The sequence below is a fragment of the Callospermophilus lateralis genome, chromosome 3 (assembly GCF_048772815.1).
Source record: "Callospermophilus lateralis isolate mCalLat2 chromosome 3, mCalLat2.hap1, whole genome shotgun sequence".
In the NCBI taxonomy this organism is placed as follows: Eukaryota; Metazoa; Chordata; class Mammalia; order Rodentia; family Sciuridae; genus Callospermophilus; species Callospermophilus lateralis.
In genome coordinates, this window is record NC_135307.1 from 185667681 (window position 1) to 185956038 (window position 288358).

General features: G+C 44.4%; 4 protein-coding genes and 2 long non-coding RNA genes across 6 annotated transcripts; 4 read left to right on the forward strand and 2 right to left on the reverse strand.

Annotated features, from left to right (window-relative positions):
• The first annotated feature begins 24176 nt into the window (after positions 1–24176).
• Apcdd1l (APC down-regulated 1 like) lies at positions 24177–36135 on the forward strand. The gene is made up of 5 exons (XM_076849487.1): positions 24177–24215; positions 25774–25912; positions 27375–27513; positions 29955–30507; positions 35389–36135. Exons 1-5 carry the CDS (start codon positions 24177–24179, stop codon positions 36133–36135), a joined length of 1617 nt encoding a protein of 538 aa, XP_076705602.1.
• A 13940-nt stretch (positions 36136–50075) lies between these two features.
• Vapb (VAMP associated protein B and C) lies at positions 50076–94835 on the reverse strand. Its single transcript, XM_076851911.1, has 6 exons — positions 94540–94835; positions 72640–72792; positions 59336–59439; positions 55914–55994; positions 53959–54135; positions 50076–51478 (listed from the first exon to the last, which is right to left on the reverse strand). Exons 1-6 carry the CDS (start codon positions 94595–94597, stop codon positions 51320–51322), a joined length of 732 nt encoding a protein of 243 aa, XP_076708026.1. The 5' UTR covers positions 94598–94835; the 3' UTR covers positions 50076–51319.
• Positions 94836–111421: 16586 nt separating this feature from the next.
• Rab22a (RAB22A, member RAS oncogene family) lies at positions 111422–174713 on the reverse strand. Its single transcript, XM_076851912.1, has 7 exons — positions 174441–174713; positions 173511–173590; positions 132492–132573; positions 123462–123533; positions 123273–123379; positions 122539–122648; positions 111422–117994 (listed from the first exon to the last, which is right to left on the reverse strand). The coding sequence occupies exons 1-7, from the start codon at positions 174474–174476 to the stop codon at positions 117897–117899; spliced, it is 585 nt and encodes a 194-aa protein (XP_076708027.1). The 5' UTR covers positions 174477–174713; the 3' UTR covers positions 111422–117896.
• A 217-nt stretch (positions 174714–174930) lies between these two features.
• On the forward strand, positions 174931–216511 carry LOC143394477 (uncharacterized). The gene is made up of 3 exons (XR_013090704.1): positions 174931–174973; positions 186767–187010; positions 216403–216511. It is a non-coding gene; the product is annotated as an uncharacterized LOC143394477 (long non-coding RNA).
• A 21591-nt stretch (positions 216512–238102) lies between these two features.
• On the forward strand, positions 238103–258459 carry LOC143394478 (uncharacterized). The gene is made up of 3 exons (XR_013090705.1): positions 238103–238800; positions 245829–246018; positions 257249–258459. It is a non-coding gene; the product is annotated as an uncharacterized LOC143394478 (long non-coding RNA).
• A 1467-nt stretch (positions 258460–259926) lies between these two features.
• Positions 259927–277627, forward strand: Ankrd60 (ankyrin repeat domain 60). Its single transcript, XM_076849488.1, has 5 exons — positions 259927–260272; positions 265461–265591; positions 266981–267146; positions 269130–269429; positions 277569–277627. Exons 1-5 carry the CDS (start codon positions 259927–259929, stop codon positions 277625–277627), a joined length of 1002 nt encoding a protein of 333 aa, XP_076705603.1.
• The last annotated feature ends 10731 nt before the right edge of the window (positions 277628–288358 follow it).

The following is a 288358-nucleotide window of genomic DNA, read 5'->3' on the forward strand; positions in this document are numbered from 1 at the left end:
TGGTCTACTCTATTAGAGAGACTTACAACAGAACATTTTATTTGATTTATTGTGTCTTGCATTTTCAAGATTTGTTTGATTCATTTTCAATGTTTCTATCTCCTTATTGAATTTCTCATTAATATTCTGTGCTGACTTCCCTAATTCATTCAGTTGTTTTTCTGTGTTCTCTTGGGATTCATTGATTATTCTTATAATTATTTTTTGAATTCTTTATCTGATGTTTCATTCAGTTCAGTATCTTTGGGGTCAGTTGCTGGTGAATTATAAATTTTGGGAGGTTTCATGCTAACTTTTTTTTCACTTTTCTTGTATTTCTGTGTTGGGTTATGTGCATCTGTTTGGATAAACAGATTTCTCTTCTGCTCTTATGTGTCGGTCTTTGGAGGGCACAGTCTTTACTTGCCAAAGTATCTAGAGTGGTTTAGATTGAGACCCCATCATAGGTATGGTACCCACAGATTTTATGTCAATTCTCTGTTTTTGCTGTAGCAGTGGATGGATATCTGTCGGTGGGATGTGGGGGCCCATCTCTGTTTCTACTTGAGGCCTGGTTGTTAGTTTGGGTTTTTGTCTCTTCTTTGTATTAAAGTATAGCTGAAGATTGAGCATCATTTATTTGTGGGTGAGATGCACTGTCTTGTGGTTGGGTTTAGTTCAACAATAGAACCTCAACCCTGAGAATTGGTAGTGTCTCTGTAGGTATGCAGCACCTAATAGAATAGAGCAAAACAAACAGTAGTAACAACTGATGCAAACAAATACATAGCACTAAAATAAATACTCAGTTCCTGAAATGACTTCTACAACATTAATTATCATGAAAAACAGGAATGGTGGGGTCAACAGTTATCAACAATAGAAACAATAACCATGAACTAGATCTAATTTTAAAGCAAACAGCAGATGTCAACTGTGTCATCCATAGCAGTAAGGATATCATCAGCATGAATGGTGAGGGCAGAAATTATATAAGCCAATTCTAAAAGATAGTAAAATATAGTTAATTAATGAAAAGAATGTGATAGACAGGTAAAAAAAGAGTTTACAGTTTCAAAATGTGAACAGAGAGAATGTAGAAGAGATTTAGCAGGTGATGGTTATAAAGAAGAAAGAGAAAAAATAGGAGAAACAAAGTAAAGGGAGTTAAAAGGGAGACTAATAGAATTTGGCTGTTAATAGGAGAAGAAAAGAGATAAATAAAAACAAATGAAAACAATGCAAAACAAAACCAAAATATACCAACCCTAAAATCCTAACCCTCAAAAGACAAAGCAAGGAAAAATAACTACATGTAAAAAATGCTAGAAATGAGAAAAAATAAACAAATATGTTTATACATATAAGTCCCCAAACCAATCAGCACATCAAGAACACACACACAAAAAAAAATAAATAAATAAAAAGAAAAGAAAGAAAGAAAAAAGAAAATGTTTCTTAATGAAAAATGTCAGGCGGGGCAGTGGCCCATGTCAGTAATCCCAGCAACTCAGGAAGCTGAGGCAGGAAGATTACACGTCTGAAACCAGCCTCAGCAACTTAGCAAGACTCTGTCTCAAATTTTTTTTAATTTAAAAAAGGGCTGGGGATGTGGCTCAGTGTAAATGCCCTTGTGTTCAATTCCTGGTGCAAAAGAGAAAGAAGAAGAAAACTGATGGATTTGTCTCCACTGAAGTGGTCAAAATAGTGTACAAGAATGGATGGTCACTGTCTATGCCCAAGTGTCTTTCTATTTCTTCTTGAGCTGTATACTGAGACAGAGAGCAAGAGCCAGGGGTTGTCGATCTCTTTCTGTTTTTGCATTACTTTCTGAGCTGCCAGTTGGAGTGGGCTGAGCCTAAAGCTGGGTGAAATAAGTCTCAGCTTCTCCTTCACCTGTATGAGATAGGATGGCGTAGAAGTACTGTCAGTTGGAGTTTGGGCCACACAGACCAGAACAGGGCACTCCCAGGATGGGGCTGCTGTAGAGTTCTGCAAGTGGAGGACCAGTGGGTCAGGCTTAGGTCTAATCAGGCCTCAGGGGCTTAGTTGGGCGATTTCTGCTCTGGACAGATTAGATCAATGTATGTAGAGGGCCTGGCAGTTGCTAATCTCTGCTGGGAGTTGGTATCTCAGGAGTCTTTCAAGGATTGTACTCACGGGGTAGGGGAGCCAATCCCTCTGCTGGCTGTGAACACAGGCTTCCCAGGCTTCTGGGGTTTAGTACTGTGGGTTTACACCTGCCTCTGCAGATTCCCGACCCACTGCAGCTGATCACTTGAGCTGCCACACTCAAAGGGAGAAGTGAGTTGGCTCCCCTTTGCTTTTCCTGTAACACAGGCTCACTTGGTGCTTTGACTGTATCCCTTGTGGCTTTGAACTTACATTTTTGTTGTTGTTGTTGTTGTTTTTCCCATTCTTTTCCTCCCTCATCTTCTTCTCCCTGACCTTCTCCTTCCCCATCTCTCCTCCCTAATCTCCAAATCACCTCTCCCCTATTCCTGCAGATCTGCAGAATCACAGCCTTTGGGACAGAAATCCCCTGTGTTTCTCCTTTGCTAGCAAAGAAACCATCTTCTTCCTTTTTCTCAAAACTGTGTCCTTATCATTGGATTGGCATTGGACAAGGATGGAGCTTTCAGCAACATTCCCACTTGAATTCCCCTGGGTACAATCTTCTCTATGCCTGTTTCACTCACATTCTGAGAGGCCACATACAGGTACTTGCCAGGACATTGTGGCAGTGTTTGCGGTGATCTCCTGGCTCTGCCGCGGCAGCGACAGCATGGCCATCACAAGGTGGCTCCAACTCAGCTCTACAGCCAGTTGAAGAACAGAGAGCACTTTCCAAGCACCAGTGCACAGTGCACTATGTGGGTCAGCTAAGCTCGGGTCTCTTTCCTGGTCTAGTTTTTCTGTGCTCTCCCTCCCTGTGTGCTGAGCCAGCACCACTACCATGTAACCGGCTCAGCTCCAGGTACTCTTTCTTCTTTGTTTAATGCACCTAATTTCTGAGTCTCTAAGACACTCTGACTGTCCAATATTGAATTTTAGTGACATCCCTCTTTTACTCACCTCACTGAAGAGTAGTCCTCCTGCTGCTTGAATCCCAAGCCACAGAGCAACAAGGAACACCGGCTGCTTCTACTCAGGCATCTTGAATCGCCCATTTTAACTTTATCCCATTTTTAAAGAGTCTGTCTCCAAAATAGAGTCACATTCTGAGAAACTAGAGGTTAGCACATCAACATATTAATTTGGGGACACAGCTCAGCCACCAACAGAGGCCTTTAAAAACTAACAAATGTAGAATTACATTTTGAAGTCAACCACAATTATTCAAGGGAATAATTTGTCCAAAATTCAGGATCATGTTCTCCTCTACGGATGGGGCAGCAGAGGAGCACCCAGGAGGCTTCAAATAGGACTGGAAATGTTCAGATTCATCCTAGGGGCCATCTTTAAAGTAGACGTTATAAATAATACCATTGTATAAATAATACCATTGTATAATACCATTGGTGGCAACATCCAAAAGCTGAGTTTGAGCAAGAGCAGGGGGTTGGTGAGAAGCAGGCAGGTTTAAAAGTTCAGGAAAGGGCTGGCGTTGTGGTTCAGTGGTGGGGCACTTGCATAGCACATGTGAGGCCTGGGTTCATTCCTTAGCACCACATAAAAATAAATAAAAAAACAACCAAGAAAGGTAGAATTTTTGGATATTGTGATAGCCGACAGGGAGCTGACAGTAGGGTTTGCCTGGTAGCTGGTGGCTTCCTTGTTCCAGATGTTTGTGACTGAATGAGCACTGGGAAGGTGACTGATTCCACTGTGAATTCATTGACTTTCAATGGCCTGAGGTCCTTCCAAGAATACATGTCCACTGTGATGAAGATGTGGATCTGGAAAAAGGACCAATGCTCAAGAATCTAGAAATAGTTTTTGCTTTTGGAGAGATAGACTAGGCTGGAAGGAGACAGAAACTTTATTTTAGGCCTTCCACATAATACTTTTTAATTTTTTTTCCATAGGTACCAGCTCTATTTAAAAACTAAAGTATTGGGGCTGGGGATGTGGCTCAAGAGGTAGCATGCTCGCCTGGCATGCGTGCGGCCTTGGTTCGATCCTCAGCACCACATACAAACAAAGATGTTGTGTCCGCCGAAAACTAAAAAATAAATATTAAAAAATTAAAAAAAAAAACAACCTAAAGTATTAAGTCTTAAAAAAAAAAAAAAAAAAAAAAAAAAAACTTGAGCTGAGCTGCACTCCAGGGTAGACTAGTTGCCAGGCATTTGTGAGACCCTGAGTTTGATGGTATGAGGTGGAAACAGCCCGCCCAGAGCAGGCCACACATACAGAATATCTGTTGGAAGAATAAATGAACAGACTGAGGCCAAGGGAGTGAGAGAGGAAGTTGAGCAGGTTTGATGCCCAAGAGAATGGTCAGCCGATCAGAGAGGGCTGAGAGCTGGAGGAAGAGGGGGAGGTGGGGACAGGGAGGGGCTCGTGCTAAGGGGTATCCCAAGCTCCAGCGTCTCCCACAGCCCCCATGTGGAGGGGAGTCACCCACAGGGCAGGAGCAGACAGGGCCCCGCGGTTTTGAAGGGACACTGAGGAGAAGAGAACAGGAGCTGGCTAAGGAGGAGCCACAGTTTGTCCCAGGCTGTTCTGGTCCCATAACATCTGAAGGTTTTTCTCCAGGGGCCCTTGGGGATGAGGAAGGAGGGTCAAGTGACTGATCTTTAAGCCAGCCACAAAGGTGAGGCCATGAGGAGGTAAGCCAGAAGGGAGAGAAAGGGTTATTGCAGGAGAACATTCCTCCTAAGACAGGTCCTGCCATGGACATAGTCAGAGGAGATGTGGGGGACACCGAGGGCTGTCTCTCAGGATCCCTTAGCTTCCCTTCACATTTTCCTGGAAGCCCTGTCTTTCCCTGGCTACGTGGCAGTCCGGAGGTGGTAGAGCCCTTCCCAGCCTTCTTTGCGACTTCTTTGTGGCCGGTGGGTTGGCCAACTGGAAGGACGTGCCTGCCCCTGCTTCCCTTTCTGCAGACTAACGCCGACTCGCTCCATGCCCAGCTGGACCACGTTGATGCAAGTCATGCCCAGGGTCGGGGCACAGCCACACCACAGAAGGAGCCTGGTCAGAGCTGTGAAACCAACCTGTCTTTCCTGCAGAAACCCCTCCACCTGGCCATGGTGACCATACTGTGGTCTCTGTTCAGTTGTATTCTAAAGAACTAAATGAAATGAGGAGCCAGAGTGCTTGGAGCCCAGGTGGCAACGGGTCACCCTGATAGGCACTGATGGAGCACAGGCTCCCAGAGAGGACATGGCCCTGGGAGAGAGGGCTTCACAGCCTCAGCAGCCAAGAGCAGTACCCTGGCTGCCGACCATGTCGCTGCAGAGGACCAAGCGTGAGGTGGGCCCCAGGAGCGAGGGGCTGTCACACAGAGCGGGAGGGATCGTTCTGAAAGCTCTGTAGCTTGGGACCGGCCATCAGGGGTCAACCTGCAGATAGAGAGAAAGGGTGCTGGGGAGGGAGATGTGGATCCAGCTGGGCTTAGGGTTCAGACAGAACTTCTCCCCTCCTGGGGGACTCGCTGTCCCTGCGGGCTCCCATCAGCAACCCCGAGACCAGCAGCAGGTGGTATTTCTTTTGCAAAGGACCAATTCAGGAAAACCAAGAATATTAACAAGATCCTTTCTTTCCTCCTTCAAGAAATCATATCCTTGTTAATCAGGAAATGCCACGGCTGCACAGCAGTTAAGCATCCTTCAGTACGGTCCACTTGCCGAAGGGTGGGCTTGGGGGTTATCATGGCAGGGCACTGATTGCCGCGCTGCTCGGAGCCAGGCTGTCAAGCAAGCGGCTTCGAGGCTAGTTTACATAGTCTCTGCTTGGCTGACCTTGTGCGCTATTGAACTGGAAAATGTGGTTTGTATCGTAAGGCCTCTTAATAATGTAATTTTTTTTGAAAGAAAGGATTTTTCCATTGCAAATGAGACACAGAACATGTATTTAGCACGAAGAACGCCCCAGTCTATTTTGAAACACAATTTTCATTAGACGGATTTTTTCACTGTAACAAGGATTTAAATTTATATTAAAAACAGCCTGACACACCCCCCCAACACATATTTATGTCTATTTCTTCCTAGAAGAAGATCTGGAAGGGGACCCAAACCACTAACAGTGGTTACTGCCCGTGGCTGGAGGGACAAAGGGCCACTTTGAGTCTCTGTATGGATCATCGTTTGATATGTGAATTGTGGCCTAATGGGACATGTTCTGAGGTGATCTTGTCACTGTGTGAACGTCATTGTAACGTGCCTACACAGCAGAAGACCGCCCAGTAAACCTGGCCACATGTTGTCAGGGCCTGCCACCACAGATGTTCGGTAGCGGTGACTAGGCGTTCAGAGACTGCAGGCGGGTCCCACTGCCCAACTAAGTGTTATGGGCTGAATTGTGTCCCCAACCCACCCAAATTCACGTGTTGAAGTCCTAACCCCCAGGACCTCAGAATGGGACCTTGTTTGGAGACAGGGTCTTAACAGAGGTGATCAAATTAAAATGAGGCCATTGGGGTGGACCCTAATCCAATGTGACTAGTGTCCTGGTAGCTTTGGCTCCTCAGCCAGGCCACCTCAGCTGCTTCTCAACCTCAGCTCCCTAAGTTCCCAATCCCAGGGAGCCCCCAGCCAGTCTTACTTAAAGGAACCGGGTCCCTCAAAGGATGAGTGGGGCAACACTGTCTGCCCAGAGGCCTGAGGGCCCATGCTGACCGCCCTTGCTCAGCACACCCTCACACCCAGCATGGCTCATGCCCGTGGCTGGCAGAGGTGCATGTGTCCCCACAGCACCCTGAATAGCGGCCATGCACCTGGACTGGGCCCCTAGTCCCCCTGGAGCCACGCTCCACGCCTGGTGCCCCTCCCACACCCGGCCCCTGCCCAGGACTTGCACCCTCTGATATTCCCTCACGGGATTCAGAAAACCCACTGGCACTCTTGAACCCTGGGGAGCGGAACTGGGTAGGAAAGCCCTGAAGTCTGTGCTCAGGAGGATGAGCACCGTCAGCACTGCCTGGCCCTGGCTCTGCGGGCCACACTGAGCAGAACAGGGACGTGGGAGCACCAGGCCTGGACAAGGCTCAGGGACCAAAAGCTTGGAGAAGTGGGCTCAGGGCCACAATTGTGCAGCTGTGAGCTCAGGGCTGGGGCCTGGCATGGGCTCAGCGTGACCAAAAAACTGATGGCAGTTTAGAGAGCACTGAGCAAGGAGAACACTGCAGGAGAGGAATCCTGGGCACAGAGTGGGCTTTTCAGGACTTTGGAAGGGGAAGGGTCTCACAGGAGGCTTGATGGAGCCTTGACTAGGGAGAATGCACACTTTGAAATACCCTCACCCCAAACCCCCGCTGCCTGTGCCTCTGAGCACCCGGTCTTCGTGAATTTCCTGCCTCTTCCTCCCTGGCTGTCTTTTCCAGCAAGGTGCTCTTGCACACCATATTTTTAGCCCTGTGTGTTCTTGGCTTTCTACAGGGGGCAGCTGAGAGCACCTGTGCTTCAGCACTTGCTCCTGTCCCCCGATAGCTTGACTAAGAGCCTCTATCAGGTGTGGCTGCATCACCCACTTTTCACCACTGGATAATATTCCGGGGTGTGAAGAAGCCACGGGCTGCTTCCTGAACCTCTGTCTCCAGGCGCTCGTCTGGGTGCAGCCTTGGCTGTCGTGAGCCGGCTGTGAAGGACCTTCCTGTCCTCATTGCCTGGTACACACGTTGCCAGCATCTGAGTCACCATCTCCTAACGAGTCGTGAAACCACATTAGCAGGACCCAAGTGGCACTTTTTCACACATGGAAGAAAAGAGGGTACTTGCAAGTGGTGGCTCCTAGGGAGAGCCAGCATTATTTCCTGGAAATTCTGTGCCCATCATATGCGAGTGTACTTGTGTACACCGCATGAGTGTGCATACCAGGCGGTGACATCAAATGTACTTCTGAGAATCACGGGAAATGTTCGCTAACCACCGTGCTCGTGCTGGGGACGTCTACAGAGTTGATTCACCAAAGTTGTTTTACAAAGTCACTAGCCCAGCTTATGCTCCCAGTGGCAGGGTTCCCCTGGATCCTCACCTACACTTGACTTTTGGGAATTCATAACTTCTGCCTCTCCAAGGAGCGCAAAGTATCACCTTTCTGGTCTTCACATTTGCATGCCCTGATGCTCACGAGGGGAAGTTTCTCTGCATCTTCCTTTGCGCTCCACTTTCCTCGGTGAGGTCCCAGCTCCTGTCCTGTGCCAGTGTCCCTACGCACCAGTCTGTCTTAAGGTCGGAGGTGCGTTTGCACGCCTGTCGGTTACCTTTCCTTGGCAGTGCGTGTGTGGCAGGCACCTTCCCGTTTGTGACATTTTCTTTTCATTCTCTTTGTGGGGGTCCTTCGAGTAACAGAAGTTCCTATTTTTAATGTGGTCATATTTACCAAGTTGCCTTTCAATCCCTTTTGTAGTTTTTGCATTTTGTGTAAGAAATTCTTTACTCTCTGGAGATCATAAAAACACTCCATGTCTTCTAAAAGCTTTAGCACTTTACCTTTTATGTTAAGTCTTTGATCTTTGGAAATTGGTTTCGGGGGTGTAGCTGAGGACGAAATTGACTTCTTGTTCTTCTCCAGGTGGACGGCCAATCCTCCCAGCCCTACTTATCAGAGGTCTTCCCTCTCTTTCTGCTCTCTGTAGCTGACAGAAACTCCCTGAGTCAAGATGTGAGCTCAGTATTCCATTCTTTTGGTCAATTTGTTTATTTCTCTTTGCAAAATAAACAGCATTACAGTTATTCAAATTTCCAATAGATCTCGGTCTCTGATACAAGACACCCCTATATCTTATGTTCCTTCAGCTCCTGTTACCTTGGCTCTGTCCTATGTTTTATAGCCATCTTGTCAAGAACCTAAAAACATAAAATAAGGGGCCTGTTGGAATTCCAAATGGAATCCATCGTGTCTGAATCAGTGGGTAGACAACAGATGTCTCTCAGTATGCTCTATGCAGGAATGTGCCTCTCTTGGTTTATCTACATCTTCTTTAATGTCTTTCAAAATTTTTCATAATCCCTGCTAAGCACACCCTGCTTATATTGAGGAAGTATGTTCCTAGGGACCTCGAAGTCCTTATTGCTGCTGCAAGTGGTCGGGCAGCTGCTGGTTGCTGCCAGGGAACATCATTAGTTTGTGCACATCTTGCTAAACACAAATTATTTCTAATAATTTGTCTGTAGATGCTGAGTTTTTACACAGACAATCACATCATCTACAAATAGTGATAATTTTGTTTCTTTTCTAATCTTTAAGCCTCTTATTTCTTTTTTGTGTTTCACTGCCAGGACCTTTGGTAAAATGTCGGAAGTAATTGGCATTCATTGTGATGACGGTGTCCTTGTCTCATCCCTGGTCTTGAGTTTGGTATTTCACCATTAAAAAAATATCATTTACTGTAGGGATTTTTGATAATGCCCTTAATCAGCACAAGAACATATCAAACTATTTCTCTTTTGATGAGAGCTTTTGATTATGAATGGGTGCGGAATTTTATCAGATGTTCTTTCTGCGTCTATGAATGGGTCTTTTAATCTGTGAACGTGGTGTCTGACATTCACAGATCCTTCTGACGGAAGCCATTCTTGCCTCACTGAGACAGACCCCCACACAGACATATGCATTATCTTTTTGTTACATTTTGTCATAGTTCTCCCTATACCATCTACTAAGTTTTTACTCAGGACTTATAGCAAGCAGGCCCTAAATAAGATCGCTCTCATCTAGCTCTGTTTCTTCTTCCTCTCACTATCCTCAAGGACTTCAGGATTCCTCTCCTGCGGAGTCCTTTCCAAAGCCCAGAGGTGGCAGGGTGAGGAACCTGGGGGCGCAGTGCCTTCACAGGGATGGAAGTTTTGCAAACATTGGAAACAAAAGATATTCCAACATTAATCAGTCGAGACATCTCTTCCCACCACCCTGCTTTCCTGCTTCTGTCCCACTCCAACCTCTTTCTGCTGAACAAAGCCTTTGCTGCAAATTGGTGGCATGACCACAGGCATTTGGGGGATCCAGTGTCAGAAGCAGTTGCATGACAATTCTGTCGGTCACTGGGACCTGCCTGTGTGTTCTGCAGCCACTCCCTGAGGCTAACTTCTAAGGCTGCACCACGTCCCCTCCATGGTGGCATGACGATGACTGTGGAGGAGTCGACCGGCTCCAGGAGGTGGAGGAGACACAGATGGAGTAGACGGACCAGAGCTCCACTGCAGCAAGCTGCCGCCTGTCTCACAGCTCACAGGGGGAAGAAACCTAACAGGTTTCCAAAACCTGGTAAAACCTCGAAACTCATGGCATTATAATAATGAGTTTGTGGAACTAAAAAAAAAAAAAAAACACTCAATATCAATAACAAAAAAAAATTGCAATCAACAAAGGAAGAAGAGGACTGAATGGGCTTTCTCCTCTCGCCATTGAAAATGAAAAGCGAGGCTTTTGTCATATGAAAAGACAATCAGAGCGCAATCCAGAAAACGCAGGGAAAACCATCAGAGTGAACTCAGGAGTGGCTGATTGTGAAAAATACTGTGGTATTTTTCCAGATTTTGCTATCTGTGATATTTGCCGGCTTATGAGACGTATAATTTATTATGCTTTTCTTATTTCAAATAAATATTTGGGGCTGAGGATGTCGCTCAGTGATAGAGCACTTGCCCAGCATGCAGGATTCAATCCCTAGCATCACAAAAAAAAAAAAAACAAGTAAGCCCAAAAGTACATAAATATTTACTTTTATGCCAAACATGAGTTTTAATATAATTTGCATTCTTTTCCTTGAGAGGGCTGGTCCTGCCCTTGGCAATGAGAACTCAGACTGAGTTGGGCATTGCTCCCTTTTTCTGCTCTCTGGAATCGTTCATGCAAACTTGAAGGGGTCTGTTTCTTTGAAGTTCAAAAGATCGCTGCTCCTTTTGCTGTTCGCTTTGGTTTGGTTTCGGGTTTTGTTTATGTTTCTTGGGGGCATATTTTAAATCCCTACTCAATTTCTTCAGCAGTTATAGGACTCTCCAGGAAGACACAGGTAGATACAGATGTACATGTTAACAATAAAAAACAAACAAACAAAAAACCCTTTCTCCTGGACCTGTGGCTCCCTTCCCGACATTATTCATTTCTTCCCCAGACACCCACGCACACTCTTCTTCCCTCTGTCTTCTCATTGTCAATCAGTCTCACCAGAGGGTTCTAGTTTATTAAGGTGTCAGAGCTTTGTTTTCTGTTTTATTAATATCTTCTTTTTTTCTTATTTCTTTTCTCTTCTTACTTTGAATTGATTTATTTTTTTCTTTCTCTGACTCCTTAAGTTAGAGTGACTGTCAGACTTTCTTCTTTTAAGCCCGTCTATAGGTTTACCTCAAGGAATTGTTTTCTCGGCGTTGGACAAGTTTGGAGGCACCTTATTTCAATTTCAGCTTAGTTCTAACATCTGAGTTATTTCGGATTTTGATTTCTTCCTTGATGCCTGAGTGTTTTATTTCAGTTTCCAATTGCTGGCTTTTCATGTATTAAAAATTCTTTATTACTGGCTTTTCATTTCATTGCACTGGGATCAGACATGCAGCTTACATGATACCAATTCTTAGAATTTTTTTGAGATTTATTTTATGACCCTTCACAGGATCAGTTTTTGTAAATGCTGCATATTTTAAAATGTTCAAAGGGAGTGTGCATTCGAACGCACACTTGAGTATGCACACAGGTAATGAGTCAAACTCTTTGGTTGTGTTTTTAAATCCTCTGCCTTATTACTCATCTTTCATCTCCCTTGATCTTCCATCTACAGGGAGGAGGTGGGCACAGTGGCACAGCCCTTGCCTAGCATGCACGAGGACCTGGGTTCCAAGGGGGGAAAAATATTCTTTTTTTGAAAAAAAATTGTGCTAAATCCCTTCAATGATGGTGTATTTGTCCAAGTCTCTTTTGATCTACAGCAATCTTTGCTTCATGTATTTTTTTTAAATAATGTAACCTTTATTTTAGTTGTTGTTGTTGTTGTCGTTGTTGTTTATGTGGTGCTAAGGATCAAACCCAGGGCCTCCCCAGTGCTAGGCAAGCGCTCTACCACTGAGCCACAACCCCAGCCCTGCTTCGTATGTTTTGATGCTATTTTACAGTTCAGGCTTCCTGGTAGATTGGGCCTTTTATGGAGTGACAACCTACATCCCTAATTTTGTTTGGGGTTGTGTGTCCTGCTTCATCTGGCTTTGTGTGGTCATGCAGTTCCCTTTGATTGAGTATTTGGTAAGTTCCACCCATCTGTTTTCTGCCTTTCTGGTCCTCATGATTCAAGTGTGTCCACTGTAAAGATTGCAGAGCTGGGGTTTTCAAACCAACTTGATGGTTTCTGTCGGCAAGTAAATGGTTTGATGTATTCCGTTTGTTTTCGTCATCTTTTCTACAGATTGCACTTCATGTGCTCTTTGTCTGCTTCTGGTTTTTTTTAATACTTGAGGGATTCGTTTTCTGAACTCGTTCTTGTAACTGCCCTTTCTTTCTTTTTTCTTCTGGTTTGGAAATGATACAATACTTCCATTGTTTTAGCAGCTATTCCTGTAATTAATTAATTTAATTAATCTAAACTCTTTCCCTGATTAACACAAGGAATTTAGAACAACCACCTAATCATCCCTCTCTCGAATTACATGTTCCTCTTTTCCAACTTTTTAGTTCTGTTCTTTCTTTCTTCTTTTTCTTTTTTCTGATGCCACAAGATTAGAGATTATTGTTTGATTTGTTTTTTCCTTAAACATAATATATTCAAATTCTTTATTCATTATTTTGTCTTAAAAATTAGACCTTCCTTCCAGTAAACTTTCTTTCTTCTCAAATCCCTTTATTCAGAAGGGACAATTAATAGAGCAGTAAACACCCTCAGTATTGTTCGTCTGAAAGGTGTCTTTGTTTACCCTTGTTCTTGAAGGATATTTCAGGAGATACACAAATCAGAGTTGATGGTCCTTTTCTCTTTTTCTTGTGTTTGGTGTTCTATAGACTCCAGTGTTAGTTTCTCTTCATTAACCCTGTGGTGCACTCACTGGGATTCCTGATGCCAGAGGTTTGCTGTCTTTTTTAATTTCCAAAAATGTTACCAGATTTTTTTCCTTTACCTCTTCATTCTCTTCTACCTTTTCTTTTCTCCTTTCCTTCTGGAAGACATTAGTTAATCTTTCTCAATATACCTCTTCTGTCTTCTAGCCCCTTTTTTCTTGGTGTTCAGGCCCTTCTCTTCCTTTTCTGCATGTGTTTTAATTCCTATACATCTATCTTCCAGTTGACTAATCTCCTTTTCAGCTGTGTCTAATCTGCTCCATAATCCAGTCACTATATTTTTATTTCAACAATTTGTTTATATTTCTTAAAGTTCTACTTGATTCTTTTTAAAATATGATTGGTCATTTTTATAGGCTAAGATTGTTTTTTTTTATTTTTTTTTAATTTCGTATTTCATTTTGTTAAACATTTCATACATATTATTATGTGTTTTGTAATAAATAATTCCATTATCTGATGGTCTTGGGATATAAACTTCTTGTTTCTGCTCATTCTTACTCTGCAGTGGGTTGCTTACTTGTATACTTGGTGATCTCTAATTGAGAACTCATATTTGTTTGATCTGACTCTGTGACAACATTGGAATCTAAAATGATAATGCTTTCCTCAAGAGTGTTCATATTTGCTTATCTCAGGAGCCAAGAAGCACCAGCAACCTAAGACCACCCCATCCCCTATTCACCCAACCTGATGCCACAGGCAAGGCTGACACTGACTTTGCCCTTAGGAAGGTTTCCACAGGTCCCACTTCCGTACACTTTTGGGGTCCAGGGAACTCGAGGCTTCCCTGCTTTATGAAAAAGTGTCATTAAGTCAAGTCTGGTTTGCACAAAGGAGAAGTTCCTCTGAGGATTCAGATGGCTGTATTGCAGAGGCAGAGGGCTGATTTATGGCCCTTAAAGACCATGCTTGCAGCTCCGTGGAGAATGATTTGCAGGCACAGAGTTGTTGCCTGGCAGGCAGCAAGAGGCCATGATCAGAATGACAGGTGCCCAAGGCAGAGTGGTGGTGTTGAGAATAAACCACAGCAGTGGAGTAACCAGTCATTAATACGTGTCCCTTGTTCATTTGTAGGCACACACACGCACACACAAAAAAAAGTGTGATTAACCACAAATCTTTATTAATTTTTAATTTCTCTTATAATTTTTCATCTGTTAGACTTGAAAAATGAACATATCATATTTTATTTTTGATAATATCTAGTGTGACCAAAAGGGTAAATACACAGGTACTCTCACACATCATTGATAAGTTGAAACATTTTTTTGAGGATGGTTTTGGTCAAATGTACTGACATGCTAAATGCACATTCAGCCTCTCTGTTAGAAACATCTTCATTGAACACACAAAATTTACACAAAGATTTAATAGCAAAAAATCAGAGAGGGAGAAGGAGGAGATGGAGGGAAAGGGGAAGGATCACAACCTCAATAGCCATCGACAGAGCAAAGGCTAACTAGATCCTAAATCAAGCTTCCTTGATATAATGGAGTATTGTTTTGTCTTTTCCAAAAAGAAATAAGTCTCAGGTGGAAAAAAAAAATCTCTGATAATTTAAGTGTAAAAAGCAAAATGCAGAACGATGTGTATAGAAAGATTGCATTCATAAAAATATTTTAATAGCCAAATAAAAAACATACACATTTATATGCAGACATCGGCAGGAAACCATTTTCTGGGAGGATGCACAAGAAACTGTGAAAATGATTCACTTTGGAGGAAGCAACCAGGGCTTCAGGGTAGGATGCGCCTCGCACTTTTCATTTTACACCTTTTTATACATTTTGAAAATTCCACTGCGAGCCACGTCCTGCTTTTGTCTGAGTAGTGGAGCCTGTTTTTATTGGACTCTCGCTGATTAGGGCACCTGCTTCCCCGGGTTATTACAGCCACTGCTTCTGCCTCCTCATCCTGGCCGGTTCCTCCTCGAATACCATGAATATGCATCAGACCCTCTGGTCTTAAAAAAAATCAACTTTCCGAAAAGATCTCTAAAATCTATTATGAAGTTAAAACAATAGATTTCAAATAATGCATACAGGTTAATCCCAATTTTCTAAAAAATACAGAATAAATACACATTATATGTGTATGAAAAGAAGAAGAGCCTAGAGAGATTTATTCACTCATTCAGCAAAAACATATTGCCTGCCTCTCTAGGATGGGGCGTTGTTGCAGAGACAGAGTCTAGAGGAGACCCTATTCTGTGCCCCTTGGAGTCCTGGGGCCCAGAATCTAGAAGGGATGAACACCAGCAGGTGGTACAATCCACTCTGAAGGAGGTGACCTTGAAATCAAATCATCTTAGTGCTTTTCTGTATTTTCTGATTTAATTTTTTCACCCTGCGTATGGTCTTAAAGAATCTATACAAAAATAGTAATTGAACCGTTAAACACAATCTCTCTCTCACATCATCCAGCTGCTTTGACCTCTCTTCGCTGTCCACGGACACATTTCTACCCTCACCTATGCAAAATCTGGGATGCAGTGATAGTAAAATATACTTGACTGTGTATCTGGCTGTCAGACTGAGCCAGGCATCCTGCATTTTACCTGCAGTCCTACTTACAGTCCTACTTGCAGTCCCACTTCCTTGCTCTCCAGCTCCTGCCCCTCTGAGAGCCCTCCTCAGCCCCCTGGCCTTCCCTGCAGAGCTGTTGTCCTGGGGATGCTGTCACCACCTGTGTGTGCGCGATGGGCAAGGGTCTGGCCCCAGCCAGCACCTTCCCTGAGTGCTCAAAGAGCAAGCCCCTAGAACAGCACTCCCCAGACCTCCACCACAGGGATGGCACCCCATCTTCCCCACCCCAGGCCTGGGGCTTGTACCCGCACCACGAGCTCCCCCCACAGGCGCTTTCCTGTCCACACCCCGTGGCCTCAACCTGGCCTCCTCAGGACATGAAGTGTCCCCACAGGACCTCCTTCTCCCCCCTGGCCACCCGCACCCAGGTACCACGTCATCCTCTACACAACAGGGGCCTGAGAGCCTTGGCCCCCGACCGCCTGCGGCTGTGGGCCACCGCCAATTTGGTCACCTCTGATAGCTGCTGTCCTATAATTGAGTCAGCATTTCTCTTGAAATCAACTAACTCATTTTCACTTATTTTTAAAAATAATCTATCCCTCTATGTCTTAGTGTCATCCTAACACCATCCCAGACTTGATGTGTCAGTTATTGAATTGAGTCAAAATAGACATGAAACTAATCAAACATAAGACGTCCATCATGCCCCCCTGGAATAGCAGGCTCCCCCCAGGAGGCACAATGCTCTTTGCAGTGCACCGGTTTTGAGAACACAGTGATCTCACCCGTCACACACAGTACTGACCCCTGGAGCGGTGGCCTGCCTTCCAGCAGCTTGGACGGCCCCCTGCCTCTGCCTCTCTCCCCACAGCCTCCCCCAGGCCGCCTGGCCCAGGACTAATTACATCCTCTCCATCTCTGTGCTTCACACCTCTCGGCCACCTTCGCAGCTCTGCCCCAGTGCCCATTATGCACAGCTACATCTGTCAGGCGGCTCCTGTTCTTGCAAGACCCTCAAGGAACATGTAGACAGTGAGAGCCCCCCAAGGCCCCTCCTTCTCCAGTTCCCTCAGGCAAACTGGGCCAGCACCAGGCAGAACACATAGCTGTTCCAGGCCTAGCTTGGAAGGTCAGACTCAGAGCACTGGAAGAAGAATCTTTACAGTCCTGTGCTCAGGCACATAGTAGGTGCTCAATAAACGTCAAACAAAGATCAGGGGCTGTGAGTCCTGGAGGAAAGAGGCTGGGGTTTATGGCTACCCAAGGTGGCTTCGAGTTTGGGCTTTTCTACACAGAGTTGCATGGGAGAAGCAAGTAACTAGCGGGTTCTCTCCTGAGCCTCTGTTTTCTGGGGTCGTAACAATGCCCACCCTAAATGTTTATTATGAAGATAATAAACCCTAAATGTTTATTATGAAGGACACCTAAACTTAGGCTGTGCAAACGCTAGAACTTTCCAGAAATGCATGCCTTTTTACCACAGTGGTAACCATGATGCCCTTGGTGACTAATCCACTGTGGTCACCCAGTTGGCGCCAAGCTTCCCTTTTGTGAGTGGTGACCCTCTTCTCCAGGAAGACAGCAGAGCTGGCTCAGGGTCACAAGGGAAGGCAAGAGAGGCAAGCCTGTTTATTTGACATTCAGGAAGCCAACTCATTCTCCTGTGCCTCCTCTGCAACACTTAAGCCAATATTTGCGTCTTTGGGATCCTATTTGTATGGTAATTCACAAAAATAGGGTTTGGACTTACAGCCCACCTTCCTCCCGAAATTCGGAAAGCACATTAATTTTCTAGATGGTAAAATAATGCCGTAATTAAGTATCACCGTTTCTCTTCAAATCGGGGAACTTCTCACAAAATGGGTTTTTCGAAACACGATGTAGGTTTTCCCAGAAAACGGCACTCGGGGGAAATGCCTTATTTCGAATGTATGAAGGAGACCACGGACTTCATCTCAACACGATGGAGGAAAAATTGATTTGTTAAATGACAATCTTCCTCGTGCCTCTCTCTCCCGGCTCCCGTCGGCGCCCAAGGCCCCGCGCGTCCTGCGGAGAGGCCGCGGAGAGGCCTCGAGGCCCTTTGTCCTCCGCTGACCACGCCGCCCAGCTCCCCGCCGTCGTGCTCCCCGCAGGAGACCACTGCTCGGAAAGGAGCGAGGCGGGGCGACTTGGTTACCGCTGCCCTTCGGCCTCAAAACCCTGCTCTACGCGAGTGGACACGAAGATCTCGCACGTGGACGAGAGCTGGGCCCAGCGAGGGCCTTCGAGGGCTCGCTCTTCCCGAAGACCGCGCGGAGGGCGGGAGGCGGGTGGCCCGGGCCGGGGGGTCGAGGCCGGTGGAGCCGCCGGGATTCGCCCGGCTCCCAGGCGCCCCAACCGAAGCTCAAGAGGGCCCCCGTGTGGAGAGTCCCGGGAACAGCCCGGCAAGTGTGTGCTTCCCCCAGCGCTGGGGTGCCGCCCTGCACCTCCAGGATCCCCGACCCACACACCCCCGGGGACCTCCAGCTTACAGCCAAACCCGACTGTTTCTGGTGGACGAGACGGTTGTTGGCCCGTCCTGCGAAGACCTGGTGGATGACCGTTTCGCAAGGCCCCGTGAAGAGTTAAGCTCTTGTGGTGCCTCTGAGAGGCCTCCTTTCCAGGGTTTCCAGGGTTCCATGGGGACCGTCTGTCACGATTCATGCGGACGTCTTCTTTCTTATTGAGTATGTCAAAACCTTCTGATTATCTTGCCAAATTCCTGTTCTGGAGAACAATGGAAGCTTCAGTCTTCTGCCAAAAGAGCTAATAAAGATTCCATCCAAGGAGAGACTTCTAGACCAGGTTCTGTTTAGCAAACATTGACCTGTTACTACACCCCTCAGGGCAGTCCCCATTGTCCAACCAGACCTGAAGGTGTTGGGTACCACTACAAGAGCTCCCTTGAGCCCCCTGGGCCTGGGCCTCCTCACAGCCCAGGGCGGAAGTGTGGTGTCCTTGGAGAGCTCTGGCCAAATTTGGTACAGATTATAAATGTCTACAGACTGTGTGCAGATCTGGGAACACAGGTGCTGAAGCTGGGCTAACGAGGCCTTGTCTCCAAGACACCAGAACATCTGGGTGAAGGGGGAAATGTGCCCATCAATCACTCTGATGTCTTGGCTGTTTGGAAACAGCTGGGCTTTGGCTGGAATTTTCCAGTTTTCATCTGGGTGGAAGCCCCAGCCAGAACAAGAGTAATTAGCATTACCATGGGGCTGAGGAAGGATTCTGATGTGAATGGTTTTTGTACTGGAACCTTCCTAAACAAACAAACAGAAAAACCTGGCTGATGAGCTGGCGTGCTAAGCCAAATCTGGTCTCCCCAAGCCCCCCATTCCTTTCCCACTCAGGCAGCCATATGCTTCCTTCCCTAAGCAGAGATGCTAAACACAGGCCACAGGGAGGTGTCCTCAGCGGCCAGCTGCTCCCCTTTACAAGAGACTTTCAGCGGATATTAGGCACAGGAGTGCACAAAGGCCCACCTTTGCCACCAAAGCCTGGGTCCAGCTCACCCTGTGACTGGTCTTAAGAATTGGAGGACAGTGAGGAACATACCATGTCCCCTCGACCACCTTTCCATGCATAACTTCTCAATCTGAAGCCCACCCTCCTGCTTCTTTTCAGCTGCCTGGTCCTTCCCAAGTTCCTCAGGGCAACGGCCAACTCTCTGAGGTCACCCTGCAGAGGAAGGCACATTCCAAAGACCTGGGAGGCTGCCGGGAGCGGGAGCGGGGAGTGGAACATGCTTTTTCTAGAACACACCATTTCTGAGTTTCCCACGGTTGCAGAGTCCACCATGGGACATGTGAGGTGTCTGCAGGCCAGCCACCCACAATAGGGGGCCTGGCTCCTTAGAATTCCAAGGTTGTCGTCATAATTGCGGTGATTTGCTAGGACTGTCTTAGCGTGCCAATCTGTAACTTCTCAGGGGACTTTCAGTGGAAACTTTGTGCTTTCATGCAGTGACTTGATTGCAAAGCACATCTTTTGCTGTAGCAACACAGTGACGGCTGCCATTTCAACAGACGCTTTCTGAAGCCTGCTGGTCAAGCGGCCAGCACATCTCAGTGTGTGGAAGGCAGGCCCCTCTAATCAAGAGAGCTCATTGTTTGGGTGGATCTGTTGCTGACATTTTTATTTAAAATGTGGACAAGCTTCCAAATCCAAACATTTTAGGTGAATTTCCTCAAGCTGAGGGATTTGAAATAAACCAGAATGTTCCAGATTTTTTTTTTAAGCAAACACGTTTTTTAAAGCAAATGTTGATCAGAATCCTAGTGTATTCATCTGAGCAAAGAGTGGGGCTTCTTAGGCCAAAGCTGAGCCTGGGAAATTAGGCCTCACTCACAGGGTCTCCCCCTCTGTACCAAAGACAACCTCAGGGGTCATCAGAAACCAACTTGAAAACTTCCAATGCTGCACCCCATGGCCCACACACTCCCTTTTCCAAGCTGTAGCTCTGACCTTCATGTAGGCCACCTGAGCACCTGGAATGTATTCAGTCTAGATTGAGCAGAGCTGTGAGTGTAAATTTTACAATGAATTTTGAAGACTTGGTGTGAAAGTCAATAAAACATCTCATTCATAGTTTCTGTATGTGTTACATGTTATAATAGAATATTTAGGGCTGAGTAAAATATCTGTTCAACATGAACACCACCTAAGCACGTTCAGTATTAGGTATTAGGTATTAGGCACAGGAGTGCACAAGGGCCCACCTTTGCCACCGAAGCCTGGGTCCAGAAAACATCATGCAGTAAAACCACACATTTATGGCTTGAGTTCTCCTTCTCTCGGGCCATGCTGCAGGGCTGGGGAAACCTTACCTGGAAGGGCTAGGATCATGTCCGGCTGTTTTAGCTGGCAGGTTCCCAGGATAAGTAGGTGACTTCCACAAAGCACCCACTTTAGATTCTTAGGCTGGCCCCAGTCCATCTAAGCTCTTGACAGGGCTTGCTGTTGAATCTCCCTTCTTGTTCCTCTCTACTTGCTCAGATCAGTCCAGACCACCAGCATACTGGATATTCTTTGACTGGTGACCTTTTGACAAGCAGCCAGATTCTTATCAATCCCAGCAACTGTACCCTCCTGCCTGGCCCTAAAGCCATGTATGAAGGGTGGAAGAAGTGTCTACCAGGAGCCTCTCCTGCACTCCTGCACTGCGTGTCCTTCCTCCATTTAACTCAAAATGGGCACTGTGACTAGCACTCCCATGTGAAGGCGTGGCTCTAAGAACTTTCCGTGACTTAACAAATACTTGTCAAGTGTCAGTCAGGCACTGAGCTTGGTGAGGCATAATAGGTGAGCAAGAAAGGCCCATCTTAAACAGAGCAGACACACTGGTGCAGAAACATGGAGGGAAAAAGAGAGGAAAGAGAGAAAGGGAGGTAGGAGGGAGGGAGGGAAGAAAGGAGAGAAGGCAGGAATGAGAAAAGAAAGAAGAGGGAGAGAACACTGAATGGCTGGAGTGGCACCCCACCATTAGTGAGCACCCTGCACCCAGATTGTGGTCTCTAAACACCACTTTCCGATAAATGAGCCAGAGCTTCCTGGAGAAATGGCTGATTCCAGGACTAGGGCTGAGAAAACACAAAATGAGCCTGGGAAATCACCTCGCACCTGGAAATAAGGAACTGTTCAAAACAAGAATATGTAGAAAGGATACAGGGGATAAGTGGGAAGTGCTCTCAGTGGCCAACTCAGGGACAATTTGAACAACAAAATATTCATGGTAATGGATTATCACCTATAAGCAAAATAAATATCTAACAGTTTGTACTACTAGAAGTAACACTGGAAGGATGGATGGATGGTGGGGAAAGGATAGCAAATTGTTGTAGGCAAGAATCATCAATGGTCATCAATAGATGATCAAATGTTAAAGGCATAAATAATGCAAAAGGACATGTTCTCATCATCTCTAGTTAGATCCTCAGAAGATAATTATTAATTGCAACAGAAAAAAAAATGATGATTTAACAGTGAATGAATTTGGTAGGCACCTCCATGAGGTAGTGATCACAGTGAATACCACCAGGAAAAGGTGGATTGACAAGAGGGACCTCCTGAAATAATGAACCTAGAAGGGTAAACATCACTTAGACTTCTTGATTACCAAAAATGCATTTGATGTATTTAACCACAAGGACACATCAGACTGTCCCAGACTAAGGAACATATTATGAAATAACCGGCCAGTACTCTTTAAAAGTTTCAAATTCATGAAAGACAAAGACATGTCACTAATTGAAGGAGACATGACAACTAAATGCCCTGTTGGACCCTGGATGGGCCAGCAAGGGGGGTGAGCCTTGAATCAGTTGTGGATTTGCTCATAACATTGCACCTGTGCTAACTTCCTGGTTTTTGACCTTTGATGTCTGTGTCAGATGTCGACCTTCAGAGCTGTTGGGCAAAGGGTATAACACTCTCTACTCCTTTTGCAACATTTTTGTAAGTCTGAAATTATTTCAAAACTAAAAGTCAAAAAATAAAAGTAAACAAAAAACTGAAAGCAGATCGATAATTGCCAGATGTGGTACACACTGCACAGGAGGGGGGTGGAGCAGAGCAGGAGAGAAGTGCAGGGGGCCATTTGCCAGGAAATGCTTGGGAGGCCGAAGGAGCGCCCAGTGCTTGGCAGAGGGAGTCCCCAGGTCATCTCTGGGAAGCCATAGGGAAGGCTCTCAGCAGTGCCCGCTGGATGACAAGAAAGACAGGAGGTAACTGATTGCAAAGGGCCTGCTAGGCTCTTGGGAAAGCTTGAATGGGACTCCAAGTGCGCTGGGAACCACAGAAGTTTGGGGTTGTTGCATGAATCTCCTTCAAGACCCTCAGATGGTGTGAGACGGTATCCCAAGATGGGCCTATTTAATGTCAGCTTCCCTAACGGAATAAGAGTTCTGGCCATTGTGTGCAGCCTTATAAATCCAGAGCCTGTCAGGTACCAGGAAAAGCAGAGGTAGGTGTGCAGTGTGTGAGCAGAGGGGTGAGAGAAAGCAGGCGAGGTGACGGGAGGGTCCCCGTCTTTAGATGGCCCTCCCTAGCTGTGGGGGGTTGAGCTTGAACAAAAAAGACGTGTTTAAGACCTGACCCCCCACCTCCCGAGAGTGTGGCCTTATGTGGAAACCGGGTCTTTGCAGAGGCAATCAAAGTAGAACGAGGTTGTGCTGAACCCTTGGGTCTGATCAGTGAGTGGTGCCTTTTCATGAGAAAGGAGAGGGAGACTAGATATGGAGATGTGGACAGGAGGAGACACACAGAGCGGGAAGACAGGTGGAGACCAGAAGGAAGTGCCACCCAGAGCTGGAAGAGGCGGGAAGCACCCTCCCCAGGCAGCCGTGGAGGGAGGGCGGCCCTGCGGGTGTGGGTTTCAGAACTTAGACTTCTATACACCAGGCCAGAGAAGAGAAATCCCTATTGTTTACACCAGTTTGTGGTCATTTGTCAGAGTAGCTCCAGGGACTCACACGCTGTCCTGTGCTCTCCTGGGAAGTAAGGGCTACTCCCGCGGCTCCCTCTTCCTCTGCGCTGCCCTCAGGCTGCTTCCCACATCCACCGCTCACACATTGAATTATGAAAAAAATTTTTTTAAATATTACTTAACATTTGAAAGTCCCCTTCAGATGGACCCCCTTTCCAAGCTCAGTAACATGGGCTCTGCACAGCAGCTTTTCTAACAGCCTGGAAGTGGGCGTGTAGCCACGGAGGTGTGAAGGAATCGGGGTGGCACCTAAACCCCTTCGCCCACCCCCTCCCATGAGCTGCACTTCTCCAACCTCAGCCCCAACCTGTTAGGACAGGGGGCAATGGTTCTTTTATGCCATTTTGCCCCCAAAAGGAAGGCAACCGAAGAGCTGATCTTTCTGCGTCTGCTCAGGAAGGGACCTCACTCCACCCTTCGCCCTCCACCCTGCCTGAGCCATGCCTCCTGCTTTCAGGTCTTGGGAGGAAACCCAACAGAGGACCTGGACAGGGCGTGGCTTTCCAAGCCTTCTGGGTGCCTCTGTAGCAGGGGGATGACTATATTGACCTGCCGGCATCGCTATGAAGGGCAAATAAGAGGAGGGCCTGTACAAACAAGCCAGTCCATGGCAACCATGCTGTTGCCATGGTCCATGGGGAGAGGGACATGGGAGTGCTTGCTGTGCGGGCCTCCTTTCAGGGGATAGGAAGGTTCTGGGTTAGACCGAGACGGTGGTTGCAGAGTGTGGGGAATATACTAAATGCTACTGAAGTATACTCCTGCAGATGGTCAAAGTGGTGAATTTTATGTTAGATGTGATTTGCTGCATTCTTTAATTGTCCAAGAAGCAGCTGCCCGAGGAGTGACCACAGCCGAGTCCTCCCACCCTTTTGATGTTTCCTCATCTGTACCAGGGGGCATCAACAGACCCACGTGGTGGGTGGCTGTGCAGATCCGTTGTTCCATACAGCATCGCATTCGTGTGTTGACACGCCACCTGCCTTGGGACTGCTGGAGGGGTCATGGCCATGACGCAGAAACAGCCGCTGACCAAGGCGACTCCCACGGTACATGCTTGGTAGACGCGGTCACCATGGTGATGACGCCCTGGTGATAAGCTTAGCCAAGCACCGGTACCCAGTAGGAGCTCAGCAAGTGTCTGCTCCCCTAAATCCCTAGGCAGATTCCATATGCTCGTGTGTCCAAGTGGCCTGTCCCTGGTGCTATGACTCACGACCACACAGTGGACCACGGCAGATCATATTTTCAGCTCTGGGAGTCTGGTCTGAGCAATTGGGCACTCTAGATTTAATTCTGCAGGTAATTTGAACGATGCTATCTAATTTCAAATGTCCCTGCTCTTATGAGTGCAAGAGCAGCATAATTTTTAATTAGTGAGTAAACAGTAAATAATGAATGGCAGTAAGTGGACACCACTGTTAATTAAAAATCCATGGTTGATAAAAATCAATTTGGTCCCTGTATTTAACTCCGTCTATCAGGTCCTTGCAAGAAGTTGCGCAGCCCAGCCCCAGCTCATCTGCCTCCAGTTGTTTATCTAGTTAGGACTTTTCTGTGGGAGAGAAAAAGGGAGGGGGGAGAGAAAGAAAAGAAAATCAAAGTCCACCCCAAAAGCTGCAACTGAGCTAATGTCACGGAGTCATTGCTAATTGGTTAAGCTTATCTCTGCAACCTTGAAGTCGAGGCTTCGCCCGCGGCCAAGAGGCGGCTTTGTGCTCAGCCCGGGTGTTTTCACAAAGAAGGTCCACGGTCGTGTCCTGTGCTGTGTGTGCGTGTTCTGAAGACAGTGAGGCTTGACCGTATCTCACAATCTGCTAACATAATTAAATCCTAATTTCTCCCAGAAAAACAAGAGGAACCAAAACGCGGCTAGCGGGAACACAGTATCTGAGGATTCGTGACAAAACGGCATTGGTACCTTCAGGAGGGGTGCGGGGTCGGGGGAGGCTTGTTTTCTTTGGAACAGAAAGCATTTTCTCAAGACACCAATTTTCATGAAACAATGAAAATATAATTTGCAGGGCCACCCGCTCTTTCGCTCGGAGATGTAAGCTCGGTTTTCCTACCAGGCGAGTCGGGCTGACCCCTCCTGATCCTTTTCTTCGCCTTGCTTCCATCTGTTCTTCAAATCAACACTTGCAGACAGGTTTCATTGACACCGGTGATGTTCAAATTAACCTGCAGAATTGAATCCGGGGGACCCTGCGTCTTCCAATGAAGACGCACCCAAACCTGCGAGGTGCCGACCCTGAGGCAGCCTGTCCCAGTGCAGGCTGGGGGGGGGTGACACTAGGACAGGGCCAATGTGGATGCCTCACTGGCCCACACATCCTGGCTCGGGCTCCCCTCGGCACATTAGCCTTGTGCCAGGGCCACACAAAGCAGCCAGCTTCTCTCTTCCAAGGCCTTTGCTCCGCTGCCTTGAGCAGCCCCAGGTACTCTCACGAGAACATGTCCGTGGGAGGACACCTTGGCCTGGGTTGGCTCTTTTCTTCCATTTCTCCAGTTTGGCTGATTGAAACCGAGGTGCCGGTTGACCAGGAGAACATAGTGTGTGGGTCTAGGCTTTGTCACACGTGAGTGTCACAATCCCCATCCTGCTAGACCCATCTGGATGAGCCCATTGGCCTGCTTGAGAAGAAGGACCACACTCTGGCTCTTCTGGGGACCGTGAAGCTCAAACCAGATGATGTGCGCACGTGCGTGAAGTCCACCCTTGTTGCCATCGTCCTTGTCATCAGCAGCCTGACTTCTGCTTTCTCAGCTAGGCACTGGGGACCCCACGGACCCTGACTGGGACTCCCAACCTCCTGGGGGCAGAGGAATTTGCTCCACTTCATTTCTCTGAGAGGTCACCAGGGCATGGCAAGCTTGGGGCCCCTGTTTCCAATCACACAGCTCCAAGAGGGCAGTGTGGGGCCTCGTGGCCCCCCAAACCCAGATGGGAAAGTACAAACACTCACAGGGAAGAGGGCAGAATGTGCTGACCAGGCACCTCTCAGCTCATGACCCTTCCCAGGGCCCTGCCTGGCAAAGTCTCACCCCCTGGGCTGAAGCCCTGGAGACTCAGCTGCTCCTGACCCACTTTAGCCACTGCTCAGAGGAGGATAAGACAGGACAGCAGCTGCAGCAGCCGGTTGGCCAGGGTCGGGCCCCATGAGCACAGCCCGATGCTGCAATGCTCGGATGTTGCTCCTGCCAAGCTTCCCACAGCATCCCGCCATCTGGGTTGCCTCAGCCTCTGAGTGAGGATGACAGTTTCTGAGGGACTTGCTGCTCTTTAGCAGCTGAAGGTCCTGGGTGCACCTCATAACAACTCCTGGAAATCATAGTGGCCATCCCACGCCCTGGCTCAATTGTTGCAGGGTCAGGGCAGAGCACATGGGGGATTCCCCAAGAGGACCTGGAGTCCAGTGCAGTGACTCTGCTGCTCACAACCACCCTCTGACCACCTCCTTCTAAGACATTTTAATTCCTACCCAGGCTTAGGGATGAGGCTGCAAGGTGGCCTTCTACATGGGCACTGGGCCTCTGCTGGTGGGCCATGCCCACACTCATTCACCACCCACCCAGCAAGCTGGCACTGGTGTAGGTCTCACAGATAGAGATGGACAAATCAAAGACCTGGCACTGGAACAGGACAGGGAGTAAGTGGCCTGGTGTGGACAGCAAGGCTGGAGAGGTGGAGCAGAACCTGGGTTCCTCAGTGAGGTCTGCTCTGGGGGAGGACTGAGGTCCCACTGCCCTGGCTCCTCAGATCTCAGTCCTCCTTGTCCAGTACTGCCCAGGAGGGGGCCTACAGAAGGGCAGGGCTTCTAGGAGTCTGGATCCCAGAGCCGAATTTTCAGAGGCTTCCCAGCCCAAGAATCTGGGCCAGCCTCCCTCAAGGAGGCCTGCATTCCAGGGTGGTCACAACTGGGAATCCAAGGAATGAGTCAGAAAACTGATTCTAGGAATTCCAACATGCAGAGTACCTCCAGAACTGGGGGCAGTCTAAGGGGTGCTAGACAACCTGGTGGACAAGGTGGAGGTACCAGCAGGGAAAGGGGAATGGTCACCCTGGGGAATGAGGTAGAGGTGCAGGCAGGCTATGGGGCTTCCTCTGGCCTCCCAAGCTACAGCCCTGGGTGGAGGTGGAGAGTAGGGAAGGCAGGTGGTGTATCTGGGGTGTACACATCTCTGATCCAGATCTTTCTGGTTTGCAGCTGGCACCAGAGAAGTGACCGGGGAAGTGAGAAGTGGCCACCTACGCTGGGAGCCCCCTTGCCAGCCACCCACGCCTGAAGGCATGCCCATCACTGCAGTTCTGCCCCCCCGCCTTGATGGTCCCTGGATCTCCACTGGGTAAGACCCCCAAGTCCTCACAGACCCCTAGGCTGAGGGACTTCTTCTCTGAGCCTTAGTGTCCATATGTGTGCACACAGTGTACCCAGTTCCCAAGAGGCCTGGTGGGTGCTAAGCACATGGCTTTACCTCCCCTCTGTAGACAGCACCTGGGGGCAGGGACTGTTGGGACATCACACCCTTGCCAATGACACCAGGACGGGAGATGCGTTAATTCAACGCATGGAGCCCCATTATCCAGATACTTAGAGAGTTCCTGTTGTGAGCTGGGCACAAGGGCTCAGCAGTGGGGCAATTGCTGAGTACCCAAACAGAAACAATTGATAGCAACTTGAGATGGTGCCGAGATCTGCAGCGAAGGAAATAAAACCAAGGATGTAAAGCAAATGACCTGGAAGCCTTTTATAGGGGGTGATATTCTGCTGAGAGCTGAAAGAAAAGGAGTCTGCCCTCCAGAGAGCCAGAGAGAAGCCCAGCAGAGGGCACAGCTGGGGCAAAGGCCCTGAGGCCGGAAGTGGCAGGCCAGAGAGCCTGGTGTTCCCATGCTAGTCTCCTCACCGACAGGCTCCACTGACATTTCAGAGGCTGGTGGCCACTCTGAAGCCCTGGACTCTGTGCTGGGCCCTCATCTATGGCCCACAAACCTGCTGCAGCCAGCTGAGCTCCCCCATCCCAGGGCTGGGGTAGAAAGTAGGACAGCTGTGGCCTCCTCCTCCTGCATCCCTCCTGATGTGCCCCCTGGTCAGTCCCATTCTGGGGTCAAGGACTGGACTCTCTGTGTCCTCCATATGCTTCCTGAGCTCATGGAGAAACCCCACTGCCAAACATCTGGTAGTGCTTTGCAGGGAGGGAGCCTCGGGAGTTCCACAAAGCCACTCAAACTCTTCCCAGGCTTTTCCGGGGCTGGCTCCTCCGCCCTCCCCAGTCCAGGTGGGGTCCAGGCAACACTGTCAAGGCTACTCTAAAGCCGAACCAGGGCATGGGGAGGGGACACAGATGTTAGGCTTCTCCTTCCTCCAGGTAACAGCACTCTGGAGAACCCAAGGGATGAGTCAGAAAACAGATTCTAGAATTTCTTCCAGAACTTTCTTCCTAGAAAGTCCCCTGCTATGTTCTCAAGGCAAGCCCTGTTGCTTTCTGGGAGGAATGTGGAAAAGATTCTGGAGTCTGGGACCACCAAGACATCCAGTGTGACCTGCTGCATCCCTTGAGCAAATCTCTCCACTCCCCAGGCCTCGTCAGTGGCCCTTGGGGTGTGGGCACCCCTCCCCATCTTTAACCACCACCTGTTCTGGTACTCATTTGCTATTTTTCTTTAAACCAACTCCCTTTATTTACTTAAACATAATCATTCATTTTTACAGCTTTATTGAGGTATAATTGGCATACAGTAAACTGCACACATTTACAGTGTAATATAATTATTTTTAAAGGAAGCACAATATCACCCCTATACGAAGAACAGAGCCACTTGCCATAAATAAGAAGTAACTGTAAAAAGAAACTCAATGAAACAAAACAACATAATTAGATTTGCTCTGGATTCATGGCCTACCTAAGGCTCCAAGTCTGTTCTTCACTGGGAAAAAAAAAAAGGTTGGTGTTAAAGTCACTCCAGCTCCTTTATCCTTGATACTAGCAGAAAGATTGAAAGAAAAGAAAGGGAAACCGTTTTCTTGCTGGGTGACAACATATTTCTTCTGCTCCAACAGCCCCATTATAAAATACCAAGAAAACAAGGGCACGGGTTGGAGTCCGGTTGAGCGGTGTACATCCACCCATTGCCCCACCTGAGCCCCAGTGGGGAAGTCCCAGAGGCCTATCCTGCCCAGCCGGGGGCATGGCAGTGGGTCTGGGAGCCAGGTGGCTTTCCTTTCCTACCTTCCACTCTGAACTTGTTTGCATCACCAGTAGAATTGAGCCTGGGGGCCGAGGCCTACCCACCACCTGCTTCTGGCACGCAACCAGGCCAATGTACTTCCATGATATCTACATCTGCTTTAGCTCTACAACTGCAGTCTTAAGTGGCTGCCACAGAACCATCTGGCCCACCAAATCGAAGCTATGTATCATCTGATCACTTGTTCCTGCACCCCTCATTTGCTGGCCAGGACATAGGGTGGAGGTGCCGGAGCTCACTGGGAAGAAACAGGACACAGCCTCCCAGACCTCACAGAGCAGCAGGTCCCGAGGTGGTTGCAAAAGCCCCCTGTTGTTAGACCCGAGGTTAGGATGAAAGAGGAACTAGAAAGATCCGACAGTGGGTGGAAGGTCCTAACTCACCCCAGCAGTGAGGCTGACCCAAACAAGCCAGGGAAACTGAGGTTGTGGGGGCCAGATCAGAAGTGGAGGTTGGGGAGGCCAAGCCCAGCCCAGAGGACAGAGGGCCCCAGGACGCATTCTCACCTCTCCACCCAGCACCCATCTCCTCCCCACGGCAGTTGTGAGGTGCGACCAGGCCCAGAGTTCCTCACCCGCTCCTACACCTTCTATCCCAACCGCCTCTTCCGGGCCTACCAGTTCTACTATGGAGACGCCTCCTGCCAGCAGCCAACCCACTCTCTGCTCATCAAGGGCAAAGTCCGCCTGCGCAGGGCCTCCTGGGTCACTCGGGGTGCCACCGAGGCCGACTACCACCTGCACAAGGTGGGCATCGCCTTCCACAGCCACCGTGCCCTGCTCAATGTCATCAGGCACCTCAATCAGTCCCAAGCCATCCAGGATTGTATGGGAAGGCTGCCCCCAGCCCAGGCCTGGCTGCCAGGAGCACTGTATGAGCTGTTGAGCACCCGGACCCAGGGGGACTGCATGGTAGCACTGGGCTTCAGCATGCATGAGCTCAGCCTGGTCCGTGTGCAACGCAGCCTGCAACCACAGCCCCGGGCTGCACCCCAGCTTGTGGAGGAACTGTACCTGGGGGACGTCCACACCACCTGGGCGGAGAGGCATTACTACAGGCCCACCGGTTACCAGCGCCCACTGCAGAGTGCCCTGGTGAGTCTGGGGCCCTGGGCGGGGAGCTCTGGGCCCACCCAGAAGGCCCTACATGACCTGGTCTCTACCAAAGGTCCTTTCTGCCCTGTCTCATCAGTGCCCGTTATTGACCCTGGCTTCAGGAATTTGGATATGCCATGGCCCCTGCTTGAGACTTCTCTTTCCAAGCCTTCACAAGGCCACTGGCTATTTCCAGAAGGACACGTGTTCAGTCTTCCCCGTCTGGTCTTCCACAGTCCCTGCACTCCAGACTTGGTCCTCATGGGCCCTGCTGATCTCATTTCTATCCTTACGGGGCGGGTTTTCTCAGCTCAAATGTCCCTTCCAATCCCTACTCCACATATTTTCCAGCACAGAGCACAACTTGGAGCTCTGCTGGCCCTTCTCCCCTTCTCCTTTGCCTCTTCACTGTGGCAGAAAACCCTTCACAAGGGTGGGGCCAAAGCACAGAGTCTGGCCAACAGATGCTCAGGAATAAACCGAAGGGGCATCTTTCCCCCTTTCCTCATGGGGCTGCTGCCTACCCTCTGGATGCCACCCTCAGGATCTCATTGTGGAACTCTCCTTGGACCTGGAAGCAGAGCCACAGACACACCCCCTCATGCTAACTTTAGGTGGAGTTGCATCAATATTGCCCCCCGGACCTGGGCATCTGAGAGAGTGAAGGTCGGGCAGGGTCTGGGGTCCTATGTTTCTAACATGCATCCTCATGGTCTGCATTCTGGGTGGGGAGGCCCAGTCTAAAATGAACTGATTGCTGTGAGATGCAGCCCCAACTCCAGAGTGAACTTCCCTGAAGCCCATCAACCTAGATTATAAAGGAAGCCATTTCAAAGGTGCCGCCCTAATTTGGAGAAGTTTTAGTAGACTTTTTTTTTTTTTGGCCTGATAATCAAACAGAAAGAAAGTTAATCTTAATTGCATTATATATTCCTGGCACATAGCCAGTACAAGGGTGGTCCTTGTGACCTTTTCTGTCTCCAAGACCCCACCTCTCTGGTGCAGGTGAATCCTAAGGTTCTCTCTCCCCGCCAAAAAAAACTGTCTTTAAAAACACAAGATGAAATGCACCTGATTTAAATAGAAACCCACCCCATTAAAATAGTTCCCCAATCTTAAAACCCGAATGTGCGGCACGGGAGCACGAAGAACAGGAATTCTTTCTTCACCCTCATGCTTGACCAGTGATGGGTGTCAATGGTACTTTCTGTATCTGTGACACTGATCGAGGGACATTGATGACAGAGGTTCAGCAGATGCTACTGGGGTTTGCTGCCTACATTCACAACAAGAAGAAAGGTTAAAAGTTAGTGGATGTGAAATTAGGATAGGACACTGGGTCAGGAACTTTGGTCCAAGGCACTCAGCATTTTCTGAAAGTGCAGATGAAGAGGGAGGGGAGGATGGATGAGCTCAGCATCCCTGCCAAGTACCCTTTGAACTCTTAGGCCAGGCCACCCTCACATCATTTAGCATATACTGAGTGCTTACTGTGTATTTGACACTCAAGGAACTAAACTAGATGGGGAAACCTCTCACCCCTGGGAACAGCAGTTTATCAAAGTCCCCAGGGGTGGCACTGGGGATGAGACAGACCCCCAAATCCAGCTACTCTCCCATCTCTCTTTCACCCCCTCCCCCAAACCCAGGATCTGGGTAGCAGAGAAGGAACCCAACAAAATTCTCATAATCAGAAAATCAGCCTCAGAGTTCCTTGAGTGACCTCAAAATCATTCCCTCTTTGGCACCAATGTTCCAGACGGCTCTGGCTCAATCCCACTTAGCAAACCAGGGCAAGGCGGTGAGTGGCTTGCTGCCTCCCCGCCCCACAACACCATCAAGAGGGAAAAGGCAGACCCCTGAGGGCTACAGGGGCTAACCAGTTCACCTGGCCCCAGGCAGACTTCTGGGGCCATTGCTGTCCCTGCCCTCCCTGCTGCCTGGCCAGTCCTGGTGGCCCATGCAGCCTGAAAGGTGATTGAGAAGCAAGACACAGAAACGTGGGCACTGCCGAACAGTGCCAGATGTACAGGCATAAAATTAAATGTCCGCTCACCAAGCCCCCTTCTGAGGGGGGGAGACAATTTCAAATAAGGAAATGCTGCAGATAAATCCCCAAATAACGAATTAGTCATTACCTTATGCTCTCTGGGGCCTAAGCCTTGCCCACAACCCAAACCAGATGGTAAACATGAACATTTTTAGAAGTTAATTTAAAACCAATTTGATCCCCAAATTCATTGCCTGTATATAGAATCCTAATCAATCAGCCAACACTCAACCAAAATCATCTGAGCCTGGTGTCACCTCTGGGGGTTAATTAGAAACTGTTATGTGCTGTTTGAGAAATAACTTTATGTAACAGGCACAGGCCAGTAAGAGTTTGGCTTCCGCACAAGTGTGGATTCTGCTGGCTGGGGGCCTTGTATATTAACACGTGAGACTCCAGAGCACTGCAGAAGGATGTCTGGGAAATGGTCTATGGGGGACAGGACCCTTCAACATCTCCCACGGAAGAAATGCCTTATCATTCAGCTCTCTCACCTTGAAAGCTTGCTGACTCTCAATTTGTCTCTGCCAATTAGCACCCCCACCTACCCCCGTGGGGGGGGGGGGGGGGCAGCTCTGGGATTATTTTGATGTAAAGCATTATGTCCTGTCAATGTACATTAGTGTGACAAAAGTTGGAATTCAGGTTAAAATGCCTCAATTAGAGTAGAGACTTAGCAGTCAGCATCCCAATAACCAACACTCAAGCTAACTCTTGTATTTGCTTTTTTCTGTTGCAAACATTTTTGCAGTCATGTCCTAGCTTTTCAAAGTGTCTTCAAACTCTGGGTCAAAATCCCCCAAGCTGGGATGGAGTTGTGGCTCAGTGGTAGAGCACTTGCCTAGCATGTGTGAGGCCCTGGGTTCAATTCTCAGCACCACATATAAATAAATATATAAAATAAATGAATAAAATAAAGGTCCATCAACATCTGAAATATATATAAAATCCCCCAAGCCAAGGCAGGCACAGTGGTGCACACCTGTAATCCCAGCAGCTGGGGGGGGAGGGGGCGGGGGACTGAAGCAGGAGGATCACAAGTTCAAAGTCAGCCTCAGCAATGGCAAGGTGCTAAGCAACTCAGTGAGACCCTGTCTCTAAATAAAACACAAAATGGGGCTGGGGATATGGCTCAGTGGTTGAGTGCCCCTGAGTTCAATCCCCAGTGCCTCCCCAAAATATCCCCCAAGCCAAAAATGGTATAGTCTCCTATATTATGGAAACCAGGAAAAGTTTGGGTTCAATAAGGATTAAGTAATAGCTTTTAAAGTATGGCAATCCAAAACAAGAAGAGCCCTGGCCCTCAGTCATCTGCTATTTTCTTTCTAAACCAGAACTTCCCTATGCCACTTGGTTGGCATGAAACTCACCCAACTATAGTGTGGGAATCTTTCAGGGTTTTTGCATGAAAATATATACTAAAGCTAACTTCACAGCCAGGTCCTCAAAATGCCCCCTTTCCCTTGGACCCAGACCCCAAGTTTCCCTTAGGAAAGGCAAAATGGGTATTTGCTAGTTCCCTGGTCAGTTTTGACAAGTGGTTGTTCCAAAGCCATTGACCTTTCAGAATGATGCTCTTGGCTAAATTCAGGCAGCTCCCTTTAAGAAAAAAGAAGATATGTGTATCTGGTTCCTTTTTGGCCTCTACTGAGCTTTTTTGCTCCAAAATTCAGACTGACTACTCCCACACAATTTGATTTAGCGTCTGTTTCCTGTTGACGTGTTTTACTGTAAACCAACCTCTGGAGAATCTGTAAGGCCGGACAACTGTAAATAAGACCTTAGAGAGGAAATCAGTTCATGGCCTGGGGCAACAGAGGGCTGAAAACTTGGTGTGACTGGTTTTCCCACTGAAAATTGCACGGGAATGAACATCTCTGAGCAGCTCTTGATGACTTCGCAGTTACCCGCCTGGCACCACCTCCAGCATGAGGGTTCCTAAGCATAGCTATGGCTTCTGAGCTTGGTTGCCACACTCACTGTCCAAGGGGTGATGGAAGGGTGCTCACCTTCCAAGGTGAGATCTCTAAAGACAAAAGTACTCTTTCCTCATGAGGAGATACAAACTACACTGAGGTAGACCCAGACAAGCAAGTTGTGCAGACAAGCAAGTTGTGTGGGGCAGTGTTTCAGCTCAGCTCTACCCCTTCCTGCCAGGGCAGCTGGAGCAGACCCCTACCCGCCCACCCTCTAGGTCTCAGCTGCCTCTGGTTTCCTGTGCAGTGGTTGTAGGAGCCATTTAGCACAGCTCTAGCCTTGAAGACCCAGGAGTGAGAAACAAGATGGGCATCAGTGGTCCCATTTCAGGGCCCAGCCGGCTGGGTGTGAGGGAGACAGCTTCTTCCAAACCCCAAGACACAAGGCTGGCGGGGACTTCCATGCGTTTCTCCCTCATTCATGCACCAAGCATGTTTGCTGTGAGCCAAGCACTGTGCTAGGCCCTGGGGACAAGGAGACAGACCCAGCTTTTTGGTGCTTACTCATGGAAGAAGAGGGTCAGAGGAGGCAGGAGAAAGTAGCAGGGAGAGGAGAACAAAAGGGGACAGGGGGACAGCCTCGGAGGGGCTCGCTGGGTCTGGAGAAGCCGCTCAGGGACCTCTTCTGAGCTGAAACCTGCAGAAGAGCTGCAGATGTTTCCCCTGGGAGCTCCAGGTAGGAAAGTCAGCAGGCTAAGATCCTGGGCGGGGGACTGCTCACTGGTGCCAAAGGTCAGCAGTGAGACCCTCTGGCAGGAGGTAAGCAGGTTGGGAGGGAGCTGAGCACCAATGGGCCAGGCCTCACCCACCTTGTCACCAAGTCCTCAAATGAAGTCTCTGTTCCTCCCCTGCCAGCACCACGCGCGGCCCTGCCCGGCCTGCCAGCTCATCGCACGCGCTGACGAGCGCCACCCGCCCGTGCTGCCCGCCCCGGTGGCCCTGCCACTGCGCCTGGGCGGCCGCTGGGCCAGTGCGGGCTGCGAGGCGCGCCCGGCCGTGCTCTTCCTCACGCGGCTCTTCACCTTCCACGGCGCCGGCCGCTCCTGGGAAGGGTACTACCGCCACTTCTCGGACCCCGCCTGCCGCCGGCCCACCTTCACCGTCTTCGCCGCCGGCCGCTACTCCAGGGGCACGCCGTCTGCCAGAGTCCACGGCGCCACCGAGCTGGTGTTCGAGGTCACGCGAGCCCATGTGACTCCCATGGACCAGGTCACCGCGGCCATGCTCAACCTCTCCGAGCCGAGCAGCTGCGGGGGCCCCGGGGCCTGGTCTGTGGGTGCCGAGCGGGACATCACGGTCACCAATGGCTGCCTGCCTCTGGGCATCAGGCTCCCACACGTGGAGTACGAGCTTTTCAAGATGGAGCAAGACCCCCGCGGGCAGAGCCTGCTCTTCATCGGACAGAGGCCCACTGACGGGTCAAGTCCAGACACCCCCGAGAAGCGCCCCACTTCCTACCAGGCACCCCTGGTGCTCTGCACAGGGCAGGCTGGAGCCGCCCCCAGGTCCCTGCAGCCCCGTGGAGGGGGCCCGTGTTCTCCTGACACCCCTCTCGCCCTGCTGCTCCTACTCCTGGAGCTGGCCTTCCTCCAGTGGCCATGACATCCTCTTAACTTCAGAAGGACCAGTACTTCTCTGTTGTGGGGGCGACGTGACCCCAGGGCTTCAGCGGGCAGCCTGTGTCCCAGAGGTCCAAAACATGAGCTCAAGGGCACCTGCAAAGTTGGGGCCAATGACCACACTTTGGGATATGGCGGTCAAGTTCGTGGCTACACGACTTTTCAAACAAAACCATGCTCCTGTTTGGATGGTCTCCCAGCAGGCTGGAGCCAGAGGACCACCCTGAGGCTCACTGTCCAAGAGCTCCCTGCCCCTCCCTTCCTGGCCCTTGAGATTTTGAGATGGGAGAGAGAGCCTGAGATGGTGCCTAGGGACAGTGCTGCTCACTGCTCTGCTAAGCCTTCAGGCTGTTGTTGAAAGTTTATTAATTCAAATTTAGCAATACAAACTCAAAGCGGGGCCATGAATTAAAGATGCCACTTCGGGCTTCCAGAGCTTCTCAGCTTCCTGGCAAAGGGCTTGTCTCTTAGGGGGCCACTTGTCTTTCTTGAGTTTTGACTGCTGGCATTTGTCTGCATCTGCCTGTGCTTCTGCGAGTCAGACCTCAAGCTGTCAACACTTCGTGTGGATAAATCCAGTTCTCTAGAGCCACGTGCAAGCAAAGAGGGCTCCATTTGAGCTGAGAAATGTGGCCTCCCCTGGTATGCTTTAGCCTCCGAGCCTCCCTCGTCCGTGCAGAACACCAGTGAACACTGGGCTGGATGCCGGGGGCACGTCTGTGGCGGAGAGCAGTGTTCCAGTCTTTGGAGAGTAATTAATACTAATGCTAGCAGCAGCGCTAACATGCGCTGTAATTAGCCCTGTACCGCTGTCCTTGGCCTTCCAGATTCCCTGTGCCAGACTGACGGGGGGGGGGGGGGGGACCTCCCGAGTACCCAACTCTGGGACCACCCCAGGGGGAGCTCAGCATCACTAGGCTACATGGCAACACATGGAGGCCAGGACCCAGGAAAGTCGGCCCCTCCCAGGCCCCTCGCTGTGGTGCTAATATACTGGTGTCCTTCTCAGCTCAGAGAGGGCTATCATCACGGTGGGGACAGGCTGTGCCTCTTCAGGAACCCTGCCTATGTTCCCAGGGCCTCATCTGTACACTGTGAAATTAACTGGTATCCTGATGGGCTCAAGGGTTTGGGGAACTGTGTGCGGCTGATTCACCCTCTCCTTCCTCTTCCCTGTTCCTGTCTCTGGCTCTTATTGCAGATTTTGAACAACAGTCACTCTGAGGCTAACGATGCTTTTAGAGGGAAGCCCTTGTCCTCCCTGAGATTGTGTGGGTCTCAATCAGCCTGCTCAAATTGCTCTAACTTATTATCCATTCTTCTTTTCAAAAAAAAAAAAAAGAGAAAAGAAAAAAGAAAAACCACCAAGTTAATATTCTGTGTGGGTCTCAGAGAGCTACGGTGTTCTTGGCGTATTTACCAAAGTACAAGAAATAATTAGATTATTTACAGTCTTCGACTACATCTTGGTGGGGGGAGTTCCCGGTGGGGATGACAGTGGGTGTCGATAATATGTCCATGGCTGAGCAAGTCTTGTATCTGAGGCTTGAAGCAACCATGCCACTATTTATCATCAAATTTAAATCTTTTAATAAAATTAAACAGCCTGAAAAATGTTCTTGCTGGTTATTAAAGTCAACCAAGGGGATTATGGTTCTAAAGAAAGGAAGTGGAGTGCCTTCCAGAAAACATGTGAAGAAGCAGCCAGTGGAGGTGAACTCCTGCTAGGCCAGCTGTGCCCTCCTGCTATCCTTGCCCTGCCTGGAGCTACCCAGGAAGGGAAGGAAGCTCCAGCTCCTACTCAGGGGGCGCTGCAGGGCTCAGCATGGCTCCCACACCCTGGCCATGCTGGCCCGCTTCCTTATCCATGTGCACCGCCAACACTTCTCCCAGCCCTCAGGTGCTTGGCTCTTTCCTTTCATTCAAGTCTCTTGGATGAAATGTCACTCCCCCACCCACCACTGGCATCCCAAAAGAGCAGCCCCCTTGTCCCTTGTCCTTCTACCTATTGTCCCACCATTCTGTTTTATATTCTCTATAATGCACTCTGACCACTGTCTGAAATGTCTTATTTATTCACGCTTATTCTCTGCCTCCTCCGCCTAGAATGTGAGCTCACAGGGGAAGGCAGAGTCCACGTATGGCCATCTTTCCAGTGGGTCACGAGCCTGCTGGAAGGAGCCTCAGTAAACATGGCTAACAATGTTGGTGATCCAGGGGCTGGGATGGTAGCTCAGTGGTACAGCGCTTGCCTTGCATGCGGGAGGCCCTGGATTCGATCCTCAGCACCACATAAAAATAAAGAAACAAAAATAATATTAAAAAAAAAAAAAAGGTTGGTGATCCTGGCTCAGCCTCACACCGAGACCTGTGAACAGGCCACCACCACAGGGCAGGTGCTACATCACTCAGGAGGCCCACCTGAGTCAGGCAAAGGGATCGATCCTCAGCATCTTGCACAGGACACGAAGGCTCAGAGAAGAAAGGCATTGGCCTAAGATCACACTGTAAAGAAAGACCAGGGATCTAAACCTGAGCAGCTAGACCCCAGAGCCAGAGATATGGGCCTCCATTTCTCAGTTCCCAGGTTTCCAGAGGGAGTGGGATTCCCTGCCGTATTTGGGGAAAGCAATTGGGTGGTATTTCATGGAATCTGGCAGGAGCCATAGCCCCAAGAGGTGGGCTGAGCGAGAGATGCTTCCTGGCTATCCTCAACTGGACCACACTCTCTGGCCCCCGTTGGCTCCTGGGAAGTGCAGAGGTGGAAAAAGGGCTCCCTATTCTCCCAGACAGGGCGGAGGGATGAGGGCTCATCTCAGAGGCAAGGGATGGACACCCAGCCTCCAGACCATTTGCCCCCATCCCTGAGTCTCAGCCTCCATGTAAACCTGGAGGGAGCTTTGCATCCACAGAAAGGAAGAAGGCCCAGAGTCCTAATTCAAAACAAAATTAATGTTCTCCATTGTATGTGCAGTCACGTTTGGGGTGGGGGGAGCCCATGCAGTTGATAATTTCATAGCTCAACTCCCAGGAGAGTAAATGAGTTTTTTTTTTTTTTTTTTTTTTTTAATAAAAAGTTTAAATTGCATACAGCTCTCAGAGGCCCATTAACTAACAGATGCTGGTTATCAGAAGAAGTTATTTCCCTGCCTTTCTCTAAGCGAATGTGTTTAATCTCCCAGCGGTGCTACTGGGTGAGAAGCCGAGTGTGGCTGGGGACTGCAGCCCCTGCGTGGGCCCTGCTCTGTGCGTCCTCTCCTGGGAGCCTGGTGACTCAGGCAGGCTGGAGCCTTCTGACGCAGAATGTGGAATTGCATTAAGGCCATGGCAGGGGCCGCTTCACAGCCATTAGTGTCACAGACGGGGGCCGGGAGGGAGGGGCTGTTCCCTCCTACAGGGGGTGAGCTTGGGCAGCAGGCTGGGAGCTCCAGTGTGCTCTGGATGTCCTTAAGTGACAGGAGGCCAGTTCCTCTGCATACATGAAACCCACCCCCCACTAAATGGATTGTGAAGATGAGTAAATTACCTGTCGACATTCCTGAGAGCTAATGTTCCAGGCTTCCAGCAACCCCTCCTCCTTCCTCGCCTGCTTGCTATTCTGTAGCCAAACCTGCCCCTGCCCAGCGCTCTGCACCCACCTCCCCTGCCTCCAGCCAGTCCACACCTCAAATTCTCTCCATCTTCATCAAGCATTTATGGGTATCTGAATCTAAAATGTCCCATCCATTCCTTTTCTCTGCTTTAGACTGAGCTCCTTGACAGAGGGCCTCCTCTGTCCTGTTCCCCACAGGGTCCTGCAGTCCCAGAAAATGGTGCCTGGCACATAGTAGGAACTTAGCAAATAGGAACTACATGAATAAATGCTTGGAACTCAACCATCAGGGTGGGAATCACACATTCTAGATGCTGGCTTGGAATTCTGATGTTGCTTCCCCACCCCCCACCCCCGCCCCCAGTCAGAATGTCAGAGCAGAACCCAGGCATGTGAACTTGAGGGTGTCTGTTTTCTACTGGTCAGGCGGTACTGAGAACTGCTGTCCCCGAGTAGGGGTACATAGGACCTGGCCTCAGGTCCCTAGGGAGTCTATCTCAAGCCCCACATCCTACTAAGGGATACTGGGAGATCGTCCACCCTTGTGGGAACTCAGGACAAAAATCTCTATCCTTAGCTTTGAAGTGCCCCTTGTCATCAGTTTCTCATGAGCTGAAACCTGATGGTTTCCAAGGCTGTGGTCTTTATTTCCTCAGGGTTACTGACAACCTGCTTCTATCCAGCATTTGATTTTTTTTTTTTTTAAAATCCCTCTGAAGAAGAAAAAAGTAAGAAGACATAGATGGTCACTCCTTCTTTTAAAGTCAGTTGTGGGGGCTGGGGATGTGGCTCAAGTGGTAGTGCGCTCACCTAGCATGCATGAGGCACTGGGTTCGATTCTCAGCACCACATAAAAAAATAAAATAAAGATATTGGGTCCACCTAAAAACTAAAAAATAAATAAATAAAGTCAGTTGTATCCATTTAGTGAAACCTCCACACACTGAGCATAGCCCGGCGCCACGTGCAATGCTGGTGCAGCAGAAGGCAGGCTCTCCAGCCCCGAGCCAATGTGGGCAAGGACACACACTGCCACCTCCACTTCCTATGGAAGTCACGACAAATTATGGGGAAAGAATTAAAAGGCACAAAATCAATGGATAATCAAAATAGGAGGTGTGAATGCAGTCAGCAAGATGTCAGCAAGATTCTGGAAGCTGGAGAACTGGTGGAAACATCATTGAGAGCAGAGAGTGGAGAACCAAGCATTGGTAGGCCAGGCAGGGTGGGGCAGAAGTACATCCACTAACACCGCAGGTTCCCCCAAAGGCTTCATCAGTGGCCCAGACACCACAGAAGGCAGGGAAGCAGTGGGGTTTATTTCATAAGTCAGTTAAAGGAGTCATACCCCCAGCTCATCTCCTCACCCCTGCAAGGTCTCAAAAGTCTAATCCAGGGACCTGGACTTAAGCAGCAGCCTAGAGCAAGGTATCATGCTAAAAATACAGGTAATAAAACTCAATGGTGACATTGCAGTCTCCTTCTCTACTTGACTCCTAGAGATGGTGGCCAAGTGCATGCTGCCAGGCAAGAGACTGCAACTTTTCAACTCTTTCAATACTGTCACTGAGTGGGGGATAGTTTTGTGGTAGAGTGCTTGCCTAGCACACATGAGGCCCATGGTCAAACCCCAGCACTACCAAACAAACAAAATTATAAATAAAATTACAAAATAGAGGGAAAAAAAGGCAAAAGAAAAATGGAAATTAAATTTTTCCCAGAATCAAGAGAGAAAAACAATCAGGAATTCAAATTGTGTTAGATTTCCTAAGGGCAAACTCAGATGTTGGAAATCAGTTGAACAACATTAAAAAAAATGTTTTAATTGTAGATGGGCACAATACCTTTATTTATTTACCTTTTTTTGTGGTGCTGAGGATTGAACCCAGTGCCTCACCCATGTTAGGTGAGTGCTCTACCACTGAGTCACAACCCCAGCCTCAATGGACCAACATTTTGGAAATCTTCATGATGATTCGCAAACTTGTCTTTTATATCCAGCACAACTATCAATCAAGCAGGATGGCAGAATGGGACATTTTCAGATAAGAAAATTTCTCAGAAAAAAATGTCCTCCAGACTCGTTTCTTAGAGGATGTCTCCCTCAAAATGAGGTAGTAAAACACAAAAGTGAAAAACCAGAGACCTGAAATGAGAGGACCCAACCCAAAAAATAGCAAAGGAAGTACTGGCAATTGTTGTGAGTGAAGTGTGCTGCAGACCCAGATGGCAGTCAGTTCAGAGAAGAAGAGAATGGAGAGCTGCAGGAATGCATTCTTGAAAAATCCCCAGAAATTGCCGATGGTGGGCTGGGGGTGTACAGCACTTGCCTAGCGTGAGCAAGGCTCTTGGTTCAATCCCTGGGACTAACTAAACAACAAAAAATTATTGATTGCCTGATGTGAGTCAATGTGCAGAGATTTATACCTCTGTCAGGATTTGGTGCTGAATTCATGATAGATATATCGGAAAGTAAATGAATAAAACACTAAGACTTAGTAAATCCAGAGGAAACAAAGAGTTATATATAAAAGGTAAATACAGCCATAGAACATCCAAAACACAGCGTGGAAATATATTTTAGTAAACTTAATCATTTGAAGTATACAGACACAGCCAAATTTATGTCACTACTCTAAAAGAGGAAAGAAGGAGATCTGTGCTTCGGATAGGGCTGGAAGGAAGATTCAGAGTCAATTCCTTATCTTCCTTAGGAGGAAATCAATTGATGACACCGAGAAGTGAAAAATCAAGAATATAATCACATTATTTGGAAATATAAAGGTTAATACTAGAGGAAATAACATGGCTGACCCTGGGAGGTGGAAGACTAGGGTGATAGGGACTACTGGTTTCCATTATGAGCCTGTAACAACTATTTGGCTTTTTATATTATGCACACAAAATAGTAAAGAAATAAAAAAAAAAACACTGCAAAACCAAATCCAACAACAAAATCTAGAACTTCCCTTCAAATTGCTTTCAATCCAGCAAAGGGCAGACTCTGGTAAGATGGGGTTCAAATGCTCAGAGAGGTGGAGTGGCAGCCCAGTGGCTCCCATCACAGGCCTTCACTGCTAATGTGTGGAAAAGGAACTCTGGAGTCTGCAGATAGAGATCAACCTCCATGGCTGAGCTTGTGGGAAACAGGAGGAAGCAAACCAGGCAACACACACTAGCAAGTTGAATATTAGTGGAAGGTTTTGTCATTACTCATGGGAAATATTTCCTGTAATTTAGAGCCACTTTTAGGGCTAGCAGTGTGACTGGGAGGAGGGGTTGAAACCTAATGGGGGTCCTGGCATGGCTTTTAAAGTCTCCTACCTTCCTGCACATTTTCTTAACATGTTTGAAGTAGCAGAGGCATGTTTTTCAAAGTCCATAACACTAATTTTGTGTTTCTCACAATTTTTACTCTTTATTTCCTTCTTTGAAGTGATTTGAACATGGCTAAGAAAACAAAATCACGAGTTCTACTTGAAGAAACAAGAGCCTGGACTCTAAGTGCAGTTTTGGAGGGGTTTTTTTGGCTTCTGATGGGGCATGTCACTCCCATTACAGGACCCTGGGCAAACTCTCAGGGACTCATCTTCTAATGCAACGACAAAGATAATGGCAAATCTGTGAGGCAACTGCCTGGAACAGCTCCTTTTGTTGCTGTTTAGAAAATGCTTCTACTCTACAGCTTAGCTCTGGAGACCACCATCATCCTTGCTTCGCATGGCACAGAAATGTGCCTCTGTCCGCATCCTCTGTGAATGCACAAAGACACCAGACATGCAAGTCACACCGACAGGCCTGGACTAGTGCAGCAGGGGTATTGCTAGGACAGGTCAGGAGTCAGAGCACAGGTAGTTGGCCATAAAGGTGGATCCTGCTCCCCAGCCCCAACCACTTCTGTACCCTGTGCCCCAAGTAACTTTCCTCTGAGTAAAATAATGTGGATTCCTACCCAGCCCCCATCCATACCCTTAGACTTCCTGCTGCCCTAGGCGGCTCTCTGTGTGGTAGACTATATCCCTTCTGGCCTGACTTCACTGCAGGTCTTGTGGGCTTTCAACTGTCCTCTACTCATATGAACAGCTGCTCTACCTTACGCAAAGAAATGCAAACTAAAACCAAGACATCAAGTGTACTTTCCAGATGAGCTATGATCAAAAGCTAGACCAGGCAAGGTGCTGGCAACAAAGGAAGGAAATAGGTCCCAAAGGGACCAGGAATTGGTGTGTGCTCTTTGCAGACAGTCGGGGAGTTGTCTAAGGAAATTTAAAATGAAGGTGTCCTTGACCCAACTTCTCTTCCAGGAATGCAGCCAGGACAGCTGGCTATCTTGGGGCGTGTGCTGCAGCTCTGTCTGCGCCAAGACGACGCTGCAGCAAGGCACCTTGGCTGGCTGAGTAAACCAGGAAGCACCGCACACAGAGGACAAATGCAGGGCTACCTGAATAAAGACAGCCACACCGTGTGTGCTAACGTGAAGTGACCTTCAAGATATACAACATTCATGACAGGCAGGTGGAGTATGCCGCTGGTGGCTGGAAAAACACAAGGGCTGTGCACAGTGTGCACACAGGGTCTCTGGAAAAAGGACGTGGGTTTAGGGTGGAGGAGGACTGGCTTGGCACTTGTACACTTGGGTCTTGTGTGAGGTCCTACCACTTGCCTGTGCTACTTTTCTGAAAAAAGTAAAAATTGTTTTCATTAACGTTTTGACAACACCGTAAGGTGAGGGACTGTCAGGCACTACTTTAGAAGCCACGCATCTTTCAGAGCTGGAAGCAATTTACACCAGTGGGTACCTTCAATCAAGAACAGGTGCTTCCCCAACAGGAAAAAAATGGAATGCAAGTGGTCTGAGTGCTAAGCTGTCAGGCATGCGTTCCTCCTCAGGGAGATGCGAAAGCTGGCCTGGGTTGTCTCCCTAATCTGTTTTCTAGTGCAAAATATCCACCATTTTCATTTAATCCAACTTCCTGTTCCTAAGAAGCAGTGAGAGCGCAGAGCAATCCAAAGCACACCTAAATGCTCTTAAGCCATCTATTCAGAATAATTTTACATTGAAACATCCTTTAAATATATTCAGAGCACAGAATTTATTGAACATAATACGGCAGACAGCTCATACAAAAGTGTATGCCTCGGCAAGAACAGGTTTCATCGGTCAGACCCAGAACATGTGAGAACATGCTGTGAACAGCTCTTTCAATCTGGACACTGCACAAATACATCTCCTTCCCTCTGGGAAACGTAAAGTCAGCCATAAAACTGCAAATTTATTACATATCAGATAACCAAAATGTATTATGCTAAAGAACCCTTTCCTGCACTGACTTTTTAAATGAGTTCCATGTCAAAACAGGAAATACAAAAAGGAAAAATTATGAAAACTACAGCATTCTGAGACTTCTCTTAAAATACTCAATTCCTAAAATGTTAACAGCGTACACGGAAGTCACGATCACACATCACAAACTGCAGAGATCTTTTTTCAAGATAGGGAAAAAGATGTAAAGCAGGTCAGGGACAATATGCATTACCGAAGCTACTTCTTTTATTTGAAAGGCGAGAAGAGATGAAGGGAACATTTAAATAGATCATTTTGAGTTTCTTATAGGAAGTTCCGAATGACAGCAGCTTATAAATGAATAGAAGGCAGGAAGGCAGGCAGGCGCTCCTAACAGGAATGAGGACCAAATGTACTTTGCATTTCTCTATGTATGAACTTGAATCTCCATACTTAGGCTGCTTACGAATGAAAAATATAAAATTAAAAGCATATCAACTAATTTCTCAGCACCCCTGCAGTATCTAACATACAGAAGGTACACACAGTCTCAGTATCAGACAATAAATTCTGACCTTTGAATCCAAGTTAAAAGATTCAATGGGGAAAAAAATTAAATGAATGCTGCCCTAAAGGGTTCACAGCTGAATTTAGTTTACTTCTAAAAAACAACATAAAGAGGGGCACGCAGGATGCCTGTTCACGAAAGGAACCGGGCCCTTCTGTACTGCAAGACAGGGGCAAGATGACGCTCATCTTCAGAACAGCTCTGCATTCTTGTCAGCACTCGGGCTTAATGAGACTGTGTTAAGAGATCTGATCAGTCTCCCTGAGCTGGTGTCTCCTGAAGGGAAATAGAAAACAGGTAAGCAGATGTGGCTTTGCGCGCCCGCTGCTGCTCCACCTGCAGAAGCTGGGCCACGCTCCTGAGGCTCATCAGAATGCAAGAGGGAGTGAGCGTCCATCCTGCACCCACCTCCATTAGCAAAATGATGGAACCCACATCAGCCCGCTGCTGCAATAAACCAACTGTAACGGGCATTGTTACAGGATCAATGTTTCCTGGTTTGAAAATAAACATCAGCATTTATCTAGCAGCAGCGGGCGATGCTCCCACAGCACTGTTTTATTCAACTGACATCTTTTAATCAGAGCAACCATATTGTGGCAACATTCCAAGGTATCATAATTGCAAATATTTATGGCAAGTTGGATAATAGCTATAATTTTTTTGCTAGCTTTTTCCTTTTCTACGGATTTGATGCAGACATTTTCTAATGAGTTAATTCCATTAAGAAAAAAAAAATCTAAAGTAATTATATTTGAGACAACCTCTCATCCGCTTCCCCTGGCTTCGCTTTTAATGATAACACATAGCTGTTTATGTGTGCTTGTGTCTTTTTTAATTTTTCAAAATACCTCCATAATACAAATAAACTAAAACAAAACCTCTGTTTTTAAGTGCGTAGATATGGCAACAAGCACCTCCACCACCATCAGGGAGGTCTGGGTCCCCTCGGCAAAGGGTGGGCAACCTCATGAGCCCCAACTCACAGTGTTCCTGGCAGCTGAGCCTCGAGCGCCAAGCACGCAGCTAATGGGATTCGGAGGCCAGAGGAAGGGCACTGCACCTCACCGTGGACCCGCTCCAGGGCCCCCCAGCCTGCCCCTCTCCACTCATCTCCTTATCACCGTCTTCTACCTCTGCTCCCTTTGCTGATTTCCTGGAAACCACAGCGCTAATTCAGGCAGGGGCTGGAAATACCGGTAGTCCACATGCCTATGTTCACACCCAGCACTTCCGGAGTACCTATTTTAATGAACCGCTCTCTTGCTCACGTGTAACTTGTGAGTTGTGTAAAGCCTCCGCATAAAGCATCCCCATCACTGCTCGCAGAGACAGACTGGCAGTTTCCTTTCGAAAGCCCCCAAATTCATCCCCTGGGTGAGCTGGGCAGAGATCTCTAAACAGTGAGAAAATGGAAAAGGCACACCCCTTCACTGCCCAGAGCGTGTTCAGGTTCCAAAAGAGGAGGAAGGGGGTCTGAACTAGAGTGGCTTCTCCTTGCCTCTGCTGGGACAACTAGACTAGACCCAAACACAAGGGTGTGCAGAGCTCCTTCCCCAGTTCCCACCAGCAGGTACATGCAGCGTTGAAGCTATCCATGGGCGGGCCTGAGCAGGGGCTGGTTTAGTTCTAAACCAGAAGTTCTGAAAGATGCCCAGCTTAACCTTCCGAAGCCTTCACCTCCTCATGTACAAGACGGAGCCTTCCTCTCTGGGATCAGCTGTGGGTGAGGACTGTCCATGGGTGAACTGGTGTGGTGCTAGACACAGCAACTGTCTCTGAAAGGATCCCACCAAAGCAGCTGAGGGAAAAAGCCTTCTCTAAGTCCATTCAGACCAGGGACCCTGAGGGAGCCAAACTTCATGGGGACATGTGATCCCAGAGCTGCCCTTGGGTTCCCAGAGCAAAGGCTGGCCTCATCAGACCTGGCACCCATCCACCTACACTATACAAACGCAATTCCCAGTCTGTTCATCTCTGAAGGCACTCATTCTCAACAGAGCAGACTGGGCCCAGGTCCACACTTAAGTCTCCTCTGACAGGGTACATTGCTAAGTTCCACTTGATTCCCCTCTTTCAGCAAGCTAGATGGGCTCTGCAGGAGAGGTGGGGACACCACCACCAGTAAGGGAACACCAGAGAAGGTCTGGTGGGTGATGTTACCCAGGTATACAGGTGACTGAAAAACCCAACACTCATGGCTCTTGGTTTTTGATTTTAAACCAAGGATTTCACAAACCACAACCAGAAATTTGTACATGGGCCAGTTCTTTTGAGAAGGAGCTGAAAATGACAAATGGCACTTTATTTTGGCATGGATTCCGAGTTTGCAAATACAAAGATCTGTGTGCAAAAAAAATATAGGCACCATTTGAAAACTGTCAAGCTACTTACATATGGCACACACGCCACACACACACATGCACGCACACACACGCACGTGCACATACAGAGCTTGTTTTCAAATTAATTTGAAGGGCTATTTAGCTCTGAGCTTTCACCGCATTCAGTTATATCTGACTCAATACAGCTGCAAGCTGGGCACTGATATCTTTCGATAGCAATTCTGTTCCTAGGATTTGTTTGAAAGCGTTTAGGTTTTCATGGATCACTGGAGGTTCTTCATTTTCCCCCTTCTGTGTTATGTAGGTCTAAGCCATCTCTCTAGGCATAAACTGTCCACTGGTAAAAATCAATTTTGATTTTATCACTATTTATTACTGCTAGTGCCAGCAGTTTAAAAGACTAGAGAGGGAAAACATGCAAACTAGGAGGAGAAGAAAAATTACAGCCAGGTCCTCACACCTACCAATACACAGCCTGTTCTCTTTAAGAGGTATTTCGTATCACGCTGAGAGCTTAAAATTATCAATTTGAAAATTCAATCCGTAAACATTTACAGGGCTCTGCTGTTGCTTCCATCTCCTCTGTGCGCACGTGGCTGGCGTTCCTAAAGCCAGGGCACCCGACAGAGGAGCTGTGAGTACAGCACCCAAGGGAGGCTGGTATCCCTACTGGGTCTCAGCCTTGCCCTTGCCCAGTTATCAGTCTTTTCATCTGTGGGCAGAACAGAGGGCTGTCAGAACTCCACATTCACCTCTTCTTGGCCTTACTGTTTTCTTTCTTCGCTTACTCCAGAATGACACCCCGAATGTGCACATGTCACCACACTCTCCGGAGGGCTTGTGGCTCTTAGGCAGTCCTTGAAGAAGCAGCCCACACTCCACCAGTTCACCTCCTGGCACACTTCTTACTGCCAGGATGACTCTGTGTGACCTGCCTCCCCACAGCTCCCCTGCTTCTCTCCTGGTAGAGATTCCTTCTCCAGTAAGTCAAGAAGCCCACAAGTTAATGTGTGTTCCTCAAGTCCCACCCTCAACGGGGGAAGGAGAATGCAGAGGAGGATCTGCTGAAAGAGACAACTCTGCATTTTAAGGTATTTGTTTGTTCGTTTTGCTGCAACCAATCTGCATCCTCTGAGAAACTGAGCAACTTCTCTTAGACACACCCCAAATACAAAAGTCACTTTCTAAAATCCAAACCTCACCAGCCTCTCAGGCACTCTTCAAACCCCACCACTGGTTGTTCTCATGAGCTGTTTTATCAGGAGACACAGCCTAGCCTTTAGGACCTCGGGAGGCCCCGCTGCAGCATCATGGGGCTGCATTGCTCCCCTGGTACTTCTGGAGGTCTTCAATCACTCTCAAGACTACACGGACTAGAAGCCACAGAGACACTAGTCTGCTGCAACATCTCCAATTAGCAAATTTTAGCCCACTTTCAGAAAATTGAGTGGCAGAAGGCACGTGCCTCAAAGTTCAGTCTTCTCACTTCCTTTAAGCACTGAGGCTACAGGGAAAAATCATGATCTAACCTACAGTGATGCAGCCTTCCCCACCGGCACGCTCCCTGCAACCCTAGCTCGGCAGAACAAGGCCTGCTTGATGTCTTCTGAGAGCACAAGGGGTTTGTAGTAAATTTCTTTTCAAAAATACAGAAAGCTACTTACTCAGATGGACCACAGATTCCCACTTTGCTGGCCTTGAGATTCCAGTTGACCAGAGTTAGTGTTGGGAGCAATGTGGCTCAAGATGCATGAACTTCCAAAACTGTCATCTTTTTTGATGAACTAGTCGGCTCAAACTCACACACACACAGGGCCATGCCCAGCACCCGCATGAGCCTGTGGTACAGCTCCCTGACCAGAGCAGGGCTGCTTCTCACTGAAGGACAAGGGCAACAGGCACCAAGATGTCAACAGTTCAATTTTCATACTGTCAGTTGAAGCCAGCCAAACATGTATGCACGCACACAGGCACGCAGGCACGCACGCACTAACGCACGCACACGCAGCTAAACCTCTGAACCCAGATTTCTCATGTATAGGGCTCATTTTAAAACGTTCTAATGGCAAAATAATGATGATGATAAAATAATAATTCCCCTCATACAGTAAATGTGACAAAATGACAAAAGAACTCTTAATTTGGGGGCTTTATTTTAGTTTTTTTTTTTTTTCTTTAAGATGCTACATAGTCAAACAGAATTGGATTGGTCTTTTACAGCACAAAATTAATTCACAGTCAAACCTGCATTTCCACTCAGATTGGCGGAGGAACCCGCCTAGACCGCCTCCCAGAGCTCTCTCCCTCTGCAGGCGCAGTCCACCTCTTCATCCTGTCTCCCTGGGGGGCCCACAGGAGGTCAGGCCCATATGTGGGCCTGTGTGCTGGAAGTCTGAGGGTGACTGAGGGGGCAGAAGAGCAATCTAGAACACTGGCCACTCTTCTCTATTGATACAGGTGATCCGGAGTTGACTGTCCCTATAAATTTCCTCCTATGACATTTTTTACTGACTGACACAGAAAATACCTCCTGGCAGCTGTTCTCCAACATTCCATCACCCCTCCCCACACCCAGAACCTCCAGAGACAGAGGAGCCATGGCCCCAGCAGCAGTGCCAGCCCAACCCACTGGCATTATATAAGCACAGGTGATTTTTAGGCCACAGCATTAACTGCTCTCTTGTGACAATAACACATGAGATGAAATACATTAAATAAGTTAAATATGCATTAAACATCTCTGAATAACAGTCCAGTTTCACTACGTGAACCAACAGTAACTTAGCTTGGTCCCACTAAGAGAACAAAGCCATGACATCCCCAAGGGACGGGCGGCCATGCATGCCTACCGCCCATGGTGGGCACCTCAGGCTGCCACGGCACCGTGCTTCCAGCTTTTGCCATTTTGGACAGTCCCAAGGAACTGGTGGCTTAGACAGAACTGAGGTCATGGAAAAACAGCCTGGGGCAGGAGAGGGCAGCATGGGGGCTGCCCTGTAGGGGACTGTACAGCCCACCGCACTGGGCTCCAGCTCCTGCTAGCCAGCACCAACAGGTGAGGAAGAGTGTCGAGGCCGACCAGGGTTCAAAAGGACAGTCACACCCCGCCACAGAGGTGCCAACTGCGGCTTCCCTCATCACCAACAGAGATCATTCTCCCCCAATCATTTGCTATATGTTTTAACTCTCTAAAAGATTGTTATATTATGTTATATCATGTGCATCTGTGTGTGTATGTGCGCGCGGGGAGGGGTAATTGAAAGGCAAGACCTGTGAGATGTCATCAGACGTTAATTCTTTTTACACATAGTTATGATAAATTTAAATTCCATGGTATGGTGGATGCCTTGATCTGACTCCCATCCTTCACATGCTGCCCTACAAGGCAATCTTGCCTACAATGACACCGACGATGAAGAACAAGACCACCAGAGCCAGCAGCCGGGTGCTGAGGCCCTCCTCCTTCCCGGTGGCAGCCAGCGCGGCAATGGGGCTGTTGCTCGGCACCGTCTTCCTCATCCGGAGCCCATCTTCTTCCTGTGGGAGCAAATGCACATTTCAAAGATAGTCCAAGCCCCGATGACTCTGTGCCACCACAGCCTGTACACACAGCAGCTGACTCCTGCAGAGAGGGAAGGACTAGCTTGAGGCCATTGAGGAGGCACTGCCAGAAGCCCTCTATGTCATCCACCCTGTTGGTGCCACTAGCTGTCTTTTTACAACACAAATCTAAGCTGCACACTCTCGGTTCCCCATGATTTATGGAAAAAGCTCTTCAGAAGGCCATCCAGGCCCTTCTCATCCACAGTCGCATCCATCTCAGTGGCAACTCTGCACGTTCCTCCTCCCATGTCCAGTCCCAAATCCTCTACCTTCTTACCTCACAGGTACAGGCTTCCCTAATCAAGTCACTACTAGCTTTTGAAATCATAGGCACTTCTTAGGGCACAAACGTACAATACAAGAAACTACAAAGTGGGGGACCCGGAAGCTTTCACTTGAAGAGCTGTACAGAGTTGGCTCCTGATGAGTTACATGCAGATTGCTGAAATCAAATGGCATCTGGAATAGTAACTATGACTCACTTTCATACACTCATCTCAAGTATTTTCTACTCAATGTGTAGATTTCTCACTAAAGAAGCCACAACTCCTTCCATCCATATACGAAGATACCTGCCACACTTTCCCTGCAATATCAGACAGGTGAGGAGCAGGACGTCTTCCTCTCCTCTGCATCCAGGGCCACTGCCTCTGTTGCCACGCATTGCCTGAAGGCTGCAGGCACTCTGCGATCTCTGGGTCACTTGCTATATGCCCTCCAGGTCACACCCACCTTCCTGAGCAGGGCCCAGCACCAAGGCCTTTCTGTTCTGCCCAGGCTTATCTCTGCAGCTAGACCTCATGCTGACTGCTCTTCCTACTCTGCCTAAACCCACCCAACAGCACACTTTCTTTTTCTCTCTCTTTTTTTTTTTCCCCACTTCTTTCACATTCATCAGGTGCCTAAGTGTCCCTGTGGTCAGTCAACAGCCCATGGGGCAGGCTCCCTCCAGGAACGTAATCACTGGTTGGAATCCATAGTGCCAGCACATAGCAGACTCTCATTGAATTTGTTGGCCAAATGAAAGAATGAACCGACACAAAACAAGAAATCAGAGTTTGGCAGGATAAAGAATCTCCCAATGTCAAGATCAGTCTGATAATATTTTAAAGATATTCTGCTCATGGGGCATGGCCAACATCACTGCACAGTGATAAATGACTCAATTGTTTGATTAACTTTTAAAAAATCAGCACAGCAAAATACAGTATATATTTTATTGGGTTTATATGGAAGCTATTTCTACCTATTTATCATTTTAAACAACACAGAACTCTATTTCTGAAGAGAAAGATTCTCAAAGAGAAGCTGTAGGCCTATCTCAGAGTGTTAGCCAAGAAAGGAGGTGCCAGCTTCACAACCAACTTTGAAGGAAGGTGCAGAGGAGGCAGGTCCAGGTCACTGCACAGTGGGATGGGCTGCTGCTTCCAAACACCAGGCATCCTCCCTCCTCCATAAATGGAGGGTGTGTCCCTGAAGCCACTACAGTGAGAGTGGACACCACAGCATGCCCCAAGACAGAAGTGAGGTTAGCAGAAAAGGCAGCCTCGGTGCTCAAGTTGCAGCAAAGGTCCCCATGATCTCATGGCCAGAGATACTCCCTTTGGTACCATGTTTGAAATAGACTCATACTTTCATGGCTGGGAGGGCTAGAGATGCGTGCAGTGGATGCAGGCAGGGAAATGCTGCGCTGTGCACACTGGCTTACTTCCCGAGCCCGACACCTGCCTCACCACCCAGTGCAGCTCGACCAGCCCACACCCAAGCTGGACACCCGAGTGCCCCCTCTGCACTCCACTCTCCCTCCACTAGGACAGCACCATATCCCCAATCTCCCTACCACATCAGCAGTTTGATGAGCCAGTACTGCCTAGAACTATTTAGAGTCTTTAAAAATATGGGTCAGTTATTTTGCCCCTTAAAGAGACCCATATGAATGGCAGGAAGTAGGGGTTGAAAACACATGTTCAATATAACCACTGCTGATTTCTAATTCACACACTGAACACAGGTTGTCTTGTTTTTTTCTTTTCTTTTTTTGAGGATAAGAGTTTAAATATCCGAGGATTTTCTGCCCAAGGAACAGTGGTCCTTACTTGGGGGCTTTTGGGATCCTTTTGAGAACGAGATGAAAACTACGAAAATTTCTCCCCCGGTGGGCTGGGGCTGGGGCTCAGTGGTAGAGTGCCCGCCTAGCACATGTGAGGCACTGGGTTCGATTCTCAGAACCACATAAAAGTAAATAAATAAAGGTACTGTGTCCATCTATAACTAAAGATATATTTTAAAATATTTTCTCCCCAGGTAAGAAAAACTAAACAGATACAACAGAACTCAACCAAGGCAGAGACCTGTCAGCTTTCCCGTCCAGGGAGGCTGTCCCTGCTCTCTGCAGAGGAGGTGGCCGCTGTTACCTTGAACTGCTTGTTCTCCTCCCGCAGCCTCTGGACCTCCCCTTGCAGCCTCTTGCACTCTTCCAGCACCTTCTTAACTTCAGAGTCGTCCAAAGAAGTAGTCAGAGATTTAGACACCGACGGTGCTTCTGTCTTGGATGCAGTTGTGGATATAATCTTATTTATTTCTATATCATGCTGTTCAGAAATAAACAAAAGTCCAAGCGTCACCAACAATGTAAAAAAGGATGTTTTTAAGCAAAATGAGGTAGTTCTCATTTCTCACACACCACACATGTACTGTTTTGTCCACACTGTAATAAGTCACATTTATTTTTTAAATGGATCAATTTATCTAATATCTTAATAACCTAAAGCAACCGGGCCCTAGAAATTATGGATAAGGGCAAAGAATTCAGTTGGGCTGAGACTAATACTTCAAAGAAAGAGAAAAAGGGCTGTGCAAATGGCACTATCAAATTCCTGCCATGCAAAAAATTAGCATACTGTAATTGTGCAAGCTCAGGAATTATCAGCCACAAATTACTCTCACTGTGAAGATGTGAGCATCCCCAAGACTGGATGGGCGAGGATGGGAGGATGGGGAGAGGACTGCATAGGGAGGTCTGTCCCACCAACCTGGAACTGGATGCTGGATGAAGGTGAAAACAAACGCCCAGAGCCTCCCTGGTCACACACATCCTGGTCCCAGTCATGTTTTGCTGCGACAGCCTCTCCAGATGCGTGGGAGAGTGGGGGCAGGGCACATAAGCAGGCTGGGGAGGTGACTGGGGATTGCTGCCTGGGGTTCTGGGCAACATCTGGATACTAGATCTCTAGCTCTGCCCTCCCCTTCCCACCAGGGAGGGAATCCTGGGAAGCAGGGCCCAAAGTTACTAGCCCAGAGCCCAGAGCTAGGACCAGAATCCAGGTCTCCCAGCCCCTAAACCGATTTCTACATTGTACAGAATATACAATGAGAAAAGGGGAAAATGTGACAATTATTCATTCAAAGAAATAGGATGATGATAGTGGCCAGTTACTGAACAGATAAAAACTGTACAGTGTGACACAAATCAACAGCATTCCCCAAGATCATTCTAGATGATGTTTACAGAATGCTTCAGAGTATTTCCATTTCCCAGCCCTGGCTACTAATGGCCAGGGTAGTTTCATATTCTGCATGAGTTTTAAATTCTTTGTGTTTTTAATATAAGTTAATTTTTTTGTTTTTTTTTTTACTAGCTTTGAAGGAAGTCCAAATTAGCATTTTAGATACAGTCTCCTCTCTTCAACTGGTCACAGTGAGGGCCAGGACAAGTTTGCCCCTGGTTTCACACCAAGGAAAAATGAGCTGATGGGTTGGTGGAAGGTGCTCCTCCCCCCAGCCAACACCAGAGTTACATGGAGTCAGGCGATTTTCAGTGAGGGGTGGTTTTGCTCCCACTGCAAACAATCATCCAGCCCAAATGTCACTAGCGTTGAGGTTGAGAAAGCCCCATCTAAAAGCAGACTTTGATTGAAGAGGTAGGTGGGGGAAGGGAGAGGGGGAGGTGGTGTTGAGGGAAAGGGCTGACAGGGACACTTTGTAAAACAGAGCCTAACAGCTTACCACCTGTCCATCAAGCACCATGATAAAGGGCAAATTATTCCCTGCTTTGGTCTTGCTCACTGTTTAATAGCAGCCCATCACTTTGCCAAGCCTAAGAAGTTCTTCAGGATTTATGACACCTCAACAGCCACCAAGCTGCATTTTCAAGGGAACAAACTGTTTCAATTAGTTGTCTTTCTGCAAGACTTTTGAAGGCTGATTTTATAAAGGCCCACTTATTTGTTGACTTCAGCTTATTTTTTTTCTTCATACATTATGGGTAGGAAAATAATTTGCCAACTTAGATCTTGGTTTTGCAGGAGATGGTATGCAAATAAGTATCAGCTTGCAACATTCAATTACTGTTAACTATAAACATACTTACTGGTTTATCATTTTCTGCTGGCAATTCAAACACACATCTAAGTTTTGAATCCATAAGGTCTTCTGGTTTTGCCTCCTTCCACTAAAACAATTTAAATTTAATAATCAGGATATTATAAAGCTGCTGGAAGAATAATTTTCCTCCTATAACTGACAATTTCAGAAAAATACTCCTAATGAGAAAGTCCTGATATACATCAGATAAGGAACTTGTGAGTCTCCTGAGATTTTGGTACTTTTAGCATGACAAGATTAAGTGCCCTGCTTTCCTGGACACTGACTATACTCCACAGCCCCACTGTCTTCCTGCCTGACTCCTTCAAGTCCACCCATTCCTCCCATGACTGGTCTTTGGGGATGCACAGGAACCCAGAGAACCAGGGGACAGAGAGGGATTTCTGCATTACATCTGAATGACAAAAGGGAACTTTGTCTCCTTAAGAAAATAAAATCCACAGGGTATCCTCCTCCCTGAACAACCTGGGCACATGCCATCTGGGAGTAGCTTCAAACCCACCCTGCCAATTACCAATGGAACACAGCACTTGTAAGTCACTCTTCACTACTGTGGTTGCATCTGCCAACCCCTGCCTGAGGGCCACACCTACTCCTCCCTCCATCCTGCTGACAAGAGCACCTTCTTGATCAGCCCCAGGTTCTGGGATAATACACTTCTGATTTACTCCCCTCTCAGCAGTGGAGGATGGGCATCCAGGGTGCTCTGAGAATTACAGACCAGCACAGCAGCAAGGTTACAATCCAGAAAAGGAAGGCATCCCCTCCTCCCCTCTCCCAGACCATGCAGATAGCAGCCAGAGCAACAAGGCCAAGAACTCAAATCAGGAGACAATCTGTGTGTCTGACATAAGGGGACTGCCATGCAAATTATGGCAGATCCATCTAATGGAATAGCATGCTGTCACTCAAATAATACTGAAGAGTGTTAAATTTCACGGGGGGGGGGGGGGAAGCCTCAGGATATTAAGTAAAGAAACTGCAAAGGATATTGAAGTCCATTCCTCTGTGCACATGCCCCAGTGGATGTGTGCCTATGTGGGTGTGTGGGTACATCTTAAAAGAGTACCAGGCAAATCTGGTTATGACCGGATGCCAAAGCTACCCAGTGACAAGTGCCAGTGGGAGGGATATTTATGTGGTCTCAAAGTATCAGATGACTCAGGGCACAGCAATCATCTATTAACCACGGGGAAGATATGCTTTGAACTCAGAGGTCCAGCAATTGCATCTGAGCCATGTCACCAAACAGTATCACCAAGAGAGCAACAACCCACCATAAAATGTCTCCATGTGACACCACCTATGGAATGTTCTTGCCAAAAAGATACATAAACTGCCTTTAATCATGAGGAAATAATCAAACAGGATATTACGCTTTCTACAAGTCAACCAGCCTGGACTCTAAAAAATTGTTTTAAAAAGTTATGTTAAAAAAATCCAAAAAGGGTAGGAGAGTCCTCTACTATAATAACGAAAAGCCATTTTTAGAATAATTGGAAATGCTAAACCTAGATTTATCTATTGGATTTAATTCCGGATTAAGGTTCATTTTGTTGGCTGTGCTCACGTCCTGTGGGCTTGTGAGAGACTGCCCTTGTTTTGAAGCACTTGATGAAAGTCACAACACCTGCACTTGCATGCAAATGGCTCAGCAGAAAGGAAAGTAAGGACAGGAGGGAAGCAGATGGGCAAGAGGCTAATAAAGGGCAAGCCCAGGTAACAGTCAGTGGCCAATGCACTGTCTTTACTTTCTATGTATCAAAATAAAGAGAAAAATGTCTTAAAATAAAGAAAAAGGCGTGGCTCTTGTGAACAGGTTGGGTTAGTATGAAGGAACCCGACTCCATTCTACTTCTGGCTTTTGCTTCTCTGTGTATTTCCAAATTTTCCTACAAAGAATTTTTGTAAGAGAACTTTTAAATGTTATAAAATAATCACACTAGGAAACAAATTGACCCTTTATCGTGCATGCAGAGCCTAGCCCATTACACACCAAGGTATTCAGGGCCAGGTGCTTCTAGGCCCTCAGATGGGGCTTGCCAGCCCACGTAATGCCATGAGCTGACTGCCTCCCCATGATGCAGGTGACCAAAACTTCAAGAGGGACTGAACTGCAGAAGGCAGAACTCAGCTTCAAACCCGAGTGACCATGCACCTACTCTTTTCACTATGTTGTTCAGCAAAAGCCAGACAGAATACACGTGGATACTGTGTATTTTGAATCTGCCATAGGAGGTGACACAACACGTTCCAGGGAATAAAAGAGGAAGAGCAAATGCTTTCATGATGGTTCTTATAAAAAGACAGCCTGCTGCTGCTGCTCTCTCTCAAACTCAAAAGTACCTGACTTACCCTTCATTTTCTGCCCTCATGTTAAAAATCAATGAAGATGATCAGTTACGCTTTTTCAAGGCTAAAAGAAAGGCTGAGTGGTGACACTGGGTCATGAATCCAGCTTCTGCGTGAATCCTCCAGCAGGAGAAAATTTGGAGAGGGGAGAAGGACAGCAGGGAGCCCAACACACTCCCTCTGGGGCTGGCAGGCTACAGGCAGTGATGGGCGGGTGCTCCTGCCCTCCTTTAAACACTGGGCACCAGGGAGTCAGTGCTGGTGCTCAGACTCATTAAATGAGATGATAACAGACCTCATTCACATGTGTAAAAAGCTTGCTTTGAGGAGAATTTCCATCATAACCTCCTTTTCCAGAAATAACCGATAATATAATATTGTTTATTTAATTTATAAAAATGAAGTCATTCTAATTTTACCAAAATTCAACACATAGCGAAACATATTTACTCAGGGGAAAAAATGAAGGGACCTGTGGTTAAAAAAGAAACACTCAAGCTGGGGACGCAGCTTGTGGTAGCACCCTTGTCTAGCATGCATGAGGCTCGAGTCTGAGGCCCAGCACCACAAGGAAACAGACAGACAAACCAAAAGAACTGAAAGAAGAATCATGCTTATGAGAACCAAGACAAAAAAAAAAGGAAAGAAAGTGTAAGTGGGAAAGGACATTAGTATCCACCACTCGTGTCCTTCTGGATTAGGAAGGAGGGCAAGGGAAAGCATGTTCCCCATAGCGACATTACCCTTTCCTGGGAAGAAGAAAGGGAGCAGCCCAAACTATTTACTACATGAGCCATCAGAGTAAGGAACTGCCAAAACAAACTTGAGTTTTTAAAAGTCAGAAAAAGAATAGTATTCTAGAGAGCTTCATAAAACGTTAAAATTATTCATTGGTTTTAGAAAAACCAGAAAGGTAGTCAAAATACAAACCTCCTTGAAAACATAACTCCCATGTAAATAATTTTGACACATTTTGAAATGCATGCACCCACAGTTCTGTACCTAATTGGTTTTTGTTATTATTACTGAAAAAAGTAAGAAGCATTCAGTACTTACTACTGCTTCCATATCAGAAGTGTCAGTTGGAGCAAACATAGACTGAACCATAAACTTGTGTTTACTTTTCTCATTGGGATCATAATCGAAAGGCTGTAACATCACTGAGAAAGAAAATATTTCATTAGGAGGGTCAGAACTCGGTTACCAGTGCCATTTGTCATGCTAATACTTGTGCTGTGGTGTAAAGCAGTTTCCCAGGCATTTTCCAAGGAAGCAAGAAGAGATGACCCACACCTCCATTTTGCAGGTCCCCCTAAGGCTCAGAAAGGTTAGGGGACTTGCCAAAGTCAGAGAGCTGGGAACAGGGCTTAGGACTCAGGTCTTGGTCTACTGGACTTTCATTCCTGCAAACCCACACAGACATCTGTAACGAGCCTTAGAGAATACGAAAGCAGGGCAGTAACACCGTGTGCCTTTGTGCTCAAGAAAACATATCCAAATGATCTTTTCAGGAACTAAAAGAGAATAATCCAAGATGTTTAAGGCCATTTAAAGAACTGTTATAGCTTCTCTCCACCCCATTCCCTGCACAGTTAATCAAGGTAATGCTTAAAACATGATTTTGGCAACAGAATGCTAGAGAATTCTCATAAGCAAGATGTTCAGATAGGAGGGAAAAAACAATACCAGCTCAGCATCCCACTTGGTCACTAAGAAGCTAGGGTACCCTCCCTTAGGAACCTGTGAATGAGCTCCTGCTACTTGGAGGGAGGCACCTGCCCACTCTGACTGGCTTCCTCTAGCCCATTTCCCAGGGTAGACTGGGCCTTACCCCTGTGAAACCAACACTGCTTTCAACTCTGTGACCTGCTGCAAGGCTTTGGCTAAATCTCGAACCTACTTAAGTTCACCAAAACAAAACTTCACAGGCAGCAGAGACCTTCTGTAGCCCACAGCAGCTACCATGGAATGAGGGTTTCCATGTGCCAGAAACTGGGCTTTGTCTCCAAGATCTATTATCATCTCATTTAATCCTTAAGTGGTGGGTACTACTGTGAGGGGGAGAGAAGTGTTATCTTGATGCCTATTTTTCAGATGAAAAAAAAAAAAATGAACCACAGAAAGTTAACGGGCTTGCCCAAGGTCACACAACAAAAGAACACAAACTCAAGCCCAGGCAGGGTGTTCTGAGGGCTTATGCTCTACCACCACCAGGACCCAATGCCTTGTCCTGACTGGGCCAGTCCTGTCCTCCCTGACAGGGCTTCCACCACCTTTTCTGCTAGGCACCCATCAGTGCCCTGCCTGGGAACCCCAACTCAGGGGTTTCTCCATGGCCTCGCCACCCCTGCTGCAGATAAAGACAGGTGTCTCTAACCTCAGTATACACATAAAGAATCTGGGGCTCCACAGAGGGAAGTGGCCTGCCCAAGGTCTCAAGGAAGCCACACACTGGCAAAAAGCCAAGGCCTCTGTCTCCAAGTGCAGCCTGGCACCCCTTCCACCCACCAGGCACTCCGACAGGATCTGGGTGTAGGCTGCACCTCCAGCCCCATGGCAGTGCTCATGGGACCATGGCTGGCAGGAAAGAGAAATGGCAATTTCCCCCAACCCATCTTGGGGATGCCGGAGCCCGTTCCATCTTTGTAACAGAGAAAGACCATGAAAACTTGATCACATGAAGGTGTGAAATATACAGGTGTACCTAGTTACCTGGGCAGCGCTGTTGTCACAACACCCATCTGAGCACTTTGAGTTACAAGCGCACTTGCTGGGCGACTTCTTCAGGACAAAGTTCAACAAATGTGAGACAGCAAACCTTTATTAACATAAGGCTATGTACATGTGACACCCAGTCTACCTACCTTACAGATTACCAAGATTAGAATGCTCCGTCTGGGTACCCGATCCAAACAGTGTGATACCAGCAGAGGGAAAAAAGATCACTAAAAAAAAACACAAGGCCACTTTTCTTGGGATCTTGCTCTTGCAGATTCAGTGGACACCAGGTCTGCCCTGCTATCGGCTCTGACCTGGACTGTGACGAGGTCCAGCACTGCAGAGCTGGTGTGAGCTTCCAGCTGATGGACCCGAATACTGCTGGACACCAGAGCCTGACTTAACTGCAGGGATGAACGCCAGAATGGAGGTCGAAGCCCTAGACTCTTCTGAGAGCTAAACGCCCTGCTTCCGCCACCAAAATGGCCACATGGAAGGTGAACCCTGCCCACTCAGCAGCTCTACCCACTGCACATGTGCCAGGAGCTTTCTTGGGTAGCAACCATAAACACTGTCCAGAGATGGAACAGAACTTCGAACTACTGCGAAGATATGCTCTCACTTTTAGTACTCAGGTGAATTGAGATTTAAGACTCTCCAGTCTCACTGGGCAGTGACAGAATCATTTGCTGGTATTTTTCAGTGTGGAAAAGAAGAGAATGTTGACCCAAACTACCACACCTGGGTTTTTAGAAAAACATAGAAGCGCTGTGGCCCCTGTGCACTCTCCCCCTTCCCTAAGGCACTGGAGTGAGAGGGCAGCGAGTGTTCACCCAAGACTCACCACAGCCAAGGGCCACTCCCTTTCACCTCTCCACCACCTCTGTGGTCTTCAGCCCAAAGCCTTCACCTCACGCCTGGAGGGAAGGGAAGGAAGATGACCTTGACCAGCACCTGCCAGTGTCAAGCCACCAAAGAAGGCACATACTCCTTAGTCCTCCCACTCGACCCTCACAGCAACCACCAAAGAAGCCCATGTCTGCATTTTCTAGATGAAAAGACACAGGCTTAGAAAGCCTGAGTGAACAGCCTCACCTGGGCTCCATGAGCAGAGCATTGGACAGCAGGACCGGCTCCAACTGGCCCCATTCCAGAGTCCAACTCCCCCAGCAGTTCTCAAAGTACAGCCCACAGACCCCAAGGGCTCTCCACACCCCCAGTCAAATGACCCATGAAGTCCAAACGATGGTCACACTAACACCAGGACATCCATACCTTCTCCCATGTCGCCACTTAGACCCACGGTGCACAAGCATGGTGGCGATGCAGGCAAGCGGGCTGTTGCCATGGGCTCTGGTTGTGCACTCTAGTTGTAAAGGAAGCCAGTTCACTTAACAATGTTTTTGATGAAGTAAGGAAAGTACTAATTTTACTAAATTTCAACCTTGAAAACAAATCTTTTTAGCCCTTTCCCCATTTTTCTGTGATGCTGGGAATCAAACCTAGGGCCTCAAACATGTTAGATCAGTGCTCTACCACTGAGGTACATCCCCAACCTCTCATTTAAATTTTATTTTGAGACAGGCTGTTGCTAAGTTGCCCAAGCTGGCCTTGAATTTTGTGATACTCCTGCCTTAGCCTCCCAAGTAGCTGGGATTATAATTGTGTACCACTGTGCCTGACCTTTTTGGCCCACTTTATGATAAAATGATATTTCTGCTGTCCCCTAAGTCCAAAGGCTGCTGTGAGCAATGTACCCAGGCAGCTCTTGGGGCTGGAACTAGACCTGGTGTTTCCCCATGGAACATTCTTACGTGAAGGAGCAACCAACAGACAAACTGGTCATTCCAACCCTGGTGTGTGGCATATACACTATTGAAAATGAACTAAGTAAGCCTGCCACTTCAAGAAAGACTTACAGTTATTGTTCCCAATAACAAAACTCAGGCTTTCAAGCAAAAATTATAATCATGGAAAATTTAAATCTGCCACCAAGAGCACCCAGTTCATCCAACACTTAAAAGACTCTTATTGGCCAGCTCAGTATCACAGCACTTGACCAGCAAGTGCCCTGGGTTCCATCCAGAGTTGCAGAAAAAATAAGACTCTTCTGATGAGATTGGTGGTAATAATGATGAATATGATTTTTTTTTGATACAGCATAACAAATGATGTCAACATTTGGAAGATCTGTATAACCTCACATTCAATATTTTTCAAACAATCCACAAGTGATATTACAAAATCCAAAGTGTAAGACAGACCAACACATTTCAGTGAAGCAAAATTCAAAAAGCTCACAAACATGGCTTCAGAGTCCACATCATAACATTTTCTTACATGTAAGAAAATGCCACTTTCCCAGCAGCTCGTGAGGCTGAAGCAGGAGGATTCCAAGTTCAAAGCCATCATCAGCAACTTAGCAAGATCTTGTCTCAACACAAAACACAAATAAAAACAAAGGGTTGGGTTGGGGATATGGCTCAGAGGTTAAGTGCCTCTAGGTTCAATTCCTAATACCAAAATAAAAAATAAAGAAAGTGCTACTTGGCTCTTCCAAGTCCCTGTTTCCAAGATGAAAAAAAAAAAAAAGGGCTGGGGTGGGGGGCAGGGTGGCAGGGTGGAGAGAAAAGGACTACAGTCACACAATCTGTTTGCTACATGAACTGTGAACTGCCCAGTCAAGACAGTTGACAAGGTCAAGGACTAGGCCATATATACTTTTTTAAATACTTATTTTTTAGTTGTAGTTGGACACAACACTTTCCTTCCTTCCTTCCTTTCTTTATGTATTTATTTATTTGTGGTGCTGATGATCGAACCCAGGGCCCCGCACATGCTAGGCAAGCGCTCTACTGCTGAGCCACAACCCTAGCCCCTAGGCCATATTTTTTTAAATATTTTTATTTCATTAAAAATGTTATTTCAGCCAGGTGCAGTGGAGCACACCTGAAACAATCTCAGTGACTCAGGAGGCTGACTCAAGAGGATGGCAAGTTTGAAACCAGCCTCAGCAACTTAGAAAGCCTGTCTCAAAAAATAAAAAGGGCTGGGATGTGGCCCTGGGTTTAATTCCCAGCACCAAAAAAAGAAAAAAAGTTACTGTTGACAAAATTAATAATTGTTAAATTTCTGAATTTAATTTCTAAAGACAGATATTGATACAAACCCAAACAAAAAACCCCTGGGTCTTCAATATTCATGAGTGGAAGGGGATTCTGAGACCAGAACATTTGAGCACCATTACTCTACACCAAGCTACCTCACGGGCCCCTTTAGGAAGAAAGCAATGCTGAGCAACTCGCATGAAGTCACTGATGGCTTTGTGGCCCCTCCTGGGAGAACTTGTGACTTAGAAGAGATAGCAGCTCGACCTAAACCAAATCTGAACACAGCCTCTCACGCAGGGGCCTGGGGACCCCTGTGCTCCTTCAGCCAAGCATGCACTACCTTTAGACATAGCACACTCCAGGCTTCCTGTCCCCCCTGCCAGGTCACCAGAGCATAGAAATGGAAGAACCTCTCGAAGGGTTGAGCTGTCAAAGAGGAGTGCCAAGGCACAGAGCAGGGAACAGGAGATGGCCACCACCCCAGAGAGCACTGCAGGGGCCTAAGGAAGCATGTCCAACTGCCCTTCTCAAGCACAGGCAGACACTTTGAGAACAAACCTAATACCTGAATGCCCTGGAAAAGCGGGTGAGTGGATATGTTTCAGCAGGGAACAAGAGCCTAGGAGGGCCTCAGCATGAACTTCCTGGAAGATCTTGGTATAGGTGGGCACTCAGCCCCTGCTCCACAGTGCTGCAAGTGGAGGAGCTGTCTGCCACCCACTGGTTCTCCTTCGCTTGAGGGCTCTCAAGCTGACAAGCCAGAGTAGTTACCCAGACAGTGGACAGTCTGCAGATCCTCGGCACCTCATCCTCCACACACTGCTTAAACACAGTCCTAACTCATCAGAAAGTTTGTCTTTCTCACCGCTATCATGTCGTGTCAAGTTCAATTTGCTCTACCCTGTTAGCTGAAACTCCATGAGACCATGACAGATAAATGTTGTTAATCGTTTGTTCTTTCAGCTCCATACATGCAAATTGTGACAGAAATTATATACTTTTTTCTATGACAGGCTATAAAAGAGCTTCCCATTAACTTAATTTATTTCACTTGAATACCAGAGACACTGATGATAAAACCCTCTTAAATGAACCATCTATCCTTCTTTTAAAATGTATCTGCTGATACTACTTGCCTACATTAACGCTCTGGGATACCACATCTGTGACATTACAGACTGCGAAGTGAGCTCCTGCTAAGAAAGGAACTCTGGGGTCATGAAACATTAGATCAGCAAGATCAGACTTCTACAAAAGAGAAGAAATGAGAATATATGCTACTTAAACACATACTCCCTCAGAGGAATGATGACTTGATTAAATGCAGCACAAAAGCAGCTTTCAGAACCCAAGAAAGTCAGGGCATCTCCACCTGCTTCATAAGGTAATAGAACAAGTGAACAAAGCCCAACAAGTAAGATGGCATACACTTCATCGCAGAATCCTGCCATGGACATGTCTTCTCCATGTCCTATATGCCCAGTCAGCCCAGGCCCCAGTGACCCACCTCCAGATTCCCCCCGCCCCAGTGTCTCCTCCAACCATCCCATTTCTTTCCCGTCCAAGCACTCTGTATGGCCCTATTACTCCCAGAAATGTAACCTCCCCCAGCACCCTGCTCATATCAGTAATTCCTCAGATTGAACCCTCCTCTAACAAAACCTATCTCCCGAATGGAAGACAATCAGTTCAGTTCTTCATATCCTATTCCTCGGATCTCTGGTATTTCCAAACAACAGGCCATCCTTCAGGTCCAAATAGTGCACACCAACTCCCTTATTCCTAAACCTGGTGAAATTCTCCTGACATCCCCAAAGTCATCTTCATCATGTGGCCCTACCTGGCATGTCCCTTTTCATGCTACTTAACCCTACTAAATCCTAATACATCACATCTTTTGGGACTTATTCTGCTAACACAGCCCTGTGAGGAGAGGTTCCCCAATTTTGGCATGTATCAGAACCACCTGCAGACCTTGCTGAAACACAAACTGCCACCTCATCTGCAGAGTTTCTGTGTCGGCAGGGCTGGCCTCGGACCAGGAATGTGCACTTCTCGGGAGCTGCCCAAGGCCAGTCCCTGGAAAACCCAACTTGCTCTGTTTCCTGAAGCTCCAGCCCCTGCTGAAAGCCCCACATGTGGGTCCTTGCTGTGAGCTCTGAAGTCACTAGGAGAGTCCTGGCTCACTCTGACATGTTTGCTTTTTCTCCCCAGTGGGTATGGATGTTCCGAGAACTCACATTCAGGTCCATCTGCACGTTTTCTCAGGGGCCATGAGATGAACCTTCTCCCTTTCCCACATTCAAAGCACTCCTGAATCATACTCCCTCCAGAAATCTTTTGGGGCAGCTCAGAGAGGAACCCTGCCTCAGCTGTCTGATCTATCCAGAGCCACTCTCCTCCATGTGGCCACACGTGGCTGTGGTCTTATTGTCCCTGTGTCCTCTCACTGGCTCCCTCACTCACACGCACATCAAAAGCCCACCTGTACCAAGCTGCATTTGTGGTGTCATAATGCAGTCACCACTCCTTTTTTTTAAACTAATGAAAGACAAACACCAAGCAGAGCTCCCAACCAGCTGAAGACCAGGGTTGTACAGTGAGGTGACATCACTCCTGCCCAAGCAAAAAAGCTTGACGTTTTGTTAGACCACGAACCCTTACATAAGCCAGTTCATTATTCCTCTCGGGTTCTCCAAACAGTGAAATCCTAGCCCCATTCCAGTTCCCTGACTAATCAGGGACCCATGCATGGAACTATAGGTCTCTCAACCAATAATTAATTTTACCTACTTAGAAATAAGTTAACACTGAATTGTCTTGTGTTCTTTTATAGGATTTTTCGATTTATGAAGACTGTCTTAATAAGCTCCTCAAAGTCTGATTCATTTATTTGTGCAGAAATCAGTACAGATGCCCTCATCTTTTGCCCAGGATCAACAGAAGATGAGGCAGATTCGATATAGACGCCAACAACGTGGCTCACTTGCTTATTTTTATAACTACCTTTCTTAACATAAATCTTTTCCAACACACTTTCCCATCTCCCAAGGCTTAACAATGGAATACAGCATAGTCTCTTTCTGGTCACTCTTCTGTTGTTACTATGAACCCTCACTGCACACTAGTAGACACATTAATAGACTTAGAAGCCATGTCTCTTGGGACTGACCAGCTAAGCTGGGAGGAAGTGTGCTGTGGAGGCTTAGGCACTTCCGGGCACTTTCTGAGCTCGCCCTCCCCAGGCTCTCTGGCAGTCCTTCCCCCTCTGCTCCGGACTTTCACAGCTGTCTGTCAATGCAGCCCTTTCCCTTCCTTCTGTGATGAACTGGGAGCTGCACAGGAGGAGCAGTGGATCCAAGTAAGAGCCCACAGGACAATGCTTGAGGCTGTGGCTCAAAGGTGCCAGCCTGGGAGGACCTGGTAGAAGTGTCACTCCTGACTGCTCAGTGAATCCACAGATTCTGTGCTTCTCAGCCACCTTGGGAGATGAAGGTCCCTTCAGCTAAAGGAGAGCCCTCATGCCCTTGCAGTCCTCCTGATCATCATCTTTCAAAGTATAAAAAATAAACTGTGCCATACCCATTAAAGAAGCCTAAATATTACAGTAAACTTTGAAAATCTCAATCTCTCTCTCTCTCTCTCTCTGGTAACAGGGGTTGAATCTAGGGGCACTTTACCAATGAGTTATACCCCCAGCCCTTTTTATTTTATTTTTAAATTTTGAGACAGGGTCTCATTAAATTGCTTAGGGCCTCGCTAAGTTGTTGAGGCTAGCTTTGAGCTTGCAATCCTCCTGCTGTAGCCTCCCAAGTTGCTGGGATTAGAGGCGTGCACCACTGCACCCAGCTAAACGGAGAATCTTTAAAAGTATCAATTAAACTGAATTTTTGTTGGCAATTTTCTTTGTTTCTTTCTTTATTTTTTTAAAGCCAGAATCTAATCTGGAGAAAAAGATTAAAGACATCTTTTAAGTGTGAATGTGAGTCGTTCCTATCTGAGAATAATAAGCCTGGTTCATGAAAACCATTTATAAAAAGGTTGTGCTTTATAAGACGTCCAGAGCATACGCTCAAACAAGAGGAACGCTGCCTTGAGGAAGCCGCAGCCCAGCAGCTCTGCAGTCCACACCAGGTAGCTGAGTGTGCCTGGCTCTTTGTCTGCAGACTCACACACTTTTACTCTGGTACTGATCACTTGAAAGCTGCGACCCTGAGCTGGCTGGTCCAGGGCCACCAAACAGCTCCATTAAACTGAATCAGCAGAATCTTGACAGGACTAATTATTAATTGTTGTAGTACCCAATTACATTAATTGACCAATGTTTCCACCCAAGAAGAGTTGCTGATATACATTCTCTTTGCAGGATTTTATTGGAAGAATTTTATGCTTTAAATGTGATTGAGAAGAGTGCTGAAAAGGCTGTATGGCTGTATGTCAAGAATGAACACTACTCTTAATTCTCTGGATTCTCACTGAAAATACAGAGCCTGACACTGAGAGATTCGTGTTTGTCTGTCTTTAATACACTTTCAATTCCCAGGGTACACTTAGTAAAGTGTATCTGCACCTAAATATTGGTATCTCTAATGACTCTTTTCAGTGCCCCCCGACATACAGATATTTTGCATTTCTAATTTGCTTGGTACACAGGCAAGCAATGTGCATAATTGAACTGCAAATGGAAGCGTGCTTGCTACTTTAGTGAAATTAGAATTCAGTGAAGGTTATAAAAATATTAAACTTACTATCATATTACAGGAAGCATAAGCATTTGTGATGGGCCCATGATTTTACCACTTCACCTGCTGTACCCGCTGGCAAACATGGTTTGGAATATTAATGGAAACCCCCCTCATTATTAAACTGCAGTATTAAAAAAGAAAATCCACTAACAGCTTACCACAAAGTCATCTTCAGAAATTATCTACCTTAAAAACATTTTCCCACCATACAGTTCAGAAACAGACTTAATTTTGAAAAGCTAGAACAAACAGGGAGGCCCCCCACTGCCTCACACAATTCATTAATTCAAAAAGTTCTATTTTCCTTGCAGCTGAAGTCTAGGGGAGTGGGGATCCAATCTCCTCTCCTGCAATCTCCATTTGAGTGTGCCTATTTTGCTGAAGTCCAGATTTGAATAATTCAAAGCCAGCTCCAGTGGATGATGCAAGTCCAGGAGCAAGGGCCCAAACCAGGGCGTTCTGGACCAGTAGTGCAATAGAGAGGGCCTGCATCATACCATCATACCACAGGCACAAATCCCAGAAGGGGATACAGGAGAAATGAGACACGAGCAAAGAGAAGAACACAATTCAGAGAGATGTGCTTTTGCCCAAGTCCACAAAAGAAGGGCAGGTCCCACTCTGTCCAACTGTCACTCTACCACCTGTGTTTATTAAAAGGGAGATTTTTTTCAAGGACCCAGTAAGTAAGTGACTTGCAATGAACTGAAGAAAACAATAGGTTGGAGCCTGAACTTTTAAAACACAGTGGAAGGTCCCTTGGGTATCTGAAAGGTAAGAAGACCTTCCAAGAGCACAGCTAAAGGACACCTGGCTCCACCTGTCACAGCACATCTGTGTGCCTTCCAGAAGCTGCAGCCTCTCTAGCCAGGTCCCTCCCTGGGCAGGTATCCTTGCCACCATCCTCCCCTCCTCTTCACCTTCCTTCTTTCCTTTCTTCCCTTCCTCCTTCTTTCTTTAAAAGAATGATTTACAGCCCTTTCTAAGAGCTAGCACATCCCCCGGGCTTTCAGAAATGGGAGCAATGCACTAGTGGCATCCTTTTCAGGCATGCTGTGACATTCTGTGTGGTAAGCCAGGCAATGCTGCTAGTATTTTAAGTTGATTTGATGAGCACCTTTTATAAATTATATTTGAAAATTTACTAGTGGCTTTTCATTACAAAACAAATGCATATTACAGAAAGAAGAAAACATATTAATTTATTCTGAACATTAAGAAAGGCACATAAATTGAGAAATTAATAAAATGGGATTCAAAAAGGTAATTCAAATATTATCCAATACATCTTTAACAAAATAGCCAGTTTCTGTTGAAGCTATGCAATTACACTCGGGTACCATGCTTCCAGTGATTGCAGTATCTACAATTTTCTGGGAAGTGGACTCTACTCTCCATGTGACGATAAGAAAACCAGAGCCCACAGGGGCTAGCAAGCTGGGCACAGGTCAACTGACTGCTGAGGAGCAAAGCAGAGCCTCCTGCTCAGTACCAAGAGCTCTGAGCACAACATGTTAAGCCACATATGGCCATGTGTGCCCAGGGGAGGAGGGAAGGCTGACCTTTGTGTAATTATACTGCCTGTCCACTGATGCTTCCTTCTTCTGGGTATATTCCCTCTCCCAAAGGAACCTGGTAACTCTGACACACCAATGTCCTAAGGTAGCTGCACTTCAAGCAGACCCCTGGACAAGGACAGGGCTTTTTATCCCAAGATATGCATGTACAATAAGTGATTGGTGGCCCTCAGCACCTGAAGCTGCAGTCTATGGGGCCAACCTTCCCAAGTGGCGAGGCAGCCCTGGAAATGCAATAACTCTGGCTCAATTCAGGTTCCCTTCAACACTGAAGTAAATATTGAATAAAAACAAAGGAGCCCTTTCTCACCTGCAAATATACCTTGGTCTCAGCTGGGGAAGGCTTGCACATACACGGGCACTTCATCATACAACTGTTTTTTTTCCCCAGAAATACAATCCACTTTAGACTCATTTGTAAGCATGGCCACCTGAACTCCATGAGGCAGCACAGTACCACCAGGAGCCAAGACCCTCATTCAAACAACAGCTCTACGCCTTACCAGATGAGGACCCCAGATGACCTGTACCCAACTTTCTCATCCACAAAGAAAAGGCCACAACCACAGATCTTTGCCATCCTGAAGTAGTGAATAATAAATTAAAATAAATGCTCAGAGGGAGTTATTACTTTTTTAAAAAAATTCCTCTTATGGGGAAAGATGAATACTTCTGAGATACACACATTTATATTGATACCAAAAAGCACATCTACACTGTACATTATCCACTGAGTTAAGTTTATTCAGAAAACTATACTGCTTCCCCCACATTTACTTTGGAAATTGATAATTTTCGTCTACAGACAACCTTGCTCAAATTCATTATACATGAGAAAATTGGGGGGGTTAAAAGAAGAAAAAAAGATTTCTATCATCATTGATTTCAACAGAAAAAAATTGAGCCACACAGAGCCAGGGGACCCAGAGATGCCAGCCCCCAAGCTGCTCCCCTTCTCTAGCACGCTGCGGTGCAGAGTGGGCCACACCTTGGTTCTATCACTTCGTGCAGAGTGGGCCACACCTTGGTTCTATCACTTTCCACGACATGAACCCCCGACCAAGAGTCCTCTTCTTGGTAAAACAGTGGTAACAGAGCCCCCCTCTCAGGGCAGATAAGAGACAATATGAGATAGAATACAAGCAGGTCCAGCACAGAGGGCCTCAACCAACACTGCCTTCCACCATCCTGACCTGCACAAGACTCTGCTTCCAGAATGCAGAGCAGGTCCGCAGGCTCCAAGAGAAGTCCACGGGGAAGCTGGTGTTGGACGTCATCATGGCAGATGCAGGGAATAAGAGTTTGCAGAAACGATCAGATAATGAAACACCTTATATCTTTCCAAAGAGGTGAATCATTTTCTTTTAGGTGTCAAATGAATAGCCAAATGTACCACAATCAAATCTATCATGGAAAAAGACAGACAGGTACTTGCGTCAAATAAATGGTAGCTTCTAATGATGCAGAAATCTCTGTGACACTGAGTCACCTGGTATTTAGAAGATAAACACACACTCCCCCTCTTGGCTCCAGAAGTTCTAATGAGCTAAAACTTTATTCCATTTCTAAAGGAGATCTGAACCATCACTTATACCTCCTTAATTCTGAAATTCAAATCTTAATTTGGGGACTTTACCAGCATCTTTTCAAAAGCTGGACTTTGGAAAATATATGTACCCTCAGATAGAAGCAAGGATCAGACATGCTCAAAACTTACACCCTTGAACATATTCCATTTTCTTCAGCCCTCATCTCCCTTAGCTTTTCACAATCAGTAAAGTGCAGTTACCAATCATTGGAAATGACATGGGCTTAATGTCAGAAATCATTTAGCTTAAATAAGAAAATAACTCCATTTAGCTTTCTCCCACAAAGTAAAATTAAGTTTGTTTAGCCCTTTTTTATTTATTGCCAAAGGGCAGATTTAATTTCAAGGCAGTGAAAGCCAAACTCATTCTGAAGTCAAGTCTAAAGTTACCACTTTAATTTTGCTCTAACTATTGAGGCGCAAAGGCTGCAAGCATTAAAACAAAGAGGAATTAATTATGGAAAAACAAAAGGTGATAGGGACCACCAAGCTCTTTAATCAGGGCAGAGGGCTGGGGAAGGTGGAGAGCAGCCTATCCTCCTACAGTGCTCCCCTGTGAACCCACACTTTCGGAAAGCCCACTGGCTCCAGGGTCTTCCAGGCCTTCAGTCTTGGGACTTACCAGATACATTGACTGAGGCCCCTGCATCAATGATCCCGCTGTTGGGCCTCACGCAGTACCTACGAGGTGCGGTGGTCTTCACTTTAAAACACACATTTCGGTCTGTTGGGTTGCCAAGCTTTAAGTTGGTGGTGACGACATCGGTGAAGGGACCTGTTGGAGTAAGACAGACACTGATTGGGAAGCTTGTGAGCAAAGTTTATCAAACAGACTAGTTTACGGTAGGGTGGGTATGGAATATGTTAAAAGAGGACCCAAGGTGCAAAACTCTCGCTAACACATCAGTGGCTGGACAGCTGAGCAAGGGTCAGGTAGAGCCTGATAGCTGGTCCACCGCAATTCTTATGACTTCACCAGGATTCTGACGTCCAGCATCTCACTGAAACTCACAACATCATGACTACTGCTGCTTGAGACGAGAAAATAGGCTCAGGAAGGCAAGTTGCTGTCCAAATTTCCACACTAGTTAGGGGTACACAGGATGGGAAATTTGATGGCTGAATACAAGGCCCCTTCTCAACTGAGCTAAATACTCATTTCCTCAATAACAAGGGAGCATGTCAAGACTACCCGTGGCTCTCAGATGTCCTCAAGAGCAGTTCCAAGAGCAGCAGACACAAGACAGATTTGGGAGTTAATGTGGGTGAACGCAGAAGCCCTTAACAATCTAGTGTTGCTGCTAGAAAAGTTCCAACCTCACAGGGCTCACTGAGAAGTTAGAGCCCTTCAGGGCAGCCCACACCTGAAACTGCACACTTGGTGTTGACTGCCCTGGCGAATGGAAGAATGAAACAGAGCTCCATGCCCTGAGGATATTTTTTATTACTATTATTTATTCATTTCCTACTTTATTAGCTTTTTTAATTAAAAAACTAAAATATGCTTCTTAAAACAAACCAAACAATAAGATGTATAAAGAGAAATTAATAAGCACTCTTTTATCCCCTGAGGTAATGGATACAACCATCTGGGAGATCTCGCCACATCATCTGTGCTCAGACAGCACATATACCACATGTGTATGCGGTGGGGAGGAGCAAGTATGAGATCACATGATTCATATTACTCTGAAGGCTGCTGGTTTTCACCCCCCAATCCACAGCAGACATCTGATCACAGGGCTTACTTAGGAGTCAGGTGGCAGAGCTGAATGCCAGGTGCCCATCAAGTTCACAACCTTTGAACACAGTCCTACCTTTCCCTAGGCAGGCCCTGCACCCTGCCTTTACAGTGACAAAAACACAAGGCATGGGGAAGAGGGGCATGTACTCCTGTGAATACACAGAAATACACAAAGGCTCATCTGTCCCTACCTGAGGAGACCCAACAAAGACACTCACATTTGTACTTGGAAAATGTTTCTAAGCACTTGAGGGACAAAGGTTATACTTTACTTATTTCTGTGTCCCCAACACTGTGCCCACCATCAAGGAGAAGTCTTGAGAAAAGAAGGATGAACATATAAAGACATGGACAGATGGAGAGAGGGGAGGGATGGATGGATGGATGAAGAGATGGATGGACAGATGGCAAGATGGATACATGACAGAGAGAGGGATGAGAGAGGGATGGAGATAGAGAGATTGATTTTTTTTTTTCCCACTAAGAAGGAAACTACCCATGGATTGACTCTAGCAAAATTAAAATCTCAGCCTGGTTTCCTCTACAGGTGTCCATAGTATAAAAAAATCTATATTATATGGACTTAACTTAAAAACAAATTAAGAAATCAGTAATGGTAGACAGGAAGAAAGGAAAAGGAACTCAAATCCAACACCAAATAAACTACAGCCAGTTCTGCAACAAGAAAACACAAATTTGTCCAAATGTGATTGATGAGCATATTAGGAAGACAATCTGAGCATAAAATGATTTTCACATTTGCTTATGCATAATTTTTTCTTCAAGAAACCCTAAGTGAACACAGAAAACTGCACCCTGATCCTGGCTGCACAGAAATCTGCTAAGCACACATCCACACACACCTCAGCCACCTTTATTCAAACGACCTCTATCCACCCCATGGGGCACTCGCTCCACAGGTCTGCACGGATGATACAACTTTCCCTCTTGGCTTCAGGTGACCATCCTTCTTCCACGTCACAGTAACAGCCAGGCCGCAACTCTTCTGACACACGTGTACTGGTGAACTCCAGGTGTCTCCTAGGGAAGGAGCCATATCTGATGTAGCACGTGTACCGCTCCCACCAGTCCCTCTGTGCCTGCACCATCAACACAGTCCTGGGGTCGTGTGTTTGGCCTCCTTCCCTAGTTAGCCTGTGGTTTTTGCAGAGTGTGGTGATTGTACAAATGTATATGGAGAATCACAATGGATTGGCCATACTATTGGCTCATCTATTGTTGGTGATTACTTACACTAAAAGTTATTCTCATTCTGTGGGCAACATCACCTTCAAGGACTAAATACCCAGAAGAATTTCTCACCTTGTTTACCTCTTCATCTGCTTAATTTGCCTCTGGCCCTCCGGACTCAGCTGGAAGTCATGGGAAAAGGCTTCCTAAAGGGTCAGGAGGCCTAGCTGTATCCAGATGTGGGGAAAAGCAGTCTTCAATATTTCATCTTAGCTACCAATTCTATCACAAATAACCCTCCCTCTACACTCAGAACACAGGAGGCAGGTACCCTGTGGCCTACGGGCTTTTCAACTACAGTGAGAGAGAGCCAGATGCTGACGATGCTACACCCTAGTAGCAAGCTCTTGGCAACCATGGAGAAACAGGACACCTGGTGCTGAGACAGTGTCCAGGGGATTATGGAGGCAGCAGCTCTCCTGAGCCTCTACCCTATTCCACCCTCCAGTGCTGAGGTCTGACCTACAAGGAAGATGGAGAAAGTCTGATCCCCCACCAAGTCTGTTTGCTTAAGGTGGTAATCACTTCAGCAAGCATAGGCTAAAAAAAGAATAGTTAAACACAGCTCTGACTCTCCAGGGTCAAAGAAAGCTAGGTCTGCAAACCTAGACGAGGTCAAACAAACCACCTTGCAACATATTCACTGCCCCACACATGAAAAAAAAAAAAAAAAACAACTCTAGTCACAATTCTGCACAACACAGCTCTAGCTGAAGCAGACCCACAGTACTGGAGAGAAAACAGTGTGTCTACATGAAGTGACACCCGCAAAGGACGGACATTCAGATGTGATGCAGGGGGAAGGAATTTGTGGCAGTCTGTGACCCAAACACCTATGAGGCCTCAAAGCTTAGATAACAGTCTTCCTCCAGGACATGCAGGCACCTTCAGCTTGGAAGGCCAAGAACCCAAGCAGATGTGCACTGTAGTGAGTGTGTGGAGGTGTACGGGCTTCCAGCTGTTTCCAGCGTCTCTCCCACTCTTGCATGAGGCCAGGCGGGAAGCCTGGGTGTAGGTGTTTGATCACCCCACACACCAGCCCCGTCCTGGTCCTCTACAGCAAAAAACCAAATTAAACTGCAAACACTAAGCTGTTTGCAGGAATTTCCCCAGATTACTCTATTACATAGCAATCTAAATGGTGTTTCACCTTATATAAATCACATAAAAGGTAGTGTAAATTATTAAAAGAGAAACAATATTTGTAATAATAAGCAGGATGAAATAAACACCCCATTCCCCCTTAATACTCAATTCTGGGAGTTCTTGGGCTTTCACAAACATTTATTTGTAAAAATCCAAAGGGAGCTATGTTGAAAATACGCACAATGAAACAACATCACTGGTAAAACAGCAAAGTCCCATGGGTAAAAATTAAGAAATGTTTACCCATCCAGTCCTCCACTACCCACTCTGGGCAATTTACTCTAAGAATTTTATTGAAAATAAATTCTATTCAATTTGAGTAATTACAGGAGATAAACCATGTTAGTGTGCTCCTCTTCCCCTGTATTAATGAATTAGAACACAAAAAAACCTCAATAAAAATGATGTAAAGGGTTATGAACATCATTCAGATTTTTACTAGTCACTTTCATTTCATAAAACTGCCATTTCCATTAAGGCATTATGTAAAAAATGGGATTTTACTATACAAACATGCATATTTATCACCGATGAATTTAAACATTGCTTATAAAGTACAAAGTCAATTTTACAAATGAAATCTCCTTCAAAAGTTAGAATTTGTTCTTTTAAGAGATGAAAAAAATGATTTGTCTCCAGTACCTCAGTACACTTTTAATCATTCTTCCTTCTAATATTCTATTCCTTATTTCAGATGTCTGTGCAAAGCTAGAACCTAAGTACCTAAAATATGAAACTGAAGGAAAATAAATATAGCAACGTGAATTGGGAGACATTAGGAACACTCTCTCTTTTTTTGAGACACAGGGTCTCATTGAGTTAGTATCTCGCTAAGTAGCTGAGGCTGGCTTTGAACTTGCAACCTTCCTGCCTCAGCCTCCAGAGCTGCTGGGATTAAAGGCGTGTGCCACCAAGTCCAGCAGGAACACTCTTTAACACTTTATTTTTCTAACAACTTTAAGTGGCTTTTTTGTGTGTGTGTTGGGGGGTATATACTGGAGATTGAATTTGGGCACTCCACCACTGAACCACATTTTGTATCTATTTGGAGACAGGGTCTCACTGAGTTGCTTGGCACCTCACAGTTGCTGAGGCTGGCTTTGAATTTGTGATCCTCCTGCCTCAGCCTCCTGAGCCACTGGGATTACAGGTGTGTGCAGCAGGCTTATGTCCCTTATTTTTTGTTTGCCTATGAAAATTTACATAAGGTTGCAAAAGATGCTCCTGAAACAGCATTAACTGGTGGAACCTGAGCTCCTGGACATGCTCTTGTGTCAGATAAACCAAAGCACAGCATGAACTGCTCCCTCATCCTGTCCCCCAGGCCCTTCTGAAAGAAAGAAATGAGAAGCTGGTCTTCCCTAAGAATTTTAATAAACATGCCAATTTGCTGTGGGATGCTGACAGTGCAGCAGGCTGCTGATGTGTGGGGCGGGGGGCTTATGGAACTTGCATTTGCTATGAACTGAGAACCACTCTAGAAAATAGCAATATTTTTCAAAAAGAAGAGGGGGGGGGGAAGTATTTAGCCTTTTATATCAAATTCACTTTTGGTAATGCCCTCCAACATTTCTGATATTTAGTATCATTGAGATTTTGAAAAATACATATGTATACAAGTGTGTGGGTGTGTGTGGATGCATAGACCAACAAGACGAAAAAAAAAAACGCTCTGTCTGCACGGAGATGGCTTCTCTTCCTTTTCTGAAATTCTGGTATTACCAATACATACCCTTCATTTGCAAGTGATCTCCTGATATAGCTAAAATATTTGAAACTTGCACTGTGTGTTACCAAATAAGTTATATGTCAAATTGACATATAATCTATCAGCTCTCAGCTTTTCAGATATAAAACTTAAAGTTATTAGCTTCAAAGCAGATTTTTCCATTCTGCATAAAAAGAGCTGGATTACTTTACATTCTTGCAAACACAAAATCTCTCTCCTTTTCACAACCCCTCCAAAAAATATGCTACCATATTTCACTCTAAATAAATAAAGGTATTGTGTCCAACTACAACTAAAAAATAAATATCTAAAAAAACAAAAAGACCACCTTCTGGAAAAATCATAATCTGTCTCAAAGCCTGTGACTTTTGGTGGATTTTGCTATGACAGGAGAAAGGCACTGATGGCTTCAGAGCAATGGCATTGGTAGCTTCAGAGTGACGGCCTCACCCAGTGCGTGGGTGTCTAATATAGGAGACGTAGACCCCCTCAAGTGAATCTTGCTTAACTTTTAGAGATCTTTACACTTCACCCTTTGGGAGTCTATTTTCATTATAAGTATCCTGATGTTTTCTGCTTTCCCCATTCACCAGCAGCGCCCCAAAGCCCACCTTTCTCCTTCTCTTCCTCTTTCTGGAATAGCAACTTTGAATACAAACCTTTCCATCTCTCTTGTTCACGAGGATCATCAGCACCTGGAACATTTCAGGACACATAACTATGGAAGGAAGGGACGACCAGGATGTGCTTGTCTACCACCCCAGGCTATATTCTTCTCGCAGGCCCCCTGCACATGCAACCAGGCTCCAGATGAACACACATTAGCCTCCTGATGCTCACGCTCCAGTATCACTGCCCATGTCCTTCTGCAGAAGACAGACTCTGTGTGTTCCTTTCCTGACAGCAAGCCCAGGGCAGGCAACACATGCAGCAGGGACTCCATGGTACAGGCTGCATTAATGCCAGGTTTCCTCGCGGGTTCCTCTCTCCTGATGCTGCCGCTTGCACTGTAAGTATGCCTCCCTCCCTACACTCAAGTCTCAAGTCATGTTAAGACTGGACTGTTCATAACAGGCTGAAGTATTAAAAATATTCTCTTGTATCTATGATGCTTTCATCATAAGTATTCAGTGATATCTTTTTAACTTGATCTCTTTCTAAAAAATTAAATAAAGGTATCATACAAACAGATAATCAAAGAGAGTAAACTCTTAAATAACCATGAGTTTAAGAGTAAGGCTACCAGCTGGGCATGGTAGCACATGCCTGTAATCCCAGACTCTTGGGAAGCTGAGGCAGAAATTCAAGTTCAAAGTCAGTCTGGCCAACTCAGTGAGACTCCATTTCCAAAAAAAGAGAATAAGTACACTGGAGAAATTGAGGTTTTAAGAAAATCTATTTTCCTGATTAAATGGTTAGCTCACACAATGCTTTGGAGATAAAAATAATGCTTTGCAACCAATGTATTCCCAATGACACATACTGTGTTCCAGTACTTCAGCAGAAAGTCAAACTGCACAGCTCTTATTTTGAAACAACCCCACATAAAGAACCCTAAGAGAGGGCTGGGGTTGTGGCTCAGTGGTAGAGCGCTCGCCTAGTACGTGCAAAGCCCTGGGTTTGATCCTCAGGATCACATAAAAATAAATAGGTAAAACAAAGGTATGAAGCACCCTCTTTATGTCCTCATGAGACATCCAGCTGCTGGGAAACCCAGCATCCCAGCAAGAGAAACCAGCACCAACAACTCCCAATGATGATGCTGCCGCCATCTAAGGTCCTGAAAGAGACCAGCCCTGTCTGTTCTGTTCGCTAGTGTCCTAGTTCCTTCTGAGCAGAAATAAAATTCAGCCTGTCACCCACCTCCCACACAGGGGGAATCAGACTGCAAGGCACTAGTGTGATGAGAGAATTCAACAGAGAAAAGAACCCGCAAAAGGCCAAAGAGCAAACTCAGGAAAGTTCCCTGAAAGAGAGGGTGCTAGCTAGGAGGAATAGCCTGAGGAACACAGGTATCTGCAGTTCATATGACAGATCAGTAATCAGGATTCCATATTAACAAAAAACTCTTACCTAAAACATGTGTGCTAAATTCTTCTGAAGGAACACTACATGACAGGGCAGAAGAATGCACAAGATACATATTTCAACAACCAATGGGTCTCGAAGGCATGTTAAGTGATACACACACCACGACACTTCATTAGGGAAATGGTTCCCACCACACTCCTCTGGGAGTAAGGACAAGTAGGAGTGTGAATGGGCAAATATGAGACACAGGCTGTCTTTAAATTATTCATAAAGCTTTACTTGTTTCATTAAAGAGAGATTTTAAATAAGGCGAGCACCTTATTAACTTTCAGTTACTCTGTATGTGGGCATTTATCACACTATCTGCATACTTCTGTAGTAAAATTGTCCCTCATAAAGAAAGTTATCTGTAGTTCATGTGAGGCCCAGACAACACTCTTCTGAAGAGTCATCTTCTCACCCAGACTACCCTGTATATACAGAAACACTGACATTCTGACCTCGGACTGCTAAAAAACTAATGAGCCTACAATGATGGTCATTTTCACGTGATTTGTAAAAATGAACATTACGATTTAAAACATGTTTAGCAAAGCAGTGGTCTCATTTATTCAAGACAAACCCACACCCACAATTTTGGCAAAGCTAGTTTATGAACTTAGAAGTCTAGAAGCCTTCACTCATCTAAAGTTGAACATGCTGTTCTTTAATGTACTAAGATTTTCCTAAACAGAAAGATGGCTGAGAGCATTATGTGAGAGCAGACGCTAAGGACACCCTGTGTCTGGCACCTCGAGGACAGTGCACAGCTGAAGACTACTCACAGGTGAGTTTCAGAGAACAGCTCCAAATGGATCTTAATTTAATAAATAGAATTTTTTCAATGCACAATCTTTATTCCATTAACTATCTATAATGTTTCTCTAGTTAAAAGATAAAAATTTGTGATTATAGGGTTCACAAAAATAAACAAAAAGACAAACTATATTCTCCTTCAAATAAAATTCTACCAAAATACAAAAGTAGCAAATATGGTTCATTTCTGACACAAAGAAGGAAGCCTGGAGACAGACATCTGCCTGAGGTAAGAGGGCAGTGAGAAAGACAACAAAGGACCCCATTAGCTGTGACTGAGTTACAAATTAACAGTGCAGGGCAAGGGCAGCTGTCAGCCTCAGCAGTACAAGCTTCTCCAAAGCATGCCCTCTTCAGTGGAAGTGGGAGCAGGAGACGAGACCCCCCACACCCAAATCAGCACAGCCCAGGACACAGGCGTGGAGATCACATTAGCATTCTGCACCTCTCAGGTCCAGCTGGAAGTTTCAATCTGTGAACAATGAGAAACAGCAGCAAGTGGTTTATCCTTACTGTGTAATCTGGTCTGGTTTCCTGTTCAATAGAGAATTTAAGTGGCTATACCAGCAAAAAGAGATTATCAACCAGGTCAGCAGCTTTATAAACAAATTCAACAAGAGGCCAGGGGGTAAGGCTACAAACCTGGATGAGAAATATTTCCCTTTCTCTACCTTTGGAAATGATGCTCATTCTTCAAAGTTTTGCTCAAATGTCTTCCATTTTGGAAAGGGTTACCTAATCTCTCCAGTTGGAAGAAATTATTTCTTCCTTTTCTATGTTCCAACAATAAGATGATTTCCACCCTGGTATCTGCAGCCTGGCCTCTCGGAGTTCCACACCCAACTGCCCACTGCCGACCTCTCCCTGCACTCGTCCTCTGCACCTCACTGTATCATGCCACAGAGCAGGCTGAGTCCCACACTCACGGTCTCTCAGCTCAGCACAGGACGCTGCCATTCACCAGCAATGTGGCCCAAAGCAGTTACCCAGCTTTCTACTCTCCCTCCCTTAACCATCGGCAGTTCTGTGGGTGCCACCTTCAAGACACGTGGAACGGGAGCAAGCTTGACATGGTCCTGCCCACACCATGGTCTCTCCCGCACTCTCAGCCGACATCCCTGCCATGGCCACAAGGCCTCCACACACCCCACAGCACAGAGCTCTCGAAGCCTGTCCTCCTCACCTGCCAGACTCCTGCTCAGAACCCTCCACATCTCCCCATGAAGAAACATATTTTGAAGCCCCTCTGGTGGTCTGCTGATAGCAAGGTGCCCACCCTCTTGTGAAGCCCATCTCCTAGTGTGCCCATCCCTGGCTCCTGGGCAGGCACAGTGACCACGCTGCTCCCTGAGCACACCAGATTGATCGCTACTCAGGGCCCTGGACTTGCACTGCCCTTCCCAAGTCTGCAAAGCTCTCTCCCAAACATCTGCATTGCTTGATGTTTTATTTTTTATACCTTTATTTTATTTGTTTTTATGTGGTGCTGATAGAACCCAGTGTCTCACATGTGCTAGGCAAGAACTCTACCACTGGCCACAACTCCAGTCCCTTGTGTAAGTGTTTTATACAGGTCTTTGTCTCAGTTCCAACTGCACCTTCTCAGGGAAGTGGCGTCCCCAGTTACCAATTTAAAACACAGCCCAAAAATTAGGGATGTAGCTCTAATAGAGTACTTGCCAGGCATGTACAAGGCCCTGCATTCTATCCCTGTGGTGCAAAAGACAAAAAAAATAAACAGAACTTACTCCCAAATCCCTTTATCCTGCTCTTTTCATTTAGCACCTACCACACTACCTAATACAAATTATATATTATTTCTATTTTCATGTGGCATATCTTCTCTGCTAGAAGATGAGCTTCATAAACACAAAGGTCTTCTCAGTATTTTTTCACCCCAACCCCTCAAGTATCCGTAACAATGGCTCTCAGGAAGTTATGAGGATGCTCCTCCAGGAGCTGTGCAAGGCTTTCAGGTGAGAGATGACAGGGCAGGACACTCCTGCTACACACTGGGAAGCTAGTAATACTCTCCCAGGGTCTCCAAGCTGATCAAAGCAGAGGCTCTGGGACTGCATGCTGAAATGATGCATCTTCACAAATCACACTGACATTAGCTAACATTGAATGGTGCCAGGCCCTCTCCAAGTGCTTTACACGTGCTAATTTATTTTATACTCCTCACACACCTCAAAGTAAAGGCATAGAGAGGTTAGACACCTTATCAAAGGTCACATGACTTTCAATAGGCAGATCTAAGATCACACCCAAGCATTCTGGCCCCAGAGGTAACTCTGAGCCATTAACTGCGGGGCTCAATACTACCTCTCACTGAACTGAACACCATCGGAAAGGAAATTAAGTCCCAAACACAGAGAGGGTACCCAGGACTGAGCACTGAGGAAGGCCCTGGGGTTTGAAGAGCTGCCACAGACAGGAAGCACACTCAAGCTGCAAGGCAGTAGGGGAAGGCACAGCGTGACGCACCTGTGAGAGGTCATAGACCATGAGCCCAAAGTAGTGGGGGCCCAAAAAGAGGAACAGGGCTGAGTTCACAGATGCAGAGTAGCCCCATTTTGAAAGGCTCTAACACTGGTCTAAGAATTTTGAACATGAACTTGTAAGTTTTAGGGAGCCAATAAATGGAGAGGTGTGGAAAAGGGGGAGTGAAAAATGAGCTTAGGATCTCTGGCTTGCCCAAGTGGACACTTCCAAGGTGCAGGAGGAGCCTTGGTGAGTGGAGATAAGTAAATCGTCAATGCAACATGGACCATGCTGACTTCAAGGAGTTTCTGTGACTGGTAGAGAGGCCAGGTGTCTAGCTGGCAAACAGCTGCAAGATGCAAAGATCTGCCTGGAGATGGAGACTGTAAGTCCACTGAGCTGAAGGGGGAGCTGAAGGTATTATTAATGAGATACCATACAGGGAACAGGAAAGCAAACCCCAGTGGTCAACTCTAATACACAGTGACAAGTATGGAAATCCAGGGGGACAGGCATAATGTGGACTGTGTTAGAGGTAAAGCACATACTTAATTTCAGAGGTAAGCAGGAAGGAGCAGTGAACAGGAAGAAGAAACTAACATTTAGTGATGGAAATAGCATATGTAAGAGTCCTGTGGTCAGGGAGAACTAAAACGCTGGCATAAAATATAAGGAAAGATGAAACTGGACGACAGCAGGGTGACAGTACAAGGGATCATGTTAAAGAATTCAGACTTTTATTTTGTTGGCAATGGAAGACATTCAATGACTTTATGCAATCAAGAGATACGTTCACATCTGCATCTTTGAAAGCTTCAGGCTTTCTGGACAGCGAGGACAGATAGGCTATTTGTCTTCCGGTGGGAATTAGGGAACAGAGTAGAAGGGGCCGATTTCATAGGCTCTCCAGGTTGGTAAACTGCATTAACGTGGATGCCATTCAATGAGTTGGCAGCAGGAACGGAAGATGGAAGAAAAGGAAAATAGAGTGGAATGGAATTCAGATTGGGGCATGCTGCATTTTAAGAACCTGTGACTCTGATACACAGGCTTGGGTCAGGCATGGGCTGACATATAAAAGATGTCAGAAGTCAAAGGCACTGGTAGAAGAGTGCCCCAAGGAGAGCAGGGAGACCCAAAGGGAGGAAATGAGAGAAGAAGAGGGAAGAGGAGGGTGGGAGAAGGAGAGTCTGAACCCTTGAGCATCACCCATAGGATCCATGAGTGAGGGCAGAAGTGACCATACAAGCCCAAGAAAACCAGAGAGTGACTAGGATGGGAAAGGTAGCAGTGTCAACAGGCAGGATGGCAAACACTGAGTACACTCAGGCTGACAAATGAAAACACAGCCAACCCGGGCACATTAGGGCGAGCCTATAACCCCAGCAGCTTGGGAGGCTGAGGCAGGAGGATTGAGAGTTCAAATCTAGCCTCAGCAACTTCGCAAGGCCCTAAGCAACTCAGCACAACCCTGTCTCTAAATAAAATAAAAAAGGGTTAAAGGGTTGGGGGTGTGGCTCAGGAGTTAAGTGCCACTGAGTTCAATCCCCAGTACCAAAAAAAAAAAAAATCATAGCCAGGATGGAGTGGAAGCAATCACCAAGCTCTTGGGGAGTGACTCTGGGAGCACATGAATGAGACACAGACAGGGACTTCTCACCCAGAGTCTGGCGCACAAGAAGGCACAAAGGGACAAGTTAGGGCAAAGGCACCTCAGGAAGCAGGAAGCATCTTGCCTTTTCAAAAGTAGAGTAAAAGCATCTGACTACACTCAGATGTCCACCGACGTGCTGACTGCCAAGCACTGTGCTCAGCGCCAGGTCTGTAAAGAAACAAGAGACAATCTCGTTTTGAAGGAGAAAGGCAACAAAAGCAACATTTAGAAATAATAATAAAATGGAAGAAAAAAGACCCAAATTAGCCCACCATGTACCTGCAGACTTCCCCAGAGACCTCGATCTCTTCCAGATCTGCCTCAGCACGTGGCTGGAGGGAGAGCAGGAGGACCGCAAAGCAGATTGAGCCCACAGACCCTCTCAAGAATGGGCCGTGGCTTTCCTTCACCCATTAGTGCAGCAGTGCCAGACTTTACAGAGGTCAAAGGCACAGACTGAGATTTTCAATGGAACCCATCAGGACACACCTACATACCAATAATCGATGTCTGCCTTCAAAGCACTTTCCATCATTCTTCTTCAGGTAAAACAAACCTGGATCTCAAGTTCTCAAGCCTGGAGCTGGATGGACTCTATATGATTAGGAGTGTAAGCCTCCTTATACCACAGAGAAGGAAATCACAGCTGAGGTGCTTAGATGAGAGCCTCCATGTGACAGCAAGACAGGAACCAAGGCTGGAGACCAAGAGGCCTGGATGCCAGTTCACACCTGGCCAAGAGCTGGGCCTCCATATTCTCACCACCAACACAGAGGGGATAGTGACACTGATGTTCCCAGGAGGCCGCATTCCATTCCTTTTCTTTCTCTACTAAGCTAAAAATGTTAAATGGTGTAAGCAAAGGGCAAAAATAGTCCCCATTTAACCCAGAAACACACGTTTTGTAAAGGAGTAAAAGACCTGGGCTGGGAGTAGAAAGGCAAAGGGAAGGGACAGTTGCGGTAACAAATAGCACACTACCTTTAGCAATGACAGAGAAGTGATTCACAATGAGAAGTAGTGAAGCTTGACATCAGTTCCTAGGGAAAACAGAATTGGGTTAGGGCAGTCTCCCCAGCACAGAGAGCACCACGCACCTAAGAGGCGTCCACAAGACACTCCGGCTCAGCACCCTGATTTGCTTTTCTATGCCACTTCTCTTTCATTCACTCCTTTCTCTGTTCCCACTGTCCTATTTCCAGTCCTTCTATCATCTTCCTGACAATATAATAGATAAGAAAGCTAAGGGCAATGACACTCTTTGAAAGGAGGAAACCCAGTGAGCACAAGAATGAAGAAGACCACTGCTTTGCAGTCAGGCAGATCATGCATCTCAACTCCACTTTGTGACTTGAGTCAATAACCTAGGGATCACAGTTGTACCCACTTCCTAGCCTTACTGCAAGAATTAAATAAATAGGCACTTAGAAAAATGTCCAGCAAAGAACAAGCTCACCACGTCACACATTTCAAATGTGTGATCTAAAGCCCAACACAGAATTAACACAGCTGTTCTAAGCTCCCAATGGAGGGCATACCATGAGTCCAGTCCCCATTTTTCCTCATCATCCCCCGACACTGAGATGATAGAAACTCATATAAGGGCCAGGTCTTCCTCCCCAGAACCAAACCAAACCAAAGCCTAGCCCATAAGAAACTTTCAGTGCATGGTGATTGAATCAAAGCCTAACCCAGTATCTTCTCATATCCCCAAGGGAGTTAGTTCCATGTGAATAAAACCACAAAGGACAGGTTGTGAAAAAGAAGAGCAGTAGCTGGTCTCTATAGACAACCATGTGCCACGCAGATGATCACTGCAGCTGGTCTTTAGGCGCATTCTGACTCTGCTTGTATCCTGATAAAGCCATCATTTGGGTGAATGACGACAAGTACATCCCATACAGATGAAAACAGCACTTTTTTTTGACATCGTCTTAAGTTGACCTCTTGCCACATTCAAAGGAATCTCTAGTTGTATATTAACTCATCTTATTTGCTTCTCTGCCCAAAGCAGTGGCCCATCAGAAGCACACAGAACTAAAGGTGCAGTAGTTCCGCTTGTAAAGTTTAAAGTGGCACCTATAAATACCATTTATTTTAGACAATCCTACCTTAACAAGCACCCTTTACATTTCTCTAATTCCCACTTTACAAGTCTGCAAATCTATGAAATTCCTACCAAACACAAGCTTTACCACACCTTCCAAGAAATGGGGAGCAGGATCACAAATTACTCACAAAGTCAAGGCTTCTAAACATACAGAATTGTGAAATATCATTGAAATCTGATATAAAAGCAAACTAATATCCACAATATAAATCAAAGCATGCTTTGGAATAACCAGGCTGAATATTCTTTTTATAATAAGGTAAAAAGTTCTTCTTAAAAATTTCCAAGAATAATTCTTAATGAATTGATATTCTTCAGAAATCATTCTGACAGCCATTAATTCCTTAATGGTTACAAATTCTCTGCCTCCTTCTCAAGAATAAATCCTTTATAAGTTAATCTAGCAAGCTGATAGCAGTATAAATTATGGTGCCTAAACCACACCTGGCTCAGAGTCCTGTTAGGGCTCTGGCATTAAACAACCTGGGTCAGAACCCAGCATCACCATTATTACTGTGGCCTCCTTCAGGGCGAGTTACCCAGTTGCTGAATGAGTCATCTGAGATTGCTATATAGACTAAATATAAGGCAGAAAATAAAAGCACCTCCTACCTGTGGTCCCTACACTTTGCAGACTAGCTATTGACAATGAAGCATTCGTTCTCCCTCACCTTTTCTTTACCCTGGTTTTGCAAAATTCACATTTACCACTGCTTTCAGCTGCAGACCCTGACTGGGATGAGGAAGCCTCCACCTGACCCTTACACAGCCATTGCACTCAGCTGTCTGCTCTCCCTGCATTCTCAGAGCACTCATAAGCCTTCAGAGACAACTCAAAGACCTGGAGTCTTCAGGGTTCAAGGCACAGCCTCAGCAATTCCAATGGGGTACATGGTCCTGGGAGATTGTCTTCAAGCACAATCTAAAACTTGGGAAACCACAGCAGTCTCAACGCACTCCTCTCCCAAAATATTTATTTCCCTAACTTCTTTTCCTGATAGGCAAAGACTACAGGAGCCTTCTGAAAGGCCAAGAGTGCACAAACTCACAAACCCTTGAGTTATCAGCAGAATGTGCCCCACCAGCAATGTCATAGATGCCCATTGGGGAGGGGAGAGAGAGAGAGACACACACACACACACTCTCTCTCTCTCTCTCTCTCTCTCTCTCCAAGGAAGTCATTACTTGACACGGGGGAGAAAAATACTAAACTACTTATCAAAAATAATAATAATAACCCTCCAAAAGGATGGAGGAAAACCCTACCAAAGTACCTGCATAGCTTTACAATTAATATAAAATATTAACAGTAAGCTTTTCAATGTTTTCCCAGAGGACTATTTCACAATAGCCATTTCTCAACAGTTCCTACCCCAGCCTCACCCCTCGAAAGGGGGAAAACTCTGAGGCCCCCCGGGGTATTATCTAGGCATCAACAGCTTCTTTTAAAACAATGCCTTTAACCTTCTGAAAAAAATGGATATTCTAGAGATATTATTCTGCCACAGTTATTTTTTATAATAACTTAAAATGACTGTCAAATTCACTAACTCTGTTCTCATAACAAAGTTCTTAAAACAAGAACTTGTTTTTGTAGAGCCAGCTGTCCAGGTCTGCCAGGTAAAAACTTCAAAGAACGCACCTACCCACTGAGCAAGGGCCAGAGTCATCCTGAGTATGAGAGGCGGACACCTGAAAGGGGCCTATGAGGACAGAAAACATGGAAGTCAGCCTGAAAACCATAATGCAACTTTGTTTTTAATGCAATCCCCAGTGCAAAATAATTGTAGAAGGCTTTTATTTTATGTAAAAGACACTTTGAGGCCCTTCGTCTTGACTGATGGAAAGCAGCGCTTTGTCCATCCTGCTCATCATCTTGCTGAGAGCTACGCTCACTGCTTCCAAAGCATGGCCATCCTTTAGATGGTAAGTTTTTCACCAAATGGAGGCTGTAAGAGGCAATCTTTGAGATAATCCTTTCTGTAAATTTGAAATTTCAGTTTCTCAAATTCGAGCCTGGGGGAGTATGTGAGTGAGAACCAACATAATTTCTCCTCAGACTCCTCCCCTGATTTCAACTACTTAGTGGCAATATTACAAGGTCAAAGTGCTCCATATTTTGCCTTCAGCATTTGAAAAAAGATGCTATATACTTCTAATAAATAAAAGATAGTGTTAATAATGTTCAAGAGTCCAGCTCTTTAATAAGTATCAATTCAAACTAATTATTTTAATAAATCCACACTTGGATAAAAAGCTGCTAGGTAATTATGAAAACAGCAGTGAGGCCTGTTACATCACACACACACTAAGAAGACATCAACAACACCTTCCAAATACAAGTGCATGGCTGGCAACTACACATTCCCCCGAAGAACTTAACTGTAAAGAAAAGAAAGCAAATAAGTGGAATGAAAAATAAATAAATAAAAAAGTTAACTTCTAGTTCAACAGTATTATCTAAGAAGATTTAAGTTTGACTCAAGCTTAGTAGATTTAATGCCACTTGGTTTTGATGAGCAAGCTGGTTAATAATTAAATAAATGAAGATAATCTATTCAGGATGGATTTAAACCATACCATAAAGAATCTTAAGCACACTGCTGACATTTTGTTGTGCTGTAAAACACAGTCTGCCTATGTGATCATGAAATGTGAAGGGAATCAGTGCTACACTAAAGCTAAAGAATTAATGTTGTACTTAGCATCTGAAAGATAATTATTGCAATGAATGGACTATATCCACAGGGTTTTAGCTTTTTTTTTTTTTTTTTTTTACTTTTTAAACAATCCTAAATCACACATCAATTTGAGGGGCTCAATTAATGATTCTAAGCTTGCTTTCCTTATGCAAAAAAAGAGTGTCCCTAAGTTATCACTTACAGTTCCCAAGTTCCTATTTCCCCCAAAAGTAGTGATCAACTGCACCAGCCCACTGGCCCTATCCCTAGAGACCAATGGCACAACTCAGACTTCTTGAAGGCTACTGGCTGAGTCTCAGAACAAAGCAAAAGTAAATGGCTCACAATGGGTTTAAGCTTCAACCTTGTGAGGATTTTTTTTTTTTAAATATTTTTAGTTGTAGATGGACAAGAAACCTTTACTTATTTATTTATTCAGGGGCACTCGAACACTGAGCCACATCCCTAGTCCTATTTTGTATTTTATTTAGAGACAGGGTCTCAATGAGTTGCTTAGCGCCTCACTGTTGCTGAGGCTGGCTTTGAACTCATGATTCTCCTGTCTCCAGCCTCCAGAGCCACTGGGATTACAGGCGTGCCCCACCGCACCCTGCTATTTATCTATTTTTATGTGGTGCTGAGGAGCAAACCCAGTGCCTCACAGTACTGGGCAACTGCTCTATCATTGAGCCACAGCCCCAGCTCGAAGATGGTTACTGATCATTCCTAGGTGACAGTACCATTGGCAAGAGGGTGTGCCAGGATGTGACAAAGGATTAAGTCTTGGACAAAGACCAAAGAAATAGAAAACACACTACTTACCACAGATAAAATCTGATGGAAGGGGAGGGAGTGGAAAAAGAAGAGATAAAATGCCTTAAAGTGACTCATTCTGAAAGTGTTCTCTGAGCTGGACACACTGGGATCAAAGGGAGGAGACAGAGAGGAAAGGATTAGGCCTTGGGAAGACCAGACATCAATGGGAAGAGTGACAACGAAAACCGAACACAATCTCACTCCACAGGTTTCAAAACCATTCCTCTCTACAAAAGTTCCTGGTTTGAAGGAGCTTCTACATTTGTTGCTTCTTAAAATGATCTGATGAAGTCCAACTTTAAATCTAGGCAAATCCACTGGGGCATGCTTTTCTATCAGGAACCCAGTCTCTCTCCCTTGTCACTCAACACATGCAACATGATATGTTCTATAAAATTGAACAAGGTCATATAAATTTGTGTTGTTCTTCCACTGTAACATCTTTAAATTTAACATACTACACAAAAATCCCAAGGTTATGAAGACTCTGATAACATACAATCCCACACCATCATCTTAGGCTGTACTTAAAAGATGGCTAATTTTCTTCTGAATGATGGGTATTTTAATTATTAACTTCTTAAGCAAAGTTAGCTTAGAGATTTGATTCATTTAGGTGAACCACCAGAAATCAGAGTTGTTATCCTGAATAACCTAGAAGAGACCAATTATATGTGTCAATTCTCATCCTGAAATGAATTATCGCCATACAACAAGCCAGACCACTGAGTCTCTATTCTAATTTGATTATCTTCACATTCAGCTTCAAACAAATGAGCAAAATACCTCAAAAATGGTTTACACATGCCTACAGATGCCTCTTCCAAAGTTAGGAGCAATGCCCTTCAACAATTTGACACCACAAGTTCTCCTGGACCACTTCCCTAGCAAAAATACCCAATGACTTTGGCCATCCTTACTTTAGCCAACCCAGGGTCAGAGAGATCACTTTGCCATACCCTTTAAGTAAACAAGCTGAAGAGATGAAACCAGCTTCATGTATTCAACCAGCAATCTCTGTACAGACCTCTGCATCTACAGAGTACCTTCCTAAAAAGCAGCAAAACTTTCTATGCAACTGAGACACAAGGTAGGAGTGTCACCCCACAACTCCAGATCCAGGCACCAGGGAATGAAGTGGCAGCACAAGGTCACACATCCTTTAAGTCAAAGAACTGGAACAAAAACATGATTTTTCTCTGTAAAACACACTAGAGGAGAGTGCTTGTACTGGGGCTTGGGTTTCAGGGAGTCAATCTAAGGAAGAACTATTTAGAAAGCAACACAATTTGAAGCTGGGGATGTGGCTCAGTGGAAAAGCCCTTGCCTAGCATGCACAAGAACCTGGGTTTGATCTCCAGTACGGGGGGCGGGGGGGGGGTGCAGAACAGCCACACAATTTTAACTCGACACTAGGCACCAAGGGACTGAGAAGATCTGACCCTGTCTATAGGAAGCCTTGGCTCCTACTTTGCCCTGAACTTCTTTGCTGCTATGGTGGCATCCCAAAGGAACAGTCACCTCAGCTTTTCTGCCTCTATACAGGCAACTTGCTTTGCCTAAAATGCTCCCCACCCATTCTCCTTCTAGCTGGCTTTGTGGACCTCTGCAACCAGCTCAGATGATACCTGTCTCAGGAGTAGACCTCTGCAATGCTCCCAGAACATGCTCCATTGCCTTGCATGGCTGTGTACTGTCCTGGCTGATGATCTCACCTGCCAGTCCCCACACATAAAGTACTAGGGAAGACGCTGAGGGAGGACGAGGGAACAACTGATAGGACTTGGCTTCTTCCAGTGTCTGACAACGGAGCAGGTGAGTATTTGTGGACTAACTGAATCTATGTGTCAATTCACAGAAGAACCAAGTCAGGTTTCCCGGATAGAAAATTTCAGACAACTCAAGGGAAAACCATCACTCACCACCTTCACGTGAGTACTTAGACTCCTTTCCCAGTCTAACTCCTCCAGAAGTTCCTGAGACCACACAAGTTCAGGTACAGATGTTCCTCGATTTACAGTGGAATTACATTCTAAAAACCCATTATGAATTGAAAATACTTTAAGTCAAAAATGCATTTAATAACCTAAACTACCAAACATTGTCCCTTAGCCTAGCCTGGCCTACCCTAAACATGCTCAGAATGCTTAAATTAGCCTACAGTTATGCAAAATCATCCAACACAAAACCTATTTAATAATAATGTTATTTAAATATATGCTGAATATCTAATGTTTTGTACAATGAAATACAAAAGCAAAAAACACAATATCCAAAAAAATGCCAGCAACACAGTACACTGTGGAGTATCAGTTGTCTCCTCCTGTGACTGTGACTGCTGGGAGCTGCAGCTCTCTGTCACTATTCAGCATCAGATAGAGAAGAACAAACCACATATAGTTAACCTGGGCAAAGATCAAACTTCACAATTCAAAACAGATTCTACTGAATACATATCAATTTCACACCATTGTAGGGTAGAAAAATCATAAACCAAACTACTGTGAGTAGAGATCCTCTGTACTGTCATGGAATGAGGATCCCATGCTAGGTTTCTATGGGGTTGTTTTGTTTTGTTTCCATTTCAACTGAACCTTGGATTTCTTACACATTCAGAGTCATTTCACATTATTAACCTCAATGGTAAAGTGAGAGCCACAATTCTGGGGTCTGACAGCATAATAGTCAAGTGTGCTCTGAAGTCTGGGTTCAAAAGTATCATCTGCCAACTGGGTAACTTTCGTCAAGTTAACCTACACTACTTCCTTACAACACACAAAAACCAAGGTGCCTCTGGCCGGCATTCATTTCACAAAAATTAAATGAGCACCTACCGTGGGCCACATGCAGGTCATACAGTGGTGACCAGCCACTGGATCTAAACTACACCTTCATCAAGTCAGTCTGTTATTTCCTTTACAGAACTTACCACTACCTGCAAAGACCTTGTTCATGGTAATATCCTCTGATTAGAATATGGTGAGCTCTACCTCTCCCCAGTGCTCGCTACAATTACTCAATGAATGCAAAAAGAATGAATGAGCAACCTGGACAAGCTCTCTGTTGTCTTTTGCCTCATGACCCTTTCATTTTGGAAAAGAAGGAAAGAAACAGATAAAAAAATACTTATACATATGATAAAAAATAGTTATATGTGTTATATGTATTTTATATATATGAAATTATATATGTGTGTGCGTATATATAGATATAGATATATAGATATATGTAGATATAGATATAAAACGTGGTTAAGTGCAGAGGAGAAACCAGAGCCCTGGCTTCCCAGAGAGGCACTTGTTGCTCCAGCCTCCTGCTGGCTACAACTCCAAGCATCTCTGGGAATAAGAAGGATCCCAGCACCCTGGCGGCCTCCCTCAGCACGAGGAAGACCCTCGAGAGAATGGTGATCCACTCCCATCAGAACTCTGGAGGAGGTTCCCTTTATGTATTCCTTCAACAGACATTTATTAGGCACCTAGTATGTACTGAACACAGAGCAGCGAACTTAGACAAGGTACTGTCCTCATGGGGTTTCCCGTCTAGTGTCGAAACTCAGTGACTGGGTGGTGAAACGTGCTGTGCTGATCACAAGTCAGAGATGTGACAGGCATAACAATGGTGTCCACGGTGGTCTGGTGGTCAGGGCAGGCCATTCAGCAGGTGACACTAAGCTGAGACCTTGTGAAGCTCAGGGGAAAGGCCTTCCAGACAGAGGGCCACTAGTGCTTGCACTCCTCGAAGTCCTCAGAAGTTATGGTGGCCTTCTTGACAAGTATGCCTCGAAGGCGAGGCCATAGGAGGCTGGGGGAGGAGGAGCAGGCCCCGGCCCCGCACCCGGCCCTGTGGCCCTCGGGGTCCAGAAGGCGCTCCGCAGAGCCCAGGCGGCGCCGAGGCAGCAGGCCCCACTGCCCCGCGGCCGCGCCGTCGGCGGGGACCGGCGCGACGTCATCGGCGCCGGGCTCCGTCCTCCGGCGCGGGCGGGGGCCGCGGCGGGCAGCCGCGGGCCTCCGGGGCTTACCTCGGAACTTGAGCTCGTGCTGCGGCTCGAGACTCAGGACCTGCTCCACCTTCGCCATGTTCCTTGGTGGCGGGGCACCTCTGGCAGGGAGACCCCCGAGAGGTCACCTGGGCCGGGCGGGAATGCTGCGCCCCCTTTAAATTCTACCCGAGGGGCCAGCGGCGCGGGCGGGGGTCGGCAGCGGGGGCGCGCGCGGGGGGGGGGGTGGCCTACGCGGTGCAGGCGCAGGGGCGGAGGGCGAGGCCGCGGTGCCGGGCGAGCTCACGGCACGCACGCACGCACGCAGCGACGCACGCACGCATGCACGCAGCAGCTGGCCGGCTTGAGCAGCGGGAAGTGGTGCCCGGGCAGTGCGCAGACGCAGCCCAGGCCAGGGGGCGGGGCTGCGGGCAGCAGGGGGCGGGGCCTCGCTTTGCTTGGGAGGAGGGGCGGCCTGGGTGTCAGTTCCTGCAAGCCTGTTTATTAGAGGCCTGGCGGGCCAGCCGTTGAGTTAAGTGCTTTGCTTAATAATAATAATTAACAAGTATCGGCTTCCACATCTCTGTTGCTCATGTGGTGCCGGGCACTGTTAGAGACTTGAATAATAATGAAAGCACTTATTATTATAAACGTGGTGTTTATGGGTGAGTGATATATGCTATATGCACTGTGATGGATCATAAATAATAATTATAAACATAATAAACTACCAATTATTGTTTGCTTATTTTGTGCCACTCTGCTGAATGCTTTCAACAACAACAAGCAGCTATCATAAATAAAAGCTGCTCTACATTTAATGTTTATTGTGCAACAAACACTATGCTGGAGCCTTTACTAATAGACGCCATTTTTTTATGCAACAAACCTTTTTAGAAATATAATGACCAGAAAAGTTACTTGATTCCCACCCTCTTGCTAGTACCTAAGGGAAAGACATTCTTTAAATAAATAATGAACAAATTAATTACATGATTAAAAATCTTTGTGAACCCAGATATGTTTGACCTCAAAAATAGATGCTCTACATCTTTATTACCATTTAAATAGTGTTTCACTGTATAATATTAGCTGAATAAAACAGGTGTCCTTAATATCTCCTATACATACATACGTACATATATAGATGAAACAAGCATGGCAAATTGTTGTCAATAGTTAACTTTCTGGTCAGAATATAGATGTTCTTCATTCTATTCTTCCCACTTCTCTGTATACTTGAAAGTTTTCAAGGATAATCTTTGTCTTTTAACTGGGGCATTTAGTCCATTTATACTTATTATATTTACTTAAATAACTGGATTCATTTCTACCATCGTATATTGTTATTTGTTTTTTGAAGGAGATACTGAGAATTGAACCCAACAGTGATTTACCACTGAGCCACATCCCCAGCCCTTTTCTTGAGACAGGGTCTCACTAAGTTGCTGAGGCTGGCCTTAAAATTTCTATTCTCCTGCCTCAGCCTCCTGAGTTGCTGGGATTACAGGTGTGTGCCACCATACCCAGCTTATACTGTTGTTTCTATTGTCCTCCTTGCTTTTTACTTTTTCCACTTTCTTATTTCCTTGGAGTTGATTTTTTTTTCAATCTGTTTTTCTTCTCTTATGTGCTTTATTTCTTTTTTTATATTTTTTTTTAGCTGTCGATGGACACACTATATTTTATTTATTTATTTTTATGTGGTGCTGAGGCTGGAACTCAGTACCTCACACTGAGCTACAGCCCCAGCCCATGTACTCTATTTCTATTGTTTTAGCAGTTATCTTAAAATTTTTGACAAGTTATTTATGAAAGTCTAATTTTTAAAATATCTGTACCCTGATCCCTTGAACTATAAGGACTTTGGAATACTTTAATCACCCATCAGTTAAATTGTATGTGTTAATTGTAGTGTAGGTTTAGTCTTTTCTACCTCAACCCTGTGAAACGTTATTAACTTGTTTTATATAGTCAATTCAACCACATGGTTACAACTTGTTTGCTTATCTTTTCTTCTTGCATCTTAACTTCCACAACTGGGATCATTCTACTTGTGTCTGAAGTACATTCTTTAATTTTTACTTTTTTAAGGGTTGGTTGGTGCAAGCTCTCTTGGTTTTTGTCTGCAAATGAATTTATTTTCCCTGGTTCTTAAAACATCCGGCCACTTGCTTGCTAGAGTAGCAGTCTCTCTCTCTGTGTCTCAGGACAGTGCAGGCACCATCCTCTACCCCCTGCTCCCATGTTTTTCAGGAGGAGTCAGATGACAATCTTATCATTATCCCTTCAAAGGAAATCTACATTTTCCCCTCTGTTCTTGTGTTCTGCAGTTTCACCAAGATGTATCTTTTAAAATTTATGTTCCTTGAATTCTTTGGGCTTTCTGAATTTGTTGATTAGTGTCTTTCATCATTCTGAAAAATTCCCAGCTAATAGTAGTAGTAATAATACATTTCTCAATTTCATTTTACTTTATTATCACGCTAAAATACACATAACAGAATTGACCAGGTGCCATTTTTAAGTGCATAGCTCAGTGGCATTTAAGTATATTCATGTTGCTGTACAACCATCACCATCGCCCGTCTTCAAATTCCTTTCATCTTGCAAAACTGGAAATGGACCCCTTAAACAGTCATTCCTCATTTCCACTTCCTCCCAGGTCCTGGCAACGTTGTACTTTCTGCCTGTATGAACGTGACTACTCTAGGAACCTCAAGCAAGTGCAGTCAATATTTTCCTTTTGTGACTGGCTTATCTCCTTGAACATGATGTCTTAGGATTCGGCTGTGTTGTAGCATGGGAGATGCTATCTCTTTTAAATTTTACATCAACCCTATTCTCTGATTCTTTACATCTGGGATTGTGATTTGTGTTTTATTCAACTAGTGTTTTTCAAACTGTAGTTTCGTTTCCCAAAAGTGGACCAATTGAGTTGGTTGTTATCAGCATTGAGGGAAAAAAGTGGGGGGGGGGTTAGATAATTTGCAGTGAAATTGTATTGTTTCATGAAACTTGTTTCAGTTATATTCATTAACATCCACTCGCATCTAATAGAGTATCATGAGGAAGAGTGGAAAGCAGGAGAGAAAGAATAAAATGCATTATTTACTGTGGATCAAGAAAGAAAGAAAGAGAAGGCAGGAAGGGATGGAGGGAGGGGGAAGAATTAAATGAATCTTTAAAAGTTTTTCATACCACTCCTCCTATTTCTTAAGCTGTCTGTCACACTTTAATCTTACATCTTCATGTCCTACATTCTGGATATTTCTTCAGATCTCTCTTTCAGTCACCAATTCAGTCCCAAGAGCTTTTGATTTCATTTTCTTTTCTTTCTTTATTGTCGCTGTGGATAGAGCTCAGGGCCTCTTGCCTCCACCACGTAGCTGCCTCTCCAGAGTCATTGCTGGAGTGTGTATCCTGGAGTGGGGGGACATTCACCAATGTCTTCTCACAACTCACCCAGTTACATTTGGGGTATGATACTTAGCAAGTTTGAAAATCTATCACTACAAGACATAAAGGGTTTTTTTGTTCTGTTTTGTTTTGTTTTTGTTTTTGTTTTTAAGGAATCCATATAATCTCTTTGGTTCTCTGTAATTTAAGCGGAGAGTTCAGAGATGGGTGCTGGTTGTTTGCTTTCTGTTCTAGCCCCATGGAATCAGAGGCAGCAGTCTCACCCCAGAGTTCTGTAGTCAGGGCAGCTGCTGCTTGGTGGGTAATGGGCACTTTTTGCACTTCTTGTTGCAATGAGCACTTCACAAGCAGGTCAAGATGTAACCCACAGTGAGGTCAGTGCACATGCGGTCAGTGGTGTGTGGTGAACGGGCTTTCTAGTGGCCGGGGGTTGGGGGTAACTGAATGGGAGTTTCTGCCAGTTTCCATGGTATTCCACAGAAGCGGAGCGCAAACCGGCCATGGCTGGGGCTGTGAAAGGGATGCCATGGAGCCACTTCTAGGGTTGCCAGAAACATCTGGACACTGGCACAGCTGCCACTGCTGAGTGAAGGGTTACACTAAAGGGACGCTGAGGGGACATGAAGCAGGCAGAAAGGAGCAGGCCCCCTGCCCTGTTCTGCTTTCCAGTCTTCCTATGCCGGCATCTGAGGAGATGGCACGGCTCAGCCTCAGCAGCCTCTCAGACCAGGGTTAGGGTGTGTCCATGGCTGAGAGAGAACGGCTTCCTGACCACCCTTCTTTTTCTATAAACGTGAGAGACACACTTTCCATTAGAGTCCTGCTCTGCCATTCTGCGGGCTCCCACTCAGAGCCTCTATTTTCTTGTGGCTTTATAACCTTAGCTGAGCATTCTCAGAGGCCTGGCATTTCAGTTACTAATCACCCTCAAACCCGATGCCTTCAGATAGCATCAGCCCCATCATTGTGACTTACACTTCAAGGGCTGACCAGGCTCAGCCAGGCGGCTCTCAGGCCTCGGAGACACAGGGAACCAGTGGCTGAGGTGCGCAGGGAATTCAGGGACAGCCACCCTGTTCAAGGACAACTCCTAAGGTCTCTGTGTCTCTGACAGCACCTGCAGCTTCAGTAGCTTCCTAAAGCCACCCTTCTGCTTGATAATTCTCCAGAAGGACGCACAGAATGTGGGGAATGCCGTTATACTCGCAGATACCGTCTCTGACGAAAAGATGCAGATTAAAATCAGAGGATTCCAGATGTGGAGTGTGCACAGCTCCTTCCCTGCAGAGCCAGGATGTGTTGATCTTTGGTGTCAGCTTGTGACCACATGCCCAGAATGTCAACCTCCTACAGAAGCTTTCCAGTTTCAGTGTTCAGGGTTTTTTACTGGGGCTCTATTATATTACATGGTTTATTGATTGATTGATTGCCCACACCACTGATTTCATTCTCCAGGTCGACAGATATCACACAACCCAAAGCCCCTACCCTACGTCACACTGTCAGTCTTGGTAGCCAGCCCCCATCCCCAATGGCAAAGTTAGTACTACCCAGTATGACGCCAGGCCCTCAGGCAAAGAAAGATACTGGGAGCATTTTGAGAGATTACCTTCCAGAAGCCAGGACAAAGACGATAGGCTAGAATGCACACAGGTCGGCATGGATGAGCCCAGCCAGGTGGCTGGCGGCCACTCCCCTGAGACATTTCATGATTGATCCACGTGCCAGGCTTCAGACGGACAGCAAGACTTCCTTCAGAGGGATAAGAGACAAAGCGAGCACCTGGGAGACACTATGTCACCTTTTCTAACCTAGCCTCAGAAGCCACAAGAGGGTCCCTTCTTTGTGGCCTCTAGATAGAACCAAAGGGTGGGGACAGAGATTCTACCTCCCAATGGGGTGCATCCGGATTCTAGGAGAGAACATGGGGTAGCAAACATCATCATAGCTGTTAGTGGAGTATTCAATCTGCCAGGCCTGGAAGGGTGGTGGCTCCTTCAGAAATGATTTGCCTTGGCTTCTGCCAGGGGTGGGTGGTGGGTGAGCACCAGCCAGTGCAAATTTCACTGCTCAGCTGAGAGTTTTCAGACCACCTGGGTCCTGTGCATTTAGGCTGCAAACCATTTGGGAAGCTACCCTGCATTCACGGTTCCTGGAAGACATGACCTTCTCTCTCTCTGCAAGTTCCTCCATCTGCTGTTCCTCCTTTGGGCTGTGCACGGTATTTTTCATTCACTGGGTCCTGGATGAACCTACTAGACTCCCCAACTTGGGCGGGGACATAACCTGATCTTTGTGCTCTATCCTGTGAAACCCAAAAGTCTGAGAAAATCAAAGTATTTGCCCACTGACTTCCACAGTTCCCCAGGACAAAACCCAGCTTCAGGACACAACTCATCTCTGAGAGTTTCATCTTTCCTTCACTGTTTGGCTTCAGAGCACCCCTTGTGCCAGCTTATTGATGCATTTAAAACACTTTATCCAGGGTGTGAGCTGTTTTGATTGGGAAGGTCACTCAGCATATCTAATCCTCCATAGTGCCAGAAACAGAAGTCTCCTAAGAAGCTATCATGTTAGAAATACTTTATTGCATTTGGGCCTCATCTTTCAGTTCTTATTCTGTTCCCCCATAAAGGGAATCAGACTCCTTGGGAAAAAAAAAAAAGGATGAATCTTGGCCTGGAGCAGAGAATATACAAGATGAACCTATGACCACTTACAGTGCCAGAAAATAAAGAAGTGCTCAAAAGGTGAAGCAAGGGGAGAACATCAAAGGGCAGAGATGCCAAACGAAAGGGCTCCCAGAGTCCAAGCTGAGATGACGACCTTGCACGACACGGCGTTGAAGTGCATCCCAGAGTAGAAAACGAATACCCTGGAGTCCACCATGACACAAATAATTGAACAGTTGACAAGACAAATCCCCCATACAGAAGAATTCCAAATAGTTTACATGAGGCACTCCTCCCTCAAGGAGCGGGATCAGGCCTCCCTGTAAGCAAGGGCTGCACTTAGTGACTTTGCTTCAGAGTATGGCATGGAAAGTGGGGAAACTGAGGAAGCACCCACTAGCCAGGTGATCAAAATCAACCTCATCGCTAACAAGCCTTGGTGGTCTGGGGTCTCCACACCAGTGCAATCATAAGATGAGGTGCACACCTGTAGTTCCAGCTACTTGGGAATGGGAAGATCACTTGAACGAAAGAGCTTGAGGCTGGGCAACACGAGGGGACCCCGTCACAGGAAAAATTAAATTAATATATATATATATAAACAAAAAAACCTAAGCTGAAGGACATCCAGTAAAATACCTGCCTAGAACACCTTAAACTCCCAAGGTCCTCAAAACAGGGTGAGTCACAGGAAGAGGTCACAGCCCAGAGGAGCCTAAGGAGACGTGACAACTGAATGTTGTGTGGCATTCTGGATGGGGCCCTGGAAAAGAAAAAGCACATTGGGGGCAGCTGAGGAAGTATGTCTAGGACACAGAATTTAGTTAACAGTAACATACTACTCATCTCAGTAATGGGTCCTTGGATCTAACAGTGTAACAGATGTAGGATGCTCAACAGTACGAGAATTAGGTGTTGGACACACGGACACTGTTCAGCATCTCTGCAATTTTTTTGTAACTCCATGGCTACTCCATGGCTATTCTAAAATAAGAAAGGTTTAGACTTCTCCATTGAATCTTTGACCTCTTGTGTTCTGCGTAGGGTTGTCAGGCTGCCACGTCCTCTGATCAGCTGGGATGCGCAGGAAGGGTGACTGCTAAATCCCATCATCGTTTCTGCCCCTGGATCTCATGTCAGCTCTACCCTCCCTGGTCTCAATCCCTTCTTCACCACTCATTCACTCACCTGTTTTTAATCTGATTTTAATAGAGTGTGATTGACTTTCTTATGTGTTTTGCCTATTTGATATTAGTTGGGAGTCACCCCAGCTTCAAAAGCTAACCTCCCCATGCCCTGAGAAGAGCCGTCCAGTGGTGAGTCCTGCTGACGCACATGATCCTTACCCACCAATCAGAACTTCCTATCCCCCCCAGAAAAGCCGTCCAATGGTGAGTCCTGCTGACTCATATGATCCTTACCCACCAATCAGAAAGCACCCCATGCCAGCTGCCAAAACCGTTAAACTGTTTCAAGCATCAGACCATCCCTGGCTCTATAAATATGCAGAGCTGCCTCAATAAATGGGCATTTTCTCCGACGGCAAGCCTTGATCATTCTTTCAATATTTAGTTTGTTCTCTATTTGTCTTCCTCTCCTCAGGATCCATCATGTGAGCAAATAGAGTAGCAGGTGCATTTAGGGTTGGCTACCAGGACCTCAATATCTCCGTGGGGTACCTTGAAGACTTCTACAAAGAGAAAATGAACTTCATCCTGGGGCCTGGGGTGGAGGATACTTGAAAGCTTATGTTATTAGCAAGCCGTCTTAAATATATATGTATGTTTGTGTATTTTATATATTTAAAAAAAAATTGGGGGGACTGGGGATTGAACCCAGGGGCACTTAACCATTGAGCCACATCCCCAGCCCTTTTAAAAAAATATTTATTTTTTAGTTGTAATTGGACCAATATCTTTATTTTTATGTGGTGCTGAAGCTTGAACCCAGGGCCTCGCACGTGCTAGGAGAGCGCTCTACCGCTGAGCCACAATCACAGCCACCCCCGACCCTTTTTAAAATTTTATTTAGAGACAGGGTCTCACTGAGTTGCTTAGGGCCTCCCTAAGTTGCTGAGGCTGGCTTTGAACTTGCAATCCTCTTGCCTTAGCCTCCAGAGACACTGGGATTACAGATGTGCACCACCACACCCAGCTGTGTTTTATTATATATGTTTATATATACGAATGTAGTATCTACTTGTATAATATTCTATGTATCTGAAAGATCTTGACAGAAAAGAGAAGGAAGAGGAGAACAGCAAAAGTCCTGAGCCCCAGGCTACCAAGGACCTGCTTGGGGACCCCAAGGAGGGAGGACTCCTGCTCTCTGCAGGTACTGGATTGGTCCATGTGCTGGTTCCCTGTGGCTGCTGTAATAAATCACCCCAGTGTCTTACAGCTCTGGAATTCAGATATCCAAAACTGAAGTCCTGGGCCGGCTATGGCAGTGCAGAGGCTGAAGGGTCACCTGTCCTTGTGTGGCCCAGCTTCCAGAGGTCTCCCCCCTTCCATGGCACTTGGCCCCTTCCTCCACATTCAAAGGCAGCCTTGTAGCGTTGTCCTCTCTCACTCCCTGAGAGAGCTCTGCCTCCTCATCTTCCTGCCTCTGCCTGTGAGGCCCGCCACCTCCTGGAAGGACATACCGGGGTGATCCAGAACCACCTTCCCACCAGGAGTCCTGGGCTCGGCCAGCAGCGAGGTGACTTCTGCCAGCAAGGGCCACACGCAAAGGTGGGGCACAGGCTGTGGAACCCTCTGGGGAGCCACAGCACTCAAGAGTTCCCAGCCCTTGTGACAGTCTCAGCTACAGTCACTTGCGCTTTACAGGCAGAGAAACTGAGGTGAGCAGAGCTCAGCGACGCCCCAGGGAACAGGAGAGTTGCGGGAGAGTGCATGGCCCGGGATTGGTGTCGTCAGGAATGTCCTGCTGACTTGTGCCATCCTCTAAGTGTCCAGGGATGCGTTTGTCCCCACTTGACAGATGAGGAGGCCAAGGACTGAAAAGGGTAGCCAGTCAGGGAGGAGGGACAAGGGAACTTCTGTAGCACACTACAGAGGCTAGGTCTTACCCATTGAGATCTGTCCAAGTTTGTTTTTTGGTTTTGTTTGTTGGGATTGAATGAGGGCCTCACACATGCTAAGCAGGGACTCTGTCATCGGGTTGCATCCCCAGCCCTGCCCTGCCCAATATTTTTGTACAGAGGAGTTATACAATTACCCATCTGTCCTAGATCCCTATAAATAATTTTATAAGCAACCAGCATTCCTAATCAGTCTCCCATTTAAGTACTAACCAAGTCTAACTCTGCTTAGCTTCCAAGATCTGATGAGGTCAGGCACTCTCACAATGGTATTGTCGTAGACCTATTTTTTTTTTTTTTTAAGGAAACTTATTTTGGAATAGTTTTAAATATGCAGAAAAGTTAAAAATACAGAACAGAGTGTTCTTGTACATCCCTAAGAGTTTCCCCTAATGTTATTTTACACAAATCCTAGTACACTAGTCCACATTAAGGAACTAGCATTGGTACGTTATTATTAATGGAACTCCAGGCTCCGGATGTCATCAGTTTTCACACTAACGCCCCTTTTCTGTTCCAGGATCTGATCCAGGATACCATGCTGCATTTACGAATGTCTTCCTTACACTGGTACTCTGGAAACTGACTGGGAGAGGAACTAGAATCAGCTGCAGCCACCACTGAGCAAAGGTGTGCGGCAGCCCGTCAAGAGCTGCATGTGCCTTGTTCACACGTTCTCACCATAATGAGCCAGTAACACTCTTCTTTTTTTGGGTGTCCGGATGAAGAAACTGAGGCACAGGGAAAGTTAGTATCTGGCCGGAGAGAAATGAGAACCTGGAGGCAGAGGGTGGTGATCAGATGCAGCACAGTGCAGGGCAGGGGCAAATTTCACAGATGTGGGATATGGACTAATTTATCTATGGTCTCTGTCCCCACTAGGAAGCAGGCTCCAGGAGGGCCCATCTTGGCTTGGTGTGACACCCGCCTCCAGCACAAAGCAGGGCTTGAGGCACAACAGGCAGTGGTGATGGAGGAGAGAGTGGAGGAGCAAAGGGATGAACAGGTGGGTGAGGACTTGGGGCCACAGGGGCTGGCATTTCAGGAAAATTCTGTGCACAGGTTTGTTAAAATCCTTGAAGATCCAGTGTCTCAGAACCAGCCTGGCCGGGGTGGGGTAGTCACAGAGATGGACGCATGCCCATGCCTTTGCAAAAAGGAGCACGATGATATGAGTGACCTGTTCTCTGGGAGGGTCTTTCTTCCTCAGCCCTGAGTCTCTGTGACCTAGGTAACTGGGGACGTTGGGGGACTGGGGAAAATATAGAAAGCTTTTCCCATGGCCACAAACTCCCTGGGCTCTTTATTGCTGACTGAGTCACCAGGGAATGATTCCTGGTCCCCATCTCTGTGCCTCGCACGTAAAAGGTGCTCAATAAATGTTTGATGAATGAAGGAAATAATGTAATTAAGAATTGAAGAGGGTGGGGTGAGGGAAAGAGTCTTTTCAATCCTTAGGACTTGTCCCCAAGCACCCAGAAGGCCACATTTGCATACAAATAATTGATATTCTAATTACAAATCATTCGTATTGATTTATTAAGCAGATCCCCAAAGGATCTCTAGAAGATAATTAGATTCTACGCTCCTTAGGGGTAAGGATGGCATATTTACCTCCTTGTTCCCCCACGGCAGTGTGAGGCAGAACTACATGATAAATGTTTGATGAGGCACTGGGTGAGCGTGGTTTAATTGTGGGGAGAGTTTATAGGGTCCCTGCAGATCATTTCCATTGTATTGGGGAGCGGGGGCGGGGGACCTTCATCTGTGCATTTGTATGAATGCGACATTGGCAGACCTCTCTCCTTCATCCACAGAGGAGGGACACTAGACTGAAAGACAAAAGACACAAGACCCCTGTCTCCCTGCTCCAGCTGAGAGACAAAGCAGAGCAGATGACCTTGGGTGGCCCTGCTAGGGAATATTTGGGAGGGGGACCTGAGACCTCTTTCCATTGTTTCTGTGTGCCTGTCCCCAAGCCACTCCAAAGAAATGACAATAATACATACAATTAAAAAAAAAAAGATTATGCAACCAGTGAGTGAAAAGCATGATTAGAAAACATTGCTGTTTTTCCTGATCTTATTAAAAACTGCCTGCTCTACAAGTGCAGCTTTGAGTCCCTGCTACCCTGTGCTGACCGTGGCCAGGCCAAGCCCTCCAAGAGCCGCAGCCTGTAGCGGCCTCTGGGCCTCGGCACATGCGAGGAAGTCTGAATCCCCTGAATGCCAGGCAGATGGACAGACAGGCACGTGGGCAGTGGCACAGAGGGAGGGAGAGACAGAGATGGGGCAGAGGTCTCCTGAGGTGGGGCAATGGCATTGTCAAGATTATATTCTCCATTCCCATCTTCTGCTCCTGCTCCCTGGAACTTTTAGAGCTACAGACTATCAAGTGACTGTCAAGACTTTGCTTTTCCATCTGGTGGAAAAACAAAACAAGCAATGACGATAGGTAAAGTTAATGCAGGGTTCTTGTGAAACCAAAATGACTGTAGCAGTTTCTGTCCCTGACACTGGGAAAGAGTTTGTATCTTTGCTGTGCTCCTAACCTGGGGTGGCAGGAGTGGGGCACTGGCTGCCTGGGTCACCACCTGTCCTCAGTGGCTGTGTGAGTGATACAATTGCTCACTAGTTGAGTGACCTGTGTTGCTGGCAATGCCTTCAGATAGTGACCCCAGGATCCACTCCGGATGACCTGGCTGGCTTGGGGACCTGGACCCTACAGTGGCAGGTGTTGGAACTGACCTGGAGGTGGAGTGGGGCTGTGGTAGGTGATTTGGAAGAGCTTCGCTCTGGCTTAAGTGCTGTGAGGACATGGGGCAGAGCCATTTTGGATCCACAGAGAGGGCATTCAGGAGGAGCCTGCAGCCATCACTGGTGAAGTGGCTGCCATCAGGCTGATCAGTGGTCTAGTCAATATGAGGCTTTACACATTTTGCCTGGACTCGGGGGTAATTACTAAGGGGCCTTGCTTTCGTCTTGACCATCCTGGTCAGGTGGCCTGTGAGATGAGTGCCTGAGGTGCCTAGCATGCTCCACATCAAGCCAGCAGGGCTGCTGCGAAGTGCTGGCTGCAGGAGCTGCTTTTCTCTCTTGCTGTCTGAGCCTTAGTTTCCTCTTCTTTGCAGAGGGGGAGGACAAAGCTTCCTAGCTCTGGGGTCTGGGGAGGGATTCAGTGGATGACGGTACATCAGCTGCATCACGAAGGCTACACACAAGTGGAGTCCCCAAACCCCTCATGCCGGCATCTGGGAGACTGGCATGTGTGTGAGAAGGAGCTGCTGCAGGGTAGGTATGTTGTGTGGTGCTTTATGAAGCATAGGGTCCCCTCATGTAGTTCGACTTGGTACATCTTCTGAGTCCCAGACAGATCAACAACACCCGGGAACTGAGGCTCTGAGAACAGGCTCTCCAGCCTCATTGTGTGACTCTGTGAAGACACCCCTCGCCCCCGATCTTCAAATGTTATTAAATAAAAGCAGATGATTCTTAATTTGTAGCAACTGGGAACAGGAACACATAGTAAATACCTTCTGTTATCTCCTCCCATGGGAAAGGGGGTCACAAAAGAACTGTCTCCCCTTTGTTTATTTTTCAGTAGTTAAATCCCCTCCTGAAGCCTTGATCTCTTTGTGCCATGATGATGCACAGTGTGTTTGCAGGCACAAAACCCTGTCCTGCTTTTCCCTTTATTTATCCCTCTGAGTCTGAGACATTGGACTTTGCAGTGGCAGGAATGCTTTAATGTTTGACAATACAGATAATAACTGATGATCAGCTCAGGAAAGCTGGTACTGGGAGAGGTGGCAGCTAGCTATGGTGCATCTGCAGGGTCCTTCACTGGTACTCCGCCTCTCCAGCTGTCCTTGTCCTTTTTCCAGCTTCTCTGCTCCGTGCCTGGAGCCCAAGGTCTCCTGACAAAACTCCTCTCTTTAATCCTGTTGTTCTGCAGTGGACATTAAATGGAATCTTTTTGTCTTTTTCACATTTTAGTTTGCAGTTTAAACCATTGGTCTTTCCTTCATTTGTGTTTGAATGTGTACACATATGCATATGTGCATGTGTTTGCTTTTAAACTACAGCATTATGAAAACTGAAGAGAAGCTTCTATATTGTTTAGGCTTTTATATGAAAGTAATAAAGAAGTTCCTAATGGGCCCATGGTGAAAAAAGTAGGTTTTGAATGTACCTAGTTTTGTTATATGTGGTTCTATGCCAGGGCTAGTAATGGGATTTAGTATTATTGGTGCAATGAATGATATTTGCATAGTTAGACTGCTTGCCATTATTCACAGTAGCGCAATAAAGTCTCTATTATCTTAATCAAAGAAAACCACAGATTGACTCAGGAGGAGGAAGACAAAGGTCAGGTACATTTACTGACCCAAGGACACTCAGGAATGTCTTCTAGCTCTTTGGGAACCCTTCTAAAAAATGACCTTGAGTCATCATTTCAGAGGCCACCCTGAGCACACATGGGTTTATTCTACTTCTTGAAATGTTCTCTTCAAGATTTGGGGATCACTAAACTTGCATATCATTTCAAACAGCTAATGCTGAAAGAGTCCTTCTTGTTGGTATAATTGGTTGTTCTTCTTCTCAAGGTGGCTGTTTCAGGGGAGAATTTGATATATTCAATAATGGCTTCAGATATGTACCATAAATGGCTTCAAAATTTGCCATCCTTTCAGCCAGCCCCAAGGTCATTGCCACTTAAAAAAAAATTGCCTCTTGGCCACCAACTCTTCTATCTCCTATTCCATTCAGAAGGAATGTTAGAGCAGGAAAGAAAATCCACACACAGGGATCCTAATTTTCTAACAGGGTTATCATACTGGATATAGGACATATAGAAATAATTACAAGCAGAAGATTCTGGGTGGGTTATTTTATGATTTGATAGTCTGGATGCTGAAGGCTGATGCAGGCAGCAGCCCACCCTATTGGCAAAGCACAGCCACAGCATCCACATCACTCTGCTGTGGTGTCTGCTGCTTTTATTTCTACACTATGATGTGTCCTCATTTATATGCAAACAAGACATGACCTGACCCCATCATTTGCGCAGCTGATGCAATTTTAATGTTGATGATAGTATACCACTGGTGCAGACTCGGTGCCCTAACATTGTGCATTAACCTCAAATTACCATTCACAACTCCACAATTTTCTTCTTAAAAATGCCCTTTTCTAATGGAATGGAACCCTGGTAGCTTTCCCACCTTATTTTACATATATTTTATTAACAGAGGCCTGAATCTCCATTCTACACTGAATACTAATAAAGGGAAATGTGAACCCCCTTGTTATTTTCCACCCCACTAACAGTGGTGCCTGAGCCCATAGCAGCTTCCCACACAGCTCTTGAATGATGATGTCTGGTGCTTATGCTGTTTTCTGGGAGATGCTGAAAAGTTGTAATGAAAATAAAAAACCTGAGTGACTAGAGTCTGATTAAAATTGTGATTGATAAAGTGATTCATTTTGATCAGGTGTCACCTATAAAGCTTTTTTATTTTTCCCTTATTCCTGTTTTATAGGCTTCCCCAGTGCTACAAGGAAAAGTGACAACTTGACATGCTGGTGACTAAATTCCAGATGCTGATGACACTTGCCTTCCCAACCAACACCACTGTTTTCAGTGGAGAATCATGTTTTGGCTGGTATTACTAGAAGACAAATAAATGAAAAACTTAAAAGGCTCTGCAATGCTCAAGTCTCAATGGAAATCTGTTTCTTAAACTCTAGTGAAAAAAGACCCACAATAAACCTTGAGGTTCTTTAGGAATCTGGGTCCATTATTTATAGTCCCCCCTTAACATATACTTCCCCCACTTTCTTCCAAGAGGATTTAGGACAGCTTGAAAAGATCTCAAGAACCAGAAGGAAATAAATGTGTGCTGTAAAGTTTTATACACTGACTCCAAGTCTGGCTGTAAGCTTTTTATTGATCAAGATGAAGTGTGTGTGTGTGTGCGCGCGCGCGCGTGTGTGTGTGTTTAAAAAGGAAAAACATAAGACAAATACCATTTCAAAGTATCCACTGAGGTAATTTTCACTAAAGCTCTGAAGATAGGATTAGGGTTCAGGAGTTTCTGATTTCCTTTGAAATAAGAAGAAACACACACACATACTCATAGTAAAAAGAAATTAAAAGTATTTATGTACAAATAAAAGCAAAAGGTGGAACAAAGGGGACAGTTCTGTTACCCAAGTCTCTTCCCTTAGAGGTAACTTCTGTTAGCAGGAAGTGTAGATGTCCAGCCTCTCGAGCAGGGAACACATCAAGCGCTGCCTAGGATTCTGAGCCATGGGAATCTTGAACCCTTCTGTTGGGAGGAATGTTGATAAACCCCTTCAGAAAACTCTCTACTAAGGCAAAAAAGAGCAGGTGACAATATATGTCTTGTCAGGTACGTGTGCAAGAGACGTGTACACATGCACCAGAGGCACGTGCGGTGCTCACTGTAGTAGGTCCCTGTTAGCAGAGATCTGGAGCCAAGCCAGTGCCTGTGCACACAGAGGGATGTGTAAATGGTGGCTTGTTCATGCCACAGGACACCCATTTGAGAGAGTGAAGGCAATCACTACCCAGCACGTGGGATGAAAGAAGCCAAACCAGGAGCACATTCCACGTGTACATATGGCCCAAAGCATGACAGCAAGCCAGTGGGTGACGTTAAGAGCAGGACGAAAACCAAAGTGGGCCCAGGCCAGGGCTTCATCATGTGGATGATGTTTTGCTCCTTTTGAGTGTTCTTCGTGACACCAAACTGTATATACAATTTATGGCACTTTTGTACCTATCTTAAAATGTGAAAAACAAACCTGCAAATTACCTCACCAATATCAAAGTTATTTGATCAGAAAGGATTATCAGGGAGATGGCTTGTAAAAATGTATGTGAGTGCTTACTCTTTGGTAGTTCTGGGTTAAATGCCAGTCAGAGGGGTATCCCACCCAAACAGCCTGTGTGGTAAGCTCTGATTATCCTCCCTTGGTGAAGATGAAAGAAACACCACTCAGATTTAGGGCCTTGTTCAGAGCCACATAGCCTGGAGAGGGGCCAAGCTGAGCCTCAAACCCTCTCTGCTCTCTGTGATTCCCTCTGAGCACAACTGCAGCACAGAGGGACAGCAGAGAGAAAATGGGAATGGAATGTGTGAAGCTGTGCTTCCATGGGAGCACTGAGTGAGTTCAAAGCTAATGCTGACTCTGGAAATGCTGCATCTGTAAATGAAATCCACCAAACGACAGAGATGCCCGAAGGCCTTTCCTTCAGGAATCCAGAGCCCTCCTGTGGGCCTTCCTGTGGGCACAGGTGTTCCTGTGAAATGCCCAGGGGGCTCTGCAGGCCAGCAGAGATGCTCTCCACCTCAGCTACTGATGAACTGGGGAGGTGGGGACGCGGGAGGAGGGGACGCAGGAGGCCGGGGAGCCTAGGCCCCCGATCTAGATGCACCACTGCTTACCAGATGCCATCAAGGCTTTGTTGTTCTGGGGCAGCAGTTCCCAAGTCCTCTGAAACAACGTCACAACACTTAGTTAAGAATGGGGATGTGGCTCAAGCGGTAGCGCGCTCACCTGGCATGCGTGCGGCCCGGGTTTCATCCTCAGCACCACATACAAACAAAGATGTTGTGTCTGCCGAAAACTAAAAAAATAAATAAAAATTCTCTCTCTCTCAAAAAAAATGCATGTTATGTAGGACTGTGAAGAGAAACCATCGGAAGGCAGATACGTATATCTGTAAACACAGCTTTTTATTAACAAAATGTTCACACCCTTCTTACAACAGACTCCATGGTGATTAGCATGTCATACTCTACACAAGCGCATTATAGAGTACTCAGGCCAAAACAGCACAGTTAAAAGTAGGCCAAATTGACCTGCATTTTCAAACTGTCCACTACCAGCATAAGTATAAAAAGAAAGACCTTACAACAAAAGGCAAAAATTCTAGTTTTCTTTCATCAGCTTCTACAAACAGTACAGACATCATATGGTCACAGAGACTCAGGTCCAGCCCAAGGTTAAGATTGTAAAAATAACATCTTCAAACATCCGCATGAGCTTAGCAAATTATCCTCCTTACGTTCCAGTACAGGTACCCAGGCAGTGCAAGATGCAGTGTGAAGCCATGGCTCCCAACCTGGCTTCTACAGTGCTACAAAAAGGCCCAGACTATAGGCATTTGATTTTTTCCCCACAGCAGATGCTATTGTAAAAGGCACAAATATTTTATTCCTTGCATCAGGTCTTAAGAAAGTATGACATTTTTAGGAGAAATGAGTTGCTGGTATAATGGCTTAGTTTTTTTTTTTTTAACGTCTAGGCTCATCTCTCTGTTTCTCTTCTAGACCTTTGACTTGCACTTTTATACACTTTAACAAATGCTCTATTACAAACTCTGTGAAATTCTGACACTTAGGCGATCATCAGTGACAAAAAAACCATTCTGCCAATCAGCTGAGTTCCCACTGTAAGCTAGGGCTGCCCACTCCCCTTCTGGAAATCCTGGAGGTCCTTACCTAAAGTCAGCTCTGGCATCTGACTGCATAGACGTGACTCGCCCAGCTGGATGGAGTGGGCGCAGCCTGGGGCTGCAACTGTGACCGGCTGCAGGAGAAGGCACGTCATGTGCTGGGGAGGTGAGCAATGCAGGGTCTCCAAGGGACAGGTCACCAAAAAGTGAGAAGGGAACTAAGGCAAGAAGTCTGCTTTGATCACAGAGAAGGAAAAGACAAACTCTTAAGGTCAGAGTGGCAAATGGTGATTATGTGAGTGACTAATAAAGCAAAATGATGGATGAGACAGATGAGAGTAGGGAAATTTTTTTTTTCCTTTCCCAGGGAAATAAAGCTCTGTCTATACAGAACAACACATGGTTTAAAAATGGAGCCACCAACAGAGCTCACTAGCCGGCTGCAAAAGACTCTCCCTCACTGAGTTGACTTATCTCTCTGACACATGCATGGTCCACGTTAATAAGAAGCTTCATGAACTACCTAATAACTTCATATACAAAGGAAGTAAATAAATTCAAAAGCTGCTTCAAAAATTTTTAGGGGCTACTAGGTGCAGTGGTGCATGCCTGTAAATTCCAGTGACTCAGAAGGCTAAGGAAGGAGAACCCCAAGTTCAAGACCAGCCTAGGCAACTTAGTGAGACTCTGTCTCAAAATAAAAAAAGGGCTGGGGATGCAGCTCAGTGGGAAAACATCCTGGGTTCAATCCCCAGTCCCATCAAGAAAAAACAACCCCCCCCCAAAAAAAAAAAAAACAAAACAAAGACTCCTTCAAAAAATCATTACAATTGGCAGTCAGAATTGGTACTTGAACACCTGAAAGTTACCACAATTTTGTTTGTTGGGATAATGAAGCATTTTGATGAGGCACCAGACAGATATAAAAATGAACTTGCAAAAATGAATTAAACAATTTTTAAAAAATCTGTTAGACATCATGGTTGACTTCACCACCTACTGTAGATATAGCCTAATCTTACTATCTCAAATGTTCAGCATAACAAAAGGAATCCATGGAAGGCATGAGACTTTTTAAAATTAAACTTCTGAATCCTTTTGTTTTGAAGCCAAAAATATTCTAGCATAGCTATAATTGATTATGCTCTGAAAGGAAAGAACACAGATATTAGTTATTTCTGATGGTACAGACCATCAAATTAAACTTGATCTATGCTACTGAAAGTCCTTCTAGATTTGGAAAGTAAATCATTTTCCTATAAGCTAAGAGAATCTTGAAGGATGAGCTGAGAAATGTGCTGCTTCTTGGTTCCATTTATTCACCTTCCTGGTGATGTCAAAGGAGACTTCATCACAACAGGTCTATCACTTATCATTCTCTTAGGTGGAGGAAATGGAGGCTCCTGAAAAATGGACTCTTCTAATACATTTTTAGACTTTCATTTGCACATGAAACAGGACAAATGCCCCAGAATTCCATTAACATTTCTTGCAAATCAGATAATCAAATTGCCTGGTTTTCTATTACTGGAAGTCAAGACAAGCAACTCTGCTGTCAGAAGAAATTTGCGGAGGTCATTTCTTAAAGCCCCAGGCTAAATTTCACCCCCACCACCCTTTTCTAAAACTACAGGGTATACTGCTTATCTCCTAGATTATTTGTTGCTTGGACTTTTTTTTTTTTTCTTTCTGTAAATCACAGTACCACAGGATATCCTAAAGATAACCTTAAAATGTTTTAAAATTTTCTGATGAACCAAGCTAACGTCAAGTATATTTAACAGTGTGATCCCTAAAGGTACATTCCATTTCTTCCTTTAAAAACTAAAAGAGGTGCAGTTCCTTTGAAATCAAACAACAAACAAAAATTGTGTTGTTCATCCCTTTAAAACAAATTTAAATACTGAAGATTTTCCCATCTAGCTTGTCACTGCCATGCAACTTTCTGGGTTTAGCAAGGAGGGCCAGCCTGAGTTAGTGGGCTGTGTCTGTCACTCTCCTCCAAACATTCTAAAGCAGGCACCTGGCATGATGAGCACTAATGGGTTCCCAACAACTTTTTTCTGGAAGGAAGGAAGGACTTCCACAGGCTCCTGCAAAGACATCTGTATGTTTAGTGGGCTCATCTGTTAGATGCAACACATCGTGTGCATGAGACTCTAAGGGCCCATGCATCACATTTTCAGTGTGTTCTGAAAGAATGAATGAAAAAGTGTCAAATAGAATTTATACAACCTCTTTTGCAATTCACTCTTAGCACAAATTTGAACACACGTACAAATTTGGAGACCCACGTACCAAAGAGTATGGCATAATCTGAATCTAACCTGCCTACTGAAACACAAGGCCATGAAAAACAGACACTCCAGTTTGACAATGCCAGGAAAGCCATGTGATCACTGTCCAAAGGCCATTTTCATTGCTCTATCTCCCAGGGTTTTAGAAATCCTCCTCAGCCTATTTCCTTCTTGAGACAAGAAACAGAATACTTGAAGAGAAGTTCTGAATTAAATGCAGTTTTCTTTCTCTTTGTATATTTAAAAGTAAAGAGAACCGACAACCCCAAGAAGGATCCTGGCCCAGGAGATCAAGCCTCTGATATGCCTTCATCCTTTCAGACATGGGTGGGCACCCAGGAAAGAGGAACATGAGAGCAGGCACTTCAAACATCAGAAATAGGGAACAAGGACATGTGTTAATCTAAAAGAAACAAATCTCTCAGCTGCTCTGAGCAGGGCCTGTCCTGACTATGGCTGACAAGCAGGTGATAGAGGTTTCATTTGGAACCAGAAGGGCTTGTAGTAGATACTTCTCCCCAATCACTCCTTATAGAGAGTTGGAAATGAAGGACACTTACTTAATCATACTCTTACTTTATGTTCTTTTAATCACCACATGATAGTTAATTAGTTATCACAGAATCAGAAAAACACTTATGTAAAAGGAGAGATCTGGAGACCAGTGGTTTCTAGGATTGGACACCTGCAAAGAGCTTATTTCAACTTCTCTGAAAGGAATCGATACACACTTGCAGCTAATTAATGATTTCTCTCTTCTATTCAGTTCCAAAGTTTTTAAAAATGGCCCTGTGTCATAAGGGAACCAAATAGTTTTTTTTACAGATGGGCTATGTCTCAATTCCTTTGAAATCTTATGAGATTTTTCTCATAAGAAATAAAGAAATATGGAATGTGGTGGATCACTGCTTAGTCTGGTTAATCTGAAATGTGTTCAAAGTAAAGCACTGCTCCTGACTCTAATATTTACCTTTGCATTTTAGAAGCAAACAATATAAAATGAAGACCTTTTCCCCATTTTCACTGAGCATGGGTCATGGATCTGTGATAGAAACCTGTTGTTGCTGTTAGGCATTACAAAGGTACTACAAGCGAAAGAGCACCCTGTCAATTTTTTGGAGAGACTGATGAAAATGAGGGAGAAGAGGCCCCAGAAATGCCTGAGCGTACGCCTCACACTACTTGTCCGTTAGTGAGATGTGGCTGAGACCAGGCAGAATCATTCCCTAGAAACTCACAGAAGCAGAGAGCTGCAAAGGGCAGGAGAGATGGCCTCGAGTTGGGCTAGATAGAGAACATCACAGTGAGATCAGAGGCACTCAGAAGAGGTTCAAAGGACCTCACCCGTGCACCAAGACACCATGTGCTCATCAGCATCTACTGGCAGGTTTGGTGGAAAAAATGTGAAGGTGGTGGATTTGCATCATCTTTCTGTGAAATAAGACAAAAAAGGCCTCACACGCATTGCCTTTTCTGCAATCAGCCAGGCAACCTTTGTTTTTATTAGTTGTCGTAGAGATAGAGGCCCAGTAGTGGGAAGGCTGGGGACAGGCCAGGGCAGTGGCTGGACATCCTGGATATATATGAAGTAACATCAAGCCACCTTCAGTAGCAAGGGCCCAGCCCTAGGAGTCATGTGGCTTCTCGTATCAAGTTTGCTAATTTAGTGCCGAGTTGGAGGCAATGCTAGAGAGATAAGAGTGTATTTCACACAAAACAGCGTTGGAATTTTTACCAACTGCATTCTTTCTATATGATTTCAAGAAGAATAAAGCAATTTCAAATGCTTAAGACATACAAGAGGGAAAAGGGAGTCATTTTTTACTTAATCCGAGTTATAATTTTCCCATTAAAATCTATCCATATCAAGTGGGGGGCACAAAGAAATAACAATTATTTTCAAAAGTTTTGACTGTTCAGTTTAAGGCTAGCTCTGAAAACACAATTTAGTTTTAAATTCAAGCTGTTTCATTTCCTATTTAATCCTGTAAATTTCCTTCTCACACAATACTCAGGTTGGAGGGTGCCCAATTAGACCAGGAGCACATTTCCACCAACTGCACTTCAGTGCTTTATTTTTAGATCATATTAAAAACCTCATTAGGCTCCCTGAGGGAAAAGAGTGTTAACCACTAACAGAGGCAGGGGAAAATAAAGGAAACGAAAAGATAAGCTAGATTGTTAACAAGAAAAGTGCTCTTAAACCAGTTGGTCTGGGGTCACTGTGAAAGCCAAGAGAAACTTATTACCAAGACCAGGTAAATGACTTGAGCTGAGAGCACACTCTTTTACCACAGGCCAGCAAGAACTAGTCAGGCTCATCGAAGTGGCATATGTCTTTATTATCATTCCAGATGGGATGTAGAGGGAAGAGGGGTGGGCGGAAGGGAAAGCACAGAAACCTGGAAAGACTGTAAGCTGAACATCTATGCCTCTGCACAACATAAATGTGCCTCAGTCTCCAGTGGACAGGCTGAAAAGTGGGGGGGCATCACAAGACTGGGTGTGAGATTAAATGGAGTGCTGCATGAAACTTAGAATTTATTAATGTATTTACATAATTTATAGTCTTTAAGCAATGGTCTCATAAATACAGACTACAACTTTACATATGCTAAGCAACAGATACTTGTTTTCCCCACCAAAATACTTGGATTAAATAAAAAAATTGACAGCATTTACATTACTTTCTCCTCTTCCTTGTTTTTTAAACTGCTGCTAACCTATTTAGGACAGATGCAGTTCATTTATTCCAGGTGCTTCTCTACCACCACCACAGTGGCGCCAGTGATGTGTTTAGTGATACATGCGCGACAGGGTCAAAAGCAAACCCAGGGTGGGCCAGCAACCACTGCCATGGTGTTGGCTTTCTGTATGTATCTGGGGCTAACATGCTTCACAGAAAGTGCTTCAGAGACAGCAGAGATGGAGTATCTCCATCTGTCCTAGACAGAATCATTTCAGCTTCCAACAGTAACTGCCGTCCCTCTACCTGCAATATCCTACCACATTTAAATGATACAACTCCCTCCAACAGTGGTAACAGGAAACCAAGGAAATGATAATCTTGCCTTCCCCCACCCCTTAAGAACCACGAAAGTGCTAATTTTCCCTTTTTACAAATGTTACATAAAATCCTGATTACAAAACTACTCAGCAATTTAATTCCACCATCCATACAATGATGTGCTCCCTTCAGCAAGGTCAAAGTCAATGATGCGGTCCCTTTGGACACCACAGATCCTTGACATACTGGATGTCCACAGACTGAAATACCATTGCTGCAGTCTTCAAGGGGAGAACAGAACCGGCCAATTTCTGTGAGTCCTTTTTGCATGAAGAAGACTCGAGTGGCTAGGTGGACTCTGGTAGCAGGCCCCCAGCCCTCCTGCTAACTGTCAGGACCACCTGCTTCACCATTGAGTCTGAGGCTGAGGCTCATCAGCAGCAGCTTCGCTTTGGCTCTGACGGCTGTCTGCGGAGTTTGAAGCCCTTACCGCCAGATGGCGGGTTGGCGTCAGTGGATGGAATTCTTCGACCTACACCAAAAAGGGAGGAGAGGGAATCAGCTACAACTTTCCAAATCGGTTCCTTCTCAGACACAATTTTGCAGATGCAATTTGAGTTAAAAAAAAAAAAAAAAGCAAAAAAATATTAATAAACATTTTCCTTGGGAATAACTTACAGAAAAGTTGCAAAGATGACTGATGCACAGAGTTGCTGTACATCTCATCTTGTTCCCTTCAATATAGACTGGGGTCTTATATTGTCTTGGGACATTTGTTGAAGTGAATAAATCAACATTAGACTTTTTTCAGGTATCACCAGTTTTTCTACTAATGTCCAGTTTCGGTCCCAGGATCCAAACAAGGATATTACACAGTACTTAGTAAAGAAACAAGAAAATTTTTTTTGTAGTTCTGGGGATTGAACCCAGGGCCTTATGCATACTTGGCAAACACTCTATACTGAGCTACATCCTGAGACCATTAGTAAAATTTTTAATTAAAAAATTACACATTAAAAAAAATTGAGTAGATAATAAACTACATGTTAAAAAAAAAATTCGATCAGAACATGCCTGTCCCTTGGTGTCATGGCAGAGCCACCACTGTGACCTACTGCTGGTGCAGCCTTCTGGGGAGGGAGTATCTGGTTCCTGCCCGGCTCTGCTTTCTGAAGCATGAAGGAGAACAAGTAGTAGGAACTGACCTCCTCCTTGATGCTTTCACTCAATACATCCTGGGGACTGCTCCTCCTTAGCACAATGGAGATGGCTGCTTCTTTTATTAGCTTTATATCACCTTTATGTATCATATATTTAACTGTTCTTCCACTGATGGATATTTAGTTTATTCCCATATTTTGATGTTATAATAATGATGTGTGTGTGTGTGTGTGTGTGTGTTGTGTGTTGTGTGTGTGTTTTGTGTGTGTTGGATAAACAAACAGGATTGGAGGAGCTAGGTCATGCTATTCTATACTTGGCATTTGTCTGACACACAATGTCTTCCCAGTGTCTGTTTAGCACAAATGCAAGAAGGATTCTTGATTTAAATTTTCACAGATGCGGCCAGATTGCTCTCTAAAGAGGCTGTGCCATTTTATTCTCCTACCAACAATGGATAAGAATGAACAGGTTTCACTTTACTGCTCTGTGAAGCATGATGTCAAATTTGAGACAAATCTTAAATCACCCGTCCATCTACCTGGCTGATAATCAAGGGCTACTTTCTCTAAGATGGCTTTCCTGATGCCCACCTACTTCCTACCTCTCTCCATCTCAGACACCGAATTCCATCAGGTCACTAGAAGCATACCAGGACATATTTGTTTACATGACTGACTCCCTCTAACTACACCCTACGCTCTTCTAGAGAAGAGAGATCCTGTTTCTCCATATGGGTGGTATTCCTGGAATCTTTGTGGCACACTACCTGGTGTGGAGGTATTCATAAACATGGAATGAATGGACAGGCACAGCTTCTGATGTTAGCAAGGCTAAGAGAGAACTGGCAGCAACTCTCAGATCCTTGACAATCAAGCCTCAAGACGTCACCATTCTGGGAAGTGTATAACATGTGTGGGCAGCACACGGCATGGTCCCCACATCAACTAAAAAGTCTCCTGCAACTTCTCAAATATCTACAGATACTGCTGTAATATTTATGTTACCAATTTATTTAAAAGCTTTACTGAAGCTTCTTGTTATTATGTTTTTCTCAATAAATGGAAACTCAAATGCAGGTATCACAGAAGCAGCTATTAAATGTGACAAAAAGTCTTTTTAGAATGAGTATTCCTAGAAGAAAACATCTTTATCATCTGGGAATAGGCAATGGTTTCTTAAATAGAAACTAAAAATCATATGCTGACCATGAAAAAAAAAAAAGGGACAAATTGGATTAGATTCAGATGAAAAATTTCAGTTGATTGAAGATTGATTCAAAAATTAAAGTCAGGCCACAGAGGAGGAGATATTTCTAATACACATAATCAACAAGGGACAAACATACAAAATAAAGCAGCATAGACATTAAGAAGGCAGTTGCCTGGCAGGCACTTCACAAGACAGACCACTCAGAGAGCACAGAAACATACATAAGTGTCTGGACAGCGTTGGGTTTCATCAACCCAGGGGAAATGTAGTCCACTACCTGCCCAGCAGAGATACAGGAGTAGAACCTCACACATATACTGATGAGTATCCACTGGCATAACCACCATTGTGAATATTGGCAGTGAAATCATATGAATACAGGTAAATCCAACAACCCAGCTATTCTTCTTTTGGGGATAAAGATATCTAATGAAATATGTACAGATGTTCACCAAAGGACATGACCAGAATGTTCAGAATAGTACTGTAGTAGCTTTAAATTGGAAACAACTGTCCAAATGTCCATCTACAGCAGAATGGATGATTATACCATGGATATCCCCCTTCCCCAGTCCCCACCTCTGAATCTGGAACCTGACACACACACGCCCCGAGAATGCATCTCCTACAGCTCCATGAGATAATAGGGATGATCTAAAAATGTAATATATAATAAGAGAAACCAGAACCAAAGAGTAAACAGAATATGCTTTAAAAAATATAAATAGCACAAAACATATGTAAAACCAAACCATGTAAAAGAGTTAACAGGATGGTTGTCATTCTGGAAGCAGGAGAGCCACGGCTTACTCTGAGTGCACCCACAGGTTCTACTCCACTGGGGGCAACACATTGGCCTTTGTGCTTCTGTAGGTGAACTTTTCCATATGAATCTTCAACACTCAGTTATGCCAGGCACTGTGCTCATACAATGTGACAGCAGCACCCAGTGAAAAATAAACCTGATTTCTACCTATGACAATTTTTCTAATCTTTGTGAATTGTTTTTTTTGGTGACGCTGATGATAGAACCCAAGACCTCAGTCATGGCAAGCAATTGCTCTGCCTGAACCACCCTCCCAATCACACTGTTGATACAGTTCACAACCACCTTCTTTTTTTGGCTATACTGGGGGTTGATCCCAGGGGCATTTTCCCACTGAACTACATTCCAGCCCTTTTAAAATTTTGAGACAGGATCTTGCCAGGTTATTCAGGCTGGCCTTGAACTTGCCATCCTTCTGCTTCAGCCTCCCAAATTGCTGGGATTATAGGTGCATGACACTGTGCTTAGTGTAAACGGCCAGATCTAAACAATGGGACACATTACATAAAAATCCAGATCTCTGAGCAAACTACAGATAGCAACATAAAAGCAAAACAAAAGCAAACCATAAAAAACCTTGAAAACCACCTCCGCAACTGGGCATCAAGAGGCTCATACTCCAGCTTAACTCCAGTTGCTAGAGCTGGGCCCAAACCCCAGGGCTTCTCGGGAGACTGCTCCACTTGGCCTTGGTGGGCACTGGAGTTCACAACCCTTCTTCACAGAAGCTAAGAACCTTTCCAGTTCTAGCTGTCTCAGATCTTAACCAGAGGGTGGGCCTTAATTGCATTGACCTTGCAGGGCTGACTCCTGCACCTCCCTGGTGCCTGCCATGTCAATGTGAACTCCCGCATCTCGAGAGGGTCTGCTCTGCTTGACCTCAGCTGGTATCACCTCCTCAGAGAGGCCTTCCCTGATCACCTGCAGGTACTTTTTCACTTCATCCTAAATCATTTTCTTTTTTCAAAAATTAGTTCTAATCAGTTATACATGACAGTAGAAAGCTCTTCGATGCATTGTACATAAATGGAGCAGAATTTTTCAATTCTCTGGTTGTACATGAAATAGAGTCACATCATTTGTGCAATCACATATGTACCTAGGGTAATGATGCCCGTCTCATTCCACCGTCTTTCCCACCCCCTTGCCACCTCCCCCAGTAAATTATTTTCTTCATGTCTCTTATTATGATCTGAAATGATCCTATTTATCTGGCGTTCACTTTCTGTCTCCCTCGGCAGAACGTGCGCTCTGAGAGAGCAAGGGCTGTGTCTATCTTCTTCAGGCTCTCTCCCCAGAGCCTGGAACAGTTTCCAATAAATATTTTGATGAATTTGAATGAAATGAATAAACATAGATACAATCTGTAGGGGATCCCAAAGGCATGCAGCAGCCTCTCTCCCATCTAGTGTCATCATGCAACACTCTGGAAGGGGAAGGGGAGGGTAGGAAAAAGATCTCCATACCTCTCCCCTGCTTACTACTAATTTTTGAGGATTTTCTTACAGGGTAATTATATCTGCATTTTATTTCCTTTTATTTATTTTGCTCATTTTTGATGACCTTGGATGACTAATTGAAATACATTTAAATAGAGAAAGAGGGAGACTATAGCTTCTGTGACCTCATGCCCTGTGCATTACTTATTCAGTAGCGACATTATTTCCAGAAGAGCCACAGTCATCAGGCAGCAGCTCTCCAGCAATCACACCTTGAGAGGAAAGCTGGCCGTTCCTCTTGTACTCTCAAATCTCATTTCACTGACGATAGCACCAGAGACTAGACTACTCAAAATACGATGGGAATTCTAACCAGGAAGATAATTCTTTCTGAAGTTGGTCTGCACAGAGGAAACCCATAAGCACAGAGATACTCACTAATTTCTATAAAGAGCTCATTTATGTTTATCGCATTTTTTGCGCTGGTCTCTACAAAAATCGCATGAATGGAGTCAGCGTAGTCCTTAGCGTCTCTCTCCATGACTTCTCTGTAAGGCAACAATTGCAAATCAGAACGTCTACCCATTAAGAGCTTATGTTACCCCCACCTACCCAGTAATTAACCAGATTATTGATTACAGAGGGTGTCCTGAATGGCTCTGTGAACCCCAACACTCGGTCTTCCCAATTATACCACTTCTGTGTTTAAACAAACAAAACCCAGCACCACTAACAACATAGCTAATGGAACGATTAGGGCAAGGTTTTCTACTCCCACCCCCAAAATAAAAATAAAAAACCCCTGCCTTGGGAATTATGGAAATGGTAGAGAGAAAATTCTAATAAATGTGCTTTCCTTATTCAGTTCTGTAACACAAGAGCCTGGGGGCTGCACTGATCTCAGATAATGCCAACTGCGATGTGACCAATGTTCAAGTAAATTACACACCTGTCTATAGACATAATATGATTTGCTCCAAATGCCTGAAATTATAATTTTAGTTTGAAATTTCAGGACTCAGCTCATATAACAAAAAGGAATTTTTCAATGTCAAAGATTAAAAAACAACAACAACAACAAAAGAAAAAAACCAAGATTTTTACACTGGATATTGCTCATTAAGAACAGGAACACATAATCAGCAGTGCAATCTCTTTGTCTAATAACTTACCTGACATCGATAAGATCACACTTATTTCCTGCAATGGCAACTACAATATTAGGTGGGCCATGCTGTCGAAGCTCTTTTACCCAGTTCTTCAATGTTGAAAATGTCTCCTGTAATACAAAGGAAGAAACTGGAGATCTAAGCAACTAAGAATCTCCAAAATATTCTAAGGAAAACTGAATATGGTCTTACTTCTTTTGTGATATCGTAAACGATTATAGCTGCAGCTGAGCCTCGATAGTACATTGGTGCTAAGGCACGAAACTGTAGAGGGAAATAAACAACAACATTGGAAAAACTGGTTAAATATGTTTTTTTTTTTTTTTTAAATTAGACTTCAAAGTCCATTATCCCTGTACAAAAGGTAATCTTTCTCTGAAGCCAAAGATGACATCATGTTTTAAAGCAAATGAACCAGTAATTACCAAAGGCGAAAACTTTTAATGTTATCACTGAATTGTCTCTCAGAAGATAGTTTAGAATACAGTTTTATAGGAATTAAATATGGTGCTATAAACAATTGATTCAGCTAAAAAGGCTTTTTAATTGAACTCAATGTTGTAATTCCCAAATTCATTTGTTCAATAGTCCTTTAAACTTTGGCTTTCCAAACTATCAGGGAGATAAAAATAATGCTGTGAACAGTTCTCCAGAGAAGTGCTGCATTGGGGTGTCTCAGAGATCACCCTGTAATCCAGATGCTGATTGTCCTAGACAAGGTTACACATTTAAATTCACTACTCGAATGAGTCTGCAACATGCTTTCTTGATATCTTAATCCATGTGGCGATTCCCAAATGCAGGGTACATGTCTCATTTCATTTCCACCTCCCCTCCACTGAGCACAATAAGGATGAGAAGAAATGAGGAGGAGTAACCACTTCCACAGCTACGGTGGTTTAGTGAGCCCTTTTTTTGATGAATGCAAAACAGGAAACATGAAGCACTTTCCCCAGTCAAAATCTGGTTCCTGAGCAAATGTCCTCATGAAAGCATCATCCACAGAATGTGAGGCCAAAGTTAACAGACTAGACTTTTACCTTCACACTTCAACTTTGAAGGCTGAACTGTATGATGTCATGTTGTGTACTGCATCCTGCTGTTTCTGGCAGCTTATACCAAATATGGCAGGAATGCCTTCATGGGGGAGCACTGGTGCATACGCAGCATACACACAGAACTGTGCACATTGCAACTTTTCTTGTGACCCTGGGTTTTGAACCAAGGGTGCTCAACCACTGAGCTATATCCTTACCCCTTTTTTATTTTTTGAGACAGGGTCTTGCTAAGTTGCTGAGGCTGGCCTCTAATGTGCGATCCTCCTGCCTCAGTTACTTGGGCCACAGTGACAGTCTGGACTCTAACTTCCTATCAGTTAGTTTAATTTTTTGGCTTTTTTTAAAAAAATTTTTTCCCCTTAGTTGTAGTTGGACACAACACCTTTATTTTATTTATTTATTTTCATGTGGTGCTGAGGATCGAACCCAGCGCCTTGCATGTGCTAGGCGAGCCCTCTGCTGCTGAGCCACAAACCCAGCCCATAATCTTTTTGCTTTTAAACTTTCATGTTACTTTGAGTTTTACAAAAGAAAGAGAAAAATATGACTATAAGCTCCGTGAGGGAAGATAGCATCAGTGTTTTGCACTCCATTTTATCTCAGGGCCTAGCACCTGAGGTAATCAAGAACTGGTGAGCAAATGAAGAACTGTAACGTGGGGATGTCAAACTAAATGCCAGATCTGTATGTCCACAGACAGAAATGTTCACTAATCTCTGTGAGTAAAAGGTCTGCCTGGGTGAAAGCCTACTTTCAACAAAATGGTAAGTTTTAGAAGAAAACAAAAATAAAAGTTGTAAGTTAAGAAAACAATGCAGAAAAAAGAACTATATCTGAGTGCAATGGCCACACCTGTCATTCCAGCTACTTGGGAGGCTGAGGCAGGAGGATCACAAAGTTCAAGGCCAGTCTTGGCAACTGAGTGAGATCCTGACTCAAAATGAAAAATAAAAAGGGCTGTGGTGTATGTGGTAGAATGTTCCTGGGTTCAATTCCTGGGACCACACATGAGGGGGAGGGGAAGAAACTACATTAGGTAAAAAAGATTTTAAATGTCGGACTGACTTCCACAGCATACACAGCACACAGGTGGAAGAAAGGGTTATGGTATTAGTTTTCATTTCTGATATGCTTATGGTGGCAACATCCTTTACAGGGTTCTTTCTCTTTCTTTGTTCAAAACTGTAAGGTAAAATTCACATGAGTAAAGCAAAGACCTTAGCTGTGCAACTGATAAGTGATGGACGTACACATACACAGAAACCAACCACCACGGGGCTGGGGATGTGGCTCAAGCGGTAGCGCGCTCGCCTGGCATGCGTGGGGCGCTGTGTTTGATCCTCAGCACCACATAAAAATAAAAAATAAAGATGTTGTGTCCACTGAGAACTAAAAAAATAAATATTAAAAAAAGAAGCCATCCACCAGGATAGCAAATGTGAAATTTAATGTCCCTGTTTAACCTTGACATAATCTTTGTCTCTGAGCCTACTTCCTACTATGAACTTGAGCACAGTGGCTGTCTTCTGTCTATGATTTGCATAGAATATCATTTCCATTCTCTTGTTTTCAACCTTTCTTTGTATTCATGAACAATCTTTAACCAGCACACAGTCCGGTCCAACCTTTCGGCACATCTGCCCACCTCTGCCTTCCAAGTGCAATGGTCCTTTACATTCAACGCACCTACTGATGTGCTTGGGTCTCGGTCCACTGCTTTTTTTTATGTGTGTTCCATTTCTTTCTAAATTCCTTTGTCCTTCCTTTACTCTTCTCTTTGGATTGGATGCAGCGATATTATCTTACATCACTTTTTAAGTGGCTGTTCTTGTAACCACAATATACATTTTTTTCTAGTGTACTTAACAGTTTAAAATGTTATCACTTCATATAAAATGTAAGAGCCATCCAAGCATCGAATGCTTTTTATCCCACATTCTTTGCGCTGTTGTCAAATATTTAAAATCTATCTACACTATAAATTCCACAATCCAATATCATAATTTTTAAATTAAATGGCCAGTTTTCTTTTAAAGTTGAGAAGAAACAATGAGAGATTCTCATATTTACTATTTCCCAAGGCTGCTTATTTCTTCCTGTGGATCTTATTTACCATTTATTTACCAAAGTCATTTCACTTTAGCCTGAAAAACTTTCTGTGAACTGCTGCTGAATTGTTTTTGCTTTTTTAATAGCATCCTATTTTGACTTCATATTTGACAGGTATTTTTGGTATGGTAGAGATACTGTCCCACTGACTTCTGGTCATCACTGTTTCTGTAAGAAGACAGCCATCATACAAACTGTTCCCTCATATATAATGTATCTTTCATCTGTGGCTGCTTTTGAGATTCTATTTCTGGTTTCAGCAGTTTGATTCATGATGTATGTATCTAAATGTGGTTTTTAGTTGTACTTACATGTTTGCTGAACTTCTTGGTTTTGTGAGATGGGGTTTCACTGGATCTGGGAATATTTTAGGCATTCTTTTTGGAGTCTCTTTTTCCCCCGAACCTCTCTCTTTCTTTGCTTCTTTTGGGTCTCAATTATACCTATGTAGGCTATTTGAATTTGTTTCAATAAGTATTGTTCACCTTTTTCTACTCTGTTCCTCTGATTAATTTGTTCTATCACTTATCCAGTGAATTCTTCACCTTAAATAAAAATGAAATGTAGCTTTCAGTTTTAGCATTCCCATTTGATTCTTTTTCATTAAGAGTGAGATTTCTCTTCTGCAGTTAAGTAGTTAAGACTACTTTTCTTTAAATCTTTGAAATACTTAAAATGTGTGCTTTAAATTCTGTATCTGCAAATTCTAATAATGGGTGGGGAGTTGTTCTCCTCCCTGTGTCCTCTTCTCCTGCTTCTCTGTATATATAATCATTCTGACTATATACTGGACAGCATGGATGATACACTTAAGAAAACTAGTTTTTGTTTTCTTCTTTGCAGAGTGTTAAATTACCGGCTAGCCACTGTGAGACAGGCCACCTTAAGTTTGTGTAAGGCCATCAAGGTCCCTCTTAGTTGCAGGACCTGCTCTCCACTGCTGAGGCACTGCCCTTCGGAAGTTTCAATGGGATGCCCGAGGTGTTCACCCCTCCCCTCTAACATGGCAGGACTGGGTTCAAACTCCAGACTGCAGCTCTGCTGTAATGGCAGTCTTTGTTCTGTTCTAGTCACTCTTCTAGCTGTTGGTCTCTTCTGGGTTTGGTAATGTCTCCTCTGTATATTCACAACTTGGATGGTCAACCAAAGACTTGAGGAAAACTTATAAACAGACTTTGGGTTTTCCCTCCTTGCTGGGACCATTTTTGTGGGATTTGTATCCTCTTTTTCCAGCTGTTCTTGCAGTCCTCAACACTACTTACAGGTGTCATAAGCTAAAAAGACAGGCTTTCTGCTTGAGTCTTAGTTGCCATCTGGTCTGAGGAGAGTTAACTAGGAAAAGCTATGACAATGTGAACCATGCCCATCATAGCTCTTTTGTTCAGTCCCTGGCTGCATCTGGTTGCTCTGCAATACATTTTAAAAGTTTTATCTAGAGTTTGTATATAAATTGTGGTATCTGGGAAGGTTAGTCTATTATAGGGTACTCTTCTGTCATGTTGAAACTCTTTCCATACCATTTTGGTGTAAAGAAAAAAGATGGAAGCACATAAAGAAACTCAAAAGACATCAGCACATCTGTGCTCCAAATGTGGCTCTAAATCAGGAGATAGCAAACTTTTTAAGGCAAGGGCCAAGAATATTACAGCTTTGTGGACCATTTGAGTTTTGTCACAACCACTTATCTCTATTACCGTAGAATGAAAACAGCCATGGAAACCAGCATGGTTATGTTCCAATAAAAAGTTTACTTACAAAAACAGGCAACAGGTTGGATTTGGCCCATATGCCATAGTCTGTTACTCCGGTTCTAGATGACCCTAAGTCATTAAGTTCCTGACTTTTAACATAAGAACAATTCCTTACAAGACTATGGTGATAATAACTGTGTGCTTTCCTGGTGTTCTGACCCGTGGAAAAAGCCATCAGGAGAACCACAACAAGTAGGGATGTAAATGTTTAGGATCTGGATGTAGGGTCTGCTAGATTCTGCTAAACAGCTTTCTTCTACATCATCACATGCAGATGGAAAACATTTGAAGTGTTTTTCTACACTGATGGTGTAATAATGGGATGCACTCATGGTGCTCATGTGCTGTGTCTGTCTCTACACTACTACAGGAGTCTTTGTTAGTGAAGGATAATTGGTGGGAAAATGTGACAAAATGAATTCACTCAGTTTGCAAATAACAGGGACAAAAAGGACTCACAGAGGTCATCTTGAGGAAGTAAGTTTAAATTTAGAAAAATAAGTCTCATTTTACCTGGTAGTTGAAAAATATTTGCCTTATTTTAAAAAATATTTTTTATTAATTATTGATGGACCTTTACTTATTTGCTTATATGTGGTGCTGATAAATGAACCCAGAGTCTCACACATGCTAGGCAAGTGCTCTGCCACTGAGCTGTAGCCATATTTTAACAGTCAGGAGCTGAGTTTTTTGGATGAACATTGAATCACAGTTAATTGATAATTTGGTTATGACTGTTCTGATTAAACTACATGCTAGCACAATATGATATCCTTCATTTCATATTTGATCACACAGTCTTATAAAAATAGTAAGTTTTACAAGATATTTGTGGCCTCCAAGAATTGTCTCTGAACTCACTATCATCTGAAGTGCTATACCAGCAACCTGACAGGTATTTTTCTCTTCATTTAACAAGATCCCAATGGTCAAGGATTCACATAACATTTTGAAAAATTCTCCAAAAACACTTTCACCAGTTTAATCACGTTGTAATCATCCATAACCTGACCAACAGAAAGACAACACACTATCAAAATGTGTGGCAACAGGATAGATGCTAGACTCAAATGGGGAGGCTATACAATTAGTTAGTTGATCAGAAAGTTTTCATTTTATAACCTTTTTGTTTCCATTGAGAATCTTTAAACTATAGTGAACCAAACAATACACATGCAAACACCAGAAAAAGCATCATTCCAGGCATGCACTACTCACATGGTGAAAGTAGTAGAAGGTCTGTCCTTATCTGTGTGTGCCTAAGGAGGGTTAGCAAGCAGCTGACGTTTATTGTCATCAAAACCATGTGCTAGAAGCTGAGAGCAGAGACACGAGAACTGTCCTGCTCCCAAGGAGCTCACTGTCCAATGGAAGACATGACAGAAAGGAACAGGTGCTGATGGCATAGATGAGGGCAACTGAAGCCTGCTCAGGATGTAAGAGTTCATCTGCTGTTCCGTCCAACCAGGCTCTGCACATGAGCTCTACATCAGGCCCTGGATGGAGGCTGGGAATACAGGACAAGCAAGACACTGTGCTCTCAGCCCTCAGTGTTTACTGTTTGCAAGGAGAGACTGTCAATAAAAGCTAGACAGACAGACAGACATTGAACTATAACTTTTAACAAATGTCTTGAGGAAAATGAATACTGGCAATAATGGGAAATGAATGGGAGCTGTGCTTAGATGCAAGGGGTGAAGGGGTGGATTCAGGGAAATTCTAAGGGTATGACATTTAACCTGAGATCAAGAGCTCGTAAAGGGAGCCTATTGGCAGAGGAGAGAGAGAATTCCAGTAAGAAGGACCAATGTACATGAAGGCCTGATGACAACGGGTGCTCAAGGACCTAACGAAGGGCAGTGGGCTGGAATTCAGTGGGAGAGAAGGAGGACGGGCTGGAAGGACACTAAGCAGATTAGAGGAGCAGGGCATGTGGGCAGAGGAGAGGAGCAATAATCAGCTGCTGAAGGGTATTAGCAGGAAAATACGAGAGTCCGATTTCATTTCTAAAGGACTCTAGGTCCTGTGAGAAGTGGCATGGGTCAGGTCTGGGCTGGAGGAAAACAGGGAGACCAGTTAGAAGACTATGGAATACTCAAGTCAGAGTAAAAGGTGTCTAAGAGCAGGGTGATGGGAGTAGAAATGAAGAAAGTTATTTAGACAAGGGAGCTGTCAGCACATGCTCCTAGAGCAGTGTGGGGAGCTGGTGAGGAGTCCAAGACAACATCCAGATTTGGGTTTGAGCAACAATGGGAAATGGCAAAGTGGTTACTCATTGGAGACCACCAGGGGTGCTTAGGAAAGCCTCTTTTAGTCAAGTGACATCAGAGGTGGGTTCTGAAGGCCGAAGAAAGTTTTCCAGACAAAACCTAAGAAGAAGGGTAAGAGGATATAAACAGGATGGCATGTTGGAAAACTAAAAGCAGTTCAGTGCTAGAGGCCAGGTTGGTGAAGAGAGAGAGAGTCTGGCAGTGGCTGGTATATTCAGGGACCAGACGGCCTTCCCAGGACAGTCAGTCAGTCCTTGACCCTGACCAGGCTCACGGCTACGTCCTGCCTGATCTTCCCTAAACTTTGATGATATATCCCATGTTTAGCTTTTTCTTAAGCTCTGCAATCTGGCAACCATGGACATGTGCTTTTGCCAGTGCTCCCTGGGGGTTCTCCTCTTTTGGCCGCTTCCTCATGAACACCTCCTCTCCAGCTCTGGGCTGCATGAGGTGCTCTGCGTAGTGGAGGCAGGTTCACATCTGAGAGCAGCTATTCCTGTTGAAGAACTAATGAGAAGGAGGCACACAAAAGGCAGGCAAGCTGGCTAATTACAAAACTTCAAAGACCCCTGCAATCATGCCAGCAGAAAGGGAGAGCCATGTGCCCTTGGGTTATTTCTTTTTTCATGTTCCAGAAAAAAAGAGATGCTATACATCATCGTGTATACCAGGACAGGCTCTGAAGAGAGCATAATGGGATCTGTACTATAGTAGGGTTCTTTATGATGATGGCTTTGCTGTACCATCTGTATCTGTGAGGGGTAGCTGAACCTGGGGATCCAGCAGAAGGGAGTGTGTTTTATTGGTAGGAAGAGCCCCACCAGTTTGGGGCTAATAGGACAAATCCCAGGGCTGTGTATACAGATAAATGCGGGCAGACTCTGTGGTAAGAACCACTTCTGAAGGACAGAAGAGTGATGATTAGCAAAGGTCTAGCTATTTTAAATGTCTCATTCTAGATGCACAACACCAGCCTAACAGGAGAGGGGAAAAGAAAACCATAAGCAGACACATCTCAGATGAGTAATTGGATGGCAGCAAGACATCCAGCATTAAAAACAGAAGAAACCAAACAAAGTGAACTTAAAACATTAAATCTGTACAAATGTATAGTGTCTACATCTAGGACAACGGTAATGGCTTGTTTTGTTTTCCTCCATTTGTCTGCGATGATTCTTGTCAGATTTTATGCCATACACAGTATCTACATTGTCTTAGATAAGACGGTGATGACACACTATTTTTCCTGATTACTTCTGGTGTATTTCTAAGAGCTTAAGATAGCACTGTGCATCCATCTGATGCAGGTTTGATAGTACTGTTTGAAAACAAAATTAAACGTCTGCTGAATAATGGGGCAGACACAGGCACCATGACAACAAACTGAAGTCAGTGCCCGGAGGGGAGATAGATAGTACCTGTGCCTGCCCCATTCCCACCCTCTTCTGACTTGGTGGGCTTCCCCAAATCCCACCTGGCCCTGTGCTGCTGTGGCTGGTCCCAGTTTGGTTTAGGCTCTTCCTTAAGCAGATAACTACTGTGGCCAATTTTATTACCAGGCATTTATTAAGTACCTACTGCAAGGCACTGTGTTAGCTCATCCATTTCACTTAAATCTCAAACTTTATATGCTGTAAAGTTCCCTCTTTAGCTTTTTAAAAGGCAGCTATAAATGAGTTGTGCTTAACTCTCCCTTTCTACCACTAATTCTTTTACATCTTTACTAGAGGATGGAGCCCCAAATTACACACAATGCTCAAGTGGGATTTTATCAGCCTGTTAGTCAGCATTTACTTTAAGACACTAAAAAATATAAAAATGCCCTCAGTGCCCATTATCACTTTCTCCATCAGCGGACTTTGTGACTCTAATTGAAAAGAAAAAGGCTGGCCTCCACAAATGGAAATAAATGTGTCTCTGGCGCATAGAAGAGAAGTGAGTAACGTGAAATGACAGGAACGGTGACAGTTTAGTTGGTGCTCTAATTTGGTTTGGGCCTCAGAAAAACACATAGTAAATTAAAGAGTGACTTACTCGTTCTTGTCCAGCTGTATCCCAGATTAGGAATTTATGTAGCTCATTTTGGTACTGGACAGTCTTGGTCATAAAAGATGCCCTATAAAGAGAGACCTAAATGATCAGAATACAATTATTTAAAGCACGTTTCCAGCCCCAGTTGGAAACATCACTTAGACTTAAAGCTCCAACTCCCAGCTCTACACTATATCCTAATTGTTTTCCTCTCCCAAGTATTTATGGGATATTCAGATGCTGGCTGCATATTCTCTGCCCAAATAAAATAAAGTATTAGGCACTTCTGCCCAACACAAAGAAGGAAGAGTTCTTAAGACTTTTGATTGCTTAAGCTCCAGATCATTAGCCTCCCTTGCAAAACAGAGAAAATGTTATTCAAGATGTTACCATAAGAAAACTTTCTAAAAACCAGTATGTCCAGGAAATGAGTTAAAAAAAAAAAGAAAAAAAGAAAAAACAAAAAGGACGCTTGGGTTTGTCCTCCCCCAAATCCCAAACTATATGCTCACATAAACTACTGAGTGAGAACTACTATAATGTTGAAGTTAATAAAATTAAGGAGCCAAACAAGGAGTTGAAAGAGGATTGGAGAAACAACAGTTGTTGCCAAGGCGATCTGATTCACCCTCAGCATCCCTTATGACACCTGGGTGTCAATAGCACAACAGACTTCTCAGCTGAGATGCCACAGTAGCCCACAAGTTTCACCCAGCTCTTGGTGCAGGAAGGAATCAGTTTGTAGATCATACTGTTTGTGCTGAGGAAGGCACTCTGTCCAAGGGGCTCTGAAGGCAGGGACTCTATTATTTTGGGGATCCTGCACTTTTGGAGTATCTGGAGTAAGATAAGATGCAAAGCCTTTCTTTTCTGAAGAGCCATGGTAGCCCAAAGCAAGTGCTTGGACACTCCGGAGGCCCTGGGTCACAGGTTCAGGAGTCCTGCCCTGTGAGTGGGCCTAATACTATCTTGTGCCCTCCACTTCACCTAGAGGGCAGCCTCCCAGAAAGTCCTGTTTTCCAAGCCCCTTACAGCATCCCAGTCTGATTTATAGAACCTAGAGATGACTGTTTTAAGTATGATGTATCCCTGAAAAGTTCCTGCACTAAAGCAGGAGTTGAAATGATAGCCATAACCTACTCAACAGACTGACCCATTTGATGTACTGAAAATCTGAAGGGATTACTGGGTAGCAATTTGTAGGCAGGTGAAGTGTGGCTGGAGGAAGTGGGTCACTGGGAACATGCCTTGGGAGATTTTGTATTTTGTTCCTGGCTCCTCCCATTCACTCTCTGCTTCCTGGCTGCCACACAGGGAGCAGCTTTCCCCTGCTACACTCTTTGCCATGATCTTCTATCTCACCTTGGGCCCAGAGTAATGGAGATAAATGACCATGGACTGAACCTCTGAAACTGTGAGCCAAAATAAACTCTTCCTCTTCTAAGTCGTTCCTGTAGGGTATTTTGGCCACAGTGAGGAAAACCTAACACAATGACCATGTCTTTCTTCTTTTCTAGTGGATAATAAGCTTGCTGGGGGCAAGGGCGAAGTTGTACTCTTGAATCAAACCTAATCATTCCAAGCAAGACAATGAACTCAATGGTCAAGCATCTTCAAACATGCTGGGAGCTTCAAATGTTTTTGTAGAGATTTAAGTAATGGATAATCTTCAAGAAACTGAAAGTTGAAATAGAATTGACTTTTGGAAGAATCACTGAGCTTAGATGAGTACCAGAATCCTTAGTTTTAAAGCTTTCAAATATGATATAAGGAGTTTCTGGCAATATTTTCGTTCATTTATGGCATGGTAAGCAGCCTCCAAAGGAGTGACTATAAGGAGTGAGTGAATCAGGAAGCAAAATCACATTTATTGGACAGGTACTTTTTATTAGATATTTATTTGCTGAAAATTTACCCCTTGGTATCCTTAGTGAAGTACTTTGTACATAGAAGATACTTAAGAGATGGTTATTGTACCAACAACTTCTGGTGACTCACTCTAATTAAATCAGGATGTGCAAAGTGATTTCTCACTTAGGAAAGATCTAAGCATTCAAAAAGCATTGTTTATTGTGAAGATTAAATAAGCTGATGTATGTGAAAGTGTTTTGTAAATTGTAAAGCACTATATCTATACAAGGTATTATCATTATTATTTAAATGTGGTTCCAGAAAATGTTTTAGTTTGGTTTGCAATTAGTTCTAAAAGCTTGCAACTCAACTGTCCATCAATTATGGCTGTGATGTTACACTGAAGAGTGACCACAGGCACCCAACAGAAGCCTGTTCACAGAACTACGACAACTAATACATCTATTCTGACTGCTCAAAGGACAAGAGAAGTGTGCTTCACGTAGATCAAAAGCTGGCAATGGCAGAGGCAGTAAGTAAAAGGCAATGTCTCACCACAGGTTCAGAACTCGCTGGAGCTCATCCTGCCTGCCAACCATTTCCTTTTAATGAAAGCAGACTTATCACTGAACCAGGATCCAGACAAAACAGCATTTCTGAGGTAATCAAAGTATCTGAAGGGTTAAACCCTCTCTGACTCTGGACCCTTCAGCACTCCTGCCTCGCATCTGCCACGCCTGCTTCCAGGCTTCTCTCAGGCCTTCTTGTGTTCACAGCTGTCTTCTTAAGTCTTTGCCCACTTCTGTCTGTCGGCTTCCCATCTTCTTCTCACTGGCACCACTCACCCACACTCCCAGTTCTTTAGCAATCCTGTGCATCTTGATTCAACTATGCAGAAAAGCCCCACCAACCTCTCTGTCTACGACTTCTGTCAAGTGGCAGGGTGCCTCCCTTGCTGGAGGAGAATCACAGTCCTTGTGGGTCAGCATGGAGATTTCACCCTGTGTCACATGGTGCCTTTTAGGCCTTCTCCCGCTGCATACAGCAATTATACCATACTCTTTTTTTTTTTTGGTGGTGTTGGGGATTGAACCCAAGAAGGCCTTGTGCATGTGTATATGACATTCTTATGTCTGCTGACAGCTTTGCCATTTCCCACCATCCTCCTCTTCAGGTACAAGCACATTCCAGCTTTTTCTAGAAATAAAGATTAAAGAATATGGCTTCCTAAAGCTCCCAAGTCAACATTCCTAGGTCAAGAACAGGTGAAACTCTGCTGGCTGAGTGCTCCCCTCTTCTGACCCTGGCCGAGTCAGAGGTGCTTTTCCCTTGGTTTGTTCATCACTGCTGCCCTAGTTCCCCATCCTGGCATAGTGGGCTTGGGCCCCCGCAGTTATCAGGTGGGCCTCCCCTCCCCAGTCTCAAACCTTTGCACTAGTCCTGGCTTTACCCTCCACAACAGCCCCTCTTCTTTGGATGTTCTCCCATGGCCAGATGCTCCTCATTTCCTAGGTCTCTGCTCAAATGTCAATGACTTCAGAAACCTGGGCCACCCACCCAAACCGGGCAGCCTTCTAGCTGCCTGTTTCCCAACACATCATCATTATATGAATATAGTCATTTCATCTTCAGAGCACTGACTATAATGTCTCATCAGCTTGTTTGTTTTCTTTTTAAAAAAATTAACCTGTTCAATGTCTAACTCACTCTTAAGAACCGAAGGCTACTGAAGGCAGGGACCTTGCTGTGGCTCCTCTTATGGAACAGGGGCATCTCCCTCACTGCTCTCCCCCTTGCTATCCTAGAACTCTAACTTGCACTGCCCACAAGCTACTATAATCCCAATACTTCCTGAAGCACAACGAGACAAGTACCACTCAGGTGTAGGTAAAGAGTCAAGATTAGAGGAGACTTGGGTCTTCACCTGTACCAAGGTTGTGGCATTTAGGGCCTGAGGAAAGTGGCTCAACTAGGGTGGGCTGGCTATGTTGCATCCAGCATCCCGCTGCCTTCTCCTGCTCAGCCACCAGCTTCAACCTCTCCCTACTCGAGCTAACAAGCAGTAAGTAGACTCCACTGTGTCCCTCCATCACTCTGACCTCTGGAATTCCACTGAGGAAGGAGCCAGGGCACATCACAGGAGCCTCTGCTGCTCACTCACATGTTCCATCAGGAGCTGCTTCTCGGTGCCAGCCCCATCTCAGGTGGCCAGGACTAGAGGGCTACACCTTTCTTACCTTCTTCTCGGGCTGCACTTGTTTCCTCATAGCAACAGGCATGACTATAGACTTTTAAGAGACTGAAATCTTCAAAAACTAAATAGAAGTACCATGTGACATATCACGACTCAGTATTTGTTCAGAATTAAAATTAGCATACTTCAGACATCTGTGCATACTCAGGTTTACTGAAGCACAATTCATAACTGCCAAGTTAAGAAATCAGTTCGGTACCCATTAACAGGTAACCAGGTAGAGAAAAGATGGTACATATAGACGATGGAGTTTTATTCAGCTGTAAAGAATGAAATTATGGCATTTTTAGGAAAACGGATGGAACTGGAGAATATCACATTAAGGTGAAATAAGCCAAACTCAGAGAGACAAAAATTCAATGTTTTCTCTCATATGTGAAAGCCAGAGGGGAAAAAAGGAAAAAAGAAAAAAAAAAGACAGATGTCATGAAAGTAGAAGGAAGACTACTTGGTAGAGGAAGGGTAGCAGGGAGAGGGAGGAGGAGACAGTAAGGAGGAACTGGGAGTGAAATGGATCCAATTATGTCACATGCACATAGAAATATGACACAAAGCCACTATTCTATAAGATTTTTATGCACCAATTAAAAAAAAAACTGAAATCTTGACCTATCACATCTATAAGAATCATTTCCTCCTTTTCAGCTTTTGGGTTTTTTTTTTTTAATTGAACTCAGGAGCACTCGATCACTGAGCCACATCCCCAGTCCTCATTTTTGTATTTTTTTTTTTAGAGACAGGATCTCAGAGTTGCTTAGCACCTCGCCATTACTGAGGCTGGCTTTGAACTCGAGATCCTCCTGCCTCAGCCTCCCAAGCCCCTGGGAGATATCTTCTGTTTCCTGGAGAGGGTGTTGCCTGTTGTCTCTGAGTGGAGGCCACTGAACTCTGGGGTAGCCGCAGGGCAGAACTCCTGCCTGGCTCAGCATGAAATCTCTTGCTATAGCTTCAGTCTCATCTATGGAGGATGGCACTCTCCCCATCTGATTGACTTTAGTTTAACTACATAGCGCAGGTACTTCACCATACTCAATGTGGCCAAGCTGGGTTTATCTCCATTCAGCCCCCAAACTGTCCAAATCTCAAGTTCTCAATGGTTGAAGTATGTCTGCCTTCCACAGATCAGAAACTAGTCTGTAACTATTCTTTGTTACTTGCATTCAATTTTTTAGTAGAGCTGCCTGGTTTTTCATTTTATATTTCATTTACATTTGAACCTCAACCTCTGAAATAAATTAAAAAGTTGGTCCCTAATCTTTGTGCAGGACTATGACAATTTTTTCCTCCCATTGTTGGTCAAACTTCAGATTACTCCTTTAACGTTCAAGTTAAATGATGCAAAGGGCATGATAACTTTAATACCTTGCTTTCTGAAAATCAGGCAATGGCTCCCTGCCATTCAAATGATACATTTTTATTTTCTAGCCTGCCATTTACTTGTCTGATAACCTTATTTTTCACTACTAAACTGTCTCTCTTCAGTCTGCCTAGGCAGATCTTATTAGCTCTTTAATCTAAAATCCCTACTAGCATTATTTCCTAAAGCTAGACTGCCTTTCATAGACTTCTCCATTTTTCATGACATTCTAAAAATATGATTCTCATGTACACCAAGTAGTCATGATCTTTGGTCAGAGTACGTGTTCCCAATGAAAATACTTGCCACAAGGCATTTCAAAAATTTCTTCATCAGCAGCAACTTGTTTGGTTCTCCTTAAACATAGATATGCAACAATATCACACTCCAGAACTTTTCTCAACCATGAGCTGCTTTCTTTGAATGGCATATGGGATTCTGTTGTCCCTATAATGGTAGGTATTGTTTTGAGGATGGGCAATTAACAAAAGACAAAAATTTCTGAACACTTTATATCTCACACAATCCGTGAATCTCATACACACACATACACCAAACAGTGCTGGGTGTGGTGGTGCATGGCTCAGGAGGCTGAGGCAGGAGGATCACAAACTTGAGGCCAGCTTCAGCAACTTAGCAAGGCCATAAGCAACTTAGAGAGACCCTGTCTCAAAATAAAAAAGTAAAAAGGGCTAAGGATGTGGCTCAGTGGTAGAGGCTGAGGATGTGGCTCAGTGATAGATTGAACCCAAGGGTTTGGGTTCAATCCCCAGTACCCTTTTCACCCTGTGGTGGGGTGGGGCGGGGCGGGGCAAGGCAATAGCAACATTGATATATGAAAAGACCAGACATATATGAAATCTAGTAGTTCTTCTAACAGGGATACCATGGTACCTTCAAGGAGGTTTAGAAGGGTGCAAAGAACTTGGCAGATGCTCACAAGTTTCAGCAGGATATAAGGGTACAACCAAGAGAAGTCATCTTCTGAGTACCCATCAATTCAATTACTCAGATGCATTCCATAGTCACAAACATCGTAACCCTTTCTTGGAACTCCACCATCTCTGAGACTAGAACTAAGGGTTAACTCATCACTCTGCACAGGGCTTTCTTCAAAGTGGTTGCTACCCTCTTAAACAGAGGAGTGCACAGACTTGTACAGGATCATGGTTACCCCAAGGAAATTCTTTATTACTTTCAACCCTTTGGTATAACACATTCAAAAACTTTTGGAAAACAACACTGAAGAAAATATATATTTAAACATGAAGATAATTAAACAACAAAGAGTTTAGCTTCCCCCTTCTTAATTTTGTCAAGAATAACTCACAAACATAACCCTTTCACAGATGAATAATAAAACCAACAATGATAAAGTCAGCTGCCTCCCTTGAAGTTCACTGCTGCAGGCACTCTTCTCAAACTTTCATGTGTGTGACCCCGTTTAACCTAAAGCCCATTTCTGGGTTGGGCTCAAGCCATCACCACTATGTGCACAGGACACTTCAGAGTCAGAGCCAGCGCATGGAGCAGCTAGGGTCCAAGGTCAGGCAGCTGGGCCCCCAGCCTGCATTCTGAACAGCAGTACTGTAGGTCCATCTCGCATGTCCCTGAACACACGGCCTCTTGCTGCCTGGCAGAACACTGGGCATTCAGGAAGAGTAAGACCCATTACTCTCCTTGAGAGACTGACAACCCCTTGAGAGGGGCTGGTCAAGTGAAGAGATATAAAGGCAAATATTCCGGGAGTTGACAGAAGAATGGACACAAAGACTGAGAGCAGAAAGGCAAAGCCAAATCTAAGTGTACAGGAGAGTGGCATGCCAGGTGTGGGAGGCTGAATAATTCCCCACTCCCACCCCAGGTTCACACCCTAACCTCAGAACCTGTGATAGGCAACCTCAGATGACAAAAGGGACTTGTCAGATGTGACTTAAGTACAAGCCTTGTTATGGGGAAAGGATATTGGATTACTAGGCAGGCCTGATGACATCACAAGGTTTTTGAAATTTTAAAAACTTTAACAAAAGGGACCAGGAAAAGAAGTCAGAGGAGAAGATAATTTGGAGATGGAGATGGGAATGATGGGCTGTGAATGATGGGCAGAAGGGGCCACGGCAGGCACTAGAAGCTGAGAAAGGTAATAGAGTTGATTTTATATGGTACACAGATAAGCACTTTTTATATATGGATTGTTAAGTATTGTCTGGAAAAAATAAAATAGATTCCTATCAGAGCCTCTGGAAGGAACCAGCTTGGCCAACACCTTCATTTTACATCAGTGAAACATTCTGGACCTTTGACCTCCAGAACTGTAAAAGAATAAATCTGTGTTCATTTCTCTCCTTATTTTTTTCCCATTCCCCTCACAAACTCTTATATGTAATTTTGTATAACAATGAGGGTCTCCTTCCATTTCCAAGCAATTTCCCTTTTAGTAGAGGATAGGAAAGGTAGCAGAATACAACAGTTACTATTATGGTATTATGTAAAAATGTTGATGTGTAACTGATGTGATTCTGAAACCTTTGTAATGTTTTGAATAACCAATAAAAAAAAAATTAAAAAAAAAAAAGAATAAATCTGTGTTCTTTTAAGCCATAGTGTTTGTTGTGATTTGTTACAGCATCAAGAAGAAATGCCAGAAAAGCTTCAGAGAAGAGAGGGACTTTGAACTGAACCTGGAAGTTCAGAAGGGTGTTGGCTGTGCAGATGGTAGGGCAGAGTGACACCAGGAACCAAAGCAGAGAACTTAACGATCAATATATAATAAGTACTTATCTGTGTACCATATAAAATCAACTCACATGCAATATTTTGGAAAAGATAGCTAAAAGTGAAGTGGGCCACGGAGAGGTGAGGGAAAGGATGCTTCTTTCTGACTAATTTTAGAAAGTGACTCTCCCAGAGCTCATGGCCATAATAACTGGTGGGTGAGCAAGGGGAATTTGTCTTTAAGGACCTGTTAGGATAGAAGCAGAGACACAGATGTAGGTAAGGACTGGAGAATATCAAGCATTGTAAGAGCAGGGCAAGATGGAGAGATTGGACTGGGAAGGCAGCATGGGAGGGAAGCAATGTAAGTGGCTTTTGGAAATAATCCTGGACAAAGATGGGGTAGGCTTGAATGGCAGGAAGTAATAAAAGGGACAGTTTGAGACTGATACATGGAAGCCACAGGATTTTGACTGGGGTGAGGGAAAAAATTCTGAGCCAACTGAAGCAGGCTTCTGAGAGTAAGCTCAGGCAATGTGCAGTGAACTATTTCATTCGTTCCAAATTATAACTGTACCACTTAATTTTTTGAAGAGGTAATACACTCATCTGCTTCAATATCCCAAATACACAAAATAGGTATATACTAAAAATGTCTTCCTCCTATTCCTTCAGTCAGTCTCTTCCTCTTCTTGGAAACTTGAATTTTATCAGGGTCTTTCCGAAATACTTCGGGTTTATAAAGCACATGTACACATAATTTCTCCTGTGCCCTCCTTTATCTTTTCTAAACACAGATGGTAATATACACTCCATGCCTTTGATTTTTTTTCACTCAACACTATACCTCTGAGATCATCTGATGTGAATACAGAGTTTCTCCAGATGGATTTTTTCCTTTGTTGTATTACCTTGAGGGCTTGCACTATAATTTATATCATCAGATCCCTACTGATCAGCGATACTGCAAGTATTAACCTTGTACAATTTTTACCCCGTGTTTGGAATGTACAGGCGCTTATCAGTACAGTCCTGGAAGTGGAATTACTGGGCCAAACAGTATGAGATAATAACACACTGGCTAAGAACACAGAGCCAGAAAACCCAGCTTATTAGTTTCACTACCAGCTGTATACTACCAGTCAAGCCCATTAACCTCTCTGTAATTACCTCAGTTCTCTCACCAAAACACTTCACAACTGTCCCCCAAAGACCATGTATTAAAGGTTGGGTCCCCAGAGTGGTACTACTGGGAGGTGCTGTGGACTTTCAGGATGTGAAGCCCAAAGGTAGGGTTAATGGGGATGCACTCAGAGGGGACTGTGGGACCTTTTCCCTCCCTTTTAGCTTACCAACCATGAAGTGAGTGATTTGCTCACTCACTCCCTCCATGATGTGCTACTTTGCCACAGGCCTGACGCAACAGAGCCCGTTTATCATGGATGGGAATCTCCAAGACTGTGAGCCCAAACAATCCTTTTCTAAGTATTTCTGAGTATTTTGTTAAAGTGATGGGAAGCTGACCAACACCACCATGGGTCCTTATTTGTACCGTAAATGCAGAGTGTAGATTTTTGGGCCAATGAGTTGAGATTTCAGATCCTCATGTTATTATGACCAAAAACATTTCTATAACCCCTGGAAGTTCCCTCCTGCCCATTTCCAGTTAATTCTTGACCCCTGAGCAAACCATGGAATCTATAAAAAATATAAGCGCTAGAAATTAGAGGACAGTAGATGCAATTATTTATATGGCAGTCCTTCCTTCTTTTCTCATGGTGCTGGGGATTGAACATGGGGCCCTGTGTGTGCTAGGCAAGGGCCACACCACCACGCCCTGCGTGCCTGGCCCTGTGGTGGGTTTTAAGTTTCCCATCTGTTGTTCTGCTCCTCTTAAGTGCACGGGGCCCCATGTTCAATCTTTTGAATAAATTACTTTTTTTTTTTGTAGTCTACCTCTCTCATATTGAATTTTTAGCTATATTTCTTTGTGTTTATTTTTTCAATGGTTTCTCTGGAGATTATAATATGCGATTTTAAATTTCAGTCTACTTCCAAATAATATACTATTTCATGAAAAACCTAAGAAACTGACAGTCTAATTCCATGTATTCCCTTCCCACCCACTGTGCTCTTGTTGCTTTACATTTAACTTTTTCACATGTAACAAATACAACAATACAATTGTTACTTTGCTTTACAAGCCAATAATTTTTTTTAAGAATTTCTTTTTAGTATTGGATACAGTCTATTATAGACAAATTCTCAGCTTTTGTCTTTCTGAGAATATCTTCATTTTAGAAGGAAATTTTTACTGGATAGAGAATTTTTGGTTGGCAGTTTTTTTTTTTTTTTTGTTTTAAATACTATGCTAAAGATGCCATGTAATTATCCCTGGCCTCCACTTTTTCTGCTGAAAAGTCAGTGATGATTTTCATCACTGTTCTGTAGATCACCTGCTTTTCACACCTCTTTGGATTGTTTTTAAGATCTGCTATTTATTTTTAGTTCCCAGTAGTTGGACTGTAATATACTGACAGTGGTTTGTTGTGTATTTATCCTGATTAGGGGTTGCAGATATTCTTGGATTTGTACATGGTCACTTTACCTTTTGATTTGTTTTTTCTACTCCCTTTCTCCTTCTAGAAGCCTGGTGTGTATATGTGAGCTTGACAACACACAAGGCTCTTGGGATTTTATTTTATATTTTAAATCTTTTTCTTCTCTTTGTGTTTCCATTTGGATACTTTCTACTGACTTGACTCTGGACATGTTACCAGATGAGCTTGACAGCAGATGGATGCAGCGGTACAAAGAATGAGAATCTTGCCAAGGAGCTGAGGGATCTTGGCTCTCTGGTTTTACCCCTGTGTTCCTGGGCCTGGGCTGTGGTGGCCCCATGGTCAGGAGAGGCAGGGAGCCCTGTGGAGAGGTTGTTTGGAGAATTACCTGCCTCTGAAGGTACAGCCTGAGTGTTCCCATCCAGGGAGGATTCTTTCTTATGTCAGTAGAGGCTGAGAGAAGCCATGAAATTCTTCTGAATGGCTGTCACTTTGTAAAATCTAGTTCATTTAGGTTGTTTGTATATTTGGCTAATGGGCCTTAAAAAAAAAAAAAAATCTTGCCTGTTTGGTTATATGGATTTGTGCCAGTCTCTGTGATATGGGTGAATTGAGGACGATGTGAAGTTACTTCAAGGATTGTTTTTTTTTTTTTTTTTTTTTGGGGGGGGGCGGGAATTGGGGATTGAACCCAGGGGTGCCTAACCACTGAATGACATCTCCAGTCCTTTTTCATGTTTTATTTAGAGACAGGGTCTTGCTGAGTTGCTTAGGTCCTGGTTAAGTTGCTGAGGCTGGCTTTGAACTCATAATCCTTCTGCCTCAGCCTCCTGAGCCATTGGGATCAAGAGTGTATACCATCATGTCTGGCAAGGACTGTTATTACATTTAAAGAATATAATAAGGTCATTATTATGACTATTATTGGATTTTGAAGGATTTTACCCATTGTCCTTCATAGTGACTATACCTACACTAAAGGATGCCTTCCTTTATTGAAAAGGCAGGGCCAAGGCTTTAAGGAAGTGAAATTAGTAGCAATTAGGAAGAGTCACAGGGGTGACTGAGTTGAAACAACAGTCACTTGGAGTCACTTGGAGAAAGATGACCCTCAGATCTGTGGGAGGGCATTAAGTCCCCTAGGAAAGCTCACAGCTCTGCAAGAAATCATTACAGCTTCAACATTTTAGGGGTGCACACTGAGGCTGAGAACCAGGAGGAAGACCCTGAGAGGCAGGAAGGAGACTCAGAGGCATGTCCCAGGTAACAATTAAAAAATATTATCAAGATAATGTCAGATGCTTGTAGAGAAAATAACAGATATCATTACAAAAATCTTACAGAACATTGTTTTGAAATTGAGCAACTATTTTGGGTTGTGCATATAGCTGTGATCATTTCAGATAAGGTTCCTCTTCTCATAGAACTTATAATAGGGTGGTAGGGATAGAACAATAAGTAGAATAGATAAATGATTATAGACCATAACATTTACTATGAAGATAACAAAACACTGTGTGGTGACTGTGAATGAGTGGCAATCTGAGAAAGAATGGTGGGAAAATCTCTTGGATGAACACTAAAAGGTGAGAAAATCCAAACATGTAAATATTTGGAAGGAAGAAAACATTTCAAAGAGAAAAAAGTAAAAGCATAAGTCAAGTTGAGAGAGAGAGTATCAGTTGTTTGGAAAGAAGGTCCATGTGGCCAAAATGTAGTGAGAAAGGAAGATTAAAAAATCCTGGAGAAGACAAATCACCAGCAATGGCTAGAGGTGCTGGAAAATGGGGTTCAGAACTGCCAGTGGTTGGAAACTGAGAAGGCCTACTTTGGAAGGAAGGAGCTACAGAGCTGCAAAGCCATTCACAAACCCTCCCAAATCCACAGCTGGTTCCCAAATTACATATAACTGGGAGGCTACAAGAAATCCAGGATACAGAAACAGCTGGAAGGCTGGAAAAATGCTGAGCAGAAATTTTTGGCTGCTGCCAATAGCAGGGAAGAAGGGTTGGGAGTCTGAATTTTGCCAAGTTGAAGAGGCTCACTCAACATCATTAAAACCCAGATATGCCACACCTTAGCAGTAAAGATGATGACTCAGGAAGAAGGATTTACCATACAGGGAAGGGCAACACTCCAACACAACCATCTTAGCAAAGTGTACAATCACACTTCCACAAGTTCAAGACAATTAGCTCACAGTTTAACTTTTGGCTAAAACAAAATAGCACTCTTCAGCAGAAGAGAACCTAAAATCTCATATTTCCTGCAGTATTCAGTATACAATTAAAAACAAACAAACAAACAGATGTGCAAAGAAAATGTGACCCAAGGTTAAGAGAAAAACAGTAGATAGTAGTAGAACCTGAGATGATCCATATGTTGGAATTAGTGAGATATGGATGTTAAAAACCAGGACCTAAAAGAGGAGTCACATTTAATGAGTAAATAAGAAATCTAAACATAGGAAACATAAAAATTTAGAATTCAGGGAAAAAAATCTGGGGGAGGGGGGAAGCCCACAAAAAAACAAATACAGGAAAACAAAACCCCAAACAAACAAAAACTCCCACTGGATAAACTGAACAGAATACTGGAGACAGGTGAAGAAAGGATCAACTGAACTTAAAGACAAATCAATAGAAATTATGATTTCTATAGAGAGAAAAAAAATGGAGTGGGAAAATCCAGAACCTGAGCATCTCATCTAGCAGTTTAACATATATATGATTAGTTCCCGTAAGTGGAGCAAGATAATGCAGTGGAAAAAAATATTTAGAGAAATACTGGCTGCAGATGTCCCAAATTTTGTGAAAATCAAATTTCAGACCAAGCAATTCAGTTAACCCAGGGTATATTACACACTTAGCATATTATGGTAAATTGCAGATAAAGAGCAGACTTTCAAAGCAGCCAGAGGAAAAAAGGACACATTACATATAGCAGAAGTATTAGGGATGACAGGTCATTCAGAGAAACAACGGAGGCCATGATAGAATAAAATAACATATTTAAAGTGCTGAAAGAAAAAAAAAAAAAAACCAGAAATCTATATTTAGCAAGCTGTCTTTCAACAGTGAAGATGGAGCTCTCCACAGGAGTTTAAGTCCTTTATAATTTTTACATGTTGGAAGAAATTGAAGGACAAAAAAAAAAAAAAAAAAAAGATAGCAATGCGAGGGCTAGTTAGAAGAGGATGAGCATGAAACACCTAAAAGGTGGACAGGTGTGATGACTGGGAAACCAAGGACAGACTATGAAGACAAAAGGTATAAGCTGTTAAAGCAGGATGTGAATACTGAGCACTCAGAGGCTCCTTCCTCAGATCTGTAATTTGGATTAATAAGCCACTTAATAATTCCAGTGGGACAATGGGTGCACGAAGTACCCCAGAGTTAGCAAAATGGCAGTAAAGTTGTATTTCAAGATACTCAAAGAAAAGATGAAGCTTCACAGCCACCAGAATAACAAACATCCAACAATCTTAGTGGGTCTCAAATTTGTCTTAAATCAATAATCTTCTGCTTGGATTAATGTCTTGATTAAATATCACAATGCAAAACAGCAGCACATTAAGTAAAAGATTTGCAGCTGGTAAACATGACTAGGAAATTTATAAGTATACTGCATATTCTTATGCAGTACAATTTTTCTTTCGCTTGTTCAGGCACTGTTATTTAAATAAACCTGGAGTACCTAAAATAGAATTCAGGTTTACAAGATGAAAGCTGGCAGTAGAAATGTGTGTTTTGGAGAAGTACAAAAATCTCAAGAAAGAAAAATATAGATAACATGTTTTATGCATCTTGTTTAGTGAAAGAGCTGTGGTTAGAATGGTCTAAAGCAGCAGGTGCAATGGATATTGCCATACACAGTATGAATTTTGAAAGCAGGATGCTTGCCACTAGTAGTAACAAAAACATTCATCATTGTTTTGATACTCATTTATAATAAAATATTGGGAAGGGCTGATGAATTTCTGTTAAAAGCTGCTTCTCTATGTTACACGTAACAGATGGTAAGTATTTTACAGTTTTGTTTAATAAATCATGCATTTAAATGAAGTCAACAAAAAGGAAATATAAGAATATGCAATTTTCACATTAAAGTTAGTCTTAAAATGTAAGTAAAATAAGGAATGTGTCCTAGGGATAGGCGGTGAGAATGTGAGACAGACACCATCAGAAAAACAAATTCTAAGGAAATCTGCCACCAATAATCTTAAATATATGAAATGCTAAAAGTTCTTTCAGCTAAAGGTAAATGACATGGGACAAAAGCTCAATTTTATAGGAAGGAAGGAAGAGCAATGGAAATAGTAATAAGTGTGTAAAATAGTTATTTTTTATTCTTCCTTTTTCCTTCTTGCTCCTAATAATTATTTACTTCAAAGTTGCTATTAGGTAGGCTAAACAGGTAGTCATTCATGGTGGGGGGCAGGCAGTGTCACAGTGACACTTTGGGGTATCAAAGATTGACAATAGTCAGGAACACCCATTCAGGCAGAATAAAGCAAAAGGTCTGGGTTGGTAGAACCCTGTGCCCCTGAAGATGGGATCAAGAACACAACAGTATAATTTTTCACATCAAACAACTAGTTCTTTCAATGACACTAGGGGTGGGTTGGGAATGAATACTTTACAGTGAAACAAACAACAATTTTTAAAAATCTGAAACAATCTCCAATTTACAGAAGTTTCAAAGTACAAATCTGAGTTGTTTTTCCTCAGCTAGTTGAGAAATGTTGTAAGTACAGGATTTACTTATGAACCATTTTGATAGCAAACTGCCTATTACCTTTGAATGTCAGTGAACATTTTCTACATGCAAGATTGTTTTTCTGACATAAGCAGAATCCAAATTGTGACATTAACAGATGTTGAGATACCTTCTATTCCTCAGAATCCATTTGAGTTTTGCCAAATGTCCTAATACATTCTTCTAGCAAAACATACAGTCCAAAACCACATGTTGCATTTAGGTGTTATGACTGTTCAGCCTCTCCAATCTGGATCAGCTTTACTTATTTACTTATTTATTTATTTATTTTTTTTAAGGAGGCCTTGGAAAAGAAGGAAGAAAAGAAAGCCTGTCCTTGACTTTTTAGACCTTGAAACTTTGGAAGATCATGAGTTGTTTCATCAAATGTTTTCCCATTTGTTTGTCTGATGTATTAGATAGAGGTAATTTAAACTTTAGAAATTAAATTTATGTTGGTTCTAAATTATGCTCGTGTGTGTATGTATGTGTGTGCAAGGGGGGAAGGGTTTTTCCTTCAAGGGTGTAGCTTGCTCCTTGTCCCAGAGTCTGGAATGGGTTTAGCCATGGGCAGGTGAGCAGAGGGCAGGTCCATAAAGACCCAGCACATCCCCCTTGCTTTCTCCCTATCACATGCTTTGGAGAAGTAGATGTCTGCTGTGAGCGAACGCAGGCAGCCTAGGGAGAAGCTCACAAGGTGGAGGACTGAGGAACTGAGGAACAAGGCTTCCAGTAAACAGACCTACGAGTCAGCTGATATGTTAGCTCTAACCAACCCTTCAGGTAACTGGAGCTCTGGATGACATGTGGATCACAGCACCACGACAGACTCTGAACCAGAGTCACATCAGCCAGGTTCCTTGAATTCCTGATCCACAAAGAACTTGAAATAACAAATAATTGCTGTTTTAAGCTGCTAAGTATTGGGATAATTTGTTACCAAAATATACAATAGAGTAATCCACTGCACTAACAGAATTAAGCAGAAAAATATTAGCATCTGAAACAGATGCAAAGAAGTATTAAAACAGAATTCTTAATAAATTCTTAATAAAACTTCCAGGAAACCAGAAACAGAATCTTCTTGATTGTAATAATGGGCAACCTACAATAAACACTGCACTATATACTACTGAAAATATTCAATGGTATAATATTGAGTGTTTTTCCCAGAGGGATGAGAAAATTCAAAGATTTTTCTTCTTTTTCAATAGACACTAGAAGTTTTAGCCAGTGCTATAAGGCATGGGGGGAGGGGTGGAAGAAAGAAAGAAAAGAAAAACACAACAAAAACAAAAAAAATGAAAGAGAAACAAACAAAAAAGACCCCCCCAAATAAAACAAAGACTACAAGGAAATGGAAAAAGTAAAACTATATTTTTAGAAAACATAATTGCATATGTAAAGGATCCTGAGGAATCATTTATAATACAAGATAGCTACTAGTACTAAAAAGTGAATTAAACATTAAAAAGTATCCCAAGTCTATAACAATGACCAAAAAAATGGCATTTTACATGTAAGCAACAAGCAATTATAAATGAAAATGAAAAAAATACAATGCCATTTGCAACTCAAAAAAAAAAAAAAAAACAAAAAACAAAAAACTGAATACCTGAGGAAAAACTGAACAAAAATACTTTTACACTTTCACTAAAAACCACAAGAAAGTGCAGAGAGAAAATAAAGAAGACCTAAGTAAACGGAGCATGAGATACCATGCTCAAAGATCAAAAGCTTTCATATAATTTTTGACTCAAAAGCTGTTCGGTGAGAGGAATGTCTTTCAGCAGGTGAGCCTAGGACAACTGAACAAGCGCATGGGAGAACAATGAACTTTTCACAGTGAATAAAAATCAATCTGAGATGGATCAAAGAACTAAATACAAAATTAAAAACAGGAAGACTATAGAAGGAAAATATCTTTGAGAACTTAAGGCAGGTAGATCATTAACGGGGAATAAAAAAGCTGTGAACCAAAGACAAAACTGATGACTTGGACTCCATTAACTTTAAAACTACACTATTAGAAATATTATCAAGAAAATGAAAAGGCAAGCTATAGAATGGGAGAAAATATTCATAATGAATATATCTCATGAAAAAAGTTATCTGAACATATAAGGAATTTCTATAAATTAGTAAGAAATAAGACAAAAATAATTTTAAAAATAGGTAAAAGACTTGAACAAGCAACTTCATAAGAATATAAGTGACATATTAGCATTTGCAAAGATGCTTAAACATTATTAGTCACTTGGGAAATGCAAATTAAAACACAATGAGATACCATTCTATACCCACTAGGAGGACTGAAGTTAAAAAGATGGTATCAAATACTGATGAGGACTAGAGCACACAAAAGCTCTGTGCTGGAGACAGGGTGTTGTGGTTAGTTATGAGGTGTCTCTCAAAAGCTTGTGTGTGAGACAATGTAAGAAAGTTTAGAGGTGAACCACGGAGTTATGAGAACCTTACCCCAATCAGTGAATTAATCCCGATAGGGATTAACTGAGTGGTAAATGAAGGCAGGTAGAGGAGGTAGGTCCCTGGGGGTATGCCTTTGGGGTACATATTTTGTCTTCGGCCAGTGGAGGCTCTCTCTGTATCCTAGTGTCACATCCTAAGCCTCTTTTCTTCACCACACTCTTTCTCTGTGATGTTCTGCCTCACCTTGAGCCCAAAACTACAGAGTTAACCACTTATGGACTGAGACCTCTGAAACCCTGAGCACCAAAATAAACTTTTACTCCTCCTAAAATTATTCGTGTCAGGTCATTTGGTCACAGCAACAAAAAAGCTGACTAAAACATATGGTATAGTGATACAACCACCTTGGATAGTCATTTAGCAACTTCTTAGAAAATTATCTATGCATCTACTCTAAGAACTGGCAATTCTTCTACTACTTACCCAAAGGAAGTGAGAACCTATGTATACAAAAAGAATTTTAGAAGAGCCAGGTTTAGTGGTGCACTCCTGTAGTCTTAGTGGCTTGGAAGGCTGAGGTAGGAGGATTAAAAGTTCAAAGCCAGCCTCAGGGAACTTAGTGAGGCTCTAAATAACTTAACAAGATGTTGTCTTAAAATAAAAATAAGTAAATCAAAAGGACTGGGAATGTGACTAAGTGCCCCTGGGTTCAAACCCTGGTACAAAAAACAACACAACACAAAACAAAACAAAAACCCAATCTGTAAAAGAATGTTCATAGCATCCAGATTCATAATAGTTAAAAATTGAAAACAAGCTGGGCTTTGGTGGTGCACACCTGTAATTCCAGTGGCTCGGGAGGCTGGATCACAAGTTCAAAGCCAGCTCCAGTAAAAGTGAGGCACTAAGCAACTCAGTGAGACCCTGTCTCTAAATAGGGCTGAGGATGTGGCTCAGTGGTGGAGTACCCCTGAGTTCAATCCCTGGTACCCCTCACCTTCCAAAAAAAAAACCCAAAACCCAAAAAAAACTGGAAACAACTTACATTAGTCCACAATCAGGAAAGGGAAAAGCAATTTAGGGTCTATTCATATAAGAGAATATAATTTCCCAATTAAAAAAAAAACAGACTATGAGACATTTGCAAAACAATATTTCATGTGGAAGAATCAACCATACTATATTCTGCATTATTTTGCTTATGTGAAACTCAAGAATAGGTAAATTATGACTGAAATCACAATGGATGCTTATGGAAAATAGGACCCACAGAAGGGACTTTCTGAGGTTACTGGTATTTCTGCATTTTGACTAGGATGGTGGTTACGTGGAGTATACTTTATGAAAGTCAAATCATACTGATTTTAGAAGTGAGCCACCTTAAATATAAAGATGCAGAAGGGCTGAACACAAAAGGATGGGGAAAAGATGCATCATGCAAATACCAACCAAAGAAACAATAATTTAGATTTCAAAGCAAAATGTTTTCCTGGAGATAAAGGAGTACATTTCAAAATTTTATCAGGTTTGCTTTATCAGTGGGACATAAAATTCTAAATCCATAGGTACCTAATGTAGCTACAAAATAGATAAAGCAAAACTGACAGAATAAAGGAGAAAAATTGACAAATTCACAACCGTGGCGGCAGATTTTAACCCATTTCTCTTAGTAACTGACAGAATCAGGTATCAAAAAACCAGCAAGGATACAGAAAATAAACCTGATTACTAATCTTAACCTAATTCCACTCATAGAACACAGCACCTAGCAGCTGAAGAGTACATAATCCAGTCAAGTAAACAGGGAACATTTATCAAAACTGACCATTGCTGGGCTATGTAGCAAGCTGCATCATATTTTAAAGGATTTAAATTACACAAAATGTGTCCTCTCACCTCAAACCATGGTGCTAGCAATCATTAACAAAACTAACTGGGATTATGCCTAGGTGTGCCCTGAGAAAGACATACAGATGACACTGGGGCGAAGATAAAATTGTGACGTAAACTGGAAAATTACCTGAACAAGGATTATGATATGATGAAACTGGAAAATTACCTGAACAAGGATTATGATATATATGATATCATAATCCTTGTTCAGGTAATTTTCCAGTTTCCCCATCTAGCAAAAGCCATGGTTAACATTTTAAAATATAAGGAATATAACTGAAAAAGAGACTGAAATTGAGTGCTGGCTACCTACTTCAAGTAGTTAGAAAAGGAGTAATGCAACTGAACAGGATGGAGATCATAAAGTTAGCAGCAGAAATTAATAAAATACAGAATAGATCATATCGAAATGAAAAGGGTTATCAACACACAATCTTAACATCATTACACAAATAAATTGGAAAAAGTCCATGAAAGTCAAAATTCTTAGACAAATCCCAATTTATCAAACCAATGCAAGCAGAAATAAATGACCTGAGAATGAAAGAAACTGATTTCTTAATTAAACTCTATCATACAAGGAGGGCTTAAGCCCAGATGGCAACACTGATGAATTTCACAATTTAAGAAAAGAGCAATTTTATAGTCTTCCATAGACTTTTCCAGTTGTATAAGATAATCACAATCTTGATACAAATCTAAAATGTGTATTCAGAAAAGGGTATTACATAATATTCTCATGTATAAAACTCAAAAATCCGAAGACATAATAGTCAATTACAGCCAGTGATGTATAAAAATAATGTCACAACCTAAGAGGGCTAAATCCATGAAAATGACAGCAAAATTAACATTATCTGTATAAAAGAGAATATGTAATTAGTATAATACATGCAGAAAAAATTCTGGTAAATTCAATACTAAGTTAAAAAAAATCCCAGAAACAATGAAAAGGAAGATGTTTGAATAATGTAATATGGCTATGTATAAAAAACCTGCATCAAAAACAGTTAATGGTACAACAAAGTGTCCCAATAACATTACACCAAGATCAGAAGACCCATTACCACCATTTCTTTTCAGTGTTGTTGTGGAGATCCTACAGGATCTAATAAAATAAGAAATAAAAAGCTTAAGGATTAGAAAAAAGCATAAAAACCATGTCATTCCTGATGATATCAAAGTGTGCACCAAAACACAATCAAAAGAATCCATAGATATGTACTATCTGAATTAGTAAATTTAGGAAGGTTACTCAATGGATGTAAGCTCAATTAAAAATGTAAACTACATCTATATGCAATCAACAAATGAGAAAATAAAAAAATTTCAAAACAAAAATATCCCACTCCTTGGAAGAAATCTAATGAAAGATGTGCAAATCTATATAGAGAGAAATAGAAAAAAAAATGATAGAAAATAAAGAATCCCAATAAAGGAAGGATAGTCTAAAGTTCATACATCTGAAGTCACAATAATTTTATAAAGATATCATTTTTCTTCAAACTGATTTATAAATTCAATGCAGTGCCTATCGAAAACAGTGCAGGTGAGTGTCTTGGTGTGTGTGAAAACAGACAAGATGATTTTTAATGTTTATATGGAAAGGTAATGGGCCAATATTATTCTTCTCTTCTTTCAACAAAAAAAATTTAATCTTTTACAACTATACATAGTCAACAATTAATTTTTCTCCTTACTTACACTTATACAACATTGCTTTTTCCATGTATTTTTTTAAATCTTTATTTTAATGTATTCAGCATGTCACAAAAAAAAAAAAAAAAAAAAAAGAAAGAGAGAAAAAAAAATAAACTGATGGCAGTGCTGGATTCTTCTGTGGCCTCTCCTACTGGCTCATCAGCAGGCCACCTTCTCTGTACAATCTACTCTTCTCATAGGGGTACAATTCTAGTGGAGTAGAGTTACCCTTACAACCTCCTCTAGCCTTAGTGATGATGCCCATAAAGGTCCTGCCTCCAATGCAGTCACATCAGGAGTTAGAGACTTATGCCATGGATGTGGGTCCTAACAAATCAGTCCATAACAGTCTTTCTCAAAAATGTCCATTGTCAGTGATGAGGTGCCTGTAGGAAATAGTCCTGGTCTTTTTTCACAAGAAATGACATTACACCAACAGCTTTCTTGAAGAATGACAAGACTCATATCACTAGACATTATATGACCTATGAAAAAGATTTAGAAATTAAGCTACAGGCACAAGGATAGAGGGGGGAAAAATAAAGAGCTTATGGTCTCTTTAAGTAAGCATCCCCTCCTCCCAAAAAAGGGATATGGTGGATTTTGTACCAAGCAGAAGTGAAATATGACAATAAAAGCACAAAGAACATAAGAGAAATGATAGTACATACTCAGTAAATTCCTGCATTATATGTAAAAATCACATATTTAAACACAAAATTTGAATTAAAGAAGCATATTACAGGGGCTGGGGCTGTAGCCCAGTGGCAGAGTGCTTGTCTAGCACATTTGAGACACTGGGTTCAATCCTCAGCACCACATTAAAAAAAAAAACAAAAACAAAATTAAGGCATGCTGTCCATCTATAACTACAAAAAATTAAAAAAAGAAGCATATTACAAATCCTAGAACACCATTAAAATAATAACAAAGATGTAAACCTAACAAGACAGTTATAGTAAGTAAAAATGGTCTAAGCCATTGTCATACAACAACTTTCTGTGGTAAGGATTGAAATGTAGTTTTTATGACAAGATCTAAATTTTTGATCTTAACATGTGACTAACAGGAATGGTATTAGATAGTATGGATCTAAATACTCCAAATAAAAGACAGAGAAAATGTTAGATTGGTTAAAAAGTAAAACCCTTTAATTCTGTCTGCAAGAATCTCATCTGAAATACATGGCTATAAACAGGTTAAATATAAATGGATGGGAGAAGACAGACAAACAGATTGCATTAAAGTAGAATAAAAGGGAAATTTCTTAATGGTACAGAGTCAAATAATTAAGAAAATATAATGCTACATACACACAACCACTCAATAACAAAGGCTTCAAAACCCATGAAGCATAGCAGATCAACTAAAAAGAAAAACAGACCATTCCTCAATTAGGGTTATTTTGAACACCCCTTTCATTTTTTTCAGAGAAAAAAATTTGGCAAGGATATAGAAGGTATGAACAGAGTTATTAACTATGAAGACTTACTGACATTTGCAGTAGCAGAACACATGTTCTTTTCTAGTGTATACAGAACTTCACAAGGATACACCATGTTCTAGGCCATAAAGCAAACCTCAAGTCAAAGGTCTGATGAATAAATACTCAAGTGTTCTCCAGGCACAACAGATTTAAGATAGCAACCCATAGCTGAAACTTCTGGAAAATCCCCTGAAGTTGTGGAGATTATAAAACATACTTCTAAGTAATGAATGGTCAAAGAAGTCACATGGGAAATTATAAATAGAACTAAATCAAAATTGAAATAAAGCATATCAAAATTGTGGTTCTAAATATCCACATAAGTAAAAAGGAAGGCCTTAAAAATCAATGGACTAAACTTCTACCTAAAACTAGAAAAAGAGGCAGTTTTTCAAGATGGTAGAATAGAGAAGGTCGCTTTCTTGGCTGTTCTGTGGCATGAAACTAAGAAAGCGGATAGGCAGCATCTCAGCAAGGGGGGTGGAAAAAAAGGGGACTTTTCTGGGATTAATACTGGATGCTCAAGGCAAATCAGGGACTGAGGAGTTTGGATATAATAAGAAAGAAATCTTCAGCACCACCGCTGCTGCCCAAGCCAGAAGGGTCCCTCCACAAGCAAACTGGAAGAATAAGGAAATTAAAGCAACCCACATTTTTGAGAGGCCTGAGTTGTGATTTAGAAACCAAAGACACTGCTGGGCCACACTGAAAGGCAGGCTGCACGGTATCCTTGTGTGGGAAAGAAGCCGCACTTCGCCTCGATGTTTGAGGGGAACAGAGGAAGAGACCATTTTCTGGCAGTGGCATAGGGGCCAGCAACTGGGAGAGAAGATTCTTGGCAAAACCCAAGTCTGACCCAAAATACAGGCCTGCCAAACCCATAATGTGTGATATAGAGTGTGCCTAACTACCAAGACAAAATCAAACGCGGAGAGCGCTTTACTCAGGGGAATACTGGTTATGGAATCTCACCTGGCTCCACTCCCCCATGCCCAATCCAAATGCTTGCAAGACCAGCTGGGAGTGAGGTGTCTGGATGGGAATTCAAAAGGGCAGGGATGGGAGAAATTGAGCTTGGAGATAGAACCCAAGAGACATGGAAACGTGGGGTTCGCAGGTGATGGAGGGCACTAAGCATTGGCTCCTCAACTGCATGACTGGAGATCCCAGAGGAGATCCCTGGAGACCTGTCCTTCAGTGTGGACCAGCAATTGCTGGGCACTGGAGGTGCTTTGATTTAAAATCATCAGACCAGTTGTCATTCACGAAGAACCTACAAACTACCCTGCCTCTAAGAGTTCTGCCTACGGTATTTCTGGTATTTATTCTTAACTCCAGCAACCATACTCTGAGGTGTGGTGTCCCCCTCCAGGCCACCCCACCTAACACTGTTGAGAATGGAAGCTGAGAATCACTTGAATTCTAACGGTAAAAATTCTTTAATTTTACATCAAGATTTCTTTTTAATTTTAATTTTTACTTTTATTTTTTCCCTTTCCTATTCTCTGTTTAATTGTGAACTGAATGGTTCATGGATATTTACATATATTCATATTTGTTTTCTCATTTCTAGCATTTTTTGAAGCCAGCTATTTTTTTCATGGAGCAGTATTATGAGGAATAAGATGTTTGGTTAGGGCTGGGGATGTGGCTCAAGCGGTAGCGCGCTCGCCTGGCATGTGTGAGGCCCGGGTTCGATCCTCAGCACCACATACAAACAAAAGATGTTGTATCTGCTGATAACTAAAAAAAAAATAAATAAATATTAAAGTTCTCTCTCTCTCTCCTCTCTCTTAAAAAAAAAAAAAGATGTTTGGTTAGTATATTTTGACTTTGTTTTGAATTCTTTTATTTTTATTTTTAAAATTTTTACTTTATATATATATATATTTTTTTTTCTCTTACTTATTGGTTTCTCTTAATTCTCTCACTTTTCTTCTGCTAACAGCCAAACTCTGTTGTTCTCTTTCACTCTTTTAGCTTTTTACTTCTATTTTCTCTCCTCCTCCATCGTAATCATCACATCCTATATCACTTCGTTCTCTCCCAGTCCACCATTCAAAATTGTAAACACTTTGCAAACTTACTGTTATTACTGTGAGAAATAACTCACATCACTGTGGGCATTTTGTGTTTATTGCAACAATTAACATTGTAGACATCACAACAGGAAGTACTTGGTTTATTGCTGTATATTGTTTGCATTGGTGGTTGTTATTATTTGTCTTCCCCTCAACTGCCATGAACTGGAAACCTTGCTGGACATGGTAAGTCCACAGGGTAGAAACCTCAATGCCTCAGACTCACACTGTTAGAAGTGTAGATACACAAACAACATGAAAAAGGAAAGGAACAAATCACCCCAAACAAACCAAGAAACTTCAATAGCAGAATCCACAGACACCACAATAGAAGAAATGACAAGGAGTTTAGAAAATACATATTTAAACTGATCTGATATAAATGATGATGAAAGGAGTGAAATCAGAGAGAAAATGCAGGAAATAAAAGATTACTTCAATACAGTGATTATGAAAAGAAATCAAGCACAAATCCTTGGAATGAAGGAAGCAATAAACCAAGTTAAAAATTCAATGGAATGCATTACCAACAGACTAGACCACTTGGAAGACAGAATCTCAGGCAATGAACACAAAATATACAATCTTGAAAACAGAGTTGACCAGAGAGAAGATGTTAAGAAATCATGAACAGAAATTCTAAAAATTGTAGGATAACATGAAAAACCAAATTTAAGATTTATTGGGATAGATGAAGGGGTGGAGATACAAACCAAAGGAATGCATAATCTTTTCAATGAAACAATATCAGAAATTTCCCCAAACCTAAAGAATGAAATGGAAAATCAAATGTAAGAGGTTTACAGGACCACAAATGTACAAAATTACAACACATCGACACCAAGGCACATTATTATGAAGATGCCTAGCATACAGAATAAGCATAGAATTTTAAAGGCTGCCTGAGAAAAACAACATGTCAGGTTTAGAGGGAAACCAACACACATCTCATCTGATTTCTCAATCCAGGCCTGCAAAGGGTGTTGGAATGCTATATACCAAGCTCTTAAAACATGGATGCCAGGCAGACATTGCTGCCCTGCCCTGAGGTCTCTTCTCTGGGAACGACCTTCGTTACTTCAGAAGTGAATTCTGACTCTACCTCTGTGTTGCTGCTGCTGAACCAGAAATCTCTTGTCAATCAACCACCACCAGCACCACTAGCACCATTGCTTCTGCCTCTGATTCCACTGTGGGAGGTCTTCTTTCTGGGTGCTACTTTCACAGAAGAAACCATTGCCCCAGATGCAACTGAAGCAGACACTGCTGCTGACTCCCGGAGAGAGCCTGGTGACGCTGCCCCTACAGCTGCAGACTTCCATTACTGCTGACCAGCTGCCAACAACCACAGCCACTACTGCTGCTACCATGGCCTAGAGGACTGCTATGGGGGAGACTCCAGGTTTGGTTGCATGTGGCTGCACCCATTTTGGGACATCAGCCAGGGCCTGGTGTCAGCAGGATTACCACCACAAAAGCCTGTCTGGGGACTTCAGCTGGGACCTGCAGGTCCAGTGTGGGGGTGCCTGCGGGTTGGAGGAGCCTGGGGTATTCCTGCTGAGAGTGCTGGTGGCCTTTGTCCTGCTGCTACTTTTTGGGGTTGTTCCTCTGCATAAGTGTATCCCTGGTGTTCTCTCTGCAAGTAGGAGCAGCATTGAGATCTTGGGACTACAGTGTGACTAAGTCTGAGGTATCTGAAGCCCAGATCGGTGGGATAGAGACTGGGTTTGTGAGGGCTGATCTGGGTTTGGTGATCCCAAGAGATGTCAGAGACAGAGCTGAGAAACTGTTGAATACTGACAGAGAAAGTTTGACTTTCCAGCAAGATTTATTTTTTGATTCACTAATCTCTCTCTCTCTCTCTCTTTTTTTTTTTTTTTTTTTTAGAGAGAGAGAGAGAGAGAGAGAGAGAGAGAATTTTTTAATATTTATTTTTTAGTTTTCGGTGGACACAACATCTTTATTTTATTTTTATGTGGTGCTGAGGATTGAACCTAGCGCCCCGCGCATGCCAGGCAAGCACGTTACCACTTGAGCCACATCTCCAGCCCCTTGGTTCACTAATCTCTCTATCATATTTGGAACAGGATGTTTTTTATGCATCAGTGTGTGGAGGACAATGACATATGAATGGTGTTTTGCATTTTTGTTGTATTTTTATGTCTTTAAGTTTTTTTCTTTGTTTGTATTCTTCCTTGATCTTGTCTATTTTCTTGGATTTTCTATCCAACATTTCTCCAACCAACAGCCAATCTCTGTTGGCTCCTCTTCCACTCTTCCTGTGAATTTTTACTTCTAGCTTCTCTCTTCCTTCCTTGTGAATATTGCATACTATACTATCTCTGTTCTGTCATTCACCATTTGAAATTGTAAATCATTTTAACAAATATTCTGTTTGTACTATAGACAGTTACTGAACTCATCATTTTGGTTTAATGCAAGAAAGCAATAGATGCTTTAGTGGGAGCTATTAGGTTTAAGGCTATATATTGCTTTAAACTGTGTGCTGTTGGTATTGGTCTCACCAGTAAAGGCGAAACACTGGAAACTTTCAGGAACACTATAGGTCTACATGATAGAATTTATCCTGACTTATATCCATACTTTTAGATGGGAAAGCACACTAACAACATGAAAAAACAGGGAATAAAGTGCCCCAAACAAACCAAGATGCTTCAACAACGGAAGGCATTGATAGCACAGAAGAAATGTCCAAGAAGGAGTTCAGACTGTATATACTTAAAATGTTTTGTTAAGTAAAGGATAGTATAAGGAGTGAAATCAACGAAAAAATACAGGAAGAGAAAGATCACTTCAATAAAGAGTTAGAGACCATTAAAAAAACCTAAGCTGGAATCCTCAAAATGAAGGAATCAGTAAACCAAATTATAAATTCAACAGAAAGCATCACCAACACACTAGACCACTTGGAAGACAGAACCTCAGACAATGAAGACAAAATATATAATCTGAAAAGTAGAGTTGAATATGCAGAGAATATGGTAAGAAACCATGAACAGTACAACCAAGAATTATGGGATAACATGAAAAGATGAAATTTAAGAGTTATTAGAACAGATGAAGGAGTAGAGAAACAAACCAAAGGAATGCACATCTTTTCTATGATATAATAGCAGAAAATTTCCTAAATCTAAAGAATGGAATAGAAAATCAAATACAAGAGGCTTACAGGACCCCGAATGTACAAAATTACAGCAGACCCACACCAAGACACATTATAATGAGAATGACTAACACAGAGAATAAAGACAAAATTTTAAAGGCTATGAGGAAAAAAAAAATCAAATTACATATAGGAGGAAATCAATTCAGATCTCAACTGATTTCTAAACCCAGACCCTCAAAGCTAGAAGGTCCTGGAATAATATATTTCAAGCTCTGAAAGAAAATGGATGCCAACCAAGAATTTTATACCCAGCAAAATTAAGTTTCAGATTTGAAGATGAAATTAAAACATTCCATGATAAACAAAAATTAAAAGAATTCACAACTAGAAAGCCTATACTACAGAGCATTCTCAGCAAAATATTCCATGAGGATGAAGTGAAAAAAAAGAAGTGAAAACCAGCAAAGGGAGGATTTACACTAAAGGGACATTCAACCAAATGAGAAACTAAGACAAATAAAAAACTAAAATAAATCAAAATGACAGGAATACAAATCATGTATGAATAATAACCTTGAATGTTAATGGCCTAAACTCATCAATCAAAAGACATAGATGGCGGATTGGATTAAAAAGCAAGAACCAACAATATGCTGTCTTTAAGAGACTCACCTCATGGGCAAAGACATCACAGGCTGAAGGTGAAAGGATTTATAAATCACTCATATGAATTGCATAAACAAGCAGGGGTTTCCACTCTCATCTCTGAAAAAGTAGACTTCAAACCAAAGTTAATCAGAAGAGACAAAGAAGGACATTTCACACTTAAAGGAAGTATATATAAGCAGGGCATAACAATTATAAATATATATATATTTTTTTAAATTTTAATATTTATTTTTTAGTTTTCGGCGGACACAACATCTTTGTTTGTATGTGGTGCTGAGGATCGAACCCGGGCTGCACGCATGCCAGGCGAGCGCCCTACCGCTTGAGCCACATCCCCAGCCCACAATTATAAATATTTATGCCCCAAGCAATGGAGCATCTATGTACATAAAACAAACAAACAAACAAACAAACAAAAAACAACCTTCTCAGTTTTAAGAGTCAAATAGACCACAATACAATAATACTGGGTGACTTTACACACCTCTCTCACTACTAGGCAGATCTTCCAAACAAAAACTAGATAAGGAAACTACAGAACTATATAATACAATCAATAATTTAGACTTAACAGACATGTATAGAATATTTCATCCAACAACAAGCAAATATACTTTCTTCTCAGCAGCACATGGCTCCTTCTCTAACATAGACCATATCTTATGTCATAAAGCAATTCAGGTAAATACAAAAAAACAAGAGATAATACCCTGCATTCTATCAGACCACAATGGAATGAAATTGGAAATCAATGATAAAACAAAAAATAGAAGCTACTATAACAAATGGAGACTAAATAATACACAACTGAATGATGAATAGATAGTAGATGAAATCAAGGATGACATAAAAAAATTCTTAGAGGTAAGTGAGAACACTGATACACCATATCAAAATCTCTGGGATATTATGAAGGCAGTACTAGAGAAAAGTTTATTGCATTGAGTACATTCATTAAAAGAATAAAAAGGTCAATGGATAAATGACCTAACACTATATCTCAAAGACCTAGAAAAAGAAAAACAAGTCAACACTAAAAGCAATAGAAGACAAAAAATTATTAAAGCAGAGTTGAAACCAATGAAATCAAAACAAAAGAAACAAATGAAAAAATTGACAAAACCAAAGTTAGTTCTTTGAAAAAATAAATAAAATAGATAGGCCCCTGGCCATGTTAATGAAGAGAAAAAGAGAGAAGAACCAAAATAAAAGATAAAGAAAGAAATACCACAATGGACATATCTGAAATACAGAGGATAATTAGAAACTATTTTGAAAATTTATACTTTAATAAAATAGAATATATTGAAGACATCGACAAATTTATAGAGACATATGACCTACCCAAACTGAATGAGGAGGTCACACATGATTTAAACAGATCAAATTCAAGTAATGAAATAGAAAACGCCATCAAAAGCCTACCGACCAAGAAAAGCCCAGGATCAGATGGATTCTCAGCTGATTTCAAAGAAGAATTAACATCAAAACTACTCAAGGTATTCCATGAAATAGCAAAGGAGGGAAGCTCTCCAAATTCATTCTGTGAGGCTAATATCACCCCAATATCAAAACCAGACAAAGAAACATCAAGGAAAGAAAACTTCAGACAAATATCCCTGATGAACATACATTCAAAAATTCTCAATAAAATTCTGGCAAATCACATAGAAATATTTAAAAGATAGTGGACCACAATCAAGTGGGGCTCATCCTAGGGATGCAGGGTTGGTTCAACATATGGAAATCAATAAACGCAATTCATCATATTAATAGACTTAAAAACAAGAATCATATGATCATCTCAATAGATGCAGAAAAAGCATTTGGCAAAATACAGCACACCTTCATGTTCAAAACACCAGAAAAACTAGGGATAGTAGGAACATACCTCAACATTGTAAAAGCTATATGTGCTAAACCTAAGGCCAGCATCATTCTAAATGGAGAAAAACTGAAAGCATTCCCTCTAAAAAACTGGAATAATATAAGGATGTCCTCTTTCACCACTTCAATTCAACATAGTCCTGGAAACTCTAGCCAGAGCAATTAGACAAAAGAATGAAATTAAAGGGATACAAACAGGTAAAGAAGAGCTCAAATATCACTATTTGCTGATGACATATATCTAGAAGATCCAAAAAATTCCACCAGAAAACTTCTAGAACTAATAAATGAATTCAGCAAAGGAGCAGGATATAAAATCTAAACCCATAAATCCCAAATGCATTCCTATACATCAGCCATGAATCCACTGAAAGAGAAATTAGGAAAACTACTCCATTCACAATAGCCTCAAAAAACAGAACAGAACAAAACAAAACAAACAAACAAACCTGGGGATCAATCTAACAAAAGAGGTGAAAGACCTCTATAATGAAAACTACAGAACACCAAAGAAAGAAACTGAAGAAAACCTCAGATGATGGAAAAATCTCCCTTGCTCCTGGGAAGGCAGTTTTTTAACATTGTCAAAATGGCCATACTACCAAAAGCATTACACAGATTTAATGCAATTCCTATTAGAATCCCAATGACATTCTTCATAGAAATAGAAAAAAGCAATCATGAAATTTATTTGGAAAAATAAGAAACCCAGAATAGCTAAAGCAATCTTTAGCAAGAAAAGTGAAGCAGGAGGCATCACAATACCAGACCTTAAATTATACTACAGAGCTGTAGTAACAAAAACAGCATGGAAGTGGCATCAAAATAGACTTGGAGACCAAAGGTACAAAATAGAGGACACAAAGACAAACCCACATAAATACAGTAATCTCATACTCTAGTAAGGGTGCCAAAAACATTCACTGCAGAAAAGATAGTCTATTCAATAAATGGCGCTGGGAAAACTGGAAATCCAAATGTATCAAAATGAAATTAAACCTCTCTCTCTCACCCTGCATAAAAATCACCCCAAAGTGGGTAAAGAACTTAGGCACTAGAACAGAGACCCTGTGCCTAATAGAAGGAAAAAAAGGCCCAAATCTTCACCATGTTGGCCTAGGATCTTCCTTAACAAGACTCCTAAAGTGGAAGAAGTAAAATTAAGAATGGATAAATGGGATGAATTTAAATAAAAAAGCTTCTTCTCAGCAAAGGAAATAACGTGAGAGAGCCTAAAGATTGAGAGAAAATCTTTACCACACGCATCTTGGATAAAGCATTAATCTCTAGATATATACAGAACTCATAATATACTTAACACCAAAAAAAACAAATAACCCAATCAATAAATGGGCTAAGGAACTGAACAGACACTTCACAGAAGAAGAAATACAATTGATCAACAAATATTTGAAAAAGTGTTCAACATCTGTAGCAATTAGAGAAATGCAAATCAAAACTACTCTAAGATTTCATGTCACTCTTGACAGAATGGCAATTATCAAGAATATAAGTAACAATAAATGTTGGCGAGGATACGGGGGGAAAGGTATACTCAAATATTGCTGATGGGACTGAAAATTGGTGCAACCACTACGGAAAGCAGTATGGAGATTCCTCAGAAAACATGGAATGGAACCACCATTTGACCCAGCTACCCAACTCTTTGGTTTATACTCAAAGGACTTAAAATCAACACTGTACAGTGATGCAACCACATCAATTTATAGCAGTTCAATTCATAATAGTTGTTATGGAACCAACCTAGGTACCTTTCAATAGATGAATAGATAAAGAAAAACATGGTAAATATACACAATGGAATATTATTCAGTCAAAAAGAAGAATGAAATTATGGCATTTGTTGGTAAATGGATGGAACTGGAGACTAGCATGCTAAGTGAAATAAGCCAAACCCCCAAAATCCAAAGGCCCAGTGTTCTGATAATGCAGATGCTAACACATAATAATGGTGGGGGGAGAATAGAAGTTCATCGGATTAGACAAAAGAGAATGAAGTGAAGGGAAGGGGGACAGGAATCGGAAAGACAATAGAATGAACAAAACATAACTTTCCTATTATCATATATGAAAACATGATCAGTGTAACTCCACATCATGGTCAACCACAAGAATGGGATCCTAATTATAACAAGATATAGTTATAATATTATAAATATAATATTATAATAAGTTCATACATGTATGTTAAATTATAGACTACTGTCATGTATATTTAAAAAGAAACAATAAAAACAACAACAACAAACTAGGAAAAGACCAAATTAAGCCAAAGTAAGCAAAAGGAAGGAAAAAAAAGTAAAAACAAAAATCAATTAAGTAGAAAAACAGAAATAAGAAGGTAGCAAAAACTGATTTTTTTTTTTTTGAGAAGAACAATAAAATTGATAAAGTTATACTAAACAGACTGGGAAAATGAGAGCAAACTCAAATTATTAATAGAGAATGGAAGAAGGTTGGTGCACATGCCTAGAACTCCAGGCTGATGCAGGAGAATGGCATGTTCGAGACCAGCCTGGGATACCATGTATCAGGGATACCATGACTCAGGGATACCATGTCCAAATGAAAAATAAGAAAGGCTGGGGTCAATCTCTGGGGCATAGTACCTCTCTCGACAGGAAAAGAATGGAAGTGGGGCTTGTTGCTACAGACCTTAAAGATATTAGAAGGACAACAGGGGGATATTCTGAACAATTTTAATGCCAACAAATTAATTCCTTGAAAGACCCAAAACTAGCCAAGCTTTCAGAAGAGGAAATAGATGCCTGAACAGGCCTATATTTAATAATAAAAGTGAATTCTATAGTTAAAAATTTTCTGCTCAGATGGCTTTTTGAATTCTACCAAATATTCAAGAAAGAAATAACACCAATTCTACACAAATTCTTCCAACAAAGCAAAAAACACTTCCCAACTCATTTTATGAGGCCTTCATACCAAAATTAGAGAAAGACATCATAGGAAATTAAAGACCAATATTCTTCATAAACATGGAGGCATAAAATCCTTAACAAAATTTTAGTAAATCCATTTAGTATGAAGAAGATAATGCATAATGACCAAGAGAAATTTATCCTAGAAACATAACATTGTTTACTGTTTTAGTATCAGTTTTTGTAAAGTCACCATATTAACAGCTTAAAAAAAAAAAAAGTCCAAATATATTTTAAAAACTACCTGATAAAGTAAAAAACAGTGTGCTTTTTGGTGCTGGGGATTGAACCCAGGAGTACTTAACCCTTGAGCTACATTCCCAGCAGATTTTGTACTTATTTAGAGACAGGGTCTTGCTAAGTTGCTTAGAGCCTCACTAATTTGCTGAGACTGGTTTTGAACTCACAATCTTCCTGCCTCAGCCTCCTGAGCCCACAGGCATGTGCCACTGCACCCAGCACAACACAATTTTCAATTAAAAAATTTTTTTTCCATTAATTCAGGGATGGAAAGAAACATCCTCAACCTGATAGCGGACATCCATAAAACACCTAGATCAACCATTAATTTAATGGTAAAAGACTGAATGATTTTCCCCTAAAATCAGAACTAAGAGAAGAATATTGGCTCACACTAATTCTCAACATGGTATTGGAGGTCTACTTGTTAATGAGCAAGTGGAAGAAATGAAAGGCATATAGTTTGGTAGTGGAGAAGTACAACTGACAGGATTATGTGCTTAAAAAAATCCCAAGGAATCTACAAAAAAATAAAAATAAAAATAAACAAACAAACAAAAAGCTCTCCAAGTTAGCTGAATTTACAAAGTCACAGGATACAAGGTTGTTATGTAAAAACCAATTTTATGTCTATGTATTATTAGCAAAGAAAATTGAAACAAAAAAACCCCACTATGGTAACATCAAAAGTCATGAAATATTTTGGGGTAAGTTTAACAAAATAAATACAAGACTTGTGTAGTAACAACTAAAAAACTTTGATAAAAAGTTAAAAGAACAGAGAAATACATCATATATCATGTTTATAGATCAAAAGATGCAATACTGTTAACATGTCAATTCTCCCCAAATGAGTCAACAGAGTCATTGTGTTCCTAATCAAAATCAGGAGACTCTCTTGAGGAAGTGGGCATCATGAGTCTACAATCTGTACAAAAATGCCAGGGACCTAGAGGAACCAAAACGAATTTGAGAAATAAGGACACAATTAGATAACTACCAGACTTTAAGACCACGTTATGTTCTAAAAACTAAATCTTTAGCAACAAACGCAGTATTGCACTGGCATAAATTAGACCAATGGAATAAAACCAAAAGTCCAGAAATAAGCCCACACATATGTATCAATTTATTTTTGAGAATGGTGCCATGGTAATTTAATGCAATAAATGCAAAATTCAAAATTAACAAATATTGCTAGGATTAACTAAATTGACATACAGGAAATACTAAGAAGGATCCTTGGCATTTATCTCACTTGGTAAATAAAAATTGTTAGAAATAAGATCACTGACCAAATTTAAAAAGTATGAAGATGTAAAAATTCTAGAACACTGGAGAAAATCTTTGTGATCTTGGATGCATAAGACATATAATACATGAAGCATAAAAAGAACTGATAAGTTGAATTTGATCAAATTGAAACTCCTGTATTCTTCAAAAGATATTGCTAAGAAAAGGAAAAGCTATAGATTGAGAGGTACAAAACAAATAACCTGATGAGAAATAGACAAAGGTATAAACAGATACAAGCAGATGAAAAGGTGAGCAATGTCATCTGCCATGGGAAAATACAAATTAAAGCTTGTGAAATATCACTATACATCCAATAGAATCATTAAAATTAAAAAGACACAACTGAACTTTCACATATTGCCTGACAGAACATAAAATGGTACAACTATTCTGGAAAATAGCTTGACAGTTTCTTAGAAAACTGTCATATTTAGCATGTGACCCAGAAATTGCACTCCTAGATATATAAACAAAATATATTTCCTTACAAAGATATGCCCATAAACATTTGGAGCAGCTTTATTTGTAACAGCATTGTATACAACCGAAAACGCTTAATAAATTGTGCTACATAGCAAACAATGAAATACTACTCAGTAATAAAAAGGAACAAACCATTGATGCATGAATACAGGTAAATACAACCTCAAGTAACAAGGCTTCTCAGTGGTTGCCTGGAGCTGGGGGAAAAGGTGGAACTCACTAGAAGGAAGCAAGAGGGAATCTATTGGAATAATGATCCTGACTGCAGTCGTCATCTCACAGATGTAAGAATGTGTAAAAATTCAAAGTGTTCACTTAAAATGGGTTCATTTTTAATGTAGTTGAACTATATTTCAGTACAATCAATTGAAAACATAGACCAAAGAAATATAATAAAAGATCCATAAACAGAGCCTTATAAATATGTATGCTCAATTCAGGACAATGGTGGTTCAGCAAACAGCAGCAGGGTATGCTGCGTGATCTTTAAAAAAAGAAAAGGGAATAGGACTATTGGATCTAAATCTTAAAAGTGAAACAAAGTTCCTACAACCGGAAACATTTTCATCATTTTGGTAAAGCAAAGTTTCTTAAACAAGACCTAAAAAGCACTCACCAAAAACAGAAAGACTGATTAAATGGACATTAAAAATAAGAACATCTGTTCATTCAAAGACCCTTTCAAAGAGTGAAAAAGTCAGTGTGAGAAACATCTGCAAAACACAGAATAAATGACTAGTATACAGAAGACAAACACGATGTTTGCAAACCACTAAGAAAACGACTAACAATCCAAGAGAAAAATGGACATGATTTGTGAACAAGCACTTCAAAAAGATTAATATCCAAATGGCTGATAAACAGGAAGAAGTGTTCAGGAGCTTTAATCATTAGAGAAATAGAAACTAAAACCAGAATGAGATACTATCACATACCTCCAAAAGAAGTAAAAGGAAAGACACAGCAAATGCTGCAAAGGATGTGAAGCACCTGGAACTCCTGTCCACTGCTGGTGAGAAGGGTAGACTGGTTTAATCCTTTGGAAGATACATTTCCCTGTGACCCAACAATATTCACTGCCAGATGTATATAGCCTCCAACAAAATTCATAAATACAGGCACAAGATACATACAATATTCTGCACATAGGAGGATGTGTGTACAAATAGCACAATTGTATGTAATAGCCCTATATGAGGAACAAAATGTACAAGAATAGAATCAATAAAATGTGGGACATTCATCCAAATGTGGGATATTATGATATGATGATAAAAATGAATTAACTATTAGCACATGAAATAACAGATGAATCTCACAATGCTTGAAAGAACATACACTGTCTAATTCCATTTATAGAATTCAAAATTATAGCTTTAGAAGTTTATTTAAAAATACCAATCGCTAGCCAGGCACAGTGGCATGTGTCTATAATCCCAGCTACACCAGAGGATGAGGCAGAAAGATAGCAAGTGAAAGACCAGCCTCAACAACTTTAAGATAATGGTTTAAAAATAACCAAGAAAAAGAAAAGGACTAGAGTAGTAGCTCAGTGGTAGAGGGCTCCTGGGTTCAATTTTCAGTACTGAAAAAGCAAAAGACTGCTAAGAAGTACTGAATGTTTACTGTATGTTAAGTATCATTCCAAGTAAGTTTTGTATTTTAACCCAATATTCACAAAAACCTTTTAAGAAAGATGTCACAGAGTATTCCTAAATGAGCAAATTAAATAACAAAGTGGTTAAATAACTTGCTCAAGTCCACAGAGCAACTTGAGTGTTAAAGCTGGGAGGTGAAGACACTTTGGTTTGAGGGCCTGTCTCTTTTTTTTGGTGGTGGTGTTGGGGATCAGAACCCAAGGCCTTGTGCATGCAAGGTAAGTTCTCTACTACCTGAACTACATCCCCAGCCCAGGGCCTTACTGTTAACACTAAGCTATCAGTGTAGTTCAATGACAGAACTTTAATGCAAAGATAGAGAAGGGCAAATGTTCAGGTGCTGGGAAGAGGAGAAAGGTCAAATTCTCACATTCCAAAGAAAAAAAATCAGTAGATATTGCCTAAAACTGATTGAGGGTTGGGGGAAGGGGAGAAGAAGAGATCTACCAGTCATACATTACAAAAAAAATCTGGAGGAAAGACGAGAAAAAATAGTTGATTTTCATGGCAACAGTGGTTGTCTCTAGGAAATGGGTCAGAATGGAATGGGGACAGTCATATTTCCTTAAAAGCCCTGTGTCACCATCTCATATGTTTTAAAAACCACATACACATTGCTTTGACAAAAATAATGTAAAAAAGACTGAAATATTTGAAAAATAACAAGTTACCATTTATTGAGCCCCAATGTTACTGGTTTTTACAAAAACCTTTAGTGCACTCTCTCATGGAATCTCCTAACAATAGTGAGGTCCTAGCATTACCCTTCTTTTGCTGATTAAGAGTCAACTACCCAGGGCTCATTGACTAGTAAGTGGCAGAGCTACAGTCCAGGGAGACCACAGGCGTGAGTCCCACACTAATAAGAGGAGATGAGGCCTTTAATAATTGGGATATTTAGGTGGTGGCCTGGACAGGAGCTAGTGACAGTGAGTTAGGAGGGGACATGAGGATGCCCGCATGTGTGTAACGAGAGGGTCGAAAGGGATGGAGTCCTAGCATTAACAATCACCGATATTTATTGCACACTTCCTGTGTCCATTGTGTCAAGAGATTGAATGAATGTTTGCTAACCATCCCACAGTGTAGGCAGGACTAGGACCTCCCTACATCCAACAGGGTGGCTCAAGTGAAGGGCCTAATTCAAGTTCAGCACAGCACAGTTCTTCAGGGCCCAGGCTCTTCCCCACTACACAAAACACTTGGGACATTAAGGAAGAACCCAAATTTAGGAGGAGTGAAAGATTTAGAGTGGAAGTGGGACCGATACTGAGTTTTGTGTGAGAATAGGTCCAAATCATGGGTTGGTGATATGGGCCAAGGAAAAGGTTAGAGAAATTGACTTTGGGTCATATTACCCAGATGAAGGCCACCTGTGAAAGGGGAGAGGAGGATTTCAGGAAGATACGGGAGCCAGGACACAGCTCCTCATCAGCAGGAGAGGTCAGGAGACAACAGTGAGTAATACGTTCACAGGCAGAAGAAGGGAACTAGGGAAGACAGAGGAGTTTCACTCCAAGAAATTGGGCATGTGTTTGCAATGCTGGATCTGCCCCCATCTCTGGGGCCCAGGGTGGCCTAGAGGCCTGGTCCTTGCTGTCTTAGCAGCCCCTCTGGCCACCTTTCCAGTTTTTGCTCTGTCCTGCCATTCCAGCCTTCCAACCCTTCCTCTCAACCTGCTCAGCCCTCCCAATGTGTGGTTCCAGCTTTCTTCTCCTTACTGTCCCTCACATCAACTGGTATACTTCTTTTCTTCAAATACTCGATTTTTAAAAAAAATCTTTTTAAGGGAGGGACAGGAGGGTGAAAGACCTACTGGTTTGGTAATTAATGGTGATCAATACCCACAGAAGGCTGTTTTAATGGCATGGTGGGTTAGAATTGATGAGATGACAGTGGCTATGGAGAGAACAGCAGCCGAGGAGTTACATGCTTTGAGCAGCAGGGCTGGGCAACTGTGTCCTTGTAGTGGAGGCGGGTGGATGGGGAGCTTGTTTGCAGGCTGTGACAAGAAGGTAGGGGAAGCAGAAGAAAGTGATGAAGAGGTGGGCTACCAGAGCTCCAGGGTGTGTGTGGGGTTGGTCATGAGGGAAGAAGCTACCTTTTGAGGCTAAGAAAAAAGAAACAAGGAAAGGGAGCAAGAAGGAAATGAGGAGAAAGAGAAAGCCTTGGCTTCTTCTTTCCTGGTGGAGAAGAGAGGAGATGGCTCGGGGCCACAAATATGTGGCACAGAGGAGCCGCTGATGACAGGGAGAGGGGAAGTCAGCACTAGCCACACTGAGGCCCACGAAACTGTACCTTCTTCTCTCTTCATTCAGGACTAACCAAGATGGTTCTGTGGGTTCTGTGTTTTGGGCTCTGACTCAGTGTGAAGTGTGTCACTCTCTGAATCATCAGTAATACTTGATATCACTTCCTATCACTTCACTTTCTTGTGCAGGTAGTGACAGGCAGGCCCTGAGGAGGGTGAGGTCATGATTTAAACATGTGCACATACCCAGTTCTTGCTTGAAGGATACTGAAAGGCATTTTAACTGCAGAAAGAGTGGTGGATTTCATTCTCATGACCTCAAATGTTTAACAAAGTTTAACAAAGCAGACATGAACTGACAATAGGAGTTTTTAGTTTCTCAGGGGATAATCAGATGGCAATTCCCTTCATGGACTGGTAACATATTTTTCTTTGAAGCAGAAAATTATCTGTATAGAGCACAAAACCGTATTTTATCTTAATGATGAGCTCCACAGAACTTTTCTTTAAATGGAGGAAACCATTTGATTGGTGGGCGTTTGACAATAAAAATAGAGCACAGCAGCTGTTTAGTTTTACAAGCCTAATGTAGTATTAAAACCTATAAAACAGCCAGTCCGAGTGGTGCATGCCTGTAATCTCAGCTATTAGGGAGGCTGAAGCAGGAGGATGACAGCTTTGGGGCCAGTCTGGGCAATTCAGCAAAACCCTATCTCAAAATAAAATATAAAAAGAACCAGGGGTATAGCTCAGTAGTAGAGCACTCCTGAGTTCAAGCCCCAGTACCAAAAAAACAAAAACAAAGCTACTACAAAATACTTCTCACATTAAATATTAGTACTGTGATACTTAATACTCTATCTCCAAAACACCAGAGGCCTCACATCTCAACATTAATTTATTAATGCATCATTACTAACAGCACAGGAATGTATGAGAAGGGTTTGGACCCCATCCTGCTGCTGTTCAAGGACTAGAACCATCTGAGTATTTTCTAATTGATAGAGCTAAAAGAATGGTATCAGGACCTGTTTTCATTTGCCTTCCTTCAAGATGCAATTCTTGATATTTATAGACTTCTCTGTGTGTGTGTGTATATATATAAATAAATGGCTTCTATGCCTATTCTAACAATAAGCAAGATTCAAATTTCTATTTTTTTACTTTGAAGTTTTCACTCCCAAGACTTAAGAAAATCTTCCTAAAATACACCAGATCTCATGGTACTCTTTCAAGTCCTGGAGATGTTGAGGATCAGCAACTCGGAATTCCCTGAGGCAACAGGGGCTACACCTGTAACACATTTTTTGTATGGAAGAATTTCCTAAGTGCCTTTAGATGTATATTAATTAAGCTTAATCTCTTACCCTATTGTTGGGTTGATGTTCGGATCAAAACTGTCTTCCACAAACCGCCACACGATACTGGATTTGCCTACACCTGTATCCTGAAAGAGAATGAGACGTGCGACTAAGAAAAAGTGAACCTGCTTGCAAATGCAAAAATCAACTTTATGGTATAAGTTCAGGATTTCAGAAAAATAATATTAGATGTGTATCAAATTTTGTAAGTTGAGGGGCACAAAAGAGGTTTTCATAAAAACTTAAATAGGAGAGTTCAAATGTGTCATAGGGGAAGTGTTTTGCAGTTTTTAAGACACCAGGACCTTTGAACCACTTGAAGTTTCTGCTTTATGTGAAAAGTGACACACTTGCTTTTTCTAACATGTATTTGTAAACTCTGAGCTCCTGAATTAGTTGAGTATCCCTGATGAATCCTGTCCCTACCCTATTCGGAGGGCAACAAAGCCTAGTTGTGGGAACTTTTTCATCTTCAAAGCAGAAACTCAGGAAGGAGAGCATCAACCTCAGAAGACTCTGAAAGGGCCAAAGTACCCTGACAAGACAGGAAACCCAAGCTGCACGCTCGTCTTTGGGGTTTCCTGGTTTGAACACCCCCTCTCCGCGGGAAGAGTTACTTCGCGAAGTAACTCTGCAAGAAGTGTCAGGGTGTCCCACGAGTTCAACAGACGAGAAGGAGGCCAGTGCTGCTGGTCGACCTCCAGACCTGCAGGCTTCCCTGTGGGGGGCTGGCCGCTCCCACCCTGCACCAGCCACCCCTGGCTGGCAGCCTGCGCCCCGGGGAGGGGGTCCCCGTGGGTCCTCGCGCCCGGGCTTCGGCAGGGCGCGGCCAGGTGGCGAGTGGCCCGGGACAGGGCGGGGTGGAGGGGCCGCGGGCGCCGGGGACCCGCCCGCCCGGCCTCCCGCGGCCTCCCGGCGGGGCCTGCCACCACTCACCCCCAGCAGGCACACTTTGAGCTCCCTCAGAGCCATGGCCTGGGAGCCCCGGCTGCGGGCCCGCCGCCGCCCTAAGTTGAGGGAGAGGCCCGGTCCAGCACGAGCATCCCCCGGCGCTGCCGCCGCTCGGCCTGGCCCCGGCCGCCGGACACGCAGAGGCGGCGGCCGCTCGTAAGCCGGCCCTCGGCCTGGCCCGCCTGCCGCCAGCCGCGCGGAGCCGCCTCAGCAGCCGGGACGCCGCCACGGCCTCCGGGAAGCCACCGTCGCCGCCATCTTGGGACGCCGGCCGGGTCACCTGACCTCCCCGCCCACCTCGGCAGCCACCTTCGCCGCGAGGGCGGGGCGGCCGGGGCGGGGCCTGGGGCGGGGCCTGGGACGGTGGCCCCGCCCCCGACCGGCTCAAGATGGCGAGCGAGCGGGCAGTCGAGGGCTGCCGGCGGTCCCCGCCCCTACCGCCCCGCCCAGCTCCGGGGGTGTGTCCCAGCCCGCCCGGGTCCCCGCGCTCTGCGGGCTGGCAGGACGACTGGACTCCGGTGAGTACCGCCGCGCCCCGCCCTCCGCGGGCCACCTGTGGCTCCCGCCCGCCAGGAGGAAGGGCTCCCTCCCGACCTCGCCCGCCTCCCCGCGCTCCTGGCGCGCCAGCACCGGGTCCCGCCTCCGGCCCTGGGAGTCCCGGGCCCCCTCATTTCTTGGGTGGGACCCTCCACTGTCCCATCCTGCCAAGAACTCTCCTTTCCTTTGGAGAACTTTGAGGCAGCTGGGGGGAGGGGTTCGTGGTGTGTGAAGCCTTAACTTTCTGTCCGTTCTCTTGGTTCGCGCCGGTTGCGGTTCTGCACGGCCCAGGTGGACCAGAAAGAGCTGCCGATCCGCGGGTCTAAGCCGGGCCACACGGGTATGCTACAGGTGGCCTCCACACCAGGGGTGCCGGGGGTGAGGAAGGCCCCTGTAAATCGCCAAAATAGCTCCCTGTGGTCTGGGCCTTCGGGGTCGTGGTCAGGGAGGAAACTACCCCTCTACCCTTACCATCTGCAGATTCCCTACCAAGAGCTGGTGTTGACTGAAAGGCTTCCACAGACCAGGCAGTGTTAAATCTTACACCCTTTCCCTCTTTAGAGAGGGTAACTTTAGGGCTGAGGTTGTGGCTCAGTGGTAGAGCGCTTGCCTAGCATGCAAGAGGCACTGGGTTCCATCCTCACCACCACATAAAAATCAGATAAAGATACTGTGTCCACCTGAAACTAAAAAATAAATATTAAAAAATTTTAAAAAGAGAGCAACTTTATTGAAGTAGCAGCACACTTGAAGGGGCGATAGAAGTAAGTGGGGAGCTCACTCTCTGGAGTTATATGGACCAGGATGAAAACCTTACTCGCTCTTTACTAGCAGTGTGATCCTGGGCCAGTTAGTGTACCACTGCAAGTGCTAGTGACCATATTTGAAATTGGGCCTCAAAGCACCTCAGAAGACTTGTGAGAATTGAATGTATAAAGGGTTTAATATGAAGCCTGTATGTAATAAACACTCAGTAAATATTGGCTGCCATTATGGTTATTAATATGAGCATTACTAACATTTAACTTTCTTGAGCCAGATACAGTTTAAACCTGGGTTCTAAGAGCTGAGTAGTTTTATGTGGGCATCCTCAAGTCAAAGGAATGTATCATTTCCCTGGTACATGATGGTGAGTTGCCATCAAGTTGCCTTTCATTCATAGATTGGATGTTTGGCCTAGCAGGAAAGACTTTTCTACCAGCTTCAGTTGTCTAGCCAACCCAAATCTCAGCAGCTTAACCCACAGCATTTTATTATTTCTTTCATTCTCTGGTTTGACTGGGTGGTATCCTGCAAGGACCTGAGTTCTCCAGGTGATGTTTCTGCTTGGCTTGGTTGGCCTTCTCATGGTGTGGTGGCCACAGGGAGTTGAACTTTCTTGCTGGTGGCTAGTTTCCTTCAGTCTTTTTTATGTATTTATATGTGTAAAAGGGAAGTAAAAGAGTACAAAGGAAAAATTATGATTTCTCTTTGGCCTTATTTGAATATAAGTATTGGGTGTTTGAGACTTGTAGTAAAAAAGGCTCATATACTCTTTAGCAGATGGCTGAAGACTTGCCCCAGTAAGGAAGTAAACCATCATGTGGCTCAGAACATAATCATTCCTCAGGTAGGACAACTTTGGGAGTCTCTTCTGGCTTCTTGTTTGGATAGGGGTGGGAGCTACAAGGTGTTGTGCCTTATGACTTCGGAGTATAGTGAATCTAATAGCCGGTAGTAGGACGTCTTCCCCTACCCCTCAACTTATTTTTTATTTTCATTTATTTGTATTTTTGGTTTAGTATTTTTGATCTTTTTAATTTTTTTATTTGTTCCTTTTAGATATACATGACAGTAGAGTGTATTTTGACATTATACATACCTGGAATATAACTATTTCTAATTAGGATCCCATTCTTGTGATTGTACATGATGTGGCATTTCACTGGTGTTGTAGTCCCTCAATTCGTGCTGCCTTGTGTCTTATACTTGATGGTTGGGATATTTGGGTGGCATTATCACACGGATTGACACCAAAAACTCTGAAGCCCTACTACCCTTTCCTGGCTTTCCCATAACCTGTAGCTGGGTTGGCTTGGGTGGATCACTCACCCAATCTGTTTATTTCTTCTCCTCCTCCTCCTCCTCCTCCTCCTCTAGGAATCAGGGATTGAAATCAGGGGTGCTTAACCACTGAGCCACATTCCCAGCCCTTTTTCATATTTTATTTTGAGATAGACTCGTGAGTTGCTTAGGGCCTCACTAAGTTGCTGAAGCTGGCTTTGAGCTTGTGATCATCATGCCTTAGCCTCCCAAGCTGTTGGAATTACAGGCATGTGCCACAGCACCTGGACTTTTTAATTTCTTTGGAAAATGGCATGATAGGTGCTGTATCCTAGTGTTAGCTTGAGGATTAGATGAGATAGTACACATAAAACATTGTAACCCAATGCCTGGCATAGTGGGTATTCTGTTCAGTAGTGGGTATTCTGTTCAGCTGCTACTATGTGAGGTATTTTGAATTACCTGCATTTTAAATGAAAAAAAAAAAAAACCCTGAGAATTAGACTAAATAACTTACCTAGTATGGCACAATTTGTAAATGGTAGAACTAACAATCAAATTCTGTTCCTTCTGACTCTTGTTCTTTTTATTCCATTGTGCAGATCAGTCTCACAAATATTCTTTAAATTTTTTTTTTTTTTTTTTTGGAATAGGATCTTTTTCTGTTGCCCAGGCTTATCTTGAATTCATGGACTACAGTGATTCTCCTACCTGAGCCTCCAAGTAGCTGGAAATGTCAGCACACACCACCACAACTCGCTATAAAGACTTAACCCAGTGATTGGGGGATAGGTGTCAGTTTGGATGGTACTGTTTCTGTTGTCCCCTTGGGCACTTTTGTTTAAATGATGCAATATTTCTTGGTTTAGACTGTAAGTCCCTTCTAGCAGGGATGTAGGTCATCCTTTTTTATAACTCAATGTGCTGCATGATCTAGGTGCTCAATTAATGTTGTTATGTTAACAATAATGGGTCCCTAGGTGTGTTTGATTTACTTTGTGATTCTTGATTAAGTTTGGTTAATTCATAAAAGAGACCATAATGAATGGGTGCCTTGTTTTTTTAAATCATTCAGAGTCTTTGGGCCATCACAGCACTGAAAAGATTTAATTTTAGGGAATTGGCTTGCTAAAGCAATCTAAATTCCTTCTCTGGAGAACAGAAAGTGTGGGGGGGATGGCCTAGCGTATTGGTTTTCATGTAGCACTGCCTGTGGAAGGTGGAGCTTAAGAGTCAGCCTAAGGGGCTGAGGGTCTGTGAATGTTAGGGTTGCTTATAACATGTGAAGGCTGAAAAAGTATTATTGTTGGTAAGGTTTGCTTGTCCAACTTGGAATTTAATGGATGAACAAAAGTGGGTGGGGAAAAAAAAACAGGAATGAAAGGAATCTATTGCAAATCTAGAGACCTGAGAGACTTGTCAACAAAATATAATATGTAGTTGCTATGATTTGGATCTAGAATGTCCCCAAAGGCTCATATATCAAAGGCTTGATCTCCAATTCAGCAATGTTTGCAAGTGGGGCTTTTAAGAAATGATTGGATCATGAGGCCTCTAACCTCATCTGTGGGTTAATCTGTTGGTGGATTTGTAATTTGAATGGACTACTTGGAGTTTGTAGAGACTGTAGGAGCTGTAATAAGTGGGGGGGGGGGGCTTTGGGGACTTTATCTTGTCCCCAGCCCTTCCCTCCCTCCCTTCCTCTCTCTCTCCCTTCCTCTCTCCCTCTCTCTGCTGCTGTAAGGTGAGCAGTTTTCCTCTGCCATGTCCTTCTGTCATGATGTTTTGACTTTGAAACCAGCCATTTAGAACTGAGACCTCTGAAAGTGTGCCTCAAATATATCTCTTTTCTCAGGCACTTTGTGCTAGTAGAGGAAAGCTGACGGACGCAGCAGTTGTGTTTGGACCCTTGGTTACAGTCTCCAGGGAAGGACATCATAGAGATAGCTGGAGAACACTGAGCTTGAGACTGGGTATTGATAGCAAGAATTCTTGTTAATTTTGTTGGGTGTGATAATGGGTGCTATTTTTTTTATTTGTTGGACGTGATAAAGGTGTTATCCAAAACAAACAAGCCTTCATGAGTGAAATGATTTGATGTGTGACGTTTGCTTTGAAATGCTGCAACAAATATTAAATAAAAGGTTGGGAGAAGGGGTCATGGAAAAAAATGGCTGAATGAAAAAGCTATTGCTGGGGACTACCTCTTTATTTTTACATGTTTAAAAATTTTCCAAGAGATGTTTTAAAAATGAGGAGCATCACATGATCAAGCACCAGCAAGGGAATTGGAAGTGGACTTTAATTCTGAAGTCATTATAGAAGTTATCAGCTTCAAAAGAATGGCTCATAAAAACATTAGTATTTGGGGGAATGAGTGTTTCTTTTCAAATGCTTAGTTTTCAAAAGGTATCTGTGAAAGAGCTTGGAAGAGGGCATACTATATATAACAAAAGCCAGGTGCCAACTGATATCTGGAGCCCTGGTGAAAAAAGGCTCGGCCTGGCCAGTGGGATATGGACATATTCAGTGTCTTAGTGCTAGAAAGTACAAAGCATGTCCACCTTGAATGAAAGATGTCTCCAGAGCCAGGGCATTCCGGTCCACCTGCTTTGTTCCATGATTGCGAAAAGACCCTTGTCAAGGACTATAACTAAGCTGCTGGCCTCCAGGCCAGAGGTATTTCATTAATTTGAACCCAAAACTATTGGACTTTTTATCTGACTAGTATAAACTTGGATCAAAGATTGTCAGTTATAACGTTTTATAAAAGTATGCCTGTCAAGTGAAATAATTTGAATAGGATTGGCAACTAATTTAGTACTATAATACTTGAGAACTAAGAAAAAAACTCAGATATCAGATTATTTTTTATTTATTTATTTTTTTTAAAGAGAGAGTGAGAGAGGAGAGAAAGAGAGAGACAATTTTAATATTTATTTTTTAGTTATCGGCGGATACAACATCTTTGTTTGTATGTGGTGCGGAGGATCGAACCCGGGCCGCACGCATGCCAGGCGAGCGCGCTACCGCTTGAGCCACATCCCCAGCCCCAGATTATTTTTAAAATCAGAGATGGGCAAATTCTTTTCCATGAAGGGTCAGATTACAACTGAGTTTGGCTTTTCAGGTCTGAAGATCTCTAGCACAGCCTCAGCTCTGTGGTTATAGCCTGAAAGCAGCTATAAAGCTCACATAAATGACTGCATGGCTGTGTCCTCCAAGACTTTATCTACAAACATAGGCAGTAGGCAAATTCGCCTCCTGGGCGGTGGCTTGCGGACCCCTGCTCTAAGTCACGTTTGACTTTATTCCCTTAGTGCTGCCATGACTGTTGAGCTGAGCCAACCTGACCAGGGCCTCTCCCAGGATCAGGGAGAAAGCTGAGTGTTGAACCAGGACCACCATGTTCTGTTGAAAGCCCCTTGGCAAGTTGCCCACCTGAGGTCTCATCTGTCCTGTGCTAGTTGAGGAAGAACATGTCTTCTTGGTGGGATGAGCATAGCAGGGGACCAGAGTCACAGTGGGGGAAGCAGGTCCAGCCTTGTTCCCCTCCTGCTCTGGGCTGTTCACTTTGATTGCCCTTTATTTTACTTTTCTCCCACTTCTCCTTTGCCACTTCATTCCCTTTCTCCTTCTTCCTCTTCTTCCTTCTCTTTCTTCCTTCTGTGTATCTTTTTTTTTTTGTGTGTGTGTGTGTGTGTGTGTGTTTGGTACCAGGGATTGAACTTAGAGGTGCTTAACCTCTGAGACACATCCCCAGCCACTTTTATTTTTTGAGACAGGGTCTCACTAAGTTTCTTAGAACTTTGCTGAGACTAATCTTGAACTTGTAGTCCTCCTGCCTCCTGCCTCCTGAGTCGCTGAGTTATTAGGCATGTGCAACCATTTCTGGCTCTGTCTGTATCTTGATTTTTTTTCAATTTACATTCAAGGTTATTATTGCTAAGTACAAGTCTTAGCCTTGTTATTTTGTTAAATTTCTTATGTTTATTTTGACTATTCCTTGATCTTTTATTCCTCTCTTATTTTTCATCTTTGTAGTTTGAATCTTTACTGTATTAATAAGATTTTCTTTCCCTTTTCTCTTGTGTATCTGTTCTTCTGAGCTTTATACTTTTAATGTTTTCATCTCTCTCTCTTTCACTTTTTGATGCAGGAGTCCAATTAGTATCCGATAATTGGGTCAGGTGGGCTTGAATCTTCAATTTTTGCTTGTGTTGGAAAGTCTGTTTCTTCCTTACTTCTGAAGGATAGCTTTGCTTGAAACACAACTCCTTACTTAGTATTTTGATTCTTCTCTCTGGAAGTGGAGCCCAACACTGGGCTCCTCTACTCGGCCATCTTCATAGAAACTTTTTATTGACTTTTTGGATAGAAAGGGGAATTTATTTGCCAGGAAAGATGATCACATCATATTTCTTCTCAAAACAGTGCATGTCTTCCTCTTTGCTGATTGGTTTCAGGGGTGCAGTCCATGGTTGGCTGACTCCATTGCTCTGGGTTTAAGGTGAGGCAGAGCATCGTGGTGGGAGGGTGTGGTGGACCAAAGCTGCTCAGGGCAGCCTAGAATCAGAGAAGGTCCTGGATTTTTCATTTCCTGTGAAGCCAACAGATGAACATTAGCAATTCCTTGAAATTATCTCTGTTTGGAAAAGAGTTGTAAATGGCTATCTTCATCACAAATAAGAATAAAATCACATCATAAAATTTTTAAACATTTTTTATTAGACAAATTTTGTAACAAACCTAGGTAATGGAAGAGGAAATGTTTTTCATCTTCAAAAAGCCCATTAGTCTTAATCCTGATGGGAAGAAGAAAAGAGGTGAGGGTACATGGTTGGCTACCACGTTTGATAGTCAATCACCCATGAAACCAGTGCCCCTCCAACTTTCCCAAGGTGCCAGGACTGCAGGAAGTGCTAGGCACAGAGGCATGAAGAAGCCTTGGGACCACCTCTTAAGATGCTCCCTGCCTAGAGGGGTGGCAGACAGTAAAGGTGGTACAGACAGAGATAGGAGAGTGAGGCAAGAGCTAGGGCACCAGGAAGAGATGGGAACTGTGCGCTGAGAGGAGGTGGGGGTGTGACATTGGAGTGGGGTGACACTGAGGAAGGCAGCTCTTGGGCAAAAATATGCACAGAGGTGGAGTTTTGAGACAGCCTGCCCTGTTAGATGAGGCTTGATGAGCAGGTGGGAGACTTGGAAATAAGGGGTGTGTGGGAGATAAGGAATAGGAGGAGACTGGGTGATAGGACTGATGACTGTCAAGGGAAGAATCTGCTTCACCAGCTAGATATTTTGCTGGAACTTAAGTCTTAGTAAGGCAACCCTGGCTGTGCTACAAAAGCTATTGTTTTTTTAGGACTAATGATATGGCAATCCGTGTTCTGAGTGCTTCTCACATTTTAATTTGAGTACAAAACCCCTATAGACAGGTATTTTTAACCTCATTTTATTGCTCAGCAGGCTCAAAAGGGGCTCAGAAAGGCTAAGTAACTTGCCCCAAGTAACCCATGTAGTGAGTGGCAGGGGTGGAATTTAAGCCAGAGACTGACTGTAGAATTCATCTTAGCCGCTCTTCTTTGGACGACTCACTCATCATTCACTCATATATTTATGCATGCATTCATTCATTCACAGAACTAATGTTTATTGAGGGCTTGTTAAGTCTCAGAACTACATAGGCATTGTGGACACAGTGGTGAGTAAAAAAAACCTGGTTTCTCCTCTCATGGAGCTTTGAGTCCAGCAGCAGAAAAGGACATTAAACAGGTGAACATAAACTAATGCAATAATTTCAGGTGCTGTGAAGGACACATAGCAAAGCCAGTGTGATGGAAAGTTCCAGTGCATTGTGGCTGGAGGGATGCAGGCACTGCTTGCTGTGACTGCCTAAGACTTCTCCAAGTTCTGAGAGAGGCTCTTGAGTTAAGATTCAAGTAAAGACAGAGATTGTCACATGAAGAGCTAGAGGAAGCATCCAGGTATAGTTCTTTCCTGTCAAGGAATAGCTGGAAGGCCTGTGTGTCTGGAGTGCTCTCAGTGACAGACCCTAGAGGTGGGAGGAGTAGGTGGGGCCATACCACTCGTGGGCCTTAAGTCTGACTCAAGGTAAAGTGTCTGCTTTTTAAATTTTTTAAACAGTGTTGGGGATCAAACCCAGCATCTTGCACATGATAGGGAAGTGTACCCCTGAGCTACCCAAGTCCTGAAGGCCTTGTCTTGTATTCAGGAGTCATGGGAAGTCACTGGGGAATTTTAACCAGGGGAGTGACTAGAGCTGAGATTCAAGAAAGGGTGGGCTGGTGGAGAAGCAAGCCAAGAAAGCCCAGGGTGTTCCTGGGATCCAGTCAGGGGTCGGATACCATAAGGAAGACAGGCAGGAGGGCAGGGAATGGGGCTGGTAGCTGTCCCTGCTGGCAAGGGAAGACTCAGCAAAGACTGATCTTGTGGGAAACTGGTGCGACACCTCCACTCCCTCCAAATTGGGTTAGGTGGTCCTCCTCCTTGTTCCTGAAATGGCATTATGTCTTGGGTCACCTTCTAGCAGCATTTTAAAGTACTGTCATTCCATTCATTAATACTGTATGGACTACTGCACTCACCTTCTCTTTCTCTGTCTAACTGGGTGGGTTGGCAGGAATATTGGGGTGTGTAATGTCAAAGTGAAGCACATGAACTGCTTGAAGATGCGGAGTTCTCGCCTAGCAGGTAACCTGAGCAAATGCTGCCCGTTGACCGCCAGTGTAAAAGTCAGAGTCATAAATATAACGACGGGTTTTGGAAGCCCTGATTAAAGCCACAAATCAAAGAGGAATTTCCATGTATGCATGGTGTAGAGAGGATGGCTGCTCATGAATTAAGTTGGTCTTTCAGCCAGCCCATTGCGTAGTGCTAGTAATAACCATCAGTAGCCCTCAAAGATTTGCAATATAAAACATTATGTGTTGGACGGATCTGCTCATATGAGAGCTAATAAATCAGCGTGGGTCTTGTTAGAGAATGACATTTATATAGAGGAAGTTTGCCTGTGCAACTTGCCGTTGAAATTTAGTTAAGTCAACAAGGATCTGCAGTCTTGGGGGTCAGTTCCCCTACAAAAGCCAGTAATGAGTCAAGAGCATTCTTTGTCTTTTAGATGGGTTAAGTTTATCTGGTTTAGCTCATAAAGGTAGTCCCAATTAAGGAATTTGCATTAATACTTGTAAGCCTCTTAGTGAGAAGAACAAAAACCATTTTAAGTAACATGGGAATGGTTTTACTCAAGTTTCCTTCAAATCATGTAAAACCTTTCAAAGAGTTGTTCTTCAAAGATGGCCATTGATACCTCCTAAAACTTATTTATATAAGTTCTAGTTAGTATATTCTACTTTTTTTTTTAAAAAAAAATACTAGTTTTGTAAATAGGGCTTACCAGCTTCTTGGCTACCCATAACCAATCTTCTGACAGTTTGAGTTGGACATGACATAGTGGACCATAACTATTGGGTGTTCTCCATCCAGAGTTCCCTTAGCACTGTGTCAGAGACAGAATATTGGGTCATATGGATGATTGGTCTGGCCCAGGGTGTCATATCTCATCCAGAGTTATGTTGCCAGGATGACATGTTGAATGGAGAGTCGTAAATCCTGGGAGTGCCTGGAGAAGGGGTTCTTGATGAAAATGCTTTCTGGGATGGATGTGTCCTCGTGTGCTGCCTCCAGCTCCAGTCCTGTTCATGTCTTGAGACAGAAAAGAATATCATGGGGTATGTTTTATTGTGTTTAGTTTTTCTTACTTTTCACTTAAAACAGTTTTAGTGTGACTGTTTAGTCAGGGCATGGTGGTGTTCTGTGAAGTCTCCAGTGTCTCTGAGCCACTTGAAGGTAGCAGACTTGCCTCTGCTGTGCTCAGGCCATTGTCTGGAGTGTTTTTCTCCCTTCCCCAGATCCTTTCTTTTCCCATGAGGAAGATGCTCACTTGATCTTCAAGGCGCACTTGGTATCCTGCTTCTGTTGGAGAGATGTCTCCATCCCTCTGCCCTCCTCCCAGCGAGCCTGTCTCCTCCTGGCAGTTTCCCATGGCTCTTGCCATTGCGGCATTATGGGTTGTTGTGCATGAGATGACTTTTATTCCTCGGGAGCTTTCGGAATCTGGGGCCCTGTCCATTTGCCTCTGTATCCCCAGTGCTCTGTTGGGTTGTGGTTTGCTGTCAGAGTCAACCACAATGGGATGGTTTGCTACTAACAGGCTTTCTGCTCTCAGACTAGTCTTTTGATTCTTTTCTTGCTGTAAAATAATCTATAACATTTCTTTTCTTTCTCTTTTTGTTAGATTATGTCTACTGTGCTTTGAGCCTGTGAAACATATTCACCTAACATCAGACTTAGAATATTAATTTATAATTAGCCTTAGACAGATTGATGTCTCGTAAAAAGCAGGCAAAAACTCAGGGGTTCAAAGTGTTTTTCACTACAGCCTTCTTGTCTGATTTATTTTATGTTCCAGATTGTTTTAAATGATGAAGGTACTGACAGTATTCATTTATTCTGGTCGATAGCCCTTGAGTGACTGGTTACCATAGAGGAGGGTAAATCCTATTTCTGTATGGTAGGATTCCCAAGTATGTTTTTCTGGTGGACATTTTAATCAGAGAAGGACTTTGGTTTGTTTGTTTGTTTTTTAAAAACATTCACCTGGCATCAGGTGTTATTTTTTGTAAACAGGACAGGCAGGACCTACTGATCCTGATTTTGGTTATATGAGCTCTGAATCACCTTGTTTGAGTTAGATGGTAGAGGTGAGCTATGTCTTAGCTATTGGAGTTTTAGACTTGTACTTCCTGTTGGAAACCCATAGCATTGAACTATAGGGATTTTGGGCACAGTTCAGGGAATCTGGGCAGCCTGTATGTGTGCAGCACAGGGGACTAGGGATGCTGGCAAGGGCCACAGACCTGCATGTCACACTGATAATTCTTCTAGGTCCTTCTACAACTGTCCTTTGCTAATTTAAATTATTAATCCTTTTTTTTGGTAAAATCAGTGATGTCCCATGTAAACTTGCCAGTGAACCTAAATGTGGCAGTTTATTATATCATGGATGCAAATGAAAGAAAAACATGATCAATATTGGTTTACTTTATACTTTAAACTGGACCAAAGCATGGAATTATTATTAGAAAGATTTTCTTCAGAAAACTTTACTTCTCTGCATTATTTTGGGCTTTCATGAATAGAGTCGGTAATTACCCTCTCACCAAATGTAAAAAATACAATGCAAACAATTTGAACAAGGAATGATTTATATGCTATTTCATATTCCATTCCTGACATGAACCTTAAGATTCCTGAGGTTCATGTGTAGCCTAGAGTTGTTGGGTCCTAGAACAATGGACTGCTCGTGATTCTACCATGTGGCCCTAGACCCTTTATTCCTGTCAGTAGCTACCAGATAATACGTCATCTTAGCAGTGCCCAGAAATGTATTCTAGAAAACCCTTTAGAGAGCAGGACTCATTTTATGTGCTACTTTCATTGTCAGGGGACACAGCAAACTAGCTTGGCATTTCTTTCCATTTCTTCCTCCACTGCACAACTTTTATTGAGTGCCTGCCATGCCAGGCATAGCAATGAGTTGATCTAGATTCTTGATCTGGGGGTGAGGGAGTGGGGAGTGGGCACGGGTGATAAATAGTAAACATAGCAAGTAAAGTTGTTTTTTATTTTTTTGTTTTGTTTTGCTTTAGGAGGTGAGAACTTCTCTGGAAAAAACTGAAAAGTAGATCTGGGGGTACAGATGGAGGACTTGCAGTTTCAAAATAAGGTGGAAGACCTCCCTGAGAGGAGGATGCACAAGTAAAGATTTTTACAGAGAGGACATGACGTGAGAAGACATCTTGGAGAGTAGAGTTCCAGTCCATGGGAACAGCAAGTGCCCAGGCTCTTGTCCGGGAGGTGACTGAGTGTGTGGGCAGAGCCCTGAAGTCTGGTGTAAGTGGTGATGGAGAGGAGGGGAGGTGGGAATTCCCTGGTAAGCAGGGCAGGTAACCAGTGCAGGACATCTTTCTCCTCCAGGTGCTTCTCAATAGGGTGATTTTGTCATACCTCCTACCCCAGTGACATCTATGTCTGGAGGTAGTTTTGATTGTCACAGCTGGGGGAGGGTGCTTCTGGCACATGGTAGATAGAAGCCAGGGCTGCTGCGGAATCCTACAGTGCAAGGAACACCTCACATCAAAGAAGGTCAGTAGTGCTGAGGCTGAGAAACCTGCTTGATTATTACATAGTTCATAGGCTGTTGATTGATTTAGTTTGTCTTTGAAGACTTGGCCAAAAAAATTAAAAAATAAAAATCATGGGAAGAGGTTATTAATCACCGTAGTTACAATTGACATTGAAGCTAATGTTGGCTATTTTCATTCATTGTGAGGAAAGAAAGTCCACATCTTGCTTATACATTTTAGTAAATCCTGGTGTTTTTAAGGAGTAATTAAAAAAAAAAAAAAAAACCAAAAAGAAACCCATATACCATTTATAAGTAATTAGTGATAATCTAATTTGAACTCAAGTAGGATCTTAAGATTTTGAAAGGGTCCAGGATATTGATCCACACAAGGGAATATGTTTACTTATACAGGGAAAAAAAAAAAAAGGATTTTCAGTACTTAGAATAAAAGCTATTTGCATATAAACATGATATTATTATTAAAAGTAGTTTTCTTGATTTGCATCTAACCAGATTTTCCAGAAATCAGTTATTTGTGTGCCCCTTTTATAATTTTTACCTTGTCCATATATTACCATATATTTTTCTTTATATAAAATAATTTCTTTAATTTAAAACCATTTGGGGAAACTTCTATTCATTGCTCTAAATGAAACTTAACACAATATACCATAAAACAGAAATAAAAACATTACTAAGTTCTAGGTAGATGCAGTTGCCTTCAGTGATTCTGAATAAGAGACTGAATTCAAAGGCAGATTGCCAGTCTTAGGGGATTGTGTGGGACATGCTGGCATCATCATAAAATTGTCACAGATTTTGTGCTAAATGTTTTTTTTTTTTTTTTTTTGCAAAAAAGTAAGATGTGGTCATTATGTGAAGCTTTTTTTTTTTGAAAAAATGGTGCTGGTATTACTTAGTTTATTATTAAATTACGTCAGAACTAGTTCTGATTCAAGGTCTCTCACTCCTACTAATTATACAGTTATTTCTCTAATACTTTTTCTTTAAATTGTCTTTGGTGCAAACTGAGGATGCATGGGAATACTGTGAATATATGTTAAAATCGAGTACTCCAAATTGATGCACATCATTTCTTTATAAGGGTTAACTATGCTTTTCTGGTCTGAAAAAAATTAACATATTAGTTGTTATTGATTTGTGTATAATAGTTGAAATACTAATGATTGAGAAAATTTACCAAAGTTTTTCCAAGTGGACTTGGAAAATTTAAACTTTTGTATTTTTTTTTGCACTGTTCCCATTGGTTTTGTTATCTGACACCACCCTTTGTGCCACTCACTGTTAACACTGCAGCCTCTGCACAGACCACACATTTGGCTTCCAGTACACCAACAGCTAGCTCTGAGAGTTGCAGGCTCATGGTTCTCACATCCGTATGATAGCACTAACTCTAACTAGACTGTTTCTGTCTATAGCTAGACTTGGAGGTCCTTTAAACACTTGGACCATATTATATAATGTCTGGCACACAGCAGACACTTAATAAATGTCCATTTCCATGGAAAGCGATCTCTTGAGTCTTTGATTACCAGGATTCAATCCATGAGAGTCCAGCAGCCTCAGAGAAGGGAGAGAAAGTCTTATTTCATCTTCATTCCTGAAGAATAATTTCCCTGAATATCATGTTCTGTGTTGACAGTTTTTTCTTTAAAATTCCTCTAATGGAATGGTTTTCACTGTATTCTGCTTCCATTCTTTCTGGTGAGGAGTAGAATTCATTCATATTATTATTCCATGTATGTAATTTTTTCCCTGCTGCTTTGAAAATTACCATATCTGGTTATTGGTAATTTGAGTATGATGTGGCTAAGTGAAGTTTTCTGAGTATTTGTCCTCTTTGGATTTATTAAGTTTCCTTATTTTGGACCAGATATCTTTCACTAGATTTGGGAAATTTCTGTTTATTTTTTGTCATCTCCTTTCTTCTTTGAGTCATTTCAGTGAATTTTAATATTTCATATATTGTTTCTATTCTAGAATTTTTATTTGGTGTCTTCGAATAACACTTCTTTGTTGAGAATTCTCATCTTTTTATTCACACTGGCACATTTTCCTTTACATTTATAACCATTATTAAAATCCTTGAGTGTAATCCAGCATTTGGGAATCAGTCTGTTTTGATTTTTATCTTTTCAACTAGTTGATATTTTCCTACTTTCTTTGTATACTAATTTTGGATTGTAACCTGGATATTGTGAATCTTATGTGTTGTAGAATGTTACATGTTGTAGAATCTCTGGATTCTGCATATGCATCCAAAGAGTATTGATTTTTTAAAAAACATTATTAGTTACTTAGATCAACTGAGGTGATATGTTACCTTTTCTTTCACATAAAGGATAATACCCCCAAATCTCAGTTCAGTTCTTTTGTCTTAGCTGTGCTGCACTGAGTTTGCCACACAAATTGCATGGTTTAAGGATCAAATCATGGTTTGGGCAGGGTTTAATGGAGAGGGTTGCCCTCTCTGAATTTCTCCTTTCTAGAATTCCTTCAGTTTCCCTTCCCTAAATTTTCTAGTGATTATGGTTGTTCTGAACACTAGAGATATAAGCATAAACAATATCAGTAATATTATGTACTCAGTGACTTAATAATAAAGAACTTACTTGTGCCAGGTATTGCATGTCTCTGTCATCTGTCTCTTATGTCATTGAGCCTGTCCTTCAACAATCTTCTGAGTTAGGCATTTTCATACACTTTTTAAGCTGAGGAAACCAAGAATCAGGTAAGATATTTATCCAAGGTTGCAAACCTAATAAGTACCTAGCTGTACGTCAGAATTAGTTCTGATTCAAGACCTCTCACTCCTACTAATTATACAGTTATTTTTCTAATACTTTTCAATGAGAAATCTAGGAATTAAGCTTTTTAATTTTTCTGTTTTTGTTAATCTTTAGTGTTCTGCAGTTCATCTGGATATGGATTTGTTATTAAGTATTCAGTTTAACATTTGTATTTAAAATTGAGTATTCATGTTTTTTTTTTTAAGTCCTGAAAAATTATTAGCCATCATGTCTTTGTTGCCCCTTCCCGTGTTCCTTATCTCTGTGGGATTCCTGTTGGAGTTATCCTAGGCCCTAACATCCTGTTCTTCATGGGTCCTTTTGCCATCCATAGTTTCCACTCTTTATTTCTCTGTGCAGCATTCTGGGTGGTTTGGCAGATCAGCCTTCCAGCTCACTACCTTTCTCTTGAGCTGTGTCTATTCTTCTGCTTCTACTAGTTACTGAAATATTAATTACATTGTCTTTATTTTCCATTTCTACGTGATCTTTTTTGAATGTGTCTTCCCCTCCCTCTTTTCCTTTTTGATTATGATGTCAATTTAAAAAATCTTAGATTCTAAGTATATTTTTTGATAATCACATATCAAACATGTGATTTCTTTTACATGTTTGATATTTCTAATCTTGAAGTGTGAACTCTGTTTTTTTTTTTTCTGTGCTAACACTTTTTGGTAATGGTTTGCAGCCGCATATGGTGTAGTGTGGAATGTTCATTGCCTTCGGGGTGGTGCTGTGAAGTTCCATGTGTCTGGGCTGTGCAAGGGTTTCTTTGGAACACTTTCTCGTTTTCTTCTGCTGGGATGCCTGGGACTTTCTCATGAGTCTGCACAACAGTCATCTCAGTAGGCTAGGGCTCCTGTACTTTGGGGCAGTGTCAATTTGGACTCCAAGCCTAGGCTGTGTAGGTTCTGGTTTCCATGCTCTCAGGAGTGTCTCCACCACCTAGACAGACAGCTGCCTTGTACTGGGCCCTGATTTCAGTTCATTTTCTGTACCTGTCATCCCTCATGGGCGGGTATCTAAGTCTTAAATGTTGTTTGTGAGGTGTCACCTTCTGCTGACTGCCTTCTCTTTGATTTCTATCTTCCTTTCTGGCCTTGGGGATGTCCTTCTCTCCTCCTTTCTTACTCCGTTTTAAAATATTGAAATTTTTTTGGGTCGGGGTATGTGGGTAGGGAGGGGGTTCCATTCTCTTCAACTCTACTTTCTTGTTATTGGAAATCTCAGTAACTAGGATTTGAGCCTTGTCATCCAAAGCCCATGAACCTCTAGGACATTATACTGGCCTAGCATAGTGACCGTGGGGAGTGGAAAAATGGGACTAGAGAGCAGAATGGCCATTTATTATTTCTCACTGTGAGATAATTATTTGCTAGCAGGCTGAGATATCCAGACTGATAGGTTAGTAGCTTCCTTCTGGACAGAGTACACAGAAAGAGGGACTGTGCTTTTCCAGTGTCACTCAGGCAAATAGGATCTTACTGGCCAATATGAATAGGCTTGGGATTTTCATGTATATTCTTACATGCCTTTACTAAAAATTAAGGTGTTCCTAAAGGTTATGCAGCTCCTTGTGGTCTTACAACTGCTCTGCATTCTTTGGATCTTAATTGGGGATCTTAAGGAGAGTGTTCAGATCACAAGGTCACTTCATAAAATGGAGAGCAAGGGAGTTCAATCTTCTGAAGAGACGTTTCCAACACATTGGTGTCAGCACCTTGTCAAGAATTCACTGTAGCCTCCATGATACGTGGCTTGGAAAGAAGAGAAGAATGGGCAGATGTTATGTTTTCTTATTATTTTTTAAGTCACTTTGATTGATGTATAGTTCACACATGATGAAATTCACCAAAATTTAATTTGTTAAAATGAGTCTTAACAAAATACAGAGTTTGCGATCATAACTGCATTACAGGATATAAAACATTGACCAGCACTCTGAGAAGTCTTCTCATGCTCACCAACAGGCTCACTTTCCCCTGCCTCTATCCCAGATAGTGGGGCTCTGTTCAGTGCTGTATGGTTTCTTCTTCCCTGCAATTTCCTATTAGTAGCGCTGCATAGGATCCAGTCTCTTTCCCCTGGCATAACTTTTCTGAGCTGTGTCTGGTTGTTGCATATTAGCAACTACTGAGAAGCATCCCATTGTATGGATGCACAATTTGTTTATTCATTTAGGAGTTGATAGATATTTTATTTCTAGGTTTGGGCTATTAAAAATAAAGCTGTTATGAACATACAAGTCTTTGTGTGAACCCACTTTCATTTCTCTTGGGCAAACACATAGGAGTGGGGATTACTGGATCATGTGGTAAGTGTGTATTTAATTTTTAAGAAGCTGCCAACCATTTAGTAGCTACACGGCTTTGCCTTTCCACTCACAGTGTGAGAGAGAGCCAGTTTCTCAGTGTCTTTACTCACATATTTAACATGGTCAATTAAAAAAATAGCCTTCCTGGCCTTCACTGTAGTTTTAATTGATATTTCCTTCTCTGATAATGATATTGTACATCTTTCCCTAGGCTTAACTATCATTTATATATATTCGTTGATATGATGCCTGTTCAAGTCTGTTCAAGTCTTGGAATCAAGCCCTTAAGAGATTTTTCTATAGCATAGATACATATGCTTTATATGTTTTGCAAATATTTTTTCCCAGTCTGTGGCTCAGTTTTCCATTTTCTTATTTTGAAGAACAAAAGTTCTTGATTTCTATCAAGTTTAATTCACCAGTATTTAGTTATAGTACATGATTTGCATGCCCTCTCTAAGAAATCTTTCCCTTACTCAAGAGCACAGTGTTTTCTTTTGGAAGTTTTATTGTTTTGTTTTGGATTTTTGTCAGTGAAAGATTTGAGTTCTTTATGTTACCTAAGGATTAAGTTCATTCGGCCTCCCACGTGTATTCAGCTGTTCTGTTACTGTTGGCTGAAGAGATTGTCCTTTCTCCACTGAATTACCTTGGCACCTTTGTAAAAAACAAATTGACCTTAGGTTTGTGGATTTCTTTATGAATTTTCTCTTATCTTCCATTAATCTACATGTTTATCTTTAAATCATGAGTGTATATTTTTCCTGAGTCCTTCTACTTGTTTTTTTTTTCTTTTTTCAAAATTGTTTTGGTTATTTCAGGTCCTTTGGGTTTTCATATACATTTAGAATTAGCTTATTGATTTCTACCAAACTAATTTCTGGACTTTAATTATTTAATTTTGGTACTGGGGATTGAACCCAGAAGCACTTTACCACTGACTTATATCCCTGGCCCTTTTTATTTTTTATTTTGAGATAGGGTCTAGCTAAGTTGCTTAAGGCCTCACTAAGTTGCTGAGGCTGGCCTTGAACTTATAATCCTCTTGCCTAAGCCTCCTTAGTCTCTGGGATTATAGATGTGTGCCTTTGTTTGGCTATTTTTAGAATAAAATTGGATTTGTAGGTAAACTTGGGAGGAGTTGACTAAACAAAATTTTCTGATCAAGAAAGTGGCTTAATTTCATTAAAAGTTTCTTTTATCATTTCTCTGATTATAGGAATTGCAAATGTTTTGTTAAATTTATCCCTAAGAACTTTGTATTTTTGACACCCCCATAAATGGTATTTAAAAAGTTCTAATGCCCAGCCGTTTGGTGCTAGCATCCAGTTGCTTTCCACCTGTGTATTTACTTGTGTTCTGCATCTTGAAAACCTCACTGACTCTTCTCGCTGCTTCTTGGAGTTCCACTGGGGTCGTCAGCATGCTGTTTGGGTATGAAGACAGTTTGACTTTTTCCTTGCCATCTTTTTTGTTTTCTTATCTCACTGCTATTTTACTTCTGCATGTGTATGAACCCCACATTATTTTTGCCTTAATAGTTACCTTTTGAAGAGATTGTGAAGAATGAAGAAATGTTATTGCACTACCTATACACCTGCCATTCCCACTCCTCTTCTTCTGCTGAAATAGCATCAACTTTCCATCCAGAACTTCCTTAACGTTTCTCATAAGTGTGTCACAGTGAGTTCTTTAAGCTTTTGCCCATTATTATTATTATTATTATTATTATTATTATTTACCAGGGATTGAACCCAGGCCATTTAACCTACGTCTGAGCCACATTGCCAGCCCTTTTTAAATATTTAAGACAGGGCCTCACTAAGTTGCTTAGGGCCTCACCAAGTTGCTGAGGCTGGCTTTGAACTTGCAATCCTCCTGCCTCAGCCTCTGGAGCCACTGGGATAACAGGCATGTGCCACCATGCCTGGCTAGCTTTTGCTTATTTTAAAATGTCTGTATTTACCTTTACAACTTGAAAGGTATTTCTCCAGGTAAAAATTCTGGTCAGTGCTATAAAGACTCCTTCTACTTCTTCACTGCACGTTTATTGATAAGTTTGCTGTTATTCTTTCTTTATTTCTCCATTTTTTTATGTAATGTGTCTTCTTCTTGAACTGCACTCAAGATTTTAATTGACAAATTATCATTTGTCAATTAAATGTAAAATAGACATTTTAAAGGATACCTCTCTGTCCCTGGTTTGCAGCCACTGACCAGCAGCCTGGTGGGGGCCTGTGTTATGCATGTCTGCACGGGATCCTGGAGTGCTGGGCTCTTCTGTGCTTACAGTTCCTGGCAGATTTTTGAAAGCTGGCCATTCCTCTCTTTGTGCACATCTCTTCTCTTCTCCTTTCTCTTAAGGTCCCGTCACACTGCCTGACCCTGTCTGCAGGTGAAGGGTGCTTTATTCTTTTTCCCTCTATTTTGTTTTCTTTTGTGCTTCACTTTGGAAAGCTTCTATTGCTGTGCCTTGAGTTCTCTCATTTTTGTCAGTTGTGTAATCTTCTGTTGATTTCTTTCAGTTTATCTTTTATATATTGTGTTTCTCATAACTCAAATGCATACTTGATTAAGTCTTATTTGCATTTCTGTCCTCAAAAGTTATCATTTTTTTCTGGAATATACAGGACATTCTTTTAATTTCTCTGTAGAGAGAATTTTCTGTTAATTTCACCAACTCTGACATTTATGGAAATTTTTTCTTCACTTTTCCTGTCTTTTGTCATATTGTCTGATTTCTTACATGCTTGGTAATATTTCATTGAATGCTAGACTTAAAGAATTTTATGTGGTTGGTTGCTAGGTTTTGCTGTATAAATGGTATCAATCCAGTTATGTGGATTTTGTTAGGATGTGTAGTGAACTGGAGGTCAGTTGAGTCCACTGAGACTTGTTTACAAGTGCTCCAGTGCAGTGCTGGGGACAGTGCTGGTGGAGACTGGTCCAGCCTGCCACTTGGTCCATACCCTGTTTAGAGCTCTTCTGTCTGCAGTTAAGTCTCTCTGAGACCTCTCTGCTGATCACTACTGTTCTTGCTGTGTCTCTGCTGCACTGCTCCTTCCCAACCAAATTCTAACCTCCTGGGCCTCTGTAGTCTTTGGTTTCCCTTGGTAGAAAGTAGCCTTAGGTGTTCAGTGGCTCCCTGCATATTCATATTCGTGTCCTTTCTCTGAGGGATTATATCCTGCACTGCCCCAAACTGCTGCTCCATTCATTTTTTCTGGTTTCCTACTTGTACCAGCTGCGGTCAGTCTTGCCCCCTTTTCACCACCTGGCTCCTCCTGGCCAGCCATCACCCTTCCCTGGGCACTGTTATTCTTCCAGTGTTTTTTTGACTAGCTCTTCCTGCGTAACTGTGGTGTGATGCTGGGCTGGATGCAGGCCTTTCCCAGGGGCTGTGGTCCAATCCTCTGCCTGTCCATGCAGGGAGAGTTCATCCAGGCATGTTCGTAAGGTTCTTCGTGCTGCTTTATGTTATGGTCTATGTCATTCACTTTTTCAGTATTTTCATAAATTTATTTTAACGGTGTCAGCCCTCCATTTAACCTCACTCCCAGTCAGATGCTGCATGGGGTCTGGCGTGCTTCAGGGACTCCCAGAGCAGTGGGCACAGATGTGATGCCACCAAAGAACCCTGTGCCAAAAGTTCGATGGCCAGTGTTGGCAAGGAAGAGCCTACAGCCCCAGGAAATGCAGTAGCGGGAGATTGACCTCTTGGGGTGTGGGAAAGGCTCTTTGGGACAAAAATTCTCAAACTGGAGTGAAAGAAGTGTCTCTGGCCATTGGAAGAGCAGGTACAGGATCATTGAGATGGAGGATTTGGGTGCATTTTAAGAACTATAGGACCTGGATGCAGTGGTACACGCCTGTAATTCCAGTGGCTCGGGAGGCTGGGGCAGGAGGATCGCAGGTTCAAAGCCAGCCTCAGCAACAGCGAGGTTCTAAGCAACTCAGTGAGACCCTGTCTCTAAATAAAATACAAAAAGGGCTGGGAATGTGCCTCAGTGGTCAAGTGCCCCTGAATTCAATCCCTGGTACCAAAAGCAAACAAACAAACAAACAAAAAACTATAGGAAGGGCACTGTGCTTACTCTGGCAGTGTAGCATGGTACAGTGTCCGTAGTCCAAATGTGAGTTCAAATTCTGACCCCAATTTTCTAGATGTGTAACCTTTTGTGGTTTTCTTAACCTCCCTGAGATTTTCTTAATAGAAACATGGGAATAATATGGTTGATGTCGAGATTTAACAAACCACTGCTACACAAAATGCCCTTAGCACAGTTCCTCACTTAGGAAATAACCAATACGGGTTAATTATTATCCAGTATTTTATTGCTTATAGATGTTATTTCCTTCTTTTATGTAGCTAGTGTAGTAGGATCGCTAATATTCTGCAATAATAGCTACTCTTTTGAGGGACTTAATTGCCAGGGTCTTTAGTTCCTGATTAAGCAGAGTTTCTTGCAGAGTTCCTGGTATTTTTCTGGTTATTTTCTGTTACCTTAAAGCAGCAAGGTAGTTTTTAAAGCAAGAGCACACAGTGGGCCTTGAGGCTGCTTCTGCATGAGGAGTTTAGAGTGTACTGAGTAGGGGTCTCTCCTGGCCCAAAGTGGAACTGAGCCTGGAGCACTGCACTACTGCTCTGTGCCGGTCCTGTTCTGAATCCCCTCCGTGCAGGTCCTCAGGTGCTCTGCGGGCCCTTGGAAGGACACCCTGTGAATGTTCATGCCCAACATTGTGATCCCTGGGCTTGGCCATGATCCAGAGTGGCCGTGTTCATTTGAGGCAGTGATCCTGCACAGAAATCACATATTTTGATTATGTCACACACATTTTTTTCATATGTATAATTCTTTATTAAAATTCTCCAAGTAACTATTTTACAGTGTGCATTTTTAATAAGTTCTTATTACTAGCTTAACAAAATTAGTTGAGGAAAAATGTGGTGATTATTCCAGAGAAAAGTAAGCACCTAGGCACCAGCTTGTCATTTCTATTTTAAACTCTTATCAATTACTGCCTAAATTGACCCTGGTTTTCCTGTCTGCCGGGTAGGACCCCCTGTGTTGGGCTCCAGCAGCGCTCCTGGGCAGCTCTCTGATTTTCAGGGCAGGGAATAGTAGGAGGCATTTACACCTCCATAACAGGTGCGATTGATCTTCCCAGAATTAACTATGGGGGCAGTTCTCTTGCCAAAACTAGCCTCAGGGAGGTGTTTGGCAGTCTGTTTCTCTATCTTTATTCTTTTAGGTCAGAAATGGAAAGGCTGGGTGGTGGGAGGAGCAGGAGGGCAGGCTCTGTGGTGTGTGTTTCTCTTTATTGTGCCTGACTCCAGCCAGGCTCTCTTTCAAACAGCCAGAGTCCTCTAATTGGCTGTCAAATCCAGGCAGTTCCCCACCTGCCTTGTCCTTTCAGTTGATGCCCTCTTCTCCAGCAGGAATGGAATGAGGGGTGTCTGCTTAATAGAAAGAAATGGTCATATGGGGGAATTCTTTAAAAGAGTTGCCCATATTTTCTAATATGAATAAGATGCATATCCATAAGCCAGTGTGATCTGAACCAAGGCTTTGTCTAGGTCCGAGGACCCTCTCCTTTCTCCACAGCCTCTCCTCTGCCTGTAGTTCCATGTCTTACATGGAGTGAGAAGATTTGTGCTAGAAACATAAATGTAAACTCTTGTGTTTATGAAATTTTCCTTTTTTTACCCATGCCAAATTCAACAGCTGAATTTTAGTGATTCGTCTTTGTTGAATCTTTCTGAAGAATTCCAACTAATGTTCAGGAATTCAACTTTCTTTTGACAGTTGTGTCACTGGTTTACACAGTATCCCACTGAGTTGTTTAACTAAAGTAGGAGGGGTAACTGGTATAAGCAGGCTTGGGAGCACAGGTAAGTCCCTTGTTGTGGGCAGGTCATTCAACTGGGTTATATGGGCTATGCACCAGCCTACTTTGCTGGGGACAAACTAGATGAGCAACCAAGGGAAAGCTGTTTAGCCTTTCTGGGTACTAGTTTGCTCAACTGGAAAGTGAGGGTGATGGTAGTTTGGGCTTGGTTGAGTTGATGTGGGAATTGAGCCCTACTTGTAAGGTGCTTCCCTGCCCCAGCTCATCACACCCATTCAGAAATGCAGTTCCTCTGATTTAGTCATTCCTGGAGAGCAGCCTCTCAGCTCTGAGTTCATTATGCCCTGGATTCACAAAATGGCTGGAAAGATTAGGTGATTGGCTATGGGCTTTCTTGGTGAAATGCATGGCTTTGAAGTTAATTTATTATGTGTTTGTGTTAGTCAGCTTTGCATTTCTGTGACCAGAATACCTGAGAAATCAATTTAGAGAAGGGAAGATGTATTTTGGCTCATGGTTTAGAGGTCTTGGTCCATGGTTGTCTTGGCTCCATTACTTTGGGCCTGACATGAGGCTGACCATCAGAGTAGAAGGATAGGGTGGAGGAAAGCTGCTCAACTCATGGTAGCCAGGAAGCAAGGAGTGATGGTGGGAGGGGCCCTGGGACAAGATATACCTTCCTGGGTGTGCCTCCAGTGACCTGCTTCCTCCAGCTAGGTCTCAGTTCCTAAAGTTCCCACTACCTCCACTGATCTCATTAATCAGTTAACTAATTCCTCAGTGGATTAATCCATTGATAAGGTCAGAGTCCTTATGATTTAATCACTTCTTCAAATCCTCTTGTCTGAAATTACAGCTTTGGGGATCAAGCCTAAAATACATGAGCCTTTGGGGGACAATCCAGATCCAAACCATGGCAGTGTTTTGTGAGTATCAACTATGTGTCAGGCATTGTGCTGACACACACTGAGGAACCAGCAGTAACTGAATGCAGTTCTGCCCAAAGGGAGCTTCTGTCATAGAAGAATTTGTTGCACACAGCTGTGAACTGTAATATATCAGCAGGTCAGTCCAGATTGTCACCACCTGGAGCATTTGAGGTGAGCACAGTGAGCAGGAAAGCCTTTCTAGAGAGGCTGCACCCCAGCCAACACCTCATAGCCAAGAGGAGAAGAACCTCCACTTCTGATGGACCAAAACATGGGGTACATAAAGGGTGGTGGGCAGTGGTTAGGGTTGGCCAGAACCACAGGTCTTCATGTGTGTGAGGTTATGTGTTTTACATCCTGAAGAGGTGTGATGAGAACATGGTAGCATAGGTTAGATGACTCGACTTCTGGCCACACACTTAGTAGGTACTATTTGTGGGATTCATTCCATGCCAGGTGTGCTTGGCTCCAGAACTGTGAGCTTAGCCACCATATTGTCTTGGGGAGGGGAATGCTGCCCTTGGTCAGGTATACAAAAAAGAGAAGGCTTAGAGAGGAAGGGAAAGGATGATAACTGGCTCATTTCCAGCCAGAGTGAGCTGGGAGACCTGGACGTGGGGGGGGGGGCTGTGTGGCTGGGCATCGCCAGGTCAGAGTGTGGGTGGATGGGAGTTGACACCATTCAGGAAGCCTTTCCAGTACCTTAGGGTAGATGAGATGTGGGGTGAACTTTTTGTTAGATTCTTGCTAACCAGACAAAACCTATTTGTTTCTTTTGCTGTTTTCAATGTGTTTGAGTAACACTGCATAATCATTTTTCATAAGAGTAAGCCTCTTTGTCTCCTTGCTTCTGAGAGCCACAGTAGAGAAGTAGATTGTGTTTGTGTTGAGAGGAAGTGACTCTGCATCAGATAGAGGGCACTGAGGAAAGACGTCCAGCTTTTCTTTATGATCTGGTCCTCACCACCCTTTCTTTGGGGTTGTACAACTCTCATTTCCTCTGAGATGGATTCTCAAAGTCCGGATCCTTAGAGGTATCAGTGGAAAGGGCTATGAAGGTAGGGAGCAGGCCACGCATGAAACCTTGTGTTTGCATAGGGTGACTCGTCTTGGTTGATGCACACTCAGGAGTATGGATTTTTTGTTTGTTTGTACTAGGGTTTGAACCCAGGGATGCTGTACCACTGATTCCCATCCCCGGCCCTTTTTATTGTTTTCTTCTGAGACAGGGTCTCACTAAGGTGCCGAGGCTGGCCTCAAGCTTTCGAACCTCCCAAGCAGCTGGGATTATAGGCGTGTACCACTGTGACTATCATGAGAGTGGTTTTAAAGTTTTTCCTTTCCCCTGTAGATGGATTATAGTAAGATTGGGCCAGCATGAGGATAACAACCTTCTTGGACTTTTCAGGCCAGGACCACCTGTCCCCTCTGGTGCACCTGGAATCTTTAATGGTAAGCACAGCCACAGCCACAACCCTCTGCTCTGTGTGGTTTACAATGGCGCTGGGGCCACCTTTCTCCTACAGTTCAGAGGGCTCATGGCTGAGGTGGGATACAAGCTGTGTCCCTGAGGCCTGGACTCTCTGAACGATGGCCACCTTATCAACTGTTATGATGCTGTGGCCCAGAACTTTCTGCTGTGGAGACCCATGTCTTATGTCTTATAGTTTTGGTTCCAGTTAGTTGATTTTTTTATGCTAATGTAATTGTGCCATTTCCTAAACATTCTAATTGTTGCTGATATGTGAAGATGAAATTGATCTTTATATTTTTATTTTCTCACATTGATACTAAATTCATTTATCAATTTACTGTACATCCTGTGGATTATTGGGTGTTTTCTACATATATCCATGATATTGTTTATGAAAAATGGCAGTTTTATTTTTTTCTTTCTTATTTTGTATTTTTAGTAACTTTATTTCCTTAAAAAATTTATTTAAAATTTTTAAAAATAATTTCACACAGAAAAAGCTTCAAGAGTATACAAAAAATTCTTGTATAGCTTTCCTTTGCTCAGATTCATCAGTTAGATTTTGCCCATTAGTGCCATCATTCTCTGTGTTCTATGTTTAGTGATCTCTGTGTTCTGTGTTTAGCCTGTCCCTCATGTTGTCTCCCCTCCTTGTGCTTTTCTGTAAATAGGGACATTGATCATTCACTCATATAATCATAGCACAGTTAAACTTAACTGATGCAGTACTGTTATCTGATGTGTAACTTTTCATGAAAGCTTGCCAGTTGTCCAACAGTGTCTTTAATGTGGTTTTTCTGTGTCTCTCTGTCTAGAACCCAGTCCAGCATCTTGTATTGCCTTTAATTTCTGTGTATCTTCAGTCTCCCTTATTTTCTGAATTTCTTAGCCTTGCATTATTAGCTCTTGTGATACTGACATTTTGGAAGAATGCAACTCATTTGTCTTGGAAAAATAAACTTGGTTAACTTTAAAATCATCATTGAGGTCTGATTTTTAAGTCATGCTCCTTCTATATCTGTTGAGATATCAGGTGATTTTTCTCCACTGAAGTTCTCTTTTTAAAAATGCTCTTTAAAACTTCTTTTATTGTCAAGTGTAATGCATATAGAAATTTGGAAACAACATACATACAGAGTTTAAGACATTTTTATGAAGCAAATATCCATGTAGTCACGTGCCCAGGTCAAACAATTGTACATTGCCAGCATCTGGAGCCCGTTGCCCCATTCTTAATCACTACTTTCTATCTACCAAATATAAGCACCATCTTGATTTTTATGTCAATCACATCTTAAATTTTATGTCTAGTATCTACCTCCAAATATCTAATTTAATTTTAATTTTTTTGAATTTGAAATCATTCAGGAAATATTGATTTGTGAATTCTGTTTATAGTTTGAGTTTGTTCCCTTTGTAACAATGTTCTTGGAATATATTGACATTGTCTATCTACAATTTGTGGAGAGGTTCGTTTTTTACTATAGGAACAGTTTGCTAAGCATAATTTTCTCTATGCACTCAGAGCACGTAAGTACACATCTCTAAAGGCAGCACACTCAGGAGAGTATGGATGTCACATGGGGTGTCCTTGTCTTCTACTCGGGTAGGTACTGACAGATTTCCCAAGTGGGAATATTTGTTTACACCCCTGCCTTTGCCCTGCATTTTGTCTGCCTGTTGATATTGTCAAATTTTAGATTTTCTTTCAGTCTGGTAGTATGGTAGTATATATAATAATGTCACTTTGTGATTTGGACTTGTATTTTCCTTCTTCTGAGTTGAGTTTGAAGTTTAACCAAATTGAGTTTGAATGCCTTTTCCTGTTTTTATGGGACACCTGTATTTCTTTTGGTGAAGTTCCTGATCAAATCTTTTGTAGGAGGGGTGGGGAGAGAATAGGTTAGTCTTTCTTTGTGACTAGTGCAAGTTCTGCATATGTTCTAGATTTCAAACCTTTCTTAATTGTCCATGGATGACCAGAAACTATTTTCATGCAGTTAATTTTGTCAGCATTTTTCTTCAAACTTGGGGCATTTTGAAGCTTTTTCTCTGTCTTCTTTTCTTTCTTGGTGCTGGGGCTCAGTGCCAGGGATGAGTGCATACTGAGCAATATCCAGCTCCGCTATTCTTTTTTTTTTTTTAATACCTCTATTATATTTATTTATTTTTATGTGGTGCTGAGGATCGAACCTAGGGTCTCGCGTGTACGAGGCAAGCGCTCTACTGCTGAGATGCAAACCCAGCCCAATATATTCTTTTTATTGCTTTAAAGACTTTAGTTTTGTTTCCACATTGAGTTCTATAATTTAGCCAAAATTAATTTTTCTTCATGCGTAAGAAAAATTACAATGGAAGAGAGATGAGCTTGGCTTCAGAAGCCCTGACCTTTCCCACTGCCTTGGTGCTGTTACCCATGGTCTCTGTGTAGGAGCTGTCCCTTTTGCACTCCCTGCCTTCCAGCTGGTGGCTTGCTCTCCCTCAGCCAGCATCACACTCACCACAGGGACTCCTGTGGAACTGGGAGAACAAGGGTCCTCACCTTTGTGTCTTATTTAATATGACTTGTCCATGGTCTTCTGCATTCCCATGTAGATTTTAAGCCCAACTCAACAAAGTCTAACAAAATAAAGCAACAGATAACACTTCGTAGGATTTCAGCTGGGCTTGCATTAAATCTCTGTCAGTTTGGAGAATATTGCCGTCTCATAATAATTTAAACTTCCAATCCATAATGCAGTGTATCTTTCTATTTATTTAAGTTTTCTTTAAAGTTCAATAAAATCTGATCCTTTCCTCTGTAAAGATTTTGTTTTTCTTTTGATGGTGTATTTTAAAGGAAGTCAGAAACATTGTATCCAGTTAAGGACTTAAAGGAAATCTAACTGTGGTATCATTATCACACTCACCAAAATTAACAGTAATGCCTTCCAGTCTACCAAGCTATGTCCAATTTTCCCTGACAGCTTCAAAAATGCCTTTTTATGGTTGGCTTGTTTTTATCATGATCCAAATGAGGTCCACACATTTCATTAGGTAGATGTGTCTCTTAAGTCTCTTTTTGTTAACAGTTTTTTTTTTCTTTTCATCTTAAATCTCTTTTAATCTTTAATGCTTCTCTCTTTCATCTTCCCCCACATCATTTATTTGTTGAAGGGGTCATTAGTCTTGTAGAAATTTTCCACATCCTAGATTTGGTGGTTATTATTCTTATGGTATAATTTGCTCTTTTTAAGAAAATTTTTAGTTGTAGATGGCAACAATACCTTTTATTTATTTATTTGTTTGTTTCTTTCTTTGTTTTTATGGGGTATTGAGGATCGAACTCAGTGCCTTACATGTGCTAGACAAGCACTCTATCACTGAGCTAAAACCTCAGCTCTTGCTCTCTGTTTTTTCTGTAAACTGAAAATTATGTTTGGAAATTTGATTGTTTTATACCTAATTTTTTTAAAACAACATAATTGTTTTGTGTACCCATTACAAATTGTTAGGAAATGAATATCTAGTCCTGCTTTTAGAGATTTTAATATTGAGCAGTGGCTCAGATGTTTGATTCTTTCATGATTTGAAATTCCTCAGCACCTTTTCTTCTGGTGATTTTCATGGTTGCAGATAATCTTTGCCTGAGTGTATGATTGTATGATATATTGGAAAATGGCAGTCTTCTTCCTGTTGTCTGTGAGATCTGTAGTGTGGCCCCACTTTTATCCTGCTATTTCATCTTCTATAGGCCTTTCCTCTCTAGATAATTTTTACCAGAAGTTTTTCAATTCTGTTAGCAGTTTCAAAGAACCAATTTCTGGCGTTGATTCTTGTGTTATATGTTTATTTTCTTGTTTAGTAATTTCTGGTCTGATTTGTTATTCTTCCTTTGGGTTTTTTGGAATTTAATTGCTATTTTTTTTTTTAAACTATGAGTATTTGGTTCTTTCTTTCTTTCTTTTTGGCCCTTTCTTTGTAACATCCACATTCTACATTGTGAGATTTCCTTTTGTGTTAGTCAGCTTTCTGACACGGACAAAAGACCTGAGACAATAAGTCAAAAGGAGGAAAAGTGGATTTTGTCTCATGGCTTCAGAGAGTTCAGTCCATGGTTGGTTGAAACTCCATTGCTTTTTGGGCCCGTGGCAAGGCAAACCACCATGGTGGGGAGCATGTGGTGGAGCCAAGCTGCCTACCTCATGGTAGAGACAGGAAAGGGCTGAAGTCCCAATATCCCGTTCAAGGACATGCCCTCATTGACCTAACTTCCTCCAACTAGACCTCACCTCCTACAGATTCCAAAATGTCTCAGTAGCACCACAGGGTGTAGACCAAGCCTCCAACACACAAGCCCTTGGGGCATTTCAGTTCCAAACCATATTACCTCCTATGTCCTATATTAGCTGCATCCTCAAGTTTTGATATGTAATATTTGTATCACTTTGCAGTATATGAATTTTAAATGATTTTAAAATGATTTCTCTTTTGATCAATGAGTTATTTAGAAGTATTCCACATAATTTTCAAATATTTGAAGATTTTTCCAGATAGCTTTCTATTATTGATTCCTGTTTTAGTTCTTTTGTGGTCAGAGAACATACTTTATGTTATTTATTTTCTTTTAAATTTGTTGAGATTTGAAGTCAAGCATAGTGGTACATGTCTGTAATCCCAAACATTCTGGATGCTGAGGCAGGAAGATCACAAGTTAGAGGCTTCTTATGGTTGAGATATGAAATATTTCCCCGAAACTCATGTGGGAGACGATGCAAGAGTGTTCAGAGGTGACATGCTTAGATTATGAGAGTCGTAACCTAATCAATGGATTAATCCACTGATATGGATTAACTGGGTGGTAACTAAGCAGGAGGGTGTGGCTTGAGGAAGTAGAACACTGAGGATGTGCCTTTTGGGGTTTAAGTTTTGTCCCTTTTGGGGGCTACTTTCTCTGCTTCTTGGCTGCCGTGTCCTGAGCTGTCTTCTTCTGTGTGCCCTTCTGCCGTGGCCCTTGGCCCAAAGCTGTGGAGTTTGCTGACTGTGGACTGAACCTCTGAAACTGTGAGCCAAAATAAACTTATTCTTCTCTAAGTTGTTCTTGTCTGGTCTTTTGGTCATAATGACTCAAAGCTGATTAAAACAAGACCAGTCTCAGCAACTTAGCGAGACCCAGTCTCAGAATAAAAGAAATTTTAAAAAGAAGTACTGGGGATATAACTTAGTGGTAAGTCATCTGTGGGTTCAGTCCCCAGTATCATAAATAAATAAAGTGAATTGAGATTAGTTTTATGGCTCAGGGTATGTTCTGTCTTGTGTATACTTGAAAAGAGTGGGCATTCCAGTGTTTTGGGGTAGAGCATATTGTAAATATCATTTAGGGTAAGTAAGTTGAAAACATTGTTTAGTTCTTCTAGATTCTTGCTTATTTTCTTTCTACTTGTTCTGTTAATTACTGAGAGAGAAATGTTGGCATCCTCAACTATAATTGTGGAGTTATCTATTTTTCCTTTCAGTTCTTGTATATTTTGAAGCTTTGATGTAGAGTGTATACACATTTAGTTTTGTCAGACAGAAGTAAATAAATTGATCTCTGAATCATTGCATGATAATTCTTTTTCCCTAGTACTGTTCCTTTTTTATGAAGCTTACTTTCTCTGATGTTAATTTATGCATTCCAGTTTTCTTTTGATTAATATTTGTATGACATATATTTATACCTACTATTAATTTATCTGTGTCTTTAACTTCTGTTTACTGTGGAAGGCATATGGTTGAGTCTTTTTTTATCCACAGCCTCTGCCTCTTAATTTGAATGTTTAGATCATTTATATTTCATGCTACCATTGATTTGGTTTATGTAAAAACCATCTTATTTTCCATTTCTCTCAATGTTCTTTCTTTTAAAAAATAAATTAAAAAATAGATTCTATTTTATCTCCATTTGACTTATTAGTTATACCTTCTTAAAAAATTTGTATTGGTTCTTCTAGGAATTATAATTTACTTCTTTCACTTACCACAACATATATTAAAATAAAATGATGCCACTTTGTAGAAGGTGTAAGATACAGTGTAAGAAACTCACACAGGACACTTCCATTTCCTAGCTTTTGTGCTTTTTTCCTACATTGTACCTGTATGCATGTTTTAAACCACACCATACTTGGTTACTGTATTTGATTTTGGGGGGAACATTTTCTAGGAATTGAACCCAGGGATAGTTTACCACTGAGCCATATCCCCAGCCCTTTTTATTTTTTATTTTGAGATAAGTTCTTGCTAAGTTTCAGAGGCTGGTCTTGAACTTCAGATCCTCCTCCCTCCTGGGTGGCTGGGATTGCAAGCATGCAGCCACCATACATGGCTCTGTCTTTGCTCTTAAAGCCATAGGTAATGAGAAAATTGTTTTTGTATTTGACATCATTTTGTGTGCTTTTTCTCTCTTTTTGTGAAATGTGCATTTCCAGCAGGTATCCTTTTGTCTCTGGAACTTTCTTTGACCATACTTGCTCATATAAGACAGCTGTGCAGAAATTCTCTTGGCTTTATGCATCTAGAAGAAATATTTATTTAACTTTTATTTTTAAATTAAAGAACTGGATTTATAAGAGCAATATAGTTTTAAAAGAAAACTTGAGTGGGAAGTGCCGAGAGTTCTCGTATTCTTTAACTGTGCAAGCACGTCCAGGCTTCCCACTAGACCCGGGGTGTCGGGACCATACTTGCTGTGAAGGCTATCTCACGGTTCTGACTTGGATGTGTTCACCCTGCACATTTCTGCCTGACTCCTGCTTAGCCTCGTGTCCTCCCCACACCGACTCACTCCTCCATGCTTTTCTCGGTTTCTGGAGTATTCTACAGGTACTCTTACAGACTTTGTCACTGTAGGTCATTGAGGATTTTCTTGCCTACTTTGGGTCTGGCCAGGCCTTTAAGCCAGTGAGGGAGGGCCTGGAGCTTGCTCATGTGGCACCCGGAAGTTCTCATGCTGAGTCTGGCGCCGCCTGAGCTCAATGTAGGCCTGTAGCTGAGTGAATGGTGAGGAAATGAACAAAGACCTGCAGGGCTGCTTCCATGGTTACTTGTTTACATTGCTGTATAAAATTCAGCAATCTGTCTTCTTTCTCTATATTTAAAAAAAAATTTACAAAAATAACATATATCTGTTGAAAGAGTGATCCAGGAGTTGAAGTGGTAACAGTTTCCCTCCCTCACCACTCAGGCTTGGAAATAGCTGTCAACTGTTTGGTGCATGTGTTCTCAAGTAAGCACATGTACATGTACATGTATACATGTATTGCACATGTCTTCATAAATGTAATTTGTTAAGATTACCATATGTAAAATTCCTAACCTTGGTTTTTTATTTACTTTTCATGGATATCTTTTTGCATAGTATGCCAAGGTGTAGATATGTTATGATTCTTGAAGCTCCCTTCCATAAGCTTGTAAGGACACTAAGGTTGTTTACGGTCCTTTGCTTGTATCATACTGTCATGACTGACAACCTGGAGAGCCAGTGGTGACCAAGTACCATCTGTGAGCTTCCTATAATTGTCTCACTGCATTCTTAACAACAGTCTTCCAGGGTAGGTCTGGGCCATCTCTCTAGAGGGCCTCTCTCTCCTTTCATCTCATTAGCGTAGCTGATGGTGAGGGGTATTGGGGCTGATACTTTTGGACTCTGTTCAGCCACTGTGGCCCTCCAGGTCATGCCAGTGTAAAGCAGCAGGTTCACCAAGTGTTGATTCCAAAGCACCATTTATTTGCTTTTAGCTCTTTGCCATCTATATTCACAGTGGCAGATTGTCCCTGCTTCAGAGGCTTTCTCTTATCCCTTTCCTCTTTTTCCTTAAGAGGGCAGGTCCCTTGTGACCACTTGAGGCTAGATGCAGATTTGTCTATCTGTTCTATGGCCCTAGAAGCAGATTGGGGATCTTGGTTGCTTGATTTCCCAGGGGAGGTTAACATGAATGTGGTCCAGTGGAATGTAATCAGCGACTTTCTCTGTAGTGTCTGTTTCGACTTTCCCAAGCCTCCTGGCTGCCAGATCCCAACCTTCTATCCCCAGGGTGGTATAAGTCTCTTGGTGGACAGGCTCCAGTTGATGGATTTCTTCCTGTGTATGCTGCGCCAAAGGACTGCCTCTTTGAATCGCATATTTCTAGTTCCCTTTTTCTGCAAATCAAGGTGGGTTTCTCTTGATGCATGTGTGGCCAGGAATGATGTTTATGGCTCCTGGAGAATCAGCTGCTTCGGGGAGTAGACAGAAACAGACTAGAGACCTTTCCACTTGCTCAAAGGAAGCTTTTAGGAGCTGCAGTTCCTTCTCTTGCACACTGAGACCTCCAGGCCCCCAAGGCTGCTGCTGATGGCCCTGACTCCCCGCCCCCCCCCATCATTGTCTTTGTTTAAAATGACTTTGTTGCTGGCTCATGCCTGTGATCTCAGCAGCTCAGGAGGCTGTGGCAGGAGGATCTGGAGTTCAAAGCCAGCCTCAGTAAGAGCGAGGTGCTGAGCAACTCAGTGAGATCCTGTCTCAAAAAACAAAACAAAACAAAAACAAAGACAAAATAGGGCTGGGGATGTGACTCAGTGGTCGAGTGTCCCTGAGTTCAACCCCTGGTACCAAAAAAAAAAAAGGGGGGGGGCTTTGTTGAGGCTTTATTTTAGTGCAATAAAATCCACCCACTCTAAGTGGTCCGATTGGAGGAGTTGGGGTAAATGTTTAGTCAGGCAGCTGTCACCACAATCAAGTCTGAACATTTCCCTTACTCAGTGAGTTGCCTCCATTTCACTCTGTCCCTCCTTCCTCCACTGCCATGGTTCAGGCAACCACTTATCTGGTGTCTGGTGTCCCCCATTGGGGGACCATGTTGCATTTTATTGTCACGTCTCTTCAGCTCTTCCAATCTGTGACAGTTTCTTGGTTTCTTCTTCTTTTTTTTTCTCAACTTGAATAATGCACTGGAAATTATTCATATATGGGTAAACATAAAGGACTATTTTTTCACTTTTGTTCTCTTTAAAAATAATTTACTATTTAAGAAAAAAATCCATCTGGTGCAATAGCATATACCTGTAATCCCAAAGACTCCACAAACTGAGACAGGGACAGCAAGTTCGAGGCCATCCTTAGGAACTTAGTGAGACCCTGTCTTCAAATAAAATAAAAAGGGCTGGTGGTGTAGCTCAGTGGAGAGTGTCACTGGTTTCAATCCCTAATAGTACAAAAACATAAAAGAGGTTAAAAATTAAAATAAATTAAAATTAATAATGGTGCATTGTGGTGTTTAAAACAAAAGTAAAGGTAAGATACATGACCACAAAATCACAGAGAATGGTAGTAGAAAATGAAGAATACTACTATAAAATTCTTACACTATATACTATGTGCACCACATATACACACTGTATATAAATACACTTTAACAGTATTTGAAGGTAAACTGTATTAAACATTAAATATAATAACAGTGATAGATTGCACTTTTCAGTCATCTATTCCTTAGTTTTCATATCTGTGTGAAGCCAATAAAAGTTTCAATAAGAACAGGCATTATAGATTTTTAAAAATCTTCCCTAAAATCCAGTTATTAAAGTTAGCATGTTTTTTTAAAATCTTTTTTTATTCTGTTCAAATTAGTTATGCATGGCAGTAGAATGCATTTTGACACATGATACATAAATGGATTATAACTGCTCATTTTTCTGATTGTACATGATGTAGAATTACACCAATCATGTAATCATATATGAACATAGGGTAATAATGTTCAATTCATTCTACTGTCCTTTCTACCCCCATTCCCCGTCCCGTCCCGTCCCTTTATTCCTCTCTGTCTAGTCCAAAATACCTGTATTCTCCTCCCCACACCTTATTGTGAATTAGCATCTGCATATCAGAGAAAACATTTGGTCTGTGGTTCTTTGGGATCAGCTTATTTCTCTTTGAATGATATTCTCCAGTTTCATCCATTTATTGGCAAATGCCATAATTTCATTCTTCTTAAAGAAGAATGAGTAATATTCCATTGTGTATGTATACATCACATTTTCTTACCCATTCATCTGTTAAAGGGCACCTAGGTTGGTTCCATAACCTACCTATTGTGCACTGAGCTGTTATAAAACATTCATATGCCTAAACATAAATATTTGTTGAAGAGGCTATCTTTTCTCTAATGTATGATTTTGGTGCCTTTGTCTAGTATGAGATAACTATATTAATGTGGATTTGTCTCGGTCTTCTATTCTGTGCCATTGGTCTATGTGTCTGTTTTGGTTTCAATATTATGCCATTTTTGTTACTATAGTTCTGTAATATAATTTAAGTTTTGATACTGTGATGCCTCCTGCTTCACTTTTCTTACCAAGGATTGTTTTGTCTATTCTGGGTTTCTCATTTTTCCAAATGAATTTCATGATTGCTTTTTCTATTTCTGTGAAAATTTTCATTGGTATTTTAATAGGAATTGCATTAAATCTGTATAACACTTTTGGTAGCATGGCTATTTTGACAATGTTAATTCTGCCTGTCGAAGAGCATGGGAGAACTTTCCATTTTCTAAGGTCTTCTTCAATTTCTTTCTTTAGTGTTCTGTAGTTTTCATTTTGTTTGGTTGATTACCAAATATTTTATTTTATTTTATTTTTTTGAGGCTACTGTGAATGGGGTAGTTTTTCTAATTTCTCATTCAGTCAATTCATTACTGATGTATAGGAGCACATTTGATTTATGGGACGTAATTTTATATCCTGCTCCTTTGCTGAATTCATTTATTAGTTCTAGAAGTTTTCTGGTGGAATTTTTTGGGTTTTCTAAATATAGAATCATGTCATCAGCAAATAGTGATAGTTTGCGTTCTTCTTTTCCTATTCATATCCCTTTAATTTCTTTCTTCTGTCTTATGGCTCTGGCTAGAGTTTCAAGGAGGATGTTGAATAAAAGTGGTGAAAGAGGACATCCTAGTCTTGTTCCAGTTCTTAGAAGGAATGTTTCAATTTTTCTCCATTTAGAATGATGTTGGCCTTGGGCTTAGTATATATAGCTTTTACGATGTTGAGGTTTGTTCCTGTTATCCCTAGTTTTTCTAGTGTTTTGAACATGAATGAGTGCTGTATTTTGTCAGATTCTTTTTCTGCATCTATTGAGATAATCATGTTATTCTTGTCTTTTAGCCTGTTGAGGTGATGAATTACGTTTATTGATTCCCATATGTTGAACCAATCTTGCATCTCTGGAATGAACTCTACTTGATTTAGTGCACTATCTTTTAAATATATTGCTGTATGCAATTTGCCAGAATTTCTTTGAGGATTTTTGCATATATATTCATCAGGGATATTGGTCTGAAGTTTTCTTTCCTTGTTGTGTCTTTGTCTGGTTAGGTATCAGGGTGATACTACCTTCATAGAATGAGTTTGGAAGGGTTTCCTCCTTTTCTATTTTATGGAATAATTTGAGGAGGATTGGTATTAATTCTTCTTTGAAGGTCTTGTAAACTTGCCTAAGAATCTGTCTCGTCCTGGGCTTATCTTAATTGGTAGACTTTTCATGGTGTCTTCAATTTCATTGCTTAAAATAGATCTGTTTAAATTGTGTATGTCCTCCTGATACAGTTTGGGTATGTTATATGACTAGAAATTTGTCGATGTATACAATATTTTCCATTTTATTGGAGTATAAATTTTCAAAATAGTTTCTGATTATCATCTGTATTTCAGTACTGTCCATTGTGATATTTCCTTTATCATAAATTTTAGTAATTTGAATTTTCTTTTCCTTTTTCTTTCTTGTTAGCTTTGCTAAGGGTTTATCAATTTTATTTGTTTTTTTCAAAGAAATTTTTTTTTGTCAGTTCTTTGAATTATTTTTTTGTTGTTGATTCAATTTCATCTCTTTTTAAAATCATTTCCTGTCTTCTAATGCTTTGGTATTTATTTGTTCTTTTTCTAGGGCTTTGATATGTAATATTAGGTCATGAATTGTTGACTTTTAATTCTTTTAATGAATGAGCTCAATGCAATGAATTTTCTCTTAGCACTGCCTTCACAGTGTCCCAGAAATTTGGATATGTTATCACTATTCTCACTTACCTCTAAATATTTTTTAATTTCATCCCTGATTTCTTCTGCTGTTCATGTGTCATTCACTAGCATATTATTTAGTCTGCAGGTGTTAGGGTAGCTTCTATTTTTTATTTCATCATTGATTTCTAACTTTATTTCATTGTGATCTGATGGGATGCAAGGTATTATCTGTTTTTTTTTTTTAATCTATGTATTTGCTAAGAGTTGCTTTATGGCCTAATACATGCTCTATTTGAGAGAAGCATCTGTGTGCTATGGAAAAGAAAGTGTATTGATGGATACAACTATTCCGTATATGTCTGTATGAAATATCCTTCTTGGTCCTATCTGATTAACTTTGGCTTGCAGTTCACTTTATCTGATAGGAGGATAGAAACCCCTACTTATTTACAAGATCCATGTGAATGATATATTTTTTTTCCCATCCTTTTACCTTCAGTCTGTGGATGTTTTTGCCCATGAGGTAAATCTCTTGGAGACAGCATATTATTGGGTCTTGTCTTTTAGTCTGCTAGTCTGTGTCTTTTGATAGATGAATTTAAGCCATTTACATTCAGTGTGATTATTGAGAAAGATTTTTATTCCCTGTCATTTTGATTTATTTCTAATTTTTAATTTGAATTAGTGTCTCCTTTGACTGACTGTTCTTTTTGTGTAGTTCCTCCCTTTGCTGGCTTTTGCTTTTATTTTTCATTACATCTTCATGAAATATTTTACTGAATATATTTCATAGTGCAGGCTTTCTAGTTGTGAATTCTTTTAACTTTTGTTTATCATGGAAGGTTTTAATTTCATCATCAATTGTGAAGCTTAATTTTGGTGGGTATAGTATTCTTGGCTGGCATTCATGTTTTAAGAGCTTGATGTATATATTATTCCAAGACCTTTTAGCTCTGCGGGTCTGGGTTGAAAAATCAACTGAGAAGTGTGTTGTTTCCCTCTAAAACTGATCTATTGTTTTACTCTGGCAGCCTTTAAAATTCTATCTTGATTCTGTATGTTAGGCATTTTCATAATAATGTGTCTCAGTGTGTGGATGTTTTGTAATTTTGTACATTTGTTGTCCTGTAAACCTCTTACATTTGATTTTCCATTTCATTCTTTAGGTTTGGGGAAATTTCTGATATCGTTTCATTGAAAAGATTGTGTATTCCTTTGGTTTGTAACTCCACCCCTTCATTTATCCCGATAAATCTTAAATTTGGTATTTTCATGTTATCTTATAATTCTTAGAATTTCTGTTCATGATTTCTTAACATCTTCTCTCCATGATCAACTCTGTTTTCAAGATTATATATTTTATCTTCATTGCCTGATGTTCTGTCTTCCAAGTGGTCTAGTCTTTCCATTGGTCATGCTTTCCATTGAATTTTTAATTTGTTTATTGCTTTCTTCATTTCAAGGATTTTTGCTTTACTTTTTTTTTTTTTCCGAGAATCTCTCGTTATTGAAGTAATCTCTCAATTCCTGGATTTTCTCTCTGATTTCGCTCCTTACATTGTTCTGTATGTTGCAGATTGGTTTAACTATGTACATTCTGAACTCCTTCTCTGACATTTCTTCTATTGTGTCAGTGTATTCTACTATTGGAGCATCTTGGTTTGTTTGGGGTGATTTGTTCCCTTGTTTTTTCATGTGTTTTGTGTGTCTATCCCTCTAGCATTGTGGATCTAGGGCAGTATAGTTTCTTCCCTGTAGACTTACAGTGTCCTTGAAAGTTTCTAGTATCTCACCTTTAAGCAGGAGACCAATTATTAACAGCACCCAATGCAAAGAATATACAACCTTAAGCCATATAGTTCCTATTCAGACATCTACTGTTTTGTTGCAATAAACAGAAATGATATATTCAATTATTGCCTACAATAATTTAGACATTTAGAATTTCTGTTCATGATTTCTTAACATCTTCTCTCCATGATCAACTCTGTTTTCAAGATTATATATTTTATCTTCATTGTCTGATGTTCTGTCTAGTCTGTTGGTCATGCTTTCCATTGAATTTTTAATTTGTTTATTGCTTTCTTCATTTCAAGTATTTTTGCTTGATTTTTTTTTTTTTTGAGAATCTCTCTTTTACAAAAGGGTTTACAATTTCAAGTTTGCAAAGGGTTTACAAGTTCAAATAGTGGACAAGAGAGAACCGAAGTGGTTTATGATGTGATATTCATGGGGAAGGAGGAGAGAAGATAGAAGTAAAAAATATAGGAAGACTGAAAGAGGAATTAGTATGACTGAAAGAGGAATTAATTAATATTAATTAATTAATTAAAGAGAAAAGAGAGAAAGAGAATCCAGGGAAACAGATAAGGGAGATGAAAAATATATATAAAGTAAAAATTGTTAAAAAAATTAAAAAGAAAAAGTTAAAAAAAGAGAATACACAAGAAAACTGTAACATTCTATTCATAGATCCTAGTGCTCATGAAAAGTACTTCCATTTCAAAGATGGTATAAATGTGAGAGAGAATAGAAAAAAGAAAAAAAAAGGAATCTTGATGAAAACTCGAACTATTGTTTCTGTTGGAGTTCAAAAGTTTCTCAGCTTCCCTTCTTAGCTGTTAGGTGAGGTTTTCTGGAGTTTGATGCTTACTCTACCCTCAGAGTCCATGGGGTTGATAGGGTGAGAGGGTTAGTCCTGGAAGCTGAGTTCCTGGAGGAGGATGTAGGCTTGGTATGCTCGGTCTCCTTGCTGCATGCCAGTTGGTCTGGAGATTTTAAGTCAGTGCACCTTTAAGACTCAGCCATTGCTGGTTCATGCTGGAAGATTGCACCCCAGGGATCTTGTTGTCCACTCATGGTGGTGTAGGAGCCTGTTCCTAGTACACTATTTTGCCTATAGACCCCAGGATTCCTGGTCTCTGATTCAGTGTCTGAGCTGCATCTGTCCTGCCCCCACCATTTCATATTCCTCGCCAGGTGCTTCTCTCCCAGCTGTTCCTGCAAGCAGCCAGATTGGAGGTTCAGGGGGAGCCAGGTGGGTTTGTGCGACCAGTATTCTCCTGTGTAAATCTCTTTCCAGGCTTCATTTTCTCCTGGTGGCTTAGGTACACTGTTGGTCATGCAGTGTGGGTTTGCCTGTCTTGTTTTTTGGTCCACACTTGGGATTTCTAGTCATCTGTTTTTCTAGCTGCTACCCCCCACACTGCAGCTTCAAAATAGTTCCTTCTGCTGTGCTATTTGCATGCCACTGAGAGAGATGGCGACTTCCCTCCCCTTTCACAGATACTGTACAGCACAGCTGACTGTTTTTTTGAGCAGTGTCTCTGATCTCTAACCTCTCTTGACATGCCTCAGTCTTCCTAAGAATGGGGATTCCTTTAATTCCTTTATTGCTTTACTGCATTCTTTTAGGGACTGTTCTGGTTTTCACCTCAGCTACTTTTGTGGCTATGGGGCTAAGGTCTTCCCTCTTTGTTTTATTATATTCAATTTCTTGAGTACCTAATCTGATTTGAATGTCCCGTATTTCCAGTAATGTTCCCCCTAATTCATGATTGTTTACCCACTTTACTGAAAAGTTGCCTGTCCACTTTTCTTGACTCACACCACAGAGCTACTAGGGAAGTGACCCTTCTCTTCTGCCATCTTGCCACCTCCTCCTGGTCCATTCTTGTCTTTCATGACCTTGGCAGTTTTGAAGAATAATGATCAAGGCATTTTGTAGAATCTCTCTCATAATGTGCTTGTCTGATATTTCCTCAGAATTAGATTGTGATTCTGGAACTGTGGAGAGTGCACCCAGAGGTGATGTGCCTTTCTCAGTGCTCCATATGAGGCATTCCATGCTGTCAGGAGGACTTGATATGAATGATAAAAGGTGAGTGCTTACCTTTATCACGTGTTCCCATGGTGTCTGTCAGGTTTATCTCTGTTTTCCTGAAGATTTGTGATGTGGAGAATTTTTTTTTTCTTTTGTGCTTCTTGGCTACACAGACACACACACGTATGTGTGAAGTCAAAATCTTTTACACGTTCTAAAATATAACAACCTGATTGAGATTTAGTTTATATATATCACATAGTGCATCCCCTTAAGAGTGTGCAACTTGATGGTTTGTATTACATACACAGAGTTGTGCAACATCACCACAATGAATTTTAAAGCTTTTTTAGTCTCAAGAAGAAATCCCATTGCCATTAGTAGTCACTAACATTCATCCTCAATGCCCAGCCCCAGCTAGCCCATCCCCATTGGTTTGCCTATTCTGGACATTTTATTGAAATGTTGTCCTGTCATATGTGCTCTTTTGTGACCGAGTTTTTCGTTTGCATACTGTTTTCATGGTTTCTCTGTGTGGTGGTGATTTCAGTACTGCATTCCTTTCTGTTGCTAAATAATATTCCACTGAGTGGAGAGTTGTGTTTTGTTTACCCATTCATGAACTGATAGAAATTTAGATTGTTTTCAGTTTCTATCTGTTGTGTATAATGCTGCTGCAATCATTTATGAACACATTTTGAAAAATTAAGCTCTGTATCTTAATTATTGAGGTCTAAGAGGGAAAGAGTTATTTATATAATCTATGTGCAAGTCTTCCATGAGATATTTTCTCCAATCAATGGCTTTTCATTTTTGTTTTGTGTGATTTGGGGAGCAAAAGTTTTTAATTTGCTGAAGTTTTATGTTTTAAACTGATAAACTAATCATTTTTATGTTTTAGCTTTTATATAAAATGCTTAAACTATTTGAAAATTAATTTTTATGTATGGTATGAGGTAAGTCTTAAGGCTTTTTTTGTCCCCATGTGAATATCTATTTATTCTAGCATCACTTTTTTAAAAGACTCTCCTTTTCCTTTTTACCTTTATGAAAAACCTCTTGATGATATATTTGTGGATCTCTTTTTCGACTCTTTATAGTGATTTGTCTGATGTTGATACAGCCCCTCCTGTATATATGACTGGTGTTAGCTTAATATATCTTTCTTCATCCTTTAATTTTAACTTATTTTTATGTTTCTATTTGAAGTGCATTTCTTATAAATGGAATATAATTGGCTTTTGCTTTTTAAATCTTCTGTTATGAACCTTTGTCTTTTAATTGGAATGTTTAGAGCATTTACATTTAATGGAATCATTCATGTGGTTGGTTTTAAATCTATTGTCTTGCTGTTTTCTATGTGTCACACCTGTTTTTTTCTTTATTTATCTTCTCTTGGATTAAGATTAATTGAATATTTAAAAAAATTTTTTCCATCTGTCTTTTTTAATATAACCATATTTCATTGTTTTATTATTCTAATAGTTGTCTTAGTGTTGTTTTATTTAATTAATTCACGCATTTCTTCATTCATTCATACAGACATGCATTCATACCAGGGGCACTCTACCACTGAGCTATACCCGGCCCTTTTCACATTCATTTTTGAGGCAGGGTCTTGCTGTATTGCGAAGACTGGACTTGGATTGGCTACTTTCCTGCCTCAACCTTCTGCAATGCTGGGATGACAAGTATGTGCCTCCGCCCGCTTGCTCAGTGCTTACAGTCTGTGTGTGCTCCTGATCACAGCCCCTTGAAGGGGTGTTGTGCCACCTCATTTCTAAGAGCCGTCCAGCAGTGTGCTTTCACTTCCTGCCTGTTGGTCTTCACACTGTTTTTATAGTGCATCTTACTTATGTGTATGTTTCTCCCCAGGAGGCCTAAGTTATTCAGATTGCACCTGCAGACTGTGGTCCCTTTGAACAGTGGTGGCAGTGACATGTTCTTCCCTGATGACTGGTGCTGCCTCTGTGTGGAGTGCTTGGGCACCCTCAGTTTGTGGTGGCCTGCCATCTTGTGTGGTTCCTCCTAGTTTTTCCTCTGTTCCTCAGCTGTGGGCTGGAGTGCTGCTCTTCTGTGCACTGCCAAGGCCCTGTGGCCTGAGTCTCCCCTTTCCTTAAGATGACTATCACCACTTATCCTGCCCATAGCTTTCCTTACTCCCCCAAGTAAGCATCATCACTCCTTCTCATTTTATGGGTTTTATTGCTGATAATCACAGGAAGATGGGAAAGTAAAAATAGTGATGTCTGAATTAAAAAAATGCCTTCCAGACTCAGAACCCTCAGTCAGAGGGAGGGCTTCCAGGTGCCTCTTTGGTAATCTGCCTTCTGTGTTTATTGGCTCTTAATTTCTTCCACTACCTCAGACTTTTCTTTCAAGTCTTTTTAGTCTTGAAGAATCAGTCAGTGAAGGAGAATAAAATTTTCCCTTGTCTTAGTGGATAGTTTCAAAGTCTAATGACTGCCAGACTGGGAGATGTGGGTCCCCACTGAAGTGACTGCCAGACTGGGAGATGTGGGTCCCCACTGAAGTGACTGAGACAGGCCTCAGCAGTTCTGTCCTCCTTGTGGACGGTGGTTGCTGCCTTCCTTTGCTCCATCACCTGGCTTAGCACAGTTTCTGGAACATAGTGTCCTTCGGTCAGTGTTATCCACATAGCTGTGTGGATTTTGTTGCTCATCTCCATAGTCAGATTATTGTTAGAGGACTCCTTGATATCATCTGGGACTTCAGTGCTGATGAAGATGACTTCTCAATGGTAGTGGAAATTGTAGTTCGACAGTCAGAAGATTCTGGTTTGTAAAACTACTGTGTCACATATTTTTTACTTATATGTTTGTAAGAAATGATATATACCCAGTGGTAGCAAAATTAAAAATCTGTTTCTTAATCAATCAACTTTAAGCAGTCTGACCACGAATGAGTTTATCATAAAGAATGGGTATCTTATTTGAAGATGACACAAATCGTCCTTATTTTAGAAAATTAGGAAGACTAATAGTTATGAATGCCATTTGCCCTGGCAGTTAGGCCTTTTTTGTATTTCTTGAGTTTTGCCAGACGATTGGTTGCTAAGAAATACCCAATCAAAAGAGGTCCTTTGGATTAGAACAATCCCAGTCATTAGTTTTTCTCACCTGTGATCTCCATGGGCTAAATCTTGATTTTTCTTTCTCTTTCTGCTTCTCCATGATTGCTATTCTGGAAGAAAAGCACGTTGCTGTGCGGCAGATGCCATGGCCTTGCCTGTGCCCCCTCCCCCGCCCCTCGGTAGAGATGAGTGAGATGAAGAATGCAGGGTTGCCGGCCCTGACAGCTGCTGCAGCCCCCTTGCCTGCTCTAGTAACGAATGGCGAGCCACTGCAGAAAGTTTCAGGACTCTTAGGCTTTAGAATTCTGAGCATTTTAAACTGAAAATAGAAAAATAAGCCTTCCGTGTACTTCCCATATTAGTTTAAAATATTCATATGAATATGACACAACGCTTTTAAAAAGACCCAAGTGGATGTTTGGAGTCTTTAAATGGATTCTCTTTGTAAATGAATCACCATTTACAGTGCTGCTGCAATTATATATTTGTGTTAAATTTAATGTGGTATATTGGAGCTAGAGCCGCTCTTTTGTTTAATGCTTTGCCTTAGAAATAATTGGGATGCGTGGATTGTGGGGGAGTGCATTTATGAAAGAATTATTTATAATGTATACATTCTGGCTGGAATTTAAATAAGCACAACCCATAGGCCTGGCACATAAGCCATTAGTTGTAATGGCTTTTGGATGCTGGCCCAGCATGCAGACTTCTTGCTCCTTCCTCGATTTATATATGGCTTGTTATAATAGAGTTGTCATTCTCTCTTCTTTTTATGTTTTTATATTGCCGTATAGCTTATTAGCTTTTTAAGCCTGTCTGTAGCATAAATACTCTAAATGGGAAATGATTTTTAAACTGCATTTGTCTAATTTGTTTGATGAAGTATTTTAGTAAGAAAAGCTAAAAACTATAAGTATATACTATATAAGATGCTTGGCTTAACCTTAATGTAATCCTTTCTTTGGTTTTCATTGCTCTAGAGCCCATGGTACAAACCGAGTTGATGAACTAGGTCCCTCTTGTTGGCACTTTTCTACAAGGAAACAATGCACGTTTCCAGTGGTGGTGTGTGGATATCTCATACTTGCTGTAGTGAGAGACCTTACGAATCCAGTCAGGTCTGAACATTGTCACCTAGATCTCCTTAGCAAATCCTCGTTGGTCTTGTTTTAGCTGATATTCATGATTCAGAAAACAGTCTCCTTAGAGCTGGTTCAGGAACATAGGCTCTGCTTGTGCTCAGCTCCTCTCATGAAGCAGGAGGGGTAGGCAGCACTGCATCCTGTGGACGGGCCTTTCTCTTCTCATTAACATTTTGTTATGGAAATTTTTCAACCTGCATTGCAGGAGAGGGAAAATTAAAATGAATGTTCATGTACCTTTATCACTTCAGCCAGCATTGACATTTGACCAATCATTTTTCATTTTTCTTCCAAGGTAAAATCACCCCAGATAAAAGAATTCCCAGACACCCTATCACTTCAACTATAAATACTTTAGTGTAGCTAAGAAGTACTCTTTTTAAGAAACATAATGGCAATGCCATTATTATAATTTATAAATTATTAATAGTTGTTTAATATCATCTAATATCTAGTCATTGGTCAGATCGTTCCATTTTTCTCATATGTGTGGCTTTTGCAGATGGTTTGTTCAAAACAGAATACAAATAAAGTCCCCAACCTGAATTTAGTAGATAAGTCTCTCAGATCCCTCTGCCTTTCCCTTGTCATTTATTTATTGAGGAAGCCAGACCTTTATTCTACAGATTTCTCACATTATGGATCTGGCTTGTTCCATCTCTAGTGTCACATTGTCTTCCTGTTCCAAGTATTTTTTATAAATTGGTAGTTACATCTGGAGGCTCCATGAGACTCAGTTTCTGTTTTAGAGAGATAATAGATAGGCTATTAGAGAGATTGTAGATAGGCTGTTTTCTCCTGCTGCATCAGATCAGGAAGCACAGAAACTCTTGAGTGGCCCTTTCTGTGTGTCAGCTTTGACCTGGTTGCAGGTGTCATCAGCCTTGTCCTTCCATATAAAGCTGCCCATCAGTTTGTCAGCCAGCTTGATGGTCACTGCCAAAACCCAGTATTTTTGTGGGAGGATGTTCAGTTATGAGGCTCTGGTTCTATCATTCTTTCTTAGTTTAATGACTAGAATTTGTAAAGAGCTTCTCCTGTCAACTATTTGGTTAACCCTAAAGATCTATTTGTACAGAGAAAGACAGGGCAAGTGGTTTATTTTCCCCATTATTTACCTATTTCCAGAATAATTAGCTCGTGTCCTAATAATCTGCAGAGGTGACCAGTTAGGTTTTTAGATATGTTTTTGGTATTGTTATTATCCCCTGAATTGTAACCTAATTAGATAATACTTTAATCCACTGTGGGCCTGTTCTTTTGTTGTTGTTGTTGTTTGTTTGTTTTTAGTTGTAGATGGACATAATACCTTTATTGAACCCAGTGCCTCATACTTGCTAAGCAAGTGCTCCACCACTGAGCCCCAACCCCAACACAAGGGCCTGTTCTTTTTGATGGTCAAATTATCCCAGCTTTGACCAGTGGAAGGCCTTCAGTTTGGCTCCAGAATCTTCTTGAAGTTGCTCAGTAGACTTTGATGTGCATCTGTGCCCAGGATGTGCCGTTCCTCCAAGAAGCTCAGGTTCCTTTACAGAGGAAATGATAATAGGAAACCAGAGCAGAGTCCTGTGGGTACTCATAGCGACAAGGGTGAGCTTTGCTTCTAGTGACAGAACAATTTCTTTTTAAAATAAAATCCCTCATGAATTTATATTGATATTTCCAACTCAAATTTAGGATAATAGGACTTGTATTTAACTTCTTTGGTTTTATATTTGTATCTTTTTTTTAAACCTAAGAACATAAATCTCACTTCTTAATGACATTAACATGTATGTGCATCAAAGCAAAACCCTAGAGCATTGCTGATAGTGTGGCAGTTTGCCAAATGCAGCTTAGGATTTCTTTGTGTTCCTTTTGCCTTGGGGTTGCTCCCACTAGAAACGCGTATGTTACCATGTTTTAAAGCCACTTGCATTGAACCTTCTTTTGTAGTAAAGCCACCAGCTTGACACACAGTTAGGCTCGTGTGTGTGTGTGTGTGTGTGTGTGTGTGTGTGTTGAGGTAAGTGCCTACTGTTTTGTCTAGGCTAGTTTTGACTTCTCTGCCTCAGCCTCCTGAGAAGCTAGGACTATTGGTGCATAGCTATTTATTTATAAGAATAGCTTCAGCTTTTACATTTTGATTTGTAATTATTTAAGGTGGTTACTTAGTTCTAAAGTAAAAAACAAAACCTATCTGGTCACTTGTCTCCATTCCTGTCCCTGCTGCCTGTTCTCTCCCTCCCTTCTAGGTAACCCTCTCTTTCAGGGTTTGGCTTTTTCTTACCTTACAACTCTCAGATCATGGCCTTGTGCTCCCCATTTCTGTCCTTGCTCAGATGCACTGTGCCACAACCTGCCTGTTTCTCTCCCCTGCTCTCCCTTGCTCTCCCTGGTGCTGGGAATCTGTGGATCTCTTCTTTGTTTGCTTTTCCTTGCAGTAGGGTACTCTATGGGAGGATGAAGCTTACATTTTTGCACATTGGGGTCAATTCTAGTCTTTTATACTGTAAGTCTGTTGTGAGGAATAATAGCCTGGCAACATTCTATCTGTGCCAGTAGTGTCTTCTGAAGATGGCTTTCCACAAAGGATAAATGTATTTAATTTTTAATGGTATGCCATGTTTTCATTATTTTTAAAGAAATTCTAAAATTCTGACTTGTCTTTCTTCCTTGATCCAGTGTTATTAAAGGAGCAGATGCAGTTTTAACTATTAAACCGTGTGACAGGATGGAGTTTTCAAGTAGGGAGAAGGTTGCCTGTTTCCACTCTTCTAACCTGGGTTTCTGGACATGTTTGCATTTCCTCTCTACGTGCTAGCCTTATTTCCCACATGGTCTAATCAGAACGTGGTGCAGTTTCTTCCACTCACTCACTTACTCTGACAGGTTCTGAGTGCCCATTACGAGCCAAGCTCTGCGCTTTGTGCCTGGGGATAAGGAGATGAACAGGACAGATGTTCTTCCGCAGAACGCACATCTGTGGGTGCAGACATTTCCCTGTTTCTTCATGATCGTCATCTTTTCAATTTTGTTGAATGCTTGGATTTTTTCAGCTCTGTGTGTGTGTGTGTGTGTGTGTGTGTGTGTGTATGCGCGCGTGCACTGTAGATACAGTGAATGTTGTAAAGAATGCAGTTTTATTATTTTGATTTTTCTTTTGTCTTTGGATACATTCTTGAAAATGAGATTATACTGGGTAAGGGGATTTGACATTCTCTTGACCTGTATCATCTGTCATTGACATATACCCTATTATGGAAGGGTTGAGGCAGGAAGTGTGGTTTTAATTCCAGAACCTAGCATGGTACCCTCAGTTGCTCAGTGATTGCTGCAAGGCGCATCAGTGACCAAGAGCAGGCACTCGCCACTGTCCTCCCACACTGCTTCCCCACTTCAGCCTCTACCCCACTTCCTCTGCTCCTGCCCCAGTGGCTCCCTGCCCTGCTCTCACCAGGGCTGCTGTGCTTCTGAGCTCCGCTCTGGCCACACCTGCCCTCCTTTCCTCTCTTCTGCTCCCCTGGCCTTCTTGCCCCTGGAGATGGCTGGCTGCACAACCCCATCCTTACCTGCATATCCTTTCTGTTCTTCCTCAGCTGCTTCCTCTGTCATCCCACCCTTTTGGGCCCATCCCTGCCATCACCTCCATTTTTTTTCCCTTTTGACAGTGCTTCCCTGGCCCTGCCTGCACAGTCCCATCCCCCTGTGTTCTCTACTGCTGGTTGTTGATCTCCGTGGGAGGGAGTCCCATCACGCATTGATTGGTGCCATTGCAAATTTATGGCTTCCAATCGTGGCTGGACTTGCAGCGTGGCGTGGCAATCCTTTTCCTTGTCCCTCATCAGCTGCTTTTCACATTATCCTTGGCAGCTTTCTTAGACCTTTGCCACTTTCATCAGGCCCCTCACCTCATTCTGCCTCTGCCAGGCAGGTGACCTTGCCTTTTACATCACTGAGAAAATAGAGGCCTTCAATCTTCATCCCTATTGCAATGAATGGATCCACCATCTGCTTTATTCAATTCCCCTGAGCTGCAACCTGGGAGCCATCAAAATTCTTCCCTCTCACCTCCTACATCCAGTTAGACTCAAGCCACATCATCTTTGATTCTATCATAAATACATAATCCTTAGGGTATCCCTCCTCTCCATTCCCACCATTTTTAAACCCAAAGCTGGGAGAAAACTAGCCTTACTGAACACTCTGAAGCCCTCCTGCCCCTTGGCATAGCACATACTCCTTTGTGGGATGCCTGTGCCTTCCTGCCATCAGCCCTCTCAAGGACCTCATCCTCTGAACCTACCTGCTCTTCCCAGTGCTCCTTCTGTCTGCTCCTGTCAGTTTGCGCTTTCCATTGCTAGATGCTTACCCTTGCAGACGTCAGCTGTGGGGCTGCTGGCAATGCCCCAAAGGTCCACGGTGAGTTAAGATTCTAGCTCTGCAGAGATGCAGATGGTTTTGCCCACAGTGGTAGGGCTGCCAGGTACTTCTGGGCACTTGCCTCTCAGGACAGTGTGTTCATCACTTTGAATGAACACCAGCACTCAGGCGAGGCATGCCATTGGCGGTGCTGGGGCAAGACCCAGTCTTGGGAGGACCGCTGCAGCCTTGCTCAATGACAGTTTCTTGAGCCATGGCTCAGTGAGAAGCACTGCTCCAGGACGAGGGTAGATGGCCTGCTTTAGTTCTCCTGCTGTCTGCACCTGGTGAATGATAGTTGTCTCAGAGCCAAGGAAACTGAGATGCTAGCAAATGGAGCTCTGGGTGTCAGGTAGTGCTAGGTGGTGGACTTGCTTTCTGAGGCTCACCTGTCATCTGTTTGGGATGGTGGAGGCTCTTCTAGCTCTATAACTAGAAATTGCTCTCTGTGTTCTGAATCTGAGCCCCTGACTGTAGAAATAGATCTTATTGTCTTGACCCCTATGACCTTGTGCAGGGTCTGCTCCTGGTGACATTGCAGTGAAGGTGTGTGGAGCTGAATTTGCTGCAAGCTCTCCTTTGCCCCGTGGCTGTGTCTTCTCAGCTGGCGTGGGCTCTGCTCCAGTCAGGTGTCTTCCTGTGGCTTTCTGCTCCTATCGTCCTGTCTTGGCCTGCTCGCTGTCTGGCATTCTTATTGGCTTTTCTCTTTCCGTCATGATCGTGCCCCAGTCTCCCTCCTCTCTTTGCTCCTCCCTGGCCTTGACCCTGAGCACACCACCCACTCTGCTCCCTGTAGCCAAACTCCTCTGCCTGGGTTGTCACTCAGGCGTCCACTTCCTGCATCACAGAGGATGTTCCTGGAAGCTGATTAATAGGAATCTGGCCATGAACTTGACCAGTCTACTCATTGGAAAATCCAGTGCTTTTTTTTTTTTTTTAAGTAATTTCAATTTTTAATATATCATGAATTATTCAAGCATCCATGGAAGGATTGTGCAGTTGTGCAGTGAATATTGCTATGCCTACAAACATACCCATTCTGCAGCTTTGATTTAGAGGTCACAGCTATGGTTACAGTGCCCTGTATCCTTTCCTTCCATAGGAAGCAGCCATCCTTCACAGCTTGGTGCTTATGGATGATTCACTTGGTGACGGTGTGAGTAAGCTCGCATCTCGAGTTTTGGTGCTGCACTACCTCACACAGGTGGCACTGGACTGTGCAAGGCGCATCATTGCCTTCGCTTCCCTCTGTGCTCTAGATCTGCCCACGTGGATCTGAAGCATTCCCAGTTATCCATTTTAAGTGCTTCCTAGCACTATAGTTAGGTTCCCCCTTCCACTTGCTTATCTGGATAATGACCCTTTTTTGACTTCTTTTTCGTCTTTGCTTGATCCATTGAAGCCATTGGTCACTGTTCATTATTGTGAATTTTTTAAAAATATTTTTTAGTTGTAGATGGACACAATATCTTTATTTATTTTTATGAGGTGCTGAGGACCGAACCCAGTACCTCACATGTGTGAGGGAAGTGCTCCACCATTGAGCCCCAGCCCCAGCCCCATGACTTTTTTTTTAATGTATTTTTTTTGCCTTTGTTTTATTTATTTTTTTTTTTATATGGCGCTAAGGACTGAATCCAGTGCCTCACACATGCTAGGCAAGTGCTCAACCACTGAGCCCCAGCCCCAGCTCCACCACTGTGAGTTTTTGAAGAAACTTTTACTGGATGCCTGTTTAGGCATTTCATGCTGCTACACCTCAACAGTGGGATGGAAGGGTGATGGACACATCCCTGACTCTCCTGGGGCTTTGCCCTGGGACCCTCCCTCCTTTGGATTCTGGTGAGAGTAGCTTCAGTACTCACCAGTGTGCATGTGGGCGTCCTAAATCCCAGACCCTCTTCTCAGTCCTTTCATTCCTACAACAGCCCCCTGAAATTGGTTCTACACGCTTGACAGTCCACGGCTTAACAATAGTGTAAGGTTTTTGAACTTTACAATGGTGTGAAAGCATACTCAATTTTGTTTTTCACTTTCTGAGTATTCAGTAAATAACATGGAATATTCAATACTTTTATAAAATATACTTTATATTAGATGAACTTGCCCAACTTGGGCTAATGTAAGTATTCAGAGCACATTTAAGATAGGTGAGGCTAGGCTATTATGTTTAGTAAGTTAGGTATATTAAATACACTTTTGATTTTAAGATATTTTCAACTTAAAATGGATTTATTGGGACAGAAACACATCATGGGTCTGGGAACATCTGTATTCTTTTTCTTGATTTCTTTCTTTTTTTTTTTTTGCAGAGCTTGGGATTGAACCAAGGACCTCATTCATGCCAGGCAAGCTGAGCCACATCCTCAGTCCCTGTGATCCACTTTTATAAAAAAAAAATATATATATATTTTTTAGTTGTTGGTAGACCATTATTTTATTTATTTATTTTTTTAGATTCAAACAGCAATTCTTTATTCCCGAACTCACACCGGCCGTCTACAAACACGTTCTGGGGGAATCCACGTTCTTTTCCCAAATCCACACTCTGCCCTAATCCACTCTCTCCCAAATCCACTACTCTGCCCCAAATCCACTCCGCATGGGCTTCTGTCTCCCAAAATATCCATTATTTTATTTATTTGTATGTATGTGGTGCTGAGGATAGAACCCAGTGCCTCACACATGCTAGGCAAGCGCCCTACCACTGAGCCCCAGCTTCAGCCCCCTTATGATCCACTTTTACAGATGAAGACAGTGACTCTTAGACAGGCCAAGTCACTTGTCGAGGGTGACTGCATAGGTGTGCTGTCCAGCACAGGCGGGACACAGCATTCCTCTTAACAGCCAGAGCCGGCACCAGTGTCATAGCATCTCCTCTTGGCTCCTGGGTGCCCCCGCCTTGCCCCTCCCCATCTTCCTAACTTGCCTTGCTCCTGTCTCCGTCACCATCCCTTGGTCCTCTGCCCATCCCTAAGGATTGGTTTTCTTCATGGGATTGTCTTTGGTCTTCTTTTTCTCATGGTACTTTTTCTCACGGTCTCATCTGCCACCCCACCCAAGTGAGAATTCACATGCAGGGCAGGTTTCTCTCTGCTTCTGTGTTTCTCTCCGGTTCTCAGCTCCAAACACATGCCAGACCCTTAATCAGAGTGTGACACCGCAGAGTTGTGGACGTTCACTTCTCACCGCCCCCAAGTCCTGTCACCCGTGTGTGGGTAATATTGTAGGCTATCACCTTTCTCCTGCTGGCAGCGAGCCCGGGCCTCATTCCTCCCACCTGGTTGTTGCAATAGCTGTCTTCCTGACCTTTCCACCTTCAGTCTTTCGTTACCTCCAATTCACTCAGCATAGCGCTGTCAGAATGATCTTCTTGAAACACTTGTTTTCCTTTGTCGCTGGTCAGAAGCACTGGTGTCACCTCCCTTCTGTGGCCAGCAGTCTCTCAGGCTTGCCCTCTTATAACCTGCTGTTGACTGATCATCTGTGACTCTGTCTGCGTACTTCTGTGACCTGATATTATTTTCCTGCCTCCCCATCATGGTGATGGGTTGTGTGTTTTATTACTTTCTCTGTAAATGGCAATTTTGTGTGCTTTCATTTCTCTAAAAATGACTCTCTACCTTTTTCGAATCCCTCTGAGTCCCAGTACTTGTTCACTCAATGCTGATGGCAAAGAACAGATGCTCCTCTGCCCTCATCTTCTGTTGTTTACGGAATCTTTCTTTTCCACACCAGTGTCTTCTTGAACCCCTTCCCTGTGGTGTTCTTTTGCACCAGATGTCACTCATGTCTCGGGTGTATTCTAGGATTCACCAAGCAGCAGGAGGAGGGTGCCATGTTTTTCCAGCTCCATGTTTGCAGAGGAGAGAATGCATTAAATCATCCATTTATTCAACAGTTCCTAATAGAACAAAAAAGTCATGCCCAATACTGCTGGTCTAGAGGTTACGCTGGAGGACAAACTTGGTACCTGCTCTCTGAGTTCACCCTCTGTGGTTGGGGAGACAGGTGGTAGTTATGAGTCATGTGGGTCAAGATGTGTATATATGTGTACAGTGTCAGTATATCCATGCAGAAACATGGGAAGAGCCATGGAGGGAGAGTGCAGGGCTCGTTTCGGTGTAGACCAGGACCTGGCCCAGTTGGAGTTCAGGGAGGAAGGGGCTTTGGACTGAGAGGGTGGAATGGTAGCATCAGCTGAGCTGAGGGGCCCTAGGGAGGAGGAGGGAAAGTTCAGGAGACCGAGCATTGAGTGCTCAGCCGGGGCAAAGATGGAGGGCCTGCTTGGGAGTCTAGTCTTCTGCTACTATTTCACCTTTGCCTTTTCCCCCCTCTTCTAGGTTAGCAGATCCAGTCAGGAAGTGTTCTTGATTCTTCTGGAACAAGATCTACTTTTCCGTCATGATATTGGAAACAAAGCGTGTCCAGTTCTGCTGGTGCTGTCTGCCCCAGACAGTGTTGATGAGGAGAGCAGAAGCTGTGAGCTGAACCTGACAAGTAGTGACTGCAAGAACCCATTGGGCCTGTCCTGTATGCTGGCATGTGCAGGACTCGAAGGGACATATGTGTTCATTCTGGCCAGCACCATTCCTGTAGCCAAGGTGGCCAGTGACTCAGCCTCAGTCACAGGAAGCTCATGGGTCAACCCTGAGCCTGCTGCAGAGGCAGTGGTCCTTTGAGCACTCCTCATTTAAGAAGGCAGGGCTCTGGAAATGGAAATGATGTGGTGGCCAAGGCATGGGCCTAGCACCTCTGCTGGGTGAAATGCTCAAGCGCACAGACAAAGCCTTTGACCTGCCTGGATCCTGGGGCTTGTTTCTGCAAGGCAGGAACATCATGTGCTATGTGAGAGGATTTTCAGTGGTACTTGAGATAGTTAAGGAAAAATTTGTGTCTAATTTATGATGTAGGGCAAGAACTCAAGTAGACAGGTAAGCACAGAAGCCACTGTGAAGGATGCAGATGTGAACAGATGTTCACAGCAGTGTGGGAAATGCTGTTGAGTGTTTGTGTTCATATCAGTTAAAGACATATGATGAAAGTAATAGTTTCTCTACTAGTATCTTCTCTCTTTAATAGTTAATGAAATGGTACCCTTGGGTTTGGAAGAGTCTGAGCCCATTGCTAAGTGACTATATGACTTTCTGCTTGCTGGAGTCTTTATTTGCAGACCAGTAGTTGATGAGCCATTGGAGCTTTTACCAACCTGAAATCAGAGGCTGCAGCCTGGCCTGTGGCTCCAGGGGAGGTTGTCATGGACCATCTTGTTTCTGAAGCTGCCATTCCTCCATTGACCAGTGCAAAGTTTGCTGTGTGGCATGACCCTTTCTGTGTGCAGTACAGAAGTGCATAGCTTGGGATTATTTCAGCATTTTAGGAAAAATTTGTACATAAACGATTTTAAAAATCATGAGCCTTAATTATGAATAAATAAAAGAGAATAGTTTTCTTAAACTATCTTTTATTAAGATAAACTATCTTTTCTTAAACTATTTTTTTATTAAGTAAAGAATGATATTAGAGAAATGAATTATTTTCTTTTCCAAAATACAAAATCATTATACACCATAGAGCTAAAATATTATATTGTGTCATTAGAACATTTGGCAATTTTTCTTCGTTTATGTAAAAGTTTTCTTCAACTATGTGTTAAAGGCCTGGATTTTTAAATTTATTTAATTTTTTGCATCTTCCATATGTTTATAAGATGAATCATCCTGAAGAATAATTGATTGTTAAAATTCAAATTCTTCAGGGTTCTTTTATAAATTTCAAGTTTCTCTACAAGAAATTAAATTTATTGTGCAAAATGAACCTGGATAATAACATTTAGTGGGGTATTTGGCGGTTGAGCAGTGAACTTTGCCAACTAGATCTTCTTCATTTGGAAGTTGATTAGGTGAGTTTCCAAGGTTACGATCGACAACCAAATATCTTATCCCTAAGGACTGATAATACCATGAAAAATAATGCTAAAGGCATTTTTGCATGATATTTATTTTGTTTTGTTTCCAAATGCTCCATTGTTGTCAGCAATATCCTTCTTCTTTTTTCTTCTTTGAAACATTTGGAAAATATAACAGGCCTCTCAGAAGCTCTCTCCACAAATCACTTGCAGAACAAATTAGTTCACATAAATTTTCTTTCTCATTCAAAGTGAGTTGCTGGTATCATGGCTTGAATCTTGAGCTGTGGCTGCAAGAACTGAAATGGCCTTGGACCCCCTACCCACTACTAGGCCAGGCACATGCCTTTGTCCCCGCAGTGTTTCTAGAGGGTTTTTGAGCTTCTCCCTGGAGCTCCTGTGGGAACAGATTGTGGAGTGTGCTGTATGGCCTTCATGAGTCTTGGTCTAGTTCCTCCCCAGAACCTCAGAGAGAACATGCCCCTTGGGCCCCCAGGAGCTGTGGGGTGCAGACAGAGCTCACCTCTTGTCAGCTGGGAAATGGCACTGTGGGTAGAGTGTGGGTTTCATTATTCAAGGAAGTCATGTGTGTGCTTTGCAGGTTCTGATTCAGCTGGTCTGTGAGGGACCTTCAGCACTGTGGCACCAGCATGTTTCTGTTTAGAAGTGGTTTGGGGAGCTGATGGTTTGCAGGATGATCGAGAAGAAAAGAATTAAGTTGGGCTGGGGCCAGTGCCCTCTGTGTCTAGGGCTATCTTTGCAACCATGTGAACACTGCCACAGCACAGGTAAAAATACATACCTACTGAGAACAGTGCTGTTCGGAGGAATGGCTTCTCACTCCTAAGGAAACTGCTAGGATGAGGATAAATTCCTGGGTTCTTATGTGCTTCTTGCTCATGTAGTCTTTCTCAACCCCCCAAGCAGCATTAGTGACTTTAGAGTTTGTACATATCTGTCTTCTGTCACTCGGCAGTTGAGTTGTGAGCTCTGTTTTTTTCTCCCTTGAGACAAGGAACTCCTCAAACATGGGCCCGGCATCTCTGCACCATCAACACGCAGCACAGTGCAAGGCCCAGTGTCGGTCCTGGATAAATGTTAGTTGTTGGATGAATGGATTGGTTCAAGGCGGCAAGAGCTGTATCTTGTAATTATATCTAGACAGGATAAACAGGCCACTGGAGACCAATTATAATTCCTCTTGCTTGCAGGGAGGCCATTAGCATTCTGAAATTATAACTAATTGTCAGAAGCCTGTTCTCTCTCGCAATGCATTTCACATTAAGGCTTCCTCATTTTTTGTCGTCATTCCTTTTTTTAAGCTCATTTTTATCTGTGCATTTATTTAAAGAGTATGCTGTGGTTATACGCCATAAAGAATAGTTGGTTCCAACAAACTAAGCGCAGATCATCATTTTATATACGTGGTTCCCGGGGCCACCGGAAAAATCATTTCTTGTCACTCAGTGTGCTGACTTTTAATGATTCTTGCTTTGTTTTATATTGTGTGATAATAAGGTCATGTGGGTGTGGCAGAGGGGAATGGAAGGAGGTACTGGGAACTCTTTAGTTGCCTGTTACCCTGGAAACAGAAGCCTAATGTCTCTGTTTATTGTGGCTGTAACTGTACAACTTTGCTGAGTGAGATCAGAAATATGTGCCTCCTAAGTTAGAAGACACAAGCCTTTTCCTTTTTTGTGCTATGGAGCGAGTTTCTGCTTCTACCTGCTCTGATTACTCTTCTTTCTTCTCTTGCCTGCTTGTCTGCAAATTCCAAATAGAGTGATGGGTAGATTACCTACTCAGGACCTTTTCCTACTGAAAAGCAGCAGTGCTGAGTATACATTGAGAGTGGCAGACTTCAGAGACAGAAGGTCCTCCCTTCCTTCCTCCCTTCCCTTTCCCTCTTCACTCCCTTTTATTTTAATTTTTTGGGGGGTTACAGGGATTGAACTCAGGGACACTTGACCACTCAGCCACATCCCCAGCCCTATTTTGTATTTTATTTAGAGACAGGGTCTCACTGAGTTGCTTAGTGTCTCGTTAAACTTCTGAGGCTGGCTTTGAACTCGCGATCCTCCTGCCTCCGCCTCCCAAGCCACTGGGATTACAGGTGTGCACCACTGTGCCCAGCCACTCCCTTTTATTTTGGGGGCAAGATTGGGAGAGTGTTTTTTTAAAAAAAACATTTTTAGGGCAACTTTTCATTTGTTTTATTTTAACATTTTCAGAGAAGTTGCAAGAATAATAACCCAAACTCCTGTACCTTTTATCCAACTTCCTTAGTAGTTCATGGTCTACTCCATTTGTTCTTATCATTTTCTCTCTTTAAGCACATATACATGGGCGTGCACATGAACACACATTTTTTTTTTCCTGAGTATTCGAGAGTAAGTTGGAGACATTGTGCCCCTTTACATCTAAATACTTCAGTGTATGTCCTAAAACTAAGGAAATTATTTTTGTACAACTACAGCACAGTGATCAAATTTGAGGAATTTTAGCATTGATATTGTGCTAATCAATGTCTGTCATTTGCAGTTCACATCCCGGTGCCATTTGTGGAGGATCTCTCATTGTGTCAAGTTGTCTCCACTGATCTGGTCTGGTTTCTACCAATTTGGAATAGTTACTGAGTCTTTGAATTTTGTGACATTGATATGTACAGGCTGGTTCTTTTGTGGAACGTCTCCCGATTTGACTGATGTGTCTTAATGAATGGATTCAGTCTGTCCATCTGGCTGAGTGTCATAGAAATGATATGTTCTCAGTGTGTCATGGCAGGAGGCATAAGACCTGCTAATACTTGGGATGTTAATTTTGTTGACTTCATAGATAGAGACAGTATTTGCCCAATTTTACAGGAGAGTTTCCTCAAGGCTGTGTGAGTATACTCTTCCTCATTAAACTTTCACTCATGAATGTTAGTACCTGTGGATAATTCTAGTTGTTCCCTTTCCATTATTTGCTAATAGATTGTTAAAGAATTAACATCTATATTTAACAGAGCCATTGTAGGTAATTTTCTTGTTATGTCTTTGTCAGGTTTTGGAATCAGAGTTTTCTGGCCTCAAAAATGAGTTGAGAAGTAGTCCCTCCTCTTCAGTTTTCTGATTAAAAAGTTGTTTAAGATTGGAGTTATTGTCCCTCGTAAATATTTGTTCAAATTCATCTGCCTGGTTCTAGAATTTTTTTTTAATGAAATGGTTTTTGATAACAGATTGAAATCAGATATAGGGCTTCATTTTTGTTATTTCAGTCATGTCAATGGGTAAGTTGGATATTTTAGAGAATTTATTAATTTCATCTAAGTTTTCATAATATTTCCTTATATTTTCTAATGAGTGTAAGATCAATAGTGTTATCTTCTTGCATTTATGGTATTGGTACTTTGTATTCTCTTTTTGTTCTTAATCAGTCTTGCTATGGGCTTGTCAATTTTATTAATGTTGAGCCTTATTGGTTTTCATTGTTACTTTTTTTCTTTGTGAAAAATATCTGCTGTTTATTTTTCCTTCTTCTACTTTACTTAGTTTGCGTGTATTTTTTAGCTTCGTGAAGAGGAAGCATTTTTACTCCTAACTTCTTTCCCATTATAAATATAAAAACATTAAACATGTTTGTAATGTATTGTCCCATTAAGGAATGTTTCTTATAGTAATCTATATATTGCTTTCTATTTGTGATATTAATATAACTACTCCACTGTTCTTATACTTACTGTTTATTATAACATTTATTTATATTCTCAACCTATATGTATTTATATTTACAGTGTTTCTGCTTTGGGCACATAGTTGGATCTTTTATATCTAGTCTGACAGTTTTTAGTTTTTAATACTAGGGATTGAACACAGGGATATTTGACCACTGAGCCATCTCCCCAGCCCCTTTTGAGACAGGGTCTTACTAAGTTCCTTAAGGCCTCACTAAGTTGCTGAGGCTGGCTTTGAATTTATGATCCTCCTGCCTCACCCTCCGGAGCAGCTGGGATTACAGGTGTGAGTCAACGCGCTGGGCTTCTGCCTTTTAAAAGGAGTATTTAGTCCATTTATTTTTAATGTGATTATTTCTATATTTGGAATTATTTCTGCCATTTTGCTCTTTGATTTCCACTTTTTCATCAGTTTTTGTTCCCTTGTTAATTTTGTTCTTCTTTCCATTAAGTTGATTGAATACTTTTTAGCATTGCATTTTAATTTCCCTGATAAGGATTTTCAGAAAATACAGCAATAGTGCAGTTGTATTTACATTCACTTGGTTTCATGCTTTGTCCTATTATTTTCATCTGTATTACATTGTGAATCTGAAAATAGTTTCATAATTTTTAAAGTTATATCCTTGAAAGAAGTTAATAAAAGAGAAAAATATATGGCTTTTATACTCTCATTTTTACCATTTTTTGTGATCGTCATTCCTTTTTTTTCCCCCTAGATCTGAATTATCATCTGGTATCATTTGCTTTCAGCCTGGAGAACTTCCTTTAGTACTTTCGTGCAATGAAATCTCTCGGTTTTGGATTATCTGACAGTGTATTTATTTTGCCATCATTTTTTGAGTGATAGTTTTGCTAGATATGGAATTATGGGTCGGCAGGTTTGCTTGCTTTCCTTAGCATGTTAAGAATCATTCTACTGTTTTTTGGCCTTCATTTTTTTCTCATGGAAGTCAGCTGCTATTCATGTTATGCTCTCATATATAAATTATTCTTTTTTCTTTGGCTGGATTTGAGATTTTTCACTCTTACCTTTGGATTTTAGCCGAGTGTTTATTCTGCTCATGTTCATTGAATTTCTTGGATTTGTGTATTTATACCCTGCACACAATTTAGGAGGTTTTTGACTATTGTTCCTTTAAATACTTTTTTCTTTGCCATTCTCTTTTTCTCCTTTCAGTCTAGGATTTAGATTATATGAGGTTTTGACCCTTGATATTGTTCCACAGGTCTTTGAGGCTCTGTTTTTCTTTAATCATTTTCCTCTCTGATGTTCAGATTTGATAATTTTTATTTATCTCAAGTTCAATAACTCTTTTTTGTCATCTTCAATTTGTTGTTAGGCCTTTTGGTGGTTGTTGTTGTTGTTGTTGTTGTTCCTCCTCCTCCTCTTCCTCTTCCCCTTCCCCTTCCCCTTCTCCCCCTTCCCCCTTCCCCTTCTCTCCCTTCCCCCTTCTTCCCCTTCCCCTTCTTCCCCTTCCCCTTCTCCCCCTTCCCCCTTCCCCTTCTCTCCCTTCCCCCTTCTTCCCCTTCCCCCTTCCCCTTCTTCCCCTTCCCCTTCTTCCCCTTCCCCCTTCCCCTTCTTCCCCTTCCCCCTTCTTCCCCTTCCCCTTCTTCCCCTTCCCCTTCTTCCCCTTCCCCCTTCTTCCCCTTCCCCCTTCTTCCCCTTCCCCCTTCCCCTTCTTCCCCTTCCCCTTCTTCCCCTTCCCCTTCTTCCCCTTCCCCCTTCTTCCCCTTCCCCCTTTCCCTTCTTCCCCTTCCCCCTTCCCCTTCTTCCCCTTCCCCTTCTTCCCCTTCCCCCTTCCCCTTCTTCCCCTTCCCCCTTCTTCCCCTTCCCCCTTCTTCCCCTTCCCCCTTCTTCCCCTTCCCCTTCTTCCCCTTCCCCCTTCCCCTTCCCCTTCCCCCTTCTTCCCCTTCCCCCTTCTTCCCCTTCCCCCTTCTTCCCCTTCCCCCTTCTTCCCCTTCCCCCTTCTTCCCCTTCCCCCTTCCCCTTCTTCCCCTTCCCCCTTCTTCCCCTTCCCCCTTCCCCTTCTTCCCCTTCCCCTTCTTCTTCTTCTCCTCTTCCCCTTCTTCTTCCCTTTATTCTTCCTCTTCTTCTTCCCCTTCTTTTTTTCAGTTATCTTACTTCTCAGCTTTAAATTTCCATTTTGATCTTTTCCAGAATCTTTACAGTCTCAGTGCTGTGATATTGGGAGTTCCTATGTGTGATATAGGGAGGTCCTATCTGTTCTTCTTTACACTTGTTTTCTTTTAATCCTTGAATATATTTATAACACCTTCTTTAAAGCCTTTTTTCTGTTAATTGCAACAACTGTGTCATCTTAAGTGTTGATTTCCATTGGCTACTTGTATTAAGGGTCACCTTCTCATGTTAACCCCTGAATAGCAGTTTTTGGTTGAATACTGGACATTATAAGTGGTAATTGCTCTGGATTGTGTTGTTTCTCTAATGTCGTTTTGCCTTAGCAGGCAGTTACCTTGACTGGTCATTAATTCCAAACTGTCTCCCTTTGATGAGCATCAGCTAATGTCTGCCCAGTTTGTCTGATTTCTGCCTGCTGGGTCCTCTGTAATCTGCCCCATGTGTGTGGTTTAGCAGACAGCCAAAGATAGAAGCAGATTTTATATGCAGATTTGGACCTTGCTTACTAATTTCTCCCATTACAGTTTCTTTAAGGGCAGGCTGCCCTCCAGTTTCTGCCTTTTGGTTGTTATCCATTCCTTCCAAATGCCTGTTTTTAATGTTTGTTAATATTCTCTCATTATTGTCTGTAGGAAGGTTAGTACAACTAAGCTTCTGTATCATTACTGGATTTTTTAAATAGTTTCTATTTCTTTGATGGGACTCCTGGTCTTCATTTAGTGTGACTGTCTTTTCCTTTTTAGTCCTTGGGCATATATATAATAGTCACTTTAAATTCAGTTTAAAGTCTGCAGATTCCAATATCTGGAATTTTTTTGTGGGTTTCCTTCTACTGACTGACATTTTTCTTGGATATGAATCACATTACCCTCTTTGTCCTTATGCTTATGCTTGTTTTGGTTTGTTTGTGGGGTTGGGATATACTTATGTGTGTTTGCTTTTTATTGTATCTTATTGATGAAGCTTTGTAAAAACTCTGGATTTTATTATTTTCTTCTGAAGAGTGTTGACTTTGTTTTGGGCAGCAGTTCATATTTGTGTTTCCTTACAGTAGTCAGCAGTTCTAAGTACTCACTCTTTAAACCACAAGTTACCAATGTTTTCTCTGAGCCTTAGCATCTCCCCTGTGCATGCATAGGTCAGAGGTCATTCTAGGGTTAGGATCTAATCACAGATAATGGGGCTCACAGAAAAGTCTCTAGCTGTAGCCTTCCTTTATTCCTAGGAATTCTACCCACTTCTAGCTGCCATGGCAGGCTCAACCTCTGACTTCAAAACAGTTAAATTGTTGCTTTTGTTTGAGACCTGACTACCTTATATGGCCATGCAGCCTAAGAAGTGCCCTCACACAAAAAATAGCACTTTATCCAGTGCATTTTTCTCATGGCAAGGGTCCCTCTCTTAGTTTCCTCTAGTGTTTCATCATTCCCCAGAGCCCATGTAGCATTTTATATGCCGTGACCTGCTATGCCTGTATGTCCCAGATTACCACCGTTTGTTCTCAGTGACATTACTTAGCCATTGTTGGTGTTAGTTTTTTCATCTGGAGAAGTGGGATAATATCCATACTATGGCGTTTTCCACCGTGTGCTCACGTGTTGGGCACATGGTGTGTACCTGGAAGATGATGGCTTGAGCTTTAGACAGACACTTATGTGACAGTGGAGAAATATCTGTCTATTGATCATATAATTTGATAAAATTCAAAAGAAGATGCTCTGTGTTTATCATTCTTGGCTATTTTGGCAATATTTTAAATATTTGCTTTTGGAAACTATCTTGTCATTGGTACATGTAATTTAGATATTTCGGTATTTCAAGTGATTCTGATTTTCTTTTTATTTATAGATAATCTGAGCAAAGACATACTTGAACACCTGCTCCTCCCTTGATTCTGTGAACTGTGTGGTGATGGGAAACACTTTCAAGTTCAGAAGGTAGGAACCTAAGAGTTTCAAAACTCTTTAAAAATCAAAAAATTCAGAATTGATTTCTCTAAAGTTTCTGTCTACTCCTTCAGTAGATGCACATCTGGAGAAAAGATGTAGCCAGTGTGAACTGTGTAGGGAAATATTTGGCAGTGTTCCACTTCTTGCTGCAGATAGGAAGTACACAGAGCCCTGGGGTGGGAGTGGATGGGACCCGCCTGCTGGCGGTGTAGGCCTCGCCACCCAGTGCTTCCGTTGCCCAGGTTTGTGGGGTCTTAGGTTTCCTGGGGTAGTTCCTGCCAGAACCCTCTTCTCTTTGCTGTACCTTCCAAACCCAATTCCAGCTTCCCACTTGGTCTCTTGTCACCTGGTGTCAGGTTCCTCCTGGAAGCTGTCATTGCCCCTCTCTCAATAGCCTCTGCTTTCACCTTGCTGCCTGCTGGCCCTGCTCCTCTAGCCCGTCCTCGTGATGCGTGGGCAAGACAACGGGTCTCATTTACCATGCAGAGAATGTGAAGGGGCTCTTTTTGCCCTATTGCTAACCAAATACATTATGTATCAAGATCAATTAGGAGCCAAACAATCCTAGAAGTTGGCATCTTCTCGTAGCTCTTGTGTTCTCAGTGCAGCAGAGGCCCTAGCCTGATGCTGTGTGGGCGGCAGGCGTGGTAAGTGCTTGTTAGTGCCCTGACTGGAGCCATGATTGCTCTCAGGGTTCCTGCTTGTTAGTTTTAAATTTGTTAAGACAAAAAGATAGGAATAATGTGGATGCCTTTTGCCTCTCTAAGGTGTGCGCTACAAATTTTGGTGTTATTTGTCATGCTGTTGGACAAGAAGCCACAAGAAATTTTCAGTACGTATAGTTTTGCCAATTATAATTGCTGATTCATTTCTTAGTGCACTTTCCAGATCATTTGTAAAGTTTTATATTTATGAGTCTGTTATTCTGGAATGGCAATTTAGTTCTGCCTTCATCAACTTCAGATTTCTCGACTTCTGAAATTCTTACTCCTGAGCACTAGGCAGCTGGTCTGGAAGTGATGGAGGCAGCCTGCCTCTACTGAAGATGTGGCAGCTGCTTCTTCTCGGGCCGCACTTCCTGTTTCTTCTCCCCATGGAAGTCACTCTCTGTCCCCTCTTCGCTGCTCTTCTGCTCACTCTCACCTTGCTTCTGGGCCTCCAAACCATGGATACTTTTTCTTGGTGTAAGCTGAAAGCCCAGAACCTTACTGGCCTCAGTCCCCTTCACAGACGTACTTTCTGCCTCACTTGCAGTCACCTGCTCTTTTCTATTTGGCCTTGGTGGGCTTCACCTCTGGATGTTCATCTGAATCCTGGAGAAGCTGGAGGAAGGAGGAGAGCCCACACATCTATACTTTTTATAAATCCCCATGTGATCCTGGTATATAACAGCACAGAGAGCCACTTCACCAGCCAGCCAGGTGACTTTCAGCTCCCTGAGGCTTTATGCTCTTCTGCCCTCTGGGCCTCTGCTCTCCCACAAGGGTCTTCCCTGCCTGATTGGACCTTCTGCACAGTTAAAACACAGCTTGGGTATGCTCTGTGGTGTTTTTCCTTGTCCAGACTCACCTGGCCACTGTGCCAGAGCCCACTCACTTCTCCCTGGGCAGCCCTCTGTTGAACTTTGTTCAGAGCACTTCATGCAGGTTTTGTGGAGAGGGACCTTGAGGACGGGGACCACATCCGTTAATCTTTGTCTCCACTGTGCCCACCTGGCAACTGGAGAGCTGCCAGGTGCTCAGAAGGCACTCACTTTCATTTGGCAGAGTGGACTACCTGGGTGGTTGGAAAAATTTAACCTTAGAAACTATAATTTTTGAATCGATTTTTAAATTTAGGTTTAGAAACTCACTTTGTTTTATTTGAAGTATAAGCCATGTCACCATGGTTGTAACCCAAGAACAATTTTTTAATGGGCTTGCTGCTTTGAAAATACAGTGAGTGTTATTCTCCACCTAATGTATCTGAATGAGGAGCAGCAGTGGCCAAAATGCTGATCTTTCTGTAGGCAGATAGTTCCATGATTGTATCATATTCCCCTTTGTGGAACACTTTAAGCTAATTATTTTACATTATGATATTAAAATCAAAGCCTTTTTAAAGGATAAATTTTAAAAGAAGATGTAATCATGACCTTCACCAAATATAACTGAACATATGTCAAAGATTATATTTTTAACTCATTGATTAATGATGGAAACCAGTAAGATAGTACAACCAGTTTAATGGAGAACTCAAAGTAGCACACGTTTGTAGTCTGACCAAGGAATATTGACGTAAACTTTGAGGGATTCAAAAGAGATAAATATCCAAAGTGATACCTGATTGCATTCCACGGGACACACTTGATCTTCTGTGGATAGGAATCGCTTGCATTGCCATTAGTTTCCGCTTAGGAACCACCATTAAGCTTCAGTTTTGTACAGTCTTTCTCTGTGTTTATAACAAATATCAGTTATATCCCCCCAACTTTTTTTTTTTTTGAGCTTTCCCTTGTATCTTGTTAAATTTAACCAAGTCCTACAGTGAAGTCAGGAGGTGAAGGATGTGTTTCTTTCTTCCACTTCTCTTACTTTCTCCTGTCTCCAGGGGTTCCTTTTAGACCAGGGTTGTTTCCCTCTTGTTACTACTTTGGGATCTGCCATCACTGTGCAGTAAGACAGGTTCTGCCCGTCCCCAGGGTACTCAGAGTTGAATAGTTACATTTTGTGTGTGTGTGCTTTGTTAGATCCCCAGATTTTTTGAGCTCTGCTTAGATAACATGGTGGGGCCCACGGCAAGCCTGTACTTCCTATGACCCCACCCATCCCCGCCCTGGGTCCGCAGAGCTCAGCTCTCCCCTCTTCATCAGGCTTGTCAGTGACCCCTGTGGATGGTGAGTGCTGACAGTGCTATGTCCGCCTGTCTCACTGTGTCCAGCCTCAGGGTTTGTGCCTATGTATTGTGTCCTTATAGTCCCTGGTTGGTGGCATAATCAGATTTAGACCATCTGAAGTCAAAATTAGGGCACCTGAAGTATCAAAAGTTTGGGAGTGAATATTAAGAAAGTGGTGCACACCTTATTATCTGCAATGAGCTCACTCTTGTCGAAGTCAGAATCAAGAAGGAAATACTAACCTAGTTGTTCCCATTTCTGTTACTGTTGTAAGTACACCATGGTTAATGCATTCTGCTTAAATACTTTATATGATCTGTCACTATTTGTTTTATAATTAATATTTTAGAAAAAATAAAAACTATATAGGGCTAAATTTTTGCTTATTTTCTGTTAGAAATTAGTTTATTGGGGATTTGTCTAATGCTCTGGATAGCGCTGAGTCCGGCAGACACAGTGGAGCAGATGTCTGGCGGTCAGCTGTCAGCAAGCCTGCCTCCACCGCAGGCTGACCCTGTTCACTGTACTGCACTCTGGCTTCAGGTGTGGCAGGCTGCCTTCCAGTGCCTGTGCCCCTTCATTTCCATCTTTGCAAACCCCTCCAGGGCTGGCCTGCATGTTCCAGAGAGTGGCACACTGAGCCCCCTCCACTAAGGCAGGACTGCTCTTGCCTCTGGCTGGCCCAGTCCCAGCAGGTAGCGCCTCCTGGCCAGGGTCAACACCAGGATCCAGTCGCACCTCAAGCACTCCCCTAAAATCCCCGCAGTTACTGTCTTGTCTTGAGTTTAGTGACAGTGACCTTCTGGGCAGGATGGAATATTAGAGCTTTAATTATGTAAAGAAGCAAAAAGTAATTGCAATAATGATTTTGAAACATGACTACTAGGTTATAAATAATGAAGCTACCATGTCTCCTAAATTTAGATAAAATATTCATTGAGAGTAGTGATTAAATAACCTATAAAGAAAAATTTCTCTTACTTTTTGATTAATGAAGTTCTTTGGATAGTTTACACAGGAAAAATGCAAAGTCTTCCAAGTGTGCTTTGGTGATGTAGGTGTTCTGTGCAAATAAGGGTGGCATTCTTGCCCACCTCTGAGGCCTGCAATGCTGTCTCTGGGAGTGTCCATCTTTTCTGTGGTGTAAGTGTGCCTACCAACCCAACGCATTGAGGTAATCCAGTGTTTGTCCACTGTTAGCGTCCTGCAGGCATGCGCTAGTGGGCACGCTACCCCTAAGCTGACACAGGTCATCCATCTGAAGATGGGGCCATCCTCCCCACCAGTCTGCTCCATCAGAATTCATGAAACACTTGCTGAATGTCAGGCCCAGGTGCCGCATCTTCCTCATCAAGATTTTCAGTGGCCAACAAATAGCCAGCTCTTGCCAGCTTCCACATGCTTTCTTTCCTAGTGCCTGCCCCCTAGTGGAAGTACTCATGAGCAGTAAGTGGGTACAACTTGTCCCTGAGGTGCTTCTGCAGTGTCAGGCACACTCTGCACTGGAATGCAGGGGAAGGCTCAGCCTGGCTGTCACATGATGTTCTTCATGTCCGCCACACTCCCAGTGGTTCAGAGGGAGTGAATTGGGCCTCTTACCTACTCATTACGTTTTAATCTGACACTGGGAGGCACACGAATGGTGGATGACCAGTTAGAGGAGAAGGAGAAGGACTGGGCTTGTGAGGAGGTAGGTCTCAGGTTTTTCCACGTCCCTTCCAGTCTGTCACATGACACTACAAGTTTGCTTCCTTCAGTTTAACCTATCGATTCAATAAGGCCTATGCAGATAGTGCCAGATCCACTCATGGAAGGGACATCAGTGGAAACTAGTGTCTCCTGCCGATCAGTAGCCCCTCTACCAGCCCCACAGAAAACCTGGGGGAAGGCCCTGCTGTGACTAGTGCCGCATTGCCCAAACCCTGCTCGGGGCTAGTGCCTTCCCAAAGCTCTCTGATATTAATGACCTCCCATCAGCAGCCAGCCTGCCCAAGGAATTCAAAGGATGTGTTCTCTAGTGTTCTTTATTGGCAAACTCCTGTCCCTGATATAAGCCAGGATGTAAAGCAGCTTCTGAGCGGGGCTTGGCCACAGGAAGAGGGCTGAGGCAGACCCGAGGCTAGATGTGAGAGTCAGGAAGTCCTCCCTGGTTTGCAGGAGCATAAGACGAATGGTCCAGATGTTCAACATAAAGGTGGTCTGTTGTCATTAAAGAGAATACTAGATGTTTCTGTGTTGTGCATTGCATGTGGCCCCTTCCTTCCCCCTCAGGCCTGCATATTGATGCATGTGTGTGCCTGAGTTTACATACACTATGCACATGTGGAGAAAACCGATCGGCTTGGTCTTTCCCTGGCCAGGACAGTTGGAGGTCTCCACGTGGGACTCTTGCAAGGACTGAGCCTCCTTGTTCTGCAGACAGACATATGCATCATTTGAAGCAGTTTTATAAGAAAAGGACAGTGCATGGACACTGATGTCTTTCCCCTGTTTGATGCCCTTTCTCGTTACAGGCAGCTAAGGGTGATGCTTCTTTTGGAGCTTGTTAACTCAGCCCTTGGCTGCACTCTGAGGTGTCTGTCTCTGTGTGCCTTGGAAGACTACAGCTTCATCTTGGGGTGTTTTTATTTTCTGACTAGAGCTCCTTTTGGCATCTGATCTGAGAGTCAGACCCTGCCGTCTATATCCATTATCATGACTCTGCTTTCTCTATGGTGCTGCTATATTTATACTCTTCCTTGAGTTGGAGAATTGGAAAAAAACACCACTTACTGCTATTGCTGGGTGAAGATTGGTGAAGCTTTCAGGAAGGGAAATGTGAAGGTCCAGTTAGCCCTGTGATTAGTCTTTGTCCTTAAGTTTATGGAGAGTATTAAATCAAGTTTTCTAAAGGAAAGAGCACATGTAACATGTCACTTCTAACAGGTGCAGGCAGAGGTCTGTTTAGAAAACACATCATGGGACCCACCCTGATCCCCAGCACTGGAGCTTGAGCTGGAGGCTGGGCACCTGAAGCTCTTGGAATCTGCTCAGGGGATTATGCAGGCAGCCCCATGTGGAACATGGCGAGGACTGGCTGAGGAGGAGACTTAGCCAGCTTAAAGCGTGTAGTTCCTGGGGACAGAGGAAATGTCTGTGAGAGTTGCTTACAGAGTACACCAGTACTTTGACCTGAGCTGTGGGGGATGGCTGGGAATCCACCAGCCAGGGAGGTCAAGGAGTGAGTTCCAGAGGATTCTTTCAGTTCTCTGAAACCATTGTTTGTGGCATCTTGTGTGCATGGCATGTGTAACTTCTTTGTAAGAAAGGACTTTTAGCTTTCCTTGGTTCTCCAAGGCATCTGTAACCCCAAAGATATAGGAATAAATGACATGTTTTATTTGTAAACTGACCATAACAGGAATGTCCCTTAGGCCATTGGGAAGGGCCTGGTGTGCTGCACTAAGAAGAGGAGACTTGCCCTGGGCACAGAGGAGAGCCAGCTGCAAGCTCTAATTATTTTAATGAATCTTGGGGTTCATAAAATTTAACTCATAGAAAACAGGATACAGGAAGTTGTGTGTGTGTGTGTGTGTGTGTGTGTGTGTGTGTGTGTTGGCAGGCTGGACACTGGAAGCATGCAGTTTTATTTTTATAGAAAAATATGTCAAATATATCATCTTTACTGTTAGGAGGTCTCTCCTAGTCATGCTATGGACAAAGGGGGGAAGCCCGGGCTTGGTGAGCAGGTCGTAACTCATCTGCTCACACACCAACTCACTGAGTGCGGGTGTGCAGGGCGTGCCAGGGGCAGGCCTCACAGAGGATGGGAGCATACTCTGCGTGGCATAGGCCTCCCAGGCTTGCTGCACAGTAGCATTGGGTTCTTTCTGTGAAAGCTGATGGAGTCCAACTCTGGCTTTGCCTGGCCGAGGCTTTTGAGTTCAAATTGGATGCTGTGTGTGGGGCTGGCCCTTAGTTGAAGTGATTACTGTAAGCGGCCCATTACATCTTATTGAGAACTCACTTTGAGACTCCAGAACCTTGTCACTCTGACGTGTTCAGCTTGGGAACGGTGTGTGTATGCGGTGCCCACTTCTCTGGAGTGAGCCCCCACAGGTCACATAAGCTATTCGGCTTCTTGACACTTCTCTTCCTGCAGCTCGAGTTCAGGTGTCGTCAGCTACTCTGAGCCACGCAGTATGACTCTGCAGATGACCCCAGCATAGGCCAACAGAAGGTCGAAGAGAAGGTCCGCTGCAGATCCCAGCTCTGCCTCTGACAGTCACATCCCCCTGCCAGCTTCATCATCTCGGAATGAGCTCTCTGTGGCCAGGATATTACAAAGCACAGTAAGTGTCTGCCCTATCCCTCAGCCACTGAGGATGTGACAGAAATCACAAAGTTGCGTTTTCTTTTATTAATATATCCCTGCAGAGAAGATAAATGGCAAGTTTCATTTCATTCTTAAGGTCATGTTTGGGATAACTAGACATCCAATCAATCAGGTGATTGATAACACTGATTCTCTTCCACAGAAACAGGGCGGGGACCAGAAAGTACCTTCCCTCTCCTCCAAAGATGACAAGAACTGATTCTTGGGAGAGGGGGCATTAATGATATAAATGTCTGTGTCACTGCTGACAGTCATTTACATCTTTTCATAATAGTGGAGGGTGGACTCATGGAATTCCTAGAATTTAAAGTTGATGGAGGCTTTAGGGAAAGATCAGTGCACCCAGCCCCTCACTGCACAGGGCTCCTTAGTCCAGGGTGTCCTGGCAGTGGTGCTGGCATCCTGCTGCTTGGAACATAGAGCTTGAGTCCTCCTGGAGTCCAGGGCCTGAAGCCAGGTCAGAGGGCCTGGATGTCTTTCTTCCTGAGTCTCTAGAAGCTTTCTAACCCTCTTCCACTGGGGTTCCTGAGCCGCCCTAAATCCTTCTAAACTTCACTGCGACCACTTTAAAATATGCTCTCCCGTGCCTGGGGGTTAGAGTGGAGCCTGAAAACCAGGGAGGGGTCTGTGATCGGGGAAGGAGCAGGGATGTTAGCCTTCTCTTCACCGTGGGCTGTGGTGGGCAGGCTCTTCAGACTTATGGTTTTCAGTGCCTGAGTGCAAATTGTTTCTCTGTTCACACAGTTTTTAATTTTGGCTTAGTGATTAAACTGACTTACCACCTCTCATACTCCATAGACCTGCTCCAGTAAAGCAAAGCAAAACAAAATTCATAAAACCTGATTATAAAATGTTTAAGAGTTGGTCATAGTTATCTTTAGTAAAAAATGAGATGGTATACTGGGTTGCTGTTTTTTCCTAAAAAATGGGCCAGAAAACTCATGCTGTTACCTTGTGACCTGACTGTAGTGATCATGGGGATAAAGTAGAAAGGTGTGACCATGCTGACCTTGATGTGACAGTATTTGGGCTTCTCCATTAGAGACAGACATGGAAAGGGAAAGAAACAAGCGCTTCAGGTTGGCTCTTGGGTGGATGGAAAAGCCCCTGTGCCCCTGTGCCTTCATTTTGTAGTGAGGAGCCAGAGCTGTGGACTTCAGCTCAACTTCAAGGTTCTTCTGGGCCCAGCCAGAGCTGCCAGTTGCAAAAGAAGGAAGAGGAAACAGACTCTTGAGAGGCTTGGACAGTGAGGAGAGAGCTCCTTCACGCCAGATGCTGAGACACAGCAGTGCCGTGGACAGAAAGCTCTAGGACTGGCCGCTCGGTATCTTTGTCCACTCTGCCAGGTGCTTGTGACAGTTCTGCCTGTCTCCCATTTGTCTCTTCAGAAGAGCAAGGTATCCTATGCCAGAAACCCACCTCACTGCCCTCTCCTCAAGGGCCCCTCTCTGGCCACAGCTGCACCATATATTTGTGGGTACAGAATGGGGGATGGTGTAGAAGACACCCATCTCCTCAAGCATCAGGATTCTGCAAGGAAGGGGGTGCTCAGGAGCCATTAGCCTGTTGCTGCGCTGGTGCAGGGCACTGAACTCAGGCACTGTTGGGGGCTGGCTTTGGTGGTTGGCTTGCACCCAACTTGGCTCCTGGTAACTGCTACACTCAACAGGACCCCGAGGACTTTGGATAATAATAATTCCAGCCACACACATTGTGAGTATATGTGAATTTATTAACTTAGAGAAAAAACCCTTAGGTTGTCATACCAGATGACCTCTGTTTTTATCTCGTATTCTGTTAAAATAAACAGTGTACTTCAGTGAAAACCTTGGCATTGAAAGTTCTGGTGGCATGCCTCAGAATGAACGAAGCATCTATCCCTGTATTAATCGACTTTCCTGGATCATATGTTGAGCTGATTTGTCAGAATCCATTAAGCTGGTAGACAGTATGACATTTCAAGTACAAGCTAGAAATCCACGTCATGGTTGAAGGAGAAGGTCAGATCCATCTCAGTTAATGTTAATCAATGATCAGAGACCAATATGTCACTGGTGAATGTTCTTGCTCATTTTAATTGTTAACCTAATGTAAAGGTTCATTAGCAAACACGCACAATGTTTGTCCACGTGGAAACTAAAAGCAGTTTACGGGGCGCATTCGCTGTCATCGCCATACCTCTTCACTCAGTTCACTGCCCCTTGCCCTCTGAGAGGTCCACTGGCGCTGCAGTAGCTATTCCCCAGAAAACTGAGGTGCTTGCCACTCTGTGGCTTGCAAACCTCATCCTTCCTCTGGGGCAGTCTACCCTTAACATGTGAATGTTATTGGAGGGTGCTGGAAGCCACACGGGGAAGGTTTTCAGGGCTCAGAGACTAGTACAAGTAGGCTCACATGGTTGGCACTCACCAACTTTAACAGTAGCTTTTGTTTTGTGTAAGGACCACAAGCAGTCTTGGAATTAAAATATGTGCAATCAATTTTCTCTAGCTCTTAAAATGACTGGCCTGTACCACATGATATCTAACTGTACAAAAGCAGTTTGTAACCTCTGGAGAGACATCATTGACTTCAGAGAATGTTCTTGGCTTAGGTTGGCTTCTTTCATTTCTTTGAAGGGGGAGTGGTCTGGTACAAATTGATAAATATTCCCAAACAACTCTGTAGGATCTTGGCAACCCCAGAAATGGAACCAGTGACCCTTTGGAGACTGAGCAGAGGCATGAACCCATCCCCTTGAGGAGAACAAATCTAAATTATAGGCTTGTTCCTCAAAAAAAAGAAAGAAAGAAAGAAAAGAAAAGAAAAAGAAAGAACGAGCAACTCAAAACTTTATTTTCTGAAAGTTAAGTTTAAGAATAGACATTGAAACCAAATAATTTTCTTCTATCAATATTAAGTATGTATCTTGGTTCATAACCTGTGTTGTTAACATTTTCTCTCTAACTTAAAAAGAGAAATTTTAAAGTAGTGTTTAAAATATTCTGAACAATCTATAATATTATTTTAATAAAGTTAATGTAAGAAATATTTTGACATCTTACTATTTGGTTTCTGTTTAATACAAATAATTTTTTTTTTTTTTTTTTTTTTTTTTGGTCAAAAGTCAACAGCTTCTTTGGTTGAACTGTGTATATTCAGTTTCTCTCTCTCATGGATTAGCTTCTGGTGCCAAATAAGTTCTCACACGTGTTCTAGATTATGGTGGAGCTTTGCCCTCACAGCAATGAATGTATGCAGGGGGCATCTTAGGGGTACCACCCATCTGTTGGAAGACAGTAATGACCTAGGTGTTGGTTGTGGGCCCTCGATTGCTGGGTGATTGTGGGAGAGAGTAGACAGCCCCCAACCTCAAGGTGGTTAACCATGCCAAGCAGCCAGCTACCTAGACTGTTCTTTGTGATTGCAGATAAGTTGTGGGCACCACTTGAACTTCCTCCAAAGCCAAAACCCATTCCCAGGAGAAAACAGGATGCTACCCCAAAGCCCTTTGACTTTGGGAAGGCCTCTTGTTCCTCCCCAAATTTCTGCTTTGTTGTTTTCACCTTTAAATTCCAAATTGCTTGTTTTCCTTTTTTTTCCCCTTTGACCCTCTTTCCTAAAGTGTAATATTTTCCTTTTTCTCTCATTTCCCAGGCTATAATCCCTCAGCTTCTGCTAAATCAGTTTGTGTCGATGACTGACCAAGTGCAGGCCCAGACGTAGCCAAACACTGTGCAGACAGCTTCCCAGGGGTGGCAGTGACCTGGGTAGGGAGAATTGGCACTGCCTGAAGGACACGTACAAAACACTGTCTTCATGCAGGTAAAGGAAGCCTTTTCAGAGGCAGGTGCAGAAAGAGGAGGGTTATTTAATTAGGAAGCAAAGGGAAGCTGCGGCCAGGCTCGCTGACCTGGATTTCCTGTGGATGCCGATCGGCGTGTTTACTGGTCTCTGATGAAATAGAGCTTTAAGTGGCTGACACCTGGCAGCATTCATTTTGCTCCAGAAATGCCATGTAAGATGTTGGGAACATTAAATTACATTTGCTTGTTGTGATCTGTGTATCTGCTCTGTACCCCTAGTGGAAGGTCCGTCAGAATCTTGCCTTCTCCGTTCATGAGCTGGCTGTGATTCTTGGGGATCAGTTGATGGCAGCTGACCCGGTACCTGTCTTCAGTGGATTTTAAAGGATCTTGTGCACAGGAGTTCTTAAGCATCTTTATGATTTTCTAAAGGCAGGAAGGAGGGTTAAAAACAAGCTCCCTCTTTCCAGTCAGTCGTGTTAAGCCCTGGATATGTCTGGAATCAGTGAAAAACAAAAAGAAAAAAATTCATAGTGCAGTTGTCTGTGTTTCTTCTGTTGAAATGCACCATCCCAAATCGTAAAGTGGATGTTGTTTTATCAATGGGCAATGCCTTAGCGTGTTTCCTCCCCAGCTCCTGTCCTTCAGGGCTGCAGTTCTGTGTAGGGTGTTATGGACGCACAGCTGAACACACTGGGTGCAGAAGAAGAAACCAGGCCCCTCGTGTGGCCTGACTTGCCTAGAGTCAGCTGGGGAGAGCCTGGGCCGAGGCCTGACCTCAGGTCGGCATGAAGGGCTTTCTCTGCAGGATATTGCTGCTTCCCGTCTTGCTTTTGTCTTGTCTTCTTTTTCCTTTTTCTTTTTGCTGTAAAGAAATGATGAGTGTAAAAACAAGCGTTTAGAAATGGCCTAGAGAAACTAATTAGTTGCATCCACTGACCCGGAGCTGCCCTTGAGGGAGTGCGCTCTCAGACTCCCCTTTGCTGGTGCTGAGCTGACTGCAGGAAGGCAGCAGCAGCACTGTCCGGTATAGCTGCATACACCGAGGTGATTGTTTAGGTGGGAAATGGCAGAAGGAAGAGACCCTGGGGCTTTTAGGAATACACAGCATAGGCGCCCACCAGGGAAAGACTGGGAGCGTCCTGGGCGAACTGATGTCAGTTGGCTGGGATGCCAGCTCACACACACACACCAGGCCATAGATGACAACTGAAAGGAGTTAGGGTATGAGGGAAAGGCAGGGTTCTTCCAGTGCCAAACCTTTATCTGAAACAAAATAAGAGGGGGCACTTGGGGTTATTTTGTAGGTTTATATGTTTTTAATTACATATACATTTTAAAAAAATAGTTTCTCCTGAAGACAAGAGGAAAGAATATCTGTATCAGCTTCAAGAATTTGTAGTGACCAATATCAGCAGGAATTGGAGGTTTTGACATTAACTAGCAGAGTAAGTAGAAACCTGTTCAGGGCAATGAGAAGGCAAATCAGAAGAAGTAAGTCTTAATTTTCCTACCTTATAATTGATTTCTAAACCAGCAGTAATAATGTTCTTTTGGATAAAGAGATTATGTTTTTATTAAGGTATAACCGAATTCCAAAGCTCTAAGTAACAAATATCACAATCTCTGGGGAGACATTCATTTTCACACAGAGCCAGGGCTGCAGGCACCCTGGAATTAGAGTGTTCTGCTGTTCTATAAGGTAATTTGTTTGAACCAAATAAAAGATGAATTGCCCACTCTTCAATATTTCCCTATTAATCGGAGCAGGTTTTGCAAAGCTTTCTTGAGCATTTTGAGTGCTGTCGGCTCTGCAGGGTACAACATGCTTTATGTACTTCAGCTGCTAAAGAAAATGGGGCGACAGCGAGATCTGAAAAGGTCTAACCCAGATGAGAAGATTATTAAATAAAAATGTCCCCCAAGGTGGCTTATATCTGTGCATCATTTCGTGTGTGGAGGAGTTATTCGATTCCATCTTGTGCCGACAGTAGGAATGTGCTGGGTTTTCGTGATTATGAAAGGGTGATAGCATCGTTTTAAGTAACTCCCCCTTCCCGAGGTGTATAATGCGCTTTTCGTGATGTGGAGAGGGTTTGTTTGTGTTGGCAGGGGTTTGGGTTTTAGTTCACGCCTTGTTGAGATTCATTTTGGTATCTTTAGTTTTCATTTTTCTTATCCACAACTCGAAATCTCTCCAGTCATTGTCTTCCCCGAAGAAATTCATCAGGCTTTTGCAGCCATTCAGGATATGATCTGGCTGGTGCCAGGGGCGAGCTGGAAGATTTTCTCTTTGCTGCGAGCTTTAATCATTATGCTTAATTTGAGAGATTGAGGCTCAGTCATTATGCCCGCTCCCCGCGCGCTGTGCAGAGCCAGAGGACGGCGGGCGGCTTCCACGGCGCCGCGTCGCCCTCTGGCGGCGGTGCGCGGCGGTGCGCGGCGCTGGCCGCCCGGCGTTATCGCTCCGCAGCGCCGATCTCCATCTCCGCCGCGCTTATTGCAGCCCGAGCTGCTGATAAGGATCCTGTGCTCCCGCGCCCGCGATACGGTGTCATTTTCCCCAGCACAGTGCTTTCCATATGAAAGTAGCACCTGCGCCCGTGGCTCGCGGCGCCGACCCCCCTCCCCGCCGCTTTTTCATTTCCTTTGGCTGCCTGGTGAAAATAATGCGGTCGGCTCCGCAGCCGCCCGGGCCGCGGGGCGCCGCGGCGCGCTGCGCCCGCTCCACTCCGCTCCGCTCGGTCGCCGGCTGGTGGCCCCGACCGGGTCTCCGGGCCGCGCCCCCCGCTCCCCCGCGGCCCGGGAGCCCGACCCGCTGTTCACGCTGTCGGATGGTGCGGGTGTCCTGGGCCGCTCGAGCGGTACCGGCTGGACACTAGGTCCGCGGCCGTCGTTTCCCAGCCTCTGTGGTGCGAAGCTGCATCTGCTTCCTTTTAGTTTGGTTTGTGAGCGTTGATTTTTGCCTCCACGTTTCTTAGCGTAGCCGTTTCGCGCGGCCTTCTGCTGTTTGCATTTTACTGACCGAGCTGGCGAGGTCTTGGTGCTGTTCGTTCCTCAGCCTGGCTGTTTTTATGCATAAGATTAAATGAGAGTGAGGAGAAATCAGTGAGGTGTTCTTTTGGACCAAAAGAAGTTTTTTGTTGTTGGGTTGTTTTTTGTTTGTTTGTTTGTTTTTTGTTTTTGTTTTTGTTTTTTTGCTTTTTGTTATTTTGGTTTTGTTTTAATTTCACACAGCTGAAGCTGATTTTGGACCTCCGTAGCCCCTGTGGCGCCTGTGATTACCAAATGCACGTTGCCCTGAAGTTGTATGCCGAGAGATTTCTGAAGTTGGTGGCTCTCCTTCCAACGAGGGAGGAAACACGGCCTTTTCTGTTTGGGAGTATTAAAAGCATTTGTGTGCAATGAATCAAAATGCATTCTGCTGTCATGTATAACTAATTAGAACAAATGAAAAACAGAAAAAAAATAAAAAGCAATGCCATTAAAAATCATCAATAAAAAAAAAAAAGCAGGAGTGTTTATCTTCCATTTTAACATCTGTATTTTTCATGGGGTGAATTTGTCAGTTTACCTATAAAACCAGCTTTTAAATTTTGAAATTAGGAACTGTGTTATATATAGTTTTATCAATTTTTGGAGTAGCTTTTTAAAAAATTATGTGCCTCAGTGATAGAATTTGTGGAAAGATCACTTTATATGTGAAACCCTTTAAGTAATAGCTGCTGCTTTTTATTTTTCTTTTTATTTTTTCTTTCTTTTCTGTTCTTTTCTTTCTTTCTTTCTTTTCTTTTTTTTTCTTTCTTTCTTTCTTTTTTTTTTTTTTTAATACTCTGGCATGGTTTTGTGAGGTGCTCAGTGTGCAAACTGGAAAGCCGGTCCTGTTTCTCATGGGCTTCGTACCAGCTGAATACCGACTGAGAAATCTCATTTGAAAATACTGATTTTCTGATGGCTCTAAAATCTTATGAAAAGTGACATGTTCTAAGAGGTAACAGTGTAGTTAGTTCTGATGCAAGAAGAAATGTTCTAAAATTTAGACCCCCAAGCTTGCTAATGCATTTTTCAAATGCCATTCTCCTCTTCATTTTTAATGAAGGGTTTTTTATATGTGTGTCTATATGTTTATTGCCATACATTTAAACATCTTTTTTCTGTGTTCTAATGATTACTGTGACAAAACCGACTTTTTCTCTTGCTTGTGAATCCGTGAGAAAGGTGGGAGGGTGACAGATGTCTGGTTTCTGTCTCACGGTCAGAGACGGCACAAGGCAGCATTTCTCAGGAGCTCCTCTGTGTTTTCGCAGGCCGTGGTGATTCTGCGTGCACTCTGGCCGAACAGTTCAGGGGCCTGGGGTTAGTCCCCTGCCCCCGGGAGCTGGTGGGGGCTCCTGCACTGCTCTCAATGGGTGGGGTAGGTGAGGCCCTGGGAGAATCCACCCCTGTATTGCTCTGCAACCTGATGACATCCTTTCAGCACAGAACCCCAGCCCCTGAGCCCTAGTTGGGAGCTCCAGGACATTCTGCCTGGACCCTTATCCTGCAGTGACGGGAAGCACCAACCCAGGGTCACCTTCCAGTGAGCTCACCCACCTGTGGATGGCCAGAATCCCTACTGTGTGCCAGACATCCTGTGGCTGCTAGCAGAGAACAAGCTCTGACTCTCCCACTCCCTTCATCTGGCCAGGTGAGGGCCATGCCCACCACTGCACCTTACTGTAGCCAGTGGCTTTGGAAAGAGAGGGGGTGAAAGGGCAGAGCAAGAGGTAGGAACAGAGCCTGTTTCACCTCTTCAGATACTTGAAGGTCATGTCAGTCTGTCAGGCTCCTAGGCCACGTGCTCTACTGAGTGTTGGAAATGGGGGCATGTGTTTGGCTGGGGACAATAGCAGTGATGAGGGTTTATTGCCATTTATTGAATACTTCTTTAGTGCAAAGCATCTCATCACATCAGATTCTCTAATAGAGCTACTGTGTACTGAGCATGCTAGAGTCAATTTGCCTTTCCACTCTTGTTTTAGATAATACATTTCAGGCCCAGAGAGGTTAAGTAACTTACTCAAGATCACACAGGAAGTGTAAACTCATGATTTTTGTTTTCTGCTGGTGTTATTTTAAGCATTGTAACTTTACTTCATGTACCTTTTCAAGCATATACAATGGTGTAATTCATCTCCTTGAGCCCATCACCCAGCTGCACTGATAGCACAGTGACTCACACCATGGTTGGACCCTACCTGACCCCAAACCACAAATCTCCTTTCCTCCCTCATAATCATCCCCAACCAAAGGACTCATAAACGCCCCCTGTAGGACTGGAAGGGAATTGTGGGGTACTGGGCCATTTGCTTTGAAAAATGCCAACTCCCAAACTGCAGAAGCATAAATAATTTTGCTTTTGCTTTTTAATTCTCTATCTGGATTTAGAAAATCAGTGAGAAACAAAAGGACATCACACCAACCAATTTTGTTCAAGAAAAATCAATGAGATTTATTGTTGTTGTTCTAACTAATTAATTATTCAGGTTTTAGAGCACCCACAAAAGCACAACCCAAAAGGCTCACTATAAGGTCACTTGCTGCCTCCATTGCCTTTGATAAGTGGCAGAAGGCAGTGGGTACCCTGTAGCCAATTGTCCCTCTGGGAGTCTTGAGAGGACTGTTCAGCACAGCTCTTGGGAAGTGTCCCTAGGGAGATGGGAGGGTTACTTGGAGCAAGACCCTCTGGTTGAAGCCCAGGTCTACGACTTTGCACCAGTGGCCTGGGGCAGAGCAGCCTCACTGTGTCCCCCGTGCCTGTTGCTGAAGGGCTCAGAGGGCTAGGGCTGCTCAGCTGGGCAGGACAGTGCCTGGCGCCTGTCTGCTAGCTGTGGCTCCAGTGCCACCCACCAGGGTCCAGATGCCCTGCAGCAGGAAGATCTCAGGGCATGTTCCCACCCAGCTGTCATGAGACCTCCAGATGTCACCACCAGATTGGATCAGAATTCTCTCACTCTAATACTAGGCTAATTTTGCTCTCCTAGGGGAGTCCTGAGGATTAAATGAGGGGATATACATACAGCTGGCCGGGGAAGGAGTGCGCAGGAGCTGGAGATGCTGGAGGAGCCTGCTGCGCAGAGAGCCACACCCTGCATCAGAGCCTGTGCCCTGGTGGATAGCAGAGGTGGGGTTCGAACCCTTCGTGGCCAGCCACACGCAGTGCGGCAGCACCCTGCTCCATGCTTTGTGCAAAGGACTGCACGGTTGAGGACAGTGAGGCTTGGAAAAGTTAAGCCATAAACCCAGGCCATGTCGCTGGTCAGTGGCTGAATGAGGCTGAAATATTAATGGTATTTCTAACCACATTCAGTGCTGGGATTTTGAAGCTCACGCGCGCACACACGCGTATACCTTAAACCTACAGATTCTGAATTCTTCGGCACTACACAAGTTTTTAGAAAACAGCTGGACAAGTCGCTCCTTTGGCTTCCCTGCTTGTTGCCACAGGCAGTGGTGCAGGAGGACCAGCTTGCAGAGCCCCTGCGTCCCAGCCTCGGGGCCTCGCTTAGGATCCCTCACTGCTGGCCAGAGCTCCGCGGTGGACACTGCTGGACAAGGGTGCGCCCTGCGCTTTTCCAAACTTACACACTTCAATAAACCATCAGTTGTTAAAGGGGGAAACTGGACTTCCTCTAGGAAATGATGGCAAGTCGTGTGACAACACAGTTCCAAAGTAGTAGGTGAATTAATAGACCAACTTTTGTGCCTAACAGTTATTATTTATAAAACAGCTAAGGATATAAATGCAATTAGTCTTTATGTTTGATGAACATATGCTAAAGTACAAAATATCACGTGGTCTTCTAGAAAGGAGGGACACTTGTAAATTTTGAGGCATGATGTAAAAGTTAGTGACTTATGCTGTGACTTCTGTTCCACTGCAGCGGAGGTGTGTGTTTACTAAGAAGACACTCCTACGCCAGCCTGGTTGGTTATTTTAAACCTGAGCAAGACTAAGTTAATAAAATCTGTGTGTTCTTTGAATGGTTTATTTCTATACCCCAATATAGGGAGAGGTTATATCCTTCCCTATACCTGTACCTCTGCCCCACCCACGAGCAACTGCCCTCCTCCTGTCTTCCACCTGGTGCCAGTTCTTTTGTATTTCAGGGAAAACAAGTAATATTAATTTTTTTTACTTACTATAATTTTTTAAATATGCAAAACTATTGGGAGTCCATCTTTAAAAGTTAGATACTTATTAATGAAGGCATTTTGTCATTTGAAAGGACGTCTGTATGACTATTCTATTAAAATGACTTGTTATCCTGATGTGGTTTAACAACAGCAGCAGCAACTAGAGAATGTGTTAAGACACAGTTCATGGCACATGTGATACGAACTTGTGATTTCTCTCCTCAGGGTATTTTAGAAATGCAAGTAACCCTCATCTTGAAGTTGCTGGAGAGACCGTCTTGGCTTTGCAATCTGACCAGGACCAAGATGTTTCCTTTTTGCCACCCTAGAACCAAGCGACAGAGTCTTCTGGACCCTACTGCACCAGGAAAACAGGATGGACTCCTCTGGGAAGGTTGTTTCATGCCTGGCACCTTTGGCTTCTGACCTGAAGGGGAACTGATTGTATTTTATCTGCTGAAGAAGAAAAGATTTCTGAAACTTCCACATTGTGCACCCAAATGACAGACCCCTTTCCTGTCTGAGGCTCCCAGACTGAATCTCAGTAGGGTCTTCAGTGCAGATAGCTAGGCCTGTGCCACATTCCCCAGCCCCACAGGCCTGACCCAGGACACCTTGTGGACAGGGTGCAGGCCTGCCAGCAACTTGTTTTGTTCAAGACAGAATATTCGTGTCTCCCCTCCCGATCGCTTATTAGAAGCTCTGAAATCTTTACTAGACTTGCATATTTGTTTCCCTTTTGCTTTTATATAAAATATAGTTTATGGTGTTATATTTGTTTTTAACTGAGATATTGTACATATGTAAATATCTTTTTTTATTTTTAGATAAGATCTCATGGTTGCTCAAGCTGGCCTTGAACTTGGGATCCATCTGCCTCAGCCTCCCAAGCAGCCGGGATTACAGGCGTGCACCGCCATGCCCAGCTTGTAAATAGCTCTTGACAGGAAGAAAATATATGAATGTAATATTAGCTTCCTATCAGTGAACTGAACAAATATATCATTGAAATTTATGCTGCAATCTGAGTTGCTGCAAACATAGCCCAGTTTGTTTACTTTTGAAAAATGTGACAAAGCTACTAAGAATGATTTATGGCAGGCTTTCTACTACTGTGGTTGGGACTTCTTAAGCACTCACCCTCTGCTTCTTCCTGGAACTCTCCTCACAAAGATAGCGTTGGTGTAAAGCTGAAGGATTTTTCATTTTTGTACAGATACATTGTCGACGTTTAAGAACTTGAGAGGGAAGTAGATAACTGAGATGCATGGATATCAACTTTCATGCTTTGGAATACTAAAAGATAGGAAACCATAGTTCTGATCAGAACTTGCCCACAAATACCAGTGATTCTGGGGGGTTAAATCATGTACTCTTCAAATTGATGTAAGTACACCGAACTTAGATTTCATGCTTTTAAAATTTAGACTCAAATGCTTTAGAATTTAAACAGTTTTTTCATTAGTTAATAATTCAAGGTTCTGTAAACATTTGATTAAACTCTGCATGCATATGTCATTGTTCTTGTTTTTCTGTTTATCTTCTCAACAATGGGCCCAGAGAAGAAGGAAGAGTAGCCCACGGGGGATTTAGGAACCAGCTGCCAAGGGCCCTCTTTTCCTCTCTGATCTTTTTTTTTTTTTGTATGTCTTTTTCTTCTTTTTTTAAATAAAATTTCTGAAGCTACACATTGAATTTCCTGATATAAAGGATACCTCCTTCCCAATCCCCAAATTCTATTGAACTGGTTCTCAGAGAAGAATAGAAGGAATCCATACCTACCATGCCAAAGAAAATAAGACGTATGAGATTTTAGTTTGTAATCCAGGTGACATTTAGGCAACTTTGACAGAATGAGTTAATCACAATCAGAAGCCACATATTAAAAAAAAAAAAATCTTGGAGATACTGTTTTTCTTTGGTAACAAGCAATCTTTAATTTTTTTTATTGCTCAGAAAGTGAGACTGTCATGTTGTTAAAATCTGTTAATCTAGTATTAAATACAGTTATTCAACTGCAATCTTGTATTCTATACAGAGATTAATTTACCATTAAGGGAAAAAAATGAGCTTCTACAAGTGTTATGAGGTGTAGAATTTGCATGCTGAACTACAAGGTGCCTGTGAGGCCCTTAGGGACTCCGATAAATAATTAACCTTTATTTACAATTTGTATGTTAAAATTGTCTATAATGTGAATGCCTTTCCAAAGCAAAGATTCCTCCTGACTGCAGTTTCTTTTCAGAAAGTATCTCAAAGCTTAGGTTTGATTCTTTTTTGTAACAACAGAATTTTCCAAGGTGGTTCTTGGCTCCCCTCTCTCCTCTGCCTGCCTCCGCCCCGCCCCTGTTTGTAAGTGTTAATTGCTCCTGGGCTCCTTGCTGAGTGTGACTTGAGCCCACAGGTAAACTTCCTGTTTACTTGAAAGCTGGGTGAATTGATGGAAACACCTTTCTCCCTCCATGCACTCAAGGACATTTTCAGAGTTGGTGAGGTTTAGTGTCATTTTGCGAATTTCCTTGGAGGCCTCTGGCGAGCCCACGTCGTTTCTGCCACGCTGACTGGTCCCTGGCCAAGGTCTGCACCTGGCTGCCCCCTGAACAACGTGGAGACTTTCTCACGCGCAATTCCTCCAGGTGGCTTGCCCTGAATTACGCCAAGATTGTATTTTAAACAGACCCGGAGAGGGAACAGTTTCCCAGCAGCAGCAAGAACACCCCCCCCCCCACACACACACACACACTGTTATTGAGGGTGACAGGGGCGGGGGCGAGCGGAGGCCAGCGCCTGGTCAGGTAGCTCAGACCCTCGGAGGCCACGCATTGTCCTGCCCGGTGCCTGGCCGCTACCGCCCGTCGTCACAGTCAGGCGGGGGCGTGGACCCGGGGCGCGCGGGGGCGGCAATGACGCGTGGCCACTGCGCTCCAGCAGGGATGACGCGCGGCCTGGCCATGCGGCGGGCGGCGGGGGCGGGCAGTGCGCTACCCGAGCGGCCGCTGGGGGGCGCCCCGCGCCAGGCCTCTTTGCCGCCCAGGGCCCGCGCCCGCAGCCAGAGCAAGCAGCAGGCCGGTGAGCCGGTGGACTCGGACCCTGAGGTCTTCTTCTTGCGGGTGCGGCTAGAGGACACTGGGGAGGTGTTCCGAGTGTCAAACTGCCGCGGTGACACGACCGTGCGGGAGCTTAGAGAGGACCTGGACCTGATTGTCGGCATCCCCTTCAACCTCCAGCGGCTCCACTACTTGGACCAAGGTGGCCCCTGCCCTCCCCACGTCCCTTGAGCTCCGGTGAGGGGTACCTGGTACTCCTCCTGCCTGAGTTATAAAGGGAGGCCTGCCTGCGAGGGTACCCCGGGTGTTAACACACACCGGCCACCTTTAAACCCCAGGTGGAAGAGCCACTGGGGGGTCTTAGCCACATAGGGACTTTTCAGCCCAAAATACTGGATTCACAACAGACCCCAAACTCAAAGCAGACCTCACAGCAGGCCCCCTAGTCCACAGAAATCCTGCCTGGGTCAGACTACATCTGCCAACCTCTAGTAAGTCCAGCTCATAGGAGGACCCCAGATCTCCACACCACAGCAAGGTACCCCAGAAGCCCAGACCCTCAAGTTCCCCATGTCTTCATAAGGGACCTATGCCCCAAAGCCAGCTGTGTCCATACAAGACCATAAACCGAACAAACAAAAAAACCCCTATCCTCAGAAGTACCCCTAAACCCAGGACAATCTGCCTGTCAAAACCCCAAACTCCAAGCAAACCCAAATCCTCATGTCATACTTGTCAACATTGGAACCCCAAGTCCCCTAGCCAGCCATGTTCTCACAAGCTCACAAAGCCTGAGACAAACCCTGATGATCTCAGGACCCCAGCCCAGAACAGAACTGCCCATGACTGAACCCCAAATCTCCAAGCTAAACAATATAGCCTCAAACCCCAGATCCTTCACCAGCTGGGTCTCTCCAAGGAAGCTAAAATTCCAACCCTCCCCCCCACAGGACCCCTAAGCTCAGAAAAAACCTTGCCAAATTTGAAACCCCCAATCCCTAGGCTAATGATGACCACCTCACAACTGGAGTCCTCCAGCAACTGTGTCCATGCAAGCATGCCAGAGCTTGAATGCCCACGCTGGGACCCCAGTTCAGAACAGACGTCCCAAGACTGAGTCCCAGTTCCAGGCTAACCATTATTATGTTAGACCCCCCAAACTTCCATCAGCCATGCCCATGCAAAGATGTTAAAACTCAAAACAAGCCCTGCCCACACTAGGACCTCAAAACAGAGCATACATGCCCAAGACTCAACCCCAAATCTCCAAGCTAACCATTGCTACGTCAGAACCCCAAAACTTCCATCAGTGGTGTCCACACAAGGACTAACTGAAGCGTTGCCCATCCCAGGACCCCAAGACCCAAAACAAATGGCCAGATTTGAACCCCAAGTCTTCAGGTAATGACCATTACCTCAGAACCCTGACTCCTCCAGCAACTGGGTCCACACAAAGACGCCAAAATTCAAACCAACCTGGACTACCTCAGTACCCCAACAAGAACCGAATCCCAGATCTCCACACTGGAGTACTACCTCAGAACCCGGAGTCCTCTGGCAACCATGTCCACACAAGGATGTCAGAGCTCAATACAAACCCTACCCACCTCAGGACCCCAAAACCAAGGACAAACTTGGCCAGATGTTGAGCCCCAAATCCCCAAGATAGTCATGTGACCTTCAGAACCTGAGTCCTCCAACAGCCGTGTCCACACCAGGGTGCCAAACTTGGAGAAGAACCCTGCCCCCTCAGGGTCCCATGATCTCTCTGCAAGCACTGTCACATTTGCCCCTCAGATCCTGGAGCTGCCCTGGTGTCCACGAAATCCTAAATCCCAGAGCAGACTCTACCCAAAACTCTGGATTCTGAATCCCGTCTCCAGTTAGCCATCTCTATCTCCACACCCCAGATCATCAACAACTTTTGTCAAAGCCCCAGACAAACCCTGTCCTCATCCAGACCCCCAAACCCAAAGCCAGCTGTGCCCACATCTTAAAGCTAGTCCCTGGGGTTACCATGACCGCATTGGAACCCCAATCCAGGCAAAGTGTCCTCAGAAGATTTCCAAGAATGAGACAAATCCTGCCTACAACAGGACCCCAAAACTCAAATGAAATATTCCCATACTGAACCCACAAACTTCCATGAAATCACAGCTACCCCAACTCTCCAAGGTTGAAGTCAACCATGTCCATGTCAGGAAGTCAAGGTTCAAAATAAGCTTTGCCTGTATGAGGACCCCAAAACTCAAAAGCAAACTATACTTATATTTGAAACTCAGATTCTTTTAGCTAAACCCAACCATACAAGGATCCCCAATTATAGACCAAACCCTGCCGAATTCAGTCAGAACCCTAAATCTTGGAGCAGATCCTATCACCAAGACCCCAAATCTCAGTGTAGACCTGCCTGATTTTCTAACCTACAGTTTCCACACTATCCGGGCTTCATGAGAACCCCCAAATCCCAAAACAAGTCCTGGCCATACAAGGACTCCAAATACCATACAAGAGACCCTTCCCAAACCAGGACTCCTAAACAAACAGCAAACCTTGCTTTCATCAGAATCCCAAATCCAGAGCAAATTCTGTCCTTATCAGGACCCCAAAGCTCAAAGCAAACCCTGTCCACATTTGAACCCCAGTACTGGCTCTAACCCAGTCTGTATCAGAATCCTGAATTCTGAGCTGTGTTCTTGCCTAGGAGCTCAAAGCTAGCCCAACCGGAATCAGAGCTCAGTATCCGAAGCTCACCATGCCTGAATCAGGACCCCCAAAGATCCTTTGTCCAGACAAATCCCATGTGGGAGGTAGGTACCTGGGGGAGGCCAAAGACCGCACGGCTCAGGTCTCCCTCCACTCATCTCCTTCCCTCAACCTGAGGACGTGGTTTCCCTATCCCAATTCCCTACAGTATTTAGGATATGAGAACAGGATCAAAGCCCCCGAGATCCATCATCTCCCCACCCGGTTGAAATCAACGCAAAACACTTCAAGAAAATGAAGATATTAAAAAAAAAAAAATCTCTGGGCTGCTGCACAGAGATGTGAGGAGCCGATATTGCAGAGAGACTGCAGCTGTACTGCAGGGCCGGGAGGCGATGGAGACGAGACCTGAGAGCAGCCTGTCTCCACCAGCCAGCTCCCGGACTGCCCTTCTGGGCTCAGTTTCCTAATCCGTAAAGCAGAGCCCCATTAGCTCTGGAATTCTCCGTGCTGTTCCCCCATGGACAGGAATGACTCAGGAAACTCCAAACGGGCAGTGAAGGCCAAGACGCTTTTGCACTCTTTAAAATAGGTTCAACGTTTTTCCATGGCATATTTTTCTGCAGGAACATTCAAAAGATGTTCTTGGGCATTTTCAAGGCCTTATTTAGCAGGAAGAGTGTCTCGAGCCTAGACTGTACCTCACATGTTAAGAACGACGGTGAATCATTGAAGGGCTGATTAAGGGTCCCCCACAAGTAATTTGAAAATTATGTATCTCCAACTACAAATGTCTGGACCCCTTCTGTTCATTTATTTTCACTGATGAGCCCTGCTGAGCAATAAATTCAAGAGAGTTAAGAGGGAAAGAGAGAGATGGGGTGAGTTAACACTGATGTCACAGAGCTGTCACTCAGCAGCCACTTAGCAACTGCTACAGAGCATGACCCCTCTCTGTTGCGCAGTCCTTCCTGTGGATGGCAAACGAGAGAGAAGATGATACTACTTCAGTGTTGGGAGAAATTTGGGCTACTGTCTATAATCTGGGGATGCTGCTCTTGCCCACTGCGAAGGCGGAAGAGGGAAGAGCGAATGAGATCGTGCGTGAGCCTCCCATCCAAGCAAGTGGTCAGGGAGTCAGCGAGTGAGGCGAGGGGCGCCCTTCCTATCCTTGGGCAACTCTGCTGATTGACTTAGCTGGCGATAGTGCTTGCGCCTAAGGCCTGGCAGTCTGCCTGTCAAGGGGCATGCTCTGCATGTGTCACCTGCCCGCCTTTGCCAGGGAGCACAGCTTTCCTCAGTGTCTCAGAGCTGTCTGGAAGTCGAGTTGTCTTAGACTGATTGCTAAAGATCCTCTGTGTTCCAACCACCGACAGGACCCCGATGAACAGATTGGTTAGTCACTATCCTCCACTTCCATCCACTCTTCGGAATTTCTAGTGATCAAATGGTGTCCCTAGAGCCCACAAAGCTCCTGGCACTGAACGGAGGCCAGTCTGTTAGGAGATGGCTTTGCCCATTCCAGCCAGGGGAGCCTCTGCTTGCTCCTAGCAGACGGAGGTGCACCTGTCTTGAGGGGTTGTAGAGAGGATCAAAGAACTTAGTGCAGGCACAAGGCACTCACTGTGAAGGACTGAACACACAGGCCCACAGGGGTCCCTGCCACCTGAGCCCAGCAGACCAGCGAGCTCCACTCCCTGGGAATGTGCGTTGGCCTGGCATGGGCAGACCCGAGGCACACTTGTCATTCTTGAGACTGTAGATGGCCAACGCGAGAAAACGCATGTGTTTGAAAAGGTCAACCAAATACAACTGAACCGCCTAAAAAATGCTCTCTATTAATATTCATGTTACCACTGCCGATGGTCTTCCCCAGAGCCCGGATCTGTGAACTTAGAACAGACCCACCCTGGGTCCTTCAGGTGGATAAGCCTCTGTGCCAGGTGATGACAGGCTTAGGAGCTCAAACACGCCAAGCCCCAGCACAGTGGAAGTCAATATTTGCTCCTTACGTGGCCATAGGTCTGCCTTGAGATGATCTTGTCCCCCGGGGCCATTGGCAACACCTGAAGACGTTTTTGACTATGGGAACGAGGTGCAGGGGCTGCTGGTCCCCTTGGGTAGAGACCAGGGAGGCTGCCTCACGTCCTGAAGTGCGCAGGGCAGAGAGCACTCAAGTTCAAAATGTCAGGTGTGCCAGCATGGAGAAACCCTGCCCAGGGTAGTCATGTGAATCCAACAATTTTGGGTCACTGTCACCTCTTTGATTAGCAAATGACCACATTGACCAGAGTTGGTCTTTTAGTTCAACGTATGTAACTCGTGTAAATGCATTTTACCGCAATACATAGTTGCCTCAAGTTTAAGTAGTTCTCTTACAAAGAGTCTGCCTCATAAAACGTCTTTACTGACTCATGTACTTTTTCGCAACAGGACAAGCTATCATTGCAGAATTTTATAAATGGTTGCCATTGTGTTTTTGGTCCAGCTTCAATCCGAGCCGAGCCAAATTAATTTTCTAAAAAGCATTAACGACAACAGGCTCATGCGGAATCATCAAATGAGATCTTTGTTCAAGATTCTAAAATTATCTTTGCGATTCCCAAGGTCAGATAATCTCCTAGCCGATGTAATAAGTTTTCTTTAATGCCCAATTTTCTAAAAGGAAACATTGCTCCCCACAGGAGATATGGTAGATGACGGCACCCTCAAGTTCCATGACGTCGTGCCCGGAGGAGTGATTTCCCTGAGCATCTGGCATTATGATGGCTGGATAGAACTGGTTTTGGCAGCCGTGGAAGGGGACCTCAGTAAGGTGCTTCCCGCTTCTTTCCACGGGTGTTGCGCAGAGCGACAATCTTTAGTGTGAGGGTTTGAGTGGAGGCTCCAGAGAAAGGAAGAAAGATGAGGACCTTGGTCCCCACGATGGCACACTGTTTCAGGAGCTTCCCCTCACTCTCGGGGCGCACAGTTCCACGGACTTGACTTATTTATGGCTTAGGGACCCACTCATCCCTCACCCCCCACCATCGAGGCAGCGCAGACGTCCGTTTGCCTTCTGAGGTTGCGAGTCACTTGACCCTGGTGGAGGGCTCCAGAGCTCTGGGCCTTGCCTGCCTGCTGCGGCCGTGTGTGCTGCTGCGGCCGTGCCCAGGTGAGCGGGAGGTGACCCAGTTCTGGGGGCGCCCACAGCACCCTGGATGGCAGCAGGACCCACTGTTTGCCAGGCCTCCCCCGCGGGGCACTCAGCTGACTCTGGGTGGAAGGGAAGGACAAAGACCAGGATGTTTACCCATCAGAGAAGATGAATCGCTGACACGGGGATAGGTGGATGTTTTCCTGTGGATCAGATTCAGGGGGAGAGGGTGCAGTTCCCTCGCTGGGCTGTGGCCAAGCAAGGGCCGGCCGCAGGCCCTGGCAGGAAGGGCGGGTCGTCCCGGTCATTGCAATCCTCGTCCAGACCCGTCCTTGCTGCTGTCCCTTCTGTGTCCCAGCATCCCCATCCCTGGGCCTTTATTCTGCTGCCAGCAGTTTGGTCTGGGCTCAGCTTTCTGGCTCTCGCCCTGATGTAGGGTTCTCTCTCTCCTGTTTGGGGTCTCGAGTCAGAACTGCCACGACCCATGTCCTTATATGTCTGTCACCTCTGTTCCCTGTGCTGTTCCCCACCTGGCCCTGATGTCTGGGGCAGAGTCCTTCCTGTGGATCCTGCAGCCTTTCTCCCATGTTCCACGAGGTGACCATATGACAGGGCTATGCCCCTGTGAGAGGGGTTCAGAGTGCTCCACAGAGGCACTGGCACAAAAGTGGACAGGAGGCCAGAATTCGGGCCGTCTCGAGGAGACTTCCCCCTTGGGCTGCCCTCTGGCGAGGCCATATCTTGGCTGGTATCTTTGTTAAGGCCACAACTACCTTCCTCTGGCCACCAAAAAAGCTATTTGTTCTCGTTAAAACATTGACTGGGATGTTCCTGCCTCCCCAAGTTGACGGATGGTGATTTTGTCCTGGGAGCACCCACGGGGCGTTGAAGAGTGTCCCCCCCCATCCTTCCCTGGCGTCCTACCATTTCTTGATGAGGCTTTGCCCTCTCCTTTCCCATCATGCACCTTGGTGTGGGTCAAGCAGACAGACCTTCCCTGAGCCGCCCTCAGCCTCTGACCACAACTGCTGCACTTCCCAGAGTAACTGTCTGTGTTCTCTCACCCAGCTGTCCTGCCTCGGAATCACTGAAGATTCCTTCTACCAAACAGCAAATTCACGCTACTTGGAGGGTGAGAAGTGGAAGCGGTGGACATCCCAGAGAGCATTTGTGGCCTTGTACATTGCCTCCCACAGAGGTCACTATGACGCTGTGCGGTACCTTCTAGAACAAGGTAATCTGGGCAGAAAGCATGGTACTTTGGAGAGTCTCGGGGGACAGCATCTTGGTCTTCCTGGTTCCTTCAAGTGCTGATTCCCTGGGTCTGAGTCCTGTCACTCACAGAGCTGGGTCCGGGCCAGGCCTCCATAGGTGTCTGGGAATGTCTCAGTTCAGACCCTGGAAGATGCTGCCTGTTGCAGGGAGACAGAAGTTCAAGACTCCAGGACAGGGAGCAGCAAAGGGTTTCCTGGCATGTTATTTCCAACCAGAACACTGCTGGGGACATGGCCACACTGTTTGCACAATTCCAGTCCCACCTGCAGTTGGAACGTCCCAGGTAGCCTGGCCCACAGGTGGTCCTCGGACCGGCCCTGCCTTCTTTCTGCAAGTCTTGCAGTTACTTCCTCTGGTGACATTCTCCCCAGACTCTTCTCACTCTTGCCTCCACTTAGGGGTGACCATTGTTCTGTCTGTCCCCAGGGAGCCCGCATTGCCTCTGAATTGAAGGGCTTTGCTTGAGATTCTGCCAGAGTATTCTTTATCCTCCTCGGACACGGGGTATTTTGTGTGTGGGGGGCGTGCTCATGATTGAGATGCAGAAGGTTGGAAACGTGTAGGCAAGAGCTGCAGGGCCCCTGGGGAGAGGAGGCTGGCGAGGTCGTGTGGGCTTGACGGGCAGGCTTCACGTCAGACCCCTCCTCTCAGCTCCTCTATTATCCCCACTCCACCAAGCACGGCGGAGAGCAGCCCGGGTTTCCTTGGCAGGATGACTGGGCTGCGTGTCGGGCACATGAACCTCTGAGCTGGGCGAGGGTTGGCGACTGTGCCCTCTGCCTTCCTCCACTGCCTCTTTCCTGTTGAAGAATGAAATACGGCTTCTTATAACCCAGCAGTCCTTTAAGCTCATGAAAAGTCATTTTCACTCTGATGGAACCGTGATGTATTTGAAGGCACCAGTTAAAAAAATGACAGCCGGCTTTGCAAAGTTTTGTGTCCCCTGCAGATGCTGCTGGGAGGAGGCATGTGGGGTGGACTCCACCATCCAGAGTCTGATGGAGACTTCGCCTCACCAGCCAGCCATAGCTCATGAAAACAGGCCCCAGAAATGTCAGCCGAGTTTAATTGAATCGCCTTGTTTTCTGTGTCATGATATTTGTTACCCAGAATTTGATTCGATTCAACAAGTCCACACTGGACACCTGCCATTAGCCCGTCCATCTTCGGGAGACAGTGAGGCATTCAATCGAAGGGAGATCTGTCCATGAGTCAGGCGGCTGATCGTCCGTCACTTCCCAGTGCCTGTCTCCTCCAGGCCCGAGCTACGTGCCTGGGGTGAAAACAGCAGTGATCAAAATGAGTATCTTCTACCCTCTTGGAGCTCACTGGGGAAGTTAACAGATTACAAATAATTAACTCCATGGTCAGTCGCATGGGGGTATCCTGAAGGTGGCAGATGTCTGCTGAATTCATGCAGGGGTGCTGTGGGGAAGGGGAGCTGAGGAGGGCTTCCCAGGAAGGTGAATGGAACACTAAGAAGGACAAGAGTTGTCCCAGGACTGGGGAAAAACAGGCAAGAGTTTTGTTTGTGACAGGAACAGTTTGTACAAAGGGCCGGGGGCAGGATGCAGAGCAGGGTTTAAGGGTAAAGACAGAAGGTAGGTGAAATTAGACCCTCCACCGTGGGCAGGGTCATGGAGGAAGAATGTGGAGGGCTGGTGCTGCACTGATTGGGGCGGGGGGTATGGGTGAGAGAGCAGCAAAGATCAAGACATTAACCCCACAGCAGGGGGATTGCCGTGATGAGGTCTAAGTGGGAGATGACATGGCACTGTGGAAAGACACTGGCTGTCACGAGGGGACAGGCTGGTGCTGAGGGGTGCTGGAAGGGCAGCAGTGCCCGGTCCGGCCCCTCCTGTGTTTCTGGTGCCAACTGTCTCTGAGGGAGGGCTCAGGCCAGGAGAGTGGCCCTCGCTGACCAGGCTTTCTCATTTTACAGGTACCAACTTCCTGGATAGCACGCCCCTGGGCAGGACGCCCCTGCACGTGACCGTCGCCATGGGCCGGCTGGACTGTATGAAACTCCTGCTGGAGCACGGGGCCCCCATCCAGGAGAAGGATGCCAAGGGGGAGACCCCCATCTCCATTGCCCGCTGCGTGAACCGCAAGCTGACGGAGCAGCGCCTGTTCCTGCTCTACTGGCTGGCCAAGGGGACGGGGAAGACGCGCATCAAGGACCTGATCCTGAGGCAGGTCTTCCAGAGGATGTGCTCCAGCTTGGGTTCCAGGAAGACCTCAAGTTAGCTCCCCTGGAGACGGTCTGCCCACCAAAGCCGAGGGCAGAGGTCACCCCGTGGGACCCCGGTGGTGCTCGCCAGGGTGGGGACGGGGAGATGAGCCAGACTCAGACACGGAGTTCACGGTCCTGCTGGAGGGTGACTTGGGGAGGGGGTGTTCCTGTGCATGTTCTGACCCATTACAGACCCGCAGGCCCGCGCGGCCTTTAAATCTAAGCTGTTTGCGCCTCGTGTCCCGTCATGCTGAGGCAGGGGGTGACAGGAACCGACCCCCCACCCAGGCTGTTCAGGGCAGCGCTGTCCAGGACGGATCACAGTGATGAGCGCTACTGTCACTCTGCAAAGCAAGTGCCCACCACTGTCGGGAGGTCGCGAGGGTTCAGTGAGTGAGATCCTTGCAGCAGGGCGCTCCCTGGCTAGGGGTGTTCTGGAAGCGTGGCCAAGCCATGTTTGAGGGACAGAAGCCAAGCCGGGGGGGAGCTTGGTTCTCCCACGTGGCTGCCTCAGGACCTCAGCAAGGCGCTGCGGAGGGCAGTGGGAGACGAGTGAGCTCACACAGGACAGAGCCTGGCTTCTCGCTGTGGCCAGTGCCAGCCCCGCAGCCTCCCCGCTGGCAGGCAGACCCCCTGAGTGTCTGCGCCCGACTCACACCACCTCAGGTCAGGCTGGGAGTGGGCCTGCAGCAGCCCACCCGCCCTGCAGATGGGGGCCTGGGCTTGGAAGCAAACAGAGAAGGTCTGCAGAGGGCACCGGGACCCAGCAACAGCAGAAATTCAAGCCAAAGGCTGCTTGGTGGTTCTAGAGCTTTCTAGGGCAGAAACCTGACTTTTTGATAGGATAACTTCTGGTTTTTAAATGTTGGCTTGAATTTTGGGGGAAGACGCCATGGTACAGAAAGAGTGAGAAGATTTGAGGCACCCACACACCCTGTGTGCTGTCCAGCTCATCTGCTCCTCCCGGGAACCAACCTAAGGCCCAGTGGCACCATGAACAGCTCTGAGCCACGGCCAGGGAACAGCCAGGGTGCTCACAAGGTGCCACATGTCATGCACCTGCTGCCCCACCCACCTGTGGCTGTTTACGTTTTCCTGAAGCCCTATATTCCAGCACCACCTCTAGCATCCAAACGCGTGGCCAAGGTCTCCTGACAATCGAGGGGCTGTCTTTGCGGTGATGGAAAATGACTCTGTGTCCTGGCTGCCCTTCCTTCCCACTTACATCCCAGAAACCGGATTCAGCTTTTAAATTAATGGGCCACATTTCCTGCTGTCACAGCAAGCAAGGTCTTGTTGACGCTGGGGTCTTGTACTCGTCTACGTGGCCTGCCCAGCTCAGCAACCTGTTTGACAAATAAGAGTCAGGAAGAAATAGCTTCGCATCAGCCGCGTCCAAGCCGAGATCTTGTGTTTGGCAGACGTTCCCTAAAGTCAATAGGCAGATATTAAGTCACCCCGATCCAACGGGTCAGTGCACTTAGCTAATGAGGTGTGCGGAGGGGTGACTCGGGCACCTTTTAACTTAACAGGTGGCGTCACTCCAGGTCTGCTCGGCTGTCCTGCTTGTTGGGAGAGACAGCTGCCTGGCACCTGAACCCACAGTTCTGGGAGAAAGTGCTGTAGCTTCACTTGCCCCCAATTCAATTAGGCGCTTGGCCAGGTGTAGGGCAAGTTACACACTCACTCTCTGTGGTGCCAGTATTGCTCGGTCTGTGGCAGGGTCATTTGCACACTTGGGGCCTGGGGAGAGCTCCTCACTGTAGGCAATCTAACACACTGTGTTGGAGCTGGGGTGCAGCTCAGTCTGTGCAGGGATCTGGGTTCAGTCCCCAGCACCAAAAAAACCCAAAAAAAACCCCAAACCAATCCCTGCATCTCACCTGGGAACAAGCCCGAATCATGTAGTATAAGAAATACGTTCATAATCACAAAATTTTAAAGCTGCAAACTGGTCGATGTGTTTCATCTTGTAGTTATTTCATTAAATGTTAAATTTTTTTTTGTGTTTTCATACTTTGGGAGCAAACAAAAATTGGGGGAGGGTTGATCCTGAACACTTTGGTGGGACCCTGAAATCCTTGTAGGTCCAGGCCCTGGAGAGGGCGGAGCAGCTGTGGTCTCCATGGCCCAGCTGGGCCACCCCTCTTGGTGCAGAGGAAGTGGGGCTCCTTGGAGAGGAGCTCCCATGCACCTTTGCACATGGAGGGCTGGCCTTTCAATCTCCAGCAGGAGGGGCCGTCTGTGCAGAGGTGGCAGTGCCGGCTGGGCCAGCGCAGACCTCAGGCGGCATCTGGCCAGTTCTGCCAGGGTGGGTCCCGCGGCTCTGAGACAAGGGTCTCCTATAGAGAAGTGTGGAGGAGATCTTTGTTCATGGTCCCTGAGGGTGCTGGGTACCACTGCTGTCCCAGAGCATGACTGGGAACCTGGCTGGAGTCTGAGAGAAGAGAGGAGACCCATCAGGGCCTCTCCTGGGCTCTCAAGTTGTGACCACTGGAATTGGATTTAGCTCCGCACCCCGGGAGATGTGGCTGCCTGTCCTGGTCTCTCTTGGAGGCACAGGAGGATTCCCCTCGTCTCATCACTGCCAGTGACACTGCTCACCTGTAGCCCTGAGCAGAGCTGGACATGGGCTGCAAGTGGACGAGGAGGCAGGTGCATCACTGTCCTGTTTCCATCTTGGTGGCTGGGATGCTCCACCAAGGCCCATGTCCACCTGGAGACACCTGCCCCCTGGCCTTTCCCCCTCCATGTAACCTCCCTCTTTGTCGTGTGTAAGTTGTCTCCTTGGGAAAGTGTGATGGAAATTAAAAAGCAGTGAGCAGACTCTGGGCCTTAGAGGGTGACCTAAATATCCTTCCCAGGGCTGGCATGGCCACTTGGCCTCCATGTAGCCTCCATTCCAGGTATCACTACAAAGGTGCTATTCTACCCTGCTGAACCACTAGACCCCCGAGCACCCTGGGTCTCTTGGACATCACCTGCTCTTCGGCACTTTGCGTTTTTGCACCAAAGTCCCCTCCGCAAGCTAACGCTGGCCCTGGCTAGACCCTTTCAGAAGCACGGTTGACCAGGCTCTCCCATGGGCCATGCCGCTCTGTGGCACCTAGCACCTTTGCCATGCATTCCGTGTGTTGTAGGCCAGGTTTCCATTCCTCTCTCCGCCTTCCTACTTGGGTGGCCTTGGGAGTGAAGGTCACCTGCTCCTTCCCAACCTGGTGGTGCTGGTGAAATGACCAGTGTGGACTGTGTTCTCAGACCCTTGGTCTTGCAGTGCCATAGGAAGCACCAGGGGTTGTGGCCTGGCAGATCTGGTTAGAATGTCCCTCTGCCTCCTGCCGTGTGGCACTGGGTCAGGCAGTATCACCTGTCAGAGCCTCAGTTTCCTCATCTTTACTTTGAGGTAGTGACACCTGTCTCCTGTTGTCACTGGAGGGATTAGATGCTTGGCATAGAGCAGACAATTGAAAAATGTCAGCCATTATTATTATTATTACTACTGCCACTTAATTTGCTTAAAATGTTTACTCACTGGGAATCAATGCACTCTCTGTTTCCAGAGAGCCTCATACATTTTCAGCAAACCTTATACAATGAGAGTCTCCATCCGGAACTAATCATTCCCAAAGTGGGAGATGAATAATTTCCCTCAGACTTGCTGATTTTGATATGAAGTGGAGGCCTTCCTCAGCAACTTGCAGACTGCGCTCTGAACTTGAAACTCCAGGGCCAGTTCTGCAGGAGAGGAAAACAAGCTCCAAGGCGAGAGGAAAATTCCAGTCGCTGAGCTCTGCCTCCGCAGTGCGCACCGACTACGGCAGCCTCCAGCAGGGGACACAGACACTCATTAACATTTAGAAAAACACCGGTGTTTGTGTTCATTGCAAATGTCAGAGATGCTGCAGTCTGCGCCACTTTGAAAACTCAAAGGTGGGCTCACATGGGGGATCACAGCCACATATTTCTGCCTGAACCACAAAACTGTCCAGAGGGGGAATACACACATATCACACACACAGCTCTCATGACATCCCAAAGGAATCAGTAAGCCCACCCAGGGTAACAAGAAGCTCTGCCACACCAGCTGCCAAAGAGATCACCTCAACGTGTCACCGCGATGTCACTCTCGACCCATTTGGTGGGTGTGCATTCCCAATTTACAGTTGAGAAATGGTAAATACTGATTATGCCTGGGCTGTGGTGGGTGTGAGCGTGCCTGGGAAGTGTCCTGACCCCGAACGGGGGAGCAGGTCAGGTCCTACATCCTTGCAGGATCACGATCAGTCAATATGTTTAGAACCTGGCAAGTGGGCCCAGCCACCCCTCATGTGTCAATCATCCTGCAGAGACCAGGCCTTTGTACATAAGGGGCATGTTTGTGAGGGCTCATAACAGCTGTTCTGGCAGCAAGGCCTGGAAACACTCCAAATGCCCACCAGGGGGACGTGGGGGGCACATTTAGCAGCTGCTGTGTACGTATAGGCCAAGGCAGGAGGGGCATCTGTGACGTGTCATTAAGAGAACTAGTTGCCCAGGAAATGTGTGTGTGCACTGAGCTGCAGTTTTAAAGAGAGGCCAACCCGACGCCTGTGCACCTTGGGTGGAGCATGAAGGCTGATGTGTGCAAGATGCGCCCTGAACCCCAGCGTCACTTGCTTCAGGGAAATCCTGGGATAGAGACTTGTGAATTGTGAAAACTGGCACCTCTTCTCTCTACTGTGTCAAAACACACAAAATTTACCATTGATGGCCTTCAGTGCACCACAGTGTGGTGCAAGCATTGCCACACCACACTGGGGAGCAGAAAATATCCCAGAGTATCCCAGTCACACCTCAAAGGCTCCTTGCAGCCTTCAGTGACCGCCAGTCCACTTCTGCCTGAATGGACTTGCATGTTTGGAATATTTCTAGTGAATCCAATCACACCAGGGAGGCCTTTTGTATCTGACGTGAGCATAGTGTTCTGGGGGTTCACCCACATTGCATCACAGCTTAGTATTTTGTTCCCCTTTATGGCCAAATAATATCCTTTGCAGGGGTGAGCCCCGTTTTATTCATGCATTCGTCAGCTGGGGAACATTCAGTTGCTTCCACCTTTTGGCTACTAGGAGTAGAGCTGCTGTGAGCGTGATGTCCACTACGGATGGCTCGTTTCAGCTTTCAGCTCTTCCAGGTGATCATCTAGGAGGGGCATTGCCATGGCGATTTGAACAACGTATCTCCCTTTCACACTTAAAAAAAATGATGAAATAAAGGAAAGGAAGGAAAAAGAAAACCCTTGCTTGGGCTCTGCCAAGTTGGAGAGCCACAGCGTGCCCCACCCAGCACTTTCCCAGGTGTCCACCGCATTCTCTCGTTCATTCTTTTCATAACAACCCTGGAAAGCAGACCGTCTGCAACCGAACCCAGAGAGGGTTTGTTCAAGAGGTCACTGACCCCGCTGCCCAGAGATGCTAAATTCAGTGGGTTTGGGGCAGAGCCTGAGACTCTGCATTTCTAACATTTCCAGGGACGCTGGTGCTGAACGGCACCGAGCAAGTTCCACCTCATGTCCACTTGCCACTGAGGGAACAGAAGCTCATAGATGGTCAGCACCTTGCCCAGGGATGTGGAGCACCCAGGTGGCAGAGTGAGGATGACCTACACCACGGTTTGACAGGCACCTGCCAGCGTTAGCAGTGCCAGCTCACAGCACTGCCCCTTCTCTATGGGGCTGGTGAACTCCATCCCACACCCCTCTGGAGGACAGGCTGGGCATTGCTGGGGGGTCTTCCTGGCCCCCCTTTCTCTTCTGAGCCCCCTTTCCCACTTGTATATTCAGAAAATGCTGGCACTTATTTTCAAAGCATGGAGGAGGTGCCCAGCCGGAGTCCTGGCTGAGCACCAGTGGGGAGTGCAGGATTCAGGACCTATGGGCAGGTGCTCAGGCCCCATAGACACTTCTTCCGGATCCTGAGGGAAGACAGCCACCATTAGGGAACACAGCCACCACTAGGGAACACCCTTTTTTCTCTCTTGGTCCTGCATTTGGAAGGAAACCCCTCCCAGGCCGGCCAGCTACCGGCTCCCGACAGGTGGCGCTGTTGCTCGCCGCTGCCACAGGTGGGCGGACGCGCCGGCCCTGGCGGCCGCCAGGTGGCGCAGCGAGACCACAAATGACTCGCGGAGCCGGAAACTTGCTGTTAACCTGACTTGAGGGTCCTGCGTCGCTTTTCTCCTCCGATTTGGACACTTGTGCCCCAAGAGCTTCCCACTCTTGATTCTCTTGTGTCTCTGGATATTTTCATAGTTTACAATGTTTAATAGACCATTATAGCAGCTTTATGTGAGTAGTATTTCCACATAAAACTTGTAGTCTAAGAGCTTGGGCACTGGGTTCTCCAACTGACTCAAAAGTCCTCCTCCAGGGCCAGGGGTGAGAGCTAGCCAGCTCTTTCCCCCTCCCCTTCCACACTGGGGACTGAACCCAGGGTTGCACTGGACTGCACCCCTAGCCTTTTTTATTTTCATTTTGAGACAGGGTCTGGCTAAGTTGCCCAGGTTGGTCTTGAAATTGTGATCCTCCTGCTTCAGCCTCCCGGTAGCAGAGATTACAGGCCTGTGGGGCAAGAGCTAGCAAGTTTTAGGGGCAAATTCTATTTCTCACCCCCACCATCGGAGGAAAAATCTATGCTCTTTCTTTTACTTCTAATGAGCATTTTAATTAATGTCTCTGCCACCCAGAAGGGGTGGCCAAGGAAGGTGAGAAGGAAGAGTCTGTCTTAGGAATTCTGAAGTTCAAGACCCTCAGCCTTACTCCTCTCCAGCTATGTCCCAGCCACGTACGGGCAGAAGGACTGAGATTTAACAGGAGCACGCCTCGGAATTACGGTTTTTACCAGATTTTTCCTTCAAGCGATTCGTGACGTACCCCCAACTTTCTGCGAATGGCACTACCTTTCGTACCTGGCTCCCTTCACGTGGGGCTTAAGAACTGCAGGGGAGGAATGAAGACATGTACCGGCCTGGTTCTGTCTGTGCCATGAAGTGTTGGATTCTTTAATCGGTTCTGTGAGACCCCATGAGGGTTCGTGTTTTCCACCTCACACATGGGGACGGGGCTGGGGGAACCGCCCAGCTTTGACAAGGAGATGAATGGGGACTGCTGTGGGGAGCCTGGCCCTGGGCAGGGGTGGAGTTTTCTCAGCACAGCGACCCACCCGAGCCCCCCACTCTCCTCCAGGCCAGGGGCTCTAGTGGGCCCCACCAGGAAATGGCTGCACCCTCTCCCTGCCACTGCCCATGCCCATGCCCAGGCCCTGGCCCGAGCTTCCCCTCTGCCTCTGGGGGTGCCAGATCCGACAGTCCCCTCTACAGGTCTCCACAGCCCAGAAGAAGGCAGTGTTCCCCGCTCAGGGGGCCCTCCCCGCTCAGAGGTGCCCTGCAGGGCCATGGGGCTGACCCCTCTGCGCCCTCCCCAGCCCGCTCCACTTGTTACCTGAGTGGCCGACACTCTCTTTAGAAGGTGGGGACACATCCCTGTGTCCTTACTGTGGACATCAGTTAAAGTCCCCAGAGAGCAGCCCTCACAGAGCTGATGGCTTGGGGCAATGATGGGACAGTCCTGGGAGGATAATGAAGCTGGGCTGTATGGGAAGGACCCACAGCGATGGGCAGAGAGCCACAGTGGGCAGTGCTGCAGGGGACAGGGCTGGGTGGCTGTCCAGATGAGATGGAGCTGAAACCTGAGGAGCCAGAGGACTCTGGGCAGCCCTAGAACTTTCCAGAAGCCACTGGCATGTGACAGCTTAGTTCCCAAAGGAGGAAGCAGAGGTTCAATGTGGGTTAGGCAGGCCCGGGAGGCCTGAAATTGTGATCCTCCTGCTTCAGCCTCCCTCGTAGCAGAGATTACAGGCCTGTGGGGCAAGAGCTAGCAAGTTTTAGGGGCTGAAGTTTAGGCAGCAGCGCTGGCTGTGGCCAGGCAGTGCTGGGTAACAGTCCCTGGCCAGACCAAAAAGGACCACCTTCCACTTGGACAACTGCAGCCAGGGTGGGCACAGCTGGTGCATCTTCTCCTATGCCTCTCAGGGTCCTTGCAACGGCTGGTGGGGACAGGCAGAGCTTGGCAAGGTGCAGGCTCAGAACTACTCACTCTTTCTCTGGATGCAGATCAGTGGTCCAGCAAGTCAGAGGCCAAGCCCAAGGTGAAGGTCACCTTCGCGGAGTAGTGGCAGGGGTAGAGGACAGAGGGGTGAGAAGGCTGGCCTGGCCAGAGAGGAACTTGCATCCTCCTGCCTCGGCCTCCCAAGTCACTGGCATTACAAGCTGTGTTTTAAAGACAATAGTCAGCAGGAGGGGGACTGGGGCTGGGGCTCAGCAGTACAGCGCTTGCCTAGCACCCAAAGGTGCTGGGTTCGATCCTCAGCACCACATAAAAATAAATAAATAAAATAAACATTAAGAAAAAAAATGAGAGTTCATAATCCAATTGAGTCAAATGTATGAAAGATGATTTATCATGAGCTTTGTAATGTTTTGAACAACCAATAAAAAAAAAAAGAAAAAAACTTATGAGTCAACAAAGAAACCATAGTAGAAAAAATTAAGAAAAAATAGTCAGCAGGAGGCAAGAGTGGGAACCTTTAGGCCAACTACAGGAGATTGCTGCGGTCCAGCAGGGAGAGGATGATGACCAGGCCGGGGGTGGGGTGGGGGATGGGGAGAGGGGTGGAGGCCAGAGCTGTGGGGAGGGGGCAGGTGAAGCTGGGCTGGGAAAGATGTGTCCTTGGAGCAGCTTGGGATGGTGTGCCGCTTACTGAGAAGGGAGAAGCGGAAGATGGGGGGGAACCAAGCCTTCTCTGTCTCCTGTGGCCGCCGTCACAAATCATGTGAACTCCGTGACTTCAACAGCAAGCTTCCTTTCTCACGGTCTGCATGGAGGTGGCCGCAGGGCTGCGCCCCTTCTGAAGGGTTCAGGGCGGGAGCCTTCTGCTCCTCCAGCGTCAGGGGCTTCTGTCCCTGGGCTTGTGGCTGGGACACTAGTCTCTGCCTCGGCCTTTATGTGACCTCCTCTTCGTGGTGCCATGTGTCTGTTTCCGGGCCATTGAGTTCAGGGTTCACCCCAATCCTGGACGGTCTCATCTCAGGTCCTCACTTAGTCACATCTGCAGCGACCTTGTTTCCAGATAAGCTGTGCTTTACCAGTTCTGGGTGGACATGTCTCTGGGGACCACCTTTCTGCTCACTGCAGCCATTACATCTGCAATGTCTACCGTCCATCAAGCAGATGGGCAGAAGCCCTCAGGGCACACCCGGCTGGTCACACCTGGCTGGGGCTCACGGGAAGGCGCTCACTGCGTGTGTATATGTTTGGAGGATGTCAGCAAACCGTGACCCAGGGCAGAGGGCTCTGGATAGACAGAGGACAGCCCATGCCCAGGCCCCAGGGTCTCCTTTACTTAGAGCCCAGGTAAAGGGGAGCCCAGGTAATAGGAGAGGAGAGGCTGTGGGCAGCAGCCCAGACGAGCGGGTGCAGAGAAGCTGAGCCACAGCATACAGACGTGACAGTCCACTTTGCCAGGACCAGTTTCTGAGGGACACTAGGGACAGGAGTCTTATTGAAGGGGACTGAAGAGCACGTTGCAGAGCCAGAGAAATGAGACACCAAGTGAAGAGACTCCCCTGAGGACCTGCCCCGTGGAGCCAGAAGGGACTGTGGCTTGACGGACAGGGGACAGGGCAGTCCACACCTGTGCCAATGGGAAGCCTGGCCAGGAGGGAGCGGCCAATGATGGAGGAGGGAGGGCCAGCTCGAGGCCCCTGGAGGTCCTGCAAGAGCCGTGGTGGGGTGCAGGGGGCACCCTTGGAAGATGGCACATCCCCAGGCCCCTCCCACGGCCCTGGCTTCCTGGTCCAGACCAGGTTTCCTAATGAGGCTTTATAAGCCTTTCCCTATGACACATTAGGGAGGTGGAACAACAGCATCGTCCAGGCTGACCAGCAGTTGCTAACTTCTGATTCTCTGTCCAGCTGCTTTGCCCAAGCAGGTGACCTGTCACCCCAGGGCCTTCTCCTCCTGAACACAGCCCAGGACGTCGGGTGGTTCCCAGGGAGCCTCTGTGTGAGTCTCTATGGCTGCTGTGACAGTGGGCACAGATGTAGTGGGAGATTTGTGATCTCACGGCTCTGGGGGCCAGAAATCTGAACTGGGGCTCACGGGCCCAACCCAGCAGGGCCAGCTGCTGTGGAGGCTCCGGGGGAGAGCCACACCTGGCCTGCCAGTCTCTGGGGTGCCACTCAGCTCCTGCTCCTCCCTCCGTCTTCAAAGCCAGCAGCGTCGTGGTGGCCTGCCCTGCGTCTGCCTGCACGTCCTCCCTGAGCTCCTCCTGCTCCCTCATGTAAGGACCCTGTGACCAGTGGGCCGGGCGTCTCCCCAGCTCAGGATCCCTGGCCGCACCTGCAGCCTCCCTCTGCCACGCGTGGTGACACAGGTTCTGGGGGCACGTCTCAGACCACAGCATCTAATGGTCAGTCTCCGTCGCGTCTCTCCAGGTGTCCCCAAATGTCCGTTCCAGCTGCTGTTTCCCGGCACGTCCCCTTGCTGAGCCATTGCCCTTGGCTGTGAGGTCCCTGGAGAGTCTAACCTGGAAGAGACTCACCTCGGCCCCTGTTTTCGGGAAGGCCAGCTGCCGAGTCCTGTGTGATACCCGCATCCCAAGCGTCTGTGATTCCCGTGGGTCCTTCGCCAGTTTCCTTTTCCCTGATTTCGGTGATCTGGACGTGGGTTCTGCAGGTGTCCTCAGACTCAGGGTGGCCTCTTAGTGGGTGATGGGTGTACCTCCCAGGGCATCCCTGCAGCAGGGACTGAGCCACTGACCGCTGCCCCTCCTGTGGAAGGCGCTGTGCCGGGCCCCCTGGGGTCAGAGCAATTGTGGGCAACCCCTTCTCACCCTGGGATGGCCCAGGTCTGCTCGACCTTTCATTCCTGTGGTAAAACACATCACGGGGCACTTGCCCTTGTAACTCCTTGTGCAGTTCAGTGACGTCTAATTCACACGGTATGTTGGGAACGCCGCTGCCCCCATCCAAGAACTCTAACCCCACTGACCACGAGTGCCCATCCCTCCTTTTCCCCAGCCCCTGGTACCCGCCACGGCACTTCCTGCCTGTGAATTGGGGTACCCTAGGAACCCCATGAGTGCCGACGCATCCCCTATTTGTCCCCGTCCACCAGGTGGAGTGCAGGGTGCAGCGTGCCGTGCAGCTGGCTGCTCCACCAACCCCAAACGTTCACGCTGTCCAAGGAGACCCTGCACTCATGAGAGAAGCGGTCACTTCCCGTCCAAGGAGACCCTGGTAACCACTCCCTTGGCAACCACTGACTGGGTTGCTATGGATTCACCTGTTCCAAGCATTTCAGATCCGCAGAATCACCCAATAGGTGGCTATGTTTGGCCTCTTTCACTTAGCAGAGTGTCTTCGAGGTCGTTTCCTGCGTTTCATGGTGGAGTGGCCCCTCCGCAGGACCGCGCCTCCTCTGTCTAGTGATGGTCCTCTGCCTTCCCCTCCTCAGCTCTCTCAACAGTGCTGCCTTGAGCAGGGGACGCCTGCTCTCCAGGTGGACGCACAGCTCAGGCCATCTCGGGTGCACACCTAGAGTGGGGTGGAGGGGCCTGCAGCCCCTGGGTGGTTACCTTTTGGGCACCTGCTGAGCTGTTTTCCAAACCAGAGTCCATTACCTCCTCTGACTCTGCGTTCAGCTCGGGTTTCTTGTGTTGTCACCTGCGCTGTCCTGTCTTTTGAACCGAGTGTCCCCTCACCTCACCTCCTGTGTCCACCTTTGAACCAGCTGCTGTTCCTGAGGAGCCAGCTGCTTCCCGGAGCCTGCAGAGCGGTGGGCTCCACCTCCTGACCGCTGCTCCTGCGGTTCCTTCCCCATATTCTTGCAGGGAGCTGGGGCTTCACTCCTGGAGCCAAGTGCGTTCCGACTGAAGGGGCAGGGGACACGGGCTCTCTGGCCTTAGGGATGTGGCTGTTTCTGTTTGGGGTGGCGGGATTCCACCTGCCAGTTTTTACTGATGCCCGGATAATCCTGCAGGGGGCCAGCGGGTTCTGACGCCCTCTGAGGGGCTACTCAACAATTTTCAGCACATTGGCCGTCGTCACCGCCGTCCAACGTAAGAACGTCACTCTCTGACTTTAAGATGGGAACGATGCCTTCTCATCTACCCACGGCAGAGAATGTTCCAGAAGCCCCCAGGGAGGCAGCACCCACCCTTTCTCCAGCGCTCATGCCCTGTGGACACCCTTGGTGACGCTGCTGAGGCCTTCTGGGCCTTTCTGTGGTGGTGCTAGGCCACTCTGGGAGAGTCCCTGCCTCTGCTCACCTGGGACGGGGAAGTTCACCTGGGGAGTGGCCCGTGTTCTTACTCCCCCAGACCTTCCCCCAGAGCCCTCTGAGCACGAGCCTTTGGGGAGCCCCAGAGCCCAGAACCAACTCTGGTTGTCCTCTGCTCCGGCAGTGTCTCTTCTTGGAGCAACAGCGTGATGGTTGTTTCCCCCACTAGCAGAGGGACCGAGAAGCCAAGAGGGGGAGATGCATGATTTTGATACAAAGATGGTTGCCTTGGAGCTTCATCCCTGGGGCAGGCAGTAAATTAAGTGTTAAGACCTATGGGCTCTGCCCCTCTGGGAGTGGGACTGTGGTTACTGACGAGACCCCAGTGTCCCGGGCATGCTTGGTCCTTCCCTGGCCTGATGGCGCCAGGATGTATGTGCCCATTTTGGGGTCCCAAGAGTCTTTGGCAAGGGCAAGACCCCCAGTGTCTGGGGTGCCCCTGGGTGGTGACTGGCTGGGGTAGGTAGCAGCTGCCCCCGTCCCCACCACTCCCTCCTGGCGTTTCCCCAGTCCTGCCACCCACTTGCAGGGCTTGCCTCGTCCCCAGAGTCTGTGACCGCTAGAAAGATGGCTTGGGTTTTCTTTCCACTCGGGGCACCTCCAGGCCTGCCTAAGGGCCAGGTGGGCAAGGAACACGGGGCACAAGTGATTTCACGTTCCCACAACTCCTGCTGCCGCCAACGGTTGGTGATTTATTTTGGGAAAGGCTATAGGCTGAGAGGGTCCCTTGCAGTTCCTCCCCCAGGAAGTTTAGAATTAGAACCAGAGGATACGACTCCACGGAGCCTCTACCGGAGCGAGTTCAAGGGGGAAGACCTTGACCCCTTTGATTCCGTCTCAGACCCTGCAATCGGGTCTGGCATCGTTACGTATGCGTATGATATATGACATGTGCCTACAGGACACATAATGGATGTATGTAGTTTTGCTGAATCCTTGGGAACAAGACATCTCAACATCCTGTTTTCATATGTCCTGAGCAAAAGATAAGGACCTGATTTAGTCCCACGGAGTGCCCCGGGACCCCTTCATGCAGGGCAGACCTGCCTTCCCTCCTCCCAGAGCCTGCTGGCCAGTAGAAGGTGGAGCCGACCTCGTCTGTGAGACTTTTCTTTCCAGGGAGCCCTGAGGTCAGGTCCCACCTACGCAGGCCCCTGGGGGCCAGAGGGTGCTCCGTGGCTTGGTCACTTGACCGTGGGTGCTGGCTTTGTTTGCAGGGAACCCGACTCATGAGTTTGGGGGTTGGGGGCTCTATGTGAAAGAGTGGACCCTCAAACCACACCAGAAACATTTGCCACATTGATCTGCCTCTGTGGACGCAGCCCAGCCAGTACTGGTGGACGCAGCCCTGGTGATAAACCGGTGGGAGGATCCCTAGGGAGTTAGACAAGCACAGGGCACCTGCTCACAGAGAGTGTGCAGGGTCAGCTCCTTGGTGGGAGCGGGGTGCGATGTCCCCGTGGCACCAGCTGGGGAGGGTGTGGCAAGTCAGGCGCAGCTGCGTGGAGGTGCAGGCCAGGGGCGCTCCAAACTCTCGGGGTGATGTAGACGTAGCTGATGAGGGGCCTGTGCAAGTCCACTGCTGAGCTGCGCTAGGTAATGGTTGGGGGCCTGAAAGTCATCATTTAGGTGGGGCTCTAAATCACACCCAATACCGACCCGACTCCCCGGGCCACCGTGACTCCCTCCTGCCCCGTCTCAGGATAGGCCCCCGCAGAGCCGGTCCTCCCTCACTCCATGTCCTGCCTGCCTCCAGCCCTCCCACCACTCACTGGTGCTGTCACCTGGCTCTCGGGGACACGTCTTCTGCTCCCCTCTGCTCCCCTCCAAGTCACCAGAAGGATCTTTCCCAAGTCACATGTCTATTTTGAACCCTCTGTGGCTCCCCACTGTCCTTCAGGTGACATCAGAATTCCCAGCCCAAGGCCTTTAGGCTCTCTGAGCCCCACAGACTTCTTTGCAGATTTTGTTCTGGGCCAGACTCCTTTTTCTGGGGCTCAGAGAAGGTGGCCTCCTTGCTTTTCCTTCCTGTATTAGATCCTCTGTATGAGCTCTTGCTGATGCCTAGGTTCCTTCTGCCTCTCCTTGTCGGGCTGATCCCAAGTCACCTTCCTGTTCTGCAGCCTTTCTTTTTGTCTTTTCAGCTGGATCCCACCATGTTTTGTACTCTGATGTGATGGCTGGATACAAGGCAGCCACATTGCAACCTTTAAGACCAAGGAAATTGCAGAGACTCTAGCTCTTATTCCATGGAGCTGCCTCTAGTAGCTGCCAGCTACCCTTTCCTAACATGAGAAAAAAAAATTCAATTTTTTTTAAAGCCCCATTAGTGGATTCTTCTGCTATTTTTGGTCAAGAGCTTCCTAACTGATAGTCTGTGTATTTCCAGGCATTTTCCTATATGAACACGGATGTGTCCAGATGTAAGTCCCACTCTATTCTGTCCTGCAGCTGCACCATCACTACAGCAATGGAGGCTCGTAGAGACAGTGTTAGGAGCACAGGTAGGGCTGCTGGCAGCTGGGAGGAGAGCTTGTCCTGGTCCCCAGGGCCAGGTCTGGGCTCTGCTTCTGCTCTGGCCAGAGGTCTGGGGGCCGCTTGGGGACTGGCAGAGGAATCCTGCTCCTGGCTTCCTGTCTGACCTGAATCTAACTGGTGGCCAGTGGCCTTGGGTGGGAGGTTGTGCTCTGAAACACAGAAGCCTGGTGGGGACCTGTCCACCTCTCACAGGTGTGGGAGTGGCCTGGACAGTGACTGGGCGCAGGCAGGACCTGGTTCGTGCTCTCCTCTTGCCTGGAGTTTCCAGGGACTCCAGGTCTGGACCTGGACAGGGTGGCCTGTCCTCCCCTTGCCCTGCTGGACCCACTGCACTCCTGACCCATGTGGTCAGGCTGGGCGGGGTGGGATGTCAGGAGTGGCCGAGTCAGGTCCTGGCCACCGAGGGCCCTGCCCGTGGCTGTGGGGGGCTGCTCTCGCACAGGCGCACTCGGGGACCGGAGGCCCCACCCTAAGCAGATGCCTCTCTGCATCCACGTTTTTCTTCTGAAAAGAGGAACTGGGAATGCTGTCAGCAGAAGCCGGCTCCCACTTCTCACCCCCAGGGGGCACAAACAGGGCCGTGCTGACCGCCCAGTGCCATCGGGTGTTGCCCTTGTCACTGGCTATGCTGGGGGTCTCCGCAAGCCCCCACATCCTCCACCATGGATTCCTAGGGGCTCCCATTTGTCATTTGTCACACATGTGCTCAGAGAGGGTCTGTGTGTTGGTCACCACTGCCCTCTGCTGGTGTCCCTGGGTGCTCTTCAGTGGCCACTCACTGTCCTGCTGGGAGGGGAGGAGAGACCCCAGACCCCAGGGGAACTGGGGGCCCAGCAGTGCTGGGTTCCCCTGCCTGAGAGCTCGGGGTGGGGGTGCACTCCCTGTGACTTGTCCTCTCTGCTCCCAGCATGATTGTCCTTGTCATTGTCACTTACTCCAGCAATGGTGGCCTGCTCCTTGCTGGGTCAGTGCTGGGTTGGCACCTCCACCCTGGCATTTCACGGAGTGCTCACGCTGTCTGCTGGGGCACTGCCATCTCCACTATTTATTAATCTTGTGGTCCTGGGGACTGAACCCAGAGCCTCATGCAAGTCAGACGAGCGCTTGACCCCTGAGCCACATCCCCAGCCCTTTTAAAAATATTATTTTGAAACAGGGTCTCGCTAATTGTCCAGGTTGGCCTTGAACTTGCCATCCTCCTGCCTCAGCCTCCTGAGTCCCTGGGATCCCAGCCTGCGCGGCTGCACCAGCTCTTGACAGGAGGAGTCCCCGCAGGGTCAGGGTGACTCAGGGAGGAGCCAGGATTTGAATCTGATGTGTCAGTGGTCGAGGCAGGGAGGGGCTGTGATGCCGTCCCAGAGGGGCTTGACATGGCCACCGGGAAGACACTTACACATGGGGCTTGCTTCTCCCACTCCCTCTAGCCCCAGACGACCCCGCTGTCATGCTCATGTCTGTGTGTCCCACGTGTGCCTGTGCGTGTGCATGTCTGTGCATGGTGTGCTTCTGTGTGTCTGTGCGAGTGCTCATGGTTGTGAGTCTAGTGCAGCTTGTAATATGCACACATGTGTGTGTCTCTGTGTGTGTCTGCATGGCAGGGGACTGAGGAGGTGGCAGATTGGCATTGCACACAGGTTCACCAAGGAGCAATGTCCCCATGGTCAGGAGTGAGCTGCAGAGGGGGCGCCAGGCCCAGGCAGAGGCAGGAGTGCAAGCCACTTGTCATAGGGTGTCCAGGGCCAGGCAGCCCCTGGCGGGTGCAGGGCTGCAGGGCTGCAGGGCTGCAGGGCCCGGGGCTGGGTGGTGGGGCTCCCATGGGCTTGGGTGGCTGCTGGGGGCAGGCAGTAGACCCTGTACCTTGGGGTGCTTCCTGAGGGGCACCTGCTCCCCAGCTCTCAGGGGCGTCTCCAGGCACTCAGACCCACAGGCTGACCTCCTGGGGGTTCTCCAGGCAGCTCCTGGCTGGCACTGGGGCCTTGTAAGGCTGGCTGCTCCAGAAGCTGCCAGGGGCTCTCTGCTGTGCTAACTGGGAACCTCCTGGTCCTGCTGGGAGATCCCGGTGGGTGCTGGGGAGGGGGCAGGTGAGGTGGGTTCCGCAGGACCAAAGGAGCCCCTCCCGGTGCCTCACAGTCGTTGGTCCCCTGGGCGGCTGTGGCCACCGGTGAGAGACACGTCTGTCTCCATGCCAGAGGGGGCAAAGGTTTCTCAGGAGAGAATGGCAGACGATCCCTGAGAGCAAAGCCAGGGCATTAGGGGCTGCTCACGGGACCGTCCAGGGAAAAAGCCAGCGGGGTCAGGTCCCCTGTGCACGTCCCTGCAGACCCGCGTCCCCGTGGTGCGCTCGGCAGCCCGACTGCCTCTCTGTGCAATTATTTGTCTAATGTCTGTCGTGACTGCTCAGCTCTGTTCTCCGTGGATCCGGGGCTGTCTGTTTCGTTTGAGGGAATGAATGAGTGGCAGGAATGCTCTGTATCACTCAGGACATTTTGGGGTGTGACTGGCAGAAAATCGACTTAATCTGGCTTAAGTCCAAAGAGGACATCGCTGGCTCATGAGACTGAAGTGTTCAGAGGTCTTACTGGGTTTGGGGCTCAAGGGAGTGAAACGATTTCACAGGGCTGTCCTGACCCTCCCTCCTCTCTGCGTTTCTTTCTGTTTGCCTCACTCTCTTTTCCTGCAGATGGGTCTCTACATGGGTCTGGGAGCAAGGGTGGCAGGACACCCAGCTTATGGGGCCTTCATAGGTCAAGACCCCACAGAGAAGGAGAAACTCTTTTCAGGCATCAAATCTCAGGGAAGTCCCTGATTCGTCTGTTTGGGTCACATGCCCAGTGGCCCAGTAGGATGGAGTATTCTGATTGGTGGCCTGGCTTATGGCCCACCCCTGTATAAGTCGTTAGCGGGTAGGGAAAATGATTGACATGTGACTGGAGACCTGGGAATCATGGGGAGGTGGTTTCTTGAAGGAGACAGTGTGGAGCAGAAGGCCGTAGATTTTTTTCCTTCATATTCTTTTCTAATTAACAAACACAACTTCTCTTCTTCTACATTGACCTAGTTTAGAAACCAAAGTTGACCTGTAACTTTTTATCTAACTTTGAGAACTTTCACAGTTCATGGACTCTGAGGGACTTAGAGCAAAACAAAATAAAACAAAAAAGGTAGAAATTGAGAGTAATTTCCCAACTGCTGCATTTCAGCTTTTAGCTGGCCGTGTGCTAAATGAGTGTATAGTATTAACTCAAAATGTGGCCCCAAATGGGTTCTTGCCACCATTAGGGTCTGGAAATTATGTCCTTGGGACACATTACCCTGAATATCACTGGAGACAGTAAATGGACAAGATCCGTTCCCCGTGGCCTGGGGACAGCGAGCTCTGTGACTGGTCATTAGGAGCCTTAGTGCAGGTTATTTTTTTTCCATTAACACAATTGCAACTGCCCTGAAAGCCAAGTTATTATCTCTGGGAGGTGAGTTTCAGGTAGGCGTTGGGGGAGAGGTGTGAGTTTGGGGGCCTAAAGTGGCAAGTTTGGGGGGACCTGAGGGAGGTGTTGCTGCTGGAGGCCACCTGGGATTCTACAGGAGGACCCCTGGCCCACTCTCTGGCCTCCACAGTGGCCCTGTTCATGTTGGTGTGGTGTAGCTGTGAAAGGGGGTCACTGGTGATATGTGATGGCTGTCTCTGTCGGTCCCCTGCTTCAGGGCCTTGTGACTCTGCCTCCCGTCTCGACAACAGATGTCATGACTTCATTTAAGCAGAGTGTGTGCTGGAGCGCACGGGGACCCAGAGCGGAGGGAGGGCCTCCCCACTCTCCTAATAAGGCCTGGACACAGACGCGGATGGGGCAGTCAAACGGCAGCTTGTGTGTGTTAACCAGCCATCTCGTGTGCTCAGGGCCACAGAGTACAGAGCCCGAGGGGCAGATGTGGAAATATAGCTGTTCCCATCTCTTGCAGATGTCAAGGTCCAGCTTTGTGTCACCTCTTCCCTGGACTCTTCCAGGGTCTTGGTCCTCGCCAGCTC

What these genes read in the sequence shown, in the direction of transcription:
- Vapb (XM_076851911.1), bottom strand. Translation starts at nt 94,597, where the DNA reads ATGGCGAAGGTGGAGCAGGTCCTGAGTCTCGAGCCGCAGCACGAGCTC. An exon ending in GCACGAGCTCAAGTTCCGAG is followed by an intron (nt 72,793 to 94,539) that starts GTAAGCCCCGGA and finishes TTACTCCAACAG; the next exon opens with GTCCCTTCACCGATGTCGTC. An exon ending in CTTCTGATATGGAAGCAGTA is followed by an intron (nt 55,995 to 59,335) that starts GTAAGTACTGAA and finishes AAATTGTTTTAG; the next exon opens with TGGAAGGAGGCAAAACCAGA.
- Apcdd1l (XM_076849487.1), top strand. Translation starts at nt 24,177, where the DNA reads ATGACGCAGAAACAGCCGCTGACCAAGGCGACTCCCACG. An exon ending in CATCGTCCTTGTCATCAGCA is followed by an intron (nt 25,913 to 27,374) that starts GCCTGACTTCTG and finishes TCTGGTTTGCAG; the next exon opens with CTGGCACCAGAGAAGTGACC. An exon ending in GCCCACTGCAGAGTGCCCTG is followed by an intron (nt 30,508 to 35,388) that starts GTGAGTCTGGGG and finishes CTCCCCTGCCAG; the next exon opens with CACCACGCGCGGCCCTGCCC.
- Rab22a (XM_076851912.1), bottom strand. Translation starts at nt 174,476, where the DNA reads ATGGCTCTGAGGGAGCTCAAAGTGTGCCTGCTGGGG. An exon ending in TCAAAGTGTGCCTGCTGGGG is followed by an intron (nt 173,591 to 174,440) that starts GTGAGTGGTGGC and finishes ATTCTCTTTCAG; the next exon opens with GATACAGGTGTAGGCAAATC. An exon ending in TTTACGATATCACAAAAGAA is followed by an intron (nt 123,380 to 123,461) that starts GTAAGACCATAT and finishes TTTGTATTACAG; the next exon opens with GAGACATTTTCAACATTGAA.
- Ankrd60 (XM_076849488.1), top strand. Translation starts at nt 259,927, where the DNA reads ATGACGCGTGGCCACTGCGCTCCAGCAGGGATGACGCGCGGCCTGGCC. An exon ending in TGGAAGGGGACCTCAGTAAG is followed by an intron (nt 265,592 to 266,980) that starts GTGCTTCCCGCT and finishes TCTCTCACCCAG; the next exon opens with CTGTCCTGCCTCGGAATCAC. An exon ending in GCGGTACCTTCTAGAACAAG is followed by an intron (nt 267,147 to 269,129) that starts GTAATCTGGGCA and finishes CTCATTTTACAG; the next exon opens with GTACCAACTTCCTGGATAGC.